This window comes from Pectinophora gossypiella, chromosome 11, assembly GCF_024362695.1.
Source record: "Pectinophora gossypiella chromosome 11, ilPecGoss1.1, whole genome shotgun sequence".
Lineage (NCBI taxonomy): Eukaryota > Metazoa > Arthropoda > Insecta > Lepidoptera > Gelechiidae > Pectinophora > Pectinophora gossypiella.
In genome coordinates, this window is record NC_065414.1 from 10030592 (window position 1) to 10318949 (window position 288358).

Below are 288358 nucleotides of genomic sequence, written 5' to 3' on the forward strand. Positions count from 1 at the left end.
TTAGTAATTTCATTATTACAGGTAAGCACGAATTTCAAAGTTTATGTCCAAGACAACATAACAATCACTATTATATAATAGAACAATGAGAGAATTTCCAGGCGGCGACGTTCCCCAAAAATAATATAGATGGCGTTGTCGAGGTTTAACGTGTTAATTACTTATTTTCACATTACTCGAGTACATAAATATTCCAAAATACAATGTAACGGCAGAAGCATTATAAAAATAATTGTTGCTTGATATTTCGATCACATTATTTCTAGAATTATGTAGCTACCTGTATTGCTTCTGTTTCTATTGATGAGAATAAAATGGGTGGAAGATTCAATGAAATTAGAAGCTTAAACGAAGGAAATCTTTACAGCGCCAATGAGTGAAAATCACTCATTCCGAAAAATAAATATCGAACTAATTAACAACAATGATAATAAATGTCTTCTTTGTTGTCAAGTTTTGATAAAAAAATTGTAATCCTCTTTAAAATAGAGCTTCCGTATTTTTATTCGTAAGTAAATTACCGTCATGCTTACGTATTGTGATCGTAGTCGCCGCGTAGCCGCATAGCTTACGTAACGGCTCGTAGCTCGTAGCAAAATGTTACGTCGTCCTGTTGTCTCTTACGGCATGCAAATTATATAGGCGCTTGTAATAAGAATGAGGCTTACGCATCAGAAAATGAGGTTCGAAAAAAAAGAACTTTTTTATTATGCAATGACCTGTGGCCACTAATCAGAAGAAAGTTTCTTAAAAATGTTTTCTTATACCATTAAACTAATAGAAATTACTTTTTTTCTCCGAAATTACGACTCAGAGGATTCAAACTAGCAGCCCTCCAACTAGAGCATACAGAATCTAGTCGATCAATAATTTCCTGTCAAATAGGATTTAAAGTAAGTAGGTACCTATTAGATACAAAGATGTATTAGCATTCAAAGTTAAAGTATTCCTGGGCAGACAACATAAGACTCCAATTTACATCGAGTTCAAAATTAATGTTACAAGACATTTCAATAAACCACGTCGTTGGAAAAAAAACCTAAATACGATGAACGGCGAAAGGTGCTTTTTTACACTTTCGCACGATTTCAATTTATCTTCTCTTGAAAAATTGGCGGTCGAGGGCAATTTTTTCTTCTTCCCGTTCTATTTTAGAATCCAAGCTCTGCGTTGAAACGTTTTAAGGTTTTATTAGTCGGTAGTACGCAAATTGATTATTTGATAGTACGAATCTAAATATACCTCTGTTAGGTTGCAATACCGTGAATCGTGTGTGAACTATCGTAGTGTAGTACCGTACATATATTTACAGTGCATACGCATTACGCATCGGCTTGGGCTGTCCTATGTGGGTCAGGAGGTACTCCCTACACCGGGGGAGGGGACTGTAAAACAACTTATTTTCAGACCACGTAACTGCAACAAACTGCAAGAGAATTTCTAACTAAACGTGACAGCAATAGAGGAGAATGTTGACCGTTGTCAGTACAGCAGATATGTCGTTTCAAAGTTGCGGTTGTAGTGACGTCACACAAGTCGCGCGTTCGCGGGCTCGTGCGATCGATTCGGTGTCGAGTTCGGGTATGTTCGGCTGACATCGGCCGACCCGAGCCCGACCACGTGCTGTTACGTAATAACGTAGCGCTGATGACTACAACTCATTGACAGAAGCCTCAAAGCACGACGGGCGTTGAGACCCTCGCATAAGACGTTACTAACGAGGATTCGGAACGTCCACCGCCAATTTTATTAAACTTATAATAATGTAATTTTTTTTTTCGATATATTATTGCCTTGTCACGTGTGTCGTGTGTCACGTCCTTTAAAAAATAATAATTTTTATTCTTTAATTGCAGTCTCTAAGTTGAAAGTAGGCTTTAATGGTTATTAGTTTACTACCATCAGATTTAGTTACCTGTTACTTCTACTCTCACCGTACTTACTCACCCTGGGTTACCACTGAGCCGCCAAAGTCTCCTGATACCGTCGAATTAACGACTAACTTACTTAAGTACATATAAGTCGCGATCGGCTGCTTAACGTGCCCTAGGAAGCACGGAATCATCTTATTTTCACAACATCAGGTGATCTTAGCCTGCATCTGATCGAACTAGGGACAGTTTCAAATGTTTTTTTTGTTAGACGTATCCCCGCCAGGACTCGAACCCAAGACCTCCGGATCGTGAGCCTGACGCCGAACCACGGACTTTTAGAAGGCGCGCGTGGATATTTTTTATGTGTGTTAGATACCTTTACATTTTTCGTATTTTCATGTTATTTAAGTATAGTCTTATTCTTCTCTGTTTATTTTGTATCTTAGCTTATAATTATATTGTGTTTTCGTCATACAGCGCGTTAGGTTACACTATAATAAATAAATAATTATTAGTGTGATGTATTAGTAAGAAAGCGAAGAAGAACACGATGAAACCGCCTCCATCTGGTATTTTTTTCTAGTTTCGGTGCTGTGAAAGCTTTCTTTCTTCTTCATTTTTCTTATCGTTCCTTCACTTCTAAGGATCGTCATTATATATTATGTAACCTTCCTCCACTGGGCTCGGTCTGTGCCTGCCATCTGCTTGACCTGGTCCATATTTCAAATAGTCATGAATACATACCTACAGTGTGCGGCTATAATTTAGTTAGTCACGTTTTTTGACAGGAAACTTTGTTCAAAATCTTATAACTTAACTTGAAACTCAATTTATACAATTTTAACGACGTAAGTTGAGCTTAATTACCTTCTGCAGCTAACAGGCCGACGGGTTTAAAATGTTAAGGACCTCTTGTACTTAATTGTGGTTATGTTGGCACAACATACGAATACGAACGTTTATGTCGCTTTTACTTTTGTTGAAGTCACATTCTTCGTTATATTTTCTACAAAACCTATCATCCTATAAAATTTACAGCATGGAAATACTCAATGTCGCAATCACGGCACTTTCTAGTCATTTTGATTAAACGGCCAAATAAAAAAAAAACTTAAATAATACGATTATTTTGACGAAGCCTGTGGTGGATGCCTAGTCTATTTTTTTATCAATGATTTTCATTAATTATTTTATAAAATATTTGTTATATGTATAGTAATTTCTTAAAGTATAAAAAGGTAACAAATACACAATGAGTAACGCGGGAGTATTTCAAAAATCAACTTACAAACCAGACACTCCATACAAAAATCTCATTCTTAACGTGTGCTGCCTAACGCGTAAGGCTCTAGACAGACGGACCGCATTTCAACTGCAATCCGACTGCCAAATTGCAGTTTGAATGCAGTCGACACGACTGCAATAGAACTGCAAACCAAACGGGCAGGCCGATTGTAGTTCAATTGCAGTCGGCGAGCAGTCGGCGAGCAGTCGTCTGTCTAGAGCCTAAGTGAGAGCGAGACACACTCCGCGCGCTCTCCCCCTTGCTTCTTAGCGGTTTACGGCCATATAAGGCTAAAGTAAGACCCAGAGGGGTCTGCGCCCGAAAATGTAAAAATAAAACCACAGAGAAACATTTAACACAGACAAGCAGTAAAACAACTGCGCAAGTTTCGTCAATCCAAATTGTTTAAATGTGTTAAGTTGCGAGACATAAAGTAACTGGCAAGAACTGGCGAATTCACGTTTACGTATATTCTTCGCATGAGTTTATACGAGTAAGAACACGAGAGGGTGAACTTTTGACTAACTAGACAAGTTTATTTGAAATGCAAGTCTCAGAGTTTGAAGTAAAACCGCAGGCGAATACTAAACTCGCAGGTCGGAGTGGTCGAGTACTTAGGCAAGTAAACTACTTACAGTTTCCTCAGAACAAAGCAACTTGTTGTAAAATGCATGCCGAGACGAAATCTAAGGTTGAACGTGCGAGTGTGACCGCGAGGAAGTCGCTAGAAGATTTATAGTAGAGTTGCCTTCTTCTCACGTGTGGGTTGTAAAATCAATGGTCGACCTCATCAACCCTGTAGGGCTACCATGCACAACGTGATAAAATTTTGTCACGGTCATTTCATTTTATCGATTCTGACATATTGTCAGAATTGAATATTGCAGAAAACAAAAAAGAACCAAAGCGGTAGTAAGGTGGTTCGAGCCCAACTGGGCACCCTCAGGCCTGTTGTCTTAAACGTTGTACCGGGTGAGAGCCTTGAGCGCTCCCCATTTGTCCGGCCAAGTAGTTAATGCCATCTACGGCAAATCTACAATAAGTCACGTCGACAAAAAAGTTAGTAAGGTGCCGTAATTGCGACATTAAAATCTTCGAACTTGACTGTGTTAATTTTAGCGCAATGGAATATAGAATGTGACATAACGAAAGTAAAAGCGGCATAACTTTCATATGTTGTCCTAACATAAGCAATTATGTCCTTTTGTTGATAGGCTCTAATATGTAAACCAAAATAAGTCACGTCGTTCTGTCAAAATACGAACAAAATCACAGGTTAGAAAAAAATAAAACAACCTTATTGATTTCGACAAAATTTATTCGATCGATAATTTTATCACGTTACCCTGCTGGTGTCCAGAGCCGCTAATGGCCCCTGACATGGCTGATAGGTACTTAGGAGCTTCCATCGGTTGCCTATTTACTTGTGATTTTATAACTATTGACTGATAATGAAGATCAATTTACAATACAAAACACTTTTTATTGCACATAAACATAAGTAACATCAAGGACAATTACAAACAACAAACAATAACTATTATCTTGACAAACTCTATTGAAAATCATCATTTCCCGTTATTCACAGGGTCCGATTACCTAACCTGAAGATTTAACAGATCCGGTTTTTTACAGAAGCGACTGCCTGTCTGACCAACCCGCGAAGGGAAAACCAGCCCAATACAGGTCAGGTTACATACCTCCGAAAATGCATTTCTCGGGAATGTGGGTCTCCTGATATTTTTCCTTCACTGCTGAGCACGTGATAATCATTTATGATCCAAACATGAATTCGAAAACAAATTCGACAATCATTGGTTGGCCTGTGCTGGAATCGAACCTACGACCTCAAAGTGGGAGGCAAGCTTTCTACCAACTGGGCAACCACGGTTTCACAAACACTATTGATAATATCTTCGGTGTTAGGCCTCAATGACACAATATTAAAAATAAATGAATAAGTAAGTGTACATAGGGAAAACATTCCAAAACTCCTATCTTCTCTTTTCTTTCAAAAAATAACTTTATGTTGCTTAAAATTAAAATAAATGCGCCTTTAAATACTAATAATTTATTTTCAAAACGAATTGGCGCAATTAATACTTTATTATTTAGGATTGAGCTTAGCACAAAATTTTCAAGAGTTGGCTAATGTAGGTGCCTTCTCTTGTATGCAGGTTAGAAGTGTTGAACGCGCAATGAATTTTTAAAATTGCGCGCCATCTTCTCGCATGGACTTTAGATTAAATTCTTTTCTCCATAATAGGTACGATTAACTTTTTAAAAATATAATTTTAAATTCTTTAGGTAAAGGTAATAAATTGTGAAAAGGAAACTCGTGTACTATTGGTAAGTTAATAGCCATTTTTTTGATGCGACTTATTGTAGATTTGCCTCATATGACATTAATTACTTGGCCGGATAAATGGGGAGCGCTGAGGGCTCTCTCATCTGGGAAATTAATAGCCTACTACGTTTCTTTCCCACATATATTTAGTATCCAGACAGTATAACTTAGACTAAAAGCTAGGGAGAGAAATACGGCATATACTTAGTTGAAATATTAACGTGACCCATTTCTCTGTCAAAGCTGATATTAGAGATGAAGATCTACCGTGTTATTTACAAGGAAATAAATTACGTTTTTGCGTGGTTCGCGTCCCGTGCGTGTCGCTTGGTCGTTTCTCCTAAAGAAAGTTGTCCAGAGTTTTGGTACCGACCGTGCTTGAGGACAATGTGTGCTTCGAGTAATGATTTCGGTCGTCACAAAGCAAAATCACTTGCGACCTCAACGACCATAAAGCAAAGACAGACGAAGTCAGTGATTTCAAATGCAACGTTCAATGTTCATTTATACTTAATGAGTTTGCTAAGAGTTCCAACGTTTAGCTGCTTAAAGAAATGATTTTTTTTTCGCAGAGACGACTTAGCGGGAAAGCATTTCACCGGTTTCGCTGCAACAATAAATAGTTACGTTACGTAATAGTTGTTACGACCTCGCTCAATGTCCCGCGCGCGACCCGGATGTTCCTCGTCGGTTCATACGCGCGGAATATTCGCGCCCGTACTCGAGATGATCGAAGACAATGGACGACCTACTAATCCGGTCGTCGCGAAGAACTCTTGTCTATAAAAACTGCATCTTCAGACTGGGGCAGTGCAATAATTGCATCAAGTTTAACCGGGCCCGATCGATGTGAGGGTATTTACCTCGCCGGGCGAAAATAATCCGGGTGCCGGTGATGTCAGAGGGTAGTGGCGGGCGCATGCGCGGGGCGAGAGTGGCGAGTGGCGGGCGTCAGTCGGTCGCCGGCCCGGAGTCGGACAGCCGGGCGCGTTGCGAGATATGGCGACTCGCGGCGGCCGGTGAGGCGCCGGCCCCGCCGACCGCCGAGGGTCGACGGGCCTGCAGCCGCCCGACGCGTCACCACCATGTCCTTGCTCAGCGTCACAGGTAGTGTCGTGTCAACACCTTCCAGTGCCCGTGTCTTTGTGTTACGCAGTCGTTTGTGGTCGTTATGGACGCGTATTGAAGCCCACTATTTTGTGTGGTTAGGAAGGTTTGTCGAACCTGCGGCGGCGGTAAGACGCTACACATGATCCCCGATTCACACAAGAATTTCGCTTTACACTACCTAACCTATTTTTACAACATGCACATGAAACAAGGTGTTATTGTTAGTCTTAACGGCTAATCTAATATTTCTGAGTAAAGTTTATATCTTTATGCGTTCAGCGATATCTGATAAGTGATGTTTGATCGTCGATTTGATAAAGGTGCTCGGGTTACGTGCGTGGGTTAGTCCTGCCTGAGCAGTATCTCTGGCATTTGGAATAAAGGTCACAGTCATAGAATTTCATTTTCGGAGCAATGAGATTTGTGAATTACACGTAACGTTTCATTGGTATGATACAGGGGTTTAGGCAAGCGAGTGGAAAATGTTCTTAAGCGATATTAGTGCGCTTCGAAAAATAACCTAACCTTTCTTTGATACTGGGTTCGATTTCACAATGTTTTGTACTATTTACCGGGTTTTATGTGTCTTTTGTGAATCTCTAATGCGTTAATAGTCACCGTTATCAAAACAAACCTTCTAATAATATTTATATACTTACGAAACAATATAAACAAACAAAGCGGTACAGGCAGGCCGGCAGGCTGTTTATGATTGATGAAGTTTAGTAAGTGACCGTCATTTTATTTGAGAACATTTTACTGATTGTTCAACGGGTTTATAATTAGAATATTCATTTTATTTTTTCTTTAATTAAGTATATTTGGTTTTTGTAATGCATTTCAAATCCTCTATTAAACCCATCGTGTTTGTTTGCTATTTTTAAGATTTACATAGTATTTTTAGACTAGAGTATAATGAACGGTTTAAATTGCTATTCTGCGTTTAAAACATTTTAGGGTATAGAAAAGGGGAATTTTTAAGGTAAAAAATTGTACACATATTTTTTACCCAGAATGAAACTTGTTAATTTGAAATGGTTTCAAAGTGTATACATATTAGTACTCGTAACCGTACCTTAATCGATATGCTGGAAATAAATTACTGTTGCCAATTAAGGCAACTATCAATTTAATTTGACAGGACTAAAACTAACCCTATCTCTTTATAACACTTATTGTAACTGAAGGACGGTACTATTTTAAGAGTTGACAGACAATGTTTCAAAAAGGCTTACGTGGTTTTTACTATGTATAACATGTATAGTCATGAACAATATTATGTACCCACTTTAGAACCCTGTCGCACTATTATAATATATTTGACATTCAATGAGACTAACTGTTTAATTTGTCAAAAAAGTTAAAGTGACATGGTTTCAAAGTGTATACATATTAGTACTCGTGACCGTACATGTTTCTAACAATAAATATACCCTCGCCTTACATTAGCATGCAGCTTAAGTCAAAGAACACCTTAGTGGAAGCGACCTACATCTGGAATAAATGGGGCAGAAGACACACCTATAGGTACAGATAGGCATGTTGAATGCGTGGAGAGATGCGCTTTTGCCCGATATTGAATTTGCCGACGACGCGACCGGTTACAATGGCTGTTTTGGCATTACTGTTCTCATTATTAAGCCTCCCAGTTGATTATACGCTGTTCGATGTTATTCTAACTAGATGATCGCTCAACGTTTAAACCAAACCTCCCCTGGTTTTCCAGGAATATTTTAAGACTAAAATTAGTTCTTTTCTTGAGCTTTAGCGAGACTTATGGAGTCCGTCTGAATCGCTTGTCACTGGTATTTTGTCGGCATATTTTAAGTTGAGATGCTCAATAATTGCTGCCCACTTAGTACCGCCTAGTGTCTATCACTAGATAAGTGCTTCCAACGTAATTTGGCAATAAAATTTAACAGTGACCAAAATGCAAAAAAAAAACATTTAACAGTGACCAAAATGCAAAAAACCATTTAACAGTGACCAAAATGAATCTTTACAATTGGGTCGTCAACTAGGTTCAAGATAAATTATGAAATTCTGATAAATACTAAATAAAAACAGATCTAAAACTGACAAAAAGCATTTTCTATTTAAGTAACTTATTCATTAATAGTTCGACATTTTATCACCTTTTTTATGACGCCACGGGGTGCTTTGTCATACAAATTCCATAGTCATTTCCTGTTTAGACGTTTAGTAACAAGTAATTGATTGACTCTTAGAGCAATAACTTCTGAGATTTGACTAGCTTAGTTAATAAAAATACTTATAATATAAAAATACTTCCCAAGATATCTAATTGATTCCCGAATTTGGGAATTACACATTTATAATCACTGGGATCCCGTTTTGGAATTTATTTAAAAAATCTGCAATAGACAAACAAAATCAGACCTATTTATAGATTTATTTTATTATGAGTACTTCGTACTGAGTAGGTATCTGCAATTTAAATTCATTGTAACATAAATCGAAGCTGTAAATTATCGGTAATTTGACTATCAATTTATTAGCGACTCTCAACTTCTATAGCATTAAGTAAACCAAATTTTTGGTTACACTTTAAGTATTTCACTTGAAATTAAATTAATTGTTACATTACTAAAAATTAAAACATAAAATTGGTTCAGACTAGCAACAAAAATCTGAAAACCTAGATCGAAGACAAAAAATAAACAATCAAAATAGTAATTACAGATTTAAATATACAGTTTCAATGATTTTTATATATTTGAAAAATAATAATAATTTTTACTACATTAGTTCTTTAAATATTAAGTTCGATATCTACAAAATAATAAATATTTAAATGTTAAATATACTCTACTCAAATGTATCAGCACACCAAAAGCAGGAACACTTCAGAAACAGCGCGAGGGCAGTTTCAACACGGGCCCGTGTTATAACAGCGTTCCGTTGTTATATTTAATTCCCGTGCAATACTCTCCTACAACGTTGTGTTTCTGTGATATTCTTCTTTGAAATCATATGAGCATACATTTTTACGCACAAATTCGAAGACTTTCGTGTAAATCCATGGCGCACGCTGAACTGCGCTGCCACGGCGCAGGCCCGCACTTAAGCTGCCGCCGCGATGCTTCTGCGCTGGTACTGCTCTTGGTATATCGAAACCTTTACAATTGAGCTAAACTATTTATTATCTTTATAATAATTTAAATAATTAGATTTATAAAAATAATTTTGTAATTTTGCATAAAAATGTGCAGACTTATTTCGATAATCCCGAAAATCCCAGATTTGAGGAAAATGTATATCCGGATTTTTAGGTGTAAATACCTAAATTTACTGATATCTGATATCATAGTGTCTAGACACTATGATTATGACACTATAATTTGTCGAAAATGTCCTTTTTTGAGATACTGTAGTACCTAGGATGTCGCATGGCTATTTATTGATGGTTTATTTATATGGGGGAATGTTCGAGATTTTCTACATAGCTGTTTATAAATATCTGAACGAGCTAGACCGTGGTTACTTTTAATTACATAATACCTTAGTTGGAAAAACAGTGGCCGTTGCTTTTACGAGCCTTAATTCTACGGCCATAGAGGCTAATTATGTATGAAAGCATTAATTCAGGCGTTAACCCGTACAATACAATAACCACAGGTCGTTGACCTACACAACATCACTTTGTTTATTTGTTATACTGGCTCTGCGAAATTCTGCAGTCAAACAGCATTCCGCTCAAAAATACACCCACCATCAGTTATGTAAAGCTGAATTTGGTTCGCGTTCCACGTTAGCCTAGTACTCGTAGTCGGTAACAGTTAGGCATTTCGAATTTTCTTTGTTTTATTTTTTAATATTCATGGAATTGGAAGGTAGTTTAATAAGCCACCCGGCTTGCTGTTTGCGAAATGAAATTGATAATTTTCATGAGTGTTTTTTTCTAGGTTATTGATGATGAGAAATATAATCCTCTTTTCAGACTGTTTTTTAAAAGTAAGATTCGTTGTTCTTCAAAGAAGATAAATTTTACAGACTAGGTAAATGTTGTTAAATAGCGTTAAACACAAAAAATGATAATATTAAAATAGTATTTGATACGAGTTAATATAACCTTAATTATATTACAAGCCTTCTAGTAAAAGGTTTAGTACGATTTACTTGCGTGTATGAAACGATTGTGGAGGAAGCAAGAGAAGTGTGGCAGGATCGAAGCAAATAGAATTCCATAGTCTGTTTACCCCTGTGGGAAATAGGCGTGACTTTATGTAAGTATAAACTTTCTCGTCATTAACAGCCGAAATCACTGTAGGTACTTTACATTAATATAAAATATTATTACATTAATAGTACAATGTAATATCCTTGCTCTGCGATAATACCAACATTGTAACAATACGCTACAATTTCGCGCCCCAGGAAAAGTTATAATTGCTACGCGCTACAATGCTACGGCGTAGCACGTAGCAGCTCAAGTGTTGAGTGTAGCGAGAATTATATTTTTATACATTTTCTTTTGACTGCACGGACTTAATTTGTTAGTTTTCTTTTCATTACCAGATGTAGTTTATGTTCGCTTAGTACCTACTGAAATCCAAGGTTATGTAATAAATTAGATCTAGACCACGTATATTTTATTATTGTATACCTACTCGGCTTTTCAGTACTACAGGTTCAAAGGCACACAAAATAATGTTAATGCTTTCTAAGTAGGAATTTCTAACAATATAGAAAACATAATGGGCTCTAGTATGTTTTTGATATTGTATCAAAGTATATAATAATTATTTACTAATTAAGCCCATAGGAGATTTTGTATTTTATTTCTTTCAAACTATGCGTGTGGTCTGTAATTAATTCAGAAAATAAAGGTTTTCATTCTATGATAGTTCTTTGATGTGATGATTTCGAAAGGAAGCATTTATTAAAAGAATTACTGAAATAGGACTACATTTTGTTTTATGGAATAGAATCCTAAGGTGTATACAATCTATAAAAACTCTAGGGTTATTCAGTTTTTCCATGGGGTCCGCTTACCTAGCCTAAAGTTTTGTCAGGTCCGAATTGTAACAGAAGCAACTATGTATATGTATATGGCCGTAAGTCTTCCTCAAAATAAATAAATAATTATCTTTTTCCTTAAACCAATCCAACCCAAAATATAGTGCTTTGTAAAATTTAAGTACTATACACGTATAAGTTTTGAAATAAAAATGTATTTATAGTATAATTCATGTCCATTAATATTTCGTTCCCGTACTTATAAATAATAAACCCAAAGCTTTTGTTTTAATGATCACGAATATGAAATGTCCTACATTATGAAAACCCGCCAACTGCGTTTCATAAACTTTACTTTTTAAACTCATTGTGTTGATAGATGACCCCGAAAAGAATATTCTAAATTCATTCTAACTAATATTTTAAACGCCCATTCTCACATTATTATATACATTTTGTCAGTGTCACAGAAAAGGCCTCTCAACACTCCAGGGGAAAATCGACAGTGACAATGTTAAAAAGGTATAGGATTGATTAGTATATTATTTATTTTCCTGTAGCCAAAGTTTGACGATCTTGTGACGTAGCGAGTAGGCGCCGCTACTTCAAAAGCGCACCCCTGATTCCGGGCAGCAGCGGTATCAGTACTGGTTGGAGGCCGAGGAAATGGATTCTGGTAGGGCTCTAGCTAGAACATCACTGATTGAGAAATTGGTCGGTGTACTGCGGAACGGAAGGCGATTGGGACAACCACCGTTCTACACGTCCTATCTATGGAGTAATGAAGGCGATTACTCCACCGACAAGAGCGCAGCTCTTAAATAAAGAGAGAGAGAGAGAGAGAGAGAGAGAGAGAGAGAGAGAGAGAGCCAAATGTTGCCAGGAAGAAATTGATGCATAGGCAACAAGGCCGCCTGTTGTGCCTTTCTGTATCTTGTGTCCATTGTGCTCAATAAAGTATTTTGTCTTTCTATCAGTCTATAAGGTGACATGGCAATCCTATATATTTTTGTCACTTTTACTGCCAATTGTCGGCCAAGTATTTAGACATGAGATAAGACACATCAAAAAAGAATTAATGATTGTCGTAATCGTTTGCAATTTGGCTAAGAGCATAACATAACATAACAAATACTTTATTGCACAGACAGAAAAAACAAAAGAGAAATAGAATGAGTACAAAAGGCGGCCTTATTGCTAAGTAGCAATCTGTTCTAGGCAACTTTTAAGTATAGGAGATATTTAATATTATGTAATGTAGTGGGATAGTGCAGCATGGGAATACTTGTACGTATAAAATAAAAGATAAATACAGCTTGTTTGGATTACATGCGTAATAAAAAAACAAATAAGTAAGTATTGTTTATTTTAAAAGAACAGTTATGGAAAGTCAAAATTCTGTTTGAAAGTTTATGTCCTCCAAAATGTTTCTTTTACCGTTTCGAAACGTATTATGTTTGAGAAGAAGAAATCGCGAGGCAAACTCCACATCAATACGGTTAGGTTTCATTCTTATCCAATTCGAAAGCAGTGTGCTAAACGGGGTGCTAGTGATATCGTAACAAATACTGAGAGGGATGATTCAGACCACGATACTGAGTTAATATTAAGTAGAATCTTCCGTCACAAAAATCATGTTTTTTGTGTTGTATTTAAATTATTTGCTTTTGTTTATATACTTTTGCGATGCACTTACACCCCATATAAGTACGTACAGGTAGCCATACAAGTACGTATTGGTGCCAGTAACACCGCGGATATTGAGGGCGATGATTCATACCACGATTCTGAGTTAATACCAAGTGGAATTTCCTGTCGGAAAATGCATGATAGTGTTTTTTTATTATTTTTAGGTCCATAGTTTTGCGCCGGAAAATTCTACTTGATATCAAGTCAGAATCATGGTATGAATCATCCCTCAAAGTTTTCGTTACGACGTCACTAACACCCAGTATGAGATATGTTTACGTTGGTAGCAATTACTTACAAGTCATGCAACGGATTCAGTACGTACTTAGTTGATACGCTTACATAGACATATAAAGACGAACGATGGTGCAATCAGAAGCAGAAGCGATTTCGTTTATGCGTATTGTAATGGCTGCCGTTTTTGAACTGCTGCTTATTTGAGAGCTAAGCTCTAAACCGCACCCGTCTCGAGATATAGCCGGTTTAAGTTGCATTTTCTTTTTTGACAGATTTTACGACATGCTAGTGAAGAGCAGCTGCTGAACATGACCTATTTTTTATTCCCTCCCAGTCCAGTATAGAAACAGTTGTGTATAGATAAACTAAAACATAGGTACTCTAACGATCTGTAAGCGCTCTAATGATTAAAAGGCACAAAAGAATTATAAATTATTTATGTTCTAAGCACAAACGCACACTAAGGTATCTATAGCGTTTTAGCCTCTTGACCAGTTGCTACTATAAACCATAACTTGAAGAAATAGTATATTTTTTTTTGGAAAGGGTTTAACGGCTCTGGCCTAGAAGAAATGGTAACTGCAAAAATATTTCTAATGGCAAAAATATTTCGGATGGATTAAAAATTAACGATCTTCGGATGTCATTAGTAATAATAATAAAAAAGTTTATTTAGGTAAAACCTACGACACACATATACATTTACAACATTAAAATATACACACATTAATATTTAGTTGGAAAACATAAAGGTAATATGGGTGTCGCAGCTCACCAAAAAAGGCCAGGGTGCAGTGAAAATTTATCCAGAGGGCAACACTGATTTTCAAGTTTGTTTGGTATTAGTCGGTCGCGTTCCTTATTTGAACATCGAATAGTTTTTTCAATGAATCGCTTGTTTCATGCACCATATCCACCGCGTGATGCACTCAGTATATGTGTCAAGACGAGCCATTTCTACACGTGTCTTCGTCGACAGCGACACACTTGCAAGGAATCACCAAGTCACTGAATCTACGTTGTTTCATGTTTATTTTATTATCTTGTTGGTTTGGACATAAATGAGTGTTATTATGCTTCCCCCGCGTTCTCCACAAGTCGCTGTCTTTTGCGTGCTTCATTCGAGTTCCATTTACGGTAAAGATTATCAGGTCACCTTTTTCTGTGATTACAGCTATTGCTCTAAGTTTAGAAATTCGGGGACAAAATTGGGTATTATTTAAGTAGTAAATATCAATAGCTTTTTTCAGACTTTGTCAAAAGTACTTTAGAAAATAGCATAGTACGTTAACCACCTAAAGAGGAGTGAGTAGTAGGTACTGTCTATGTTTTGGTGTAAGTAGTTTGTTGCTTTTCTTATTATAGATTCGCATGTGACCACAAAACACGCTTACGTATCAAATGCTCTTGCTGTCTGACGTAATAGCTACAGGCAACCTGGGTACTTTCAGTCATTTACCTATCCATTTGTTTGAACAATTATTATATGTCATTTGAGCCAAAAAATAACACCTAAAATTAATCATAACAGCGAACGAATTTGCAGTTTTTTCTTTTTTCTCTTTTGCATGCGTTCTAAGTTTATGATGCTCACTTATATTGGTTACGAAATGAGGGTGTATATTATTTTTGGGGGGAACGTAGCCTGGAAAATCCCTCATTTTACACAATTGGTTGTATATCCTATAAATAGATAGATAAAATACTTTATTGAGTACAATGGACACAAAATACAGAGATAAGGACAACGTATACGGAAGACTCGACACAAGCCCTCCTACAACTATACGTTTAATTCTGCTGGCCAGTTATTCTGTGCGCCATGTGGCCGAACCTTCAAATCGAAGTTCGGTTTTGCTAGCCACATTAGAGCCTATCATAATCGACCTGGGATAGACATTTAGGAGTCGCCGTCGCCGGACACGGCTTGGATGATATGATGATGATACAGAAAAGCACAACAGAGCGGCATGTAAATTTATATGATGATAATGGCCCCGATTCCTGCAGACACCGCCTAATTTTATTTTAAGTTATATCCGTCATTTTCATATCCGTCGAAAAGGAAAGGGACGGATGATTCACAGCTCTTAATTTTAGGAAGAATGAGTAAATGAATGAATAACCCGGGCGAATCAAAAGGTACGTCGCTGGTATGCAATCCGTTTGACGTGCTGTCTACTTAACTGTGTCGGGTTATTGACGGATGTAAAATTTTTAGACGGTTGGTTTAGATTTGTGCTTAAAATTGACGTGTGTTCCATAAATTTTATGCTTGCCGATTACCCGTCCCTTTCCTTTTCGGCGGATAAGAAAATGACAGATATAACTTAAAATAAAATTAGATGGTATTTACAGGAATTAGCACCATTGTAGTAACTTTTGGTATGGCAAATAAATAAAATAAAGTCAAAAATGTATGATGGACTTGGTATGGTCTGTTTATTGTATTGTATTGTATTTCCTGTGTACAATAATGTATTTCTTATATAACTTCTTCTCCTTGATTTTTCCACTCCTTTCGACTTTGCGCGATCTCCGGCCAATCCTTCCGGTGAGCTTTGACGTCGTCATACAATTTTTTATGCGATCTGACTTGACCTCTGCAGCGGCGTAGAGGTATCAAGTGAATACCAGTCCAATGGAGGATAAAGTTATCACACGAGTTTGTCTGTTAACATTAACATACTTTCTAGCTGGCAGATACCAAGCTAAAATATTACACGTTTCGTTGCGCCTTGGGACATTTCATTTCTAAAAACGTATTTTACGGTTAGCTTCACTTTGAAACTGTTACATTATGAATAAACGCCGCCACGAGGTTACGAAGTTTTCGTGACGGCTGACATCTCCTTCAACCTACTATCACAAAAAATAAAAGTATACATTAGTAAGTATGTACTAAGTCGGGGTGTCTTTTGTCATAATAAGTATATATGAAAGTACAAGAATACGTGTCATGTCTATGCTATTGTACTACTATACAGGGTGTTAGTGACATCGTAACGAATACTGAGGGGAATGATTCAGACCATGATTATGAGTTAATATTAAGTAAAATTTTCAGTCGTATTTTTTTGTTTCTAAATTATTTTTAATTCAATACCTTTGCTATGGAAAATTCCACTTGATATTAACTCAGAATCATGGTCTGAATGATCTCTCAATGTTTACGTTACGATGTCACTAACAGCCTGTATTATGATGTTATACTACGTTATAGTATAACAGAGGTGAAACCCCATTTTTTCCAACAAAACGAAAGCCATAGAGGCAATGAAAATTATAATATTAAAACGAGTTTTTCCAGTAAGTAATATTTGCTTATTGGTGCTAATTCCTGTAAATACCATCTAATTTTATTTTAAGTTATATCTGTCATTTTCTTATCCGCCAAAAGGAAAGGGACGGGCAATCGACAAGCATAAAATTTGTGGTACACACGTCATTTTTAAGCACAAATCTAAAACAACCGTCTAAAAATTTTACATCAGTCAATAACCCGACACAGTTAAGTAGACAGCACGTCAAACGGTTTGCATACCAATGACGTACCTTTTTAATTCGCCCGGGTTATTCATTCATTTACTCATTCTTCCTAAAATTAAGAGCTGTGTATCATCCGTCCCTTTCCTTTTCGACGGATATGAAAATGACGGATATAACTTAAAATAAAATTAGGCAGTGTCTGCAGGAATCGGGGTCATTGTCACCTTACAGTGAAAACCAGGCAAGTGCCTTAAAAAATCACATTCTGATGTTTTTTGTCGATTGATTTTTTTTTAGTTTTTATGTTCTTTTACAAAACCACCAACTTTTCAATTAATTTTAATCATTAATAGAGACCACAAATCTTTAAGTAAGTTTTTCATAAAGGTTAGCCTCCTAAGGGTAGTTTTCCAGACACAGTAGTCTTCTTCTATAGTGTGGGTTGTGAGGTGAATTACCAACCTCATCAACCCTGGTGTCAGGGTTATTATTGAGCCGCCAAAGGCCCTTAACATGGCTTATGTAACGACTACTTACTTACATCAGTAAGTGGTAACCGGAACCAACGGCTTAACGTGCCATCCGAAGTACGGATCATTTTACTTTTTGGACAATCAGGTGATTAGCCTGTAATGTCCTAACCAAACTAGGGATCACAAAGTGATTTTTGTGATATGTCCCCACCGGGATTCGAACCCGGGACCTCCGGATCGTGAGCCCAACGTTCAACCACTGGACCACGAAGGCCGGAACACAATAGTTATCAATGGGGTTTTGATTTTAAAAGGACATTCGGTCTCACCACTTACGTAACGAAAAAACATGTCCAGTCCATCCAAGTTGCAGAGATGAAGATGTTACGTTGGATGTGCGGCGTGACGAGGCTCGACAAGATTCGCAACGAGTATGTGCGCGGTAGCCTCGGTGTACGTGACGTGGCTGACAAACTGCAGGAAAACCGGCTGCGTTGGTATGGGCATGTTAAAAGAAGACCGCCTGAGTACATTGGCAACGTGGCACTCGACTTCAATATTACTGGTCAGCGACGTAGAGGAAGACCTAAGCTGAGATGGTTGAGTGTCGTGGAGAAAGACATGGAGAGTTGCGGGTTATCCGAAGACGATGTCCAGGATAGGGCAAAGTGGAGGAAGAACAGTAGGAAAGCGGACCCCGGCGCAAGACGGCGGGATTCACGCTAGGAACAAGAAGAAGAAGATTCGGTCTCACCACTATAGGGCGACGTTATACTACTTTCGTACAACATTACAACCTGTAAGTACATCGTCACGAGCAATATAATTTACTCAATTAGGACTTTGTCGCACAAACATATTTGACATTTAGTGAGACCTACAGTGCAATTAGTAAAAAAAAAATAATGTGACATGGTACCAAAGTGTATGTGATGCTCGTTACCGTACAGTTGACCATTATTACATGCACGCACAAAATATATCTTTCATTCGTGGGAAAGCATGCGGGGAGAGGCCATAAAAAACATTGTGAGAACGAATAGATTTGAATTGATTTGCCGAATGTAATAAGAGTTACATGTAGGCGTAAATTTTTGTGTAAGTACCTTCTTATATTACAAAGTTAAACAGAATTTATTTAGAAAAGCCATATAAATGTCAGAACGTGGGAAGAAAACATATTACAAATATTTATCTTAACATCGACCAGTAACAATCAAAGCCAGCCCACAATTTCAACATTAGTTTACTTACTTACAATTATTCTCGATATCATAATAACATACTTAATGTTAAATGTCATGTAAATGTCACCTACTTACTAACAGTTTGTACATTTAGTACGTTATCATAATTTAAATTCCTACTTAAGGATAGGAACAAGTTTGTTTCTACGGAGAAGCGTGGTGAAGTTCTGCGCGAATAATTAGATAACAATATAGCTTGATATGTACATAGACGTGACACCGGGGATGTACCGGACTGGAAATCGAATCTGCTGCAAACATATCATCACACCTGTATCCGCAAAGGGGTAGGCAGAGTTGTATAGTATGTACACCCGCCAATACGGAAGACTCGACACAAGCCCTCCTACAACTATACGTTTAATTCTGCTGGCCAGTTATTCTGTGCGCCATGTGGCCGACCCGTCAAATCGAAGTTCGGTTTTGCTAGCCACATTAGAGCCTATCATAACATCGACCTGGGATAGACATTTAGGAGTCGCCGTCGCCGGACACGGCTTGGATGATGATGACGATGATGATGACACCCGCCACCTATGCTTAAGTCCCATGTAATAGGGAGCCAGGTTTTTTTAATGGGGTTGGTTTATGAACACATATATTAGTGACATCGTAACGAAAACTTTGAGGGATGATTCAGACCATGATTCTGATTTGATATCAAGTGGAATTTTCCTTGGCAAAAGTATAGAATTGAAAATAATTTAAAAAAAAGTAACAAAATGTTCATGACTCTTTCGACTGTAAATTCCACTTGATATCGACACAGAATCATGGTCTGAATCAGTATTCGTTATGTTGTCATTAACATCACTTGTATGGTTACCTGTATGTACTTGTACCGGGTGTAAGTGACCTCGTAACAAATACTGAAAATATATATACTTATTAAAAAAAAAGTTTTACTTACTTACATTAACTTACAATCATAGTAAGTATGTCACTAACATCCTGTATAGTGTTGTATTGTCGGGGAGTAGTGACTAGCTCCCCGAAAACTGGCTTCATGTGTAGAAACAGATCACCCGAGCACCGGAGTGAGCCTATTGCCATTAACCTAGGACAAATTTTATTTATTTATTTATTTATTTGTACACAATAAAACAGACACAAGAAACATACAAAGAAAACAGACAATTTCCACACAAACAGAGAATTTTCTACTTCTACGAAATGTTTTTGGCAGGAATGTGGGTTTTCTCTTTATTTTTTCCTTCAGCGCTGAGCATGATCCCAGCATGAATTCGAAAATCATTGGTGCTGGCATCCGGAAGTGGGTTTCGGTATTGGAAGTAATTACAGTTCTTAAAAAATTGCAACAAAACGCACCGTTGTGTGTCAAGTTCCAGCAAATAAAACGCGACAGAGCGTCAGTAGTTTTTCGAACAATCCATCGCCGCCGACGCGTGCACACTAGCAAGGAAATTCAGTTTAAACTCTAAATTTTTGTAAATTCAGTGTTGTTGCTGCTCATGTGAGTACTTTTCCCATTTCCTGTTATCAGTTCAAGCTTTTTAGTTCGTTTGTTATCGCAAGTTGAGATAATTTCCATTTGTTAACAACAAGCCAAGTCCGAAACCCGTTCCTAATATAATCAAAACACAAGCACAATACATATACTCACGCTTGGTGATTCCGCAAACACCGGAAGTGAATAATATCATTGCGTGCTTCGGAAGGCACGTTAAGTTGTTGGTCCCGGTTACTACTTCAACTTTATGGTTGTATGGCAACCGGTCGTCATAGAGTAACGGTTACTACTTACTGATGTAAGTTAGTAGTCGTTACGTGAGCTATGTCACGGGCCTTTGGCGGCTCAATAGTAACCATGACACCAGGGTTGATGAGGTTGGTATTCCACCTAACAACCCACACGATATAATAATAATATCATTGCCTGAATTAAATAAATAAATAAAAAAATAAAATTAGCGTAAACGCAAAAATATCCTAGAATATGTTGTCTTTTTGCAAATATCCAGTTAGGACCTATGTATGTCGCCAAGTTAGACACCTAAATTTAGGAACGCAAGTTCTAACTGGATGTAAATATCCAAAAAAAGGCAAAAGATTGTAGGATATCTGCGTGTACAGTAATGATATTGACTTAATTAAAGCACATAATAACGGGTTCTTACCGCGTTTAAATGGGGATATGAGACTCCCAAAACGCGGTAAGAACCCGTTATTATGTGCTTTAATTATGATAATAACCGCGTAAACTTAAAACAATGATATTGACTGTTGACACAATCAGAGCCACAAGTAATCAGAAGACAACTTTCATCTACAAATTTATTATCGATGTTTTAATTAAGCTTTTACCAATCAAACGCGAAACCTTTATCAACGGAATCAATTACGTTTCCGTAATTAAAGCCTTGACTAGTAATTTGTAAAAATAATTAATCTTTCAGGAAGGCGAGTTTACTGGAAAATTCTGCCACTAAATGATAAATCTTAAGTAGGTACTTACTTATTAAAATATTTCTCGGAAGAACGCATATTTGTCACTTAAATTAATTCTGTAGATTTCTTTCGTATAATATAAGTAGGTAGTAAATCATTATTGTACTAATAAGTCTATATTATATTTTAATATGAAATTAATCCTGATTTCCCTTATTCACGTTATAATATAATATTGATTTTTTTAAGTTTTAATACTTAGCAGGTTCTTACGGAAATAATAATTAAGAAAATTGCGCAGATGGGTAATAGGAAAAGTTTACAAAAGTTGCTACTGGTACTTACTGGAAGTCCACGCGGACGGAAATCTACTTATTATTTTATAAAAATACATCTAATTAGTTCACATAATATTGCATGACGCCTGTATCAACAAAGGGGTAGGCAGAGGTGTATTAGCATACCCATTCCTCGCCAGCTGTATTAAAGTCCCATGTAATAGGGGGGAGCCCATTGCCTTTAACCGGGTACAAATCCTAACTAGTTCACTCTTCTTCTATCGTGTGGGTTGTGAGGTGCATTACCAACCTCATCAACCCTGGTGTCAGGGTTATTATTGCGCCGCAAAAGGTCCCTGATATAGCTCATAGTTCACTAGTGTAGTATGTTTACCTATAAAATAAACACAATTTTTTTTGTCACATTTAAAGAACATTACGATTTTATTTTACTTCTACCCTGCTATACTATCGATTTGTAATGGCGCACTTATCATCAAAACAATCAAAACACTGCCGATGTTGAACGGTCACGAGCATTAATATGTATACACTTTGGTACCATGTCACATTAACTTTTTTGACAAATTGAACAGTAAGTCTCACAATTGTCAAATATGTTACTGCGACAGAGTCCTAAAGTGGGTACATTATATTGCTCATGACTGAACAAAAATCGTGGTGAACAAAAATCGTTTAATTTTAAATTTGAATTTGGAACATTAAGAATTACAAAACCTGAGAGATATAAACCTCGCATCGTATTAGGTAGGATAAGACTTGTATTTCATATTTTTTTGATATTCCTTACGAAAAATAAGTGAGTCTTGGGAGTTTCGATTTTTTGATGAGAAGTGTACGAGTATATACGAGTAGTCCATTTATTTTTTCGTACTTATTACTCTCAAGGGTAGTTCTTAGAACAACAGAAGTCACTCTAGCCTTGAAGAGTCCCAGATTATAACGAGATGGAATACTTACTCGCTTTTCGCATCTAAAAGAAGAAGCAAAACGTTTAGTGTGGATTGGTGGTATATCCACCCACATTATAAGGATGAAATCCCCGCCAATGCATAGTTGTCTGTAGATGGAATGGAGTGGGTGGACATTTGCAAAAAGACTAAAGATTCTAGGATTTTTCTGCGTTAGTAGTAGAACGCTTGCCTCTCGCTTTGAGGTCGCAGGTTCGAATCCAGCTCAGGCACCAATGATTGTCGAATTTGTTTTCGAATTCACGTTTGGATCATAAATGATTATCACGCGCTCAACGTGGAAGGAAAAAATCGTGAGGAGACCCACATTTCCGAGAAATGCATTTTCGGAGGTATGTGACCTAAACTGTATTGGGCTGGTTTTCCCTTCGCGGGTTGGAAGGTCAGACAGGTAGTCGCTTCTGTAAAAAACCGGACCTGTCAAATCTTCAGGTTAGATAAGCGGACCCATAATGCTAGGGATATGATGATGATGGTAATGAGATTGACCGCTGGTGTTCGAATATCTACCCTCAGATTTGACAAAGCGTAGCTACATACAATCGCCCATGTAAATTCAACATCGCAAGTAAAACAATTTGTTTAAGAGCTTACAATCCACTGACCTGTTTGCCTTTGCAAATGACTCGTGGACAAAGAGTGCGGCAAAGCTATGAATACGGTCTGAATGCGAAACGCTGACTCAACACCTCTTTTATTATGAGCCTAGTGCCTTCACTACAAGTATTGTTGGCAAGGTATTTTTGGAGCTTCTATTGTGGGTATGCTCTGCTTTAGAGTTGGTTTGCAGTCGGGTTATGGTGATTATTCAAAATAAGAATATTCTGTTATTTCTCTGATATTATCTATCTGACATTGTGGAAATCACTTTGAGAGGCTGCCCTTTGTTTGATCAGGACATTACAGGCTGAATACCCAATTGTCCGAAAGTAAGATAATCTGTGATTTGGAAGGCACGTTAAGCCGTTGGTTCTGGTTAGAATCCCGCTCAGGGACGGTACTGAAAAGTATCGGCATCCGAAGGACGTAATATACGATCCCGACGACCCGATTACTCTAGCCATAGAAGCGGACAATCACTCATCCCGGCGCCGTGGTCGATGATTTCCCTTATTCAGCGCTTATCGCTATCGAACCCTAGAGTCGATTAATTCTTTCAAATATTCTTCCTTTCAGACGACGCTCTGAGCCGAGGTTCGCGCTCATCACCCTCAGGCCTGTTGTCTTAAATTTTATACCGGATGAGAGCCCTCAGCGCTCCCCATTTGTCCGGCCAAGTAGTTAATGCCATCTGCGGCAAATCTACAATAAGTGACGTCAAAAAAGGTTCTGGTTAATAACTTACTAATGTAAGTAGGTAGTCGTTACATGAGCCATGTCAGGGGCTTTTGACGGCATATAATAACCCTGACACCAGGGTGCTGAGATTGGTAATCCACCTCAAAACTGACACGATAGAAGAAGAAGCATAACTACAAGTTGACAATGAACAAGGAGCATTGAACCAAATCGTTTTTCCGCCAGATTGTTTTTCCAATTCAGTGACAGAAAACTACTTACTTACATGAAAGCACCCTTTTTTACATCTAGTCAAAGGAGTAATATTGTTTCTTTGTTGTGTTTTAATTAATTTCGGGCGCAACTTACTATAATTTAGTCTGTGTTGCTAGCTAGAGGTTTTTACTCAATACCATTCAAATTCAAATTCTAAAATATCTTTCAAATTCAAATTCGCAATATTTATATCGGAAACTAGTCCATATTTTGTTTTGTTTTGTTTTGGCGTGTGTTTTATTTTTTTCTTTATTCAGTAGGTAACATAATTACACTTTGAATCGTATTTTTTTACATAACCAATCTAGCATCCGCCTACAACTATTGTAGCTTTTCACAACCTGTATAGCCAGGAAAAAGAAGCTGCAAGAAAAACCTCGAAACTGGGCCCTAGACGTTCTTTTAAAAAGAAATATAAAATATTGTTACACAATTTAGTAATTTGGCTGCGTAATATCAGTTCCCAGACTAGATAATCACTAATCTTATATTAACCTTTTTCACAAAAAATCTTTTTAATTACTGTCTTAAACTGTTCAAAAGCAAATTCTGAATTTCAATGAGAATTATATTGTAAAAACGTGTAAGTACTTATATTTTGGGAGAAAAAGCACAGGTACTTAGTAATTAGAGTCTGATATTGTTTTTGTAAGTGTTGTAAAACAGTTTTTATAAATTGCAGCAACCTGGTAAAATTGAAAAGCATCTTGTTCGTCTGTCATAAATCTTTAAGATGTTCGTTTTAATTAATTTTGGTGGCAATTAATAATTTTTGTACAGTGATTTATGTTTGACTTGGAAAGACGGTTTATTTTACAAATATAAAATTTTTGAATTTTATTTCTTAAAATGTATTACGTATTTGATAACCTGAGGATAGGATACTCTCCTGATGATTTGAAGTGACTATAGAGTTTGGGAATTAATCCTAATAATGAGGTACTTAATTTGCATCTATCAGTATCTGATCATAAAGTACGAGTACCTTCTCGTCCACGGAGCGTCATGTATGCAACATATGTTAGTAGAAAATTTGTTTTATTATCAGTTAGTACCCGTCCACCTCCACGAACGGAACGGAATGGCCTCCGGAATGGTTGATCGTTAAGCTCACAATCCGGAGGATCTGGGTTCGAAACCCGGTGGGGAAATATCATAAAAATTACTTTGTTATTGTGTGAAAGTTAGATGATCCATGCTTCGTGTAGGCACGTTAAGCCGTTGGTCCCGGTTACTACTTACTGATGTTAGTAAGTAGTCGTTACATGAGTCATGTCAGGGGCCTTTGGCGGCTCAATAATAACCCTGACACCAGGGTTGATGAGGTTGGTACTCCATCTCACAACCCACACGAGGGAAGAAGTTAGTACCCGTAGCGTGCCTTCCAGGATATGTGCCCGGTGAATGTGATTAGTCGCATTTAGGTAATAAGCTTGCCCCTATTACCTAGATGCGACTTAAACAACCATAGCTGGCGATGAGTAGGTGTCGGAAGGTATAATACTAAACACGTCTGCCTACGCCTTTGGGGATACAGGCATGACGCTGTTATTTTATGTGCTATGTTAATACCCGTGAAGTACACCAGTATTTCTACTAAATGAAAAGCACAGATTTTCGTGGCTTGCATAATTTATAATGACTGTGTTGCCTTCAGTGATTTTGCGAGGCATTCGCGTGTGTGAAATCAATTTAAAATACATTAACTTTCACATGGGTATTCCTTTACTTTGCAATGCGAGAATAGGCGATGTATTTTAAATTGAATCGAACCACACGACATGCCTACACTACATGCTGCGATAGTGTTGGGAAAGAATGGCTTTTGAAATATACCTGGTTAGATAAATAGAAACCACTGCCCTACTTTTCCCTAAAAAGTAGCATGGCGAATGCTACACTGACAAGAGTGATCGAGAGATAAATAGAAAGATAGATAAATACCTTACACATGATATGATTTACTGATTTTTTTACACACGAGTTTTAACACTGCTACTTTAGAAATGTACATTAGGTCCGTAACGAAAGAGAACACTAAAATTCTCATGATTTTTCCGATAGGAAATTCCACTTGATATCAACTCAGAATCATGGTTTGAATCATCCACCTCAGTGTTCTTTGCAGTGTCACTAACACCTATTTATAAGCACTTGTATGGCTACCTTTGCGTACTTGCACTGGGTGTAAGTGACATCGTAACGAATACTGAAGAGGATAATAAGATTCTGAGTTAATAAGTAGAATTTTCCGTCGCGAAAGTATAGAATTGAAAGTAATTAAAATAAAACTAAAATAAATGAATTTTGCGACGGAAAATTCTACTTGATATCAACTCAGAATCATCATCTCCCTCAGTATTCGTTACGATGCCAGTAACACCCTTATTTTTACTACAAAGGTATACTTACTTATCTAAAATAACTCTCAATTAAAAAAAAAACAAAATTATGTAATATAAATGAGTGACTTAATTATTTCTAAACACAATTTTAGGTCCTAACACGCATATAAACAAGAACCTTAGAGAGCTGGCTCAATATTGATATCCCGTCATATCGCCTCTCGAACCTTAATAGGCAGGACGTGACTTACCAAAGGATGCCTCCACGCTTATCTAACAATAAGCTAACGTGTTAAAGGAGGTTGTCTACATGTATTGGTGATAGTGGTATGAGGGTCGCTAACGTTGGTGCTAGTGATAAGAACGGGTTTCTAGTGGACAAGAGAAAGATTGGAGATTAGAAAACTTCTGTCATAAAGTTTCCGATAGTTGCTGTGTTTTTTGACTTTTGACCGCTGATTTTACTCCTCTTTTACAAAAATACATAAGATTACACATATTTTCCGGTAGGGTAGATACATTGGCCTTATACGTCTGTTTCAGACGATTTATGACGTCATTGTTAGGGTAGATAGGGCGACGGAATTCCACTTACTGTGATTCTGACACATCACTTTCGCTTTTTACGCTCTCATCAAAATTATCACGCATGCTCATGAAATCGACGAGCATGCGTAATAATTTTGATGAGAGCGTACTTCTCTTTTCCTTTTATTTAAATGTTTTATATTAAATTTTTTTCGGTCGACTAAGGGGGGCCCTGTGCCCAGCAGTGAGACGTATATAGGCTTATAATATAAATGTTATGTTATAGTCTTATCAAGTGGTAAAACTCAAGGTGAAAGCATCGTAACGAAACCCATATTCACGAGAAATCCGTTTCAGAGGTAGGGCTGGTTATCCTTCGCGGGTTGAAAGGTTAGACAGGCAGACGCTTTTGTATAAAAATCGGACCTGTCAAAAATCTTTAGGTTAGGTAAGCGAGCTTATTGCTATTAACCGGGATTGTATCGTACATAAGTTAGGAATAATTTTATTTACAAAGTGGATGCAAGTTATCTTGAGATTCGCGCCATGAGGGATTACAGGTCGGGGTTTATATTATTGCCACAGAAATCGGATAATATCAATATTGAGTAGGTAATTCCAAACAGAGGCGTATAAAGCATTACTTTTCGTCTGCAGACGACGCTAATGATCCGAATGACCTTTAGGAAGTAGAACAATAGAGTCCGATTATGTCTCCCTTCTTAGTAGGCTCCTTTAACTTTTGTCTCCAAACGAAAAATAACCTTTCGGTCGCGGAAACTTTAGCTATTATTTCAGGGCTGATGAAGACGGTTTTTTGTATCGAATATATGAGGTTAGATAAGGTTACAGATAAAAGGGTCTAGATGTAGGTTAGCCTAACAAAAAGGAATTTAAAATCTCACGAAATTGAAAGAGGAAGAGAGAGATTTGAGAGGAAGGGGAAGACCAAGAAGAGACATGGAAAAGATAAAAGAATTGGCATGGCATTTGATAGACAAGTATGGAGAATGCTATACCGGCAAGATGATGACACGAAATTGACTGAAAAGAAGATTTTTTTATATAAAATTGACACATTTAGCCATATCTCTAGAGTATATCATGGTAGAGCTGACACCATGAGGTAGCGTTTAAATACAACTACATAAATATTGTTGAAGGCGCGACTGTTGTGGTTGCGCCGCCATAGTGTCCTAGTGAACATAACATAACATAAGCTTGCGACTATATCCCAATGGGGTACTCAAAGGTACATCCATCGCAAGATGAACTAAGTACCCACACGTCACCGAGATTTCTGTTAGACTCACGTGATATGTGGTAAGCCGTCGACCCAACTGTGTTTGTAAAAACTGTCCTGGTGAGACGGCCTTAAACATTTAGTTACCTTATAGAAAGAAAGAAAGAAAGAAAGAAAATATTTATTTCCATATTGGACGCCACATTTACAAACTTACATTACAGAAATAAAAAAGAAATAGAAAAAAAAAACAAAGACAAAAAGACAAATAATACAGACATTAAATACACAATGGAGGCGCCCAAAATAAAAAAAGGATCTCCCTCAGCATAATGCCGTGACACGTGCTTAGCACGGGCCGCGGCGCTGGTATTATGGGAGACCTATCGAACGTGAGCCACGGACACACCAAACTCAATTACGTACCTACTTATATATAATAAAGAAAACATACTATGATACTTACATAGATTATAATGCATTACTTATACTTGATATTATAGATATATATTCCTATCAAAAATATATATGCAAAATGAATAAATAAAACTTACTTATAATAACAAAACTACTAATGAAAAGAATACATTATAATAGGTAAATTATGGAGACGTGTAACTGTGTAGTGTGAGTGTATGTACAACGTTGCTTTGTGTGCAAATCTCTCTCTCTATTGAAGAGCTGCGCTCTTAATAATAATAATAATAAGCCCCCTAAAATCCTACCTTACGTCCGGGTCGAACACCAGATCCACGTGGGGGGCGGACACGCGTACTATTGAAACTTACGCGGCCAACAAGGCAAAGGAACCCATTTAATATGGAGCTACGATCAAAGAAAATATTACGTAAAGGGCCGCTGCCCGGGGGCGAGCGCCGGGGCGCACCTGGAGCCGATGCTGGGTGTAACAGCATGCGATCCATCGGCGGTGGGGGATTGAGCAGGCGGGTTCCCCCCGAACAATTGACTACAGCCGAAACCAATAGTATATTATTCAACGACCCAGTACTCTCAAACCCGTCATCACCAATATCATCCACACATAGCCTCTTCCAATCACCCAGCTCATCACCTCATTCATTTCAAAATTCATCCATTTCCCGTTCATCAACCGCAACCCCTGACACCGTTTATACCTTGCAGAGTAGGGACTCGTGCAGTCCTGATAACTCTGCCGGTATATCGGATCCCAAATTGGCCACAAAGAGTTCATCTAAAAATACTAGTAGAACAAAGTGGTCACAAGAAGAACTAAAAGAATTAATGTTCTGCTATTTTATAGCTAAAGGTGAGGGATATGGATACATCAAAAGGTGTTTTGAACTTTTCAAAGAAAGAAATCCTTCTAATACCAAAATACATAAACTGTCCGCAAATACACTAGCTAACCAAGCGCGTAGTACCATATCACGAAAAGTAATACCACCAGAGATTCTAGATAATATAAAGTTGCGGGCTGAACAACACCTACGCCCATCAGATACAAGTACATCTACCAGACAGGCCTTAGCATCTGCAACATTCACACAGCCAACATCAACACCGAATTCGTTCATTAATCCTGCATTAAGTCAAAGGATGAGATGGACTCCTGAACATAATGAAGCAATAATAAGGGCATACTATAGAATCACAAATTTAGAAACTAACCTCACAACATACAGACAAGCGTTGCATAAGGATTTTATAACCACATTCCCACACCTAGCTCATATAACTGAACAACGAGTTGCAGATCAAAGGAGACTTATTATAGCAAACAAATATATAAGTGAAGATAGATTAAGACTAATCAAAGAAGAAGTTGCCAACCAACTACCACCGACATTTATAAATGATACTGAACCACATATTGAAAATAATACACAAACGGATATTGACTCTTTAATGAATATAGACCTGGAACAATTAGTAACAACAGAAAATTCTCCCATTGAAACACCTGATACTACTGAAAGAAACACAGAGATAGACAGAACATTTAAACAAGCTTTAAATTATTACCAACATATTGAACCGACAAATAGAGATTATATTCCAAAACAGAGATCATCTAAAAAGCTTGCTACAATAGTTGAGTATTTAAACACATACACATTACCAAATCATACTGATATAGTCACAGATTTTATCTCTCTACAGACGATTATATACTGTGCTGCATGGACAGCTGCTAAATTAAATGGAGCTAAGCTAGAAATCCCACCCAAGACAGACAAACAATGCTACAGAGGAAAGAAAAAGAAACCTAAATGGCAAATAAGGTTAGAACGCAGAGTAGAAGATTTAAGAACTAAAATAGGCAGGTTGTCACACTATATCAATGGAAGTAGAAGCACCAACTTAAATAGGCACGTAGACAGTATAATGAAGCAGTATAAAATTCATAGCACCCACGAAGAACCAAACACACAACTCTCACATTTTCTAGATACACTTAAACAAAAACTTTCAGTTTCATGCAATAGATTAAAACGATACAAAACATGTACATCCCGTAAGACCCAAAACAAACAATTTACAAGTAATGAAAAACAATTTTATCGTACTCTTAGAGAATCCACAAGTAGTAACCAACATGCTCCACATCCACAAGACACCCTAAATGCGATAGTAGCGCCAAGAACAGAGGAGTTACATAGATTTTGGTCCAGCATCTGGGAGAGTTCTGTCGAACATAATTATGAAGCAGAGTGGATAAAAAATGAGGAGATTAACCAACGAAACACAGAACCGATGCAATTTGAACATGTACCTGTAGAAACTTTTATATCTGTAATTGATAAATTGCATAACTGGAAAGCCCCTGGCTCTGATAACATCCATAACTACTGGTATAAAAAACTAACACACGTTCATCCATACCTCCACAACCATATAAATAACTTTATCGAAAACCCACATACATTACCCGATTATATTACTGTCGGCACCACTTATATGTTACCCAAAGACCCAAATGATCGCTCCAATCCTGCAAAATATAGACCTATAACCTGTTTACAAACAATATATAAAATTATAACATCATGTCTGACACAATTAATCTATTCTCATGTAACTACAAACAACATACTAACAGAACAACAAAAAGGATGTCGTAAGTTCAGCCAGGGATGCAAAGAACAGCTCACGATAGACTCCATTATTCTAAGGCAGGTACAACAGAAAAAACACAATTTATTTAGTATGTATGTAGATTATAAAAAGGCTTATGACTCAGTTCCTCATTCTTGGCTGCTTAAAATCTTAGAGATATACAAAATTCATCCACAAATAATATTATTCTTGCAAAATACAATGACTAATTGGGCGACAAAGCTTAGACTGACAACACCCACAGACACAATTGAGACAGAGTCTATTATGATTAAGCGTGGCATTTTTCAGGGTGATGCGCTGAGCCCGTTATGGTTCTGTCTTGCTTTAAATCCGTTATCAAATATACTAAACTCATTAAGTACAGGATACTCTTTAAAATTTCAAAACGATGAACCCAGCATACAGACTGACAAATCCGAATATAAATTAAATCACCTCTTATACATGGACGATATTAAATTGTACGCCTCAACTCAAGAAGAACTCCACGAATTAGCTAATGAAACAGAAATCTTCTCCCGAGATATATGCATGGAATTTGGAATCGACAAGTGCAAAATTAATTCGGTCAAAGCTGGACTGATCCATGAGTACAACTATCAGATGCAGAGTGGTGAGCTGATCGAGTCAATAGAAGAAGGCAGAGCCTACAAATATCTTGGGTATAATCAATCTAAGCAAATCCACCACAAAGAGATAAAAAGCACACTTATACAAAGTTTCAAACATAGATTAAATTCCATTCTAAAATCCCACTTGTACGCAAAAAATACTACCAAAGCTATTAATACCTATGCGATCCCCATCCTAACCTACTCGTTCGGAATCATAAATTGGACAAAGGCGGAAATCAAGAGTTTACAACGTACAATAAGTACTACCATGACACGGAACCGTAAACACCATCCAAGATCTTGTATTCAAAGACTAACGCTACCACGAAGCGAAGGGGGTAGGGGACTCATAGATATCAGTAACTTACACAGCAAGCAAATAACCCGTCTCCGAAATTACTTCCATTACAAAGCGCAGACATCCCCTTTACATAATGCAATAGCCCAAAATGACATTAAACTCACTCCACTAAATCTACATGACAAAGTTTCACAGAAGAACGAAGCACAAACCGACAAACAGACTAAACATAGTGAATGGGCCCGGAAGACATTGCACGGAAGACACCACCACGACCTGAACCAACCTACCGTCGACAAACTTGCGTCGAACGAATGGCTCAGGCGTGGTGCGTTGTTTCCAGAGACGGAAGGCTTCATGCTTGCAATACAGGATCAGGTTATAGAAACCAGAAACTATCAAAAGCACATAATGTAAGTTCACAATTTGCCCACCGACACATGTAGACGATGCACTAGCGCTTCTGAGACCATACAACACATCACTGGTGCGTGTAAGTCAATAGTGCAGACAGATTATAAACATAGGCATGATCAGGTAGCCAATATAATCCACCAAAAGCTTGCAATAAAGTATAATTTGACAAAAAACCCACCTACGCCTTACTATAAATATAGCCCGGAAATTATTCTTGAATCAACCACTCATAAACTATATTTTGACAGAGCGATACTTACGGACAAAACCATTCATTATAACCGACCAGATATCACCCTTATTAACAAAGAAAAACGAACAGCACTACTAATAGACATTGCCATACCCAATACACATAATTTACAGTCTACAATATCCGAAAAACTGAACAAATACACGGATCTAAAATACGAAATAGCACGGATGTGGAACCTTCATACAGTTACAATAGTTCCCATAGTCATTTCTACTACTGGCGTAATACCCAAACAGTTACTTCACAATATCCAACTCCTTGACCTACCCCGACAAATCTATAGTGTTCTACAAAAAGCCACAATATTAAATACATGCCGAATAGTCCGAAAATTTTTACAGACAGACCGACCTGCAACTTAACCCAATTTATTAAATGAGTGATCACTTGGTTTAGGCCCGTGATCACTTAAAGGTACCGGCCTTAAAGAGCCGAGATGGAAACAATCCAGATATATACAAAATAATAATAATAATAATAAAAATTTATTCAGAAAAAAACATTAAGTACTTATAACTATTTACAAACAATCATCTTCAGACAAAGTATTGGTACATAATATTTTAACTGTTATTAAACATTCATACAAGATTAGCTGTAACTCCTGCACTAGGCTAAAGCCCGTATCGCAGAAGTCACGTTCAAACGTTACCATTATAGTTAGAACATACTATCTTATACTCTGCTAAAACATTATAAAGAAAAAAATTATAATAATAATACACTAAATAAGTTGTTAATCGTTACATTTGAACAACTACACTAACAAACAATAATATTTGACTTTAAAATAAATGAGATCATTGTTAAAAAGAAGAATCTTATTTGTATGTATGTCTGTGAGTGTATATTTAAATATATGTATTATGTTTATGTGTAATAAAGGGTATGAGTGACTGTGTGTGTATGTGTGTGTGTGTGTGTGTGTGTGTGTGTGTGTGTGTGTGTGTGTGAGTGAGTGCGTGTGTGCGTGTATGCGTGTCTGCGGGTGTAATGTAGGTATGTAAGACAGAGTGTTATTTAAGAGTATTTATGCTGTGATCCTTAAAAGATCTTCCGTCTCCTCATAGCTTAGAGATAATAGCCATTTCTTTAATGTTTCTTGCGCTTGATTAGTTTTCAATTTACAAACAGAGCAAATTTTATTAATCTTATTGTATAGGTACGGATGTAGAAAATTAGGAAAACGCCTGGCAAAACTAGTGCTGACTATAGGTAGAGGGATATTAAATCTCCTTTTTTCAAGTAGGACAGTGTACTCATTAGATCTGATAATACTCTTATGAGTCATTGACAACGCCCTTAAAATAAATAATTGCCGAACATTTAAAACTTTACATTCCTTGTATAATAAGTTAGTGGGGAACATGAAACGCTTTCTAAGCATAACTTTTAATATAGAGCGCTGGGCTCTTTCTAGATGGAGTAGTTCAGAATTCGCTGACCCGCCCCAAACTGGTATACAATACGTTATTATAGACTCACAAAGAGCAGTATACACAGTAAAGAGAAGTTTCTTGGGTGCAGCTGACCTCAGGCGACGCATAATATAAATAAGTCTTCGGACTCTATCGGAAGTTTTTGCTATGTGGTCGTAAAAAGTGAGCTTTTCGTCCATAACTACACCAAGGTATTTGATATTGGTCGTTCTGTTTATACTATTGCAACTGCATTTGGATGTCCTGTTTACCAGATGAGAATTACATAGATGAACTTTTATATCAGGTGTGATTTTTGGCTTTGAGGCTTTAGTTTTATGAAAACATAAAAATTTACTTTTAGATGCATTTAGTGTAAGTAAGTTATTTTGTAACCAACCAGCCACCACAGAGATACCGGCTTCCATATTTTGAAATACCTTATCCCATGAAACTTCATCAAAAATTAATACAGTGTCATCAGCATAACATAGTATATCTTGTCGGTGGAGTAATCGCCATTCCCTCCAAAACCTTCATCTCCCGATACGACACGCCCCGCACCTTCTCTTTTTTTGAACATTTATGAAAAAAGAAAAGAGTTACCTTATGTGTATGCCATTTTCATTCGTTTCGTTAGCGTTCGAGGCCAGGCCTTCTGGTATACAATATTAATTGTATTATCCATCTGTAGCTAGATTAAAATCGTTTGCATTTCAGCACTGCTTCAGTTTACTTCTGGCCGTGGTCACGTACAAAATGTGCGCGGGTACATTAGCCCTGCCGTCGTACTGCGGCTGCGGCCGTTACCGTTCCCGGAGACCGTTCTTATTAGATGCCACCAACAGCTTCCGTGGACTACAGGTTAGAGTATCGGGCTCACGATCTGGTTCGATTCCCGATGGGGACATTGTCGAAATCACCTTGAGAGACTGTTTTATAAAGAAATTTCAAGTAAGTAAACCTGATTGTCAGAAAAAGATTTATGTTAATAAACCCGTTCTTCGCAGGACAGGTTAAGCCGTTAGTTCCGGCTGTTAGCCGTAAAACGCCTCCACTAAACCGCAGTGGAGCAGCGTGATAGAGTATGCTATACAGGGTGTTCGTGGCATCGTAGCGAATACTGAGGGGGATGATTCAGTCCATGATTTTGAGTTAATCATCATCATCAATTTAAGAGCCACGCTCTTGTCGGTGTAGCATTTTCCATTCCAGTCTATCAAAGGCCAATTCCTTGACTTCCCTATAAGACACGACGTTAACCTTTACTTTAATCTGTTCCATGTAAGTTCTTCATGGCCTTCCCCTTCCTCTCTTTCCTTCTAGCGTTCCTTCTATGATGAGTTAATTTCAAGTGAAATTATCCGTTGCAAAAGTATGGAACTGAATTTTCTATTCTATACTTTTGCGATGGAAAATTCCACTTGATATTAACTCCACTCTGAACCGGCGTGCGTGCATGAAACGATTGATGATTGTGGAGGATGCAGGATAATGGTGTCATGATCGAAGCAAATGGAATTCCACAGTCTCTTCTTTTTCGGTGGGAAATAGGCGTCAGTTTATGTATGTGCCTATAGATGCAGAAGTCTGAAGAAGACATGAATTTGCGAGATCCTACGCACAATTTAATAAAGTAGGCATACAAAAGAACGATTTCATAAGAAATATTAGGTACCTATTATTATTTCCGTTTTATGCAATTTAAAAAGAGATGGAATTGGGGAATCGTAATTGGATTTTGCTATGAAAAATTTGTATAATTTTGTAAAGACCTCAAGTCGTGCGGTTAAGGAGAGGTTATGGTAACGCCTTTGACATTTTATAAATAATGCCTGTCATATGTATTCATGTAAGTAGTCTACTTACCCCTGGCTGTATTCTCCCTACCACTACCTCCTACCACTGCCTACCTCGTGAGGGTTACAGGCGTGATGTTATGTTATGTTAATTGATAATTTCGATAGAAGCTTTTTTTTTGACGTGACTTATTGTAGATTTGCCGCAGATAGCATTAACTACTTGGCCAGACAAATGGGGAGCGCTGAAGGCTCTCACCCGGTACAACGTTTAAGACAACAGGTCTGCGGGTGCCCAGTTTCGATAAAAGCAAAAGTTAATAGGTAACATTTAGGTTACGTTAGAGTTTTTGCATTGTGTTGTTTATAATTATTATAATTATTTTCCTTCCCAACAAATTAAAAAGGCTGAAAAGTACGTAAGTAAAGTCTAATACACACACCTAGAGGCGATACGGCGAGATTTACGTTGTGGTACGCAAAGCGGGATCTAGTATGAAATCGTCTCGGCGGCCCCGCGACGGATTTCTATGTGAACGCGCAAGTACTAACCCGAACATAACAAAAATCCAGGCCGGTACGGTCCCGGCAACGCCACTTCTCTCCGGCCAAGTAGTTTATGCCATCTGCAGCATATCTACGTACAATAAGTCACGTCAAAGAAAGACAACGCTTCTCTGTGCAACGAACATTAAGTCTTTGTAAACAACCCGGTGCGGGTTCTATGCTGAATTCGTATGCGTTTGAATGAATGAATAAAGACTTTACTGCACACACAAACAGAACAACTAAGTACAAGGAATAACTAAAAACTATCACTAACTATTGGATCGTAGACAAATTATATGACGTGATTTCCAGGATTTGTACCCGGTTAATGGCATAGGCTCGCCTTCTATTACATGGGGTTTGAACATAGCTGGCGAGTAGCGCTTGTAAAGTGTACCATAAGTCCAATCAGTTTCTTGCAAAGTAATAAATGAACTGGTCGCACTTAAAATACCTCCTGGTTACATGTCGTCTCTGCAATAGACCAAAAACACCTACAAAAACATAAATTTCATAATTATAACAACTAATGGTTCATAATTTCACCGCTGTTTAGAAATAATACGCTGGGCTCACTGACTGCATTTTTGATTGTACATATATGTTGACTTATGTTTTAACACGTTGACAGTCCCCATACAAAATGTTTAGACTTCCTTGTAAGTCCCGCATATTACTTCAGCCATTGCTAAGACACCCGGGATCCAACTGGAGTATCCGCCCTTAGTGCGTTGGTCGTTTCTTAGTGACCCATGTATGGGTCACGGACGTATGGAGCTAGTCCGTCATGATCCTTATATGGGTCACTGGACTGTCAACGCGTTAAACGAATTATTGTTATTTAATTGATACATGTTGTGTGTTTATATGAATTTCCATGATTTCTATTGTATTAGGATTGTATTAAGCATTATCGAATTGGGCCTGGCCTGTTCTGATAATGTGTTTGGATATGTAAAGAAATAAATAAATAATATACTATACACTGCCTACCTCTTCGGGGATACAGACATGAAGCAATGTTATATGTTAAAAGTAGCCTTCCATCCAACTTTGCAAAAAGAATATCCAATACTTTTACAATAATACTGGCATGTAGTTGTAAACGGTTTCAGCCATTGTGGGCATCCCTCAGAGCTGGTATTTGTATATCAATTTACATGTAAATGCAGAAGGAGGGTTGCCACTAACGCGTGTCAGACGACCTTGTACGGAGCACTCTCGGCCGATGTTTTACTGCGGTTCAAGTGAGATTTGCTGACGATTTTCAAAGGATATAACGATCCAACCACTCTAGCTATGGAGGCGGCCAATCAGCTCGCGACAACAAACACTTCAAGACCCCGATACCGACCCCGCCGGCGTGGTCGACGTGTTCCCTCATTTGGCGCTTACCGCTATCGACCCTTCATCATCATCAGCCGTATGACGCCCACTGCTGGGCATAGGCCTCCCCCAAGGATCTCCACGACGATCGGTCCTGCGCTGCCCGCATCCAGCGGCTTCCCGCGACCTTCACCAGATCGTCGGTCCACCTTGTAGCGGGCCTACCCACTGAGCGTCGTCCGACACGTGGTCGCCACTCCAGAACCTTTCCGCCCCATCGGCCATCGGTTCTCCTCGCTATGTGTCCTGCCCACTGCCACTTCAGCTTTGCAATTCTCCGAGCTATGTCGGTGGCTTTAGTTCTCCTGCGGATCTCCTCATTTCTGATTCGATCCAGCAGGGAAATACCGAGCATAGCTCTCTCCATTGCCCGCTGAGCGACACCGAGCCTCCTCACGAGACCCATAGTAAGCGGCCACGTCTCACTGCCGTAGGTCATCACTGGCAACACGCACTGGTCAAAGACTTTCGTCTTGAGACACTGAGGTATTCTGGACGAGAAGATATTCCGCAGCTTCCCGAACGCTGCCCATCCGAGTTGGATCCGACGAGAGATCTCTTTCTCGAAGTTGGACTTACCTAACTGGATTATTTGTCCTAGGTAAATGTACTGGTCTACAACTTCGAGTGTAACGTTCCCAACCTGAACTGGAGTGGGTGCGACATGGTCGTTGGACATAATTTTTGTCTTTGCCATGTTCATGCTAAGACCCACTCGTTGGGATGCGTTACTGAGATGCTCGAGCATGGTGTTCAGGTCTTCCAGGGTCTCAGCCATTAGGACTATATCATCGGCAAATCGAAGGTGCGTCAGGTACTCGCCGTTGATGTTGATGCCAAATCCTTTCCAGTCCAGAAGCTTAAAAATATCCTCCAATGCAGCAGTGAACAGTTTCGGAGAGATGACATCTCCCTGTCTCACTCCTCGCTGCAGTTGGATCGGATTAGAGCTCTGGTTCTGTACTCGAACTGACATAGTGGCATTTTGGTAGAGGTCCCTTAGCACTTCGATGTACCTATGGTCCACTTGGCACCTCTGAAGAGACTGCAACACAGCCCAGGTCTCGATCGAATCAAAGGCTTTCTCATAGTCCACAAACGCCAAGCAAAGTGGCAGATTATACTCTTCGGTCTTCTGTATAACCTGCCGCAGCGTATGGATGTGGTCTATGGTGCTAAAGCCTTTTCGGAAACCGGCTTGTTCGGGAGGCTGGAAGTCGTCAAACCTGCAAGCGAGACGATTCGTAATGACCCTCGAAAACAACTTGTAGACATGGCTCAGAAGCGAGATAGGTCTGTAGTTCTTCAGTAGGGCTTTATCACCTTTCTTGAAGAACAAGATCACCTCGCTTCCGCTCCATGCCCTCGGCGTTTTGCCCTGAAATATGACGGAATTGAAGAGCCTTTGGAGGACTTTAAGTATTGGCGTTCCGCCCGCTCTCAATAGTTCTGCTGTGATTCCGTCATCTCCTGCCGCTTTGTTGTTTTTGAGTTGTTTGAGGGCCATCCTAATCTCGTACAGGCTGACGTCCGGGATATCTTCAGTGTAGTGTCGGGTAAGCTTGGCTCGAGGGTCTCGAGCCATGCTTTCGCCTGATGTTTTCGTGGAATATAGCTGTCTATAGAAACTCTCAATCTCCCTCAGGATTTCGGGAGTCGACGAAATGATTCTGCCGTCCTCAGTTTTCAGTCTCGCTAGTTGACTTTGCCCAATAGACAGATCTTTTGCGAACACCTTGGAGCCCTTGTTCCGCTCTATAGCCTCTTTAATACGTTTAGTATTAAATTGGCGAAGGTCGCTCGTCAAAGACTTCGAGATCTGTCTATTAAGTTGTCTATAACGTAAGACATCCGCTGAGTCCTGCAGCCTCATTTCGTGTCTCTTATCCATGAGTTCGAGTGTGTGTGCGGAGAGTTTCTGCGTTTTGGTACGGCGGGTTCTAAAGTGTTTAGAACCTACCGTACGGACAGCATCCACCATCAGGTCGTTTATATCGTCCACGTCTGCGCAGTTCTCAAGGTACTCGAAGCGGTTTTGAAGCTCGAGCTGAAAGCGCTCGGGGTTTTGGATCTGGGCTGGCGCCGGTCGGAGCGTGGATTTTATCAGTCGCGATCTTTCTAGCTTGATATTGATATTCAATGTGCCTCTTACCATGCGGTGATCGCTTCCCGTCTTAACGGCATTGATCACAGAGACATCATTGAATATGTGCTTTTTCGTCGACATGATAAAATCGATCTCATTTTTATACCTGCCACTGGGACTCATCCAGGTCCATTTGCGGGTCCCGGGCTTCCTGAAGAAGGAGTTCATCATATAGAGGTTCTCCTTCTCCATAAAGTCCGCAAGCATCCCGCCTCTGGTGTTCCGGACCCCAAATCCAAATTGCCCCACTCTCAGCTCGTTACCGCAACGTTTCCCCAACTGTGCATTAAAGTCCCCCATCACAATCGTGTAGTGGCTTTTATGGCTATGCATGGCTTTAGAAATCTCCTCATACATAGTCTCCACTTCGTCATCATGGTGTCCCGAGGTCGGAGCGTATACCTGGATGACAGTCAGCGAATATCGCGATGATATTCTGAGTACCAGGTACGCTACCCTGCTCGAAACACTACCGATGGTCAACACGTTGTTGACTAGGGACTTGTGGACGATAAACCCGACACCACCCATGGACAGTTGCTCGCCCTCCCGGAAGTACAGCAAGTTACCGGAGCCCAGAGTTATCGTGTCCTCGCCCTTTCTTCGGACTTCAGACAACCCGATGACATCCCAGTGTAACTTGCTGATAGATTCTTCCAACTCGGTAAGCTTCTCGTCGGTCCTCAGTGTGCACGTGTTGTATGTTGCCAGGTACAGTCGTCGTTGGTGGTAGCCGAATCCAGCCCGGAGATTCTTCGCACCCCCTGCCCCGCCGTTGCCGTAGCCGCTACCGTAGCCACGGACAACGGGGCTGCCGGGGACTGGGGGCCGTTTTTTATGTGTTGAGGTCATATTGGGGGGGGTTTGGACCATAAGCCCACCGCGCTGGTCCAGTGCGTGTTGGTGGGTCGCCAGAGCCTCTTTCGTTGAATAGCAGGATGTACCGCGTGCAGGCGAGGTTGGCTTGGGCTCCGAAAGGTGTCGTTTGGAGCCCCTTACATCCCTATCGATTAATTATTTCATTATGATCCCCTCAGACGACGCCCTGATTCGCGCCCAACTGGGCACCCTCAGGCCTATTGTCTTAAATTGACTTTATTACATGAGTTATCGTAGATTCGCCGCACATCATATTAACTACTTGGCCGGACAAATGGGGAGCGTGGCGGCTCTCAGGGAATGTTTTTAAAGTAATATACACCTACTTTAAATCATGCCCAGATATACCTAGAAGACCACGGATTTTAATGAAACTAAGTGACAAGGTTATAATAATTCCATGCAGAATCTACGACAGTAGCATCGCAGCTGTGGGACTTCTTTCATGTTTTAAACCTGGGAATAATCCCAGGTAAAGATAACTTTAGTCTTTGTTTTGTATCTGAAATGTTATTATAAGTCACCATCACCAGCCCATTAACGTCCCCACTGCTGGGGCACGGGCCTTCCCTATGGATGGATAGGGAGATCGGGCCTTAAACCACCACGCGGGCCCAGTGCGGATTGGTGGTTATTAACGACTGCTAATGCAGCCGGGACCAACGGCTTAACGTGCCTTCCGAAGCACGGAGGAGCTCGAGATGAAAACTTTTTTTTGTGGTCACCCATCCTATGACCGGCCTTTGCGAAAGTTGCTTAACTTCAACAATCGCAGACCGAGCGCGTTTACCGCTGCGCCACCGAGCTCCTCAGTTATTATAAGTATTTAAATGTAATTCTTTTATTATTTTCCAACCGTGAGGGTTATGAGAAGAATTACTAAAATTATCAACCCTGGTGTCAGGGTTATTATTGAGCCGCCAATGGCCCCTGATATGGCTCATTTAACGACTCCTTATTTGTGTAAATAGTCGTTTGTAATGAGGATTTTGTATGTTGTAAATTGTTAGTCAGAAATAGTAAATATTATGTGGCAGTAGCATTCACATTTAGAAATGTTGTTAATGTAGATATTCAAAAACAATATGCGTCTCTCGCGCGTTACTTAGACCGCAGCCTGTGGCATAGTTTGCACTCGACGTCTACCCGACATAATATTAATTTGCAGCGCATCGCTCTGAGTGCGATTACCACTGAAATTATAATACTGAAATTAATTTAAATCTGCATAAATCTTGAATGCACTATGGCTTTCTTATTTACAAACGCATTATAATAACTTCCTGGGTATTTTGTATTATTTTGTAACAAAAAGCTCGGTGAGGTGTGGATACTTAGTTCATCTTGCTGTGATAAAAATGTTTGTTATGAAATGTGTTCCTCTAGTTATTAAATAATTTGTAATGAGATGAGATGTATTGCTGTTGCAGTTTCTTATCATTTCTTCTCCTCAGCCACAACACCTTGCGAAATGACGTAAATTCAAAAATGTTATGTTGACCCCCCAAAATACAGGTTTTCCTAGTTTGGGGGATAGAGAATCACTATCTGTATCAAAACTCTGTACGATCAACTGCTATTGTAACTTATCGTTTGTGTTATTTTTGGAAATAAAAAACTTATTATTATTATTATATTGACCTTTAACAAGTTTATCTATGATAATTGCGTTGAATAAATGATTCTGTAATTGGGATAAAGTCTTGAGCTTATGTTGACATTTATTTTGTTAATTTTTCTTCATTTCGTATCGACAGCGAACCTATTGCGTTGGGCCAAAATTTTGCTAAGAGCGTGATATAACAGTTTAGAAAACTTGAATACGTATAAATATTAGCTGTTACCTGTTAATAGCTGTTGTGTTAGTAGTAGCTGTTAGGGCCCTCTCACTAGGACAACATGGTTGCGCAGTCAGCGGGCATATCGGGATTCTATTGGCGGCAACAAAGTGGCGTAGCCATGTATGGTACCTTATACTTTATACATCTGCATACAAAATTTGTTAGTGGCCATGGTCTTCCAGAGAGATGGGCGAGAGAGAGGGATAGGATCTTACATAAACTGCCTATATACGTCCCACTGCTGGGCACAGGCCTCCCCTCAATCAACCAGCGGGGGTATGGAGCATACTCCACCACGCTGCTCCACTGCGGGTTGGTGGAGGTGTTTTTACGCCGGGACCAACGGCTTAACGTGCCCTCCGAAGCACGGAATAATCTTACTTTTTCGGACAATCAGGTGATTCAAGCCTGAAAAGTCCTTACCAAACAAAGGACAGTCTCACAAAGTGATTTCGACAATGTCCCCATCGGGAATCGAACCCGGACCTCCAGATCGTGAGCCTAACGCTCTAACCACGTCGCAAGCCTCCCGTTGACGAGTTAACAGCTCTTCTATAGTGCTCCCACTTCGAAAAATCGAAAAAATTAGTAAATCTTGTCCGATTCTCACGAAACAAGTGTCAAAGTGTGTGTCTCAGTGAGATCTATACAGTGAAATAGTGAGTGACAAGTACAGGATTTCAGTGCACCCAGGAAAGCTGGAAAAAGGGTACATAACCTCAAATTAATAACTTGGAGCTGCAAATCTCGGGAAGGAATGCGACGGCCCTGAAAATTCTTTTTGGGTCTTCTGGAGATCCCTAAGGAGTGCATCCTGGAATTTTTCGGGATTTTTCCCACTTCGGGAAGTCAACTTTTTTGACTGAAAAACAACTTGCACGTGCAACGTGGTCATCGAACGGGTTGAGCTAGACTCCCCGTTTAAACGCCGAAACATCCGTCCATCAGTGGGAAGACTTCCTGAAAAATTTTGAAAATTTTTGGACTAATACTTTTTAAGTTATTTTAATTGTAAATTGCAAACTTTGAATTTTTATATCTCCATAACTACTGTGTATATCCGTGTTGTGATTTGACGCCCTGTTGCGCGCTAATTAGCCCTACAGGATAACAAGACCCCAGAATTTTCGGGGCTGAAATCGGGGAATTGCGGGCTAATTCCTGAAAAACTTAGTTTTTCAGTAATATCTTTGTTAAAAAATTTCTTACGATATTTATTTTTAAAATACATTATAGCGCCGTAATTTACACGATTTTAGAGCCCCTATTTGTATTTTTAAGTTAAGTGTTTCAGGAGTTATTGAATTTTTAGTGTTTTTTCGCAATAAATTCTAAATTAATAGTAAATTTAAAATTCTTCGACCAGAAATAGGTTTAGATAGTCCCCTCGGACCTATAGAACCCAAAGATTGGGCTCCTAGCTTAATAGGAGCCGATTTCACGCGAAATCGGTCACCTTTTCGGCCATTTTGTATTTTTTTTAAATTATTAATAACTCCCGAAATACAAACCCTACGAGATTGGGGTTTTGAAGGCTGACGAGGGCATCAGCTAAGCTACGTGCGTAGCCAGTTTCAGGCGAATCGGACGCCTGAAATTTTTTTTTCTCGCCTGAAACCACTTTCAGGAGGTAGAGGAGATCGGGCCAAACCCGGCATCCAAAACCCCGTGCTTCTAGGAGCAATAGGAGCTGAGCAATTCGCCCCCAAAGTCGGACTTTGACAGCTAGGTCAGCTGTCAAACCAACTTTGACGCCCCATAGCTCGGTGAGTACGGGGCCTAGGACACTGGGATTTCTTTCCTTGGCTTCAGGGGCTTCACCCCTATCCGCCTTCTGAATTTCAGGACGATCGGCGTCCTGAAAATTTTTTTTGGCCTGAAAGTGGTTTCAGTAAAAACTTCAGGTGGTGCTGATACGGAGAAGCCCAAACTCCGATACCGTAGCTCTTGTAGTTACGGAGATACACGCGGTCAAACATAGAGTTTGACAGCTGCCAAAAAAAAAGTTTGGACTGCTCTGGCTCCGCTCCATATCGTCCGATTTGCCTGGGACTTTCTTTGCTGACCGTCCCCCGGTCTGGACTGTCCCTTGGGGTGGTTTTCAGGAAAATTGGGCACCTGAAACTTTTTCAGCCTGAAAGCCATTCCGGTGGATAGAGGAGGTCTGGCCGATATAAATAAGCCGAAGCTCTAGTGGTCTACGACAAATAACGGCGGAGCTACACTTCATCAAAGTGTAAACTTGACACTTGAGCCGCCATCTTGGAATATTTCAAGACGCTATAACTCGAGAACCACTGGAGCTATCGCAACGCGATTTCTTTTGGATAATAGGGCTTCCTAAGGCCTTTCTTTTGACATATAACTTGTGACTCTACATAGAGCGCAAATAGTTTTTCGACTCTATCTCTGGAAATCGTCCGAACACAACCAGATTTCTTCTTGGCCTAGACCCAAATAGGACCTATAGGGGCGACTCCAGGGATAGAACGCGACCGGACTCTACCTAGAGTCAAAATATTTACACTTGTATATACATTGTTACTTTTCTAAATTTTTGTGTCTCTGACGGCTCCCACTGGTTACCATTTCACCACAGGGAGTCTATACATTACTATTGGAAGTCTCTGTATTGTATATTTTGGGTTATATCTGCTCTACTGTCTCTGCCACATTTCTACAGCTTGACAGACGGCTACAGGGACAACTTGGCGACGCACATACATCAATACACACACACACATACACACACACCCACGCACACACATACACATATACATACATACACACACACACATACACACACACACATATACAAACAGCAACACTTACCTTAACACTTACCTTATTTACTCCACACACCTGCAGTTCCGGGTTGACCGGCGTAGACGCGTCCACACAGACTGACCATACCGGAACTCGTAGAGTTGACACGTTGCCGCGCAGCAAACCTGAAAAGAAGGACAAAAATTAATAAATTATTAAGTAACGCATATATTTTTACAATTTTATTTTTACATCTATCTTTACTTTTACAATTTTTATATTATATTAACTGTCTCCACTTTTAGAGAACATTATACTTTTGACATTTATTGACGCGTACCCCTGTGAGTGAAAATGAGTTTTGGCTTTAGAACACCTGCAAAACGTGACATGACCAGGCCCGAATCCCCCAAGGCCCCTGAAAAACTAAGAGCCAGCTCAAGCACGAAACCAAACGTCAGGCTCAGCATAGACGCCTGGGAGGCAGGCGAAGTAGCAAATTCGACTCAGGTCACACCCCCCTCGCACCCCAGGCCAGCAAATGTAGTTGCCCCCCCCAAATCCACCCAGCGCAAGCGAGCTCCTTCACAACGAGCACGGGCAACAGCACAAATTGACTCACCAACGCTCCCCTCTACACCTGTCACCCGAGCTGCCAAGGCTAGGACCTGGGTGACAAAGGGGAAAACTTACCTGAGCGAGTCAAGAAACATAAAGACCGAGCTCAAAAACGGCCTCACTGCCGCCCTCGACAATTTGTACAAATGCTACAAAGAAGCGGAGGCGGACAAAGCTACAGCATGGGGAACGATGCAGGGACCTGAAAAAGAAAAAGTGGTATTAAGTAGGGAAGAGATGGAAAGGGAACTAGGAACGGTAGGAAAAGAGAAAACAGACAAAGAGACCGAGGATAGGATATTGGGAAAGATGGAAGAACAGATGGCACTCTTACTGGAAAATGGAAGGAAGCTCGAGGAGCTAAAAGAGTCCATAGAGAGGAGGAACGAAACCATCGCACAACCCTCCTATGCAAGCGTGGTAGCAGGCCAACCAAAACAAGTGTCCTCAGAGCGAACCGCGTTGCATTCCGTCATCATTACCTCGACGGACAAAGAGGAAACAGGAGAGGAAGTAATGGACAGAGTAAGGAAGGCCATCAATGCAAAGGAAGGGGGAATCGAGATTGACAGAGTCCGGAAAGCTAAAGACAGGAAGGTTATCTTGGGGTGCAGGACAAAGGCTGAAAGGACAAAGGTGAAGGACAAGATAGCGAGCGCAGGGCCCAACCTCAATGTCGAGGAGGTGAAGAACAAGGACCCGTTACTGATATTCAGAGGCGTCCTCCGCATCCACTCGGACGAAGAAATGCTGAGGGCGCTGAGAAATCAGAATCGGGACGTTTTTCAAGGCCTCGACGGAGAGGATGACCGAATAATAGTAAAATACAGGCGGAACGCAAGAAACCCAAATACGAATCACGTAATTGTTACTACATCCCCCACGATCTGGAACAGGATATTGAATAAGGGAAGGGTCCGCATCGATCTGCAGACCATATACGTAGAGGACCAGTCCCCACTAGTGCAATGCACGCGCTGTCTGGGGTACGGCCACGGTCGACGGTTCTGCAAGGAGACTGAGGACTTGTGTAGTCATTGCGCCGGACCACACCTTAGAATGGATTGTCCACAACGGGTAGTGGGAGCAGAACCAGAGTGTCGAAACTGCATCAAAGCCGGAATAGACAACGCAGCGCACAACTCCTTCAGCAAAGAATGCCCAATCCGGGTCAAATGGGACAGACTGGCACGAGCCTCGGTGGCATATTGCTGAAGTGGACACAAGCCAGATCATGCCTTATAAGATGCTTCAGGCGAACCTCCAGAGGAAGAAGTTGGCGACCCAGGAGCTGATGATTGAGGCCGGAAAGCGCAAAGCAACCGCAGCGCTAATCCAGGAACCCTACGTGGGCGGAGCAACGAAGATGAGCGGGTTTAGAGGCGTTAGAGTTTTCCAGAGCACCAGGCCAGGAAGCGGGACCGTTAAGGCGGCAATAGCCATTTTCGATCCGGACCTTAACGTGATACAGTACCCAGAACTCACCACGGAAAACATCGTCGTGGTGGGGATCCAAACCAGTGCCTGGAAACTCACGTTAGTCTCGTTCTACTTCGAGCCAGACCAGCCACTAGGGCCCTACCTGGATGTCCTCAAAAAGGTTGAAAACAAGACGGGACCTAACAGGCTTATAGTGGGAGGAGACGCCAACGCCTGGAGTATCTGGTGGGGGAGTAGCACCACCAACGAGAGAGGCGAGGAGGTCCTTGGAGCTCTCGACCAGCTTGGACTACAGATACTCAACACAGGGGAAACTCCAACCTTCGACGTCATCAGAGGGGAAAGACGTTATACCAGCTGCGTCGACATAACGGCCTGCACATCGGACATGTTGGCAGTCATTGACGGCTGGAGAGTGGTCGAGGACCTGACGGGGTCGGACCACAACGGCCTGGAGTTCCGAGTGAATCTACAAAAATCTAGAGGTGTGCGTGTTTGCAGGACAACCAGAATATTCAACACAAAAAAGGCTGATTGGGGCCAGTTTCATGCGAAGCTGGCCCAAATTATGCAACAAAATAATTTAACAATAGAGACAATAGACAAAATTACAAACACAAACGAAATTGACAATATAGTGGACAAAACAACATCAACAGCCATAGAAGCAAGCACGCACGCAATACCTAAGAAAAGAAATGTAGAAAAACTTACCTTGCCGTGGTGGTCCGAAGAACTCGCGAACTTGAAGAGGGAAGTCGCCACGAAGAAGAGGAGGATCCGTTGTGCAGCGCCAATCAGGAAACCGAAGGTTGTCGAAGAGTACCTGAAACACAAAGAGAAGTATGAGTTAGAAGTGGTCAAAGCACAGGTCGAGAGCTGGAAGGGTTTCTGCGGAAAGCAGAATAGGGAAGGGATGTGGGAGGGCATCTACAGGGTAATAGGTAGAACGACGAAAAGAGAGGAAGACGTGCCGATGGTCAGGGACGGAATAGTGCTGGATGCCGAAAGCTCGGCGAAGTATCTAGCAGAGGTCTTCTACCCCCGAGACAGTACTGAGGAGGACAGTGAGGAGCACAGGGTAATAAGGGCTAGGGCAAGGACGTCAAATGAGGGAGAGCAAGTTGAGTCTTGCGATCCTCCATTTACAATGGACGAATTGATCAGAGCCACGAAATCATTCAACCCGAAAAAGGCTCCGGGTTCCGATGGGTTGACGGCAGATATATGGGACCACCTGATTGGCCATGACCCGAAAATCGTCTTGCATTTAATGAATAAATGCCTGGAGTATCGATACTTCCCAAGACAGTGGAAGGAGGCGACGGTCATCGTGCTCCGTAAGCCCGGGAAAGAAAGGTACGATTCCCCCAAATCCTACAGGCCGATTGGGCTTTTGCCTGTGTTGGGGAAAATCTATGAAAAGATGATCGTGGCCCGACTCAAGTTCCACTTATTGCCGAGGATGAGTACTCGCCAGTACGGCTTTATGCCCCAAAAAAGCACTGAGGACTCCCTCTATACGCTTATCAAGCACATAAGATCCAAGCTCGAGGAGAAGAAAATCATAACCCTCGTGTCTCTGGATATAGAGGGAGCCTTCGACAGCGCATGGTGGCCGAAAATCAAAGTACGACTGGCTGAGGAAAGGTGCCCGGTAAACTTGAGAAGGGTCCTTGAAAGTTACTTGAGCGAAAGAATGGTGAGAGTAAGGTACGGGGGTGCGGAGTACGAGACCACAACCGAGAAGGGATGCGTCCAGGGTTCAATCGGTGGTCCCATACTATGGAACCTTCTGCTGGACCCTCTATTGAAGGGATTAGAGGAACGTGGGCATACGTGCCAAGCATTTGCGGATGACGTGGTACTCGTATTTGACGCACACACTGCACAAGAGATACAAGGGCAAGCCAATGCCGCTCTCGAGTATGTTCGGGTGTGGGGGGTCATGAATAAGCTTAGATTCGCACCGCATAAGACCAGCGCAATGCTGGTGACGCGAAAGCTTAAGCATGACACCCCACACCTGACCATGGGTGGGATCGACATTGGCATGTCCAAACAGATAAAACTTTTAGGCCTGACCATTGACGAAAAATTAACATTTAACACACACGTCGCCAACGTCTGTTCTAAAGCTGTAGGAATCTACAAGCAGTTGTCTAGGGCCGCAAGGGTGAGTTGGGGTCTGCATCCGGAAGTGATACGCAGCATATACACTGCGGTGGTCGAGCCTATCGTCTTGTACGCGGCAAGCGCGTGGGTGCCGGCGTCCAACAAACTGGGAGTGCAAGCTAAGCTGAAAAGTGTTCAGCGAGGCTTCGCCCAGAAGATGTGCCGTGCATATCGCACGGTGTCCCTGAACTCGGCACTGGTGCTGGCTGGGATACTCCCCTTGGACCTGCGTATACAGGAGGCTGCATCGTTATATGAGGCCCGAAGGGGAGTAGGCCATCCAGCGCTGGCGGGTAGGGAGATCGAGCGTGCTGCATCGGCACTCCAGATGCCGCATCCGGCGGAGCAGAGAGCGATAGAGCTGCGTCACCTGGTGGACGAGGAACAATACCGCGACAACTGCGACTTTCATGTTCGCATCTTCACGGATGGCAGCAAGATTGAGGGAAAGGTCGGAGCCGCACTATCCATATGGACTGGTGCGGCGGAGACGAAAACCCGAAAGCTTGCTCTGCCATCCTATTGCACCGTCTACCAGGCCGAGCTTCTCGCTCTCTGTGAAGCCACTCGGGAGACCCTGAAGCGTAGAGAGACCAGCTATGCCATTTACTGTGACTCTATGGCAGCCCTCCTCACAGTCGTGAACCCCGGAGCCCTCCACCCACTTGCCGTGGAAACAAGAGACGCCATTCACTGCTGTAGCATCCAGAACAAGAGCGTCTCCTTGTTCTGGATAAAAGCTCACGCGGGGTTGGAGGGTAACGAGAGAGCCGACTCGCTCGCAAAGGAGGCTGCCCTAAAGTCCAAACGCAAGCCGGACTACGATGTGTGTCCGGTATCATTCGTCAAGCGTTCTATCCGAATGGATACACTCGACGAGTGGAACCGGAGATACAGCACGGGGCACACAGCGTCCACCACCAAGCTGTTCTTCCCGAGTGCGGTTGAGGCGTACAAGACGATACGCAAGCTGGGCATCACCAAGGAGCTGACCCAGGCTCTAACGGGGCACGGTGGGTTCTCCGAGTATTTGACTCGCTTCAAATGCAAGGACAACCCAGCGTGCGCCTGCGACCCGGACACTGCAGAAACGGTTCCCCACCTTCTTGTGGATTGCCCCATATATGGCAGGGAGAGGTATGACCTGGAACAGAGAACTGGTTACAAGATAGAAATTAGTAATTTAAGTCAGCTTGTAACTAATAAGAAACATCGCGAAACATTTGTTAGATATATAATTAATATAGTAAGGTTAGTAAATAAGAAAAATAGTTAATAAGTAAAATGACTAGATTGTATATTGAATATACCTATCGTAGTCATAAGAAAGAAATAGACATAAGTAAATAGATATAAGTTGCAAAATTATCAAATAATGTTAGCATGTAAGAATAAGTAATATTGTAATCAATAAAAATAAAATAAAGATAACCCCCCCTGTGTACATCCTAGTAGAAATAAGAAGTAGAGTAGGGACTAGGAATGCAAAGAATGAAAGATGACGAATGAAAGTGCGAGAGGCATAAATGCGAGAACTGGTATGGTAATAGAGGACTGGAATGGATGTGTTCGGAGAGTAGGGCCCTGTTGCGGGCATTATAGAGAATACAAGTAGAAGAAGAGATATGTTATGTAACTGTAAAAACGTCCCTGCCTATCCTGTGCGGCAGGGGTACTAGGAAAAAAAAAAAAAAAAAAAAAAAAAAAAAAAAAAAAAAAAAAAAACGCTCTAACCACTAGACTACAGAGGCTGTTAGACCACGGAGGCTGTTATAGGATCTTATTCAACCTTAAATATTACATTAACAAAATTATAGGACAACAATATTAAAAATAAAACAAAAACACCGTAAACTAGAAATTAACTTCAATGAACGTGTGCCATTTCAAGATTTCGAAAAAACAAATGAAAAATGTATTAGGAATTTTGTAAGTACTTATGTTTTTATTAATTTCATTCAACTTAAAAGTTCTATTGTGCTGGACATGATATAGTGAAAGACGGTGGGAAGTAACTGATCGATCTCATTATAATGGATAACCAAACAGGTAGTTATTTAATAAATTGTGGGAAAAATGTCGAGGGCACATACTTACCTTATTGTCTTCTTGTGCTGTACTTATAATTCTAACCTCCAAAGGTCGCATTCAGTCTATCTGTGTTATAACCATAGATTTCTTTCGCGCTTATAAATCTATGGATAAGACCTTGCGATTCCTCGAAGTTTTTATTTATTTCTTTGGTGATATAAAAGTGAGAAGTGAGAAGTTTTGTTACTTTTTATTTATTAAAACAATTCGTGATACCAGTTTAAAAAAATACCATACCTTTGACAGAACACAGCCGTATTTATAAAGTAGTGAATTATATTCTCTTTGCACAGCCGTCTCTTTTGCTTTTAAAATCTTTTTTATCTCTAAAAAGCCTTTGAAACGTCAGTCTAAGGAATTCTTCACGTTTAACATTGTATTTGCCCGTTAACCGCCGCAAGCCATTTATGTTGTTTGGTCTTTGTAGCCATATAGGACTGTTTTATGTAAATTAAGCTTAAGGTTGCTTTCATCTCTAAGGCCTGAGGCTGTGTAGGTATTTTACATCAGTTTGGTTTAGTCTGACCAGGGCTTAGATACATATGTACTTGTGCATGTACTTTATAGTACTATGTTAAAATTATACAGAGTGTTCGTCACATCGTAACTAACACTGAGGGGGATGATTTTCAAGTGAAATTATCCGTAGTTTTTTTAAATTAATTTCAATTCTATACTTTTGCGATGGAAAATTACACTTATAATTAATTCAGGATAATGAGCCGAATTATCTTCCTCCGTATCCATGTCACTATGTCACTTACACCTCGTACAAGTAGGTACGTATAGGTAGCCATACAAGTACGTATGGGTTTAAGTGATACCGTAACAAATACTGAGGGGGATGATTCAAACCATGACTCTGAGTTGATATCAAATGGAATTCTGTCGGAAAATTCATGAAAATGTGTTTTTTTATTATTTTTAGTTCCATAATTTTGCGACGGAAAATTCCAATTAATGGTCTGAATCATCTCTCAAAGTTTTCATTACGATGTCACTAACATCCTGTATTTTCGAGTTCACATTAAATATACATACACAAGTTCACGCCTATTTCGTGTTGGGGTAGGCAGAGACCATGGAATTTCACTTATTACGATTCTGACTACTTTCGCTTCATCCACTCATAGAAAGAACTTGATGCATGCGCGCCGGTTTAGAGTAAACTTGACATGGCTATTCTGTAAAACAAAACAAATATGACGTTATTTTACTCGAATCCCAGAATGATAATTTGATTGATTGATAATTTCATTTCTTTTATGTTTAGCTCTGATATAATTTATAAAAATAAGATATACTTAACCACTATATCTTATCTAGTAAATGACTGGAGACAAATGTAGCATACTTCACTTACCTTGGTACAAAGTTCCGCAAAATTCCTCCAACCAGGAAAAAATAGCAGAAATGCTACGTCATCGTAGCACTTGCGTTACGAACTGCTACGAACTAGACTAAACGATCAATCTTCGTACATCGAATAAAGCTTTAAATTTTAGAGCATCATAATATTTACTTCTTGTGGGAAATGAATGAGTCATTAGCATACATCTTCCCTTATGTGGGTTGGGTTGATAACCGACCTTACCAACCAAACCTTGGTGTCAGGTTTGCTATTGACCCGGTAAAGGCCCTGACAAAGCTGATGTAACGACTACATACTTACTTTTTTTAGTGATTAGTAGCAGGGACACAGTTCAACGTGCCTTACGTAGCATGAAATTATATTATTATTTGAACTAAGTACAAAGTGACGTTTCGTAAGACATATTCACCGGAGTCGTACCCAGTATCTCCGGGTCGAAGTTCCAATATTGTAACCACTAGACCATAGAGGATATTACCATACACGAAGACCGAAGTAGGAGTGGCATAGGTTATGATGATTTTTTAACATTTCTACAAAGAGAATCGGATCAAAATTATGATGGTAGGGTGTACTATTTCATACGAGCTTATTGACATTAGTTACATACTGAAGTATGTAAGCGTTCCCCAGATAATAGGTATTTTCAAAACGTCAAGCTAGCGGGATCAAAGAACTGCCTTTATAACTTTGGAACCGTTGAAGTACTACTTTCGGTATTTTGCAGGGGGTGAGTACTATTTCGGTACTATTTTTTGGCGTTTAAATCAAAGCGAAAGACCTTGTCGTTAACTCTCGCCAAATTTCGCTCACCGTCAAGCTAGCAAGTGCAATAAAACATGGCTATAAATCCAGAACCGTGATGGTACTAATTTTTTTACAACAGGTACTATTTTTTTCAATAAGAGTACTATTTTTTGGTATGGTCAAATTATTTTTTCGTGCCCATTTTTTTTTGAGGCCGCTAGCTTGACGCACATAAGTAGGAGATAAATTGATGGAATCGTTCCCCAATATAGCTTGTTGAATGTTTTATTTTGTTCACGTACGTTCACGGGCTGTGATTAGAACACGTATGTGCTTACTTTGCGGAAACGGAGTGGTGATAATGTATGGGATTAAATTTTATTAGTTACCTAATGGTTAGTTCGGAGATAAACATTATAAAGAAAGAAAATAAAGACACGTTTATTAAAAAGGACACAACACTAACAAATATAAAACAAAACACGGAATAACACATAACTCACAATCAAAAACACGTAATAAAAACAACTTACACAAGAGAGTACAAATCTTCTTCTATCGTGTGGGTTGTGAGGTGGATTACCAACCTCATCAACCCTGATCTCGGGGTTATTATGGCTCAATAATAAAGGCCTCTGACTTGACTCATTTAACGATTACGTAGTCGTTACATGAGTCGTAGTAATCGTCAGAGGGTTTATATTAGTAAGTAGTAACCGGGACAAACGGCTTAACGTGCCTTCCGAAGCACGGATCGTCTTACTTTCGGACAATCAGGTGATCAGCCTGTAAGGTTCTAGCCAAACTAGGGATCACAAAGTGATTTTTGTGATATGTCCTCACCGGGATTCGAACCCGAGACCTCCGGATCGGGAGCCAACGCTCAACCACTGGACGGAGGCCGTTATAGAGTACAAATTAATATACACCCCTGACATTCGCATATGGAAAAATCTCTCTATATATACCTCTAAGTATTTGACAATAATCCTTCCGCATGAACCGTCATTAAAACAAACGGAAAGGTGCTAAACCGAGAGAGGGCTTTGAATTTCAAGGTCAAGGTTAGGCTCTTTACTGAAGAGTTTATCGTAAATTGTGACTGAATTGTGACTGTCGGGAGTCGAATTTAGGACCTCTAGTTTACTGCTCTGAGAAGCTGGTTGTCAGTGTTTCTCATTTTATCGTAAATAAAGTCTTCTATCGTGGGGGTTGTGAGGTGGATGATCAACCTCAGCAACCCAACCTTGGTGTCTTCTGAATACATCTCGCTTAGCGACGGTACTGACGAGCCAATTAGTCTAGCCATTAATCCTTTCAAATATTCTTCCTTTCAGACGACGCCCTGAGCCGAGGTTCGCGCCCAACTGGGCACCCTCAGGCCTGTTGTCTTAAACGTTGTACCGGGTGAGAGCCTTCAGTGCTCCCCATTTGTCCGGCCAAGTAGTTAATGCCATCTGCGGCAAATCTACAATAAATCACGTCAAAAAAAAAGCCCTGGTGTCAATGTTATTATTGAGCCGGCGGCAAAGCATACTGACATGGCTCATGTAACGACTATCAGTAAGTAGTAGCTGGGATTAACATCAGCAAAGCGCCTTCCGAAGCGCGAATCAACTTATTTCGGGCAATGGGATGAACGCCTGTAAAGTTCTAACCGAACTCGGTAAGAAAGTGATTTTGGTTTTATGCCACCGGGACTCAAACCCGGGTTTTTTTTGAAGTAGAGTGGTACATAAAATGTTACTAAAGCTAGCAAAATAACTTGTTTCTCGCAGTTTATAAGATTTGTCCATTCAGACGGGTAATTGATTTAAGTTTCTACGTTAAAACTTGGGTTCTAGAGACGTAACAAGTTCGAGATAACTTGAAGTACCTACTTTACCAAGTTGCGACAAAATTAACACATATTGCGATTTATCTTTTTAAGTTTGTATATGTGGGATATAGGATTAAAAGGGATATTTTGTTAATCTTCACTCCATTTAGTTTCTTCTTTTTTACAAAAAAAATAATGCATTTACACTCCGACCCCAATAGAAAAGCCTTGTTAGTTTTACAACCAAAAAAGACTTACTTATACCATAAACAACCAAATCCCCATAGTATTCTCTCTTACTTTCTTATTAATCTTACGTTCCGTTCTACTCACTTACCTACATACATAACGTCCTTGCTGTGTACCAAACGGGTAGGTAGAGGTTTACACAGTATACAGTCGTAGGACTGTATGTCCTTTTAAAATCCCAACCCCACTATTTAACTATTGGGTCTGGAAATCTCGGTCTTACGAGAATATACAATAGACCCACCCAATATACATACGGTTACTTACATGCCAATAGGACATAGCTTCTCTGTATTCGTTTTGTTGGCACGCAGCCATTACGCAGATAGGGCTGTCAGCGAAAGAAAGAAAAAATGCAAATACGAAAATGAAATGTAAAAATGGAATGTAACTCTGAGATAAAATCTTGTAAAAACGAGACAGAATGTCTGAAAATATTTGACGAAAGGTATCAGGAACAATATCGGTAATCTATAAAAAAATAAAGAACTTATTAAATTTAACACAGTGTGACTACTTACAGGTTGCATTCAGACGGCTGGGGCTTTGCCTGCTGTTGTAAAGATTACAAGCATTTATTTTGACTAATTTTATTAACCTAAAATACTATAACTCTAGCAGCCCTAATGCTTTCCATGTTACGGAAGTAATCGACAGCTGCTACGTTCAACTGTAATACGATTACTTTAAGATCAAAAACGAATTGTAACACGACCCAATTTCGCATTAATATCCAAGTTTTTGTGCGGTTCCTTTTGTGCATTCGCAAATTCAAATTCAAATTCAAAAATATCTTTATTCAGTTGGTAACATAGTTACACTTTGAATCATCAATTTTTACATAACGAACTTAACTTGGATAAGTTTGGTGGGGGAGTTTATACTTTATTATGTGTGTCGTAAAAAGGTGACATAACAAATACTTTATTGCACACACAGGAAATTGCACGCGCGTCTACAACTTATAAATTCAATAACGAAACACCATCTTGTGGATGCTTATTTGCATGAGGAAACAATTTTTGTTCTAGGACTTTAGGTGTGAAAAGTCTCCATACCAATTAAGTGAACCAGTTTCTTATCTCGGGTGGCTTGTGAGATCATGACCCTGGTGTCAGGGTTAGTTATGAGCCTAAGCTTCAAGACTTACGTAACGACTACGTTACATCTGTAGTAAGTAGTAACCGGGACCAACGGCTTAACGTGCCTTCCGAAACACGGTTTATGTATATTACTTTCGGACTAATGGGTGATCAGCCTGTAATGATCTAATTGAATTAGGGATCACTAAATTATTTTTTGATATATTATATCCGCACCAGGATTTTAACTCTGGACCTTTGGTTCATGAACCCAACGGTCAACCATCGGGCCACAGACGCCGTTAGACAACCAAATGTGTTAGACAACCAAGTATAATAAAAATATATATTTATAGTCGAAATTGTACAAGTTCTATAACTTCGACAGAGAAGTAGTACCTCTTAACTACTAGATAATATTAAATAAGTTTTCATCGGATTACTTGCACTATCAAAATGACGAAACATGCATGCAAATGTGCCCTAAAAATGACGACAACATGCATAATTGAATAACTCACTGGCATATGCGTGCATATAATCCAATGTCTATAAATAAGTACTCAATTCTTTCACGTAATTTTTTAAGATAACGGTGAATGTCTCAGTTGAATAGTATTTGCTGGTCGCGGAAGAAGATTAATTAAGGCATGGATGTATTTGAATTACTTAATGAACTTCTACAGAATGTTCCCAATTCACATCTAACGCGCTTGCGGCTTCCAATACGTGCGGAGTTATGCTTTGTGTTCCAAGGAATTAAGTTTAATTTCCGGCAAGTCTTCAATATCCAGCCAAGTAGTTAATGTCATAAGAGGAAAACTTACTATAAGTCACGTCATGAAATAAAATGGGTTGAAACTAACAAAAATTAGTATATATGTAAAATCGAGCCCCTATCTTGATTGGGTTACGCAGAGCTACAAGTCTTATTAAAACAACTTGCAGCCATTCCTGGAAGTCTAAAAGGCCACATTGAAGCAATTCAATGGTGTATAGTAAAGGTAAATTTAGGGATATAGGCGTGATACTATATTATAGATAGATAGATAAATAAAATACTTTATTGCCCACAAAGGACACAAAATACAGAGATAAGGACAACATATACAGAAAAGAACAACAAGCGGCCTTATTGCTCATGCAGAAATTTCTTCCAGGCAACATTAGGGTATTAGAGGTAATTGGTAAAAGTTGTTAATTATTGTTAGTGTTTTAATGTGTATTCTTGCTAAATTGCGCATTCAATCAAAATTTTTCTTATATTTTTTCTATATCTCCACTCTCTTGTCTTGTTGTATAACTATTTTTCTTTTATTTGTGGTAGCTTGTTATTGGCCTTTACTTACTACTAAGTGTAACATTATGTGAATTAAGTTGTAAGCTCTCCAAACAAAATAAAATAAAACAGTTGGGAAATTATGAATTATTGTTATGTTACGTGAACCAATTTATTTTCAGAGCAACACTGCAATTTGACATTTGCGCTTGTAAAAGACTTTAAAACTTACCATTAAAATCGGTCGAGTCATTTTCAAGATTTTGCGAGGCAAAAACTTTATTAATATTAAATATTTTATTCTATTTGAACAAAAAACGTTCAGTACGATCTACTCTGAACCCGCGTGCGTGTAAGAAACGATTGATGAATGTGGAGGAAGCAAGAGAAGTGTGTCAGGATCGAAGTAAATGGAATTCTATAATGTCTGCTTGCCCCGGTAGGAACTAGGCGTGATTTAATGAATGTATTCATGTATTTGAACAAAAAGAAAGCCTTTTACTGCTAAAGGATCCGCCATTACTTACAATAAAGCTAGTTTACCACAGTATTCCTGCCTAACAGAATTACCGTTAAAGTGCTCTGTAATTGAAGTTGACGGAATATTATCTCTACTTCACTGACTTGAAACATCTATTTTCATACCGCTATTGATTCACTTAGGCTACGTTCACACGGAGTCATTTTTCACGTATATCGTATACGAGATTTTATCGAATATCGTAGTGACAGCCAAATTTGTATAGCAATTTTTAAAATCGTTCACACGGCGTCTATACGAGAAAATCGCGTATTCGAGACATATTTTTTACCGTATGGCTACGTTCACACGGAGTCATTTTTCACGTATATCGTATACGAGATTTTATCGAATATCGTAGTGACAGCCAAATTTGTATAGCAATTTTTAAAATCGTTCACACGGCGTCTATACGAGAAAATCGCGTATTCGAGACATATTTTTTACCGTATACCGTAGGGTCTTACCACCGGGAATGCGAGATTATCGAAACGATTTTAACGAATGCGATACTCATTGGCGCTTGCGTTTACGTTGAGAAGTTCACACGGACAAACTGGTTTCTCGTACACGAGACGCACGCGGGGGCAGGCAGCCGCCAGTCGTGTTCGGATCGTCGTTTGCTAAGGCAAGGTTGTCTGCTCCAATGTTAATAGTAAATTGTCAAAGCTGGCTATTGACATTCGAAAATAATTAAAAAACACACGCTCATCATTTCTGAGCTCTTGAAAAAACGATGCAAATCTTCTTTCTCGGTGTAATCCCGTTTTTAATAAAGGATGGACCCAGTATTTTCTAGGGCGCCGAAACCTCCTCCTCAAATACCAATATAAAAGAATTGGAACACGGGGATCCATGTCGGTGTGCACTCAACGACTGGCGGCAGGTTGCATCGAATACGCCGCGCGCCGCGGCGGCTGTCACGTGTACGGGATGACCGTATACGAGAAAAAACCGTGGGCCTCGCACCGTGTGAACAGCCGTCCCGTATACGGTACTCCCGTAAGCGAGAAAATATCGAATCGAATAGTCGCCGTGTGAACGTAGCCTATACCGTAGGGTCTTACCACCGGGAATGCGAGATTATCGAAACGATTTTAACGAATGCGATACTCATTGGCGCTTGCGTTTACGTTGAGAAGTTCACACGGACAAACTGGTTTCTCGTACACGAGACGCACGCGGGGGCAGGCAGCCGCCAGTCGTGTTCGGAACGTCGTTTGCTAAGGTCGTTTGTTATGATGGAGGACGGATTGCCGATTACGATCGAGTCATTTATCACGCATATAGAGGATCGACCCATAATATGGGATAAATCATTATTAATCATTGTCACGTGTACGGGATGACCGTATACGAGAAAAAACCGTGGGCCTCGCACCGTGTGAACAGCCGTCCCGTATACGGTACTCCCGTAAGCGAGAAAATATCGAATCGAATAGTCGCCGTGTGAACGTAGCCTTAACATAAGGTCAGACGGTAGACATTTTTTTTTGTTTTGGTTTTCTTCGAAGGGTAAGCCAAAGGGAACTATGCCCATACAGCCATGTTTATTGTAACGAATTGTCAATGTCACTTCGCATAAACAAACTCAGCAACCAAAGACTTCTGGAATGTCATTTATTTTATTTATAAAAAGGTACACCAACAGCTTATTAGTAAAACATTAATAAAATAAAAGTTACATCAGGAATTAGACTGTTACATAAGCCAATTATTATAGGTGCACACAACATTTGCAGTGTAAGACAAAATACATTATAAATAAATTATACAAATATAATTTGTATTAAAATTTAAAATACAGATAATTAAAAAAATACATAAAAAGTCAAATATATATTAAGCTGGAGGTCATAACTATTTAAATATCACAAATAATTATGTCACCGTAAATTCTTCCTTTTATTTGTTGTCGCGAGCTGATTAGACGTCGATATTTTTCAGCACCGTCTCTAAGTAATTCGATTTGGATGGTGTTGAGGAGATATTTATAAAATAATAATAATAATTAAATACTTTTTTGTTTTTTAAAAATAATGTGTATAACTATTTCATGTACATTCATAAGATTAAATCTATCAATCCGTACTCCAACCGGTGCCGGTACGGTATTACAGTTTAGCCTTATGGTTATCGAATCATAGTTTTTTTTTTTACCTGATTTATTGTAGATTAACTACTTGGCTGGAACCTCATAAATAGATAAATAAACACATTATGAACTCACCCCAATAGACAGAGTGGACGCGTGTTTATGTATTTGCTAATCGTAACATATTACCAAAAAAACTTTACTATTATTGCTGAGGTTAATATTACTTAGAGTAAAGCTAAATAAGGAAAATGGAGTGAAGTTGTTAAGAGTAAGAAATTGAAAGTTTGACATTGTCTTCACTTATTACTTTTTAACATACAAAAGCCGTATTATGACTATCTTTTGTCCAAAATAAAATAAAAGAGTATTACAAATATTAAGCCACGTAGTGAATGCTACGCGCGGAGCTCCGTAGCATTATGCTACGAACCTAAAAATCCGATCCCGACCGGCTTTTAGAATCAAAAATTAAATCAAATCTACTTTTAGAATCAAATCGAGTGGTTTACATGACCATTTTAGGTATTTGTAGCCATTTTAAAAAGACAATCCATAAATGCGCCTCCAATATCACGAACAGAGAAAGATTAAAAAAAATCACTCTTAGTTTTTTCCACGTGTGATGTTTTCGTTAACAGGAGGCAAGAACCACGAAATTACCGTGAATTTTGGAATGAATCGAGAGCAAAGATGGAAAATTAAATTAATTATTACTGGATTAAGGATCCATGCAGATCCCTTGTTGCTCTACGGAATCTCGGAATCGTGTGAGAATTACCTTAATCTATTTTTTTGTTGACACTAGCCTTATTTTCTATATTTTCAAATTCCAAAGACAACTCCAAATCCAAAAGACTTAATAATATTTCCCGGAAATTGATAGACTCTCCTTCAATTCCTTTCTAAAATACACCTCACATACTTTATTAGCTATTGATATGCAGATTTTGTCAAAGGCTTCTGTCGTATTTATTCCGTACACGGCATTATTCACGAGATACCCTTTGATCTTGTAAAAAAGCATTGAATATCAAACGTACATTTCTAATGCACGCTATTATTCCAAGAAAAGATCTATTGTGATATTGAAAATTGAACCTTAAGTCTTCTTCTATCGTGTGGGTTGTGAGGTGGAGTACCAATCTCATCAACCCTGATGTTAGGGTTACTATTGAGCCGCCAAAGGCCCCTGACATGACTCATATAACGACTACGTACTTACATCAGTAAGTAGTAACCGGGACCAACGGCTTAACGTGCCTTCCGAAGCACGGATCGTCTTACTTTCGGAAAATCAAGTGATCAGCCTGAAATGTCCTAACCAAACTAGGGACCACAAAGTAATTTTTGTGATATGTCCCCACCGGGAATCGAACCCAGGACCTCCGGATCGTGAGCCGAACGCTCAATCACTGGACCACGGAGGCCCATAAAAACCTTAAGAACTTTAAAAACCTTAAGTGCCTGTATATATAAACCATATGTCATTGTATCGATGTATTCAATGCAATATGTTATATATTGAATACAGTCTGATACCCGCACTGAAGCATGTATATTATGTAGGTGGTACGTAGCATCCACCACTCTCCGGTTGATTAAAAAGCACCTGTTATTTATAATTATTATGAATATCACATATTATGTTTGACGAGCCTGCATATCGACTGTCGAGGATTTAGCTAAGTAGCTTATTGTTGAACGAGAAGTGGTTCCTAAACGTAACACCGGGACTTGTTTGTATTGCGCAGTTACTTTTATATTCGCAAATGTCAAATTACAATATTGCTTTCTTAGATGAATTGCTTCGATGTTGCCCTTTTAACACCCCTGAAGACAGACGATATGTGAGAATCAGGAAGCAGATTTCTTCAAGCGCGGTTCACAATTTTGAATAGGGAAACGAACATTCTGCATCCAACATTTATCTATAGCTACCTCGACTACATAAAAGTCATCTGACAATTACACAGTACACACTGGAGATGGCCGTGTGCTATTATGTATACAGGGTGTTAGAGACATCGTAACAAAAACTTTGAGGGATGATTGAGATATCAAGTGGAAATTTCCGTCGTGAAAGTATAGAACTAAAAATAATTTAAAAATAAAAACATTAAAATTTTCCGACAGTAAATTCCATTAAATATCAACTCAGAATCGTGGTCTGAATCAACCCCCTCAGTATTCGTTACGGTGTCACTAACACCCATACCTACTTGTATGGCTACCTGTATGTACTTGTAAGGGGTGTAAGCGACATCGTAACGAATACTGAGAGGGATGATTCAGCACATTATCCTGAGTTAATATCAAGCGGAATTTTCCAACGCAAAAGTATAGAATTAAATATACATATATTTTTTTATTTTAAAAAATTATGAATTTTGCGACGGAAAATTCCACTTGATATTAACTCAGAATCATGGTCTGAATCATCCCCCTCAGTATTAGTTTCGGTGTCACTAACACCCTGTATACTATCTATTTATACTCTGTATACTACCCAGGCTACAGAGCCTTACAAGACAACAATGAAGTTTAACCACTTCTTCTTTTGTTAAACTGTAAATTAATCAATGTTTATAATTAATTATCTATGTAAAATTTGTAATTTTTTTATTTTTCAATTTTCTTACCTCGGTGGGAAATAGGCGTGAGTTTACGTATACTTTTTATTTTTTGCCCGCTACACTGCAATTCTACAAGTGTATTCTGTGTATCTGCCGAAGTTGGTCAAGAGGAGATCGCTCTTAGCCTTAGAATACATTGTAAATGTCTCGTGTAAAGTGTGCGATAAAGTGTTTTTATTTATTATTATTATTAAATGATATGGACATGACACACCATACCCTGCGATGTTTTGTCTTTTAATATGTTGGGATCATTGCGTTGCGATGCCACAGTTACTTTTCCGGCGTTACCACAATGCTATAATTCCGTCTAAAACCTAGACTTAGTATTTCTAGGTTTACGACCCGTCCTATAAACAATTCATGTGACATTACGACAGACATAAGACCGCGCCAAAGCTGTCATAATAGTGAATGTAACAGCCAGTTTGGAACGAATTATGTAGCAAACAAGACCCATAAAAATATATGGAAGGGAGGTCTATTACATACCATTCCTTACACTTTATTGTACACATTCATTACAAGTGTTTCTTGAGATAGAAAACATCGCATATAAAGGCGAACTCATCTTATTAATTATTTCTTTGAATTGCTCTTACAGATAGCCTCATTAATTCTTTAGCTTTATTTATTTTATTAATCCAATAAATTATAAAACAGAACACAAAGACAGAAAACAGATTAACAAAGTGTTTAAGAATTCAACTTAAGATACCTCAAGGTTATCCTAGATAAGTTATACAGATAGTAGGGTAAGGTAAGGTATGGTAAGGTAAGGTAAGGTATGGTAAGGTAAGGTAAAGTAGGTAGGTATTTACTTTTTATGTTCACCAGATGTTAACAATACTATATAATACAATTCTAAAATAGCGTTACATAAACTTAGCATTGCGCGCATCGCCTAGGGTACACACACTCATCAACAGCTATGCTTAAGTCCTATGTAATAGGGGAGCGAGCCTATTGCCATTAACTACTGGGAATAAAGGGAACCAATGGTGAATACACATTGAACTTTGCAAATGCAAATCATAAATAAACAGCTAACCCACTCCCGACGTTGCAATTCCTAGAAAAAATATTTCATACCGAAACAACCTTGTGATATCGCGTGTGTGATAGTTATTATGTACGGTAAGGTTAGATACAGGGCGCAATTCAATTTATAATACTGAGTTACGGAGCATACTGACTTGCTGAACATACTAAGTTACGAAATAGAGCTTGCAGTCGAACTATTGTTCCATACGTCATTCTAGCAACACGCGTCAGGTCTTTCATAACATAAACAGCCTATATACGTCCCACTGCTGGGTACAGGCCTCCTCTCAATCAACTGGAGGGGATATGGAGCATACTCCACCACGCTGCTCCAATGCAGCCCGGGTTCATTCCAGATGGGGACATTGTCGCAATCAATTTGTGAGACTGTCCTTTGTTTGGTAAGGGCTTTTCAGGCTTGAATCACCTGATTGTCCGAAAAAGTAAGATGATTCCGTGTTTCGGAGGGCACGTTAAGTCGTTGGTCCCGGCTATTAGCCGTAAAAACACCTCCACCAACCCGCATTGGAGCAGGCTTTTCATAACTTTTATTTATATCTTCTTCTTCTGCTTATTTTATCCTCTGTTGGGATGTAGGGCTGGAATAACAGATTTCCACTCCTCGTAATCTTATCCAGTCTCTGTAGCTTGCTCCCAAGATATAACGAGAGTTTTTGATTCCCGGCCAACAGAAAGTCGCCAGGTCTCTTTGGCTAGCCCTCTTTTGCGTTTTACACGCGCATAATAGTTCGTCAAATATTCGTTTTGGTGAAGGTGCCCGTTCACTCTAGCCTTGAAAGCACCCGCACACACACGCAGGACTTCCACAGTACTTCTAAGGACATGGCCAATCCACCGCCATTTCCGGCGGATATCAGCCGCCACAGTTTTTTTTTATTTATATGCCTGTAATCAAATTTGTATTTTACTGATCCCCTTTATACTGGAAAAATCCAGTTTATACTACAGTTACACAGACTTTCTGTGTCCTACCTTTTTTTTTTGAAAGGGGTGAGGAAGTACGGCATTACTCTCATATAAATATGCGGAAGGGAAAAGCGAATGAAAACCCATTATTAACGTAATGCGGGAAGGAAAGGTCCCGGAAAAATGACTATTGTTTAAAATTTATTACTGTAGATTTTTTACGACGTTATGTTTTTTAATTCAAAATTGAAAATAAAAAAGTCTTTATTCAGTAGGGAACATAATTACACTTTGAATCGCCATTTTTTTTACGTAAAAAACGTCTCACCCGCCTAGAACTATTGCAGCTTCTCATAATATGTATAGCCGGGGAAAAGAAGCTGCAAGAAAATCCTCGGCACAGGGCCATAGACGTTCTTTTAAAAATAAACGTAAAATATTACAACCCAGTAATTTCACTCCCTAATATCAGCTCCCAGATAGTTAAACCCATGCAATAATCATCAATGCCTCACATTTAGTTTTCAGATTATTTATACATACATACATACATACATAAACTCACGCCCGTAATCCCTAATGGGGTGGGCAGAGCCACAAGTAATCAAAGACAACTTGCAGCCACTGTTGATACGAATTCCAAAGATGGATATGATGAACCTTATGGTGATAAGGGATCAGCCTATCGCCCATAACATTAGTCCATCATGTTAGAGGACACAATCCCTCTGTCGGTTTTTACGACATGCCCGGGAAGAGAAGCAGCTGAACGTGTTCTATGTTTTTTATATGCTCCCAGAACAGCATAGAAGCAGATTATTTATACAGCGTTTAAAACTGAAAATGTTTAATACGAAAATTACTTTGAAGCTTTGAAGCTCACTTCGGCTATGTATGCAACAAAAAAGCTGTCGAAAATTGTGTAAATATTTTTTCACCCGGGGATAATAAATTCTTTTCATAGCAATGAAATATGTGACAGTTTTATAAGCAGTAATTATGGTGGTTACCATAGTTATAAAATATTCTTGCACATTAATTTATGCATGTATGTACTAAATTAATATTTTCTAAAAGCGTTGCATTTTACTGCAATTAAACACGTAATCCTTAGCCAAACATATTCATATTAAATTAGTGAAGTTCCATATAAGCCCGACTTTTACAAAATCAGCAAACTGTGGTTATGTTGAAAGATAATAAAAACCAAAGTAGATTGAGACAAATTAATATACGACATGGTACTTAGATATAAACCATGATTCTTTTCTCTAGTGTAGGTTGCTAGATAACCAATCTCATCAACCTAGATGTGATGGTTACTATTGAGTCGCCGTTGATCCCTGATATGACTCATATAACGACTACATACTTACTTATTTAAGTAAATAATAGAAAGGACCAACTGCTTAATGTGCTCTCCAAAACACAGATCATCTTGATTAAAATTGAGTGATCAACCTGCAATGTCATAACCAAAATAGGGATCGCAAAGGCATTCAAACCCGGGACCTAAGGATCGTGAGCCAAGCGCTCAATTAGTGGATCACAGAGACCGTATTAACCATGTATATGTATCATCATCATCGTCATCAGCCCATTAACGTCCCCACTGCTGGGGCACGGGCCTTCCCTATGGATGGATAGGGAGATCGGGCCTTAAACCATCACGCGGGCCCAGTGCGGATTGATGGTTATTAACGACTGCTAATGCAGCCGGGACCAACGGCTTAACGTGCCTTCCGAAGCACGGAGGAGCTCGAGATGAAAACTTTTTTTTTTGTGGTCACCCATCCTATGACCGGCCTTTGCGAAAGTTGCTTTACTTCAACAATCGCAGACCGAGCGCGTTAATCGCTGCGCCACCGAGCTCCTCGTGTATATGTATATGTATATGTATATGTATATGTATATGTATATGTATATGTATATGTATATGTATATGTATATGTATATGTATATGTATATGTATATGTATATGTATATGTATATGTATATGTATATGTATATGTATATGTATATGTATATGTATATGTATATGTATATGTATATGTATATGTATATGTATATGTATATGTATATGTATATGTATATGTATATGTATATGTATATGTCTATGTATATGTATGTGTGTGCAAGAGAAGTGCGTCAGGATCGAAAAAAATGGAATTCCATAGTGTCTGCTTACCCCGGTGGGAAATAGGCGTGAGTTTATGTAAGTATGTATATGTATAAACATAAAATCCAAACCGCATCTAATAACCGCTGAATATAGAGCGATTTCAATTGACTGTAAAATGAAATGTAACGTTCAGTATGTCAAAAATCGTCGATAGTAATCTAGTAAAATAATCTCTATAAACCTTGTTTTTATAAGCTAACCAGTCTATAAAATTACTAGAAAACTTTATCAATAAAAAAAGATTCCTCATCGTTTTGTTTTGACCTCAATCATATTATTTCTATCCGGATTTATCCCGGAGGAGCAATAATCTATCCTCAGTAGAGAGGGGACAAGCGAATGACCCGGTTGACAATAAATGGAAACACTTGGACACACTCCAAAATCTTTCACTAGACTTAATGTATTAGTAGTAAGTACTGTGTCAAATGTTATAAAAAACTAGCGACTTGATTTCGTCTGGGCACAATTTTGTTCTGGTATATCGCTGCCATACAGCGAAGACCATGTAAGCGCCTTTTAAAAATCACATTTGGGTGTGATTTTTGTAAAAAAATTTTAGCTATAGTAACTAGACACGCTAGTTTTAATTCCGGGTAAAAAAAATGTGGTATCAATATTTACTCGGAATCTTCTTCTATCGTGTGGGTTGTGAGATGAATTACCAACCTCATCAACCCTGGTGTCAGGGTTATTATTGAGCCGCCAAAGGCCCCTGACATGGCTCATGTAACGACTACTCACTTACATCAGTAAACCACCACGCGGGCCCAGTGCGGATTGGTGGTTATTAACGACTGCTAATGCAGCCGGGACCAACGGCTTAACGTGCCTTCCGAAGCACGGATCATCTTACTTTTTGGACAATCAGCCTGTATTGTCCTAACCAAACTAGGGATCACAAAGTGATTTTTGTGATATGTCCCCACCGGGATTCCAACCCGGGACCTCCGGATCGTGAGCCCGACGCTCAACCACTGCACCACGGGAGGCCGTATACTTACTCGGAATGAAATTAATTGAATGAAATTGAGAATTTGTAATCATGCCATCTGAACTAAAATTACGACAAGTTATGTAATTATATTTCAATTGCGTGTTTCGATTTCAAATCACCGAATGGTGAGCATTAAATTTTAACAACGAAATGGACGATTAATTCCTTTGGGTCGTTACCTATTCGTGGCTTGACTGCTAAGTGAATTGTGTTGGTACTGTGTGAGTATTAAAATAGAATAGAAACACATTTAGAACAATTTTATTAACTGTCAAATACTGGCCCTATGTCACTAGGACATTTCAATGGAGCAAGTAGTGTATTGTTGGTTGCTCAACCAAACTCAGCATATATTATGGTGGCACAGCCGTTGTGACGTCACCATGGATACGACCCTAAGTCTAAACCTAAATTTCGCAAAGCACTCGGGACTTCGAGATTTGAGACTGGTGTGAATCGATTCAATTCGGGCTAATCTGGAGCATACGATGATTTTGAAAGCGTTTTTCACTGTTTTGATATGCATTCCTTTAAGTCGCTTCTTCTTTAGGTCGCTAGTACAGTCTGTATTCTTAGGGCGCTTACAGACCAACGACGATGGTGTTAGGACGTCGTCGACACCACTGTCGCTGGTCTGTAAGCGCACTTACATAAGCAATTACTTGCCCTAACTGTGCACTAATAATCTGAATACTTATGTTGGTACGGTCACGAGCATTAATATGTATACACTTTGGTACCTTGTCACATTAACTTTTTTGACAAATTGAACTGTAAGTCTCACTAAATGTCAAATATGCTAGTGCGACAAAGTCCTAAAGTGGGTACATTATATTGCTTATGACTGTACCACACAGACGATTACGTGTAAGTACAAAAGCGGGACTTATAAAGCATTGTCGACGGCAAGCGCTAATAGCCTTTAATATGAAGCGTGTTCGCGACAAATTAGTGCGACACTCATATTAATAGTTAGCCATCGGTTGACTCTCGGCTCTGCATGTGGTATTAATTACAGCACCGTTATAAAGCCGCTTATCAGTCTGTCGACAAGTTGCGATTCGCGAGGAAAAAAAACAATTGAGTTTTGTTTTTCTATTTACAAATAGCAAAAGTAAAAAGCGGTCAAGTGCGAGTCGGACTCGCCCATGAAGGGTTCCGTAACAGCAAGTAACATAATATAAAAGTAAATTACTGTTTACGATTTATGATGTATTAAGAAGAAACTACTTACTAGATCTGGTTCAAACTAATTTTCGTTGGTAGTTTGCATGCTAATCTACATCATATATTTTTTAGTTTTATCCTCCTCTTATTTTAGAAGTTACGGGGGGGAGGGGGGGGACACACATTTTACCACTTTGGAAGTGTCTCTCGCGCAAACTATTCAGTTTAGAAAAAAAATATATTACAAACCTCAATACCATTTTGGAAGACCTATCCAGAGATACCCCACACGTATGGGTTTCATGAAAAAAAATTTTTTGAGTTTCAGTTCTATGTATGGGGACCCCCAAAATTTATTGTTTTTTTCTATCATTGTGTAAAAATCTTAATGCGGTTCACAGAATACACATATTTATCAAGTTTCAACAGTATAGCTATTATAGTTTCGGAGAAAAGTGGCTGTGACATACGGATGGACGTAAGGGTTCCGTTTTTTGCCATTAGGCTACGGAACTCTAAAAAGTAGTAGTAAGTAGTAGTTTTTCAAAAGTAGCATGGAAAATGCTGCACCGACAAGAGCGTGGCTCTGATGATTTACAAATAGGCTACAATCTCACCTGATAGCAAGTGGCGATGTGGTCTAAGGAAGTACAAGATTTTGTGCAGGAGTTGCACTTAGACAGTATTAAAATATAATCCGCGTTACGAAATAAGCCCCTCGGCCGCGGCGCTACTGTCGCTTATTCTGCGTAAAATTGTTATGACTTTTCAATTAGTTTTATTAAAATCCGTTAACAATTTTCGTGGAGTGGAATTATTTTAAAAATAACCTCCTTTTTTGGAGTTGGTTAAAAGGTAACGATTTATGAGCTGCTTACACAAGCAGATTAGATGAGAATATTCTTAGGCATGTCAAAGAGATATTATGTCTATTTATTCTAACGTCGTCGTTGTCTAAGGCCGCCTATTGTACTCATTCTATTCCTCTTTTGTTTTGTATTTTGTTTTTTCCTGTTTGTGCAATAAAGTATTTGTTATGTTATGTCCATTAATGGCCGTTAGGCTGGTATCGATCTAGGATTTCGTATCAAACGTCGATGCAAATTTTCTTCTGATTGCTTGAACCTCTACTCTCCCCATTAGGAATTGCAGGTGTGAGTTGAGTTAATGTATGTTTCTCTTAAGATCAAAAGCAAAGTAAAAAGCATTATAAATTAAATGGATCACCTATTTAATTGAGAGACGATAAGGCTTTAGAATTGCTTATCAAATTGAACAACTTTGTTTAACGACTTTCGCGAGTTCGTTAAAAAATCACCTTTGTAGGCAACTTCTACAGTCAACCCATCTATTATTAAGGCAGATTCTTTCAACAAACTTCTCCTAATGCGAATGTTTAAACATTCACTTAGTTTTCTTTAATGGAGGAGTTTTTCTGTTGGTAACATTTTGCCTGTTACATACATAAGTACGTACATAAAATTACAATAGTAACGTAATCCCTCAAGTGTTAATATAACTACAAGTTACAAATAAAGCTCTTCGCAGACAATATATACTTATTCAAGTACTAAGAAATGCGAACTAGAAGAAGCGAAGCCAACAAACTCAGCAAAAAATCAAATCAAGTTATGTTACCGGCTTTGGAAATATCTTATATTATATTCTGTTTTACGTAAATGATAACTTGTTTCTCATATTGTTTCTTTTATTTTCTGATTATGGATACCTTTCTTTTTAAATTGTTACTAACATGTATCTTCATTAAAAACCCGGCCAGTGGTACCTACCTATCTATACATATATTTATTATACTTTTTATTAAAAATCCGGCGACAGAACTGAGTCGATTCTATTGTCCACCTGTGTATATTATTTCCATTTGCACTGTAATAATAACGCGCGAAAGATTATTTTCTTCTACTATTTTATTTATTTTCTTCTGCTACTAAAATTAAGAAGTATTTTTCAGTCACACAGTCAACTTAAGTTCTTTACAATAAGTTCCTTTCAAAGACTTAGTGGTGTTAAACCAAAAAGGTATTCTTTCTAAGTATAACAATCGAAAGGCCTTTCTTTGGATACAAACACCTTTCAAAAGTTTTGTTAGGAAAAAAATATTTTAAGAGGTTTAACTGCTTCGAAAGCTCATCGCCCGCGGCACGGGTTTGACTGGAAAAAATAAACGATTTTGTTTTCATTACACTTAACTTGAAGCCGATTGGCCAGTAGGCTTGGAAAATTAAGTTTCTACCTTGTTTGGAGTTTACGGTTCCCACTTGTATTATTACTTTTCATTTTTAAAGGACCGTCATTTATCCACGTAGATAGCATTTAGCTGCGCCAATTGCGAAGCTCTCGATATGAGTCGCGCCGCATACTCGTGCCGCGGGCGCTAGAAACAGATTTGGCGTCTAATAGATTATACTTTTTATGTGAAAAGAGAAACTTAAAAGTCTAGCGGTCGATCGGCTTCAAGCGTGGGTGATTGCTATGAAAAGAAAATCCTTTAAAATTTTCCATTGTTCCTCTATGACGTCTCTGTTTATTTTGATACGGACTTTACGTCTTCTAAATTTTAATTCTTTATTACAAATAAGTCTAATAGGTGCCTACTAATTTGTTTCCGAATTTATGTTTGGCTCATAATATGATTATCACGTTCTCAGCGGTGAAGGAAAACATCGTGAGGGAACCCACATTCCCGAGAAATGCATTTTCATCAACATACTGCGGTCCAGGGAAAGCAACAGACAATGATTTTAACTACACATAAGTTGACTATTTCAATTAAAATTCTGCCAGCAACAAAGGGCAGAAGGTTGATGATGATTAATGTGGTGGTGAATGACGACCTCAACGCTTAAGGAGATCATTAAAGACTTATGTAGTAATTTGTTTCCATTTTTAAACAGTTTTTAAGCCTCTTTATACCCAAGGGCAAGTACAGTAAGGAACCTTTAATAATAAATGGAATTATAAGGCAATTATACATCTACTTTTGTCAACTAAATACGTTGTCAATACCATCGAATTAAATTGTACGGTTAGTAGTAATTATGGGTATATCACGATCACAGACTGTTGGAAATAGAAGAAGGACACCTAATATTATATTTAACTAGTTATCTGCTTTTAGGGTATGTTGTGGTGTAAACTAAAATGTCCTCTACAATAATTGAAGTCAGAATCGTATATCATATCCCAAAAATGCATTTTCGGAGGTATGTGGCCTAACCTGTATTGGGCTGGTTTTCCCTTCGCGGGTTGGAAGGTCGGACAGGCACTCGCGTCTGTCAAAAACCGGACCTGTCAAATTTTTAGGTTAGGTAAGCGGAAATTGTGAAAAACGGGATAATGCTAGGGAGATGATGATGAATTATCTTAGATAAACTAATTGAAGGACTACTTAACATTTTGGAATCTACATCTTTTCGCAAGTATTAGCAAACTCTACAATAAAACATAAATATTAGTAACATACCCAGTTTTGATCAGTAAAATGTTAAGTACCACTAATATCACTCTTATTACGGAAACCAAATATTATTGCTACAAATAATAATAAGAAATATTATACAAAAGAATACAGCAACTAGTCTTTCAGTTTTTCGCTTCTCTCGACAATAATCGTCTTCATTTGTTTTTCTTTCCTCGTAGTCGCAGACGGAACACCCGCCAAAACGTTTTTCTCTTAAAAAGTGACGTAACGTTCCTTTTTTGAAATTGCCAACACAAGGTGTTACATATGGCTGAAGAGAAGAAATGACATGAAACTGCAACAGCAACACATGTTTTAAATCAGTGTAGGTACCTATACATTACTCTCTCTCTCTCTCTCTATTTAAGAGCTGCGCTCTTGTCGGTGGAGTAATCGCCATTCCTCTCTTATTTCCGCCAAAACCTATACATTACAAGTTATATAAAAACTAGAGAAACCAGCATTTTTATAATTTAGGTATTTAATTATTAATATTTTAACAAGCTTTTTTACATAAAGTAAGCTTCCCACGTGTTTTGAGAAAGGGATGACGTTTAGGTGGTTCGGACTTGTTGAGAGAATTAATGAAAGTAGACTTGTATAGAAGATTTGTGATGCGTGTTTAAGAGATTGAGTTAAAAGAGGCGAAAGACCTAGGCGTAAAGACCTAGAAAAACGGCGATCAGTTCCAGAATGTTTTAAAGACACGCCAGGTCAAGAGTAATCGAAATGGACGGGTAATCGACAGGCATAAAATTTATGGCACACTTCAATTTTAGGCAGAAATTTAAAAAAACCCTTCCAAAATGTTATATTGGCCAATAATCCGACAGAATTAAGTTGACACCACAAATCAAACGGATTGCATATGAGTGAGATGCCTATTTTAATCAGCCGGATTATTTTTTCATTTTAAAATTGACAATCATCCGTCCCTTTCCGTTTCGGCGAATAAGAAAATGAAGGGTGTTCAAATAAAATTTGTCTGCAAAAATAGACGCCATTATGAGGTGTTGCATAAAATTAACACGAGCAGTACGTATAGAACAAACCACCAATCGGAGGTCGTAGTCTGGCTAATATTAAACCTTTGAATTATTAAACTGGCTGTTGTCTAGCCCGACTACCCGAATGTTTCTACCCTGTGGATGGCGCAGTTAGGACAGAAATATATCCTACTTTTGTATTACTTAACACGGGTTTTTACGACTTATTCTTTATTTATGAATGGTAACGGACTATTTCGTTACATTAGTAATGCGAAGTGGAAGTGATGGAAGGTTTATTTTTTACTATTTAATAAGTAAGTAGTGGTGTTAATTTATACCTACTACTATGCTGCTATCGAGAATTTTTGTTATTGCATTTAACCTATAACTTTGACCACCGATTGGCTTATTTCTGTTAAAAGATACTGAACCGCTGAGGTTGTGTGCCTAATTTATTACAAATCACGCGATATCAATTGTCTATGTATCAAACATGAATTCTAACTCATAAAGTAAGTAGGAATTCAAAATCAAATTGTGTAATATGCCTTCATTAGTGGCCTTCCTATAAAATTTTCGGCCGTGATGTTGTCGGTAAGTCCTGAAATCTTTATTTCTTGATTCGGAGGCTTCCTCTGACAACTATTCAATTGGAATTGAACCAAAATTCATGGAAACATCATGGGGATTTAAAAAAAGTAATCTACAATTTGAGCAATCTCCTCATTATTTGTCATACTAGTGTGACAACCTGGTGTGACCACGAGTTCGGAGGGTCAATGTTAGACCCCGAGCTAGGATTCGAACCCGTGATAACTAAGATGTAAGTGACGCAACAGTGACAGGACAGAATCAGAATGATTTAGTCAAGGTAGTGATTCGGGTTGAAGTAATTGTATCAAAACATGACAATCTTTATCAAAAAAGTGTGCCATAACTAATGTTTAGTGATTTTAAAACAAGTAAAAAAATACGCTGTGGTTTAAGCTTCTACTATCGTGTGGATTGTGAGGTAAACTGAGCCGCCAAAGGCCCCTGACATGACTCATGTAACGACTACGTACTTAATACATCAATAAGTAATAGCCGGAACAAACGGCTTAACGTGCCTTCCGAAGCACAGATCATCTTACTGTTAGACAATCAGGTGATTAGCCTGTAATGTCCTAACCAAACTAGGGATCACAAAGTGATTTTTGTGATTTATCCCCACCGGGATTCGAACCCGGGACCTCCGGATCGTGAGCCTAATGCTCAACCACTGGACCACGGAGGCCGTTGTGATTTAAGCGAAAACATAAGAAACCGTGTAGGCTGTTTGTTTACAAGAAAGTTCAATCATCATCTCCCTAGCGTTATTCCGTTTTTATAGACTCCGCTTACCTAAACTGAAGATTTGATAGCTCCGGTTTTTACAGAAGCGACACGCGAAGAGAAAACCAGCCAAATGCAGGTTAGGTCACATACCTACCTCCAAAACGCATTTCGTGGGAATGTGGGATCCTCACGTTGTTTTCAATCAATAATACTTTATTGCACAACGACATATATAAAGGACATAAACATACGAATAAAAACATAAGTACAATAGGCGGCCTTATTGCTAAATAGCAATTTCGTTCACCGCTGAGCACGTGAAAAAAACATTCATTGCTTTAGGCTCGTGATTCGAACCGGCGACCTCAGTGAGGGTCAAACGTCCGTCTGACTGAGCTAACACGGCTCCTTAAAAAGTTACATTTTATATTTCGCTGTTGAAAGGGATATTCGGTTAGTATTTTTATACAGATAAAGTATAAGGTTGTCGCCGGAAACTCGAATAACAGAAATCTAAGCGACAGCGGAGCGGAAGTTATATTTCAATTGCATTTACATTCACTGCAATAAATATACAGGCCAAATGGAGTTAAACTAGGTACCTACTTTGATAAACGGGGTTACTATATTCGCCTGTTTTTATTCAAACATGAAATAAGTCATTTGCTTACGCTTTTCGATTCTTAATTTTTGACATACGATATTTTTTAAAATTATTATTCATTACGTTATATAGTCCAATTGGGATTGCCTGCAACATCTACATACAAAGTATAAAACAGAACAACCAGTTCAGTACAATTAGTGACTATATTTCAATAAAGATAACATTTTACAATAGCCTCAATGCGCGGTAAGAGACCCCCCACACTAGGGTTTTTCGACGCTGGCACGATGACGACGCTCGAAAGTCTGCACGACGTCTACGCGACGTCGACTCTGCGGCGACGCGGCTCCTGTGACGTCAGCCCAGCGCACGCTCGGGGTTCAGCAGCTGGCCAGCGCTGACCTCACGTCGCCGCGGCGTCGACTTCGCGTAGACGTCGCGCAGACGCTGGCACGATGACGACGCTCGAAAGACGCTAGTGTGAAGGGTGGTATTAATAAACTAATCTCAGCTGAGACTGCCCTCAAGACCATGCTCAAGTCCCTGTTTTTATATAAAAACTGTCACATTGACATGATCTTGAGGGCAGTCTCAAAGCTGAGATTAGTTTATTAATGGTGCTAATTCCTGTAAATACCATCTAATTTTATTTTAAGTTATATCTGTCATTTTCTTATCCGCCGAAAAGGAAAAGGACACCCGTCCATCGACAAGCATAAAATTTATGGAACACACGTCAATTTTAAGCACAAATCTAAACCAACCGTCTAAAAATTTTTCATCCGTCAATAACCCGACACAGTTAAGTAGACAGCACGTCAAACGGATTGCATACCAGCGACGTACCTTTTGATTCGCCCGGGTTATTCATTCATTTACTCATTATTCCTAAAATTAAGAGCTGTGAATCATCCGTCCCTTTCCTTTTCGACGGATATGAAAATGACGGATATAACTTAAAATAAAATTAGGCGGTGTCTGCAGGAATCGGGGCCATTACCACCTTACGACTTAGATCTGTCAAAGTACATAATCTAGTGTTGTGACGTTCATTAGCATAGTGATATGTCAGTCGATATTAAGTCGATCGATTATTTTCTATGGAACAATAAATACAGAAACTCACGCCTATTTCCCACCGCGTAACTAGAGCTATGGAAGTCGATTTGCTTCGATCTTGACGCACTTCTCTTGCTTCCTCCACATTCATCATCATCATGTTCATTCTGTAACATCTAATCACTATTATTTGTTTGGTTTGTTATCCTATGATAGGAATCGCCAATATCAAAAGTGGAAGTGTTGTTTCTTGATGATTCTACATCGTCATTCATCATTCTATGTCCTTCATGCGAATTTTTGTGACATTGCACCGTCGCAACGGACTGTCAAATTGTAATTGGTTATAAGCCGTTCACCCGCCGCCTTTAAAAAAGAAAACACAAATATATACAACATCAATTTTCTATCTGGTTTCTCGTCCACATTAAGTTAATAAAATCCACTTTTGGCATAATAACATTACATAACCCTGCCAAGAAATGTAGGCTCGGAACGTTTTCATCAAAGAAACACCTGCTAACACATACGGCTAATAAAAAAATGCATTACCCCACCCCTTCCTGTAATTTATCAAATCGCCACTTTGCAGGGACGAAGCAGTGAAAGGCGCTAAAACGTCACCTTACCCGTTTTTACCTCATAATCCGTCATACTGAACTTTCATCGTCGCGTTGCAATGAAAACCACATAAACGCCTTTTAAAATATTTTTTCTGATGTGATTTTCTTCGACAGTCCTCAATTTCTTTCAAATACTCTCGACTTTTTTCTTCCAACTAGACTTCGGCTGAGGAGCTCGGTGGCGCAGCGGTAAACGCGCTCGGTCTACGATTGTTGAAGTAAAGCAACTTTCGCAAAGGCCGGTCATAGGATGGGTGACCACAAAAAAAAAAAAGTTTTCATCTCGAGCTCCTCCGTGCTTCGGAAGGCACGTAAAGCCGTTGGTCCCGGCTGCATTAGCAGTCGTTAATAACCACCAATCCGCAGTGGGCCCGCGTGGTGGTTTAAGGCCCGATCTCCCTATCCATCCATAGGGAAGGCCCGTGCCCCAGCAGTGGGGACGTTAATGGGCTGGTGATGTGATGTGAGACTTCGGCAGGGATTTCATCCTTATGTTGTGGATATACCACCAATCCACACTAAAAGTTTTGCCTCTTCCTTTTTAATGTGAACGGCAAAGGACTGGAATACTCTGTCGTCACCTGTTTTTCCATATCGTTATAATCTGGGAGTCTTCAAGACTAGAGTGAATAGGCATTTGGTAGGTAAGCGTGATTCACCTTTGACCACATCGTCACTTACCATCAGGTAAGATTGTGGTCAAACGCGAGCATATTTTAATTAAAAAAGAAATTCATTTCGGAGTAAAAATTGAGTTCAGAAATTTTGACTTGGAAATAGGAATACAGAAACGAATAATAACCGTAGAGTTTCTTGCAAAATGTATATGTATCTAAATATATAAAAGGAGAAACTGACTGACTAACATATCAACGCACAGCCTAAACGGCTAAACGTAGGCACTTGAAATTTGGAAGTAACGTAGCTTAGGTACCATAGAGGTGCACTAAGAAAGGAATTCCCACGGGAACGGGAATTAGCGGGAAAATCATTTGTATGAAAAAATCTAAACCGCGTAAGATACGAGTAGATGTTTCTAATCTAGCATGCATGCATACCTTAGTAAAAATAAAGTTTAGTTATGGCTGTATTTTGAAAAATGGGAGTTAGCGGGAAAAAAATCTAAACTGCATAAGTTATATGCTTGAAATTTGACATGCACTCCCACACACAGAAAGATCTCTCTTTTATAACTCGCCACGCGAACGAAGTCGCGGGTAAAAGCTAGTGTGTTATAATACTTGTTAAACATGACTTAAAGAGAACTGTGAAAGAGAAGTGGGCCTATGGTAAATTATTATTGTTGTATTATTATTGTATTGTAATGTAACATTACAGCATTACTGTTTTAATAAGGTGATTTATGTACCTAAAAACAGTGCAATAAGAGCTAATTTACGAGCAAGTGTTAAAAATATACATACACGCGCTTGGAAATTAAAAAAAAGCCAAGATTTTCCGTTCATTATAATCCCACCTGGAACCAACACTGTACTTAGGGATGGACTTACGAAAAGACGTATTTATAAACGAGGTCCGTCGTTATACGGGCTCTGTAATTTTGGGATAAAACCTTATTCGGCGACACTCTGGCAATATGAGAACTGGTATAATTTAAACAGACGCGTAGCAAGGCTTAGCGGGGCCCCGTAGAAATATTGGCCCTTAGGAAGTCTAAAGATTTCTTACAAAAGACGAAAAATGAATCAAATTAATAAATATATTTATCCCAACAAAAACATTTTCATGTAAAAAAAACGAGATCATATCGATCACACTGTCAAAAAGTTATCAGATCTCATGTAGAGTCAAGCTTCTAACTATACACGGGCTAAATATATACAAATCGAATGTTTACAAATTCTACATGTTAGGTAAAATATTATGTGGCTTGGCCGTTTCGCTACTATCACATGAGTGCCCCTGCTCTTACGCTTCGCAACGTCTTGGCGGGGGCACTCCGATGTCCCTAGATTCAACCTATCTACCTGTCACATTTTGAAAACGATGGTTCCGTTTAGAAGGCACGTTAAGCCAATAATCGGGGCCGCTATTTACTAAAAGTAAGTGGTGGGTTTATGTGGGAAGCATACAACCTCGAATTTTATTTTCGATCCAGTCTATAAATAAACATACATTCCACTCGATAGTATATTTACTAAAATGACAAGAATCGAAAAAAATAGGAGCACATTGACCTCATTCTTTCTTTTTTTTTATTTAGCAATAAGTTTGCGTGACCCAAGTCACTTAAACCGATTCTAATGCGAAAATGCGAAGTGTACGCTGCGGGGGCGTGAGTTTCATCGAACCTTTGTTTACGGCCTTAACAATCGTTGACGAGGTTATGAAAAAAAAAATCTTTCTAACATGACGGACCATTACTTATATGGGCAACAAACAAAAAAAAAGACAACAGGTTTGTTTTTTTTGTTTTTTTTTTTTGGGTTCCGGCCAAGTATATATGCCGTCTGCGGCAAATCTATAATAAGTCACGTCAAAAGAAAGGTGTCACTATTTCTATTTGACATTTATTTGATATTGATATTGCGCACAGTTTCTATTAGTTTTCAGTTTGAGTCCAATTGCAATATTTCTTTTTTAGATGAATTGCTTCTATATATATGGCTTGTTAGAACCCCTGATTGATTATAATTCTGCTCACACCATTACGAGTGTTATATTGAATTACTAAAATTATACACCTATGAGATTTTGTTAGAATTAAAATAAATAAAACTTATCTTTTGACGACATGATGATGGTTATGTCCCGCGTAGGCCCATAAGAATCATGGCGTGAAGTCAGTTAACTGCATTTATTTAACTAACCTATAGATTTTCAGGCGCTGGTATTAGATAAAATATAAATAAATGTCATTACAACTTTACGCAACAGAGAGTTTCGCCCAAAATAACCATAATTTTAGAATCAACATTCGTATAAGTATTCAGACTTTAATCTCAAACATGTCACTACAAAAATCCATTTCAAAGGACCCTACATAATGACTGCATTGTTTCGTACCGCTAACATCCACAATATTTGTTTCTCTGTGTAATGTATACGCTATGCTATGAATGAAATCTGCGTAGGCCGTACAAAGCCGGCCTCTCGGGGATTTCGTGCATTTTGAAACACATTTTTGCAATTGTTTAAATTGAGAACGCAGTTGAGAATGATTATGCTTCTACTTGACATTTAAACGTAGAATTTCAAATATAATAGAACACATGTTGTGTCCAAATGAAAGTACAATTACAACGTTGAATTGAAGTACCTGTGTATAAAATCTTGACGACCCGATTACACTAGCCATAGAGGCGTCCAATCAGCTCCTGACAAGAAACAGTTCAGAACCTCGAAACCGACCCCGCCAGCGTGGTTGACGATTTCCCTCATTCAGCGCTTATCGCTATCGATCCACTAGGGTCGATTATTTTTTTCAAATATGTTCCTCTCAGTCGACGCCCTGAGCCGAGGTTCGCGCCCAACTGGGCACCCTCAGGCTTGTTGTCTTCAATTTTGTACCGGGCGGGCAAATCTACAATAACTCACGTCAGAAAAAAAAGATAAAATCTTGACAAGATGCAGAACACTCCTGGAATCGGAGTACTACTAGATAATTAATAAAGAACAACAAAAAATCCTGTAAGTAAATTAAATTTACAGTCCAACATTTCAAGCCAGATGTTGCTCTAAAAATCTTTTATTTTTAGCCAAGCCATTACTGGAAATAAATGTTTTAAAGTGTACCGCGTTTTAATTAATGAAATGGCTCCTATTTCAATTTGTGGCCACATTTCCATCGAGGGTCATTTAAAGATTCCATTCGGAGTCGTAATCTGTAGCTAACATTGGCGTCTCGTCGTAATGGTTAGATCATTTCTATCATTTTCCGTTTAAAATGATTAATTTTATCAAAATTGTATCTACCTACGTATATAATATTTTGTATAGACTTATGTAATATATCTTTTTTCTTCCTTCACTAAGTGCTTGGCTCACATGCGCAACGTGATAAAATTGTCGATGGATTCAATGATTTTTGATAAGTTTGTTTTTTTCCCTAACATGCGTGGCACGTGATTTTGTTGGTATTTTGACAGAACGACATGACTTATTTGGGTTCGTATATTAGCTCCAGTCGACAAAACGACATAATTATATCGTCAGAATCGATAAAATGATCGTGATAAAATTTTATCACGTTGCGCAAGTTAGCCCGACTGGGCTCGTTTACCTAATCTTAAGAAATAATAGAACAAAAGTTCTTTATTTAAAAAATCTTAGTTTCAACGGCCAACGGCCGGGACTTCCCGCTTAAGAACAGATAATAGTTTCTCGAAGAAGCTAATACGGTTTTTCACAAAAGCGACTACCATCCTGATACTCTTTCCTTAATATTTTTCCTCTCAGGCGCCCTGAGCCGAGGTTCGCGTCCCACTGGTCACCCTCAGGCCTGTTGTCTTAAACTTTGTAACGAGTGAGAGCCTTCAGCGCTCCCCATTAGTCCGGCCAAGTAGTTAATACCAACTGCTGCAAATCTACAATAAGTCACGTCAAAAAAAAGATACTCTTATCCGAAGAAAAAACCAAGTTATTTCCAGACAAGGTTCTTATTAATTTATGTCCATAAGTGGTTACAAAAATCCAAATGTATAGTAGGAAACTTACCAAGCTTCCAATTTGTTTTTTGGGAATTAGCACCAATGTATTATAATATTTACATCTTAAAAAACAAAATAATATACAATCTATCAAATAATACTAAAATATAATGATAATAAAAAACAGAAAATATTCTTTTAAACATACTTTCAATTGCATTATTTTCAACGTAAAAACAATTTCAAAATAAAGGAAGACCAAAAATAAACTAAAAAACAAAGAAAATAAATGTACAAATTTTTATTTTTCAGATGAAAGGTCTATAACAGAGTAGAAAGTAAAACGTTTATCTGACAGGGATGAAGGAAATTATAGTATTGTTTACAGCGATACCGAAACAAAGGATTTTTTATTAAAATCTGGTGAATTGTAATTTCCTCCTATAGAGATAGCGAACCGCGAAATACATTTTTTGTTGTTGATCACAATTTTGAGGTAAGATAAGTTGGATGTTATTTGAAAGGTAAACCGTCTTTCAATTCAGTACATTCCCTATGTTTACAAGGAAAAGTATCTAAATGCACTAGTTATATTTTGAACTTCTTCTTATCGTGTGGGTTGTGAGGTGGATTACCAACCTCATCAACCCTGGTGTCAGGGTTATTATTCAGCCGCCAAATGCCCTTGACATGACTCATGTAACGACTACATACTTACATCAGTAAGTATTAACCGGGACCAACGGCTTAACGTGCCTTCCGAAGCACGGTACATCTTAGTTTTTGGATAACCAGGTGATCAGCATGTAATGTTCTGACCAAACTAGGGATCACAAAGTGATTTTTGTGATTTGTCCCCGCCGTGATTCGAACCCGGGACCTCTGGATCGTGAGCACAACGCTCAACCACTGGACCATGGAGGCCGGCCATATTTTGAACTATTTCTTTCTTTCTTATAGGTGCCCACAGGATAGGTACTCGCAGCGAGTCGTGCGCGGCGCGAATCGTATCGAGGACTTTGACCAATAGCCGTACAAAGTCTGTCTACGTAGATAGCATTTGCTGCGTTTATTGGTCGAAGCCGTATAACACGCGTCGCGCGCGGCGTGGTTGTCGTGTAACCCCTACCTGTCCTTTTAAATCTTATATTAAATGAATTGGGGGTCTTTTCGAACTGCCGACCATGACTACTTACCTACCAACTTATTTTCAACTGGAACAAGGTTAAAGTGGCTATTTATAGGAATTTATTCTGAAACACGTCCACAACGACCACAAATTATTTTTACCCATTTCTAACAGGTTTAATCGTTCATTTTATGTTGAGCTTAAAGTTCTACTTCTATAGTTAATCTAGACTTTGCCGTGTGGCACGCTACTTAAATTGTGACTTTTTTAGTTTTCCACACGTCTTATATGTCTGGAATAGTTGATAAATATTAAAAGTTGTAAAGTGCATTAAAATTTCAAGAGTAATATAATGTAAAGAATCATTGCGTGAAGATTATGTTGGGAAAACTAAGAAAAATGGTCTCTAAAGTTTTATAATAGGTAGAATATTCTTCTAAGAGCTGAATCTGTCGTCGTAATAACAAATAAAAATTATAATTTTTCCCAGTAGACCTTTATCTAAATTGAAACAGTAAAGTTATTATGAATCATGTAGCTCCACGCGCCGCCGCTATTGTAAAGTCGTTAATAAGTTTATTTTTAATTTATACATAACTTAATTATAATAATGATTACTGACTTATGCTTTTTGTTTCAGTAAAAAAGGCGCGCTATGTTGGTATACAAGGTAAGGAATTTGCATATTTACCATACTACAACATTCTATGAATATATTTATAACCAAGCCGACCAGTTTACTAATATTACTGTAAAATAAAACAGAGAGGTGTTAGAAAAATGTTGAATATTCACTAGAAAGAATGATAGTTAATAATATAACAAAGCTTCACGCCTGTATCCCCGAAGGGGCAGGCAGATGTCAACCTTATTAAAAAAGAAAATAATTTGAAAAAACACATAGATAAACACGAATTTTGCTACGGAAAATTGCGCTTGATATTAACTCCGAATTATGGTCTGAATAGTCCGCCTCAGTATTCGAAACAATGTCACTCCTCGCCAGCTATATTTAAGTTCATAATAGGGGGCAAACTTTTTGCCATTAACCGGTCACAAATCCTGGAAACCGTGTGATATCAATTATCTATGATCCCAAAGTGGATACCTATTATATATTTAGTTGGATAAATCACTACTACGTGATAAGACCAATTTATTCATTTTGTCGTTATTTAAATAAAATAAAGCAATTTAAATGTCAATATTTATAAATTAATACAAATATACCTCTTGGTACCCGACATAGTAATCAAAAAGCCATTTATATAATCCACATTTTATACTCATCTTATTTTGAATAATGTAATAAAAAAATGAAGTGAAGCTTTTTAAGTTATTTTAATTTCATAAAATAAATAAAAGACAAGTATAAAAACTGGATGTCATTCAAATAAAGAAATATAATAACAGCAGGGCTAACATGTGATAAAATTATCGATCGATTCAATAAATTTTATCGAACTCGCTAAGTTTTTTCCTTAACATGTGTGGCACGTGATTTTGTTCGTATTTTGACAGAAAAAAATGACTTATTTGGATTTATATCATCAGAATCTATAAAATGACTGTGACAAAATTTTATTACGTTGCACATGTTAGCCCTATTGGACGTCACAGAATTGGAAACATAAATTACCCCGTTCTTATTTTAAATCCGTACAAATTTAAAAAGTATTTTTTTTTCCAACAGCAACACAATTCAACACGTACGTGACCCTCAAGCTGCAGAATGTCAAGTCGACTACGGTGACAGTGAAGGGTCCGACGCCGTCGTGGGAGCAAGACTTCCTATTGTAAGTACCCTCCAGACTTTTTGTATTCTCGGGGAAACTTCTCACTATGCGCTGCACGGGTTACGCTATCGCACGGGTGATCAGCCTGCAATACATACTTTCGCTGTTAGGGATATTCCTTATTAAAGTTAAGAATAGACCTTCTATGGTTGTAAAAAAAGTTATATTATTTATTAAATATTTTGATTGTTTTTTGTTTTATATACATAAGATCATGCCTATTTCCTGTTGGATTAGGCAGAGACCACGGAATTCCACCTCCTACGACACTGACACATCACCCTCGTTTCCTCCACTTTCAGCCTTCAATGTCCCAATCAAACTAAGGAACACAAAGTGATTTTTGTGGCATGTCCCCACCCACTCATGAATTAAAACAGTAAAATATCGGACTGTTCATATATTCAAATCAACATTAATACGATGAAACCTTATGAGGCTATAATGACATGCAGTTAGAATAGTCTATAAGCTGTGATGTCGGTGGATTGAGAAATAAAATAAATAATAAAAATTTTATTTTTCTCCAGTATTTTACAATATTGAAATTGTGGACCTCCCAGTAAGCAATTTAATATGCGCGTGTCGGGAGTAACCACGTTGCTTCCTAAGGTTACAATATATAAATATTTAAGTAAACTTAAAAATAAAATAAAGTGAAATGAAAACAATTGAGAGGTTATGAATATTTTTTTCCTGAGATCCTTACAGTCTAACTTATTATTAGGATGTAATTGTAGTTCGGTACTGTGGATCGTAGAGCGAATGTCATTTACTTGGATATGTCGTCACCAGATCTTAGAATTGATCATTTCATGACACACACGATATTATATGTTCAACTTAAGTTGGCTAGCCACGACATACGCCTAGTACTCGTACGCCTATTGGTCAAAACCCACAATCTATGTCGCGTCCGACGCGATACGTAACCTATGCCGCAGTGGCTAGGCGAGGTAGAAAGGTTCATAATTCTTGCAGTGTTTTCACATGGCTTTCACGAAACTCTTTCTGGTTTTATATGTATCTATATGTATGTATAAGTAATCGAATTGCATTGTCTTACTGTCAGGTACATATTTTTCTTACATACATACATTCACGCCTATTTCTCACCGGGGTAAGTACTTTTGTTTACCCATTTTGTTTCATGTTTTTTTAAATTATTTTCAAATCACTACTTTTGCGATGGAAAAAATTCCACTTGATATTAACTCAGAATAATGGGCTGTATCATCTCCCTCAGTATTCGTTACGATGTCACTTACACCCTTTACAAGTACATGTTGTTAGTGACACCGTAACGAATACTGAGGGGGATGATTCAGACCATGATTCTGAGTTAATATCAAGTGCAATTTTCCGTCGGAAAATTCATGGAAATTTTAGTGTTTTTTTTAAATTATTTTCATTCCTTAGTTTTTGCGAAGGAAAATTCTACTTGATGTCAACTCAAAATCATGGTCAGAATCATCCCTCAAAGTTTTCGTTACGATGTCACTAACAGCCATGTTTAGTATTTATGTTATTGGTGTGATAATTGTTTTGTTGTTAAGTGCCCGCAATATAAACTCTTAAACTCACGGTTAATTACCATTTATTATTGCAATACTTAAATTAAAAATAATTATCACATGTATTACCGAATATCACTTAAGAATGGCGATTTGGCAACTTTTTTGCCGTCAGGTTTTCAAATTAGTGTTCTTACTTCTTCTGAGTTGAAGAACAACAAACACTTCTCTCTGCGATCTCGTTACTGAAGGAATAGAAGTCTGGCAATAAAAACTACTTAAACTAAGAACTAAATTCTATGCAAACCGTTTTCCTTCGTCTGTAGATGGGGGAAATAAAAATAGACATCAAGTTAACTTCAATCCTTTGTTCTACGCAAAAGAACCTGCAATCCCTCGGCCAACATAATAGGCTTTCTACAGTTTGCAGGGTGTCACTTGACGTGACGGAGGTCGACACAGGGCCGAATGTACGTTTTTTCGTAATTCAAACTTGTATCGGCGCGGGGCGGAGGATGTTTTTAGGGTTCCGTAGCCAAATGGCAATGAAACTCAAAAAAAGTTTTTCATCAAATCCGTACGTGTGGTGTATCTATGGATAGGTCTTCAAAAATGATATTGAGGTTTCTAATATATTTTTTTTCTAAACTGAATAGTTTGCGCGAGAGATTCTTCCAAAGTGGTAAAATGTCCCCCCCCCCCCCTCCTTTAACTTCTAAAATAAGAGAATTATTATAAAAATAAAATAATATATATGATATACATTACCATGCAAACTTCCACCGAAAATTGGTTTGACGAGATTTATTTTCTAAATTTATTTATAAACAAAATTACATAGGTACTTACATGTACACTTTAATACTATCGCCAAATTACAACAGTAGTTTGTTGGCGTCGCGGTCATTCCCTAATTTTGTTTACCAGCATTTACAACAACTACACTACCCTTTACCCATTTGTCCGGCCAAGTAGTTAATGCTATCTACGGCAAATCTATCTGATGCTCCTAAGTCCGTCTCTGCGCCCGTCGTATTGCCTGTCATTCCTAGTCACTGCGGATACGAGTAGACAATACAAACGTCACACAACCAAAAGGGATCTTCTTTTGCGGAATTTGTAACATGCATCAGGGTGACTCGACATTTTCCTTCTTCATAGGCATACCGTCTATTCTACATACTTATTCTTACGAAAGCGGTATAAAGCAAAGGGTGGTGGTAGGGCTGGCAGAGAAAGACATAGAAGGAGTAAGTCCTACTAATTTTCCAAATTGGAGATGTCGTTAGAAAAGGTTCAGTACGATCTACTCTGAACCGGCGTGCGTGAATGAAACGATTAATGAATGTGAAGGAAGCGAGAGAAATGTGTTTGGATCGAAGCGAATTGGAATTCCATAGTCTCTGCTTACCCCGGTGGGTAATAGGCGTGAGTGTATGTATATAATAGGGCAGTTTGACATAACATAAGTTCACGACTTCATTTCAATTGGGGTAGTCATTGCAAGATGAACTTAGCACTTCGCACCGAGCTTTTTGTTAGACCAATGTGGACAACTTTTTGTTAGCCGTCTATAATGGTCGACCTTCGAATGGAAATCATTAGTGCAACCCCACAAGTAACAGTACCGGTCTGCCGATGGGCAGATTGCTTGATCGAAAAATATCACAGCACCAATCACAGATTTAGATCCTTTATTCATATTGCGCCTGATTTTAAATCAGCTCTACATATTCACTTCCCCATTTTGTCCTGAATTTTTATCTAGTCTTAATGGAATTGTCATGCGTGTGAAAATATTTTCAATAAAAAATGTGTATTTATGTATATTACATACATATGTTTTCCTTTCTTTCTTACTGATGACGTCACCGTTTTGTATTCTCAGGTAAAATACTTTAATGGTGCCTCATTTCTCAGATTTATTTGCAAAACCATTACGGGATATATTTAGGTTCACAAAGCAGAAGAATTAGATCGTACAAAGCGTGTTTAAATCTCGGAAATTCTTCGCGTTTGTTCGCTGAGTGCGTCGGATAATGAAGCTTTTGTGCTTCTGTGTAGGGTTACATTTCAATTTATGTCAGTTTCTAGAATTTTGTACCGGTTTAGAAACCGATTACTACGACATCCACAACGTCTATCTATCCGTCTGTCCCTTCAAGATATAAAGGGTTCTTTCATACCAGTCAGGTGGATATTTCATTATAGCGGATATACAAAAAACAGTGGCGAAAAAACATCGATTTTTAATGTCGATTATTATCAGTGATCGGGATAGGTAGTGCAATTTGGGGTATATAATAACATTGAACGTTGTGGTTAATATGGGTATGACCATAAGATTTTTGAGATTGCGAGATTACGTTACATTACAATATTGTCTAACTTCTTTTTTAAATTAAATTAAACTGTTTGAGATATCATAAGTACAGTCTAAATAACAATAAACAAAATTAGAACAATACAATACGTGACATGCAAATTATTAAAATAATTCACAAAATAAAGGTGTAATAAAAAATCGAATATTGGCCCCGATTCCTGCGGATACCTCCTAATTTTACTTTAAGTTATACCTGTCGTTTTCTTATCCGCCGAAAAGGAAAGGGACGGATGATTGACAGCTCTAAATTTTAGGAACATTGAGTAAATTAATGAATAACCCGGGCGAATCAAAAAGGTATCTCGCTGGTATGCAAACCGTTTGACGTGTGCTGTCAACTTAATTCTGTCGGGTTATTGGCCAATGTAAAATTTTTAGACGGTTGTTTTAGATTTGTGCTTAAAATTTACGTGTGTTCCATAAATTTTATGCTTGTCGATTACTCGTCCCTTTCCTTTTCGGCGGATAAGAAAATGACAGATATAACTTAAAATAAAATTGGATGGTATTTACAGGAATTAGCACAATGGTGTTTCGAAATTCAAGATTTAGGCATGTCCATGTTAAGATTAATCCCGCAAATGGCACTACTTATCCCGATCACTGATTATTAGTTATGTTTATTCCTTGTATGGCTTAAAATTGCCGCGCTGTTGTGGTGCGACTGATAAAACAATATGACATGCGCGATTTAGGGATAGCAGCTTTTGCAGCGGTCTAACAACTATCAGAATATATGTCATTGAGCTCCATTGTAAAGGGATGACAGATTTGAATCCGTATGTTTGTTGGGTAATGTGAGTACGTTGAGATACTGGTTTTGTTGACACACTGTTTATCTGCATGTGCTTGTCTTCCTTGGAACCTTGGGAACACGTGAATGTTGAATGTCAGTTATTTTCTTGATTATCAGGCTTGGAATGCTAGTTTAAAACAAAGTTTATGCTAAGAACTAAGCTAAATGAGCATTTAGCTACTAGTCAGTAGACTTAAAGCATTTTATTTAGTTAGTAGTCTTAAGAGCTTGTTTAGATGAGCATAATTCATCTTAATCCTTTATGGGTAGAGCTTCAAGTTATTGGGAAGGTACGTTTTAGCCTCAATTAATTGGTAGGTTGCCTAGCAGAAATAGCTATCTAGCATTAAGACCACGTATTGTGTTTATTTTATTCGTCTGTATATTTTAAATTTTTGATTGATTGGTGTAACTCACTACTTCTATTTTGTGCTATTGGTCTAACCGAAAGCTCGGTGAGATGTGCGTGTTTAGTTGATCTTGCGGTGGATGTACCTCTGACTACCCCAATTGGGATATATATATGTATATAGGTGGGATGGATATATCTCTCTCCATACCCCCTCCGGTTGATTCAGGGGAGGCCTGTGCCCAGCAGTGGGACGTATATAGTCTGTTTATATCTTTTTATGTGTTGTGTACCTATATAATGGCCCCGATTCCTAGAGACACCGCCTAATTTTATTTTAAGTTATATCCGTCATTTTCATATCCGTCGAAAAGGAAAGGGACGGATGATTCACAGCTCTTAATTTTAGGAAGAATGAGTAAATGAATGTGTCGGGTTATTGACTGATGTAAAATTTTTAGACGGTTGGTTTAGATTTGTGCTTAAAATTGACGTGTGTTCCATAAATTTTATGCTTGTCGATTACCCGTCCCTTTCCTTTTCGGCGGATAAGAAAATAATTAAAGGATAAGAAAAGTGTCGAGTCTTCCGTATTTGACGTTTTACGTCAAGATCTTCTAAACGCTTCTTTTCATACAGTTCCACGTTTTTGTGGACAGTGTAACGCCATTCCGGTCTAAGACGAGCTCGCTCCTCCCAACTATCAGGTGGAATATCACAAGCCACAAGGTTGCGCTTGAGCACGTCTTTGTAACGCAGGTATTGCCCGCCCTGCTTTCGTTTCCCGCTAGAAAGCTCGGAATAGAAAACTGCTTTCGGCAATCTGCTGTCATCCATTCGCAAGACGTGCCCACACCATCTCAGCTGGTGCTTCATAATGAGCGCTTCTATCCCGGACAGGCCAGCACGACGCAGCACTTTTCTATTTGCACCAATATTTATTATAACTATCGAAATAGTAAAGAAAAATGGATGATTTCCAAGTTTATGTGAGAAGAAAAAGGCAAAAAGGGCGCCATTCGTCCCAAAGGGATATAAACAAATCACACGTCTTATATCAAGGAACATTTGCACTGATATTTATAGTTGGGTGAAAGCAATTACTTGTGGCCTTAAGCCATTTCTAATCTCGTTTCTTTTACGTCACTGACTTCTCCGTTGTTGGTTGAAAATATACCTACATAACTATTTTTTACCACAGAGGTAAAATTACAATTTTTATTTATTTCTCAGTGATCGGATATGCAAATCCCACGAAATGGTATGAAAGTATGGAAGCATCTTCCTAAAACAAATTATTTTGATGATAAAAATCTCGGGAGCGAACCAATAAACTTTGTAGGTTATAAATTATTACTTTACTTGCGGCCTACTTACTGATGTAAGTACATACCATGTCAGGGGCCTATCATATGGCGGCTCAATAATAACCCTGACACCAGGGTTGATGGGGTTGGTAGTCCACCTCACAACCCACACGATAGAAGAAGAACCTGCAGTCGAGATTTCCAGACAAAATTTGAGGCGATATTCTTGTCAATCCCGCTCTTGCGGGATTGTTTCAATGCATAAGTGCTATCTATATTAATCAACCAGCCAATTTTAAGTTTTGAATATCCAATAGCTGTTTATTACACGACAGACAAACGAAACATAAAAACAAAACAAATTGTACTTACAAGGCCTTAACAAAAGAGATAAGAAAGAAGTTTTTGTCTCATTTTGCTTAAAACGAGCCGGACCGATTTTGTTTCAATTACGTTCAAAACCTAATCCGACATAATAATGTATTGGGTACTTTTATCCCCGATTTGATTTTAACGGCAGCGACCGCGGTTTAAGCAGGTTCGTGCAGTTTTACATAAGAAGGCATATAGGCTGTAGGGTAGGTACGCGTACATAACAAAGAAGTAAACAGCCTAACCCTAAGTGGGGGTATGCAGCATATTCAACCACGCTGCTACACTGCGGGTTGGTGGAGCTGTTTTACTGCTAAGGCCGGGTTTCCACTGACGCGAAGATGCGCGGTGATGTGCGGATTTGACCAATCACAGCGTTCGAGACAGCGAAAAACAAAGACGCTCTGTCACTCTCTCCCTCACAGTGATTGGTCGATTCCTGCACATCTCCGCTCATCTCCGCGTCAATGGAAACGCAGCCTAATAGCGAGAACCAACAGCTTGACATGCCCTCACGTAATCATCTTACTTTTTCGGATAATCAGGTTATTCAAGCCTGCAATGATCATTTCGACAATATCCCCATCGGGAATCTAACCCGGACCTCCAGATCGTGACCCAACGCTTTAACCAGTAGACCACGGTGGTACGCGCCGGAACGCTGTTGCTATAATAACTTACGTCTTAACACTTTCAAGGACAGAACGTCTACGGACGTTCCGATTCCAAGGTGTCGGACCTATTATGAACCATCTGTACGGGCCGCAGTTTACAGCTCGTACACCTTAAAGTTAGTTGAAGTTATAAGTAGTTAAAGTCGAGTGCACGAAAGTTAAGTTTAAAGGAAACACACGTATTGTCACCTTAAAGGTTTATTGCACACTAATTATATTACATTATGAACCGCATGGAGCGGTCGAAAGTAGGTTGCCGCGTCCGCATAAAATATGTTCGGTATTAGACCGTACACCATCAATGACCCATAGTCTCTGTCCGTGAAAGGGTTAAGGTAGGCAGACAAAAAGTCGTCAATAGGCAGCTTGTTGTAATATTATGATAAGATGATAGTGAATAGTGCGCGGTAACGCGGGCATTATAATGGGCACCTTTGAACCAGATACGAGAGGGGGCGGTATTTTAGACTGACCTTCAGTGTTTGTGCAATAATTTAAAATGTATGAATTAATCGTAATTTTAATTTATAAGTGACAAATTGTATTTAAATTCTATAAATAAACATTCTAGATGATATTATGATGGAATGTAGATTGTTACAAACAAAATTAATCACCTTTTTCATCATACGCATTAAACAATGTCGCGGTAATGTGGCGGTATATAAAGCGAAGGTCGATAGTAGGGCTGGCAGAGGAAGACCTAGAAGGAAGTACATTGACCAAATTGGAGATGTCCTTAGGAAAGGTTTAGTACGATCCACTTTGAACCGGCGTGCGCGTATGAAATGATTGATGAATGTGGAGGAAACAAGAGAAGTGTGTCAGGATCGAAGCAAATGGAATTCCATAGTTTCTGCTTACCCCGGTGGGAAATACCTGACCGTCTGTCTGTCTGTCCGACCGTATGTCTGGGTCTTTACCGCGTCTCTTCTTTTTTCACTTCAAACCATGAATAAAACCATGCATAATCAATGTTGCCGTTAACAGATTTAGTTTAGATAAAGTTAGGTCTTTTGTTTCATTTACATTAACAGCCAATTACTAGTTAACAAGTTGAGACTAACAATTGTTCGTTATCTAAATTACCCGCGTGTTTACATAGTCTTAGCTGTGAATTGTAGACTAAATAAATTCGTGACCGCATTTTGTAGACTATCTGTGAGCTACGGTGATAGCTGAAATACGAACTCTATTACGATAAATCTTCTTCTATCGTGTAGGTTGTGAGGTAGAATCTCATCAACCCTGGTGTCAGGGTTTCTATAGAGTCGCCAAAGGCCCCTGACATGACTCATGTAACGACTATTTACTTACATCAGTAAGTAGTAACCGGGACCAACGGTTTACCGTGCCTTCCGAAGCACGGATCATTTTTATTTCGGTCAATCAGGTGGTCACCCTGTAATGTCCTATAACCAGACTAGGGCTCACAAAGTGATTTTCGTGATGTGTCCCCACCGGGATTTGACCCCGGGGCCTCCGGATTGTGAGCCCAACGCTCAAACCACTGGATCACGGAGGCCGTCTTGAGTTCATCTTGCGGTGGATGTAGGTACTTCTGTCTGCCCCGATTGGGATATAGTAGTGAGGTAATGTTATTTATTTGCAACTCTTACATTGTAATTACAGGCTTATTCAGGCTTGCGGTACGAAACGACTAACTAAAGACGCCCTGAATAGGGATATGGGGTCTTTGTAATAATTATTAGTGACCCTTAAAAATACGGTACACTTATTGTTCAAAATTTGCTCGAACAAAGGAAGAGCTGTAACAAATAGCTGTTAGACAGGAGCTATTAAATATCGTCAAAAAATTACGTCAGAGCCTGACCTCAATTCCCCTTTGAAAGGTTCAAATGAAATATAATAATATTTGACCCCTCTTGTATACTTAATTGTTTCTTTACGAAAGCTATTTCACGGACCTTTTGCCGCATTTTAATTTCATAACATTTGAAAATGATAGGGGAACTTAATACACATACATAGACCTACGCCAGAAACCTTTAATGGGTAGACCAGAGCCACATCCCGGACAATCCATACGACTATCTCATTCTTACGTTGTCTTACCGCATAATTGCGAGCGAGACAGGTAGTCGCGTGCTCCCCTTACATCTTAGCGGCTTACGGCCATGTAGAGTTTTCTTCTTCTACCGTGTGGGTTGTGAGGTGGATTACCAAACTCATCAACCCTGGTATCAGGGTTACTATTGAATCGCCAAAGGCCCCTGAATGATTCATGTAACGACTACGTTCTTTCGCCCAAACTTTACGACAACAGGCCTGAGGGTACCCAGTTGGGTGCAAACCTCGGCTCACGGCGTCGTCTAAAAGGGATATAGGTATTTGAAAGAACTTCTTCTTCTTTTTATCGTGTGGGTTATGAGGTGGATTACCAACCTCATCAACCCTGATGTCAGGGTTATTATTGAGCCGCTAAAGGGCCCTGACATGGCTCATGTAACGACTACGTACATACACCAGTGAGTAGTAACCGGTACCAACGGCTTAACGTAATTTTTGAGATCCTGGGTTCGAATCCCGACGGGAACATATCACAAAAATCGTGATGTGTTCTCCGAACCCAGGAGTTTCGGATCGTGAGCCCAATGCTCAGCCACTGGACTACGGAGGCTGATATGTAGAGTAAAGTAAACACTTAGAGGAGGTAAGGTAAATCTAGCTAGCTGTCCAAATTGGTGCGAGGCGGAGAGTGGCCGTTCTATACGCAGTATTATTCTTTATTCAATGCCAGACAAGTAGTATTGTACAAGATAACCAGAAGACAATAATAAATTTGCAGCCACTTTTGACCTACATCGGATAAGGTGCAACGTATCACAAAAAGGCAAAATCAATCAAGGCGATTCTAGTGGCATCTCATTTATAACATTCTATTAAATGGTTTAGATTTTAGGAGGGAGCAGTCGTAGTACATACACACTTACATAGCGGTCAAACACATAACCTTCTTGTTGCTTCTCCGCAGGCGGGTAATAATAAAAGTGTTTATTTATTTATTAAATTTATTTATTATTTATTAACATTTATTTTTTAATTATTTATTTATTTCAGATAGACATAGTCATTACAGACAATCCAAATCCACAATGTATGCAATCTATTTACTAAAATACTTTAGACTAATATTAGTGAAATCCGCCAATGTATGTCCGCATTTTCATGAGCTATTTCGTTAGTCGCGCGAGTAGCCCGGGCAATCGGCGAGTGTTTCCCAAGGCTGATTTTTAGTAAAAAATCTACCTAAATGAAAAGAGTATTAAATCATTTGTTATTAACAGCTGAAGGAACACTAAAGTTTGTTTTTTTTTTTAAGTAATCATTACATATTTCTTCACAAAGGTCCTTGAACGGTGCTTAGTGTTCTGATCTGACTGACTGAATGCACACAGACTGTGAATGAACTACAAAAATGCAATTCCCAAGCAAATTGCTTGCAATTATCACGACTAGAGAATTGTACATATGAACAATAAACCTGTAAAATAAATTGTAAGTAATAATAAATTCTTCAATATTTTAAAAGTAAAATCCTTACCATTTGGTCTTCTTCTTCATCTTCTCTTCAAAATCAAATCAAATCATTTATTCGCATAGAATTCAGAGTTTTGTCATACAGTTGGTAGGTTTTATGTTCTAAGTATCACATGATCCGCAAGATATAGACATGGAAATGGTGCTAATTCCTTTAGACACCATCTAATTGTATTTTAAGTTATATCTGTCACTTTCTTATCCGCGGAAAAGAAAAGGGACGGGTAATCGACAAGCATAAAATTTATGGAAAACACGTTAATTTTAAACACAAATCTAAAACAACCTTATAAAAAACTACATTGGCTAATAATCAGACAGAATTAAAATGACAGCATGCGTCAAACGGGCTGCATACCAGGGAGGTACCTATTTGATTCGCCCGGGTTATTCATTCATTTACTCATTCTTCCTAAAATTAAGAGCTGTCAATCATCCGTCCCTTTCCTTTACGGCGGATAAAAAAATTACAGGTGTAACTTAAAGTAAAATTGGGAGGTGTCTGTAGGAATTGGGTCAATGTAAATCTACTTACTAAATTAACTATAAATCTAATAAAAAATAACAAACTTACTTATAACTTCAGTGGGTTGTGAGATCAATGCCCGATCTCATCAACCTTGGTGTCAGGGTTTCTATCGACCTGAGACTCCTGACAGGATGCTCATGTAACGACTAGATACTTACTTAAAAAAAAATAGCCGGGACCGATTGCTTAACTTCCCCTTCGATACACGGATCATCTTAGCGCTTCTACCTTAACGATTATTTGTGACTGTTTACCCCATTAGGGATTAACAGTAGTTTATTATGTGTGTATGCATATTCCAAATATATTATGGAGATACTAAATAAGAAAAATCAATGATCAATAAAGGTTAATAATATTTGTACTATGAACACACATCCGATAATAAATACGGAATTATGGAATCCAATTAACAGTTTATCAATTATATTATTAATATTTTAAATGACTGGTAGGATGTTCAACGACTTTATCAATTTATTGCCGATAATGAATACTTCTGAAAAGTTCTCTATACACAGAGACGGTACCGCGACATTACGAGGCATGTGCCCCACTCGAATCGCGCCGCAGACTTTCCAATGTGTGTTCCCTTCACATTCATGGCGAGGCATGTGTCCCACACGCCATGCGCCGCACGCCTCGTAATGTGTGTAGTGTACCTCCATATTCATGGCGAGGCATTTGTCCCGCACGCCACGTGCCGCATGCTTTCCAATATGTATTCCCTTCATATTCGTGTCGAGGTATGTGTCCCACACGCCATGCGCCGCACGCCTCGTAATGTGTGTAGTCCATATTCATGGCGAGGCATTTGTCCCGCACGCCACGTGCCGCAAGCTTTCCAATGTGTATTCCCGTCATATTCTTGTCAAGGTATGTGTCCCACACGCCATGCGCCTCACGCCTCCTAATGTGTGTAGTATTTCTCCATATTCGTGTCGAGGCCTGTATCCCGCACGCCACGTGCCGCATGCTTTCCAATGTGTGTTCCCTTCATACGTGTCCCATGCTTCGTAAAATGTGTAGTACTCGTATTTCTCCAATTATTCATGTCAAAGCATGCGTACCGCACGATCGTGTCGAGTTACATGTCCCACACGCCATGCACCACACGCCTCGTAATGTGTGCAGTGTACGGAGTGTATCTCCATATTCGTGGCGAGGTATGTTGTAAGCACGTAACTATACGCACATAGTAAAGCGACACATAGCGCAATTATTTAAGTAAATAAAAAAGATTACCATTACACATTCTTCTATTTTCCTACGTCATCCTGTTTTCCTTTTTATTTAAGCTTTTTTACTTTTTTTACATATGTTTATAAAAATTCAGTACTTATCTTCGAAATAATTTCAAGAACGGTTATAACTACAAAACATTTCATAGGTATTATTTGTCGGTGTTTAATATACCGTAAATTATAGAGAACAATGTAAGCACAATTAAGATATTTTAAGCCATTTGATGGCGAATAAAGCAGTTTTTGTTTGACTGAATGGCTGCAATTAGTAGGTGGCTTGAGCCAAATTGTCGAGTGACGTAATCCGGCCAAGTGGATTAGTCTATGATTTATAACCTCGGCTTAACGTGTTTGTGCGTCGTCATCGTTAATTAAGTTTAAAATACTTGTTTATGCTCGCTTGTTTATCGGGCTTTACACGCGTAGGATAGAAGGAAGTTAAATTATTTTTTTGACAAAAAGAAAACCGACTTCAAACGCGAAACTAAAAGCAATAAATAAATTTACTTCGCACAAAGTAATAAGTACGTATTTTCAATTAGTTAATTAATTTTATAATTTTGAAGTCGGTGCCAAGTAAATGCTAATTGAGAACCTCCTCCTTTTTTGAAGTTGGTAAAAAGAAAAGATATATTTTTATATATACATACACCATGAATATTCATTCGTCATGAATATTTTTTTATACATACAATAAAATCACGCATATTTCCATTAAAAACCTTTCGGATTCTGGAATTTTATACAAGTGACCAAACATTTTGTAATTTTCTATGGTCTAAATTATCATTAGAGTTAGGTAAACGAAAACAAAGAGTCCCGTTATTTACATAACAAACATAACATAACAAATAGTTTATTGCACAAACAGGAAAAAACAAAATACAAAACAAAAGAGAATACCTACCAAAACCTACCATACATAAACCTACCTTGTATAAACCGTAACTTTATGTACAAAATCTTTTTAATATTTTATTCCAAACTGACATTAATAATCTACCATATTGCACATGAAAACTTTTCTTTGTCTAAAGCATTACTGCTGCATGCTCAACTTTTTGCGTCCTGCAGAGTATGAAACAGGGCGCGTGTTTTAAACTTTTTGCAGGCATTCCTTTATACTGTGTACCTACTTAAAAAGATTTACGACGAGTGCACAGCGCAACAAGGCAATATATCCATCACAGTCAACTATAGTGAACAAAAAGTGGTATTAATTTGGACTTTTGCACCGCCAATGGTCGTTACGGTTAAACGCTCTTTTAAATATTAACGGTTTCTTCGAACCGCGCCGCAAGACCGATGGAGGGAAAACACGGGGGTTATTAACATTAGTACCAAGTACAAGTACTATTAATATCCGGAAAGATAAGCAGCTGAATCATCATCATTGGCCACAGCATCTATCGTAGATGATTCTTGCAGCACTTGTGAGTCTACGGGTTCCCGCGGCATATTTCTACAAAGAGAATCGGATCAAAATTATGATGGTAGGGAGTACTATTTCATACGAGTTTATTGACATTAGTTACATACTGAAGTATGCAAGCGTTCCCCAGATAATAGGTATTTTCAAAACGTCAAGCCAGCGGGATCAAAGAACTGCCTTTATAACTTTGGAACCGTTGAGGTACTAATTTCGGTATTTTGCAGGGGGTGAGTACTATTTCGGTACTATTTTTGGCGTTTAAATCAAAGCGAAAGACCTTGTCGTTAACTCTCGCCAAATTTCACTCACCGTCAAGCTAGCAAGTGCAATAAAACATGGCTATAAATCCAGAACCGTGATGGTACTAATTTTTTTACAACAGGTACTATTTTTTTCAATAAGAGTACTATTTTTTTGGTATGGTCAAATTATTTTATCGTGCCCATTTTTTTTTTTGAGGCCGCTAGCTTGACGCACACATTTCTTGCCACATCGTTCGCACACAAAACGCGACTCCTCTGGAGATGGTAAAGCCTGACGCAGACTTTTTTACTTCAGGTTTTCCAGCCAGTCATCGTCATGTCTTGAAGTCCCGACTTTAATATTATGGCGCCATTCGCGTCTCATTTCGGCGCTCTTTTCCCAACCGTCTGAATACCGAAATACGTATACTATTACTATTGGTACTGCTACTGAGTAGTGCTATTACTATTTACATTTGGTACTACTACTGAGTAGTAATAGTAAATTTACTTTTTTAGCATAGAACACGTACATCTGCTTGTCTTTCCGGGCATATCGTAAAATGTGACAGAAGGATTGTGTCTTTTCTAACATGATATTATAGAAAATTGTTATGGGCAATAAATAGGCTGTAGGTTAATATCCATTTTAGGCTATGAATAGAGGCAGTACACTCTTAAAATTATAATATTTTTTTAAGTAAATACCAAAGTAGTTAATGCCATCTGCGACAAATTTACAATAAGTAACGTCAAAAAAATAAAATCTTGGATTATCGCCTATGAACGGGTTTGATCGTGCTCGCCCGAAAGCGTCTGTAATCATCGCTGACAGTGTAGTGCATAACATTTGATCTGTTTGTTCGCAGTGAAATCAACGATATCAACTTAGGTCTCCTGGTGGAGGTTTGGAACAAGGGCGTGATTTGGGACCGAGCACTCGGGTATCACTACCTGCCTCTCACCTCCGTCGCCTATAACGAGGTAAGTCTCTCTATAATGTATCGGTCAGTACATGTTGCGTCATTTATGTTAGACATATAGTAAATCAATACAAATAATAGTAGTCTACGAGTCGATTAGTTCTTTCAGAACAGCCTCTGTGGTCCAGTGGTTGAGCGTTAGTCTCACGATCCGGAGGCCCCGGGTACGAATCCTGGTGGGAACATATCACAAAAATCACTTTGTGATCCCTAGTTTGGTTAGGACATTACAGGCTGATCACCTGATTGTCCGACAGTAAGATCATCCGTGCTTCGTAAGGCAGGTTAAGCTGTTGGTCCCGGTTACTACTTACTTATGTAAGTATGTAGTCGTTACATAAGCCATGTCAGGGGTCTTTTGACGGCTCAATAATAACCTTGGCTCAGGTTGGTAATCCGCCTCATAAGCCACACGATGAGAAGAAGAAGTACCTTCAAATACCTATAACCCTTTCAGACACTGCCCTGAGTCGAGGTTTGCACCCAACTGGGCACCCTCAGGCCTGTTGTCTTAAATTTTGGGCGAGAGCCCTCAGCGCTCATTTATCCGATCAAGTAGTTAATGCCAGATGCAGCAAAATCAACAGGAGGCCGTATGGAGCATACCACGCTAGTCGACTGCTAGTTGGTTTAGGCACTTATTTCTATTTTGTGTCTTGGTTTAATGTTTATTAACATGGTGGCAATATGATGATTTTACATTGTTTGAGGTTTACGCGATTATTATCATAATTAAAAACACAATACCGGGTTCTTACCGTGTTATAATATGGGATATTAGACTCCCGATATTTCAACACTTGCAATAGTGTTGAAATATCGGGAGTCTCATATCCCTTATAATAACGCGGTAAGAACTCGGTATTATGTGTTTGAATTATGATGATTTTATATACCACAAACTTAATATTTATACATAAAACATAAACAACTTATATAAGCTTCCCTACCAGTAGTGGAAAAGAAAATGCCTCCCCTTATTCAATCGAAAGGAGTATGGACTCAATTCCCTAACAGATTGCACTGTAAGATAATACTGATGATAAATACGACCCACAAACCCAGCTAGGCCACTATCTCATCTTGATCAGATTGGAAATTTATATAAACAACAATTTCTCATGCAATAAAAAGAAATGCATTTTGTTAAAGCGATTCAACCTTAGACTCGTACAGCTGAGAAATATAGTGACGCATTCTGGATGTTATGACTAAGAGCATTTGTGGCTTTTTTGGGGAAATAGATATCCCGATATTATATTATGAATGACGATACAGCTCGCCATCTATCACTTTGGCATAGAATAAGGAATAATACTACGTCTAGAACGGCAACTCTTCGCTCCCCACCAGCGTCTGAGCTAGGTTTACCTCACCCCCCCTCGAATTCAGTTTAGACTAAGGGCGTCAGATGCCACTTCTGTGTAAAACGAGGTTTGTTGTATGAAGTGTCCGGGGTGCGACGTTGGTATAACAGAAAGCTCGGTGAGGAGTTGGTTGTTCATCTAGCGATGGATGTACCTCTGACTACCCCAATTTGGATAGTCGTGAGCTTATGTTATGTTAGATATTTGGACAGATGTTAGGGCGTTATACTTAGTTTTCCAAATGGATCTATATTACAATATCGGAAGTTTATTTTCCCAAGATCCTTTTTTTGTATTACGTAAAGATTTATTTTGTTTAGGTTATTATTTAAAGTGCCAATCACTGTTTCCACCTGAGGTCTCAGCCAAGTTGCAAACCATTATGACCATCAACAGTAACAATGATAAAAAAATATGTAAGTATGTCACTGTCACCTTGTGTAAATCCTATATATCTTTTGCAGTGTCACTGTTTTCTTCTATTCGTGTCGATGGCAAAAAGACGTTTACTTAGGTACTTTCTTCCCAGTATTTGGCCATAGCAATGGCGTTGTCAGTAGCCTGCATCAAGTCCTCTCGCGTGCAGGTGGGAGGGCAAGAAGGACATGTTATTAGATGTTCCATCTTCTGGGGAACCGTTCCGTACTCACACTCTAAGTTGGAATCACCTGTGAGTGCCTACCTGAACAGGTTTTCCTTAGGCGATTCTCACACTGCCGCGCATGATGCAGCGGAGGGCGTGGATGCGTGTTTTTCCGTTGCTTGTAAGTATCTCCGTTTGTATAGAAAACACGCACAGTCTAACACACAGAAAGTGCATCCGCATGAACGGGCGTGGATGCATTGAAGAGAAGATGCGTACATGCAAGGAAGAACACGCATCCACGCGCTACGATGCATCGTGCGGGGCAGTGTGAGGATCGCTTTACTCCAGCCAACCTGTGTCCGAAGCCTATATATTCAAGGAATTCCAGGTGGCCATGGTAACTTATGCCCAGGCGGGAGATTCTCGGTGATGGGGACAAAATGTGTCACTAGCCATCACATCAGCCATGCTCTTGTCGCTGTAGCATTCTTCGTGCTACTTTTTAGGGAAAAATAGGGCAGTGGTTTCTCTCTTGCCTTCCGCCCCGCAGTAGCATGTTTCAAAGCCGTGCTAGGACTCCTGTCCTCTGCCTCTGAATAGTACTGACAGTTACTGCTGCCCTCTGTCAGGTTCCAGGTTACAGTCCCTGTGACGCGCCCCTTCAGTTCTGCATTGCCGTACCGATGGCTTCCATCTCCGCCTCTGCAACCGTTGAGGCCTTCACCCGTATCTTGATACGGATCTCAGAATAATGAGTTGAATCATCTCTCTCAGTATTCGTTACGATGTCACTAACATGTATATTTTATCACTGTCACTGTCGATTGTCTCATTTTCTACTTCACCAGACTTACTTATTTATGATAAATAAAAAATACAAGCTTTGAAAACGTATACGCATCATTCATATCTTCATTTTATTTATTTAAATAAATAAATAATAAATAAATTTTACAGGCCTATAATCTGCTTAAGGAAGAAACTAGGCGGCTCGTAATTATCTTTAAACGAACTCTTCAATTATGAGACTCGTAGAAAACCGTAATTGGTTGCTTATGTCGCTTATTACAGCCGATAATTGATTTCATTGGCTTGAAATATTGATGAGGCGTCACGAATGACTTAATGATCTCGGCAGTGATTGATTAAAGCCAGTGTAGGGGTTGCCCTCCGTTACGAGAGTTGGAAGTGATATATTGATTTACATGTCTCCGAGATTACTTACTAAATGTGTTTTACGTTAGTTAGAGTGTTTGCTTGTTTATTTTTTTTACTTTGCGCATCGTGTCTGAGAAGAGCAAAGGCTTCCCCAAGATTCCAACCAACACTGTTTACCCACTTAGTGGTTGTATTTCGCAAAATCCCGTCTTAGTGAGTGCCTACGTCCTAAACGGAGACCCACAGAATATTTGAGACTCAAAAAAAAGGTAATAGTTGGAGTTGTTTGCTTGCCTATTTCTTTTTCTTAGCCCATCGTGCCGAGCAAACGATAGACACGTTCCTTCAGCTTGTGTGAATCAGTACAAAGACGGAGGAAAGAAAACAAAATAATGTTGTTAGACAGGGGGTTAATTCGATTTGTAACGTTTACTATACCGCACCTAGATACATGGCGAAACATACTTATCCGAGTAATACTCGCAAAGTCTATAGATACTGGAAAGGTTCACATGTCAGGTGAAGTCAGGACAGGTCTAGACCAGAACTTAGATTACTTAATCATGTATGTCAATAAAAAGGTAAACCCAAAATTTGTGATTCTGTCTCCTGACTGACAAATGATCAAAACATGACATATGTAATAGGGGGCGAGCTCATTGCCATTAACCGGACACAAATTCTAGAAACATCGTGACATCATTGTCTATGTTCCAAACATGAATTCAAACTTGTAAAGTCGAATTTAGAAACCAAGCCGGGATAATACGATGTAAGACAGGCGTGCCTCGAACAGGGTTATGACGTAATTACGTCACTGTAATCAGTATTCTGCGTATTTTTATATGTTTTTAATCTGTGATTTGTCGTTACAGCAGGAGTGCGGCGGCCGCTGGATAGAACTAGAGGCTCAGTTGATGATGCGCGGCGGTGCCGTGGTCGGTACCACGGGGCCCACGGGGCACGCTTTGCTTCTCGACTGCAGGTTCGAACCGCCCTTTGGTAAGTACATAACTATCTTTATACAGTACCTAAGTACTAAATACCAGCAGCCTTCGAAACGCAAGCGCGAACCGTGAAATACTTGACAAAAATATTGTCGTACATTTAATTCACGTGGAGAAAATTCAAATCGAAAATATTCGGACTCGGATGGGACTTAAACCTGCAGCTCTTGTCAAGAATTCTTTTGTTTAGCACGAAGATAAATTATTAAAATGAATTTCACAGATTTTATAAATTAATTTTGGGGAGCAAAAATAAAACCACGATTTTTGTAGTTAAACAGGAAGTTACTTTTTTATTACTCTTATTATTATTATCTTTGTGAGTTTCCCTAAGCACGTGTAAGTGCTATAAAAATCATTTAATTCTCGTGAGTAATTCATTAAGGTGAATTAAGTTTGTATAAGTTTAAAAAAAAAGTATGGATCGCGTTATCTCTTGCGACTCACACAGTCATATGCTACGTCTGGCGACATTATTTATTTGTCTTCTTCATGGTCCTATGAACATTTAAAAGCTTCAAATAGATGTATTTTGCCGTTGGTCCCGGTTAAGGTCGGCTTAAGGTCGACGGTCCCGGTAAGTACGTAGTCGTTACATGAGACATGTCAGGGGCCTTTGGCGGCTCAATAGTAACCCTGACACTAGGGTTGATGAGGTTGGTAATCCATCTCACAACCCACATGATAGAAGAATCTCATGTAACGACTACTTACTTACATCATTAAGTAGTAACCGGGACCAAGGGCTTAACGTGCCTTCCGAAGTACGGATCACCTTACTTTTTGGACATACAGGTGATCAGCCTGTAATGTCCTAATCAAACTAGGGATCACAAAGTGATTTTTCTGATATGTCCCCACCAGCTGCGGATCGTGAGCCCAACGCTCAACCACTGGGTTACGGACGCCGTTTAAACCGTCATAAAACTTTTATAAGAAAGCGTTGGATTATATCAACATAAATTACAACGGCTGAAGCAATTTTAATTAAGTACTTAAATTAAACTTTGGCCAACAGTTTGTGAGCAATGCCAGTTTTATTGACAGCTGTTTATTTTCGGCGTCATAACCCTTAAGACTAACTCCTAAGAAGATTATCTGCCTGAAGGTACACTTAAAACTCTCATAAACAGTACAACGGGTTTTAAAAATAACGTCTCAATTTATGTTTAATTCTGTTAGTTTGTTATTCAAATAGAATATCTACATATTTGACATCGCACTTAAATTCTAATCAAATCAATTCTACTTTCCCGTATATAATACAGGGTGTTAGTGACATCGTAACGAATATTGAGTAGGATGATCCAGACCATGATTCTGTGTTGATATTAAGTGGAATTTTCCGTCGTAAAATTAATGTTTTTTTTTTAGTTTTTTTAAATTATTTTCAATTCAATACTTTTGAGATGGAAAATTCTACTTGATATTAACTCAGAATAATGAAGTGAATCATCCCTCAAAATTTTTGTTACGATGTCACTAACACCCTGTATACATAATAGCACACTGCCATCTCCAGTGTGTACTGTGTAATTGTCAGATGACTTTTATGTAGTCGAGGTAGCTATAGATAAATGTTGGATGCAGAATGTTCGTTTCCCTATTCAAAATTACCCCGTACAAGTACGTACAGGTAGCCAAACAAGTAGGTATGGGTGTTAGTGACACCGCAACGAATACTGAGGGGGATACAGACTATGATTCTGAGTTGATATCAAGTGGAATTTTCAGTCGGAAAATTCGTGAAAATATATGTGTTATTTTTAATTATTTTCAGTTTCATATTTTTGCAACGGAAAACTCCACTTGATATCAACTCAGAATCATGAACTGAATCATCCCTCAAAGTTTTCGTTACGATGTCACTAACACCCTGTATATTGTAAAAGTTGTGAAACAAGACAACATCAAACATGTTAATCTCAGCTTAAGGTCAAAATGACACTAGGGACATCAACCTTCTGACATTTGACAACCTCAGTAAAGCTTTATGTTTTGCTATTTTAGGCAGTTTGCAATAAAATTCGCACGGATTTAATCGGTGTCGTTTTAAACAAGCATTTGATGAACAAGTATGTCTATATGGAACTTGTATCGTCCTGTCGTTTATTAAGTAGCTTTCTGCTTAATTGGATCCCTCAATCAGCGCTTATAGCTATCGATCCACTAGGGTCGATTAATTCTTTCAAATATTTTTCCTCTCAGATGTCGCTCTGAGCGGAGGCTCGTGCCTAACTGGGCACCCTGAGGCCTGTTGTCTTAAACGTTGTACCGGGTGAGAGCCTTCAGCGCTCCTCATTTGTACCATTTGCGGCAAATCTACAATAAGTCACATAAAAAAAATGCTTAATTGGTTACTTACATTAAAGATATAACAGCATGACATACGCTAACGACTATAGATAAAGGACATTCTAGGCCACGTTTCTCAAAATAATAATATAGATGGCGCTGTACAGAGTTGCTTCGTTTAACCTAATTTCATGGATAACAGACATATGCAACTTTTATCTTTGTTTTTGGACATAAAATTATTTATTTATTTATTTATTTATAAAGGTACATACAACATTACAGTGTACACCAATGCGCTGTATGACGGGAAAAAAAATGATGTTATTACACCCAGGCACAACACCACTTTCACTCATTATTATTCTTATCAAAATAAAAAGAATCTATACAGGTATAACATAACTCTATGCCATATCTGATCCAAATATCAAGCAAAATTATTTATATATGAGGTATATATGTCTTTGCCATGATATTATATTTAAATATGAATAATTATATACCCGAGCAATGAGAAAAATAGGTAATTATCACGTTAAATCTGTACAACACCATCTATATTGTTTTTGGGGATCGCACCCTAGAAAGTCATCATCATCATCATCAGCCGTACGACGCCCACTGCTGGGCATAGGCCTCCCCCAAGGATCTCCACGACGATCGGTCCTCCGCTGCCCGCATCCATTGTCATTCATTGTAAATTAAGATGAAAGTCCCGTAACTGCGGCTTTAATAATTACAAAATAACAATTGAAATACAATCGGCGGCGTTATTGCTAAAAAGCAATTTCTTCCAGGCAACCTTAGGGTGAAAAAAAATCTAGGTACGGTCACGAGTACTAATTTGTAATACACTTTGCAACCATGTCACATTAACTTTTTTTTTGACAATTTAAACCGTAAACTTCATTAAATGTCAAATATGATAGTGCGACAGGGTTCTAAAGTGGGTACATGATATTGCTCATGACTGTACACTTACTTGGCTTCAATTCTTCATTCTAGAAGAATCCAGTGACTTATTTGTAATAACAAGTTTAGCGAAGCCACAAACACCATCGATAAAAGGGAAACAGGAGATATATTGTGAGCCCTAGTTTAGTTGGCAATGGTCTCAAATAGGACGCCGCGGCGCCGTCTGGAGGCAGGCCTTGCCAACTACCATGTCCTGAATAGTATACCTAACTGGGTATATGGAGCAATGGTCTACTTCTGCACAAAATTCTTCGCGTCAAATTTTTATAATGCGTACGACCAAGGAAAGAAGGCACTTCCGTCATCATTGCTCCCTTCAACTTATAACTTGAGTTCCTTTAAGGCACCTGGGTGATCGTTTTACACTGTCGACACTTTCTTAACATCTTTAAGAGGCAGAATGGTGTCAAGAGCAAACCCATTTGATTAAAAAATATAGGACAGGGTGTTAGCGACATCGTAACGAAAACTTTGAAGGATGATTCAGACCATGAGTCGGTGTTGTTATCAAGCGGAATTTTCCGCCGCAAAAGTATGGAACTGATAATAATAATAAAAAAAATCACTAAAATGTTCATGAATTTTCCAACAGGAAATTCCACTTCATATCAACTCAGAATCATGGTCTGAATCATCCCCGTCAGTATTTGTAACGGTGTCACTAACACCCATACGCACTTGTATGGCTACCTGTAAGGAAGTTACGGAGCGATTCAGCTCATTATTCTGAGTTAATATCAAGTGAATTTTTTTATCGCAAAAGTATATAGAATTGAAAATAATTAAAAAAAAAACATATGCATAAATTTTGCGACGGAAAATTCCACTTAATATTAACTCAGAATCATGATCTGAATCATCCCCCTCAGTGTTCGTTACGATGTCACTAACAGCCTGTATACCTTCAGCTCTGTTACATTACATGTGTCCGCGTTTCGTCTGTTAACTTATGTCGGCATGTGAAGAGGTCGCACCAAAACATTTCTGGCTGGATCGCTTCATTGATTTACCCGCCGTTCGTTGCGTAGTAACACAAGCTCTTATTGTGTTTGTGCCAAACTGACGTGCAAAGTTTAATTGTGCGATCGTTACCTCATATAATAAATATGATCGTTTTGTGCATATTTCCGTGCCACCGGCTGTGCTCCCGTGGCGTCTCTCTATAATAAGAACTCTCTAAGTTCTCCATACTTGAACTCACGCCCTTAATCCCTAATGGGGTGCACAGAGCCACAAGTAAGATCTTCTTTTTCTATCGTGTGGGTTGTGGTTACTATTGAGCCGCCAAAGGCCCCTCACATGGCTCATGTAACGACTACGTGTTACATTAATAAGTAGTAATGTAACCTAACTTAACTGTCTCTACCGGGATTCGAACCCGGGACCTTCGGAACGTGAGCCCGATGTTGAACCACTATAAATCGCTCACTAGCGACTATAAGCTCCCGTTTCAGCAGTTAGCACTCCCTTACGACGTTTTTGACACCTCATATATCTTGCAAATCAGTCATTCTCAGGTTTACCATGGGCTTATCCCAATCTTATGGTAGCTCGGTTGAGCTATGGCTTACTATGTTACTGTGTCAACTCATGGTTTACCTTGGCATATAAAATTTCAGTTTATGGTGGAATTTTATCCACTATAGCTAGTAAATATGTATTGAACAGGTCGCAAACGCTGGGAAAGCGGTCAGACCAAATTGAGAGCACTGAGTGCTTTGGTCGAGAAGTAATTCATTATGCATACAGTAATGTATGAAAATATTTACTCTGTGCATATTTTAGTGTCAGAAATGCAACGGAAATCTCTATTATTAAAAGTGTTATTACAATATGAGGAAAATTCTAATACAATTACCGCATTTTATTATTTCAGTATCACGGATATTTTTGTTCCATACTCACTTATAAAGTAATTCTATCTGTCTGTTTGTCACCTGTTCTCACATAACCTATTTGGACAAAAATTGGCACGTTTTATGCAGATCAAAACTAAGTAATACTTCAAAAACAAAACTAAGTATTATTATAATAAAATTGTGACCTGATTTAAGGAAATAAATATAAAAGTTTATTTTAGTAATACTTTCCCTTAGCAAAGTTTTGTAAGTCGTCCGAGTGCTTAGCTCTAAAAACTAAAGCTAACTCAGACGAAGCCGCGAATGAAAAGCTAGGTTACTGTAGCTAGTTACTATAGATAAAACACAAAAGTCACTTTGATCCTTCAGATCAAATGTAATAAGAAGGGATCACAAAAATATACCAACAGGATTTTATGGCCTTTTTATCGTTTAATGGTTTAGATTTATCTTCTTAATATCTGTTAGTACGGCGTTGGATCAACCTTTCAACTTTCTTTTTAGAGTTCGCTTGAGTTGTAAGTATCTTTATTATGGGTTTTTTGTAGTTAGGTAGTTATGGTGGTTGAGTCGTGGTAACTCAGTAGAACGCTTGTTTCTCACTTTGAGCTCGCAGGTTCGAATCCAGCACATGCCTAAATCAATTGTCGAATTTGTTTTCGAATACATGTTTGGATCATAAATGATTATCACATGCTCGGTGGTGAAAGACAACATCGTGAGGAAACCCACATTCCCGAGAAATGAATTTTTGGAGGTATGTAACCTAACCTGTATTGGGCTGCTTTTCTTTTCAAGATTTTTCTCCTTATACTTGTAAAAATATTCCCAGGACTATGCGGGGATTTGAAACTGCTTATATTAAAGATAATTTCAGAGAACATTTCAAGTATACGAGTCTTGTTAGATAGCTTCCAGTTGCTTTTACAGTTTTGCATTTTAATAAAGTACATACAATTGGAAGGTTTTCCGGGAAGTAATGTGGATTTTATCTGTGTTAAAAAAGGCGTAGGTTAAAGGAATAATGGTTTTAACAAAAATAATAAGATATTTTTAGTAGTCTTTCTTATATTTTAAATATATTACTCACTCTAATAGTTTGATAGTTAGGTGCATTCGGCAGCGTTTTTTATGTAACTTATTTATCTTTCCATTTTATTTTAAATTATTAATTATTCTTTTGCGGGGAGACCTGTGCCCAGCAGTGGGATCTATATAATATAGTCTAGAAACTGTAAGATGTCCTCTGATTACTTGTGGCTCTGTCTATCCCATTCGGAATTAGCGTGAGTTTATGTCATCATCATATCCCTAGCGATATCCCATTTTTCACAGCGTCCGCTAACCTAACCTGAAAATTTGACAGATCCGGTTTTTACAGAAGCGACTGCCTGTCTGACCTTCCATCCCTCGAAGGGAAAACCAGCCCAATATAGGTTAGGTCACGTACCTCCGAAAAGCATTTCTCGGGTATGTGGGTTACCCCACGATGTTTTCCTTCACTGTTGAGCATGTGATAATCATTTATGATGCAAACGTGAATTCGAAAACAAATTCAAAAATCGTTTAGGCCTATGCTGGGATTCGAACCTGGGACCTCAAAGTGAGAGTTAAGCGTTCTATTATGTGAATTTATGTATGTATGTGTTATTAACCCTTACCGAGTTATTCGGTATTTTATTTAGCGTCATATTTCACGATGCGCTCTTCGGTGCAAATACTTAGGACGCTGTAGTCCCCAGAGAGATGCATTTAATAATATCAGACGCAGGGAAAATTTATTGAAATAGTTCATAACACGAAGTGAGATACGATTGTATGTAGGTGTATCATTTACTGATATCTATGCATGGTATAATGACAGATAAGAATATTCCACGAATGTTGCATGCGATGAATGTGTTAGACGTGATAAAGCTTCCGAGAATGTAGCTACCTATTAATTAATACAATACAAAAACAGCCAGCAGCCTTATTAAGAAATAAAAATGTCTTCAACCTTAGGGCGAAGTTCTTGCTAAATATTGGAGCCGGTGACGGTACAATATATTTAATACATATATATATATATATATATATATATATATATATATATATATATATATATATATATATATATATATATATATATATATATATATATATATATATAGAAAGATATAAATAATATTATAAAAAGAATTTTATTGCATTTATTAATTAATTTTATTATATTTTTTATTAAAATTCATAAATAACTATAAAATAAAATAATAATAATAATATTATAAAATATCATAATATATATATATTTTATAATATTATTATTTTATATTATAAAACATAAAATATATAACTCAAAAGCTTCCACAGTTATGTATCACAGAAAAATGTCCTTACACTACTCTTGAAAGTGTTTAGAGAAACCGCTCTCCGGACAGCCGGCGACGTGAAAGAATAAGAATAAAAATTGGTGCAGTGGATAGGAACATTTAGGGAAAGAGTATGTGAAGATCGCTATTAATTATTTCGGTCCAATGTATTTAAAATAATACTGTAGCGTAGCTCATATTACTTGTTAAGGTAAACATAGAGATAAGTTAGCTTTAAGAACTTTTGTATGTCAGTCACCTAGTAAACGCCTTACAGTGAACACGCACTTATTATTTGCCGCCCTTCTGAACCACATAATATACATAGTCTCACACCCAGTCAGTATCACCACAATTAGCATAAACCACACTATTTCGGCAAAGTGGTGACCATTTCGGCAAAATACCATAAATTCCTGTAAGTAAGTTGTTGTTTTTTTGGATTCATGATCTGCTTTCAGCGTTCATTCCAATTGTTTGGGATCCTTGATAGTAAAATAAAACTAGCGGACATAATATAATTATATCGCTGTCTATTAATTCCAAAATATTACAGTTTTTAAATATAAGATTATAAATCGAACGCGAGCGCGAGCGAGGCGCAGAGAGAAGTAGTCTTTTTTTATTAAGTATCAGTGTTGCCAACAAGACGAGAGCGGCGAGCGACGAATGAACGGCGATCAACACCCCCCCCCCCTCCCCCACCCCCGCGGCTCCTCCTCTAGCGTAGACACCAATTATAATCTTTCTTCTAATCTATCCTGCCTCTATTAACCCATTTCTGAGCAGCCGCCTCTATTTCACGCCACTCACCGGTCCTGTACAAATGTCATCCATTGTTTTCACCTCACAATGTCATCCGATGATCTGGCTAATGAAAAGTCCCTATAAAAATAATCGAGCGTATCTAACTACCCTATAATTACATCTACCCTTATGCCTTGTTCACATATGTTGAGTAAACTGGCCAGACAGCAAGCGTTTAACCAAGGAAAGGTCAACCTTATCTGTTCTGTGCGTAATCCCATACTTTATTACGCGTGTCAAGTATTTAGTATTTACTCTGCCGAGTGCACTCGCCGGTTTATACTTGACACGTGTGAACAAGGCATTATTGGTACGTTTTTCTATGTCTCGTTCACCCTAGTTACAGCATCAGCATCATTATGTTTTCGTGTTGTTGGTGTTTGTGTCTGCTTCCACCCGACGTGGCGCCGTCTGGGCGATTGGGCCAGACTAGTGGGCGGCCAAGGTCGTTGTGACGTCACGCGATGGTAATGAATGAGTCCGTACGTTTGTAGACAAATTGGCGGGAGATTGACTCAGTGGAAACTTTGGGTTAAACTGTGGTTTGGACACACGTGTACGTCCGAATAGTTTTTAAAGCCGCTTACCTTGATCGATTGTCTTTTTTTATGTTTGAGGTGAACAGAGTGGTCTACAGATGGATAATATTCAGTGAGTAGACCGGCAGTTCGGTGGTTCAACGAAGGTAGAGAGGTAGAGATGTTCAGCAGATCCGTTCAGCATAACGCAGTTTAGTAGTCGCTCCGTTGGTATAAGTTTAAATCACAACGAAATGCGTCACTAAGTGCTGCGAACGTCGTGAAATTAAAAAAGGCTAATCAAATCATACCCCTACCCCTACCCCTTTCTACGACATAACGGAAGCACGATTCCCGTGTGACCTTTCCCTAACATCTCCATAGCGTTATCCCGTTTTCACAGGGTCCGTTTACCTTATCTGAAGATTTGACAGGTTAATCTTTTACAGAAGCGACTGCCTGTCTGACCTTTTAACTAGCGAAGGGAAAACCAGTCCAATACAGGTTAGGTCACATACCTCCTAAATGCAAACTTGTCTCTAATAAGCAATATAATATACTCGTGGAAATAGTAACCCTTCCAAAGCGTTGTCACTTGGCTAGCCCCTCTGGCAACGTCAAACATAAGTGTGTGTCTTTGTCTTGAAGGTACCGTGCCCTCTATTTACCTAAATGTGGCATAAGGAGGGTTCAAAGAGGACATTATATTATAATAATTTAGGGAAAGTTTGTTGTAGGTATGCTTGGTGAATATGCTTATTTAGTGGAATGGAATGTGTACGAAATTGGGCTTTGAATTTAAATTATGATATTCCTTCACTTGTTAGATAAGTACATCGTTATTTTTTCTCGAAACGTCCGTAGTTTTGAAAGTACCTAATAACTCTATCATCTCCCTAGCGTTATCCCGTTTTTACAGCGTTCGGTTATTTGTAGAGGCGTCTTCCTATCTAACTTTTTAACCTAAAGTGGAAACCGGCCCAATTACAGGTAAGGTCATATATCTCTGAAAGTACCTTTCTCGTAAAATGTATATGGGTTTATTTATTTAATGGATTCCTATTTTCATATTTATTTGTTTATCATTGTGTGCTTTTTCGGGCTAAAAAGCAATAATTATTAATTTAATGAAAGCTACCGCCATGAAAAATATTATGATTATTAAATGTACTTACTATAAAACTTAACGTTTTATTCGAGACGTAATTAAAAAGTAATGATTTCTTCATATTTTATAATAAACATTACTACAAAGTATCACGTGATTGTCATCCAATCGAGTCACGTGTAAGTCTGTCAATAAAATGACACATCATAATTGGCCAATCAGTAATGTGAAACGTTCTTTAGGTTGTTTCTTATTGGCTCACGATCACGTGATTCGCTCCCTCGACTGGAGTTGTTGACCTATCAATATGGCGGGACACGTACGGAGCATGGCCGTCAGAAATGATGGATTGCTGTAAGAAATACACACATGAATGTTTGTAATAAATTGACTCCTGAAGTAAGCTTGGAAAAGATAAGGATTATGTCGTGACTTGAGCTCTCTCTATGATTTCTGATGAAATATCATGTAGCTCTAGAAGTAAAAATCATAATGGTGTTAATCCCTGTAAACACCATCTAAATTTATTTTAAGTTATATCTGTCATTTTCTTATTCGCCGAAAAGGAAAGGGACGGGTAATCGACAAGCATACAATTTATGGAACACACGTCAATTTTAAGCACAAATCTAAAACAACGTCTAAAAATTGTAAATTGGCCAATAACATACATAACATAACATAAACAGCCTATATACGTCCCACTGCTGGGCACAGGCCTCCCCTCAATCAACCGGATGGGGTATGGAGCATACTCCACCACGCTGCTCCAATGCGGGTTGGTGGAGGTGTTTTTACGGCTAATAGCCGGGACCAACGGCTTAACGTGCCCTCCGAAGCACGGAATCATCTTACTTTTTCGGACAATCAGGTGATTCAAGCCTGAAAAGTCCTTACCAAACAAAGGACAATCTCACAAAGTGATTCCGACAATGTCCCCATCAATGTGCTGCCAATGTTGGCAGCACACGTCAAACGGTTTGCATATCAGTGTGATACCTTTTTGATTCGCCCGGGTTATTCATTCATTTACTCATTCTTTCTAAAATTAAGAGTTGTCAATCATCCGTCCCTTTCCTTTTCGGTGGATAAGAAAATGACAGGTATAACTTAAAGTAATATTAGGAGGTGTCTGCAGGAATCGGGGCCAATGTCTGTAGCAATTTGTCTAAGTCATAGCGACTACCTAATTTATTTTTATCGAGAGATCTTTCCACGGTAGGCAATCGAAAAAACCCCAAGTTCATTCAGCCATCCATTATCCCAATATGATATTACGCGTAGGAGGTACGAATTACTTTTGAAATATTGGACCTTCAATATTGTTACAGGAAAATGATTGACAAGTTGTATTTTTACCCGACTGCGGCGAACAAAGGAGGGTTATACGTACATGTTTGACCGCTATGTATGTGTGTATACACGTATGTTCTAAGCTAACTTCTAAACTACCTGTTAGAATTTAACAAGTGAGGTGACACTAGAAGTGTCTTGATCGTCCGGTGGTTATTAAAATTTATAGGCTATGTTACGCTAAATTCAATGTGGTGCCCTCTATAGGACGAAACATTTTTTTTTCGAATGATATTGTGTTGGGTATCAAATGAAAGGGCTTAGTTTGGCCATTTAAAATATGATAGATAGATAGATAGATAAAATACTTTATTGAGCACAATGGACACAAAAAAGCAAGTAAAAGTTAATAATATGTACATATTATTAACTTTTACTTGCGGTTTTTCTAACATAACATAAATGCTCTGACCTGTTCCGCATAGGTTTTATCTTCAAATCTTGCATAAAGCACGTATCAAAATAAATATAATATTTTAATAAATAAGATCCCAAAATAATATAGAAATATGAGTTTAAAAATTAAAACCCAACTACGGAAAAATACAGTCTAAAAAGAATGAAACAAGAAAATCGGTATATTTCTTTGAAATTCTTTCGAATAGTGTGATGTCGACCACGTCCCTATTTTATGCCTGTGATAATATTATGATATCAACACTGGATACCTGAAACCCCCGCCGGCATGGTCGGCGCTTATCGCTATCGGCCCATTGATTCTTTCAAATATAATCCAGGTTCAAGTTGGGTAAGCGGAACCTATGAAAAAGAGCCCACGGCCTCCGTGGTCCAGTGGTTGAGCGTTGAGCTTACGATCCGGAGATCCTGGGTTCGATTCCTGGTGGGGATATATCACAAAAATTACTTTGTGGTCCCTACTTTGGTTAGGACATTACAGGCTGATCACCTGATTGTCTGAAAGTAAGACGATCCGTGTTTCGGAACTTTCGGAAGGCACGCTAAGCCGTTGGTCCTGTTTACTACTTACTAATGTAAGTACGTAGTCGTTATATGAGTCATGTCAGGGGCCTTTGGCGGCTCAATAGTAACCCTGACACCAGGGTTGATGAAGTTGGTAATTCACCTCACAACCCATACGATAGAAGAAGATAATGTTAGGGAGTGTCATTTGCAGTGCATGTGCTTCAATCTTTGGGTGTGCTTATTATTATATCACATCGCATAATAAAGTCAATAATTTTGATTTACGTACACTAAGTATGCGTATTGTTGACACCCTTATGTCTGAAACAAAAAGCAGTTTATCGCAAAGTTGTAGCGCAATGCTTCAAGATAAAAGAGTTGTTGCCCAATTTTCGCTTCATGACTTTGGGTTTCCGCCAAAAATTTAACTTTTCCGACGCCCGTTGTTGTAAAAGTTTTTGACTCAGTAATGTGATATAATATTTTGTTTTCGCTGCTCGTTCATTGATGTCGTCATCTACTTTTGTTGTGTTTTGAATGAGAACAGGTGGTACAATTATTTATTTTTAAAATTCTTGGGGTGAGTACCTAAAAGATATATTGTTCAACTGCTGTTTTTCACGGGCAAGTTGTGAAACCCGACAGAGATATTGTGTGCGTTCTAACACTGTAGACCATTATTATGGAGGATGTGGTGATCACTTGTCACCACAAGGCTCATAATAATCAACTAGAACTACTACGTACTAGAACTACTAGAACTACGTGTCTAAAGAGGTTGTAAGTTATTGTTTATTTAAGTATGGCGGCTCTGTCCATCTCATTAGAAATTACAAGCATGAGTGTATACAATAAAAAAATATAAGTTTCAAAATTATAACCCGACTACGGAAAAATCACTCTATAAAAAGTTTTCTTTCTTTGAAATTCTTCCGAATAGCGATGTTTAGAAGATAGCTGTGGTCGTATACCGTTGTGAGCAAACTCTTAGGACAGATTGATAGATAATTTATTGGTAGTGTAAGTACTTACTAAACAGTAAGTACTACATAGATAGTCCTATCACTCAAAGGTTGTCTGGAAGAAATTGCTACCTTAGCAATAAGGACGTCTTTGTACCTTTATTTAGTTTGTGTCCCTGTGTTATATGTTTTTTCTATGCAATAAAGAATTGTGTTGTTTGATAGTAACGTACGCTTGCGGCAATTCTAACATTTGAAGAAGTTTTTTTGTTTGGAATTGTATTGAATATTTAGTTGAATAGTCAAAACTCTTTTTCCAACGACGTATAAACATTAAAAAATGCTTCAACAAAACGAACTTGTTACCTTTATCTTCGTCAATATTCCAGAGATTGCGTTTACGTCCACAGTACACCTGTGGCACGATGTAATCATTATAGGTCCTTATATATAATAGCGGGGCCTGCACGGGTTACGTCATCGACAACGCGCGCGACAGGACATTATCAGAGCTCACATACGGATGATTGATCGTTTCGGATTATCGCTTCAACTCGTTTTACTTTCCAAACCCTTTTACTGTTGCTTCGATTCGTAACACCGAATGCTGTCTGCTTGGAAAAATATCATTATTTGAACACGCACACTCTCTCCGCCTTTATCGCGTATGTATTCTTATAATAGTAATATCTCCTATACTTAAAGTTTGCCTGGAAGATATTGCTACTTAGCAATACGGCCGCCTATTGTACTCTTTCTATTTCTCTTTTGTTTTGTATTTCCTGTTTGTGCAATAAAGTATTTGTTAAGCTTACCTAATCTGCTTTTTATAACTGATAGGTTTTTTACAAATGCGACAACCAGTCTGACCTTACGATCCAAAAGTCTATTGAAGCCTGCAATCTTAGTCGCTTCGTGCGCGATATGTATTCTACGCTGCAAGGGCTGAAGATACATGTGCTAACGTGGCAACATCCGTCGCTTGTCTCCGGTTCCTCTGATAGGTAGGAAACTCAGGTAGGGAAGTTTGCTCATTTCTCTTGAGTCGGTGAGTACTTTACGTATAATAGCCTGGTTCAATATTGTGTTTGGTCTGAACAATAACATTCCATTGACATTCAGAATTTACCTTTGAACAGTTTTAAGACAGTAATTAAACAGAAACTTTATAAAAAGGTTATAATAAGGTTAATGATTATTTAGAAGATATGAATGCATGGGATTAACTGCGTGGAAACTGATCATAGGCTGCCAAATTACTAAATTGTATGACAACATTTTATGTTTTTTAACGCTACTGATTAAAGACGATGAATTTGAATTTGACCAGACCGTTTATATGGGTCGTTTTATGAGTTACGTAAGTGCGAATGCTCGTAATACCTAATGGGATGGGTAGAGCCACAATTCTAAAATCTAAAATCATCTCTTTCTATACTTATATTGCCGACCAATAATAAAAACAGTTCTTGTGCGATACAGAAAAGAAATTATTTATATTTGCAAGAAGAGCAAAAGAACAAAAGTCATTATCAAAATCAAAGACAATAAAAGAATAAACTATAAAAAAGAGGTAAAACTCTATAGAAAGATGTGCTATCTTGCGCACTGTATCTAGATTATAATCATTTTAAAGTGGCTAGCTATTTAAATCACTAAGTAGTTCTTATCATAAGTAAGTACCTATACACAGCCTACACAGGAGGTAAATTTTTGATTCAACAGAAGATTAAGACAGACAGAAGTAGGTCTCCCTCGTGGTCCTACTAATAGGACAAATAACATCACATGATTAATAGGCCGGCCATTAATCATGTGATGTTTTTTTGGCATTTTTGATCCCCTCTTCCCCCTTGGTGATACATGGTGAGGTTAAAGACTACCCCCCATTCTACATCACGTGTATTTTTTAGTACCTACCAAAATAATTGCACGCCGCTTTTCGGTTCAGTACCGCGCGTTTGCCGAAAAACTAAATACTCGTGATATATTACTACACCCCCCCCCTACCCCTTATGATATTTCGTGATTTTTTCATGGACCCCTCCCCCCCTCGAGCCTCGCATGATTAATGGACGGTCCCTAAGTAGGACCATGAAAAAATGGCGGATTCGAATCGGTGCTCCCTGCAAACAAATAACTAAACATCAAATAAAAAAATTAATCCCCAAATATTCTGCTTGTTTGTGTTGATTTCACACTCAACCTGCCCGATAACAGGAGTGGGCCTGAATTCGCTTTTTATTTCACACCCGAAGTTTATTTCTGTTCGGGTCCAGTACATTTGAATGGGAATGGTCTGTTGTGGATACTGCACAGGTTGGAATGACCTGTTTAAGTGGTCACTGAGCCGTGAGATATGGGCATATACGAACCCTTTGATGTTTATCAATACTGAGTGTGTATTTTTGTTACGTTTGTTTTATTATGCTGCCTACACGAGCCACGCTCTGATTTTTTACACATACGATGGTGTGTAGTTTTCAAAAATCGCATTTGGATTTTTTTTTACAAGCTGCGCAACAGATAAGCTTTCAATAAAAAAAATGTGGTCTCAATTTTAACCCGGATGAAAATTAATTGAAAAATAAATGAGGTTCGGTTGAAGCAAACCATGTCAGAAGGTGATTTTTCAAAAAGACTTTTTCGCGGTTTTGACGATAAGGTGCAAAAGTCCAATCAGTTTCTTGCAAAGAAATAAATTCACTGATTGCACTTAAAACCTCCTGGTTACATGTCGTTTCTGTAATAGACCAAAAACACCTACAAAACACAAATTTTATAATTATAATAACTAATGGTTCATAATTTCACCACTATTTACAAATCGCTGGGCTTAGTGACTGCACTTTTGCTCTTTGATTGTACCTAAAAAATATTTAATTGCACATACAGGGTAATGATGAGTACAATATGCGGCCTTATTGCTAAGCAGCAATATCTACCAGACAACTTTTGGGTACAAATACAATCTCACGGTCGTGATCCATAAAGACGTGGAACCGGAGATTACAAGACTTTTTCTGAAGTAAAATTGATGAATTTTGCAGCCAGTTTTGATACGAAGGGCTTGACAGCCATGCTGAACTGAATTGAACTGAATACAAATGTATTCAGTTTTTTCGTTATCCTCAGTCCAGCAGTAGATCCTAGCTGCCTCGTGACAAAGTGGAGACAAAGGATAATGCCTGGTTTAAAATATAGCTCGTGCAAAGAAAGAAGTCCGCGGCCGCGTAGTAGATTCTGCATAATTGTTAAAATCCGTAGGCTTTATGGTGCGAACTCGGAACCTCTTCGTCGTGAGTCTAATGCTTAACCACTGGACCACAAAGGCCGTCGTTTCGTAATAAGGCGGTAGAAGTTTAATTGTATGAATACTTGAAACAAGTTATCGACCCTACCACTAAATTAGTATTCAAGTCTTGATTGGAGAGGAAATAGCTTTCGAGACATCTAATCTCGTTTTACTACCAAAATAATGTCAATTTAAGTTTTTCTCGGGTGAGGTTTTGCCAGACCATAATGAAATTGTCAAACGAATTCTGCAATTCGCTGTCTTACTAAGTCGAGAGAGATGAATGATTATATTCCGAAGAATAAGTAATTCTCAGAAGACTTGTTACTTCTTATTTAACAAGACATATTTTATTGTCAGATAATGTGGTTAGAGCGTTCGGCTCACAACCTGGAGGTCCGAGTTCGACTCCCGATGGGAACATTGTCGAAATCACTTTGTGTGACTGTCCTTTGTTTGGTAAGTATATTACAGGCTTGAATAATCTAATTGTCCGAAATGATAATTCCGTGCTTCGGAGGTCACGTTAAGCCGTTAGTCCCGGCTATTAGCAAAAAAAAAAAATCCTCCATACTCCATTCGGTTCATTGGGGGGTCGTAGGCCTCTGCCCAGTTGTGGGATGCATATTGGCTGTTTATGTTTTACGAGTATATTGGTACCAAGGTATATTTTTGTCGCGTATTTTCGTCGGCAGCTTTTTCTTTCCTTGTAATTCTCACGCGTTTTTGACACATTCGACTTGATCAATCATTCCTACATTCTCTCTCTCTCTCTCTCTCTCTCTCTCTCTCTCTCTCACACACATTGATTAAGAGATGCGTTCTTGTCGGTGGAGTAATCGCCATTCCTCTCTCCTTTCCGCCAAATCCTTCACCTGCTGATACAACACGACCTGTACCTTCTCAATAAGATTAAAGGTCTTTACACACACAGGCAATGTCACGGGTGTTCCGAAGATGGGATTTTCTGTAATGTTTGAGTTTGTATGCACACGTGCCTTAGGAAATCGTGGCTACGCGACACGGTTTCACACTTTCCTGCTAGCCTTTCCTCTTTATTTTTAAAAGGAGTTTCTAATTTTGTACCTTAAAATTTTGTTCATTGAACAGAATTTCTAAGAACACCTGGCAGAACGATTAGGCTACAGAAAAGTTTTTAAATCCAAAATTTGTCTATCATTGTAGGCTATATTTTCTGGTCGGTATATCAAACCCTAATATTATTAAACATTAGTTGTAATCACAACTCAAAGCATTTTAATTTTACTGAACCTGACTGTACTTAATTCCTTCAAACTTGTTTTGGTATTGGTTTTAAAATGTGGTACTCGTTTGGAATGCAAAATAAATTAATACCAAGTGGTATTAGTATTTGGTATTAGAACGGAACAAATCGTAATAAAAACGGTCAATCATTGTGCTCATAGTTACATAATTAATAATTAAAATTCGAAAATAAGCCAAAAAGAAAATTCGGTTTTATTTTTGATCGTCTAAGCTTGCATCTAGTTAATTTTCTACATTAATACTCGTATTTTATAGTTTGTCTTTTACCCAGTGAAATACCCTATTTGTTGTTAATCTTGGAAAATTATCCTGAGGGTCTCAGGGCAAATTGATTTCGTATAAATACCTGTTTTATTTGCTTCTTATGATTTACCGCACTCGATCGTCCGTATCACACATCGGCTAAACTTAGCCCTTTTGTTATCAGGGGGGTTAAAACGGCCACATCGAAGCAATTCATCTAAGAAAGCAGTATTGCAATTTGACATTTGCCGCATATAAAAGTAAGTGCGCAATGCAAACATGAATTGCTTCGATGTGGCCATTTTAACTACCAGGTGAGAGCTCTCAACCCTGAACCCTGAAAACTCTCACTATTTTGTTGAGTCACGCTACAAACTTCTTCTTCAAAAATAATAAGGAAAACATAAAAAAAATATTAGAACGTTTTGGCAGTAATCTTAAGATTTGTGTCGATTCCATCACTAGCGTTATTTTCATTATATTTAAAGACTTTCAAAGACCTGACGCGGCAGAAAGAGATTCCGGATATTTTCCTATATAATGTTTTCCTTCCTCCTAAGCAAACGTACGTTCAATGTTGTTTCAGTTACAAAAGTCGGTTTTAGGTTGAACTTTGTTGAATAATTTATTTTGTACGTGGAAAGTATATTGTAATATGATTTTGCTACTGTACTACTCGTAGGATCAAACGAGTGTATTTTTCTAACTTTGAGGTTTTGGATTGAAATCACTCACGTTTCTTTTGTGCTAAATTAGAGCTTTAAAAGTAAGCAATTCGTCCCTAAAATTATATATATAATGCCCCCGATTCCTGCAGACACCTCCTAATTTTAAGTTATAGCCGTCATTTTCTTATCCGCTGAAAAGGAAAGGGACGGATGATTGTCAACAAGTTAATTTTAAAACGAATGAATAACCCGGGCGAATAAAATAGGCATCTCGTTGGTATGTAATCCGTTTAACGTGCTGTCTACTTAACTCTGTCGGGTTATTGACCAATGTAAAATTTTGAGACGGTCGTTTTAGATTTCTGCTTAAAATTGACGTGTATTCCATAAATTTCATGCCTGTCGATTACCCGTCTCTTTCTTTTTCAATGGATAAGAAAATGGCAGGTATAACTTAAAATAAAATTAGTTGGCGTATTCGGGAATTAGCACCAATATGGCATAACATTTACGAGTATATCAGTTTCTATACTGTGATCTAGCACCTGTACTAAAAACACAGGTACTTTAGGAGACAGTGGTGGCTGTCTGCCGTGGTAAGCGAAATCTTAGGACGGATTTGTGGAACGTCACATAGCCTATAACCACCTAGCCTGTGCAAAAAGCTTCTAGTAACACCTTAATTGGTAAATTATGATTGGTGATTAAGAAGTTATGGGAACAGATGCTATATATGTGCTAGCTAGTTTCTGTGTCTGATCTCATCATAATGAAAGTCAGCTGTGGTACCTACTCAATTATACTTCTGTCACAACTGTATGCTTATTTTAAGGAAAACATTATACCAAAATTTCTTTTTTGTCAATAAAAATATATTATTATCATCATACGTATTTACATACATAACAGTTCAAACACATAACCCTAGTTTTGCTCCACTGCAGTCGGGTAAAAAGCGCATTGCATGCGCCGTAATGGGTGTCCGGTCAAAACTTCCGCTAATCTTTAATGCTATTCTAAGAAAGTGACGAATGTTTACATTGTTATTTTAAGTTAACCAAAACACATACACGAATACACACGAATAGAGTCGAGCTTGTAATGGTTTATCGTGTCAACGCATCTATTATAGTAGACACGCCACTCCCAACAGCTTTTCATAATAAATAACATCTATATTTTTGTTACAACGGGTGGCAATATCGTGTTGTGTTTGTTACACTTTTCATTTTAATTCTATACATACTTATACTTATTACTAGCTTTTGCCAGCGACTTCGTCCGCGTGGCGTGTTATAAAAGAGAGATCTTTGTGTGTGTGGGAGTGCATATCAAATTTCAAGCATCTAACTTATGTAGTTTAGATTTTTTCATACATTTTCTTTTCCAGCTAACTCCCATTTTTCAAAATACAGCCATAACTAAACTTTATATTTACTAAGGTATGCATGCATGCTAGATTGAAAAGATATATCTAACGCGGTTTCGATTTTTTCATGCAAATGTTTTTTTCCCGCTAACTCCCGTTTCCGTGGGAATTTTGCAATATTCTGCTGCAACTAAGCTTTAAGTTTGCTAAGGTACCTGCATCCCAAATTTCAAGCGTCTAACTTAAGTGATTTAGATTTTTCATACAAAAGGATATTCCCGCTAATTCCCGTTCCCGTGGGAATTCCGGGAATTCCTTTCTTAGTGCACTTCTACGGTACCTAAGCTATGTCCCTTCCAAATTTCAAGTGCCTACGTTTAGCCATTTAGGCAGTGCGTTGATATGTCAGTCAGTCAGTTTCTCCTTTTATTTATTTAGATTTCAAGCATGGCAAGTCAAACCATCACCTACATAAATGGGGTTAAGCCCCACATAGGAGTCGCTATACTGTGAATGTGGTCACCCGGATCAAACCCTATCTCACATAGTGAACGAGTGCCCTCTACACCGGTTCCCAGATGGCATAGCCGAGCTGCATTGTGTGACGGATGCGGTAGAGACTTGGTTGGGGAGCTCGGGGTGGATATATGATCCACGCAGGATATTTAATTTTTCTCTGCCATACGCAATAATCATTTCGAGCATTTTTCTGACAGGAGGGGTAAGCTAAGACCACTTAGTTCCATTTGCATATCACTTGCACTTCTGATCACACACATATGATAACATAGCTTCACTATATCCCCGAAGCAGTAGGCAAAGGTGTATTAGTACACCCTCTCCTTGTCAGCTATGTTTAAGTCCCATGTAATAGGGGACGAGCTTATTGATATTCACAGGAAACCACGTGATATGAATTATATGTGTTCCAAATATGAACTCAAACTCATAAACTTGAATTCAGTGGTTTAGAGCGCGAGCGGGGTTTTTTTTTAATGTGACTTATTGTAGATTTGCCGCAGATGGCAGTAACTACCTGGCCGGACAAATGGGGAGCGCTGAAGGTTCTCACCCGGTACAACATTTAAGACAACAGGCTTGAGGGGGTCCAGTTGGGCGCGAACCTCGGCTCAGGGTGTCGTGTGAGAGGAAAATTATTTGAAAGAATTAATCGACCCTAGTGGGTCGATAGCGATAAGCGCTGATTGAGGGAAACCATCGACCACTCTGGCGGGGTCGATATCGGGGTTCTATGAGCCGGGATTCGAACCCGTGACACTGCGACGTATGTCACTTTTTCTCCCAACAGGGTTATCGCGGGTTCACATACATTTATCATATTTGCAAAGTTGTCTGTTAACTTGGGACTCCACCTTTCCTGATGAGTGTACAAGGTGTTAGTGACATCGTAACGAAAACTTTGATGGATGATTCAGACCAAATGACTCAGAAAAAAAAATACTAAAAAAATTATGAATGTTTCGAAAGTAAATTCCACTTTATATTAACTGAGAATCATGGTCTGAATCATCCCCCTCAGTATTTGTTACGGTGTCACTAACACTCATACCTACTTGTATGGTTACTGTATGTACTTGTACGGGGTGTAAGTGACATCGTAACGAATACTGAGGAGGATGATTCAGGTGCTTATTTTGAGTTAATGTCAAGTGGAATTTTCCATCGCAAAAGTATAGATTGAAAATAATTTTTAAAACTAAAAAGATACATGAATTTTGCTATCTAAAAACTCAGAATCAGGTCTGAATCATCCCCCTGAGTATGCGTTACGATGTCACTGACACCCTGTATGATGTAACCTTTGACCTTTAACCCCTTACCGCATGCGAAGCCATTTATGGCCTTTAAACTTTATGATTTTTTTTCTATATAAAGTGAACATCGAAATAAAATAAAATAAACTTTATAATAATTAGTGTTCTATTGTGAAGCAAAACGTATTTTTTTTTCTACGGTAAGTCATAAATGTCAAAAGTATTTGAAGTTATAATGCAAGGCGCCCGGCAAGTGAAATGCAACAAGTGCAGTGAAGTTTTGATCAATGAAAAATAATAGTTTATCGACGTTTCAGATCTTCAGTAAAAATTGTTATATGCTCATTGTATCTTCGACCATACCAACAGTAAGTTTTTTTGTATGTGCATTTATATTTATTTGACTTATGACCTTTTTTTGTAAAATCCATATATGGCTTGGTATGCGTTCCACTAAATTGCTGTCTTGTCATATCTGGCTTTATATGCACTCAAAGGTATACAAATGCAAAAAAGCTTTTTATCATTTCTTCAGATATGGACTGTGCACGGTTTTATGGTTCTTCAAAGCATGTAAATCCTATCCCTGGTGATGGTTTTTTGAGTGACGATGAGCTTGTTTCCGATTCTGACCGGAGTACGAACTTACTACGTCACATTCCTCAATAAAAATCAATTATGTAAACAGCGTCAGTTACATGGCACTGTTTGATTTCAAGCTTGCAGTTTCAGAACAAGACAAGGACACCCAGCCAGCCTTCTTAGTACACCGATAACGTCAAGAGCCGGAACTCCATCTAGTCGAGCTGAAACTCCAAATAGCATGCCAATAAACCTCGAAAAGCACCAACCAGGCATCAAGATCTGCCGTTGACTTCTGTACGCACTGACGGTGTCGATAATTTTCCTATTAGGGTAAAAAATCAACGTCAATTATATCAATTCTGCTCAAAGCTACGTAGATATACAAAATGTGAAAAGTGCGAAGTTTTTTTAGCTCCAATGACAAGCGCAATTGTTTTAGAGATTTCCACAAAATGTAAACGCTACGCATACGAAGCCATATATGGCCCATACAAATTTTGCTTAAACACATACGAAGCCAAATATGGCTCTTCAATTTATTTTTATAAATAATAACTATAAAAAATATTGTCTTGTATTTTTTTGCAAATAATAAATAAATAAACACATTTTCGCAAAAAAATATTTTTTTATTTACAATCTTCATAATTCATGCAATAAGGGGTTAAGTATTCTTAGTTTGAATAAAAAATTTAAATACAGAAAAAATTAAGCAAAAGCAAATAATTAAAAAATTTAGAAGTACTTGCGTCAAAAAAGTTTTTCAACTTATTTCAAACAAAATAAAGTTTTCTTTCAACTGCGCAACTTTAATTTTTAACTTTTTTGCTGATATCACTTCTATCAACTTAAAAACACTTTTATGAAGTATAACTTTTTACGTCTAAATGTAACTGTAATTTGACTGATCGTAAGATTTCCTTTACAAGAAACATTTTCTTTGAAATTTTCTTCGAAGTATTGCATATTTTATAACTTTTGTTTGCAGTTATTTCTTTACTAAACCTGGAGCAAAAAAAAAGCCTAGAAGATTCGGTTGTGTTCATGTAATGACAACACTTGAAATAATTTCTACATTACGTTACGGCATATTTAACTAAACTTAGGGTAGTCCATAATATAGAGCTGATATTACCGATCACCGTCTAAACAAATATTTTAACGTCAATTTTATCCGATTTTTGGTAATATACTTTAATACAGCACTGTAATATGTTTTATGTGCATCCTTAACAAGGCTCACTATTTTGAAATAACGCAGCAATAGCATATTTGAATAAGACTGTATATAATTCAAAACATTGAGATCAGCTTTAGAATATTAAGTTAGTATTTTTTTGCTTCTAGTTAGTATTTTTTTGCTTCTATGCTGTTCTGGGAGCATATAAAAAACATAGAACACGTTCAGCTGCTTCTCTTCCCGGGCATGTCGTAAAAACCGACAGAGGGATTGTGTCCTCTAACATGATGGACTAATGTTATGGGCGATAGGCTGATCCCTTATCACCATAAGGTTCATCATATCCATCTTTGGACTTCGTATCAACAGTGGCTGCAAGTTGTCTTTGATTACTTGTGGCTCTGCCCACCCCATTAGGGATTACGGGCGTGAGTTTATGTATGTATGTATGTATTTTTTTGTTCTGATAACGAATAAACATATTGCTATTTTAGAAAGTCAAGTAGGTAAGACGGTGAATGGTAATATCAACTCTATATTATGAACTACCAATAAGTTTAAATAAATATGTCACTGAATTAAAATTTCCGACCTTTATAATTTATGGTAACTATTTGTTTTTATTATATATGTAATTATATCAACAATCGCCTGATTGTTTGGCATAGAATCATCTGTATATAACGAAACGTGTCACATGTCATATGAATAAAAAAAAACCAATCAACCAAACAAAAAACATCATTCATTCTTTTTTTTTCATTTCGTCATTTTAATGGAATGGAATCATCTATCCATCTACAACAATTGCCTTTTTATCCGATGTGCGTAAGTGAGGTTGTGTCTGGTCAATTTTTACCCGTCTGCGGCAAAGAAAAACGGAAGGTTATGTGTTTCACAGCTATATATTTACTCAACTGAGTAATTTACTCAACCAAAGGTCGGGTTACAGGTAGTGGTACCATGAGTACATAATGGTACATGATATAAGTCTAACCTAGTTCCAGTCAAATTAGGTTTGTAGCCTTAATTAGTGCAGCGAGATAGCCCTGTTTATAGTCTAGATTCTAGATAGTTGTGCTTCACTTCGTTACTGCTGTTTGTGGTCTTGATATTATGTACTTTGCCACCTGGATGAAATATTTATCAAGTATTAAGCCCAGCTGTCAACAGCCTCCGTGGTCTAGAGGTTAGAGCGTTAGGCCCACGATCTGGAGGTCCAGGTTCGATTCCCGATGGGGGATAAGGGTTGGCGGAAAACCACGGATTCTTGGTTTTAAAGGTATTTAAATATTCAAAGTATTTACGTATACATCTTTGCGATAAATATTTGTTTATGTACACTCTAATTCTATTAAAGTAATTTGGTATTATATTATAATGTATGTACACTATTAACACATGTTTATGGAACGCGATGTTCGTGCGTCACCCAACAGGGTCCACATAATATCAGCAACGTGGTTCACGCCGCGACTTGTGCCGAGTGAGACCCTTTTATCTCAGGACGTCCACCACCACCTTATGATCATTTCGACAAACATCCGTCTTGCTTTTTTGTAATTGTTTTAGAGGAAATTTGATATGATGTTGTTGTCTTTTTTTGTGGCTGGCGTCCTTTTATAATAAACTATTTTTATTCTATTCTATTCAAAGGTGAACATTATTTTGCAAAAGGGTTTATAAATACATAATATTATTAATCATCGTCTTCAACCGGAAATCATACATACATAGGTCTTAGGTATAGACATAGGTCTTCCTCAAGCCTCGCCACAATGACCGATCCTCTGCTGTCCAACCAGCGTTTTCTTCCTGCAACAATTATTATTATTATTAGCCTGTGTGATCCCACTGCTGGGCAAAGGTCTCCCCCTTGACTTTCCAAGTATCCCGGTTCTGAGCGAGCTGTATCCAGTCTTTTCGATAACCGTCGAGATCATCGCGCTATCGTTTCCAGGGTCTACCACGTCTACGGTGTCCATCCTGTGGTACCCAGTGCGTGATGATCTATGCCCATCGTTCCGGATGCATGCGGCACACGTGTCCAGCCCAGTCCCACTTTAGCAACAAACAAAACAAAAAAAAATATTAGCGTACATATAATATAAAAATATAAAAATAACCAAATGGATTGTATTCGAGAAAATGAAACCCTCTGAAAGGTTAAACGTGTTTCATACTGCCTCTAATCGTGCTGAGATTTTAATACGATATTCAAAGTAATGCATTTCACATTGGAACATAAAAGTGCGATATAACGGTATTCAAAAGTAATATTACAGCCTCCGATGTCTAGCGGTTACACTGTTGGGCTCATGATCAGTCCAGGTTCGAATCCCGATAGGCACATAGTCGAAATCACTTGGCTTTTGGATTTTGGATTTTTGTTTGGCTAGGATATTGCATTCTTTGGAAGACACGTTAAGTCGATGGCACAAAGCGCTTCGCATCGTCCTTCATTATGCGCACTGCTAGGGCGTGGAATTCTTTGCCGTCTTCTGTATTTCCGAATGTATATAAGGCCAGAGTGAACAAGCATCTTTTGGGCGAGCTCACTCCATCTTAGGCCTCGTCAATGCCTTCGGTCAAGTCTGGGGCCAAGAGCAAACCCATCATAGGTTAAAAAAATGGTGCCGGGCTACTAGACCAAACGCCTTCCCGTACCCGCACTGGAGCAGCATGGTTGAGTACGCTCCATACTCTCTCAGGTTGATTGGAAGGCCTTTGCCCATCAGTGGGACGTATAAAAGCTACTCTTGTTATGTTAATGGTACAAGTTAAATAATAATTGTATGAAGGTACTCATCTAAAATGATAATAATAATATAAAGTTATCAATTTTCTTTATACCTATATTTTATAAACAAGTAATTTTTAGAACGTGCGCAATAAGTAATAATATTATTTACTACATATCAAAGTTAACCTTTACGATTTAATATGTAAAATAAATGAGATTTTCTAAAAATATCTTCTTTGATGCGACGCTATTCTTAGGAAAAACGAGCAATAAGAAAATACGTTATACCCTTAGGAAGAAAGATTTATACATAAATGTAAATAAGTATAGGTATTCTGCTATTTTCATTTTGAGTTCTTGTTTATATAAATTCACGACCATAATATCTAATGGGACACACAAGTAATCAGATTTTTTTTGACGTGACTTATTGTAGATTTGCCGCAAATGGCATTAACTACTTGGCCGGACAAATGGGGAGCGCTGAAGGCTCTCACCCGGTACAACGTTTAAGACAACAGGCCTAAGGGTGCCCAGTCTGGCGCGAACCTCGGCTCTGAGAGGAAAAATATTTGAAAGAATTAATCGACCCTAGTGGGACCCTAGCGATAAGCGCTGAATGAGGGAAATCGTCGACCACGCCGGCGGGGTCGGTATCGGGGTCCTGAAGTGTTTGGTGTCGCGAGCTGATTGGCTGCCTCTATGGCTAGAGTAATCGGGTCATCGGGATCGTATATTACGTCCTTCGCACAAGTAATCAGAACACAACTAGTAGTCAGGGGCCTTTGGCGGCTCAAAAATAACCTTGACACCAGGGTTTATGAGGTTGGTAATTCACCTCGCAACCCACACGATAGAAGAAGAACTAGTAGTCAGTTTCGGTATGACGTCCCAAGATTGACATGATGTCATCATCATCTCCCTACATTATCCCGTTCTCACAGGGTCCGCTTACCTAACCTGAAGATTTGACAGGTCCGGTTTTCATAGAAGTGACTGCCTGTCTGACCTTCCAACCCGCGAAGGGAAAACCAACCCAATTATCGGTTTGCTCTGAAAACATATTTCTCATGTATGTGGGTATGAGGGATCACGATATTTTCCTTCACCGCCAAGCACGTGATTGTCATTTATGATCCAAACATGAATTCGAAAACAAATTCTAAAATCATTGGTTTAGACCTGAGCTGGATTCGAACTTGCGACCTCATAGTGAGAGTCAAGCACAGGCTCCAGATATAATGAATTGTTTTTCTTGCAGCTTCTTTTCCCCGGTACAAGTTGTGAGAAGCTGCAGTAGTCTTAGGCGGATGACTTTCGTTATGTAAAAATTGTTGGCAACCCAACAAATTTACTTTTTTATAATATTTTAATATGGTAATTCTGTCTCTCTCTCTCTCTCTGCTACGAACTCTTAGAACGAAGACATTGTGCTCCTCAATTAATTAACAATAAATTAATTATTAACAGTAACAATTAGTGCGTGTTATTAAAGTAGTGCATTAGTGGATCTACAACAGTGCTACAATCCAATAAATATTCAAGTTCGGTGCACTAGTACCGTACAAAAATGACTTTTCAAAGTATAAATATGTTACCCACTGAATAAAGATATTTTTGAATTTGCATTTGATTAGGTAATATAAAAATAATTTCATTACAGACACAAATGCTGTAGACAGGCTGATGGTCTATTGGTTTACGAACAAAACGGACGCCATTCTTCTATCAGTTTTAAGCATAAGCAGCTGAATGCGTTTTATGTTTTTTATTCATCCTGTACACCTCTTGTATACTGCCATGATTCGGCTCGCCAACCCACCATCATTCTATAAAGGCAGACCGTCCCACATTGACTGGCTGTTTGTCTTTCTCTATTCCCGGTGACATATGCACCCGAGACAAGGATAGCAATATCACACTACACTCCCCTAGTCCCACATGGAACTAAATCCAATCCATTACCTTCGAACTAATTACATGAGACATTCCAAAGTAAGACTTAAATGGACCAATCTTAAATTCCGATCTTTACGCAGGGTCGTTAAGGCCCCTCGTTAAACTGTATGCCTTAAAAGTTACGTTGTTTCACGCATCGTGTACCACAACACAACTTTAAAGACGTGTATCTCACAATAGATAATATACGTAATAATTATATTGGCTAGCGTTCAATATGTGGCTGAGAACTACTTTATGTTCTTTAAAAAAAATCGGATAAAGCCACTCTTACGGTTAACTATTACCTAAATCTAAAAAGCCTATATATGTCCCACTGCTGGGTACAAGTCTCCCCTCCAATCAACCGGAGGGGGTACGAAGCATACTCCACCACGCTGCTCCACTGCATATTGGTAGAGGTGTTTTTACGGTTGATAACCGGGACTAAAATTAAATTAGGAGGTCACTGCAGGAATCAGAGCAATTAAGACACGATATTAGAATTTGTTAGCACAAGTGCAAGTATCTTGTTCGCTGTGATTGTACAATGGTTTTCAATAAAGAAAGTGTTTATTGATTTCAAGCTTCGAATACCATTGGGCTATTTGAAAATAGCCGTTCGGAGGCCCAATAGCGTTCAGTCGTGGCGTCGAGCTATTTTGTCGTTTCCTGGCTGGGTCGCATTCTAATATTATTCGCTTGAATATTTTTATATTCTTACAAAATAGGAAATAGAGTTGTATTTCAATAGTTTCGATACTTTTGGTTGTGTTATTTAAGTAATTATTATAGAAATAATTCATTATATAAACATGAATTATTTATACTTCGGCCTGTTGAAGATTCCCATGTTTCTACCGCTTTGACATTATAAAAATACTTGGATTACCTCAAGACAAACAGCAATTAAATTGTATAGAAACAAAAAAGTTAAGAAAACAAATAATAACTTGTACTGTATCTATCATCCATTGGTGTAAATTTGTTTTGTATGTTGTGTGCAATAAAGTATATTTGATTTGATTTTGATAATAACCTGCCAAGTAGTAATGCTGAGGCGAACCTACAAGTTACGTCGTACAATTTAATCCTTACATTTTTATTTATATCATCAGCTTGCATATCCTATATTGGATACTGTCGCTATAATTCCAACGGTACTAATATATAAATTCAATTCTATTAAGTACAATTTTGTTCTTTGTGCATACATAATATAAGAATGGAATATGTTAGAAAGTCTACTTTAGTTTGAACCCTCTAGAGAAAGTTAAAAATAGCCCGCCGGGGGTCAAGTGTTACTGGGCTTAAAACCGGGGCATCTTCCTACTGTCGCGATGACCCGAGCTCTAATAATACTCCCTAAGCTGTTGTTACACACCGACGTCTAATGTGCTACGCTGCTACGGAAGCGCTACGAAGTTGCTACGTCGGTGAGTTTCGTAGGCATTCTAGTTATGAATTAAGTTTTTGTAGCGTTACGTGTAAGTAGATTAGGATTAGGTGTGTTTAGTTTATAATGTAGGTTATTGTAGGAATTCTAAACAATTGTGAATAACATAACATAAATAGCCTATATACGTCCCACTGTTGGGCACAAGCCTCTCGTCAATCAACTGGAGGAGGTATGAAACATAATAATGTGAATATCATATTAAAAAGTAGTTTTAATGTCATTTATGTTTGATTTTTGGACACATTTTGTTTTTGCTAACTTGTCCTGTTCCTGTTTATGTTCCTGTTTTCTTCTGTATTTTGAACTTTTATATTTTGGCTTTTTGCATTTTTAGTATTATTACTACTATCACTCTACTATTCTCAGTGTATATATACTAAATTTATATATACTATATTCTTATAGTCCGGTGCAATTGTAATACTTGCAAAGTATTAAAAATGTACTAGATGTATAACAGTAAGCTCGGTGAGGGGTGGGTTTGGGTAGGTACTTCATCTTGCGATGGATGTACCTCTGACTACCCCGATTTGGTTATAGTCGTGAGCTTACTATATATTATATGTATAGTCCGAAAGGTTTTCTCTCATAATAAACCGTGTCCGGTTTATAAATTGTTTTACGTCTGTCCTTGAGTTTTATTTTATGTGACTTGTTGTAGATTTACCGCAAATGGTATTAAATACTTGGCCGGACAAATGGGGAGCGCTGAGGGCTCTCACCTGGTACAAAATTTAAGACAACAGGCCTGAGGGTGCCCAGTTGTGCACGAACCTCGGTTCAGGGCGTCGTCTGAGAGGTTAATATTGGATTATTTAATCGACTCTAGTGGGTCAATAGCCATGAGTGCTGAATGATGCAAATCGTTGATCACGCCGGCGGGGTCGGCCTCGGGATTTTAAAGTGTTTGTTGTCACGAGGTGATTGGCCGTGTCTATGGCTAGAGTAATCGTGTCGTTGGGACCTGACTTGAGTGTGTGTGCTGAGTACCAGGTCCCAGGTTCAGGCAGTAACGCTTAGAGGAGATCCGACTGGCACAAGCTGCCATAAGGATGCACTATTTATTGGTTAAAACACACACGTACCGTCTCAAGCACTTTTGTACTATTTCACATTAACTTTTTCGATAAATTCAACTGTGAGTTGTCATTAAATGTCAAATATGTTAATATGACAGGGTTCTAAAATTGATATATGATATTATTCATGACTGTACGAAACGGTGTTAGATCATGTTTACATAATTAACGCCGTAGTAGTTTAGTTGGAATACCGCTTGACTCTCACTGTGATGTCCCAGGATCAAATCTAGCACGGGCCTAAAACTAATAATTTTAGAATTTCTCTCATACGTCTGAAACTACTGCAGCTTTTCTACCTGTATAGCCTGACTTGTGACTTGACTGCAAGAAAAACGTCGGTACAGGGCCCTAAACGTTCTTCAAAAATGTTCAGTAATATGATTGCCTAATATTGGATCTCAGATAGTCATTCCTAATAAATAATGTACTTACTTGTAATACAACATTACACTGATTAGTCCTATCATGTTTAATCCTCATGTAGTCCATGTAATCTGGGTCTGAATTTAGGGTACACATATATCTAATAAATATACTATAGATGAAAGTTTAGTGGGTAAACAACTTGATGGATATGAATTTAAGCCGTTAGACCAACCCAGAACATAAGAGAGGGGTTGTTGTGAGGGTAGTTAGATATAGAATAATAAATCAGTCTTTGTTTGCATGACACACGCGTATCATTTAGCTCCCCTTAACAATAATCATTACATGGTGTCAGGTGTAAAAACAAAGTGAAAATATATAGTAAAAGGATTGTGATAAAAGTGTGTGATTGTGCTGATGTCGCAAAATAAAGGTGGTGAAATACATGAAGGAAATATGTCGGTTTACTCGGCGATACAACAACCGGCCGCACTCCAAGGTCATGGCAATATGGCTGTCAACTGGAGGGAATGGAAGAATTCCTTTGATTATTTTATGATCGCATCAGGAAGGGAAAATTCATCTTCTAAAGAAAAAAGTGCTTTATTCCTTCATGTCATCGGAAAATACGGAAGAGAAATTTATGAAGAATTTGATTTCGATGAGAAAGATATTAAGTACGACCAGTTAGTTCAAAAATTTCAACAACGTTTTGATCCAGCGAAAAACGTAAATTTTGAACGACACATATTTTTTGACACGTACCAAAAAGATAATAGTTTTGATATTTTTCTTAGCGATCTCAAAATAAAAAGTAAAAGTTGTGAATTTGGCACATTAAAGAATAGTTTAATATTGACTCAACTGATAAGAGGGTTAAATGATAAACAAATGAGGGAGCGTCTACTGGCAAGGTCAAAGCTTGATTTGGAGGAAGCGGTGTCATTGTGTCGTGCGGCGGAGCGGGCGAGCTCGCAGGCGGCGGCGTGCAGCGGCCGTGCGGAGCCCGCGCCGGCGCCCGCGCTCGAGGAGGCGCGCGTGAGCGGCGCGCGCGGCGCCCGGGGCTGGCGCGCGCGCGGCCGCCGCGGCGGCGGTGCCGGCGGGGCGCGGGCAGGGTTCGTGCCGCGCACGGGCGCCGAGCAGCGCGCCAACGCTTGCGGCAGGTGTGGCGGCGGGCACGGAGCTAGTGATCGGTGCCCCGCGTATAGTGCCAAGTGTTATAGGTGCGAGCGTAATGGGCATTTCGCTAAATGCTGCAGAGCTAAAATTGTGCGCGAGGTTGTGGAATGCAGTGAGGAAGGACCAGGTAACGAGGAATATGAGGACGAGGACGGTGAGTTTTACGTTTACAATATTGCAATAGACTCAGTGGGAGAAAGTGAAAATAATTCCTGGTGCGAAACAATTTATGTAAATAATGTGTCGATGCGATTTAAATTAGACAGTGGCGCAGATACTTCTATTATGTCGTTAAAAAGTTTTTTACAGGCAGGGTTTACTCTTGATATGTTGACTAAAACTAATGTAGTACTTAAAGAAATCAGCAAGAATAAATTACCGGTATTGGGCTTTTTTATTGCAACTCTAAAATATGAAACTTTTACAGCGAGACAGAAAATTTTTATTCTTGATGTTGAATGCAATAACTTATTGGGATTGAAGGCATGCACTGATTTACAGCTGATTGCCCGCATTAACGAAATATCGGGGTATAATTTCAGTTCAAACATTTTTGAAGGCATTGGTTGCCTGCCGACAGAAGTCAACATCTCAACAGACGAAACCGTGCCACCTATTGTAAATGCGAGTAGGAAAATACCTATCAGGCTGCGCCCACGTTTGAAACAGGAGTTGGATAATATGGTGTCTTTAAATATTATCAAACGCGAGGACAGACCGACGGACTGGGTATCGGGTTTAGTAGTGGTAGAAAAGCCCGATAAAAAATTAAGAGTATGTCTAGATCCTTTTCACTTAAATAAGGCGGTAAGGCGCAGTCACTTTCAGCTACCTACACTAGACGAAATCGCGAGTGAATTAAATGGTGCTAAATATTTCTCGAAACTTGATGCTAACAAGGGATTTTGGATGCTGAAATTAAATACAAAAAGTTCAAAGTTATGTACATTTTCGACACCTTTTGGCAGATATCGTTTCTTACGAATGCCCTTTGGCATTAATTGCGCGCCAGAAATCTTTCACGGCGAAATGTTTAAAATATTTAAAGCAGAAGGAGTGACTGTTTACATAGACGACATACTCGTGACAGGACGGACGAAAAGCGAACACGATGCTCGACTCGGAGAAGTAATGAAGAAAGCAGAGGAGTTTGGGGTAAAATTTAATAAGGAAAAATGCATTTTTGGGGTCAGTGACGTGGCTTATTTAGGCCATATATTTAACAGTCAGGGAATGCGACCCGACGAGAAGCGTGTAAATGCAATCGCGAAGATGCCTACTCCAGGTGATCGTAAAGAGCTGGAAAGATTTCTAGGCATCACCAATTATTTATCACGGTTCATACCAAATTACTCTGAAGTGTCGGCACCCTTGCGAGATCTTTTAAAAGAGAAAAATGATTTTATATGGAATGAGATGCATAAGAAAAGCTTTATGGAACTCAAGCGACGAATAAGTGAGGCGCCTGTGCTGCGGTACTACTCGGCGAGCGAGGAAGTGACGCTGTCGGTAGACGCGAGCGCGCGCGGGCTGGGCGCGTGCCTGATGCAGGGTGGCCGCCCGGTCGCTTACGCGGCGCGCACGCTCACGCCCGCCGAGGGGCGCTGGGCTCAGATTGAGAAGGAGCTCCTCGCCATCGTTTTCGGATGCACGCGATTCCACCAGTACGTGTATGGTCACAATAGAGTTACGGTAGAAACGGATCACAAACCGTTGGAATCCATATTTAAAAAACCATTAAACTCAACACCACCACGGTTACAGCGTATGTTAATGAAAATTCAGGGGTATGCATTAAAAATTTCGTACAAACCAGGAAAGCTTATGTTTATAGCGGATGCGCTTTCACGCGCCCCGACAGACGATGGATCAGATAAAGAATGCTATGACGATGTAACAATTCATGTCAACTCGCTGATAGAGAATATAAATATTTCTGTGGAAAAAATGAAAAAAATTAAAGAAGAAACAGAGAAGGATGAATCACTGGTACAAGTGAAGAAAATTTACTTTAAGGGATGGCCGGGAGATAAAAAACATTTAGGTACACGAGTCAGTTAAACAATATTGGACTATAAAAGATGAGCTGCACGTAATAGACGATATCGTATTTCGTAATCATCAGATAGTTGTGCCGAAGACACTGAGAAAAGAACTGTTAGACAGAATACATGAAGGTCACCTAGGAATAGAGAAATGCAAGCGCCGAGCACGCGAGGTAGTGTGGTGGCCGGCGATGGGCGCCGACATAGAGCAGCGCGTGCATAGCTGCGACACCTGCCAGCGGCACCGCGCCGCGCAGCTCCGCCAGCCGCTGTGTGCGCACCCGGCGCCCGCGCTGCCCTGGATACATCTCGCCGCTGACATATTCGATATCGACCAAAAGCATTACCTGTTACTTGTCGACTACTACTCCAAATATGTCGAGGTTGCCCCCTTGGGTACAAATATGACGTCAGCCGCTATCATACTAAATATGAAAAATATATTCAGTAGGTTCGGTATACCTAAAAAGTTAGTAACTGACAACGGTCGCCAGTTTGTATCGTCAGAGTTTAAACATTTTACAGATACTTGGGAAATAGTGCATGAAACGAGTTCCCCACTCTACCCAAGATCGAATGGATTGGCAGAAAGGAATATACAAACAGTTAAAAGGATAATCAAAAAGGCGAGAGAAGATAAAAGTGATTGGCAATTAGGAATGTTAAACTTTAGAAATACTCCTATATCAGGAGAAAAATTTTCCCCTGCTCAGCTGCTTATGGGCAGACGACTCAATACCCGCCTTCCAACGCCAGACAGTGTCCTCACTCCAAAAACTATACATCCTTCTATAGTTAAAGCAACCAGGACACAAGCGACGGAACGCATGGCACGTTACTATGACCGAGGCACAAAACACCTAGACAAGTTGAAACCGGGTGATCAGGTCCGAATGAAAGATGGGAAGGTGTGGGTCAAAGCCAAAATAAAGGAAATTGCACGTGGGGATAGGTCGTATTGGGTGGAAGCTGAGGGTGGCGGCATCTACCGTCGCAATCGCGAACATATCTTAAAAATAAAACAACCAGCTCAAAACCAAACCCTATACCCATCCAAGGTTTTCTATGACGATGGTGACGAATCAGCGTCAAGCGGCGCTAATATGTTAGCCCCGATAGCCCCGGTAGCACCGGCGGCCCCGACACCACCGGCGCCGGCGCCGACCGGCGCCGCTAACTATTATACCACTAGAAGCGGCCGCCAAATACGTCCACCAGTAAAGTTAGATTAAAGAAAAATATATATATATTTTATTTACGTTCTTAAATAATGTTTCATGATATGTATACCACGTACTGTCATACTATGTGTATTTTTGTTTTCTTTTTTTTTATTTTATTTCATTTTTTCATATCATATTATGTGTTCCAACTAGTGTAAACTTACATTTCACTTACTGATATTTATCATAATATTATACTATGGTAATACTAACGGCTGCCCGCGAGTAATCGTAGCTATGTACGAGTATCTTTATACGTAGATTGCAGCCCATTTGTTGTTTTAATAAATAAGCAATAGTACTGTAGGTTAAGTTCCATCTAAACATGATGTCAGTAGTTATGTATATCACATCCTCACAAACTTTCGAGTTTATATAACACAAATAAGATTAGTAGGATGGGTAGGTATATTTTGAGAATATTTATAAAACTTTTAATTTGTTTTGTTCTATAAAACTTGTTGTATTGTAAGGAGGGAGATGTTGTGAGGGTAGTTAGATATAGAATAATAAATCAGTCTTTGTTTGCATGACACACGCGTATCATTTAGCTCCCCTTAACAATAATCATTACAGGGGTCATACGGAAGTTGCTGTTCCGTTGCGATGTCGCAACGCTACAATTTCAACGTATTCAGTGCTACGCTTTGTACGGTATTTCATTGCGATTCCTATATTAGAACGACAGCGTTAGTCAGGCGTCGCAACGGGCCCAAAAAGCATCGTGTGGTGTCACCTTTACTTGGCTAGATATAGAGTACTTACGTCTTGCAGTGGAAATAAACTTGGAGATAGGATAAAATATTGCTCCGACCGTATTATTACATTTTCAAGTGTAAATTTCAATGTGTGCCTGTGTGTGTATCTGTGTGCCATGTGTGCATGTGTGTGCACCTCTGCATTCCTCTTCGGAGATAAAGGTGTGTTTTTATGTTACCTAAATGTGTATTTTCCATGAATAAATATATAGGGTGTTAGTGACACCCCGTACCGAATACTAAGGGGGATGATTCATTTCATGATTCTTAGTTAATATCAAGTGAAATTTTCCACAGCAAGTGTTACGATTTTATTGTTTTTTTAATTATTTTCGGTTTCATACTTTTACGATGGAATATTCCACTTGATATTTACTCAGAAGTATGAGCTGAATCATCTCCCTCAGTATTTGGCGGTGTCACTTACATTCTGTATGGAACGATTACCTGACTTGATCTAACGATGACCAAAAGCTGACAACAAGCTATTTATGAAATAGAGAGAGCTAAGATAATAAGTTTGCTTAAGTGGGAAAATAATGTACTTAATGTTTATTATTTCTTTATAGGCGAGTGGACCTGTCAGTAACTTCAGGCTTAGCTAAGCGGACCTCAAAATAAACACTAGGGCAAAATAAAAGACGATTACTGTAATTCTGTTTATAAGAAGCTGGTAATCTCTTCAAAGCAAACAGTCTCAAGAAACGGTGCATATACATAATAGCATGTGAATAAACTGCAAAATGAACGGTTTATGTCATCTCAATTTGATGTCTACAAAGTCTATTGAAAGAGAAGTGTCCTCTACAAATAAAACGCTCGCTTTGAAATCGTTTTCCCTAAACAGACTCCTTACCAAGAACCTACTTGTAGCCCCGGACAAACCATTTTAAGTACACACATAACCTTGGACGTTTAGTAGGATATAAACCGACCACTCCGGGATGAAATGATTGCCCATAGTAAAATCCTTTCATTAAACCACGCGGAGGTTAACGGCCTATTATCCTGTCCACAGTTTTGATTTATGTGTCTTCAGCATGTTTAAGACGTATTATGTTTGTTTTTGGATTTAAAATTATACGGGTTATTTCAGTAATCTTTTTTGTATGAATAAACAAAATAAAAATAAAATAATATTCATTTATTTCAGGTAGGTACCCATATTGTAAGATATATAATATTAAGAAGTCAATTACAAATCAATTCAATTAAAAGTCAATTTTAAATTAAAAGTTACAATCAAAAATTTTAAAATAATAATGAAATCAAAGTTAAAATAAAAACTAAATGTACTTAAAATTAAAATCATAATTATTAATATAAAACTTATTAAAATAAAAAAAAATCAATAAAATAATTAAAATAATAAAAAAAAAGTAAAATAATAAAATCCATTTGTATAAACTGTCTAATTTTAACGTATAAATTGGTTAGTTGGATGTTTTGTTGTTTTGGTGTTAGTGTGATTACTTTAATTATTTTAATTCTTGGCATAGTGGGGGACTGAATAACTACGTACCTACGTTCTAATCACTGACAGTTATCGTGATGGTGTCGTTACAGTAGTACACTGTCCAGTTGACAAATAAAGAGAACACTTATCAACGCGTATTTAAACATGCCTATTTTTATTACTGTTCTAGTTTTCTTCTACCATATTAAGCTACCATATTAAATTAAGTTATCATTGATGCTACTTCCTGCAGATCATCTAATTATATTTTAAGTTATACCTGTCATTTTCTTATCCGCCGAAATGGAAAGGGTCGGATGATTGACAGCCGTTATTTTTAAAACGAATGAGTGAATCAATGAATAACTAGGGCGAATCAAATATCTCGCTGGCATGTAAGTTGTTTCACGTGTGTTGTCAACTTAATTCGGTCGGGTTATTGGCCAATATAAAATTTTGGGAGGGTTCTTTAAATTGTAAAAAAACCGGACCTGTCAAATCTTCAGGTTAGGTAAGCGGACCCTGTGAAAATGGGATAACGCTATGCAGATTTTAATCAGTCTATTCAATAGACTCTATTGGTTTATTTTCCTTGCTTATAGAAACATTGATAATGATTGATAGGTTCAGTTCAGTCATTATTTCACAACAATCTGACACAAAATCTCGAAATTAAACTTTTATCGGTTCACACTATCGCTTTTAAAGTATGCCAGTGATTCATAAATAAAAATTCGTAACGACGTGATATTGTATCGGTCGGTTCAATCAGTTGTACAGGTCATGTGCTATGTTTGAATTTTAAACTGTATTTAGACTATTTGAATATTTAATTGTAGAATACGTACGTAATAGCCGAGGTGGAGGAACGCTTGACTTTCACTGTGAGGTCGCAAGGTCGAATTCCGGCAAGGGCAAATGATTTTCGCATTGGTTTTCGAATTCAGTTTGGACCATAAATGAAGTCAACCCCTGAGCAACAACCCTGGCATCGATCATGTTTGGACGTCACGTTAGACAGGATATATTTCATGTCGGTTTTTGCGACATGCCTCGAATGATTACCAGCTGAATGAATTCTAAGTTTTTTCTTCAGTTCCAGATTAAAAAATCTCTACTAACTAACCTGTTAGTTTCTGTATACTCAGAGTTAAGTCACTTAGTACCTCACTCACTTTTTAAAAATTCCAAACCACTTTGAGGTAAACGGTCTAGTACCTGGCTAAATACCTTAGCTATAAATAAGTAACCTGCAGTGATTAGCGAGTTAAAAAACCGATCTCGAAGGCCGACCATGATTTATTTACCTCAACACAATGACGAGGCATTTTTCAGTCACGCAAGCAGTTTTTCCTATAATATGTACCTTGTAAGACTGCGATTGTACTGGCGTTTGATCGACGTGCGCTTTCCTCTGGGGGAAATAGCCACATCGAAGCAATTCATCTAAGAAAGCAATATTGCTATTTGACATTGTTTGCATTGCGCACTCAGAAATCAGAATCATTTATTCAACGTAATTATCATGGATAAATTTGTTGAAGGTCAATGTAACATTTTTTGAATTTACGTCATTTCGCAAGGTGTTATGGCTGAGGAGAAGAAATGACAAGAAACTGCAACAGCAACACATCTTTTAAAAACCAATGAGGATATACATTACTTTTATATGCGCAAATGTGATGAATTGCTTCGATGTGGCCATTTTAACCCTTCTGATTTGGCTAAGATAAATCCAAAAGGCTACAAAAGATAAATAAAATTACTAAAATTTACGCGCAGTAACCTCAAGTCGTCAATAAGGACATATAAATAATCTGCTACGCAGATATAGGTCATGTATAACGTTAATGATTCCATTATTGCTATTTAGCAATCTTTGTTTAAAATTGTCTATTATCTAAAAAAAATATAGAAAAAAAATTGAGGAGCTCGGTGGCGCAGCGGTAAACGCGCTCAGTCTGCGATTGTTGAAGTAAAGCAACTTTCGCAGAGGCCGGTCATAGGATGGGTGACCACAAAAAAAAAGTTTTCATCTCGAGCTCCTCCGTGCTTCGGAAGGCACGTTAAGCCGTTGGTCCCGGCTGCATTAGCAGTCGTTAATAACCACCAATCCGCACTGGGCCCGCGTGGTGGTTTAACCTGGATGGATAGGGATCCATCCATAGGGAAGGCCCGTGCCCCAGCAGTGGGGACGTTAATGAGCTGATGATGATGATCTAAAAAAAAATATTCAGATATATTTGTCGGCTTACCTTATTTTACAATTATATGGTCTTCTTCTCTTATATGGGTTTTGAGGTCAATGATCGACCTCATCAACGGTGGTGTCAGGGTTACTATTGAACCGCATAAAGCCGCTGACATGGCTCATGTAACGACTACATACTTACAGTACACTTTGTAAACGAATACCGTATGTATACAACATACGGTATTCGTTTACGGTGTTCATGCTGCCGGTAGACATACGTCAGGAGTGCAATATAAATAAATTTAGTAAGTAAATCTTTATTTAAACATCTCATGCAAAAGATCTCTTAGCTGTAAGTTAACTGTGGCCCCGATTCCTGCAGACATCTCTTAATTTTACTTTAAGTTATACCTGTCATTTTCTTATCCGCCGAAAAGGAAAGGGACGGATGATTGACAGCTCTTAATTTTAGGAAGAATGAGTAAATAAATGAATAACCCGGGCGAATTTTTAGACGGTTGTTTTAGATTTGTGCTTAAAATTGACGTGTGTTCCATAAATTTTATGCTTGTCGATTACCCGTCCCTTTCCTTTTCGGCGGATAAGAAAATGACAGATATAACCTAAAATAAAATTAGATGGTGTTTACAGGAATTAGCACCTGTAAGTATCTTAAAACATAATAACATTAAGTGAACTCCACTCCCACAGGCAAACCGAGGAATTGGTTTTGTGGGGTTTTTATTGTACCAATATTTTCTGTATTTACACACATACATAAACTCACGCCTATTTCCCACCGGGGTAAGCAGAGACTACAGAATTCCATTTGCTTCGATCCTGACACACTTCTCTTGCTTCCTCCACATTCATCAATCGCTTCATACACGCACGCCTGTTCAGAGTAGATCGTATTAAACCTTTTCTAAGGACATCTCCAATTTGGTCATCGTAAGTCCTTCTCGGTCTTCGTCTGCCAGCCCTACCATCAACTTTCGCATTTCTTACTACTTACTACTACTTCACTTCTACCTTCTTCTTCTTCTTTCTTCTACTTTATTACTTTTGTATTTCTTATGAAAAATAAACATTTTACATACTTACTTACATTAGTCGGTCTGATTATTGTGCCCTCCGAAGCACGAATATCCTAAACTAGGGATCACGAAATGAATTTTGTGTCCTTACCGGGGTTCGAATCCGGTACCTCCAGATGGAGAGACCAACGCTCTAACCGCTAGACTATGGAGGCCGTTACAATCAAATATAATTAATTACATAAACGAAACCGAGTATCAGGTAGCAGAATAAATACGATTTAACGAGGCGAATAACCATTAGCCGCGTTATTGAGTTTACAGACATTTTTTTAATAGCTGAGATGCCATAAAACGATTACTGGTAATTTATTTCCATTGGCAACATTGCAACTGTGATAAAATGCTTATGGTAAACGCTGCTGTTTTGTATGCAAGCATGTTTTAATAGTCTTATATTACATTTCTACAACAAATTACACAGTATTCTATGTTATTTTAGTGTTGCATTCATACAAAGATAATCGTTTTTCGTAATTGGATGACATCGGGGAATATTAATACGCATAATATAGCTCACGATTCCGAATTTGGGGAGTAAAAGGTACAAACAAAGAGCAAAAGTGCAGTCACTGAGCTCAGCGAATTATTTGTAAACAGTGGTGAAATTAAGAACAATTACTTGTTATAATGGGTGTGAATGTGTGGGTGACCACAAAAAAAAAGTTTTCATCTCGAGCTCCTCCGTGCTTCGGAAGGCACGTTAAGCCGTTGGTCCCGGCTGCATTAGCAGTCGTTAATAACCATCAACCCGCACTGGGCCCGCGTGATGGTTTAAGGTCCGATCTCCTTATCCATCTATAGGGAAGGCCCGTGCCCCAGCAGTGGGGACGTTAATGGGCTGATATGATGATGATGATGACTTGTCATAATTATAAAATTTATGTTTTTGTAAGTGTTTTCGGTCTATTACAGAAACGACATGTAACCAGGAGGTCTTAATTACATCCAGTTAATTTATTAATTTGCAAGAAACTGATTGGACTTTTGCAGCTTATCGTACCTGGGTATCAACAGTAGGTAAAACTAAGTACCAACGCGTGACTGAGCTTTCTTTTAGACTATCGTGACAAGTGGGGAGCCGTGTCACATAACGTAACGTCACCGTAATAACAACAGCATCACTCCTATATCCCCAAAGGGGTTGGCAGAGGTGTATAGTTTTTGTGGTTTTTTTTTGTCTGTGTACTTATTGATTTCCGTGTGGTTTCTGTCCTGTGTTAAATGTAATGTACCTGTCTGTCTGTGTCTGTGGTGTCCGGAAGTAATAAATGTTTCTTTCTTTCTTTCTATAGTTTAACCTCTTCACGCCCAGGTTTCGAGACAAAATAGTTAAACAATAACATAACATAAGCCTATGACTAAATCCCGATTGGGGTAGTGAGAGATATGTCTTTTATGTGACAATGTATACGTATACATTAAGATTTTCACAATAAGATTCCCATTGACATTCAGAATTTACCTTTGAACAGTTTTAAGACAGTAATTAAACAGAAAGTTTTAAAAAAAGTTATTATAAGATTAGTAATTACTTAAAAGACACGAATGCAGCCAATTTACTAAATTGTATAACAATATTTTATTTTTTTAAACATCTAATTCACCCCACATATGGGGGTGTTTTCTCGATGAAATTACTCGTACAATCCACCCTTAAAGACTGTATAGCTGTTATTATTATTTATTCAAGTAACAATAAACATTTTACAATCAAAACGGTGTCTCATAAACCTATCGACAGGTTTTTCTGTACACCGCAATTCATCGTCTGTTTTTACATTTTGTAGGTAGGTTATGGTAGGAAAGCGAGCAGAAAGTAGTAGAGAAAACTATACTACTGAAACTAACTAACTATACTATTGAAAGATAATGAATGGGTATTTGGTTGTTTATGGCATGGGCTTTTTGGCGGGAAACGGGAACGGGACAGTTGCTTTCTTCATTGAATAATCTAAATAATTAATACGAAGTGGTGTTTTGTGGTTGATGATCGCATTAAGTTAGTCGGAAGACATTCGCGAGTGTTATTATATTGGAGTATTCAATGAACAAAGTGTATCTGCCTATTTTCGCTTCGTGCCAGGAAGCCGCTTCATAACTCGAAAGTTTATGCGGACTTTCGAGTTAATTCGTTTGGGGTTCGGAGTAAAAATCTACTCCGAGAGTGGGGGCTTAGGTTTCATCATCATGGTTTTCTATGATTAGGTTGGGGTAAGAATGTAAGGGGCAAATGTCATGTACTTATTTCTACGCGTCCGCGCCGCTTGAGTGTGGACAGGCCGTAATTTTCACCCACAAGAATTGCTTCTTTTAAGCGAATGGGCCTCTATAAAGTCACAAACTTTGATGAGTACTCGTGAAGAGTTTGACCTCTCGTAGTTATTTGTGTTTACTTAGACAAGAATTAAAACAACAGCTTTTATAGGAAAACACTTGCCCCGAACTTTCGTAAGCTTCGGTGTTGCTAACTTATAACATAAAAATGTTTAGTAGTAAGTAAATTCACATATTTTTTTCTATTTCTATTTCGTATTTGACAATTAAGGGTAAATAAAAACAAAGTAGATGATATGTATACTGTAATTGTCATATATATATGTCTTAATTTTAATAATTGCTTTAGTCGTTAATGTTTTAAATATATGATGTCATCATCATCATCACCAGCCCATTAACGTCCGCACTGCTGGGTCACGGCTTTCCCTATGGATGGATAGTTAGTTAGTTAGTGTTAGTTAGTTAGTATAGGATAGAGAGATCGGGCCTTAAACCACCACGCGGGCCCAGTGCGGATTGGTGATTATTAACGACTGCTAATGCAGCCGGGACCAACGGTTTAACGTGCCTTCCGAAGCACGGAGGAGCTCGAGATGAAAACTTTTTTTTTGGTCACCCATCTTATGACCGGCCTTAACTTCAACAATCGCAGACCGAGCGCGTTTACTGCTGCGCCACCGAGCTTCTCAAATATATGGTGTAGTTGTAATTAATACATGATAATAAAAAAATAAAAATATTTATCTTTAAATAGCCTATTATAGAAAGAGGAAAGGGAGGCCTTTGCTCAGCAGTGGGATCTTGTAGGCTAGATCAGATTAGATTAGAAATAGCCTATTATATACGTCCCACTGCTACATTGAATGTAAGATGATCCGTGCTTGGGAGGATTCGTTAGTTAATTAGTTATATAACCGTTATATGAACCCTGGTATTTGGCAGCTGAATAGTAACCCTTACATGGGTTGATATGGGCGGCCATTTGTGTCACAACCAGTGATGCCTCGTTCCTGGTTTCGGCGGCACATGACTGCTCACAACCTACGCGGAAAAGGAAGAAGGGAAATTCTCAGAGTGGTTTCATACTATTTTAGACCTTTACACTTACACGTGTACCTCAAATTTCCTCAGCGTTCCTGTTATCTCTAGATATTTTAACACAATAAACGCCCGGTTATTACCCCTGAACTACTTAAGTTAACAATGTTCGGGCTAAAGGGAATACGCTTAATCTAAGAAATTAGGTCGCAGGTTTATTAACCAAGTAGATAGCGCAATCATTGGCGTTAAATGCTTCTTAGCTATCTAACTGGTTTAGTGTGAGACCTCAAGGGAACCGGGCAAAGATGAGACTCATATCCTTCTATAATTAAGTTTCTCTAACTTTGAAGGTACTTAATTTAATTTTACCATGGTTTTAAAACTATACGCAATTTCTTGTTGCAAATGGAACATATACTTACTTAACACAGGATTACAAATTACATAGTAACAACATACCTAGTAAGGGAAAGGTTTCCGGCCAATAGTTAATGCCATCTGCGGCAAATGTACAATAAGTCACGTCAAAAAAAAATAGACAAATATTGAGAGTTGTTGGGGACAGAAGAGGCAAGATGATTAGACACAACGAATTTATTAGAAACATCATAGAAGGAAAAAGAGGAAGGGGAAGACGACAAGAGCTTACATGGAACAAATTAAAGAGAAGACGAACCTCGTGTGTTATAAGGAAGTTAAAGATTTGGCCCTTGATAGACAAAAATGGAGAACGCTAGACAAGAGATAGACGTTCTTTAAAAAAAAAAACTCTTCGATTCTGGTCTGGTGGTATGGTTGGTCCCGGCCATTAGCCGTAAAATCACCTCCACCAACCCGCAGTGTTGACTGAGGGGAGACCTGTGCCCAGCAGTGGGACGTATATAGGCTGTTTGTGTTTTATGATTCCTGGTAGTGGCTGCCTGAAAGAAATTGCTCCAGAGCAATAAGGCCGCCCATTTGTACTGTTGCTAAATGTTTTATAAATGTTTGTATGTTTGTTTTGTGTGCAATAAAGTATATTTGAATGATTGAAAGATAAATAACAAAGTATTGTTAAAAAAACCACGACAATATAAACTGCTTTCCGTCACTAATGGTGTAAAACAAACAGAGCAATTCCAATTTTCTTGACCAACAAAAGATTCGCTTAAACATATTTATATTGCTTTAGATTTGAGCGTTTTGTCCCGACAGTTTGGCTGAGACCCAAGAAGTCTAGAAGTCATAATCCATATTAGATTGTTCTTTCTAAATATAGCTAGACATTTCTCTAAAATTGCTACAAGGTCTGATATATTATTATCTACATAACTTACTGATATACCATTTTTTTCTTATTAAAGTCTAAGTAGTAGTAGAGTTGGAAGATGAGGGCCTAGGCGTACAATATTCCTCTTATCGTGTGGGTTATGAGGTGAAAAACCAACCTCATCAACCCTGGTGTCAGGGTTATTACTCAGTCGCCAAAGCCCCTGACATGGCTCATGTAACGACTACATACGTACATCAGTAAGTAGTCACCAGGACCAACGGCTTAACGTGCCTTACGAATCACGGAATTATCTTATATTTCCGACAATCATTCAAATCAGCCTGTAGTAGCCTAATCAAACAGGACAGTCTCATAAAGTGATTCAAATTCAAAAATATCTTTATTCAGTAGGTAACATAGTTACACTTTGAATCGTCAATTTTTACATTACGAACGTCTCATCCGCCTAAAACTACTGCAGCTTCTCACAACCTGTATAGCCGGGATTAGCGGATTTTCGACAGTGTTTCCATCCGGATCCAGATCGTGGGCTGAATGCTTTAACCGGTAGACCACAGAGGCTATCAAATCAAATCAAATCATTTATTGTATGAATTTGGGTACATAATTTGGTCTTAAAATTACTCTTATGGCTAAGTCCCACCAAACTCTATCTTCGCAGACATAGACAAACATTATTTATAATACAGGAAAAATCACATTCCCAAATGTAGAAAAAATATATTAAAATTATTTTATTCTTTATTTACAGACGCAGAAGGTACGGGCGGCGCGGACCTGCAACGCAAGTTAGATTTATTGAACGGAGCTCTGGATGCCGAACGAGCTGAGCAAGCTCGACGACAGATGCAGTACATTGCTCATTGTGAGTACAATAACATAAACAAGCTGCTTGTATTCATCCCACTGCTAGTCAGGACTCTTCTCCTGTCTCTGAATCCGTGATAGCCTTGTTCGGAGAACGCTTGACTTACATCTTGGTGTCCCTTGATCGAATCCTGGCTCGGGCTCTAAACCAGTTTCGTACTTATACACATCACTATATAAGTATAACATAATAACATAAACTGCCTATATACGTCCCACTGCTGGGCACAGGCCTCCCCTCAATCAACCGGAGGGGGTATGGAGCATACTCCACCACGCTGCTCCACTGCGGGTTGGTGGAGGTGTTTTTACGGCTAATAGCCGGGACCAACGGCTTAACGTGCCCCTCCGAAGCACGGAATCATCTTACTTTTTCGGACAATCAGGTGATTCAAGCCTGAAAAGTCCTTACCAAACAAAGGACAGTCTCACAAAGTGATTTCGACAATGTCCCCATCGGGAATTGAACCCGGACCTCCAGATCGTGAGCCTAACGCTCTAACCACTAGACCACGGAGGCTGTCTACTATATATATATAAGTATTTGTTATTAAAACTAAAATAAAGAACAATATAAATTAGCCTAGTTACATCCCACTGCTAAGCCCTGGCTTCCCGTAAAACTTAACTAACAAACAAAGAAAATACTATAATGTTAATGCTGGAAGAAATTGCCATTTAGCAGTTAAACCACCGATCTGGTGGTTTTACTGCCACCGATCTAATGGCCTCCTTAGTCCAGAGGTTGAGCGTTGTGCAAACGATCCGGAGGTCCCGGGAGAATCCCGGTGGGGACAAATTACAAAAATCACTTTGTGATCCCTAGTTTGATTAGGACATTATAGGCTGATCACCTGATTGTCCAAAAGTAAGATGATCCGTGCTTCGGAAAGCATGTTTAGCCGTTGGTCCCGGTAACTATTTACTGATGTAAGTGAGTTATTGTTACATGAGCCATGTCAGGAGCCTTTGGCGGCTGGATCGTAACCCTGACACCAGGGTTGATGAGTCTGGTATTCCACCGCACAACCCACACGATAAGAAGAGAAGAGAATGTGAATGTGGATGAGTGTAGGGGTAGGGGACGACAGTGTGGATAGATTGTGTGAAGAAGGAAATGTGTGGGAAAGTTGTGAGTACTGAGAAACAATGGAAGAAGAATACATGTTGTGCCGACAATACTTATAGTGGGTGACGACAAGCGAAAATTCGAATAGAATTTATTGAATTGATTGATTGAATAGAATTGATAGAAGACGTGACTTATTGTAGACTTACCGCAAATGACATTAATTACTTGGCCGGACAAATCAAAAAATCAAATCAAAAAAATATTTATTCACTAAAAATCAATGCAATTCTCGTGTTTCGGACTACTTTCAAGCAAATATTTACTTGTGTTAGTAGTCTCGCTCTTCTGTGTGATATATTGGTATTGGTAATCGAAATGAGTGATAAACAAATATAAAAAAGAGAAATAGGATCTATATTAGTTGTGTTAATGTGTGTATTGCGCCAAGTAAATAGCACACGGTAAGAGAGATGTCGGAAGACCGGTGCTTCGATTTAAAGATTGCGTCAAAAGAGACATGAGCTCATTTGGGATTTACCACGAGGCATGGGAGGAGCTCGCCGATGATCGAGACCTGTGGAAGAAGCGTGTGCTCGATGGACGCGACACTCATGACCATACCTGGTTTGACACACTGTCGAGCAGGAGAATGAAACGCCATCAAACCAACAATCCACCAGTTGGAGACTTCTCCTGCAGAGTGTGCGGTAGAGTTTGCCGCTCTAGGATTGGCTTGCACAGCCATGAAAGAAAGTGCATTTCTTCGAGGCAATGACGTCATAAATCGTCTGAAACAGACGTATAAGGCCAATGATGATGATGATGATGAATGTGTGTATGTGTATAATATGTCTGGTGTATTGTATACGAGGAAGAGAGTGTGTGTGTGTGTGGAGAGTGTAAATGTTAATTTACATTTATTCCAGTAAGGTAATAATTGTGCGTGTGATATTACCTACCTAAACAAAATAAACATGAGGTTCCTCGCCTATCTTTAGAATTGCATAAATCTCAATCTAATGTTTAGTATCTTATGGCTTATTCAATTTGCGAGGCTAGAGTAAAAGTGTACCACCAATCTTCATCATCATTTAAGAGATTGATTACATTATTACTGCAACATTGGATCGTTTAAACATTTCAGAAAAAAGCTTTCGTAAAACAACTCGCGGATTTGTCATTTTGTCTGTCTTGAGTTTATGCATGAATATAAAGCACGATATAAGTATGCTTCATATTTAGATTTTATATCAAAATTGACTAGGGAAAGTCATCTGGTGTTGAGATAGGATGGGACTCAACAAAAACCAATTTACCATAAAACCGTTTTTTCACCCTTTCTCCCACTAGTCGTAAATGGTGAAGCTTTTTATTTCGACAAAGAGCAATTTTAGCGGAACGACGCGATTTTGCCATTATGTTTTCAACAGTTTTGTTTTTGATGAAAAAAATAAATGGAAAATGTACCTAAGATATATATTTTCGTAGAAAATAATCTCAGTACATTGTTCCTTTTTATTTCTGAGAATATTATGGTTGTAGCGAAGTGGTACAGTCAGTGAGAGCACTTACATAAGTAAATAGGTATCAACCCCCGCGGCACAGCAATGCGGCGCGATTTATATCAAGAGCTTCGACCAATAGACGTAGCGAATGGTATCTATGCAGATAAACGTCGCAGCTATTGGTCGAAGCCCTCGATATAATTTTCGCCACGCGCGACGCGGTTGTTATGCTGCGGGGGAAGGGTTTTTTTCGATCCCAGTCTAGCAATGTTGTAATGTATATCCATCAGAAACAGATGCCATTAACACTATAAGCTGTTTATGTTATGTTATGTATGTGTGCCTATAGCACGGAGGAGTTTTTGACATCTATAATTAGTATATTGACATAATTGTATTGTAAATTTGACTATGTATTTAATATTATATCTTTCATTCTAAACTAACAATGTAATTTAATAACATTTGACACGGTCTTACGACTCTCAATAACATTTGACACGGTCTTGCATACCAACTAATTTGGTTAAATATGTAATAATGTACCTATACATTCGCACCACTCTCTCTCTCTTTATTTAAGAGCTGCGCTCTTGTCGGTAGTGTAATCGCCATTACTCCAGATAGGACGTGTAGGACGGTGGTTGCCCCAATCGCCTTCCGTTCCGCAGTACATCGACCAATTTCTCAATCGGTGATGTTCTAACTAGAGCCCTACCAGAATCCATTTCCTCGGCCTCAAACCAGTACTGATACTGCTGCTGCCCGGCATCAGAGGTGCGCTTTTGAAGTAGCGGCGCCTACTCGCTACGTCACAAGATCGTCATAGAACCTAAGTAGCATTTTATTGGTTAGCCCGTCCCAGTGAGCTACCTACTACGTTCTGCTAATCCTGTCGATGTTTGGTTGGGGACTGCTTATTTTTATATTCGCAGCTAACCATCATATCTGATGGCCACTATCCGCCACCTGTGGACCCCGTGATGGCCTACAGCTCAGCCTACTACAATTCGCACCACATTTAAAGCAAATAAAGATTTCATTTCATTTTGTGAACTATAATTATGTACTTTCCAGCGGGGTATTCGGAGGACTCCGACTACACGTCGGACCTTAACTTCCCGGTGGGCCAGCACGCCAACTGCAGCGCCTCGCAGTTCAGAACTGCGGCACACCAAATGCACACACCGCAGGTAAACATACAGTGGCATAATAGTTAATAATATTATACACACAATGTATAAATGTATTGTTATTGCTAGACGATACACAAACTAGTATAGATACAGCTAACGGCATATAGTTAAAGCGAACTCGATGTTTTTTTTACATACAGTGATATAAATAAGACTAGAATAATAAGTAATACAAGGTCCTTAAAAATAACTAGACTAAGAAAGGCTGTGTTTAGAGAGCCGTGTAGGAGATGTAAGCCGCGGTAGTCTAATTAGTAGAACGCTTACCTCTCACTTTGAAGTCGCAGGTTCGAATCCAGCACATCGATTTTGAACGAATTTGAATTTGGAAAACATAATTAACACTTATATGTTTCTGAATTCTGAACTTACAACATAGGTTCGACATCGCGACAACGCTATATCCTCGTAAGGCCCGGATTTCCAGACACAATAGTTAAACAATGGGATTTGGATTTTAAAAGGACTTTGGGCCTTACGACCATATAGCTAAAATCAATTTTAGATAATGAAACATATATACAGCGTAAAGATGCAATTAGAGAGCATTGGCAAGGAGTTTCCAATTCGATTTTATTTTATTTATGTCAATGGTTAGCTATATACTGTTACCACTCGATGTCTGCATTACTATAATAAAAAGTCTTCAGGGTCTTCAAACTAAATGTATACCTTTTACATGTTCCAGAGGTCATTAGAGGTATCGAGGGAGAATTCGTACGAGAGGGATGAGTACCACATACACGGGGACACTGACCCCTTGTATTATAATAGTCAGCCTCGAACAAATAGGTATGTACTCGTACTTACATCCATTAATGCTATTTCTAAACGAACATTATCTTGGTTGTTCGAACGTTGTTGAAGTTTGATTGGAATCATTGTTATTTGAAGTGCTTTTGGGTTTTTCTGTTGTATATTATAAATACGTTCACTTGTTTTTTGTGTTAAATAAGAGAGAGACACAAGATGTGTTGTGGGTAGTATTGGATTCTTATCCGGAAAATTTCTGCGTGTTGGGAATTTCGTGGGAAAATATTTTTAAGTTATGACGAACGTGATTTTAAAACAATCGATAGTAGGTAGGTAATATTACTACAGATATCTAACATAAGGCCGTTCAAAGATATCTAAATATGTTAATTAATTTTATTTATTTAGTTACCTTCTTGTGTTTCAGAATAGATACATGGTCGCAACTTCACGCGCAAGCTAGTGTGGAGTCTGCGATATCATGGCGAACTGCGACTGACTGGCAATCCGGAGGTAAATACTTGTAGTTTAGTATAGACGGTGAGCAAGGTAAAGCAATGTTGGCGTTTTGTGTGTTGTGAGCTCACAGCTTCAAAGACGCAATGTTATGGATTTTACCTATTGATTCAAGGGTCTAAATTTAAGAAGACGTTGCAAAGTAACAACTAGGTTAAGCGCCTGAACTCACTGAAAAGCAGTCACGTCGCTGGCGCCAGTCGCCAAACAAAAGTATGGCAGGTAACTCATCTGGTGACGCTTTGGCAACGAAACCATTTCTATATGTATAAATTATTTGGCGACATCTCGGCGAGTTATGCCCCTACAGTAGACCGCAACCTTTGATTTTTTTGCAGTTGACGATTAAGTAGGTTAGTTGGTTGGTAGGGCTGACAGAGGAAGTCGTAGAAGGACTTACACTGACCGCATTGGAAATATCCTTAAAAAAGGTTTAGTACGATCTACTCTGAACCGGCGTGCGTGTATGATGCGATTGATGGATGTGGAGGAAGCAAGAGAAGTGTATTAAGATCGAAACAAATGGAATTCTATAGTCACTGTTTACCCCGGTGGGAAATACTCGTGAGTTTATGTGTGTATGTATGTGTTGACGGTTAAGCTTGTAATTGGTTTAAACATAACACTCACGTCTATTTCCCGATTGGGGTAGACAGAGGTACATTAATCGCAAGGTGAATTAAGTACCCACATCTCACTGAGCTTTCTGTTAGACCAACGTGATAGGTGGTGAGCCATATCGCTGTAGTTGGCTTAAAAAACATTATTATAAAAGATTTTCATTATAATTTTCAGAGGAGCAGCGGCGACCGAGTCTAGAGCGTCAGAACACCCTGTATGATGAGAGCGTCAGCTTCGGGTATGACGCCTACACCACTAGTACGCACATTAGGTAAGTTTTTTTTTGTAGATTTTGTAGATTTGCCGCAAATGGCATTAACTACCTAATGGTGGCCGGAACATTAGGTAAGATAATGTAACAAAATATGCGTAAGATCACGCCTATTTCCCGTTGGGGTAGGATATCATTCAGAATATTACATACATACATACATAAACTCACGCATATTTCCCGCCGGGGTAAGCAGAGACTATAGAATTCCATTTGTTTCGATCCTGACACACTTCTCTTGCTTCCTCAATTGCTTCATACACGCACAATAATAATTCAGAATATTACATTCAGTCCCTTTAAAAAACAGTAACTTTCACCATGCTCACATTCAATTTCATTCCCTTCTCTTCCAAAGATATGACGCATAATGTTTTACGAGTATATCTCCTGAAACTCCAGTTCCGAAGATGCAAGTTTTACAAAATACGTAGAGAAGATATTTGACAATTATTTGAAAACATGCATAATTAATAATAGGTACGATATTTAATCGCGAATAAAATATGGAAGTGTCAAATATGAAATATGTACTGAAGGAGACAGCTTATAGTATAAAGTATATTTTTACCAAAGTTATATTATGTAAAAGAGAGGCTGAAATTAAAGACAAAATAGTTTCTGTGGTTTATAATTTCGCTATTATTAATATAACTAGTCTTTTTTCAATTGCCGCCAGAAAAAGATCACACCCGAGAATCCCACTTTTTTTTAAAAACAAACTTCCCACAGACTAAAAAAATATACCGACGTAACAAGCTTATATTAAGCCTGTATGGATTTGTTAACACGCCTCCTTGGTAGATTATAATTGATCGTAAACCAGTTATAATCCACCAAGGAGTATTTATTCTAAATGTTAATAATTGCGTAATTATTTAGAAGCAAATTAATGACAGCTCAGCTCAGCTTAATCTTTAGCAGCACAGCTCAGCAACGGCACTGCACACCACAGCTTCGTATACAGCCATCGGCGGTCTCTGCGCGGCAATTGTTACAATCGGCCATCCTAGAACAATTGCTCCCGCAATTGGGAGCGCATTACATTAGTCAATTGGTTAACTTTCTAATAAATCAATCAAATCTTCTCTATCTAACTGCTCGTCACTAGAGCTACCGGAATCAGATCCCGGTATGACACTATGATAAGGACGCAATGCGTCGGCGGCGACTAGTCCAGTGAACTTTTTATAACCTCGCATACCCGTTACGCTACGGATTTTGTAGCGATCATTACCAATAACTTTAAAAACTACGTATGGTCCAGAGTACACATTGTCCAGCTTAGTATTGACCTTGGTTATGGAGGAAGGGGACTGTTTCCACAATACAAAATCACCCTTTTTGTATACACGGCACGGTTTACGTTTCTTATCGTAGTGTCGTTTCATCGCAGCAGCTGACTTTTTGATCCGGATGTGTGCCTTTTCTCGGCGGCCTTGCACATCATCTGTTTCTTTCGGGTTATTCCCACTGGGCACATCGCAAACTGACCTGCCGGATTGGCTAAACATTAAATCATAGGGTTTGTAACCCGTGGTTCCATTACGAGTATTGTTAATACCCCATACTACATCTGGTACTTGAGTATCCCATGTATTTATATTATCCACAGTTGGACGGAGAGCATCTAATAGCGTACGATTCGTGCGCTCCACCTGTCCATTAGCTCTGGGACATGCTATGGCAACTAATGTGTGTTTGAACTGTTTTTCTGTAGTAAATTTCCGAAAATATCGGCTCGTAAATGCTTTCCCATGATCCGTCACGATTCTCTCAGGGTAGCCAAAAAGTGAGAATATCCTTTTAAGATGTCCTATCGTTTCTATGGACTTAACGGTGCGCGTGGGTTGTGCGATGACAAACTTAGAAAATGAATCAGTCAAAACCAACAAGTACTGGAAACCCTTCCTAGACTTATTAAATGGACCTAAATGATCCACATGCACCATTTTCATTGGAGACGCGGGCTTGGGTATTGGATGCAGTAGTCCTTCATTTTTGCCGTAGTTGTGTTTACCATACGCACAATGAATGCATGCTGTGACGTATTTTCTGATGAACTTTGTCATCTTGGGAAACCAATATTCGCTCTTCATCAATTCCATGCAACGATTAAGGCCCACATGCCCTATCTCATCGTGATGTTTTTGCACCAACCTCCAGCGAGCTAGCTGCGGAACAACTAAACGGTTGCCATAAGTCGTTTTACGGTATAATCGATCGTCAAGTAACTCGTAACTATTTGTAATACTGGTATCAGCTTGACCGGACTTTATTAACTCCGTAATGTGCTTAATTTTGTCATCCTGCTGCTGTAGTGTACCGAACCAGTCAATCACTTGTAATTGCGCAATATTGGCATAGTCAATAGAGTTTCTAGAGAGAGCGTCGACATGCTGCATTCGCATTCCCGGTCGATAAACAACTTCGATGTCGTAATCCTGAACTGATAGCCACCACCTTGCGATGCGCGGTATTAGGTCTCGCTTTGTTAGGGTGGCTCGCACCGCCGTACAGTCCGTGACCACCTTAACGTGAATACCCGTAATATAAATACGAAATTTTCGCAAGGATTCTACCACAGCTAAGGTTTCAAGCTCATAGCTATGATAGACACTTTCTTCGCGGCTCGTTACTCTACTAAAATACATGACCGGCTTCAACGTACCATCGGTTTGTGCCTGCAATAGTATACCTGCAACTCCTCGGCTGCTTGCATCCGTGTGTATTTCCGTATCAAGGTTTCGATCATATATAGCTAAAACCGGTCTTTCGCATAGTTTGTCTTTTAAGGTTTCAAAACTGAGTTGCTGATCGTTGCCCCAAACCCATGCGACATTTTTTTTTGTTAAGTCCGTCAACGGCCTTGCAATCACGGCGAAGTTGCGAATGAACTTTCTAAAATAGCTACAAAGACCTATAAATTGTCTTACTTCATGGACGTTCGCTGGAGTTTTAAAATGTTTCACTGAAGCTATTTTGGAATCTCCCGGTTTGATTCCGTCCGCAGAGATTTCATGACCAAGGTAATGGACATTAGTTTGTAGAAAAGAACATTTTTTTATATTAAGTTTTAAGTTCAATTCCTGAAATTTTGATAGTACCTTACTTAATAGTTCTATGCCGGACACCACATCGACTGATGGCAGAAGCAAGTCATCCAGGAAAGCTAGTATTTCTTCGCCAATCAATTGAACAACTTGATTAATAAGTCGCATGAATACGGCAGGGCTGTTAGCTAATCCAAACGGAACACGTAAGTATTCCCAATGGCCGTGTTGAGTGATGAATGCTGTCTTCTGTATGTCATCAGGTGCAATGGGAACCTGATGATAACCTTGTGCCATGTCCAAACTTGTGAAAAACCTTTTGCCAGCTAATCTATTTACTTGATCATCTATGTGTGGAAGCGGGTATCTTTCCTTCACAGTAATTTCGTTTAGCTTACGATAGTCTACGCAAAGTCGACGGTCACCATTCTTCTTCCTAACTAACACAACCGGTGAAGCATACGGTGAAGTTGACTCTCGAATGATGCCAGCATTCAGTAAGTCTTGTATTTTTTCCTTAATAAACTGAGAATCGTCATAAGTTTCACGATAAGGCTTTCTGTATACAGGATTATTCGTTGTCAACTTGATAGTCATTTCTAACAATCTAGTACAACCTAGTTCTTCAGAATTCGCCGCAAAACACCCTGAGAACCTGATTAACAACTTGTTTAACGAATTGCGTTCTTTTTCAGTAAGAGGTCCAACAGATAGTTGGTCAATATGTACTCCGCCAATATCAGAAAGTTTATCTACGTAACCACTCAAAATCCGTTTTACATCATCTAAATATTGTGACTCAACAAACTTAATATATACTGGACTAACCTCCGCCGACTCATCGCACGAGTCAGCACGCGCCATGACGCAGTCCTTCTTCAAATGCAGATCCGCAGTACTCGTATTTATTATTTTCATATACCCCGTCGGTCCCGTGAAGACTGTTGCTGGTATTGAATATGCTTCATCTTGTAACTCGAAATGGCGCACGGATGTGCACACTGTGTTCCCTTCCGGATTATTCGGCAATCGCACCTTCACTATAGTTATGCCTGGGGGTAGTGTTTCATCCTCATCCAGTAGAACATCAAAGTGGTCCAATTGTTCAACCGCCTCTATATTCATAGTAGCTGTTTCATCTGATCTCATCAAATTGGCTTTGTTTTTAGATACAATAAGCGATATTCCATTAGCGTTAATGATCGGCTGGCCAATTAATAAATTAACCCCGTTCAAGTTGACTTCGGTCAAGTAAGCCGTGCATGGCATTTCAATCTTGTCGATCTCTACCAGGAATTCAACTTCACCCCGAGCTTTCATTACGTCTCCCGCAAATCCTTTAAGGATTGTATTTGTAGGCTTTACAGTAATATTTAGTACTTGAGCCACTTCTTCAGTTAATATATTGACCTGACTGCCCGTATCAAGATAAGCTTTTATGTGCACTCCATTGATTTTAGCAAGTTTACGATAAACATCATTATAATTTTGTATTAGTTTTACTTCCTTTACAATGGTATCTCCAGTGGATGTATTAACAGAGGAGCTCGTCTTCCCTGGGCAGTTCGTTGCAATATGTCCTTGCTTTCCACATAAATAGCAAGATCTTGTGTCCGGTAACGTGCAAGTCCTTACAGTATGTCCACTTTTTTTACAGCGTAAACATATAACCTCATTCGTAATGGTCGCTGACCGTGAAGATGAAATAAATCGGTTAACAACTTTGGGCGCTTCAGACGCCATGTTAGTAAAGTTCTGATCGTCCAAAGCAGATAGGTAACCCTCATATAATTGTTCTGGGCGCTCACATTGGTATGCATAGGCGTTCATCTGCATATGTCGAGGAAGACCTCTAATAATGCATGAAACACTTGCTTTGTCGGATAGGCTGCAGCGATGACAGAGAGCAATTTTATCCTGATAGTAGCGAGTCATAGTTTCCATTGGTAATTTACGCCTACTCATCAATTCTTCCAGCATTCTTGCATAATCCCTATGCTTGGGAAACGCTCTAAGCAACATGTTTTTCCACTCTGTCCATGTATAATCATATTGGTCTAAACGATGATACCATTTTAAAGCTTGTCCAGTAAGTTTTGCTTGCATATGAAACGATTTTGTCTCATCATCCCAATTATGAATCACACCCAATTGGTCTATCTTCCTAAGCCAGGTTACGACGGTGTAATCCTCATTATTAGGATCAAACTCTGGTATTAAAACCGATGCATGATGAGATTTGAATCGATCGATAACCGGCTGACTATTTTTATATTCTGATAACAATTTCTCCAACTCATTAGAAATCATAAGTTTAAGCATACCCTCTGACCTGGTTTTAACCGGCGAAACTTGTAACGACTCGGTTGGTATGAGCGTTGGGCGGGGTGGTGTGTTGGTCGGAGTCCCTGGGTCCACATATTCCGGTTCATCATCACATTGTACATCTCGACATATTCGCCGTCGCTTTTCACCGCTATCTCCCACAAATCGTTTCATTGCTCTGTTTTGCAGCAAATCCCGCTTCTGAGTGTAAAAGAGAGGCTGAAATTAAAGACAAAATAGTTTCTGTGGTTTATAATTTCGCTATTATTAATATAACTAGTCTTTTTTCAATTGCCGCCAGAAAAAGATCACACCCGAGAATCCCACTTTTTTTTAAAAACAAACTTCCCACAGACTAAAAAAATATACCGACGTAACAAGCTTATATTAAGCCTGTATGGATTTGTTAACACGCCTCCTTGGTAGATTATAATTGATCGTAAACCAGTTATAATCCACCAAGGAGTATTTATTCTAAATGTTAATAATTGCGTAATTATTTAGAAGCAAATTAATGACAGCTCAGCTCAGCTTAATCTTTAGCAGCACAGCTCAGCAACGGCACTGCACACCACAGCTTCGTATACAGCCATCGGCGGTCTCTGCGCGGCAATTGTTACAATTAAAAGTTATATTTTTACAAGCGCCAAAGCAAAAGTAGAATTGAAAGTGACGTTTGATGGTAGACCACGTGACCTCCAGTCGGTGCCGTCAGTATTGCCAGCGCTCGAAATTCGTGTTCTTTACAGTACTTTAAGCGCTATGCAGTAAGAACACATTCCAACGACTATTGATTTGTGGCAAAATAGTGTTTTGTGTTAGTCTGCCGCTACTTTTACTATACTCATTGCGCTACCATAATGTATATTAAAATGGAACCTTCTCAGTTCGTGTTAAAGAACATATTTTAATAGCTAATAACTTGCGGCAGAATAGCCGACACTAGACACTTCCATAAAATATTACCGGTACTTCATCCTTTTAGTGTACTTTATACTTACCACCAATCAGCAAGAAACGCGTCGTCTCTTTTTTTTTAACGCGAACAGCGGAAGACTGGAATAGCTTGGTGGAGTCTTTGTTTCCAGGATAATAATTTAGAATGGATAGGGTCATCAGGAATAGGCATCGCTTACCATCACGAGATATTGTGGTCAAACGCGAACCTATTACACTATTACCTACCTCAACTTTTATCTGTTTCTCGCAACGATGTTCTGTTGCAAAACAGTCGAAGCAAAACATAGAAGTGTTCCATATACAAAGTCTTGTTTTCTCTATTTATTTTCCCTGATACCGACCCCGCCGGCGTGATCGACGATTTTCTTCAGTGCTTTTTGCTGTCGACCCACTAGGTTCGATTAATTCTTTAAAATATTTTTTCCTCTCAGACGACGCCCTGAGCCGAGGTACGCGCCCAACTGGGCACCCTCAGGCCTGTTGTCTTAAACGTTGTACCGGGTGAGAGCCTTCAGCGCTCCCCATTTGTCCGGCCAAGTGGTTTATTCCATCTGCGGCAAATCTACAATAAATCACGTAAAAAAATATTAATTAATTTAAAAAAAAATCTTTTACGTAAAAGTAGAGCTAACAAAAGACTAGGATTTTATCGATTTTATTCAGATCTTTCGCTCGCCAAGCAAAAAAGGGATCTAAAGTATTGAACGTTGCGTTAAAGGACATATCTTCTGATCTCCAAGCTTAGAGTATCTCATAAAACAGAATTATTTGAAAAGACTAAATCTAGAGGTATAACGAAACTAGAAATATCACGTTCTTATCTAGAAAAAAATGACTATTTTGAGTGTGCGAATTTGAAAAATATGCACGATTTTATTTATAGATTTAGGTACTTAATAGCTTTTTTTAGTAAGGTACAGCTATCATCTTCTGTAACAAATATAATATTCATAATTACACAATCTTTATCGGGTTAGGCAAAAACGCGAGTGCTCAGAGTACTACCTGTTAGGACTTTTTATATAAGTAACTTATTTTAGAAACAAGCTACTTATGTCATAGATTACGTTATAGATTACTAGCTTTCCTCACGCGATTTTGTACGCATGGATTTTGGTTGTCGCGCATGCCACGGTTTTATATCTCCTTTTCACTCAAGGGGGTATTTTCGAGATAAAACTATCCTATAGTCTTCCCTATGGCCCAAATTTCATCTAAATCGGTTTTGTGGCTTAAGTGTAAAAGGTAACAAAAAGACAGAGTTACTTTCGCGTTTATAATATTACAATACAATATAAAAACGCTTTATTGCATATATAAACACAATATTAGAAACAATTACAAAAGTGATCTTATCTTCTCTTATTTAGCCTAAAGTGTCCCACAGCTGGGCAATGGCCTCCCTCCATTCCTTCCAGGATTCTCTCCAGTGCTTCCTTCGGCTAGCCTGCCAGGAAAGCATTCAAGTCGCCGCGCCATCTCCGCCTCGGTCTGCCACACCTGCGTCTGCCTCTATTCGGAGACCGTTCTGTGTTTTAGCCCACAGGTCGTTAGGTATCCGAGAGACGTAAACCTTAATTTAGTGTGGATTTATTTCATGTTTCAGGGACCATTCACAAATATCGCAGCAGGCGAGCTACGAGGAGTATTTTGACTCGACCAGCTTTCCTTATCAGACGTCGTACGTCAGCGACGACTCCAGGCAATGGGACAGCGGTGGCCGGTACTTCTACGACGACAACTACGGCCTCACGCCTACCGAGTATGAGAATATCGTCAACAAGCGACGCTCGTCCGTCGTGCAGTTGCCACAAGTGCCACCTAAACAGGTAATTATTTATCTTTGAAGTGACGTCCTGTAGATGGCATTCACTATTTGGTCGGGTAACACAGTATAATCACTGTGGGCTGGTAAAATCACCAGGAACAAATAATAAATTAAACATTCATCGGCTTATAGTGAAAATCAAGTACCTAAGTGCTTTTTTATGAAATATCACATTCAGATGTGTTTTTGGTAACAAAATAATCCAAGTAAAATATCATGGTATCAATTTATACGTGGAATTGAAATCGAGGTTTTGATGAAGTCATTTACGTGGTTTTGATTATAAGGCGACGATATGGAGCGCCTAAACTACTAGTGATGACATGTGTCTTTGCCATCGTATTAGTAAGTTACGTATCCGTACAAGGCATAAATATCCCGACTTACCTCTTTTGCTTATTATTTCAGTTATTTATCACATATTTTCCTTTGTGACATCATGACGTTGTTGTCTGTGATCATTTGAAACTCGCTCACTTGCTAAATATTTCCCGAATGCTTGCCAAGAAGTTATTATTATTTATAGAGCCAAACATAAAGAATTAATGTCTACCATATGTATGATTTCAGAATAGGTTCATATTTATCAAATAAAGTACACATGTTCAGTACTTTTGAAACTGTTATCGACTCAGTCACCGGTTTTACGCCAAGACTGTAATATAGCGCCATCTCTGATTTAGTAGCTGAACTAATTGTTGCTTCACTTAGGTGCCGTTCTCTTCTCGTTACTCGGACTACAACGAGATGGCGCCATACAGGCCGAGGCCGAGACGTACCACCGCTAGTCTTCCAGGTTAGTGAAGTCGTTTTTCCGTTAGTTCATATATTTTGACACTAGAGGGAATTAGTTAAAATACTTGTCAAGGATGTTGGGACCCTAGTGCTACACGTACGCCACCTAGGTAACGGATTAAAACTGGCTAGAGTCCCAACACCTAATTTTTTAGTTTTTTTTTTAATAAGTTTTTAAAATTATATCGAGTAATTATCGTCTACCTATTTTTACTTCTCCAATCTATATTAGAACATTAATTATTATGACTACCCACGAATTACAATTAATCTCGGCGCAACAGATCAGTGTGTAGGGGTGTGAGTTCGTATATATCTGTAAATAAATATTACTTATCTAAAAATTATAATCTCCAAGCCTTAATATATCCGTTAAGTACATAATTAAACAAATTAAATGCACTTTAGTATTCGCACTTCTCCAGTTGCAACTACATAAACAGCCTATATAACGTCCCACTGCTGGGCACAGGTCTCCCCTCAATCAACCGGAGGGGGTACCCCACCCCTTCCAGTGGCAACTACTTTTATTTAAAATAATAAAAGTTGCCACATTAAGAAACGAACATTTATAATATTTTCCAACAGCAACACCATCATCAACGCCGAAGCGCGGGCGGGCGCTGCCGGTGCCGCCAGGCAGCGAATCGGGCTCGGTGCGCGGCTCACGCGGCCGACGCTTGCCGCGCCTGCCATATCCGCCGCCTGCGCCGCTCACGCACACACACGTGCCTTACGTACCCGGTAAATATTGTTGATTTTTTCCAGGGGTTGCCACACAACACGACATGACGTCACGATGCGACGTCCTGTCGTAGTTTAAGTATGATGCAATGCCATATTTGTTATTTCATAAAGTCTATGATGTTTTGAGTTTATTTGCCTCAATAACTGACTTAGATGAGAGTGGAAGTGAAATTAATCTGTTATGTCAGGACTTAGCAATATTTCGTGCTTGTCTTATATATGTGGTGAATTAGGCATGATCGTATATATGTGGTGTAATTACCTCAATTCACACGGCATTTACACTGTACCGTGCATCATGTCACGGTATTGTCGCAAACATTTGACGAAAAACGTCCTTTTAGACAATGAAAATATGCTTTTGAATTTTTTCAAAAACCTGTCAAAAATGCAACCTCAAGTTAAAGAAAATACTGTCCTTTATTAGGATGGTAATTACCTAGTTACCTATATCCTATTAAAGCAGCGTTGAACGCATGTCACCTGTGCATCAGCAGTTAATTCTACCTTCCGTAAAACCCTTTAAATACCAATCCATTTTTATTTTTAAAATGCACTCATTATTCTACAATGCTCACTAAAATGCGATGGGAAGCAACATCTTATTCTAACGAGGGTAGGTAGTTATAACACCATCATTTTTGTTATTAATTTTATGATTTTGCCCACAGAACCCGAGAAGACGGTACCTGACACCAGTTACAGTTTCGAAGGTTTTGGATATCGATCGGAATTTCAGGACACTGAAACTAATCAATATCAAAGTGCTAATTATAATACAAGGTACGTACCGAAATAAACTATAGCATTATTATTTTAGTTTAAGGTTTTAGTTTATTGTAAACGTCTTTTCCTAAATTATAGATTTGCTGCAAATGGCATTAACTACTTGGCCGGACAAATGGGGATCACTGAAGGTTCTCACCCGGTACAAAATTTGAGATAACAAGCCTGAGGGTGCCCAGTTGGGTGCAAACCTCGGCCTAAGGCCTCGTCTGGGAGGATTATTTTTGAAAGATTTAATTAACCCTAGTGGATCGATAGACGACCGCGCCGGCGGGGTCGGTATCGAGGTTCTGAAGTGATTGTTGTCGCAAGCTGATTGGCCGCCTCTATGACTAGAGTAATCGGATTCTTGTTTCAACGTTTTCTTAAAAGGATTATAAGAAAAGTATATTCACATTTTATGAAATTCAAGTGCACAAATTGGTATATAAAATATACCCACCAATGAACGTATATACTAATGTATAATGTTGTTTATGTTGTGTTAAGTGACATTTATTATTTGCAGTTACGATGAGGACGGAATGCAACCTTTCTTTGACGAAACGCCTCACGCAACCCCGCCTGCAGCTGGTAACCATACTTATTATACACAAAAAATAACATCAACACAACAACATCACAACAACAACAACACAACTACATCACAACAACATCACAACAACGACACAACAACATCACAACTACAAAAACCACTTACGTCACAACTATCTATTATGCATAGAACCACAAGTAACCGGAAGACAATTTGAATCCAAAACCAGGCACCCTTTATTACATGTTTTAATTTGAATCCACGCTTAAAATATGATCCCTCAGATGGAAGACATGACTTTATTTTTGAATGTCGATCAAAATATACATAGATTATTGCTATAATGTTGAAAGCAGACTGATAATCCTTCAGCTCACTTTTACGTTATGCTCGGAATAACCAGCAGTTAAACTATTCATATGGTACAATGTTATCTACGACCATCCAATGATAAATGAAAACAATATACCAATGATGCTAAATGATCACTTAAGAGATAAAAATTGTCTGCCGGTTTGTGGTCCTGCTTAACAGAAATTACAGGCGTGAGATTGTTTATGTATTTTAAAGTACATACTTTGTATGTAATAATTATAATATTATGAGTGTCAAGGACGATAATGTTTTATCTGGTAGCATTGAAAACAAAATTATGTAAATGATAACGCTTTCCGTTTGAACAGATTCGCACTATATTCAATTAGTTGTTTATTAACTCTCCACAAATGTTGTGTCACAGTTTCTGTCAAGCTGTAGTGTTCAATATATTTACTGGGTTTTTCAAAATTACAGCTCAAAAATCTTCATGGAATGAACCGGACACACAGTTTTTGTACGGTGTTCAAAACGAAGAGGATAATTTAATATCTAAGACTGTGCCATCAACAATTGCATCATATTTGCCACAACCGCCAGTGACGACACAACAAGATACAACGTACCATCAAGACTCGAGTTATTTACAAGATACAAATTATCAACATGATACTGGTTATCAACAAGACAGCAGTTACCAACAAGATACAAATTACCAAGAATACCAGGACACCACTTACCAACAATATGATACGCAATTTGAGGACCAACAGTATCAACAATTTGATAAACAAGACTTGCAGTATCAATATCAAGATCAAACAGATTTTCAGCAACAGTCATATGATTATCAGTACCAGGAAGAACAAAAGCAATTGCATTTCCAGCAGCAAGACCAACAATTTCAGCAGCAACAGTTTCAATTGCAGCAGCGTCAACAAGAACAAAAGCATCTACAGCAGCAACAACAGCAACAGAAACAGCCTGCACAGCAGTTGCAGACAACTGTATTAACCGGAGCAGCAACATTAGGTTCATTGATGGCCGGCGGTGCGAAGAAACTAGGTAGCTTCTTCGGGGCTGCCGCCGCAGCCGTCTCTGCTCCCGCTATGAGTCAGCCCCAAGCACAAGTACCAGCAACCACTGCCCCAGTTAGTCATTTCGCACCAGCCGTAGCACCAGTAACGCCTTTCTCTAGTACAACTACTGTTCCAACTGCATCCGTCCCAGAAGTTTTACCATCAGTGCCAGTGTCCGCCATGACCACTTCAGCTCCGGTTTCTTTACCGCGCACTCCGTCATTAAAGAGACAAGAGTCGATACAGAGGCCGTCTGTGCATCGAACGCGGACATTACCTGAAGCACCAGATGACTTACCCCCGTCGAGTTACGAAAGTGCCTACGAGGATGATTACCATAAGACTGAAATCGATCAATTGATGGACCGTGATAGGACGTCTCTAGACAGGTATCGTGATGATGATTACCTTCATGATACTATTCCTGAGGAGTCCGGAGAAGAAACGCATTTGACAGAACACAGCAGTCCTAACGCGTTGCAGAAAACTTCGCCAACAAGGACTGTGACTCAAGTGAGAAAACCTTCAGTGGATAGTTATCATAGTCAAGCGCCGTCAATAATTGATCGAAAACCTTCACAATCATCTTTTCACCAAGAAGAGACTCATATCGTACCTACTACACAGGAGCAAGGTAGGCATGATTTGTTTATAGCCATATTTAGTGCTATAATATCGTGTTATACTTTTTATCTCATTATTAATCTCATACCAAACTGCTTTAAAATTTCGATTTTATTATCAAATTCAATTTAAGCGTAAGATTATTTAATGTAAATTATTTTAAATTCGAACATATTATTATGTTCATCAGTAAATTAATGTTTTGTTGAAAATTTTATTGTTAGTTTTAAAAAGTCAATTTCTAACACTGCTTTACCTTTTCAGAATTATCAACGGAGAAATCTAAAGTGTCGTTCCAAGTAGATCGAACGACTTACCACGAGGTACCTGAAGAAGGATCAAATGAGAACGATCAACTTTACGAAGATAGTGGTACAGACTACCAAGACGACCAACAGTACGACCAGAATGAAAGTTTCCAAGATCATAAGTTTGATACCGATGAGCAGTTCCAAGAAACTGATGAGCAATATCAAGATAGTGTGTTTCAAGAATCTGATAGGCAAGAAGAGCCGTTGGACTTCCAGCCTCAGCAGCCGAAGTTGACTCCGAAGCAGAGATGGCACCGGGCCTACAACAAGATCGTGATGCAGCTAAACGTGAGTACTTTTGTCATTTCGATGATGAAAGCAGAATCTTTATTTTTTCGACAAGCCACCTTTGTGCATTTTTATTTTTCTTTTCATTTCTGACATGATTTGTTTTTCGATCAAATATTTAAATATACAAATGTTTATTTTTATTATTCTTATTATGATTATAAATGAATATTTTTGTATCCTTTTCTGTTAAATTATTCTGCTTTTACCATCATATTTTTTATAAATGTTTCTTGTTTTACAACAACGTGGAGAATTAATGTGTTTCCAAACGGATTAAGGTAAGTTCTTACAATTGAAATGATTTAGGAAAATATTTCAGGCATACGATGTTTTTGTGTAATCCTTACAGGTACCGTAACAATACTAACAATACTTTTATACGAAATACTTTTGCACTGTCTCTTAAATATGCTTTGACTTCGTACAAAATTATTATTAATATTTAGGTGTTAAGTGCGATGTTGTAGGATCTTTACTTCAAAAATGTGATGTAAGTATGTACATTACAATCATTCTCCGTGCAATATTTTCATCATCTCATATTAAAACGTTTTAAATTGATAACGTGTTTCATATAGGTATAATATTGGAACCAAGCGATAAAAAGGAAACCGGTCTTTTAAAGACTGTATTTATCTTAATTGAACGATGTAACTTTATTATTAAAAGTTCTACTTATATGAACTCATTTATAAACGGTCAGTGAACTTTAACAAGGACACAATGTTAGGGGTGTTACACACACGTCCCACGTTTCAGTCGGCATTAATCGACACACGTCTGATAATCATTTGAGACGTAAGTTGAAGAATATGTTGGTGAATAGTATTTTCATTTCTGTGATGGTTTATTAACTGATGTGGACTCCGTTTTTCAGCTCGGCTATAATTCCTTGTTGAATATGAAGGACCGAATGTGCATTTGTCTTTAACATATAAAATGAACTGGTTTCTATATCGCAAGTTGTTATAGAAACTGAAGCACTATCCAATCTTGTCTTTAATTAAGTTTCAGTCACGATACTTACTGTGTCACTTGTACTGGTATTAAGATATCTGCATTTTAGAATGGATGTTACGATGACATTAAAATTTAGATCAATATATGAGGTGAACGATTACAGTCGTCGATATTTTAGTAGTTGGACCATTAATATCACATAATTGGACAAAATACTTCGAACACATAACGAAACTTACAATATTTCAATAACACAATATAGTTGAAAAAACACAGAATAGTTCGAAATATGAATTTGAGCACCGTAAAGATTACGACGTTCTAGAAAATATGTTTTAGGTGTGAAGTCAGTAATTTATCACTATACATATTCCTCTACAAATTTTCGTCAAATATAATCTAGCGTTTAATCATATAGTTGGAAAAACACAGAATAGTTCGAAATATGAATTTGAGCACCGTAAAGATTACGACGTTCTAAAAAATATGTATTAGGGATGAAGTCAGTAATTTGTCACTATATATATTCCTCTAGAATTTTCCGTCAAATATAACTTCTAGCGTTTAATCTGTCCAACCCAGTGACGTATTGTAATAGATAACGATCAGCAGTAACTCAGCAGGCGGAACATAAACCCATCTATCAGATACTCCCTTTTAATTGATCCTTGTTAAGACGTCTACACCGACAAGAGTGTGTCTCTTGTATTAATGATGATGATGTAGACGTCTAGTCATCCGACAGGGACCACTGATATTTGAATACACTTATCACTACATAGTATAAATAAAGTCGCTTTTTCTGTCCCTATATCCCTATGTACGCTTAAATCTTTAAAACTACGCAACGGATTTTGATGCGGTTTTTTTAATAGATAGAGTGATTCAAGAGGAAGGTTTATATTATGTATAATAACATCCAATAAATAGTGGAGAAATACTGTTATTTTTGAGTTTTTTAATGTGATGTCGTAAATCATTTCATTTTTTCCTCAGCATTGCACCCCAGCGAAGCCGGGGCGGGTCGCTAGTAAAATAATATAACAGTCACCACATTAACTTACTTTAGAAATTATGTGGGAATCTTTCGTGGCTTGCCGATATTATTTAGAAAACTTTTTGTTCAAGTTATTACCAAATGTAAGTCTTGTTAGATAGAAAAGAAACGATTGACCTAATATCGATTGATACATCACTATGCCAATGGACGCTACGCACTACCTTACGTACTTTGACAGATCTAATTTTTACCGCGTATTGAAGCTATTGTAAAATGTTATCTTTATTTAAATATAATCACTAATGTACTGCACTGGTCGTAGTATAAGTGGTGTAAGCTAGTGACAATTATATTTCATACAACGGAAACAACAAAATAACAGTAACTTTAAAATATTATAGGATCTTGATTTACTTAATAAAAGTTTGAGATTTTCCCAAGAGAGTAGGTACAATGGAAAAAATATAATTAACATCTCATCACAAAATACACGAAAATAAATTACAACTTTATTTCATTAAATAAAACACATAAGAAACAGAAACATTATATTTACTATGATTTCCGACAATGAACAAAATACATTTTTCTGACAACATAAGCGCATCTAGTAACAAGTGGCAGGCCACATACTGCGACCGAACGTACTTGATACACGGTACGCCGCTGAGTGAATGTGAAAAAGCTGTTACCAGTACTGACCTCTTAATAGGCTGACCTTGGAACCATAGGTTATATACTACGTAAATGTAATAAGTACTTAGATGGTACATCTCAAGGGCTAAGTACTTAATAGGCAGATTTATCTACATACAAGCACTTTTTTTCTTTAAAAGCCTAAAACGTTTTTTACGGTATGCTCCTTAGACACTATAGCTCTATGCTATTTTAATAAAAGGATTTTAGTATTTTTAGTTACTTATGCTAAGAATTATCTTCTTTAATTCTGGTAACATTATTTATTTTGTTTTTCTACTCCTCTACTTTAATCTGGCATTTAAATAACCAAAAAGTCTAATATAAGTACATACATAATTAAACTCTTTGAAAAAGTGTACGCTCTATGGCCTATAAAAGCATTGTTTACAAAGTGTAACTGTACTATAATGTCGCCAAAAAAGCATTGTTGTTGTTTTTTTTTTTTTGACCTGGAAACTGGCACCTTTACTTTGTTTGGTGCCATAGATATACTATAAAAAAAAGTATACATTTGCCGCCATTTTCCCGCGCGTTGGAAAATAAATTGGAAAATTTTTGTGTTTCGTTTAAAATTACGTCGTCGTAGAAAAAGTATTGTATGCAACGTTGTATAACTAGGTCAAAAAATGCTCGTGGCGTCTCTTATTGCGATGTTCGCCAAGGCTCACATCGCAACTCACGCCACTCGCATTTTTTGACCCTTCTTATACAACTGTTGCATAAAATACTATAATATACGTATGTAAGAATGCTTTACGTTGCTTTAATGTATTGTTTTAAGTTTACGCGGTTATTATCATAATTAAAACACATAATAATGGGTTCTTACCGCGTTCAAAGCAGGTATATGAGACTCCCGATATTTCGACATTGTTGCAAGTGCCATCATCCCGTGATCATGGCACTTGCAACAGTGTCGAAATATCGGGAGTCTCATATCCCTTATTTAAACGCGGTAAGAACCCGTTAATGGTGCTAATTCCTGCAGACGCCATCTAATTTTATTTTAAGTTATACCTGTCATTTTCATATCCGTTGAAATGAAAGGGACGGGTAATCGATACGCATAAAATTTATACAACACACGTCAATTTTAAGCAGAAATCTAGAATATAGAATAGAACCCGTTAATGTACTTATTGTAAGTAAGTAGTGGTGCTAATTCCTGTAAATACCATCTAATTTTATTTTAAGTTATATCTGTCATTTTCTTATCCGCCGAAAAGGAAAGGGATGGGTAATCGACAAGCATAAAATTTATGGAACACACGTCAATTTTAAGCACAAATCTAAACCAACCGTCTAAAAATTTTACATCCGTCAATAACCCGACACAGTTAAGTAGACAGCACGTCAAATGGATTGCATACCAGCGACGTACCTTTTGATTCGCCCGGGTTATTCATTCATTTACTCATTCTTTATAAAATTAAGAGCTGTGAATCATCCGTCCCTTTCCTTTTCGACGGATATGAAAATGACGGATATAACTTAAAATAAAATTAGGCGGTGTCTGCAGGAATCGGGGCCAATATCGGAATATAGCTTTAAAGTGGGCGTCATATAGGCTATTATTATAGAAACATTTTAATATGAAACGTTGTATTAACTTAGTGTCAAAGTTTAATTAAACGCTTCGAGAAATTGGCTACATGTTGTATTTTAGGAGACAAGTCATCATAATATTTTACGGTGAAATTGTTTCAAACATCACTGAAGAATTTCTCGCCAAAGAATATTTTCCATGAATTAATATTTAAGAACTCCTGCGACTAGTAAGCATCAAGATTTTGGATAATAAAAATTAACAAAGAGCATCTTGATAAGATATTAAAAATAAAAAGCTTAATATAAGATGAATGATAACCTAAATTATAAAAATGCCTGGTATTAAATGTGTTCCTCTAGTTATTAAATAACTTATAATGTATACCTATATTAATTTAAAAATAGTTTTTTGTCATTCATTCTCCTCAGCCATAACACGTTGCGAATTGATGTAGATTCAAAAACTACATTGACCTTCAATAAGTTTATTCATGACAATTACGTTGAATATAATAAATACATATGATTCTGATTTCTGAAAAGATAACGACTATAGGCACATGTTATTAATATATATTTTCTTCTATTAAACATTTACCTGCATAAAAAAATGTGAGTAACGTAGGTAATATATTTAGCGTCGGTCGACTAAAATGTAGCACGCGACTATTTATATTTTATTATTGAACAACAATAAGAAAGCCACAAAATAGCAGATAAACATAATACAAGGTGTTAGTGATATCCTAACTCTGATTCTGAGTTAATATTAAGTGAAATTTTCCGTCGCAAAATAAATATTATTTTTATTTTTCTTTTTAATTATTTTCAGTTCTATACTTTTGCGATGGAAAATTCCATTTGCACTCGGAATCATGAACTGAATCATTGCCCTTAGTTCGCTACGATGTCACTTACACCCCGTACACTTGTACGAACTTAGTTATACAAGTACAACATATGGGGGTGTTAGTGACACCGTAACGAATACTAAAGGGATTCAAATTTCAGACCACGTTTCAGAGTTGATATCAAGTGGAATTTCTTCTCGGAAAGTCCATGAAATACTTAGTTTGTGTTTTTTTATAATTATTTTACGTTTCTCTGCTTTTGCGACGGAAAATTCCACTTGATATTAACTCGGAATCATGGGCTCAATCATACCTCTAAGTTATTTTTACGCTGTCACTAACAGTTTATCGAGCTTAATGTAGTTCTGCAAATATTTTTTTTGTATTCCTACCGCCTGCTATCTCCCAAACGAATAGGTATCAGTATCCGTGAAGTAACCTACTTCATGCTCATTTTGTACGTACCTAGTACATATTATTATTCCCTGAGTGAAATATTAGGTTCATAATATACTTAATTTAGGCTACGCAACTCTGGGATCTTAGTTTAATATTTTCAAGGTATCAGGTAAAATGTAACAAATTACTTTGGTGTTAAACTTTATTTTCGGTTGTAAAACCAACAAGAATGGATGAAAATAAACACTTTCTCCGCAATCACGATTGAATTTTAAATTGAAGAAAAATATATAAGCTTTTGATTGAGTAAACACAATCTCTCTTAAGGGTTTTATGGGTGTATTTTTCGTTTCACGTAGGCATGTCTCATAGCTCTCAACTTATTTAAGATGCGCACGCATTATGTAAAAAAATATATATATCTCGTATAAACAATGTTTGAATGTCATTTGAAACCATACTAGGCTCTATTTCTTACGCGTCAACGCGTCGTTCTGAAGCTCTACTGGAATTACTATTTTCTCGAGACACAAATCTTCGTGAGTACACATGTGGTTCTTGAGACTGAGTTATACGAGCTATGTTATATGAGAAGGCTCAAGCGTGGCAAGGATTTTTTTTATAAAATAGACAGGGTGCTCGCTAAGTGGCCGCCGCCCGCGGAGACCGCCTTTGAACCCGATCACCTCATTAGTTCAGCTGAGTTGCTCCATACGCACCACACTACGCACCTCAGTCAGCGAGCAGCCTCAGCACCGAACGCACCCCCCTAAACAAATCTACTGAAGAAATATTCAAATTACTTCAACTCAAAAGTAATTACAATTCAAAATGTTTAAACACAAATTCAGGGTTCGTGAACATTGCGCAAGCGATGGCGGCGGAAGCACGCGAGGACGCGATAGCTATATCCTGCGGGCGACCGTGGCCCTATTGATTGTGCACGCGCACCTATCTATGCAAATGTGTAACAGGTGTGTTCAGTGGTAGTGCAGACGTGGTTGTGTTGCGTTGTTTCGACGATGTTGCGAAGAAGGAAGGTTCAAGCGATAAGCGAGGCCGACGTTCGCGTTGAGCCGAAAACTCCGAGTCGGACGACCGTCTCTGGCCTCGGTAGTAGACTGAGAGTGCGCCGCGGTTCTAGTTTGACGGATTTGGATAAGCTTCGCTGCAGTGCAGGGTCGAGCGGAGGCGGATCTATTGGCGACTTGATGAATATGTTCAGTGGTAGTGCTAACTCTGTCAGTAGTGATACTCTAGTGGCCCGTACCGTTCCTTTGGAGACTGTCCGTCGAAATGTGGTACCGCCGTCGACGCCGCCGTCGCACCCGCCGCCCTCTCCGCTCATACACGTGTCGCGACCCGTTGGTCCCTTGACGATGGCTCAACGAACTTTGAGATTTAGTAGATTGCTCAAGTACCAACCTTGTTCTGCCGATGTCCTCATTGTACTGGTGAGTCAAACATTTTATAAATAAAGACAAAAAAAGAAAAAGATAAAGATAGAAGCATTTCCAATGCGAGAATTTGCAGGTCTTTAGGGGTTAAAGACTCAATCAAACGATAATTACCGTGCTAAGCGAAGCGATCATTAGATACCTACATCGTTGATAATAACGCGGATAGATATAATATGTTGATTGTAGATAAAACTTAGCCTAAGCTAAATTATTAATATGATATTGACGCTTTTATCTTTGTACTTTACAGAGGAAATGGCGTGATAATTTTATAAAATATTAAAAGGTTTAGGTATATTGTAAAAGATAGGCGAGGATGATGTTGAAAGATGAAACGAAATATGTGATAAAGGCTCGTCGAAATTGAATTACAGAATAAGGTTGGCGGATGTTCATGAAACGAACTTCTTTTATCCTATATTAAGGTGATTTTACCTTTATGTAACATAAATTTGCACTTAAGGGCCTGTAAGAATTGCAAATAAATCTGGTATGGTGTCCTACTTTTACGTTTAGAAATTTTTGTATTTTAGGGATTATGATAGAAATAAGCACCGTATTACTATGTTAGGTTGTCTGTCCTGTTTCCCTGTGGATATAATTGGTATACAGGTATAACATGTGCTTCAGTTTTTCTTAACTTCTTGAAACACAAGTCCTTTATTGTCTTAGAAATCATTATAATAAGCTTAGATAAGCTTGTTTTGGTTATCAAAACTTTGCTGATTTTGCAAGCTCATTAAAAATAGCTAAGTAATTAATATAAGTAATTCGTTTTTTTTTATAGGAAAAATCTGTAAATGTTATTTATTTAATTGGCTGTTATTCCCATCGATATTGTTTGAAATTAGTCAAAATTTGAAATAAGGACTTATTTTCTTTGCTCAAGTTGCCCTCGGCTCTGTATAAAAAAGTCTAATATGAAACAAGTCATTCACACAGAAAAACGCCCTTTCATATAAACTTCAGCTTCTGTGTGTTTAGAGCTTAATAATAATCCTAGAGTTACCAGTCCATCGTCAGATAATTAAGCAATAAAAGAGAACATTACATGTACGCGTTTATAAGGGTAGTAAGTATATACTTATCTGATTTACCCTATTCGCCTTCCCTTGATTTTTCCACTTCTCTCTCCGATAAGCATTGAGGTCGTCACCATATTTTACGCGGTCTCGAATCAACTGTGTGCGAAACACTACACTGCGCTCCAAAATAGGGAAAAAGTCCGCCAAACTGAAGTGGGACTGGGCCGGACACGTTTGTCGGATGCATCCTCAGCGATGGGCATGTGTTGTTACCCACTGGATACCTCAAGGCGGGTATAGAAGTCGAGGTAGGTATATACATTCACAGAATAAAAAAAAAATATGATATAGAAAATAGCAAAACGAAACAAAATAAAGCAGCAAAAAAGGCAGTAAAATTTTTACAGCTGAAAAAGACTTTAACAACCCATTGACGAAGTTTTTTTTCTTTAAATTTAATAAGAGGAAGCTTTTGTACGATTTGTGAAACCTTTATGAAATTGTGTGTATATTTATCGATCTATACAGGCTGTTAGTGACATCGTAACGAAAACTTTGAGGGATGATTCAGACCATGATTCTGAGTTGATATGAAGTGGAATTTTCCGTCGCAAAAGTATGGAATGGAAAATAATTTAAAAAAAAAACCACAAATTCCACTTAATTTTAACTCAGAATCATGGTCTTAATCATCCCCCTCAGTATTCGTTATAATGTCACTAACACCCAGTATATAAATTAATTGCAGTTCGTTAGTCTCACTAAAACTCTAGAACGGCTGAACCGAATTGGTTAATTTTAGTCTTGAAATATTCGTGAAAGTTCAGGGAAGGTTTAAACGGTGAGAAAATACGAAACAGGGTGAAACGAGATTCACCAGGTCTTTTACGTATAAGTAGTATTTAATAAAATCTTAGTACAAGTAAAATTGGAAGTTCAAAGCAATACATATGGAAACAGGTGCATTGTTGGCTGAGTTTCATGAATTTTATAAAAAATAATAAAATAAAATAAAATATCTTTATTTCAGATCCTAAGGCCCATATAGAGTTAGTACAAAAAACACACAATTTAAAAAGTAATTTCATATACCGCTTGTTCCCTCCGGGGGCAGTAAACACCAGCACATTTATACTTCCACAATTTTATTTGAGTAGTTGCATTTGCATTTGAAATGAGTGAATAAACCATTGTGAAAAGAAGTGTGGGAAATATAGTATATACTTGGTTAATCAATTTACCGTGTGTCATCTGTTTATACAAATAAGTTTGTAGTAGTATATGTACTTTTTTTTGACGTGACTTGTTGAATGTGAAGCACATAATATGTACTTACTTTTCACTGGTTTTTTGACGATAAAATAGATTCATGATCAAAGAAAACATTGAAAATGTTTTATTGCCATAGTCAAAGATTATATTATAACTATAGGAAATTTCATCAGGAATTCTTGCTTTGATATGGCAATCACTCTTTACTTGATTTTGCATGTGCCACAATCTAATATGTTTAAGTAAAAAAAATGCATGGAGTATTACTTTTTCGAAGTAGAAGAAAGTGATTTAATATTAGAAAGTGTTAAGAATTCTATTTTTACGTGATACAAAACTTTTAACGTTTAATTTTACAAATTACTTTTCCTGATTGTCAAACCTTGTCTTTTATTAACTTTAAAACCCGAGAAAAATGTACCGGTAAAACGGAGCTGATGATTGGTTTATTTTTGAGTAATACCATAGAATAAGGAATAATGGTAATACCACAGATTGGGTAATGGTTACTACATTAGTAATACGTCTCACAGAATGCTCGGTGACTAGTTATATTACGGGTACTTAGTTTATATTACGGTGGATGTTCCTCTGACTACCCAATGGGATATTAATTGATGTGATCAGCCGATTTCGGCTACGGCGGCGACTGCTTCAACTCCCGACGTTCATGTGCTCGCATGTACCTTATATAGCCAATGTTATTGGAAAAGATCCTCGCACATAGCGGGCTCGTGAGCACACCATTTAAAATTTAGTGGTCGTGATCTGAAGTATGTATGTAAGTAATACGTCCACGTATCTTATATAATGTGTATAATATTCATAAGTTCACAAGCTCCGACAAATGCGTATCGGAGGTATGTGACCTAACCTGTATTGGACTGGTTTTCCCTTCGTGGGTTTGAAGGTCAGATACGCAGTTGCTTCTGTAATGGACCTGTAAAATCTACAGGTTAGGTTAGTTAGCGGACCCTGTGAGAAATTGGATAACGTTACGGAGATAATAATTCATAAGTTCACAATCTTTACCGGGTCAGGCAGAAACGCGAGTGTAATTCCTTTTCAAATAGGTATCTTATTATAGAAACAAGCTATAAATATTATAATGTTTTATTAAAAAACTCATTTCACACTTTCACAATGTCCGTATTAATTGATAGTCTAACTAAATTACAATTATTATAACCTAATGCATATAAATAAATGAAAAATTATATTTAAGTTATTCAAAGCCGATACCGTTTTAATTATTTACATCGTCTAATATAAAACATTATCATTCATACAATATTTTTTCTAACTCTTACTCATGCAATTTTAATTTACTTATTGTTTTTAAGAAGATTATTATATTGTATGGGTTGAATTTAAAACCGCAGATTTTTGCGTATGAAGCTAGTTCTTATTGCTCGACTCATAAATATACATTTCTCTTAGATAAGATTTCTAATACGCAAAATTGTCATTTCTCAAAATCATTATACAAAACAATTTACAACTTTAACCATGGTGTCAACTTTAGCCATTTCTTATTATTTTTCACTATGACAGAGCGCAGATATACGATTTTTACTTTGTTCTTATATATTAATCATCTTCCGTTTGTTCAGGGTACAGAATTGTTGTTTTTGTTCCATTATGTATGTTTCTCACAAAAAAATAATCAAAACCGTACCATGAATAAGCAGAATTTTTAAATTTTCAAATAATCTAAGTGTAAACATTCATACTATTACATTTAACACATTTTACTTTAAAACAAGTGTAATTTTGGCTTTAATGTTACAAGCTAATATCTCAAATATAAGAATTCAAGTGTTTGAGAAATATTAGCTAATGTTATAGTTCTACTTTTACTCGGAAAATTAAATAAAATACTTTTTTGGTATTTTGTTAGTCTTATTTATGAGTCAGAAGTTTTCATTCATTTCATAATTATTGTGTTGTTTATCAACTCGTATGTTTTTTTGATGCCAATCTAAGGCCTCTGTATTTTGAGACAGAGACTTAAACGCGACATCATAAATAGTATAACTAGATTGTTTCTGAGTCATTGGTTTTTAAAATCAATAGCTTAGCTGTGATAAAAAACGTAGTTCACACATGTGCCGTTCCAATCTTAACATTACTAGATTTTCTATCAAGCATACTTTTTCATAAATTTGAGGAGATATTTGAGTTTGGGCATTTCGATGTTGTGGATGCATCTGTTGAAGTCGCCGATGACCTTGACGGAGTGCGTCATCATTCTAGAGATGATGTCCTTGAGACAGACGCTCAAGTCGGAGACTTCTTTAAACCCATGAATGGCTATCTCAGCCATGACCACAGGGAACGGTGACGTTTCGTAAAGGAACTGAAAAAGAATCAATTGGTATGTAAATGACGTCTTCAATATAACTGAACATAAGATTGTGGACACTAGAGATAATTTACGGAGGGAAAACGACAGAGAGATAAACAGAGGGTAAGAAAGAGTGAGACTGCTTTCTGGATTCTGAGAAACTATAATTATCTTATCATATATCTAGTTTTACTTTCCATAATATATTTCCTAGCGCCGCTATGAACATGTAATTAACAACTTACCAAAGTACTTTGAAACATTTTCAAATGCACTTTAAATTTAAAATAAGGGTCCCGGTAGAAGTTTATGAAAGATGCTTCATTTTAAACTTTAGCAAAATTTTGTATTCATTGCCACTTTTATTATCTTATAACTCTTGGCAGCTGGGGTAGATAAACGTAGTCTTGCGGAATAAACGAAAATGTTTACTTTAAGTTGCATGCAGCAGACATAATATATTCAAAACTTAAAATCGCAGTCAAAAGTAAGTGACATTTCGTTAATATAGAGTAGTTACATTTATTGTACTTACAGGCAATCATACAGTAAGAATATTAAGATCATATAATAAGGAATACCTATATGGTCGTAAGGCCCAGATTAAAATCCAAATCCCATTGTTTAACTATTGTGTCTGGAAATCCGGGCGTTACTAGGATATAGTGATCAATATGGCTAACTTGTAAACGAAATCCACTCTTTTGGTTTTTGGAATATTGGTAAAATGAGCAACGAAAAATATGGGTAGGTTGATGACCACCAACCAAGTGATGAGACCTTAGCACTTGGCCTGGATAATGGAGAGCGCTGCAGGCTCTTATCCGTTAATAAAGTTAGCTAGAGACTGCTCAGCGGGGCGTTTATTTCGGAGTTGTTTAAGGATATTGGATTTAATAGTACTTAGTTATTGTAAGTGCGATTACTGCAGTAGTAAAATTACGAAGAGATGTTAACTTCATCGATGACGTGGAAGCATGACAAACTATACTGGAGACCTCCTCTCATAGAATAATCCACCAAAAAATGCGCTTTGGTCAAGCACGCTCAAACTTGAGTTAATTTTGAGAAAGTTTTTGCGTACTTAGTTGGAACCGACTGAAAATTGAATTCAAAACCTGTAATCTGACACTGAATGTATGTATCATATCATAAAGAGTTCAGTTCAGGAGTTTTACCCAAAATGATGCTAGATAATTAGTAAACAATGGTGATACTTACGACAGTCCTTTCCAGGTCTTGACTCTCGTGAGAGCAGTTGCCACCGACTTGTTGTTGTTTCTGGCACTCAAACAGTTTTGAAGCAGAATATTTCTTCAAATTTTCCAAAGTTTCGAAGTGCACTTGTAATTTTTCTGGAAAAGGAAAATAAAATGAACTTAAATTTAAAAATAGAACAATAATAGAGATGAGGTTGGTAATCTATTTCACAACCCACACGATAGAAGAAGATGGTGGATATTTGATGATATGAAGCATTTATTTATTGGAGTCCCGGCCTTACTTGTTTTCAGAAGCAGAAGTATGTTAATTAAGCAAAACAATTATCTTCTTCGTAATTAAACAAATTTTGAGATCTTTGATGTTCTGTTTGTAACAATGCCACTTTGATCACTTCGACTACAAATTAACGAAACTAAATGGTTAGTATAATCGACGTAACCAACTCAATTATTGTTATGACTTGCGTACAACCAGTCTGTTTTGGATACATCCTGAGAATGTACGACCACATGGCCGTACATACATAAACAAGGAAGACTGACCCAAAATAATCCACTCAATGTAGGTTGACAATACTTTTGTTCCGCAAACAAGACGCAAGTTTCAACGAAAACAGGACGTTGGCGTACGGATTCAGCTCCGTTAATAGACGGCAATCGTCAATGATATTTCATTTTAATGGGATCTTTTCAAAGGGATTTTAGTCTATTTATAAGGGATCAAGGTTAACTCCTTTTGAAGTATAATCTTTGAAACGCTTTTCAATATTACGGAGATCGATTTTTTTGATCTGTATTCGTTTCGTTATAATTTTTCGTCAACATTTACTATTTTATATTTACAATTATTTTGACATGTACTTAAGAAATGTCTTTTGTTGCACTTAACACTTCTTCCAGTCTGTCATTTAAATAACAGTAGATATGAAAAATATGTAGTGATCAGTTAATCTCACCTGGTAACCGCTGAACTCTTTGGTAGCCTAAAGCGAGGCATAAAGTGACATTTTCATCTGCCAACTGAAGATTCTCTCCTAATAACTTCACAATACTCTCTTTGCAGTAGGTTCCATTTCGTGGTTTCCGATCGTGTATGATTACCTGCAACACAAATAAAAAAATATTGTTTCTTTTCTAGCAACTTTGTTATGTATTGTTCTGGTAACTAGCATGGCAATTGTTAGTGGGAGTGTGACGTAGGGTCTATACAATGTTCAGGTGATTTTATCGTAGCTTTGGTGAAATTTTATAAACTTGACTGTAATGTGTGCGAAGTGACAAAAAGGAATTTAGAAAATCTGAGTCCGATGTCGAAAGTTTTGACTGAGAGCTGATGTAAATTACATTGACTTTATTTTCTCTCTCTAATTAGTCTCTAAAAACCCTTACCTGAAAATATAAAGAGATTTGTTCAAGGTAGACAGTCATGTAGTTGATGGCCTTATCGGCTTCGTTCTTCATGAGGAGTTTGATCTGAGAGACAAGAGTGTCCATATCCTCTCGGGATTTCTGTGTTCGGACTTGGATGTCCGCTATGAGAGCTCTGTACCCATTTATGAGGTTGTCTTGGAAGTCGGTCGTCTGGAACAAATACAGTTTTGATTATTATACAGTTGTTTCGATAAAATAATTTAAGGATCTTGTATTTCAACTGACTAATTCAGATTAGCTGTTTTCAACGTATGTGAATATTTAAGAAATGAAGATTACTTTTCAATGTTATCATTGAAAAGTAATCTTTCTCTTTGTGTATTTCTTTAAAAACATATGATAGATATGAAAACAAAATCCTTTATTTATGTACTTATATGAAAACATTAATTATTTATAGTTAAACTAAAATGAGCAAATTCAATCTGTGTTATTGTTTGGCCGCTATACCTTTGTATGTTTAGAGAGTGTATCATGTTTATGTTTTGCCTTCCTGCCTATTGGCCTATTAGCTGCGATGGAATTTCAAACTCTAGATGTGTTGTTATTTCAACTTCCGGTTACCTACATTTGGAATACAACGCAATGTTAGAACATGTGTATTCAACGTGTATATCAATTTTAATATTTACATGTACGTTCTTCATATTTAGTCTATTGATAACAATGATTCGTTTAACGGGGAGCGCCAGCCTCGGGAAGCCGGGACCTGACTTGCTTCAATGAGTTATTTATGTATCTTAAGTTTAGTTTTCACTAACACAATTGGCTCAAACATTATTGACGGCGATACGGCTCACCAGCTATCACGTTGTTCTAACATAAAGTTCCGTGTGGTGTGGGTTCTTAGTTCATCTTGCAATGGACGTACCTCTAACTTATTGGGATCGAGTCGGGAGTTTATGTTATGTTATATTAATTTCTTTCATCCCTTGATCTGTATCATCGAATACACATATATCTCTTTTACGTCGCAACTCTCTAATTACACGATTTTTATCTTTTTGTACCTTATCACAACTGCAATTCTTAATGCTCTCATCTGATGACCTCACAAGGCAATAACGCAAATCGGTCACTGTTTGCGTTATAGCCGAGTGACGCACAGATTCAATTGCATACCTAAATATTTAGATTCAACAGTGCACCTATTGTTTAGACTTGCAAATAAGTTGTCTGTTAGTCTTTTTACCAGATAAACGTCTGATAGCAGTACTACTAATTCTCGGATAAGTTCTGATTCAACATGCATTTGAAAATCCAAAATACATTCTTTGAGTATTGTGTCTGGAAATTCGGGCCTTATGAAACCTCATGAGGCCCTGTTATCCGTTGTAGACCGTTATAATCGACAACGGCTTCTGTGGTCCAGTGGTTGAGCGTTGGGATCCCTAGTTTGGTTAGGACATTACAGGCTGTTCTGTTATACTCAATCTTATTGGGAGTCTGGGTTTGCAGAAGTATAAGAATGACGAATAAGGGCTCACTCATTTATTAAATGTAAAAAACAATTGCAATCGAAAAGGATTCGTTTATAGAGAGGTAAGTGCACAGAATTATAACAGAATCACCAAAAAAAAATAATGTGAAATGAAACGGAGAACAAATAAAGCATATTGTTTCGAGACATTAAACAAAGCGGAGAGGAAACGTAAATAAAAAACGTCGGTTTCATGTATCCATTGAAGTGAGTTAAATGAGTTTTCCCTTACATTACGGATATTAATGTTTGTGTTCAAACAACAATAATGTCTGAAGTGTTTTCTTATTGGATGAGATGAACAATGCGTCGCACTGAAGATGCCGGATTGGCTATTATGTTATGCATTTGGCAACGAAAACAAACTTACTGAATGTAAATATTTAAACCTGACTGTCTGACAGTAAGATGATCCGTGCTTCGAAAGGCGCGTTAAGCTGTTGGTCCCGGTTACTACTTACTGATGGAAGTATGTTGTCAGGGGCCTTTGGCGGCTCAATAGTAACCCTGACACCAGGGCTGGTGGGGTTGGTAATCCACCTCACAACCCACGCGATAGAAGAAGAATTGTTAAGTCACTATTTTTTTGTAAAGAATAACCCAAAATAGTCTTCAATATTACCAATCGGAGTCATTATTAAGTTGAAAAGTATTGTTTGCCCGAATAATATAAAACTTCACTAGTAAAAATAATAATTATTCAAATATATTTACATAAAAGAATTTCCCAGTGGTAAAACTCTTAACGCACAAACAGAATACTAGAAATATTTTCATTATCACAACCTGTAGTAATGTAACACACAAGTTTACTTCTACACAATTACAGTAGGTTTCGCAAACATCATCGATTCAGTTTTCGAATGTCGAAAAAAATCTTTTACCGATGACCAGTCGACAAATAAAAAACCTGTAGGCGCAGGACAATGGTGTTTCGGTTTCGAATTATATTGTTCTTTTTTTAAATTGTTCTAAAGACAAATAAGACAAAGAATAAAAACTGATTGGCGATTGTTGGACTTCGAAGCTCTCAGTTTATGACCAAAATTGGGCCATGAAGTAACTCGTTCTTTCGAAATTACCGTAGATATTCTATAATATTCTTTATAATAATATAACTGTTAAAATACACAGACATTATTAACTTTATAACTGTATTCTAGACATGAAAAAATATATCAAAAAGTAAGTAGACAAGTTGCGTTTTTCATGAGATTTATTAATAAACTATATATACTTGCGCTCGTAACACCTATATATACTTTGCACAATTATCAATTACAGAGTCGATGCCAGTACAAGATAGATTCAAATAAGAAAAGAATACCATTGAACTGTTTCCTAATAATTATGTCTCATTATGTTAAACGTGGAATTAGCTTTTTGAACGAATCAATTTTTCAATAAAGATAAAATGTGTAAATGACCACCGCCATCAAAAGTTTAAGTGCTATATCAGAGGGGCCTAAAAAGGTTACATAGAAGCAATTCATTTAACAAGCAATATTGAATTTTGTCGTTTGCGCATGGAAAATTAAGTACGGAACAAGAAATAACAAATAGCAAATTGTCTTTTTTAGATGAATTGCTTCTATGTGGCCCTATTGACACCCAGGTATGTAGTAAATGAAATTCCGTAGTTTTAGCGTGCCACAATGGAAAATAGGCGTGATTTTATGTATCCTAATAAACTCAGCAGATTTTATGAATAAGTATACTTCGTTTGGAACGTGTTGAAGACATTAAAATTGTAAATTGGTTTTCAAACAGTTCTTTTATCTTTCTATCAGTACCGCACTATTGAGTTTTAATTATTCACTGTAACAATGACGTTCAGTCCTAGGGCTAACAACTGTTCTTAATGATTTACGAATCTTTCTTTTAATTTTTACATATTTTCTCGCCTTATAAGTTGTCTGGAAGAAATCGCTTTGAGCGTTAAGGCCACCATTTGCCATGTACTTAGTTAAGAGTCTTTTGTAAATATTTCCTTTTATTTTGGTGCAATAAAGTATATTTGTATTTGTACGAAATTTTTAAATGACTTTCGTCACTTATAACGTAAAATAGCATCATGCTTGTATCCCCGAAGGGGTAGGCAGAGTTGTATAGTGAACCCATTCCTCGCCAGCCACTTTCAAGCTCCATGTATTAGGGGCGAGACTATTGGCATTAATCAGGCACAAATCCTGGAAACAACGTGATATCATTTATGATCTAAATCTGAATTCAAACTCATATAGTCGAATTTCAGTGCTTATCACTGATGCGTTACTTATACCCTAGGATTTATTTTCGATTGATTTTGGATAAGACTTACGGGACTAGAAAGAAAGCGTTGGTAGAAAGCCCCTGCGTCAGACTGCTGGAAAAAGTCTGTATACGATTCATGACCATTTCTTAGTGGATCGGCAGTTGAATTTCCAATATTTAAATTTAAGAACAATATCGATATTGAAATCGAAATTGGAACACTTTTATACATTTGTAACATCACTATATTTATAATTTGAACGTTTATACACGTAAGGTCACGCTGGTATTTGTTTTTATTTAAATTAAAGTTTAGAAAAAAAAAAAAACACAATTTGTCACAACTTTAGCTAACACATTACTGCAATTCAATTCTAACTATTACCTTTTTCAGGCTTTGACGTTGAAAAATCATTTCATAAGAATGGAGAAATACGGGCATGTTACGAAAAGTTACGTATAGCTCTATATAATGGAAAAAAACCTACTGATTATGTAATCTACTTGGTTACTGCAGTGTTTTTCTTCGAAATTGTGAGTGCCACTTCTAATTAAGTCAAGCACAAGTCAATCTGTAAAAAACATGGTTTTATCCAATTTTGATTGATAATCATTGAATAGTAAAATTTGACGTGAACAATTGGCGTCATGTTTCGTAAGTAAGTGTAATCATCGCATCGGTGACAAAATAAAATGAGTTTTTTTAAGAAATGTTAAATAGAAAATTTTCGTTTGAATTTGTATGGAAATCAGTCCGTGTGACGTCATCAATAAAAGCGGTCGACCATCATGCTCGTTGTTACTTATTTAGTAAACTTTATTGCACAAAATAAAATAAATACAAATGTGTTTACTTAAAACTAGAAATGCGCTTATATATTCTAAAAATATTACAGGAATTGTACAGGGGTCCCCAAATTAGGCAATTCTTGAATGTAAAATTTAAATTCAAAAAGAGAAAAAAATATACTGATATTTGATTTCCTTTGCCTGGGTACTGTTTGCTGTTGTACTGGATAGTACTTTATACTGATGAGCATGCATGAAGTCTTTGATGAGAGTGGAACAAGCGAAAGTAGTGTGTCAAGGTCGTATTAAGTGGAATTCTGTGGTGTCTGCCTACCCTAACGAGAAATACGCATTATTTTGTGTATGTCCAGACTGGTTTGACGATAGAAGAAGACCCAGTGAAGTACTCTATTGGAGTGAATTAGGTAAAAATACTAAGCATTGCGCACGCACACACTCACACACACACACAGACGGTCGTACACATGCCCGCACACAACATAAATATATAAATATAATAAAAGTTTGATTATGATGGACGAATAATTAAAAAAAAAAACTGTTTTCTTTATACCAGCATTAGACTAAATCGGCAATGAATTGGGAGACAATATTTTATTTGATGTTAATAATTCATTATTATTAGGGTTATTATTTGTTCTACATATATACTACAAGTGGTAGAATAATAACACCATTAAATTATATCTCACACGGTAGCAATTTTCTAATGTACTCACCTGAAAAGTAACACCGACGAGAATGGAGAAAAGTACCAAAACTGTGTACCGATTCATCTCGGATGTTGTAATGCGATTCCCATCTCTAACTATTCTCACTGAACATCTTACAACGCCTCTTAATCAAACGAAATACCAGTTTACAAACACAGCTTTGTAGTTATTCTATTTTTAAACTGAATTAATAAATTAAATTATTAAAATTATGATAAATTATTAATTTAAAAGCGGCTCGATGTTGCTTCAACGAAAATCGTGTTGTGACTGACTACGTTATTTTGAACGCTCTCTGATGTTTCCTATTCCCGAGGCACAGTTGATTGTTATGCTAACAAAACCTGCAGTTGATGACTTACGCCATATTATGATTTTGAATTGTTTTACTATATACTCACGCGTTGTTTGCATTGTTACCTCACCGTAAATAAAAATATTACAACGGATGACAGAATAGTTTTGGAAAAGCAACATGTTTGTTTATTCAATTGGAGGATGTTGATCGATAGAATAGTTTGGCTGCTTGATTTCAGAAGCGATGAGATATATCAATTTATGGGACAGCATGCTCACATTAATTTATCGTACAAAACAATTAACATAACACGTCTGTATCTTCGAAGGGGTGGGCAGAGAGGGATATAGTATAAACCTACACCAACTCCTCGCCAATTATGTTTAAATCTCATGTAATAGGGTGCGTCTGTATTGCCATTACAGAGCAATAAAACGTCATTGTATATAGAACCTACTAGCCGGGGTTAGAATCCCTGTCACTACTATTTAAGCCATACGCTCTCCGAACATGGTTAGATTTTATTGATAGAATAGATGGAAGAAATATTTTTTTATTAAACCATGATTCATTTCAAATTGCGTTGTACATCAATTGACTTTTATTAATATAGCTAAATATTCAGTTCCATTTCTCTATTACAATTTTCATCACATCACTAATGTAAGAGCCATGCTCTTGTCTAGCATTCTCCATTCTTGTCTATCAAGAGCCAATTCTTTCACTTCCTTATAAGACACGACGTTCATCTTCTGTTATGTAATTTGATCCATGTGAGCTCTTTTTGGTCTATTAAAATCCTTAAGTTATAATATAAGTTACTAACAGGCTGCTTTTCCCCCGCCCAAGTTGCAAATGATTCCAAAAAGCGACAGTGAAAGTGATAAAAATGTACGGAATTAACATTATTTTGACATAATGTGACATGTTGAATTTGAATTTGTCAGAAAATAAATTTAAAGCTTGCTTACCTAATTAAACTTAACTTATTAAATTTACCTAATTGATAAAAATTCCTGATATTAAATGTGTTCCTCTAGTAATGAAATAATTAGAAATGTATACCTACATTGATTTAAAAGATGTGTCGCTGTTGCAGTTTCTTGTCATTTCTTCTCCTCAGCCATAACACTTTGCGAAATGACGTAAATTCGAAAATGTTATATTGACTTTCAACAAGTTTATCCATGATAATTACAGTTTTGATTTATTATTTCTGTTGATCCCATATATTTTTATCACTGTCACGGATTATTTTACTAATCATTTTCAACTTGGCTAAATCCCTTGGAAGTCGGTCTTTCTTCTATCGTGTGGGTTGTGAGGTGAATTACCAACCTCATCAGCCCTGGTGACTACTTACATCAGTATGTAGTAACCCGGACCAACGGCTTAACGTACCTTCCGAAGCACGGAACATCTTACTTTTTGGACAATCAGGTGATCAGCCTGTAATGTCCCTACCAAACTAGGCACCACAAAGTGATTTTGGTGATATGTTCCCACCGGGATTCGAACCCGGGACCTCCGGATCGGAGCCTAACGCTCAACCACTGGACCACGGAGGTTTGTTACAAGCATTGAAAGAACGATCATTTTCTTTGTTTGTCACCGGTTCCTCCCTCACATTCTTAACAATAACACAGAAATATAACTGTCCTGAACAATTTTTCATCTCCCTTATCATAAATTAAACATTTCCCATTTTAAGAAAATACGAAATGTAAAGTAAATATTTCGTATTCATTAACGTTCATCCAGTTTATTTTGGATTAAAACTTGGTAATTACTATTTGAATAAAGTGACAGTTTCTGTTATAATAATATGTTTATCTGTGAACTTCATAATTATATTAAAGAACGGGGACAACTTAAAAAATGTTCTGTATATTTTAGATCTACTTGTTACACGTGCATACATAAGATCAAGTTTTTTTCCCGTTGGGGTGGGATGTAAGGGGCTCCAAACGACACCTTTCGGAGCCCAAGCCAACCTCGCCTGCACGCGGTACATCCTGCTATTCAACGAAAGAGGCTCTGGCGACCCACCAACACGCACTGGACCAGCGCGGTGGGCTTATGGTCCAAACCCCCCCCAATATGACCTCAACACATAATAAACGGCCCCCAGTCCCCGGCAGCCCCGTTGTCCGTGGCTACGGTAGCGGCTACGGTAACGGCGGGGCAGGGGGTGCGAAGAATCTCCGGGCTGGATTCGGCTACCACCAACGACGACTGTACCTGGCAACATACAACACGTGCACACTGAGGACCGACGAGAAGCTTACCGAGTTGGAAGAATCTATCAGCAGGTTACACTGGGATGTCATCGGGTTGTCTGAAGTCCGAAGAAAGGGCGAGGACACGATAACTCTGGGCTCCGGTAACTTGCTGTACTTCCGGGAGGGCGAACAACTGTCCATGGGTGGTGTCGGGTTTATCGTCCACAAGTCCCTAGTCAACAACGTGTTGACCATCGGTAGTGTTTCGAGCAGGGTAGCGTACCTGGTACTCAGAATATCATCGCGATATTCGCTGACTGTCATCCAGGTATACGCTCCGACCTCGGGACACCATGATGACGAAGTGGAGACTATGTATGAGGAGATTTCTAAAACCATGCATAGCCATAAAAGCCACTACACGATTGTGATGGGGGACTTTAATGCACAGTTGGGGAAACGTTGCGGTAACGAGCTGAGAGTGGGGCAATTTGGATTTGGGGTCCGGAACACCAGAGGCGGGATGCTTGCGGACTTTATGGAGAAGGAGAACCTCTATATGATGAACTCCTTCTTCAGGAAGCCCGCGACCCGCAAATGGACCTGGATAAGTCCCAATGGCAGGTATAAAAATGAGATCGATTTTATCATGTCGACGAAAAAGCACATATTCAATGATGTCTCTGTGATCAATGCCGTTAAGACGGGAAGCGATCACCGCATGGTAAGAGGCACATTGAATATCAATATCAAGCTAGAAAGATCGCGACTGATAAAATCCACGCTCCGACCGGCGCCAGCCCAGATCCAAAACCCCGAGCGCTTTCAGCTCGAGCTTCAAAACCGCTTCGAGTACCTTGAGAACTGCGCAGACGTGGACGATATAAACGACCTGATGGTGGATGCTGTCCGTACGGTAGGTTCTAAACACTTTAGAACCCGCCGTACCAAAACGCAGAAACTCTCCGCACACACACTCGAACTCATGGATAAGAGACACGAAATGAGGCTGCAGGACTCAGCGGATGTCGTACGTTATAGACAACTTAATAGACAGATCTCGAAGTCTTTGACGAGCGACCTTCGCCAATTTAATACTAAACGTATTAAAGAGGCTATAGAGCGAAACAAGGGCTCCAAGGTGTTCGCAAAAGATCTGTCTATTGGGCAAAGTCAACTAGCGAGACTGAAAACTGAGGACGGCAGAATCATTTCGTCGACTCCCGAAATCCTGAGAGAGATTGAGAGTTTCTATAGACAGCTATATTCCACGAAAACATCAGGCGAAAGCATGGCTCGAGACCCTCGAGCCAAGCTTACCCGACACTACACTGAAGATATCCCGGACGTCAGCCTGTACGAGATTAGGATGGCCCTCAAACAACTCAAAAACAACAAAGCGGCAGGAGATGACGGAATCACAGCAGAACTTCTGAGAGCGGGCGGAACGCCAATACTTAAAGTCCTCCAGAGGCTCTTCAATTCCGTCATATTTCAGGGCAAAACGCCGAGGGCATGGAGCGGAAGCGAGGTGATCTTGTTCTTCAAGAAAGGGGATAAAGCCCTACTGAAGAACTACAGACCTATCTCGCTTCTGAGCCATGTCTACAAGTTGTTTTCGAGGGTCATTACGAATCGTCTCGCTTGCAGGTTTGACGACTTCCAGCCTCCCGAACAAGCCGGTTTCCGAAAAGGCTTTAGCACCATAGACCACATCCATACGCTGCGGCAGGTTATACAGAAGACCGAAGAGTATAATTTGCCACTTTGCTTGGCGTTTGTGGACTATGAGAAAGCCTTTGATTCGATCGAGACCTGGGCTGTGTTGCAGTCTCTTCAGAGGTGCCAAGTGGACCATAGGTACATCGAAGTGCTAAGGGACCTCTACCAAAATGCCACTATGTCAGTTCGAGTACAGAACCAGAGCTCTAATCCGATCCAACTGCAGCGAGGAGTGAGACAGGGAGATGTCATCTCTCCGAAACTGTTCACTGCTGCATTGGAGGATATTTTTAAGCTTCTGGACTGGAAAGGATTTGGCATCAACATCAACGGCGAGTACCTGACGCACCTTCGATTTGCCGATGATATAGTCCTAATGGCTGAGACCCTGGAAGACCTGAACACCATGCTCGAGCATCTCAGTAACGCATCCCAACGAGTGGGTCTTAGCATGAACATGGCAAAGACAAAAATTATGTCCAACGACCATGTCGCACCCACTCCAGTTCAGGTTGGGAACGTTACACTCGAAGTTGTAGACCAGTACATTTACCTAGGACAAATAATCCAGTTAGGTAAGTCCAACTTCGAGAAAGAGATCTCTCGTCGGATCCAACTCGGATGGGCAGCGTTCGGGAAGCTGCGGAATATCTTCTCGTCCAGAATACCTCAGTGTCTCAAGACGAAAGTCTTTGACCAGTGCGTGTTGCCAGTGATGACCTACGGCAGTGAGACGTGGCCGCTTACTATGGGTCTCGTGAGGAGGCTCGGTGTCGCTCAGCGGGCAATGGAGAGAGCTATGCTCGGTATTTCCCTGCTGGATCGAATCAGAAATGAGGAGATCCGCAGGAGAACTAAAGTCACCGACATAGCTCGGAGAATTGCAAAGCTGAAGTGGCAGTGGGCAGGACACATAGCGAGGAGAACCGATGGCCGATGGGGCGGAAAGGTTCTGGAGTGGCGACCACGTGTCGGACGACGCTCAGTGGGTAGGCCCGCTACAAGGTGGACCGACGATCTGGTGAAGGTCGCGGGAAGCCGCTGGATGCGGGCAGCGCAGGACCGATCGTCGTGGAGATCCTTGGGGGAGGCCTATGCCCAGCAGTGGGCGTCATACGGCTGGTGATGATGGGGTAGGCAGAGACTATGGAGTTCCACTTACTACGACCCTGACACACCACTTTCGCTTCTTTCACTCTCATCGAAGACTTCATGCATATTCGCCGATTTTGAGTATTCCTGACCTGTGGTGTTAAAAAGCCAAATCAAAGCAATTCATACAAAGGCAATATTGCAATTTGACATTTGCGCATATAAAAGTAAGAGCGCAGTGCAATAGCAATATTGCTTTTAGAGATGATGATTTTTTTTTATGCCTTTCCTTAAAACACTCTGGATCTGATCGCGGTATGTCCGCCTAGGCCTTCCCTTTCTAGCACAACCACTTACACCCGTATCATAAATCTTTTTCGTAAGTCTATACCTTTTTTGGTTTGTTTTTTTTTTAAGTTTGTTATAACGCAGTAGTATTTATTAGGTTGAGTTTGTAAAGGTACTTAACTGAAATTAAAAAGATTATGTAATACAGGATGTTAGTAACATCCTAACGAATACTGAGGGGAATGATTCTGAGTTAATATCAAGTAGAATTTTCCGTCGCTGTCTGAATCATCCCTCAAAGTTTCCAATGCGATGTCACCAATACCTTGTTTTTAAAAGTACTCGTTGTGGTCTCTTTAAGTCGTTGCTCTGGTAAGGCCTTTACGGTTGTAAGTTAAATATGTCTTTTGTAATTCTTATGACTGGTTAGCAGCAAGTATTACAAGCATTATACTCGCTCCTTGTTCGAGAGGTTTTTTAACAGTGTAGTCTACGTCTTATGCTCCAGCATCGTCACAATTTTCAAAGCTCATATCCAAAGCTAAAAAAAAAGTTAGTTTCCCGCTTCCGAGCGCACCTGTCAACTAATGTCATTACGGTTTTTGTGCACCGGCGCGTCACTTCGCCTCCGTAAATAAACAGTATTTTAAACTAATTGAAAACTAATATTTAACGCAAAAACATGATTGATGTAGTGCGACAAATCTGTTACTTACATAATCAAGTGCTTTTTTCTTTAAATAAGCTAGAAAGAGTACCAAAGAAAAAATGTGGAAGACGACGAGCGTAAGTTCTTTTTGATAAAACAAAATGTGGATTAAACTGGTAAGTCTTAACATTATCCATCTACTAAAACAAGAGAAGATTATAATTATGATCAATTCAATTTGATTCCTTTTATTGTCGAAAACAAATTACTTTTTTTGAGGTTATAATTTTATAATCCTAACATTCGAAGAAGTAACTTAAGTCGGCACTTATTACTAATAAAAGTAACTAGTTTTATTAACAGAAATAATAATAATATTAAAATTGTATCGTGTTCGTGTTATAACAGTGATTTAAATGTTATACTTTGTTCCGATGTTGTTGTTGTTTAAATTCGCCTTATATAAGGCAGGCAAAGATCTGAGGACTATACAGTCTTGACTTTAGTAATTTAATATTCGAAAATCACGATCAAAATAGGCCTAAGCCTTGTCTTCAGTCCCTGATTGCCGCGTTTTTATTTTCATCTGTCACAAAAAAAAAAGATTTTTATTTTTGTTTCTTTTCGTAATTCGTGTTCTTGACTTATGTGGTGGTTGATAACTTACTATCAGCGAATGAAAAGAGCAGTTTTGTAATAAAACGAAGAGACCCAGTGAAATATAACCACAGAATGGCATAGAAAAGTAAATAATAAACATAGAAATAATTTGACAAGTTCAGATAATTAGATGACAGAAGCACTTCATGTTTACCCTGTTCATCAAGAAGTACCTATGAGACAGTAGTACTCGATATTACAGAGGTCATCTACACCATTGGTAGACAAGATACATAACTTATTCAAGATAACACTTAAAACATTTAGAGGATTATAATTGGTTCAATACAAGATAACCATACTTAAAAATGATATTATACTATATTATAACAGTACATAATCCCATCCCACAGTCTCTGTTAAGTGGTAATAATAATGTTATCTTCTCCGAATGATACTTACAATATAAGATGATGATAACATACCCTAACAATAAAAACAGAAAGAGTGTTAAGAGGGTACAGGCAAGAGATAGCCTTATTATAGTAAGCAATTTCTTCCAAATTACTCTAATCTTATTATATTTCAAGCTTCCAACGTATGGGTGATGATTATTGGTACCAACCTAACCAACAAGATAACACCACTTGGAGAGTCACCTAGTTAAGCACTAGTAGTGAACTGTCTGACTAGAGGATAGACAGACTATTTGTTTCCTTTTAGAGCTATCACAATAGAGGATAGACAATGGACTTGATGTATCAACCCTATTAACATAAAAATCAACCACTAAGACTGTTGCAAAGCGCAAATATACCTATGTCTTATTTTAATACCTAGAGCCATCGTTTAGCGGATGGACAGTGGACTTGATGGTACCAACTCAATGTACATAAGAGCTATCACTAAAAAGTTCGCCATTGCTAAGCGCTAATATACCTTTTTTACATTTCCATACCTAGAGCTATCACTTAGAGGATAGACAATGGACTTGAAGGCACAATGCACATAAGAGCTACCATTAGGAAGGTCGCCATTGATAAGCGCTAATATACCTATTTGTCATTTCCATACCTAGAGCTATCACTTAGAGGATAGACAATGGACTTGAAGGCACAATGCACATAAGAGCTACCATTAGGAAGGTCGCCATTGATAAGCGCTAATATACCTATTTGTCATTTCCATACCTAGAGCTATCACTTAGAGGATAGACAATGGACTTGAAGGTATCAATGCAATGAACATAAGAGCTACCACTAGGAAGGTCGCCATTGACAAGCGCTAACATACCTATTTCTCATTTCCATACTTAGAGCTATCACTTAGAGGATAGACAATGGACTTGATGGTATCAACCTAATTAACAAAAGATTTACCACCAGGAAGGTCGCCATTGCCAAGCGCTTATATACCTATTTATCATTTCCATACCTAGAGCTATCACTTAGAGGATAGACAATGGACTTGAAGACACAATGAATGTAAAAGATACCACTAAGAAAGTCGCCATTGACAAGCGCTAACATACCTATTTCTCATTTCCATACTTAGAGCTATCACTTAGAGGATAGACAATGGACTTGATGGTATGAACCCTATTAACATAAGAGCTACCGCGATTAGGGTCGGCATTGGCAAGCGCTATATACCTATTTCTCATTTCCATACCTAGAGCTATCACTTAGAGGATAGACAATGGACTTTATGGTATCAACTCAAATGACATAAAGCTACAAGTATCGCCTTTTGCTAAACGCTAGTAGATAGCTAGAACATAGACCAACTATTTTTTATACTTTTATTTTCATGTTTGATTTGTCACTTGTGGAATTGAAGATAAACGATTTAATTGTCGGGGCTTACCTACCCATGTTGAAACTCAAGATTAGACTAATGCTGAGAAACAATAGACTATTATGTCAAATTGTTCATTATAAAATAATGAGAGTACAAATTCTGAAGAAATAACCGACAGTTCAAAAACTAAAAGCCTCTGTTCTATTAATCAACCTCAACTGTGCTAGAAATCAAAGTATTAATAGCCGAGATTACTTCCAAAAGAGATAACTGTACACAGGACATGGTTAGAGAACCATTAACTGCTATTCAATTCTTTCAACCAACATCATAAAATTCAAATAGCACATAAATAATAATGAATAACATTGCCCGAAGAGTGAGTAAACGAGATAGCAGCAGGATCTGTGGAACAGAGACAACAGTATCAGCAGGCAGCCCCACAGCCAACAGTATGAACAGAAAGCCCACAAGGAACAGTATCAGCAGGCCGCCCACAGCCAGCAATAAAAGCAGTAATGCAACCAGACATGATCAGAAGTGCCATAACCAGCAGCCCTACAGCCAGCAGTAGTAGCAGAGCTACAACCAGATGTATTAGCAGTCTCACAGCCATTAGTATCAACAGTGCCCCAGGCAGCAAGGCCGTTTAAGAATAGTACCTCATGAGGAGGAAGAATTCCCTACAAAGTTACAATGGGAAAATTTGCACAAGCAAATATATTTTTCATGATATTTACTTTTCAAAATTCTGGTAAAATTAATCCCAAATGTCTATCACTAAAAGTTTTAGCATTATCATTAAGACATGGGATTCAAATCCTGTCTTTGTTAATCAGGAATAACAATACTAATCTCAGTATAAATTGAGGTACCTACCTGATAATATTATAACTTCAATGAAAATTTCCTTCAAGTATTACATTCGAAATTGTAAAATATTGATACCTAGTTCGGTTAGATAGAATAGTTGCCCTTTTTATTATTAACTCATAGGTGAAAAAGAAGGAAAAATAGTTCATTAGTAACAATAACTTACATCATAACCGTTAGCGGTTTCTCTAAATTACGTTGTTGTAGATTTATTATGTTGTTACTGATCAGCCCAAACACAGTTTACAATTTATATAAAAATTACAACATTAATGTTACATAACATAAACAGCAATATACGGGATGTGTCCCTCCACTCAATCAATCGGAACCAAACTGCAGTGGAGAAGTAACAATAATATTTTTATGATAAATATATGTTTATCCTATTTTTCGGTTAGTGTTGTAAGGTCAATCAGGCAGGTCCCTTCACTAAGTAACCTGACATATTAAATCTTCAGGTTGGGTATGAGAAGTGAATCCCAGTGCAAACAACGGGATCATGTTAGGTTAGATTAAAGAAAAAGGATGATTTTTACAAACAATGATAATATACCTACACGACCGATAATTAATAAATTAATGTTATCCTTATATGTAACTGCATACCTAAGGGTAAAATATGTTTTATCCATTTATTTATTTTTTCCAGTAAATAATAGGACGTTACTATTACTGTCCTAAAAACAAATTTAATAATTATTACACTAAAGGGATAGCTGCGTAAACAATGTTACGTGTGTTGATGTGTCGTGTGTACGTTGTTCTAACATCTGATTGGTGGGTGAAAGGTTGCATAGAGGAATAGTAAAAGATTCCACAACAAGTTATATTTATTATTACCACATAAAAAAAAAATATACTAAATATTATTACCAAGCCCATATGGTCGATATTAGGTAATACAAAATAACGTGGGCTCAGGTAATCTATTTTAATAAAAACAAAATCTTAATTATCACGAAGATAATTATCACACAAGTACATAATGTAAATGTACTTCCCCTCTTTATACTTTCAGCCTCATTTAACAATATCTTATAATAAAAGAGGAAAGTTTAGATCAGTGGTTCTGAATATCTTAATGAAAAAGGTCACTTGAATAAATGTATCGAAATTCTTACTTACACTTATATTTGTATTTTCTCTAATCAATTTGACATGTTGTCTTAGGATTCATTTAACTACTCAATGTCGACAACAATTGCCAACTTAGCACAGGATGTTACAATCAATCTTGTGTCTGGGTGCCCGCGTCATTACCCGTTCTTTATGTATTTCTTCTTTTATGTATGTAAACAAATAATGTGTAACTTTGATATTATTGTAGACCTTGGTGTGCCAATGAAAAATGAGTGTTACACTATATGATAAACTCTCACAGTCCTTTCGACTACAACTATCGTGGTTGTTCAAGAGCTTCGGAAATCTGCTCTATGGTGAGGTCCCTGTGAGGCTCGTATAGCCAATTGTGATGTTGAGCTTCCATCAGAAATTTGTTCTTGTGTAGTTCTTTTGTTGTGAAATTGATAGTCATGTGAAATAGGTATTTAATGTACTTGCTTAACTTCAACTTTATTATTTAGAACTATGTATCTATTCTAGTACAGTATAGTATAACCATATATAACATACATAATATCGATTCCATTCTTGAGAACTGGTGAAACTTGTTTAGCGAACAGTAATTATTCTTATTGTTTTTTACATGATAATCAAATCGTTTGGTGGAACGCCGCGCTGAGTTTATCAGGCAACGGCTGTGCCTCTGACTGCCTTTATTGGGATTAAAGTCATGGGCAGCTGAATTAGCCTTTGTGATAACAATGTACTTTATTCATTAATGAATAATCATATTATTGGTACTCGTTTCAATTTAAATGTTTCATTCCCAACTAAGCTTTAAACATCTACACTGTTAAAAAACCTCTCGAACAAGGAGCGAGTATAATTATGAGATTAAACGAACTTACCTGTAAGTGAAGTTCTATCTCAATTATACGAAGCTCCTTGTTCGAGAGGACTCCCTCCCTTCAATTTTAATATCCCGCCCTAAAGCTTCCACAGGTGATGGAGTTGTCCATGAAACATGCTTTAAACATAATGACATTAGTTGACAGGTGCGCTCGGAAGCGGGAAACTAACTTTTTTTTTAGCTTTGGATATGAGCTTTGAAAATTGTGACGATGCTGGAGCATAAGACGTAGACTACACTGTTAAAAAACCTCTCGAACAAGGAGCTTCGTATAATTGAGATAGAACTTCACTTACAGGTAAGTTCGTTTAATCTCATAATTATTAGTCTTTAAAACAAAAGTAATAAGCAATTCGCCAACAACAAGCATTCTAATTATATTCTCCTTTTACATAATTAATGATTTACACTAATGAAACATTTCATATTCCGTTTGCTTTGTAATTACCTCGTGCGGAACATCCTCTGTAGAATATTCCATTTCAAAGTACAAACAGATAAGTTTCTGAATTCTATAGATGCTCCAATTGTTAGTAGAGGACAAAGAAACAATGCTAGGTTACCTAAATTTGTATAAACTAACAAGTTGTTATTTATTCAGACAGATTCATTGCTAATGGAATTACCTAAGCTGTGAATTGTGTTTCATTCGACTGAAAATTTCCATGGGTAAACTCCGAAAGTGCCATCTGTTGAAAGAGTCCTGAATTAACGGAAAAGCAGTGGAAAACTCTGAAAGGTTTTCCCGCGTCACCGCTATCGTTAGTTTGGCGTAAAGTAGATGGAGCTGTCAGTTGCTCGATTGGCTCAACAGATGGCGCCAGTGTATAATAGGTAACAAATTGTTTTGACACAACAAGTTTTACAAGGTTTCCGCTATGTTCCATACTCATTTAATTTATTTGCGCGTTGTCTGAATAAGGATTTAATTTGTACCGTACCTAAATTAAATTGAATTACTCAAAACTTGAAGGTCTTGATTCTTCATTAAATAATGTAAAATACAAAACAAGGTAAATCAGATTTCAACGGATATTTCGTTCAAAAGATCAAAAATACTTTTGTTACTATATAAAATACTGTTGTGTATATTATACTTATTCGATATTCAAAACCCCATAGCATAAAAAAGACGAAGAAATGATAACCTTAAATTACAGGAATAATCTAGGTAAGTCACAGACGTGATAAACAAAAGGTTAGTATATTAAAATGCGCAAAGAAAAAAAACAACACTTCAGTTTGTAAAGCTCCAGATTGTTGAATATGGAGTTTTGTAGGATAATACTTGCTTTATTATTCTTCAATATTCTTCGGGAAGTTTTTGTTCAATGTTCTCGGATAAAATATTGCTTTTTTATGTGCTTTGTGTGTTTATTTCTTTACAACAAAAAGTTGCAAAATCTTTGTTACCTATCAGTGGTAGTACTTAATTCTCAACATCATAACATAATGTGAACATTCCTTTTACGTACCACTGCTGGGCATAGGTCATCCCGTATAAAATGGATAGGGTAAAGATCAACTCAAAGATCAGTGCTGTAACATCTAACCCCATATTCTTATTTTTTCGTTTCCTAGAAAAACTTAAACTAGAATAGAATCTGGGTCCTCTGGGTTGAGCATACAGATGTGTCAATATCATAAAACTTAGTACCTAAAATTATGTAACATAAAACTACCATCACCTATTTCGTTGGTCTAACAGAAAGCTCGATAACATGTGAGTACTTAGTTCATATTGCCATAGATGTACTTTACTACCCCAATTGGGATATAGTCGTGATCTTATGTTATGTAGCATAAAATAACTTAAAAAGCTTATATATATCGTGGCCATATCATAGAATTGATCATTTCATGAAATGATCGACCATTTCATGAAATGGTCGTATTTCATGAAATAGAACAACATTCGTTGGCCACATCATGATGTGGTTTGGCCAGATCAATGAACACAAAACGTTTAACGATATGACCAACTAAATGCATGATTACTTCATGATATGGCCAAACGTTAGCGATCATATCGTAAAATAGTAACATTATCCACCGGTAGTGGCGCTGGTGTCGCTTTGTTTATGTTTTGCATAATGGCGGCGGACAATAATTATTCTTGTGTGAACGCGAATAATACGAATAATAATGAGCAAATACAAGATAAAAGTGCATTGAAGCAATGTTTTGACACTAAGGTGAAAAGAAAAACTCGTATTAACAGTAGACAGCAACTTTATTTTTATTTTTAGGTTATATGGCAAATAATGAAGGTCGAGTGACCACGCTACGTAAATCAATGGACTATTATTGGATTTCAAAATATGATATAATTAAAACTGCGAATGAAGAGATATTAATTTTAAAAAAGAAAAATATAGACGATCCTACTGTCCGTAAAGTTTCTTTTTTTGACGTGACTTATTGTAGATATGCCGCAGATGGCATTAACTACTTGAAACAGGATTCTATTAAAACGCATAAATGTTTCTGTCATAATTTAAATTATCATAATCCTTTTTTTTATAATTTTTACAAGGCATAATAGTAGGTTAGGGTGCGGCGGGGGTGGCCCTTGGGCCACCCCTACGCCGCCAGTATGTTTATCTTACACACGAAAAGTATACTGAATGATGACCAATGGCATGAAATAGTGTCAAAAAATATGACGACGACTTCAAAGCGAGATGCAGTTACGGCGTATATGTCAACTACATCAACACTCCGTTAATCGAAAATGACTTTTTAATTTTTAATTGACTTTTAAACATTTTTGTACTTTGTACTAGAGTAATACATTATTTCCTACCTTATTTCGCGTTTTTATTACACCACTTATCATGGACACCCTACATTAATGATATGGCCAAACGTGGATGGAAATATCATTAAACGCTGACGTTTAAACGATATGGTCAGTTGAAGTTGGCCATTTCATGAAATACGACCATTTCATGAAATGGTCGATCATTTCATGAAATGGTCAATTCTATGATCTGGCCACGACATATACATACCCCTGTGTAAGGTACAGGCCATAATCAAAGACTGTTTTTTTGAAAGAAAATACAAGTGCTTTATTGCACATAAACAGAGCATAAAAGAAAACCAACCAGAAACCGGCCGACGAAATCATATCAAAATAAGGCAAATACAGCTTCAAACAAATAGAACCTAATTTTTCGCAGCGACGGAAGAAATTAAATTAAAAGAAAACCCGAGAAACGGAGCAACTCGGTACTTCGCTATCTACAAGTGCTTTGCCTTAATAAATGCGAAGTCACAGGTAACGTAATAAAAAAAAAACTGGCCAAGAGTGAGATCGCGATTCTTTTTGTACTCGAAAATAAAACAAAATCGAAAGTAAAATACTTGTTGTAATCCCCAGATTATTCACTCCTATTCCTATTCACTCCATATTCACTCCAGCCTTGAAGACTCCCAGTCTGCAAGCATTTGCTAGGTAATCGTGATCCACCCTAGACCACATCGTCACTACCTCTACATCAGGTGATATTGTGGTCAAAGGTGAGGTTATTTTATTTTAAAAAAAAATTTCAACTATTATATTCAAGTGTTTAACAACATACATAATATAAACAGCCTACACATACCACTGCTTATCACAGGTCTCCCCTCAACAACCTTAGGCGGTCTTTTTCTTATCGTGTGGGTTGTGAGGTGAAATACCAGCCTCAGCAACACTGGTGGCAGGGTTATGATTGAGCTGCCAAAGGCCCCTGAAATGGTTCATGTAACGATTACTCACTTACACCAGTAAATAGTAACCGGGACCAACGGCATAGCCTTCCGAAGCACGGATCATCTTACTTTCGGACAATCAGGTGAACCTTAGGCGGTTTGGAGCATATTCTACCACGGGGCTCCACTGTGGGTTGGTAGAAGTGTTTTTACGGCATACGGCATCTGTCGATGGTGTCAGCGTTCTTCATATTTTTCTTCCACATCATTCTGTCGAACGTCTCGGTTTCGGCGACATTTCTTTTTGACGGGACTAACGGCTAACAGAAAAAAAATGATGTCTTTTTTCTAGTGACACCCCCATTTTCCATGATTTTTTACATTAAGCGTTTGTTTATAATTATCTATTTCTTAACATATTTTTCAGTTTATTCATTGCTCTACATTAAAGTATTTTAAAACTCAAGTCTCTTTATTTAAATGGTTTCTGAAATAAATAGTTGTGATCGTGACATGCCTCCAGACGCGGGGAACACTAAAAATATAATTTTCGGTAGATTCCATTGGTCCCAGTTTAATTATATTACCTCGCAAAGTTAAGATCGGAGGGACCTAAGTAGAGGGGTACAGCAGCTAATGGAGTTCGGACTTGGGGTATAGGGAATTTCAGTGGATTCTCATTTAGGTCAACCGGATTCTATATTTGAAGAGCGATCTCCTAATTTGTTAATTTGAACTTTACGTACCTAAGGCATAATACGCTTTATAGATAAATAAAATAATACTTAGTTATATATATAATAATTATATGTTAATCAAGGGAGTTTCCCTAACGACCTCCATGGTCCAGTGGTTGAGCGTTGGGCTCACGATTCAGACGTCCCGGGTTCGAATCCCATTGCGGACATATCACAAAAACTACTTTATGGTCCTTAGTTTGGTTACGACATTACAGGCTGATCACCTGATTGTCTGAAAGTAAGATGATCCGTGCTTCGGAAGGCTAAGCCGTTGGTCCCGTGTACTACTTACTGATGTTAGTACGTAGTCGTTACATGAGCCATGTCAGGGGCCTTTGGCGGCTCAATAATAACCCTGACACCGGTTGATGAGGTTGGTAATCCACGTCACAACCCACAAGATAGAAAGAGAAGGGACTCTCTGACCCGCACCGATACGAATTTTGAGCGAGCTTGATTTTTCATTGTTTTATGTTAAGTTGTGTTGTGAAAGTAAGGATATTATTACAAAACATAACATCATCATAGCATCAAGCCTGTATCCTCCAAGGAGTAGGCAGGGTAGGCAGATTTGTATAGTATATATACCCACTCAAACTCCTCGCCAGCTATATTGTAACATTTTATAATTGCCGTTATAATTGTGGTTCTCTCCACTCCATTACGAATTAAATAAATACAAATAATATTTGTCTAACCCGAAATCAAACCTGGGTTCTTTTGCTCAACAAGACGATTTATTCACCTTTTTTTTGCTAACCACAAATCATAAACCATAAACACTCGTCATAACTATTTCTGAATATCAGCTTTTAAAACGATGGTAATCTCACGATAGTTAAAATAATCGCATGTTTAAAAAAAAAGTAAAATGTTTATATGGCATTTAAAAAAATAGGTATTAGGTTGTTTTTTTTTTTTTTTCTTTTTTTTTTTTTATCTCATGCCCCTGCCGCCGCACAGGATAGGCAGGGTCCTTACATATACTACATACTTATCTTACTATCGTTCTTTATTTCTAGTCTGCCCGCAATAGGGCCCTACGCTCTGCACACATTCATTCCGATCCTCTATTACCATTCCAGTTCTATCAATTATCCCTCTCGTACTTTTATTCATCATCTGTCATTCTTTGCATACCTACGGCCCTATTCTACTACTTACTTACTAGGAGTCGTACACAGTGGGGTTATCTTTATTTGAAAATATTACACAGTGTAGTTTTTATTTTACAAATACAATTTAGAAGCAAAAACCTTAATTCTAACAATTTGCACCTTATGCTACTCTTAAGTCTAATTTCTTATATCTACTGTATTGTTATGACTACTATTTATATACATCCAAATATACAATGTAATCATTTTACTTAACCCTTCCTATTATTGACATGTCTAACAATTTTGATAACATAATTTGCAAATATGTCCCGGTAGGTATTAGGTTGTTGAATGTAACCGTTGTAGCTCAGAAAATGCCACAGCTGTCCATATATTTAAATAACTATGGCATTTAGTTGAGCTAGACAGGGAGGTTCAGTTGGAGCCAGGTTGAAAAGCAAATGATTGTACCGTAATTTCAGCGTGCTACGGCATATTATTCATTGGCGTGGAATCCATTGTAAAACCCCATTACGATCCAACTATAACCTTGATACCGACCCCGCCGGCGTGGTCGAAGATTTCCCTCAATCAGCGCTTATCACTCCGACCCACTAGGGTCGATTAATTCTTTCAAATAATTTTCCTTTCAGACGACGCCCTGAGCCGAGGATCGCGCCCAACTGGGCACCCTTAGGCCTGTTGTCTTAAACGTTTTACCGGGTGAGAGCCTTCAGCGCTCCCCATTTGTCCGGCCAAATAGTTAATGCCATCTGCGGCAAATCTACAATAAGTCACGTCAAAAAAAAAGATCCAACCATAAGTTCGAAACAAATTCAAAAATCTTTAACTCCACTGTTCCTTTTAAAACAATCTATAATTCTGACTTCAACACCTATCTCTGTTTTAATCAAAATACCTCCGCACAAAAGCACGTTTCGAACGCATACGGTGCATTTTTCAAACGCCCCATCCCTTCCTTGTTTATTGCATTTCCAATGCACATGTTTGGTACGTGACGTAGTATGCAGTGAACTAGTGCTGCCAAAAGTGACAAGCCACTATCGATATCTATAGATAAGTCAAACACATCCAAATATCATACTATCACTAAGGCTGTAACTGAATGGTGGCCAAGGGATGGTATGTGATATCGAGGCAGACCACTAGCCTGGTGGTCGGATGACATTGTGAGGTACGCCGGAAAGCAATGGATGAAACTTGCACAGGACCGGAACGGATGGCGTGAAAGAGAAGAGGCCTATACCCAGCAGTAGGTGGACACAGGTTGAGTAGATAGATAGACTACCTTTAGGCATTACGATAGTACTGCTTGTAACTGTTACAAGCAGTTGTGACTTTTGTCTGTCTTCTTGTCGTCATATTGTGTTTTTGTGTTATCCTGTGTATAATAAATAAATAACCAATTACAGGTTACCCTAACACATTTAAATATACAATCGCTAGTTTTTGATAAAGGTATCTACATAAAATATAAACAGCCTGTTACGCTGGGAAGTATATTACTAATTCCTACTACACAATTAACTGAACCCCTTCAGTATGGAGCATACTCTCCAAGCTTTTGCATTCAGGATGGATAGTTTCGATATAACAAAGGATATTCAAGGATGACTATTGCGAAAGTCGATAGCATTCCGTCGACAGTTGCGCAACGGGTAACGATCGAATTGCAATGGTTCAGCACACGTATGTGTATGATTGCATTCGTATTTTGTAGAAGGCTGATTGATCCAGTCATGCCACTGGTTTGAAGGATTTGATTGCTGGAGAATACCTCTATTTTTGTATCGGGTTGATTGAAATTTGGCTGGGTTATAGACAAGGGGGGCAAAAATGGCCACATCGAAGCAATTCATCTAAGAAAGCAATATTGCTGTTTGACATTTGTTTGCATTACTTATATATGTGCAAATTGCAATATTGCTTTCTTCGATGATGAGCTTATTATAAGAGCAATGATTATCTTAATGTTAAACATGCCTGGTATTAAATGTGTTCCTCTAGTTATTAAATAATTTGGAATGAATACCACATTGATTTAATATCCGTTGCTTCTTCTTCTTTGCGAGTCGATGGCGATCCGTTGCTGTTGCAGTTTCTTGTCATTACTTCTTCTCAGCTATAAGATCTTGTGAAATGACGTAAATTCAAAAAAATTCAACTGACCTTTAACAAGTCTATCCATGACAATAACGTTGAATAAATGATTCTGATTTCTCTTCGTAATTAAAGAATTGATAGTGCAATTGTACCGTTCGTGTATTTTATGTTTTATGGAGCCGTTATAGGCCAGTCGGAAGAACGCTTGACTAGCTTTGTGAGGTCACAGGTTCAAGTCGAGCGTGACTATAACTAATAAATATAAGATTTTTGTCGGATATTAAAATGGTTATCATAAGCATTAAGGGTGTAGCAAAACATTGCGAGGAAACTTAAAAACTTGAGAAATTCGTTTTGGAGGTATATAACCTAACTTGCCGGTTTTCTCTTTGGATTGGAAGATCAGACAAGCAGTAATAAACTAATCCTATCAAACGGGTTGATGTGTGCCCATGTTTTAGTCCGATTGGGCTATCCAAAAAGAGTGAATCAATCTTACCTTGTTCTCAGTAAATAACGTCCCGTGAGTCATCTGTGCGGTCTGTCCAGAGGCCCTAAGGCTTTTTACAGATGACTGTAAGTAACCAAAACCGCGCATTTCTTACAACGGCATTCTATTGCAGTCAGTTTTGAGTTTCGATGAAGATAAGTTTAATTAAATAGTATTTATTAGTCATAATTAATAATAATAAAAAGATATAATTAATAACATTCATAATTATTAATAATTTATTTATTTTGACCTTTAAAATTATATTGTATGAATTGCTTTACCCAGTATCCAAGATATGAACTAAAAAAAATTCTTTAAGAACTTGATGGATGGACTCAAAATTTACGTAACTACCTAAACTAATTACTTTCGCGATTAATATAAGTTAGCAGTAAGGCATCAATTAGGCTTATCTTGGCATGTCGAGCGGGGACACGTAGAGGTCATAAAACCTTGCTTAGTTTGTACACAGACTAAGACAACTTTAAAGCTTAGTGCATACAGAGGCGACATTGGGGGCGTTTCTAACATAGAATAAACAATGTACTTATAGAAGAGACATTCTCCTCCCCGCACTGATAAGAGCTTGGAGCGAGATAGATAGATAAAATACTTTATTGAGCGCAATGGATACAACATATACAGAAAAGCACAACAGACGGCCTTATTGCTCATGCAGCAATTTCTTCCACGCAACCTTTGGGTACAGAAAGCGATTTTTTTTGACCGAGCCTGATTTATCTCACCTACTTATACCCAAAGTGGCCCACTCTACTCTTTGTAAGCGGTAAGTCGTTAAGGGAGCATGCGCGAACTGTCCGTATCGTACGCACGTGTTAAGGCACACTCTAATAGAGAGATTTTTGTATGAAGTGTGCGCGAATATTTGAGTTTGTATGGAAAGCGCGGTTTCGTCGCCGGCTCGTACCGCCTCTATTTGCACGTGGCTTTAAGGTTCAACCTTCATGCTCTAACGTGTTAATTAGCTTATCATTTATAAAGCTAGCTGTACTCGAATGTAAAGTTTTAATCGCTCCGTGTATGTAACCTAATTAGGGACGTGGGTTTATGTTTGTCAAAACATATACAAGATGTTAGTGACATAGTAACGATAACTTTGAAGGGTGATTCAGACCGTGATTCTGAGTGGATATCAAGTGAAGTTTTCTATCGCAAAAGTATAGGATGGCACATAATTAAAAAAAAAATGCGATGGAAAATTCTACTTGGTATGAATCATGGTCTGAATCATGCCTCAGCATTGGTTACGATGTCACTAATTCGGATGATTTGGATATTCTTGATGCAATAATTATGCTTCATTCGATTTCATATTCAATATTAGTATTATTTACTCAAATGTTCAATGAAATGCTTCTGAGAGCTTGCTTGAGGAAATGCTCTACTTACTTCCATAAAAATTGCATTTTAGTAACTGTCAGTACTATTCAGAGGCGGAGGGCATGAGTCCTAGTACGATCTTGAAATAGACTATTCTGGGCACTATCCAACTTGCGTCAGACAGAATACTGCGGGGCGGAAGGCAAGAGGGAAACCACTGCCCGTTTTTTCTCTAAAAAGTAGCATGGAAAATGCTACACCGAAAAGAGACTCGCTTTTAAATTAATGATGGTGAGCTTATATGCATTTTATAGATTTAACAAAAATATCTTTTTAAAAACAGAACACATAAATCTTACATTGCATTGTTGGTGGAATCTTTCATATCTGTATATTTTTGTCTCGAATGGTCCTTAGCTCCGGATTGGATTGAAAATTAAAAGCGCTTAAATTCTGCATGTCGAGTGCAGCCCGCTACGGTTATAAATTCACTACGTCGCGATTGGAAAATAGCAACATAAAACTGTTCTTGCTTCTATCGTGTGGGTTGTGAGGGTGGGTTACTATTGAGCCGCCAAAGGCCCCTGACATGGATTATATAACGACTACTTACTTATATCAGTAAGTAGTAACCGGGACGAACAGCTTAACGTGTACTTACGGACAATCAGGTGATCAGCCTGTAATGTCCTAATCAAACAAGTTCTTATCAAAGTGATTTTGTGATATGTCCCCACCGGGAATCGAATCCGGGACCTTCGGATCGTGATCCCAACGCTCAACCACTGGACCACGGAGGTCGTTAGTTAAACTGTTCTAAACATAACATAGCATCACGCCTGCATCTCCAAAGGGGTAGGCAGTGGAGTATAGTACATACACCCACTACTCGCCAGCTATGTTTCAGTCCCATGTAATAGGGAGAGAGTCTAAACATAATAGGCTGTTTTAAATAACAATATTCAGGGTGTTAGTCACATCGTAACGAATACTGAGAGGGATGATTCAGATCATAATTCTGAATTAATATCAAGTGGAATTTTCCGTTGCAAAATGCATGATACTTTTTGATTTTTCTTTTTAATTATTTTTAATTCTTAAAATTTGCAATGGAAAATTCTACTTGATATCAACTCTGAATCATGGTCTGAAATCATTCCTCTCTTTCAAAGTTTTCGATACGATGTCACTAACTCCCTGTTTACATGTTTATGTACATAATCACTTTACTATTAGGGTAGGCATCATCATTATCATGTATTCTGGTAGGGCTCTAGCTAGAACATCACCGATTGAGAATCGGTCGGTGTACTGCGGAACGGAAGGCGATCGGGGCAACCACCGTTCTACACGCCCTATCTGTGGAGTAATGAAGGCGATTACTCCACCGACAAGAGCGCAGCTTTTAAATAAAGAGAGAGATCATCATTATCAGCCGTACGACGCTCACTGCTGGGCATAGGCCTCCCCCAAGGATCTCCACGACGATCGGTCCTGCGCTGCCCGCATCCAGGGTAGGCATAGATCACGGAATTCTGCGATCGTGACGCACCACTTCCACAAATTCCCCTCTCATAAAAATAATAAAAAAAGAATTACTTAAGTAATTAAAGAATTTGCCTTCCTTTCTTTTAGTCGAGAGTCAGGGAGAATAGTTTTCTTATTGGCTCTTGGAACCAATTAGCAGTCTGGTTATTTCTGTATATGTTTTCATCTGTATTTTATTTACCAGTTAGCTTCATAATAACTGCGCTTCATAAATAAACTATTGCAATGCAAAGCAATATTGGCAGTTCAATATTGGTTTTTGAGTATATTCTCCTGTTTTATTTAAATATAGTTTTAAGCTCTCTAAGCTTTATTTAGCTAAAAATATTGTCTAGCATGAAACCGTTTTATACATATAGAAATTTGCTATATACTTGCTTAATGTGCCCTCCAAAAAACCATGTTTCTTTCGCTCAATCGGGTGAAAATCCTGCAATATAGATTTTAATATGTAGTAAAGATTTGACATTAGTTATCAAACCAGTTATTTCATATTTCTTAATTGTTGATAGGCAAAAACGACACATACAGGTAAGTTCCTAACAAATAAATTCCGCATAATTCCTTTTTCTAAAATAAACGTGTACTAAACACAATTGCTTTTGGAAAGGCAATGAAGAAATAAGGTTAATCGGACCTTCGGCCTCGATCTCTCTGCTAATAAAAATCCATTTACGAGTAAACAAAACGGACTTAAAGTTCCACCATAAATGTTTCAACTAAATGTGCTTTTAGCTAAATCAGAGAACCATTTCAATTGGTATACGAACATTGTAACCGTTTGCTGAAACAAAAAACAGTCCCAAGTATTTCGGGAAAATTGTTACCTGTTTATACAATTAATTAGTTACTTACTGAAAATTCTTAGTTCAAATACCTTCTCGCGCTTAACATTATTATATTTAAAATTTTACAACTAGTTCTAATTTCCATAAAGATAGTTTTATGAAACTTTATTTTCCAATATATGCGGTTAAGGGCGTTAAATTAAAAACTTCATCGGATATTTAAAAAGAGAACGGTAAAGATTAAAATTTTCTCCAATATTATGTAAAATTATTCGAAGCCGTCGGTTGGTGTTGAAAACCAGTTTTTTTCTGAAACTCTGAATCGTATCAAATTGAATGAATATATGCAGTGCTACTCTAGTGTTTGTGGAGTGTAAAATTGGCTTCGTGCTGAATAAATTACGGCAATTCCGCAATATTGATTACTTGTTGGACTTTTAAAGCGTGCTTTTAAAAGGTTAAGTGGTTCTTTTGAATCGCTTAAGTGAATTATGCAACTATAGTAACACACTGGTATGGTCAAAGGGTGGATAAATACACTAGTAGGCAACTCTTTTTAAAAAAAGTTGTAAAATCTATGAGTAACACCAAAAATATTTACTCTAAACTGAACGTAAACAGACTCGCAACTGCAAAATATTTCGAATCCCTAAATATTTTTTTTATCCTATTAAATATTTTAGGTCACCAAGGAATTAATTAAATAAAACATCGAGAAAGCAATTTGTTTTATAGCAGAGTTTGAGGGCTTCTCTAATAATTTGTCGTTGAAAATTGCTTCGTTCCATCCTCGGCACATAGACGTCCATAATTCATAATTGACTTTACACTGGGTTTAAAATTGGATACTTTGTCAGTTCATCAGTCTCTTGCACACTGTTTGCACGATTTTCGATTGAAGAGTTTATAATTTATTGGGTGGTATGAGACTCCTCGGGCTTAGATGGAATTGCAAAGCGTTCAATGACATGCTGTCTGGATTATAAGATTTGTGTACAATTAATTACTCATTTTTGTTTGTGAGCATGCGTATCAAACCTCCTGAAAAGGGACTATTCAGCCTCTTAAGTTAGCTTTCGATTAGTTTTCTGTAATATACTACATAACGGCGTGAGGAAAATCACAATCCATTTTCTCTTTGCGGGATCAAAGGTCAGACAGGCAGTCGTTTCAGTACGAAACCGGACCTGGCAAAATCTTCAGGTTAGGTAAGCGGACTCCGCGAAAATGGGATAACGCGATGGATGGGATACTGTCATGCTTAAATTGCTTAATTTACTATATGCAAGGTACACTTTAGTATTGATTCTTTGAATCCGTTCTCCGCAGTAAATTTTCTGATACTATTTCTAAGAAGTGGGTACATAGTGGGTTCAATTTGTACTCTATTTACCGTGATAAGTTCGTTCGGAAATGTCACAATTGTGTTTATGTATAGACCTCATTCCAAGAAGACAGATTATAATTTTTACTGCTGATATCTTTACCTTTTTTATAAGATGCCTGTAGGAGTATTTTCAAAGGAAAATGTTGTCTTTTCCTCCCTTCAGATATAGCACGTTTAATTAAATATCATAAATACTTGCATATATATTCAGTGGCTTTGATAAGAATTATAGTCAGGCGTGAGTACTACGTTGATTTTAATCTGCTTAGTGAATATTAAAGCTATACAGGGTGTTAGTGACATCATAACGAATACTGAGGGGGACGATTCAGACGATGATTCTGAGTAAATATCAAGTGGAATTTTCCGTCGCAAAATTGTCATTTTTGTTTAGTTTTTTTAAATTATATTTATTTTCAATTCTATACTTTTGCGATAGAAAATGCCACTTGATATTAACTCAGAGTAATAAGCTGAATCATCTCTTTCCATATTCGTTACGATGTCACTTACACCCCGTACAAGTACGTACAGTAGCCATACAAGTGCGTGTGGATGTTAGTGACACTGTAACGAATACTGAAGGGGATGATTCAGACCAAGATTCTAAGTTGACAGGTATCAAGAGGAATTTCCTGTCGGAAAATTCATGACATCTTTAGTATTTTTGAAAAATATTTTCAGTTCCATACTACTGCGACAGAAAATTCTACTTGATATTAACTCGGAATCATCCCTCAAAGTTTTCGTTACGATGTCACTAACATCCTGTATAGTGTATAATTAAAAAGCTGAAACATAGAGTTGCACAAAAACTCCCCATTGTAACTTAAAGATGAAGGGGAAAGAAAAAGCCAACAAAAGTTGAAAAGAAAAGGAGCCTGTTTTGTCAGGAAGCGAAGAAAAGCGAAAAACGAACAAGTGAAGGAAATTAAATTAATAGTAGAAGCATTTCCCTGTCAGTAGCTCCTTTGTACAACCGACACGAGTCCAATATTGTTTCATTAGACTCAACGGTTTGCGGTCAGCAGCAATAGTTTGCTGTTACAGTGTTTGTTTTTTCTATTAAGTGGAATTCACAACTTTGGGGTGAGGTGTACGCTTTGTTTTGGAGTATTGTCGACTTAGAGTGACGAAATTTGGTGACGTTCGTAATCTTCTTGGCGCGGTTACGAATTCATCAAGTGTCTCTTTGTCTCGAGGTCACTTAAGTTGTTCACTCAATTTGTTTTGTCTGGCGATGGAAGTATCGAAAAGCGTTATTTCGCTTCCGTTTGCTTACTTTACTAAGCTTAAACGTGTCGTCCTTAACCAACTGCGCAAGGCAATGGAGAGTAATGTGTTTCTGAGCCTATGTTAAAGTCAATGTCTGTGTTTTAAGTGTTCACACACATTTTTGTGTTTTTTCTATGTTATTTAGTCTAGAATTGTTTTGATGGATGTTGTATATTTTTCTCACACTAAAACTGAATTACATTTAAAACAAATATACAACAAATATTTATTCTGTTCAAACTAAAAGTAGTCAAATAACACGTATAAGACGAAGTAAAAAAAAAAAGACAAAAAACTGGCCTGCACTTTCCACTTAATGCTATCCAATAAAAAGTCGAGATTCGTCGAGTTACGTAACATAAGCTAACGAGTATATTCCAGTTGGACAAATTCCGAATTGTGAAATTGGTATTGAGCCGTATCGCCGTCTATAATGGTCGAGCTAGCTTTATTAGTGAAAACTATACTTAAGATAAATGTATAACTCACTGGTGCAAGTTTGGTACGGGAGCTCGAACCGGCGCTCCCCGTTTGAGAAGCAAATTCAAATTCAAATTCAAAAATATCTTTATTCAGTAGGTAACATAGTTACACTTTGAATCGTCAATTTTTACATAACGAACGTCTCATCCGCCTAAAACTACTGCAGCTTCTCACAACCTGTATAGCCGGGGAAAAGAAGCTGCAAGAAAAACCTCGGCACAGGGCCCTAGACGTTCTTTAAAAAAAATAAAAATAAACATAAAATATTGGTATACAATTGAGTAATTTAGCTGCCTATATCAGTTCTCAGACAGTTAATCCCAAGTCGGTAAACCACAAGACCACAGTGACCTCGTCGAATTCTACCGTAAAACAATTTCCACTTTAAACCAGAACAAAAATCAAACCAGTCAACCTGACAGGTCTATTCTGGAATTCAAATTGGTGCAGAAAAATATGGGTTACCCTGTCTATGTAGACGTAAAAATATCGCGGGCTTCGACCTTTTCGACCAATAGCGCAGCGAATTTTATCTACATATCTTCGCGTTGTAGTAAAAAGCGCCTTTTTGATAAATCACTTTCTGCTGTGACATTCTCCAACAAAACCTCGGATTAAAATTGTGATAATATTTTTTACCTGAACTATTTTAACTAGCATGTCTATTGCGGGGTTTTGCTAAACAAAATGACATCCGAATGGGAACAGGCATGATGTTTCCAACAGTATCCCATTATCAACATTGATTGCTAGTCAGTTTTTTTCTAGCAGAGTACAAAAATAAGTTTATACTTTTTTACATATCCGACTGTTCAAGACATAAATATACACTTCTCATCAAAAAAATCGAAACACTTCCGTTTTCATTGTTTCTGTCCGAATTTAACACAAAAAAGAATTCATACGATGAAAAAAAATACATAAATGTATAGCTGGCAGTTTGGCCATTACAGTAATAAGCGAAAATTCTAAATTCAAAATTAGAATTTCATTTGTTTATCTTATAAACGAAATGAATCACTGTTTTGAGACAAATGTGTGTTTAGGGTTGGAGTACATTTAGCGTTTAAAAACTAAAAATTGGCGCCTATCCTTAAACTTTTTGTTTTTTATTTCAATACTGTGACTTTAGGACGTCTGAAAAAAGGTTTTTTTTCTAAAACGTATGGATACTTCGCCCACAGAAGCCGCCCAAGTTGTGGCATTGCTGGATTCTGGCCTTAGTCAGCGTGTTGTGGCTGCAAGACTGCATCTAAGCCTGTCATCTGTTCATAGAGTCTATAAACGTTATCGGGAGACTGGTTTGTTCACGCGCCGTTCAGGATCTGGCAGGAATCGGGTCACTTCTGAGCGAGATGATCGATTTATTGTAACAACTTCTTTAAGAAATCGACGCCTTAACGCTTTTCAACTGCAGCAGCGGCTTCGTGTTGTACGAAGGGTGGCTGTAAGTGACTCTACAATTAGAAGAAGGTTGAAGGATCGTGGACTGGTACCGCATAAGCCAGCAAATGGGCCGAAATTAACTGCAGACCATCGAAGAGCGCGCCTTAACTTTGCACGTGAGCACCTAAATTGGTCATACCTACAGTGGAGCAAAGTTCTCTTTTCTGATGAGTGTAAAATTATGCTGTATGGTAACGACGGAAGGAACAAGGTCTACAGAAGAGACGGAGAACGCTATGCACAATGCTGCATTGAAGAAAAGGTCAGCTATGGTGGCGGTTCGTGGACGGTTTGGGGAGGAATCAGCGCCGACGGTAAGACAGAGCTTGCTTTCGTGTCTGGGCCACGTCTGCCTGCACTAAACTGTCATCGGTACGTCGAAGAGTGTCTCGAGCCTCATGTGATGCCCTATGCACATTTTATTGGCAACGGCTTCATATTCATGCACGACAATGCTAGGGCTCACACCGCGGGCGTCGTACGAGATTATCTTAACGAAGTCGATATCTCTATTATGGAATGGCCAGCAAGAAGCCCGGACATGAATCCCATTGAACATCTGTGGGATGAATTAAAGAGACGAATTTGAGCAAGAAATCCTGCCCCAGAAACACTTAGCCAGCTGCAAGATGCAATCCAAGAGGAATGGGACAATATACCACAGCATGTGATCGTGACTCTCATCCGATCGATGAAGAACCGTATGGAAGCAGTAATTAGAGCTCGGGGAGGGAATACAAGTTATTAAATAAACGTTTTTTAGCTTTTTTTTTTTCATTTACGTGTGTTGTTTTATCCATTTCCTTTATACTCCATACGGAATAAAAATGACTCATTTAACAAAATACGAAACCTATGAAAAATTCATTTAAATTTAGAACATTAACATTAAGATTTGATAAGCTCATATTACTTACTATTAAACGACATTTAACATTTATTCCTAAATGTACACATTTTTCTGATAATCCTGACAAAACGTAAACTTGCAAGGTGTTTCGATTTTTTTGATGAGAAGTGTACATATATTTTTATCTATGGCAACACTTCCTCTTCCTTCAAACCTTAATTGTAACCGTGTGCTTCTCTAAACAAAAATTCAATTAAAAATACAAATCCGTTTAAAAATTAGTGTCATAAACACCGACACGACATAGTAATATGTATAGCTTGGCCAATTTATTTACACGTTTGACATTCCTTTTTTTCATTGTTATAAGGTATAATTTTCCAAGCTGGCTCCCGTTTATTATGAGTCTGACAGTGTCAACATGATTTATTAAATCCCGCGGTAGCGCAAAAAAAAATCGGCCCTCTTGCATAGACCTCGGTTAATAGCTAACACGAGGTTAAATTGACAATTTGTCCTGTACTGTTAGTCTATGATTAATTCGCTCCTACTATGGTGAGCAGTTGAAAGAAAAAAATATATTTCTTAATAGAGGACACCACAGTAACAATACATAAACATCAGCCGGGTCTTCATGACAACCGCGCCGCGTGCGTCGCGTATTATATCGAGCGCTTCGGCCAATAAACGATACGAATGCTGTCTACGTAGATGGACGTCAAACGGCTATTGGTCGAAGGCCTCGATATAATTCACGTCGCGCGCGGCGCGGTTACCCTGCAGAGCCTACAAGAAAAAAAACTTACACAAAGTTGACAGTTGTGAATGGGCTCGTGTAACCCACCATAGTTTTTGTTTGTGTTCAGTCAAAACAAAAGAAACACATCCCGGCTTACGTAGCCACGGTCTTATGGTCGCAATAAGCTTATGGGGCTTGGGTTATCATAGTGGGGCTTATAACTCTGACAAACCCACTTTTTAGGTATGTTTAATCTTACAACCTACAACCCCATGTTATACCATGGGACTTAAACATAGCTGGTGAGGAGTGGGTGTATACAGGGTGGCCCAAAGTTTCTTGTTCAAAAATTAATAATTAGGTAAATTAGGTAAATGACCCTATTGTATGTTAAGCGATATATGGTTTAGGAGATATGACCCACTTTGTACTGTACTTCAAAAATCATTATTTTGTCTCTATACCTTCTGGGCGAGCTCGCTCCATCTTAGGCTTCGTCAATGCCTTTGGGAAAGTCTCGGGTCAAAGGTAAAATAAAAATAATCTTATAATTCTTTTAATTTACTTCGTACCTACCTATTCCTAAGGAGTGAAGACGAAGAAGTGACCACGAGCTGAACCAACGCCTACTCATTCTGTGATATTTTAAACGCGATATTATGTTTTGTGTTATGTACCATATTGACTTCTTCTTTACTTATACTTCTTCTTCTATCGTGGGGGTTGTGAGGTGGAGTACCAACCTCATCAACCCTGGTGTCAGAGTCACTGTTTAGCCGCCAGAGGCCTCTGACATAGCTCATGTTACGACTACTTACTTACATCAGTAAATAGTAACCGACAAGTAAACCGACCAACAAGACAAGTGTACTGATTAGTAAGTAATGAGTAGTGACCGAGTAGCAGTAGTAGTGACCGGGTCTTACATTTAAATTTCAAAATTTAGTGTTGAAAGCACAAAAGTCGTATTGTTTAAAGGACTAACTATTATAAATTACGGTGGAGTACTAAAAGTACAATAAATTGTTGAGGTCCCGAGTTGAAAGCTTTTGAATTTCACAGTTTCTTCCTTTGAATGTGAGATGCAGGCGGTACAGTTTATGAGCATAAGCATGAACCATGTTTTGGTAGGTATTATTATAAAATCTCTACAAAACATGTTTTAATAATAATATGTATTAAAACTGGCCTAGCAATGCTAGCATAGGACGCTACGTAGATAAAAAAATCTTAAACTTAAAAACTATGACTCATATTTAATATTATTTTTTATGTTCAGAAAATATAATCAGTCGATCAACATAAACAAACGTTCTATAGCGTTTTGAAGTACAAAATCTAAAACTAATTCTAAATAAAACTTTGTATTAACTGAAATTATACATTGAGATACAAACACCGTTAGAGGACGACCTATAGAAAACAAAATTACGCAAACATTCCCAGACGGTTACACGTCATAACTTACACCGGGTCACATAAGTTATTCCGTTCATACCGCTCGTAACGCGCTGCCGTATTCATGGTGGAGCAACTATTGTCCCTGATATTATCGTCACTCCTGTAATGGGATTTGCGAGCCCTTTTTTTGATGTACGGCATCAAATCCTCAACCATGAACATTTAACGATCCACGTGGTGGCTTAGGAAAGTCAGTACATTGTTTAAGGCAAATATATTATTTGAATATTTTGACTAAATTGTAGACATGTAAGACGCTAAACTTTGGGAGGTAACGTACAGACAGCCACAAAATCACGCCTGTATCTTTGAGGGGGTATTCATGGATGTATAGTGCCTATACACCTACTCCTTGCCAGCTAAGCCAGTCATGCCCGAGCCTATGTTGCCATTCATCATGGTATAATTATCATGAGATGCATAAAAGTTATATTTTAAATATTACATGATGTGAGATATGATAGGATATCGCAGTCGACTTTAGCGAGAGGCCCCGTTTAGATAAACCGTATTAATATGTACAATTTAGGCTTGGCTCAAACGGGGCACCTCCTACAGCCACCGGTAGCTGTCGCGCGCTACTGTCACATTGGGACAGTGACAGAAGCGCGCGACAACCGCCAGCGCCCGCTCTCTACAGCGGAGTCTTACGATATGCAAAGAGATGCTAATAAGTAAAAATAAAAGTAAAGAACTCTGATACTTGGGACGTGTAACCACGCGGGTGGAGCAATGCGTCAGTGACAGATGTCTGTGTCTTATGTGGCCCGTAATGTCCACAAGTGGCGAGTCGCGGACGCTGCTGTAGCGTGTGTATAAAAAAAGCGTGTGAACTGCTTGTCGCAACTCACCGGTGGGTCAAATTACAAAAGCGTCTTAACTAGTATATTATGGCAAATGGCAGATTTATCGCGATTTCTTCCAGGCATAAAGAGGGTGGGGAAATTATGGAAAAGTGCAAAAGATGGCGGGTGCAAATGAAGTAAAATAGAAATAAATACGTATTACTATTATATACGTATTACATTATATTACTAGCTCACATTATCCCGCTGTATGGCACTCTCCCTTTCCTCCAGTTAATATCAATTTGATACTACCACGCGTTTGCGAGAAAAAGACTTCAGCTCTCTCTTTCCAAGATGCCAAGTATACCTTCAACTTGTCACGCCATCTCTTTCTCGGTCGGCTGTGTAAAAATACGTAAAAAATAATAAATATCGGGTTCGGTGAGGTGTAGGTAGTTAGTTCATCTTGCATTGGATGAATCTCTTATTACCCCAATTGGGATATAGTCGTGAGTAGATGTTATGTTAACAATAAATACATATAGGTATAAGTACATACATACAAAAGTATGGTCGTGCCAAGTGGTCCGTTTGCGTTTACCCTAGTTACCTACTTGTTTTCTTCCCACACAATACCGTTCGAATGCACAAATATATTCGACCTCGCTTTGTCTCCTATATTTTAATATAGCTAGGTTATCCTAATCTACCAGCTCCGAAACTTGCACTAGCATATTGCATATTCTCGTCCAAAATAATTTGCATAGCACGATGCGGTGCTCTTAAGTGCTATTTAGTGAATGCAGGTAGCGAACGCATAATTTTCGAGTTTCAGTTTGCTGCCTACATACATAAACTCACGGGCGTAAACCTTTAATGGAGTGGGTGGTGCCATAACTAACCAGAAGACAACTAGCAGCTACTTTGGATATAATGTTTTAAGATATGATGAACCTTATCGTGACAGATGATCAGCCCATATCATCCAAACCCATATCCCGTCCCCATATCGTATCGTATTAGTTGATAAGTTCTGTGTAATAAAGTATATTTGATTTGGTTTGACTATAATATACTAGACTTACGTCTATTGGACATAACCCACTACGTCATAATTTCTGTATTGTCCGTGGATATTCAGCGTGGCAACGCTGCTAGCGTTTTGGGCACCTTTGCACCAGAACCGGTCAAGGGTGGTACCCAAAAAAAAAAAAAAACTATATACGGCCCTGTACAGTTTTATCTTCGTTTCACCTTCTAATTTCATGGATAACAAACATATGCATCTTTTATCTTTGTTTTTGGGTAATCAAAATAATGAGAAGAAATATAGGTAGCAACATAATTCTATAAGTATCTGATCCAAATATCAAGCAACAATTTATTTTTATAAATGCCACTGCCATTACATTATATTTTTGTATAATTATGTAGCCTCGAAAATCCCTCATTACGTTTGTTATCGACTTCAAAAAAGGAGGAGGTTCTCAATTCGACCGTATATTTTTTTCCTTAAGACTGAATAAAGATATTTTATCCAACATGTTAAAAAGACCACAATCCATCTGTCGGGTTTTATGACACATCCGAGAAGATAAGTTGTTGCGTGTGTTCTAGAGGTACTTACAGATAATGGGCGTCATGTCGCGGTAACCTGTATATAAAATATCATATCATTGTGGGTACTGGAGTGTCCAAATAATTTAATTGTGAATAAACTAATCGAGAAAAGTATGCTAAATGGCACTGCCTGTAGTTTTAGCGATACATTTTGCAACGTTCTACTTCGTGGACACTGGACACTGTAGTGCTCAAGGTCTAGCAACGGATTACTGGTCTTGGGTACTGTAGTAACAAAAATATTTGTACAAAGTTATTTAGTATTGTTGTTCACAACCCATAATCTATAAGGTCATCATTTTATATAGGTAACCAGCAACTTATTTGCAGTCTTAATTATCGACTGTTCTCGCATGTGTTAATTAAGCTGCTTGATTAGATTAAATGATTAATCATGGCAATTTAGTGGTGGGATATGATTAGGAGTAATTGGTTCTTGATGTCATTACTGATTAAGTAGAGCCATGTTGGTGTATTTAACAGTTATAGATGAGGTTATTTCGAATACTTCTATTGATGTATTTGTATTATTGATTGTTCTTTACACATAAGTTCACGGCTTTATCTTCTTCTATCGTGTGGGTTGTGAGGTGCCCAGCCTCATCAACCCACACGATAGACGAGACGGCACGGTAGGAGGAGACGGCTATATCCCAATTGGGGTAGTCAGAGGTACAACTATCGCAAGATGAACTAACCCACTGGGTACTTAACCCACACCTCACCAAGCTTTCTATTAAACGAACGTTATAGATGGTGATTCACGCAGGATTCACGCGGATAGTAGTGAACAGGTTAAAAAACAAACTAGATGGCTATCAACCGAGAGAACAGGCTGGTTTTCGAAGTGGCTACAGTACATGTGATCATCTCCAAGCTCTTAAAACAATGATTGAAAAGTGTAATGAGTACCAGATCCCGATCATCATTGCATTCATCGACTACGAAAAGGCATTCGACTCTGTCGAACCTTGGGCGGTCGAAAAAGCCCTTGCGGATTGTAGAATCGATGAACAATACATTTCCCTAATGAAACATCTACAGAGCAACGCTACAGCATGTGTGAGTCTGCACAAGAAGACCCAACAGTTCAGGCTGGGTAGAGGAGTACGCCAAGGGGACACTATCTCCCCAAAACTGTTTAATGCCGCACTTGAAAACGTCTTCAAAAATCTAGCCTGGGACAATATGGGCATAAACGTGGATGGAGAAAACCTTACCAATTTGCGCTTCGCAGATGATTTGGTGATATTCTCAAGTAATATACCAGATATGTTGGTCATGCTCAATTCCTTGCAAAAGGAATCAGCTAAAGTTGGGCTAAAAATCAATGAGAGCAAAACTAAAATCATGACCAATATCCTTACCCACCAGTATTGTCTACCGGTTGAGGTCACGTCGGAGTATATCTACCTGGGGCATAAGATCACGCTAGGCAGCGAAAACCAAACCGCAGAAGTGGAGAAACGAATCGCTCGGGCGTGGGCATCCTTCGGCGCCAACGCAAGTATATTACGTAGCAAGATGTCAATGCACTTAAAACGAAGAGTCTTTGAGCAATGTGTTCTGCCAGTATTCGTATACGGAGCCGAGACCATGACCCTAACTGAGAAATCCGCAGAGAATCTCCGTGTTGCTCATAGAGCAATGGAAAGAGCTATGCTCGGCATTTCCTTACGGGACCGGAAGAGAAATACTTGGGTTCGATCTAAAACCAAGGTTAGGGATGTGGTAAAAGTAATTGCCGAACGCAAGTGGAGATGGGCGGGACACATTGCTCGAATGAGCAAGGAAAGATGGACCCGGAGATTGTTAGAGTGGCGCCCACGAGCATTCACAAGACCGAGAGGAAGACCACCAATGAGATGGAAGGACGACATTGTCCGGCACGCAGGATATGGCTGGATGTCGATAGCCCAGGATCGTCGGAAATGGAAAAACATGGAAGAGGCCTACGTCCAAAATTGGATATAAATCTAGGCTGATATAGATAGATAGATAGATAGATGGTGAGCCGTTTTATGAATATAAAAAATATTTTATTTTTAAAATAAAAATGAATAGGCTGTATTTCTATTTTAGTTATTGACTTTCTCTCTTTATTTAAGAGCTGCGCTCTTGTCGGTAGAGTAATCGCCATTCCTCTCTTCTTCCCGCCAAAACCTTCACCTCCCGATACAACACGACCTGCACCTTCTCTTTTATTTGTTTCATAAATGTTATCCTAGGTCTACCCCTTCCTCTCTTCCCTGATTGACTTTATATCTTTCATATTAGGCATGTTGAAAACAGAGATAAAGTGCTTCCTTTGAATGTTATTGGTAGTATATTTAAATGAAACTATCAATATGTACAAGCTTTATATAGTACAACAGCCTTGTCTTATGATTACAAATAATTAATATTGTAAACACTAGATGCTAACAAAGAAACCCACTTTAAGTAGTCTGAATACTTATAAAACAATATTACAACAACTTCATATTACCGGTTAATCTTTCTAGTAAGAGTTATATTTACAAGTTCCTAAACGAAGTCATAACGTTCTTTTGAAATTTAATAAGACTCACGAATAGAAGTACAAGACTAAAGTCTGCATTGGGATTGAAAAGTACGACCCACTACCGTTTGCCGAGAATACCGCGCTAGCTAGAGCTATTTTACAAACTTATGGAAAACGGATATTCAAACTATAACATATGGATTTTCCTTACGTTTTTATCCGCTCATAAAATTTGATGCTTTTTGAAATCGAATCGAAGATCTAGGGGGTCACAGTCGGTTATACTTTATACGATCGTTGGTTTTGAAATAATTATCTAAAGATATATGATTCTGAGTTGATATCAAGTGGATTTTTCTGTCGGAAAATTTAGTGATTTTTTAAACTATTTTCAGTTCCATACTTTTGCGATGGATAATTCCACTTATTACTCAGAATCATGGTCTGAATCATCCCTGAAAGTTATCGTTGCTATGTCACTAACACCCTATATGTACTTAAAAACGCTGTCTATGTGCACAGAATAAAAGGACATTGATCTCACAATGACACGAAAGTATTGGAAGCTAAAAATAGAAAATCACGTTGTGTTAGAATGCTTGTTTTGTTAGAATAGGGACACGGACTTTTTCATTTCGAGTAGTGCGGCACTTAAAGTTTACAGATCAATGAAACGGCTTAGTTACGAGTGCTATTTTAGTTTTCGTCACTTCTGACTGGAGTTTTTAGTTCTAGTCGTAAAAATAGTTCAATCTTGTGATACTAGGTTTTTCCGGAAATTTGAGAAAATATAACACAAAATAACTCTACTTCTATCGTGCCGGTTATGACGTGGATTATCGTCAAACCTGGTGTCTGAGTTATTATTGAGCCGCTAAACACCCCTCATATGACTATTATACATAATTACATATTACAAGGACGTGAAATTAGTCCTTTTCTCTATGGGATGGGCAGACCCATAATCAACAAGCTCTCCCTGAGAACTATAAAACACAACATAACATACATACAACTTGCAGGCATTATTGATATGACGTCCTAAGATGGATAATGATAAACCTTAACAACAACAAGTAATTTATTATTAAAACCCGACTACGTTAAGAAAGTCTACGTCACTGGATAAAAGGAACTTGGTAAAAAGGCCACTTAAATTCATCAAAATACCCAAAATATAAATCTTTGTAAAAACTTTTAACACAATATCGTAATCACTGTTTGTACTTAATTTTTGAAATAAATAATAAAATAATCCAGTTCAGTCTACTGGTACCATGTCACGCTTTTCAAATTATGCGGTTATCCTTGACAAAGGATATCTTCATAAGTTATGGATTGTTTACTTTACCTAGCTCTCCCTGATTAGGGTTGGGAAGATAAATTCGGGACGGTACCTATATTTCTGCTAACTAGGTGACACGGGTGGAGTGGTTTTATATCTACTTACCTACTTAAATATATTTCCTATTAATCATTATTAGGATCAAAGAAATTTATTTATGAAATAAGATATCGAAATAAAGAGAAAACAATTCTGATTCGGACGAGACCTGAGCCCGCAGCTCTTGTCAAGCTGAGGCATGCGTGTTAACACTACATTACACCACCGGGTCAAACGGCCTCCGTGGTCCAGTGGTTGAGGGTTGGGCTCACGATCCGGAGGTCCTGGGTTCGATTCCCGGTGGGGACATATCACAAAAATTACTTTGTGGTCCCTAGTTTGGTTAGGACATTACAGGCTGATCACCTGATTGTCCGAAAGTAAGACGATCCGTGCTTCGGAAGGCACGTTAAGCCGTTGGTCCCGGTTACTACTTACTGTGTAAGTACGTAGTCGTTATAAATGAGTCATGTCAGGGGCCTTTGGCGGCTCAATAGTAACCCTCACACCAGGGTTGATGAGGTTGGTAATTCGCCTCATAACCCACACGATAGAAGAAGACCACCGGGTCATCCTCCTGCCCATGCTAAATTCTTTAGATCTTCATATCGCCATAAAACAAAAAAAAAATAACGAAAAAGTGATAACTCACAAACTATAAGTTCCAGACATATAATTTATAATCTGCTGATTGTATAATATCAAACACACTGCAATTGCCATCAAATATTCAGTCTAAAACTAGATAAAATTAAATTACACTTATTCTAAATTCAAATATCTCCATTAGACAAAGAAAGAAACAAATACGTACAGAGGTACTCGCGAAGAAAACTTATCATTTAGTGGCGTAATCTCAGATTCAGATTAAGATAAGTTACTTTTGCAAATTCTTTTCTTCTCTGAACACAAATACATTTAGAGACTCTAGTATGTGTTCGACACACATTAATGTCCAGAACATTACTGTAAAAGTTTCATTGTATGACCCATTTCCTGACAAATACCAGCATTTGTAACTCTACAGGTAACCGCAACTGTTTGTTCGGGTAGCGGGCGAAACTGTAGGTAAATAAAAAATAAGGTACCGGATACCGTATTTACAATTTAACGGTACACATAAGTTATAAGTTTTTGTACGTAAATGTAAATTTTAGTAGCATTCTCCATGCTACTTTTTAGGGATAAAGAGCAGTAGTTTTCCTTTTGCCTTCCGCCCCACAGTACTCTGTCTGACGCGAGTGTGATGGCGCCCAGAGTAGTCTATTTCAAAGCCGTATTAGGACTTCTGTCCTTCGCCTCTGAATAGTACTGACAGTTACTGCTGTTCTTTGTCAGGTTCCAAGTTACAGTCCCTGTGACCACGTAATACCACGCTGCTCCACTGCAGGGAGCTGGAGGTGTTTTTACGACTAATAGCCGATACCAACGGCTTAATGTGCCCTCCGAAGCACGGACTCACTGCAATATCCCAAGCAAAGGACAGTCTCACAAAATGATTTCGATAATATAAGCATCGGGAATAGAATCCGGACCTCCAGATCGTAAGCCTAACGCTTTAACCAACTAGACCATGGAGGTTGTTAAATTTCATTATCTACACAAAGGTATTTAAAAACTGTTCCTGCTGGTGCGGTTTTTAAAAACCTTGTATTTAAAGAAAAAATAAAATGGTCGACAAGTAAAGAAAGAAAGAAAAAAAAATATTCGACATACTTATTGTAAAAATCTTTACGTAAAATCTACGCTTCGTAGTTTAATACTTCGTTATAACATCATTCTATCTTTCTCTAAGGATGTATACGTTATTAAAAGCTCAAACACACTCAAAAAAAGTTGAAATTTCCGCCAGTGGAGGCTACATAAAAAACCGGCTTGAAGCAACTTTAAGCTGGAGCTTGATGAGATTTTAATTCAAGCCGGCTTTGAGTGATAACGTGAGGAGTTCACGATGTATTGCGGATTTTAAAACGTTGCCTCGTAAAGATTATGGTTGGATAAAGATCTTAAAACCTCGTGTTTATATATGTTACCACATCGATACCACATTGGACCGTCCCTTCAGGGCGACCAGAGGCACCCCTGCCCTGGCGTTTCCGCCAGTAGTCATTACCGCCGCGCCGCCTTTATTATGTAATTATTTCATGTCAGTGTGTATAAACTCTTAGATAACATTTGATCTATTTTATGGTTTGTTTTCACAAGAACCTTAGCAAGGATTTTTTGTTTATGCGCGTGTGCGCGGCCATAATAATTTTGTCTGTGCTATATCTCTCTCTGTGGTGTTTTGTTTTATGTCGGATGCGTGTGCGCGAATTTTATAGTTAAATAAATAGTGTCTCACAGTGGACTTTTAACTTATGAACCCAAATAGACTAAAGTAAAAAAAGCAAATAAGCTCTTAGGAGTGGAATTTGAAATCCAAATGGATAGTTTGGGATTGCATTGTGCTATTGAGAGTTGTTAAAGCAACAGAAGGAGACCAGTGATTGACAGCTGTTAATTTTAAAACCATTGAGTGTAGAAGCAATAACCCGGTCGAATCAAGTAGGCATTTTGCTGGTATATAACTTGTTTGACGACACAGCACACTGTGAACTGAAATTTATCGGGTTATATAGAATTGATGAACCTTGGATTTCTGGTTTATTAATCTGATTAGGGTGGATACCATTGATGTATAAACAGTGACACGTGTACACTTTCAATTACATCACAGAAGTCATTATAGAATATTATCTATTTAATAAATAAAGTAATCTCTATCATATTTAACCTATTTTCTATTGAGGTAGGCGGAGACAACGGAATTCCACGCGTGACCCCGATACCGACCCCGCCGGCGTGGTCGACGATTTCCCTCATTCAGCGCTTATCGCTATCGACCCACTAAGGTCGATTAATTCTTTCAAATATTAGCGAGCCTACCAGCATCATCATCAATTTAAGAGCCACGCTCTTGTCGGTGTAGCATTTTCCATTCCAGTCTATCAAAGGCCAATTCCTTGACTTCCCTATAAGACACGACGTTAACCTTTTCTTTAATCTGTTCCATGTAAGCTCTTCTTGGTCTTCCCCTTCCTCTCTTTCCTTCTAGCTTTCCTTCTATGATGTTTTTAATGAATTCGTCGTGTCTTATTAGGTGTCCAATCATCTTGCCTCTTCTGTCCTCAATAATTCTCAGTATTTGTCTCTTTTCCCTTACTCTTACTAGCACTTCCTCATTTGTAACCCTTTCTGTCCAACTTATTCTTTCCATCCTCCTCCAACACCACATTTCAAAGGCCTCGAGTCTCTCTCTGTCCTTCTGTGTCAGTGTCCAAGTTTCACATCCATAGAGGGCTATACTCCATACGAAGGTTTTGACACATCTTTTTCTGATAGATTTGGCAATCCTAGCCTTGAATATGCACCCTTTGTTATGGAAAGCTTGTTTTGCCATTGCTATTCTGGTTTTAACGTCTAAAGTACATCTTGAGTCATTCGTTATTATGCTGCCTAGATACTTAAAGTTCTTTACATTTTCAATCGGGATATTATTTAACTTAATTATTTGGCTGTCTATTTTTGGAGTTTTGGAAATTGTTAGAATTTTGGTTTTACTTATATTAATTTTAAGGTCGTATTTTTCAAAAACTGAGTTCATTGTGTTAAGTAGGGTTTCTAGGTCTTCTTTATTACTGGCCAGTGCCGCAATATCGTCTGCAAATCTGATACTAATTATATTCTGTCCATTTATTGTTATTCCGTTACTGATTTTAGCTATTTCCTTCATGGCACCCTCTATGAAAATGTTAAATATTAGTGGAGATAAGGAACAGCCCTGTCTTACACCTTGCCGTACTCTAGCTTTTCTCTTCACTTCTCCTATTTCTACGACAGTTTCCTGGTGTTTATATAGTTCGTATATTATCCTTCGGTCTCTATAATCCATTCCTACTTCCTTCAACCCCCTCATCATTTTCCTCCAGTTTACCTTGTCAAAAGCCTTTTCAAGGTCTATAAAAGCCACGCTGGTATCCATGCTTAAATCCAATCTCCTGTCAATTATCAGTCTTAAAGCTAATATTGCTTCTCTTGTACCTTTCTTTTCCCTGAACCCATACTGGTCATCTCCCAGACATCCCTTAGCTTTAGGTCTCAGTCGGTTTTGAATGATTTTAAGTAAAATTTTTGAAGCCTGTGATATTATGCTCAGTGTCCGGTGTTCTTCGCATTTCAAAGTATTTGGTTTTTTTGGTAATGCCAAAGTTTTACTAACTTGAAAGTCTGTTGGTATTTTGCCAGTTGTATACATTAGATTGATTAATTCGTAAATTTCGTTCAAAACTAAGGGGTTTGCAGATTTTAGCAATTCTATAAACAACTTGTCGTCTCCGGCCGCTTTTTTATTTTTTAAACTGTTTAAAGCTTTATCAAATTCCTCTCTCAAGATGTCCGGGCCACGATCATCCTCTTCCACCTCTTGTTCATCCTCTATATCGTCCTCGGTTAGTCCATCTCCCTGATATAATCCTTCTATGTATCTCTTCCATAGCCTACCAGCGCAGCGAGAATATTCTTGTTATCCTCTCAGACGACGCCCTGAGCAGAGGTTCGCGCCCACCTGGGCACTCTTGGGCCTGTTGTCTTCTACAATAGATCATGTCAAAAAAAGAAACAAAAAAAAAAGTATTCTTGAGCTTATCCCCTATTTCAAAACATCCTGTATTTGTACGCACAAAATGTCAGTTGACATAGCTTTTTTTGACGTGAATTATTATAGTTTTGCATTGGCATTCTCTACTTGGCCGGACAAATTTGGAGCGCAGAGGACGCTCACCCGAGATGACAAACCCGCTGATGATGAACATCACAAAATTATTTCTAACAAAAACATTTCAATTTAAACAACAAAAAACTGAGCGGTAGTAATGTCCTAATCACAATATCCTTTGATACAAAGAAAATAACAAAACCCGACCTGGGTTTAGTATTTACTTCAAGCTCTTTAGGGATTAAAAGTTCTCTTAGGATTGTTTGTATTACCTAGAGACTTAAACAAAGGCAGACAAATACGTTTAGATCTAATACAAACTAAATCTACTGTTCATTACTGTGGAACGCAAATGTCAGGAATTCCACGTCGCAGTTTAGTCGCACTAGCTTTCAGTATAATAGTGTTATGTGCAAGTAAGGCGATTCTCACACGACGCGGATTTTGTAATAGAATAAGGGATAATATTACGTATAGAACGGCAACTCTCCGCTCCACAACGGCGTCTGAGCTAGGTTTACCCATCAAGAGGAGGACTGAAGGCTGCGCGCGGAACTGTTGTTTTTATATCAGTTTACTTTATTTGAATAAATATATATTTGTCATAAAAGTGGTGAGGTGTCAGAAGGGTGGGCGTTAGAAGACAATAATGGCCATCATTAGTATCACAATCATTTAATTTACTTCCACATAGTTTATGTATCACGATTAGATAAAGTCACAGCAACGTCACGGTATTCGTAACGGTTACACAGTTTCTCGTAATTTAGCGCGCCTAAGGACGTTAGCGCGAAGGGGCCCTCCACCACCCATGGTTCCTATATTCGGACCGAATCATCGGGACATGTGAACGTACTTGCTAGGCGCTCTTTTCCGATTACACTTTCTTGAAGTCCCTACAAGTTATAGGTGAGCGACTATAGCACTCCACGTTCCGATCGTAATTATTCGACACGTCCGCTCATGACGATGGTTCGCGATAGACTGCCCGACTAGAACGGCAGTGCACGTCCGCTCGACACGACGACTCTGTAGTGACTCCCCGACTTCACTCAGCTCTGGCCGTACGCCACCTGCCGTCGGAGCGTTGCAACTTCATGACGGAAGTGATGTAACTTCATTTTATTTTACGATTTGATCAATTTCTCTTCTTAATTCATAACTAACACCGACATATATTTCATGATGATCGTTCATCAAAACATGCTAATAATTTGCAATAAAATTGAACCTAGGCTAAGTGCTGAATGTATAAATAATATGAGTGCAATTAATCAAAGCCTATTTGTAGTTCCTGTATGTGCAATAAAGTATTTGTTATGTTAAGAAACCGGAACACTCGCTTCAAATTTTAATTATTTCTAAAACATGTTTATGCATTTTCTGTTCCGTTATAACAGCTGCTATATTCTTTACATCTTCAAGCAGCTCATAAACTTTTACCACTTCCAAACAAACTTAACACAAACGTTAAAGTTTTTGATCCAACCCAGTGTGAAATTTATCCTGTTACCGCTTAACTTCAAGCTATGCATTTTGTTGTTCTTAACTTTAAATTTAGTTTTACAGTTGTATCTTGAAAATGCAAGTTTTAATTTTGTATCTTTATCGCCGTGAAAGGTTTTAAATGTAATGGCTTTTTATCTTAAACAAATATACAATCTCAATACCTTAACTTTTTTGATGGAAATAGTTTACATAAATCATATTTCATTTTTATGAACTCGATAAAGTATATCCCAACAAAAACATTTTAATGTAAAATGTTGCCAAGACGAGATCATATCGATCACAATGTCAAAAAGTCATCAGATCTCATGTAGCGCCAAGTTTCTAACACTACACGTCCTAATTATACAAAGTATAAGTTCACAAACTCTACACTTTAGGCAAAATGTGGGCTTTGCCCGTTTTCTTGATACATTTCACCCAACTACCGTGCCCCTAGATCAATTAAATGACTATATACCTGTAAAAACAAATAGGCGGAGTAGAGTCAAGAGGCTAGTTTCAAAGAATTATAGAGACCCACTTGTGGCACGGCGCGGATACAAAAAAAAACAGCCCTTGCTGCGCGAATTATATCGCACGACCAATAGCCAATATTCGCACGTCGTTTATCCACGTAGTGAGAATTTTCTGCGTCTATTCGTCAAAATCCTCGATATAATTTGCGCCGGTTGCTGTGCAGCGCGTGCTGGTGCCTACCTCGTAACACTCAATACCGTCTCTTAGTGTAACCCGAAACCCCATGGGTACATAATCACAAAATCAGTTTGGTGTGGACATTGCAGGCTGATCACCCGATTGTCCGAAAGTAAGATGATCCGTGCTTCGGAGGGCACATTATGGAGTCGGTCCCGGCTATTATTTACTTAAGTATTTAATTGTGTAGTCCATTTGAGCCACGGCATTGATTGCACAACCCACACGAAAGAATCACCTCTAATGCTACTTTGTACTCCTTATATAGGTAGATAAAAGTTCGATAGGCTCTGTCAGACAGGAACGGAAACAGCTCGTAAACGATCAATGAGAGGCAGGTCAATTACATAAATGGACTGCGTGCCACTCAACCACAACTACATTTTACGTAAAGCAATTGTCGATCAGGCTGTAAGGGTGGTTACACAATGTTATAGAATAAGGAATAATACTACATAATATATAGAACGGCAACTCCCCGCTCCCCACCAGCGTCTGAGCTAGGTTTACCTCATCCCCCTCGAACATAGTTTAGACTTGAATCGTATGCTGTCAGACCTTACACACACAAATGCGCTTGTATGACAATGTCAATGTGTAGTGTAGTGTCTACGTAAAACGAGGTTGTTTGTATGAAGTGTCCGGGGTGTGACAATGTTCTCTAGTTATGTTTGCCTGGATGAAATTTATATTTAGTTATTAAGTCTATAACTGTACTTCCATTGCCTTTTTTGTTAATGAAAGAAAGAAACAAACGTTTAGTATGTAGGTTTTAAATTAACAAATTTAAAACGAAACGCGGAATAACACATAACCTTGCTTTACAAGTCAGTCGATTACATAAGATTACTAAATCTTTTAAGGGGCAATGTATACGTTTTTACAATAAGATTCCCATTGACATTCAGAATTTGCCTTTCAACTGCTTTAAGACAGTAGTTAAACAAAAACTTTACAAAAAAGGTTATTATAAAGTTAGTGATTATTTAGAAGATATGAATGCATGGGATTAACTGTCTGAGATCTGATATTAGGCAGCTAAATTACTCAATTGTATATCAATATTTTATGTTTATTTTTATCTTTTTAAAGAACGTCTAGGACCCTGTGCCGAGGTTTTTCTTGCAGCTTCTTTTCCCCGGCTATACAGGTTGTGAGAAGCTGCAGTAGTTTTAGGCGGGTGAGACGCAAACGTCTCATCTGAACCTAACATACTGAACGTTTACATAACGAATTATGTAAAAATTGACGATTCAAAGTGTAACTATGTTACCTACTGAATAAAGATATTTTTGAATTTGAATTTGAATAACTTACAATCAAAACACGTAATAAAACAACTTACACAAGAAAGAACAAATATATAGACAGTTCAGTTATGCATAGTTCTTTTGTTTTATGAGTAAAAAATATTAAATTAGGCCATACCTTTTCACTCACAAAATTAACGCCTCACGCAATATACATAGTCATGACGAGTATATCATACGCACTTTAAAACGCTCTCACTTTGACATGTATATCTTATATGGTCGCACAATATGCTTAAAACGATTGAATAATGTTAACTTTTCTTGTATAATAACGATGCAGCTTGTTCTGAAAACAACAAATATCTCAGCCCCGGATTTTCTGACTTAGCCGATTACCGCTAATCGAAATGAGTACAGTCCTAACCGAACAATAATCAAGAATCGTACTCTAATCCTTAATTATTCAAAGTTACGTAACGATAGCAGTCGTTAAGGCAAACCACATAAATTACAGTAAACTTATTCAATCTTACTACTTCGAGTTAGAGACTAGTTTCAATTGGGCCGGAGATTGCAGTTGCACTGTGCCTTAATGTAAAGGCAATAAGTTTAGATTTGAATATGCTGACGGCTTATAAGTTGGTAAAGGCGTGTTTGCGTAGTATAGGGCTGCTATTCGTTTTCAATAATCGATAAGAAAATATAATTCTTTCTCGTATTAAAAATGGATTAGGATTTATTTTTTTATAAATTCACCACACATGCGTAATAACTCACGTGTTTTTCCCACAGGGATAAGCTGACAGTTGCCCCGATTCCTGCAGACACGTCGTAATTTTATTTAAGTTATACCTGTCATTTTCTTATCCGCCAAAAAGGGACAGATGATTGACAAATTTTTCATTTTAAAATGAATGCATACCCCGGGCGAGTAAAATAAGTACGTCGCTGGTATGCAAACCGTTTGACGTGTGCTGTCAACTTAATTCTGTCAGGTTATTGCTCAATGTAAAATAATTAGAAGGTTGTTTTAGATTTGTGCCTTATATTGACGTGTGTTCTATTAATTTTATGCCTGTCGATTACCCGTCCCTTTCCTTTTCGGCGGATAAGAAAATGATAGGTATAACGTAAAATAAAATAAGATGGTGTGTGTTGGAATCAGCACTCGAAAATTTAATTTATAACATTTTTAGCAGGTGCGCTACGAGGAACGAACTTTATTTTAATATTTTATTCCTCGTTGAGCACCTATGACGTTGTAGCCTAGAGCAGTGTATTTTATTGAAAGATATAAGCAAAACAAAACAACAAACACCATAAACATAAACATTTACAGTGTTACTACAAAACAAAGACTAAAAGATAAACTATTTTTAAAATATAATCCGTATACGAAAGAAGGCCACGGCACTACTGTCGTAGATACTGCATAGAATTATTATGACTTGTCAAGTTAATTTCATTAAAATCCGCCGACTTCTTTCGAAGCGCGAAATACTATTTCAAACCTAGTTTATTTTTAGTTTGTGTTTTGTAGTAACACTGATAAATTTTATCTGGTATTTTATTATAAAAACGTATACAAAACCCCAAAAAAGATGAATTTAATTTACTTTATCTACAATTTTTAATTGCAATTTTATTTTTATATCTTGTATTGTAAGTCTGCCTTTCACAGTTTCTCGGAAGGATAGATGAATTTTTACGTACATACATAATGTTTTCATAAGGATATTGACTTGCGACAGTCAGTATATTTATTTCTTTAAACAGCTCCCTTAAAGAGTCCCGACGACGCAGATTATAAATAGCGCGAACGGAGTATGGCTATGCCAACCCTATTAGGGATTACAGGCGTTTGTATGTATATGTGCAGCAACCCTAGCATAGTTGCAAAGTTGTATGCGCTCGTTTGCAGTAATGGCAGTACATACAAAGGCTTGAAGCTTGAAGTATGTAAGTGCGTCGTTTTAAGTGTTGCTTGCGACAGCCTTTGAGATAACGACGTTTACTAAAAGCTTATTAAGGTCTTTGGTGTATTATTTATTTATAACACTTACATACATACATACATAAACTCACGCCCGTAATCCCTAATGGGGTGGGCAGAGCCACAAGTAATCAAAGACAACTTGCAGCCACTGTTGATACGATGTCGTAAGCTGGATATGATGAACCTTATGGTGATAAGGGATCAGCCTATAACACCCTATAGCCTATTTATTTATAACATAACATAATATAACAAATACTCTATTGCACAAACAGGAAAAAACAAAAGAGAAATAGAATGAGTACAATAGGCGGCCATATTGCTAAGTAGCAATCTCTTCCAGGCAACTTTTAAGTATAGGAGATTTTAAATATTATGTAATATAGCGAGGGTTTTATAGACTTTTTTTTACTTATTGTAGATTTTCCGCAGGTGGCATTAACTACTTGGCCGGACAAATGGGGAGCGCTGAACGCTCTCACCAGGTACAGTCGCTCATGACTGTAATGTACCCACTTTAGGACTCTGTCGCACTAACATATTTGACATTTAGTGAGACTTAAAGTTCGATTTGTCAAAAAAGTTAATGTGACATGGTACCAAAGTGTATTAATGCTCGTGACCGTACAACGTTTAAGACAACAGGCCTAATGGTGCCCAGTTGGGCGCGAACCTCGGCCTCGGCTCAGGGCGTCGTCTGAGAGGAAAAATATATTTGAAAGAATTAATCGACCCCAGTAGTAGGTCGATAGCAATAAGCGCTGATTGAGGGAGGTTTTACAGACAAGTAACCACGACTTTGTACGTAAAAATGTTATTAAAAAGAAAAATAACCGATTTCAAAAGGAGAATACGCATTGATGTTGCGGAGTTGGTTTACCTACTCAATACTTACGCCTTCTGTGCTAATGAAAACTTATATAATTATGTTAATAAAGTATGGAGAAGAATAACAAATGAAGTACGAAATATTATTTACCAATAATGTTCAAGCACAATTTGCGCCCTGAACAGACTGGAGGAGGGGTGGGGGGCGAAGGGGGAGGAATAGTAAGACAATATTACAGTACATTCGGATCAAGCTGATAACTTCTTTTTTGAAATCGGTTAATAAGTTTGAAACCCTTTTGTTGTATTTCTTTTATCACAAGAACGTTCTTTTTCAAATGCGATTAAAACACATTTTTGAGACAAAAGCTTCCCTCGACTAAGACTGACTACGAATTCATTTTTGTATAAACCAAATATTTCAAAATTAGGTCAAGGATTTGGCGAAAGGGTTGGGATTTCAAAATATAAAGGAGATAGAAACACATTTTATTACACATTTAATTAAATCGTCTAGCTTGTATTAAAGGAAGATCTTATTGGAACAAGTTTTGCAAGAGTTTTTTTATGAAGGAATTTAATATTACACAACATAAGTTCACGGCTATATCCCAATTGGCGTAGTCAGAGTTACATTACGCACATCACCGAGCTTACTATTAGATCAACATGATAGGTGGTGAGCCGCATTGTCGTCTATAATGGTCGACTCAGCTGTGTTAGCCAAAACTGCACTTACGATAAATTATATTTACCTAGAATCTATCTATACGTAGTTTTTTTTTTATTTTATTCAAAGTAAACCTATCGACAGGTTTTTCTGTACACCGCAACTCATCGTCTGTTTTTACATTTTACACATAGATAACCGCTTCTAGAAAATAAAATTGTTTTTTACATTTGATCAGAGAAGAAGGATTATGAGTAACATAGAGAACGTAATGAGTCCATAAATCTCATTTACATCTCCCCCCCCTGTCAACAATCAAGAAAAATCACGACTATACTTCTTAATGGCACCGCATGCTGAATTAAGTGTTCAAATAAGTACATACTACTGATGTATGTAAGTAGTCGTTACATGTGCCATGTCAGGGGCCTTTGGCAGCTCAATAGTAACTCTGACACCTGGGTTGATGAGGTTGGTACTCCACCTAACAACCCACATGATAGAAAAAGACAACTATCCCACGAACTTAAATTCATAAATTCGAATTCAGTGGTTTAGAGCCTGAACCGGAATATATTTTTTTGACTTATTGTACATTTGCCGCAGATGGCATTAACTACTTAGCCGGACAAATGGGGATCGCTGAATGCTCTCACCCGGTACAAAGTTTAAGACAACAGGCCTGAGGGTGCCCAGTTGGGCGCGAACCTCGGCTCAGGGCATCGTTTGAGAGGAAAAATATTTGAAAGAATTAATCGACCCTAGCGGCTCGATAGCGATAAGCGCTGATCGAGGGAAACCGTCGACCACGCCGTGGGGTCGGTATCGAGGTCCTGGAGTGTTTGATGTAGCGAGTTGATTGGCTGCCTCTATGGCTAGAGTAATCGGGTCGTTGGGATCGTATATTACGTCCGTCAGACGCCGATTCTTTTCAGTACCGTCCCTAAGCGGGATGTATTCGGAAGCCGCAACTACTAGGGGATTTGACATTACAAACATAATACGAGTATAAACGTATGTGATTTTCTCTATATGTATTCTATCCGGGTGAGTCTGCCGTGCTACAATGTTTGTTTAATCTCGATATATGTCAGGAACTGAGATATAACAAGTGTCAACATGCACGTAGTTGCAGGCGGTCCTTAGTTGGTAATGAATTCCAAATATCCATTCCATATCAATAGGCTTTCCAACTAGTATATCAGTTACTTTTTACTAAACGTCAAAACACGAAATTACTGTGGAACAAAGCACACTGTGACGTCTTAGAAAAAACGTGATGAAATATCGGACTTATTATTACGTTTTTCTTGATTAAAATTCATAATTAGCACATTTAAAATATGTAAAGTCATGAGCAATATAACGTACCCACTTTAGGACTCTGTCGCACTAACATATTTGACATTTAGTGAGACTTACAATTCAATTTGTCAAAAAAGTTAATGTGACATGGTACCAAAGTGTATACATATTATAATGCTCGTGACCGTACGTATTAGTAGCTTTTACCGGAGGGTTTGCTTGTAGATGTATATAAAACATTAGTATCGAAGACTTGTGTAGCGATGTGTACGAAGAAACTTATTGACTAATAATGCATTGTTGGTAAGAGCTTTGGATCTCAATAGAGTAGATCAGGGGCCTTAGGAAAGTATGATAATCAAGTGACAGTTATAAAATATATATATGGGCTTGACTTATCACTTTTTATGCGAAAGCGAAGCCATTTAAGTAAAAAAAGACTTATTACTTTGTGAAAATCCTATACATTTGTATCACTCTCGATTGTCATTTTTTGCAACTTAGCTAACTCAGAAAATGGTGTTAATACGGCTTACTTAAACGACTACATTTGTATAAAGATCACGAAAATAATAAAATCAGCAGGCAGTGCTGCTAATTCCTGTAAACTCCGTCTCATTTTAAGTTATACCTGAAATTTTTTATTCACTGAGAAAGAAAGGGACTGGCATAAAATTTATGGAATACATGTCAAACGGGTTGCATAGAAGCGAAATACCTATTTGATTCGCCCGGGTTATTCATTCATTGACTTATTTATTTTAAAATTACGAGCTGTAATCATCCGTCCCTTTCCGTTTCGGCAGATAAGAAGATGATAGGTACAACTTAAAATAAAATTGGATGGTGTGTACAGGAATTAGCACCAGTGTCTAGACAGATTTTTACACCAAAATCTATTCGATCGATATTATTGTGAATAAACTATGACAACTGTAACAGTTGATGCTCTGCCTTATACTAATGGCCTTGTACCAGGCATATCTCCCTATCCATCCATAGGGAAGGCCCGTGCCCCAGCAGTGGGGACGTTAATGGGCTGATGATGATGATACTAATGGCCTTGTACACAATCCGGGACGATATTTACTTAAGTGCTTTTCGTAGCAGGGAGGGATAAAAACTATAGCCACTTAATGCTTCAATTTACTGTCTGACCAACTGATCGTTTTCAGTCGACAAACTTAACTTCACTACCGGGGTTCTTCGTATTAAATCTCTTACAAGAATGTCTGCTCCGGATACTTCCGACACTAGAGTAGTTTAATTGCTCTAGTTAGAGTATTAAATGCTAGTAAAATCTTAGGTATTTTCTTTGAAGTAGGCTATCGCTGGGCTTAAGCTCAGTTCGGATTTAAGTGCTGAAATTTATCTTTGTTGCTCATTTGGGGGAAAGCAATGCACTTTTGGATTGTAAGAGAATTTGTAAATGAAAATACGTGGTTCTTTCAAATGTTTAGAAAAGACGTTAATGACATAAATGTGTGTTGTTATATTATTAGTAAAACCAAGCGTGAACGGAAATATTTTTATAAAATGTTTATTTTACTATTTATTTTTTTACAGGGGCTTGTTAAAGGTCAGATTACAAAGGGAATCTCAGACCTTTGTGATCGGAAAAACCTGAATATTTTATCTAAGTCACCATTTGAATGCTATTTTAAATTCGAAAGGTTTCACTTATTATATTGTGTTTGTCCAGGTATTGTTTGACAGCTCAAATAAGCTTACTATTATTATAATAAATAAATTTCTAAGCTTATATACGTCCCACTGTTGGGTACAGACTTCCCCTCAATCAACCGGAGAATCTTTGTGTTATGTATAATTTATGTAACCAATATTGAAACTAAGCTACTTCGAAGATTTTACAACTTCAATCTAAAACCTTAGGCTTAAAATCCATATTGAAGTTTGTAGTTTTACTTTAAATATGCTGCGAACAACGGGCGGGGGAAGTTTTCAAATAAAGATGGCCGTGCACGTATTCGATGCTGAGAGTTGCAGTGAAATATTGAAAATGCCGTGTGTTCACAGCTGCAACACTGAGCTGAGAGGCATACCGATATTGGATTAGATCTAGGTTAATAGGTTCAAGGAAACCGTAGTGATGATGGTAAAATGTTAGAGAATTCTCAGCGTCCCATGATGGAAACCTTGGCGCGACCGGTAGGTACCGCTGTTTGTTATCGCGAGTTGACAGCACCAAAACTAGCTGTATCTCTTTCTTGGACTTATTGTAAGTGGAGGACGGCACTAGTTTAAGGGCTGTCAAACTAGAATCGGGTTTGAGTGTGTCCGAATATGCACTAATACTCGTAGCAGCCTCCGTGGTCTAGTGGTTAGAGCGTTAGGCTCACGATCCGAGTTCGATTCCTGATGGGGACATTGCCGAAATCACTTTGTGAGACTGTCCTTTGTTTGGTAAGGACTTTTCAGGCTTGAATCACCCGATTGTCCGAAAAAGTAAGATGATTCCGTGCTTCGGAGGGCACGTTAAGCCGTTGGTCCCGGCTATTAGCCGTAAAAACACCTCCACCAACCCGCATTGGAGCAGCATGGTGGAGTATGCTCCATACCCCTCCGGTTGATTGAGGGGCGGCCTGTGCCCAGCAATGGGACGTATATAGGCTGTTTATGTTATGTACTCGAAGCGAGCATACGCATAATTAATAAGTATGCTAAGTAATACCCAAAAACCGTGGTTGTCTCCAAACACAAGGGAGTTATAAAAGTTATTTATCCTTTTTAGTGCTTCGCTCGTAAATCTACGGAAATGAAAACAGTGTCCGTGCAGAATGCTAATGCTTAAAAAGGATGAGAGTAATAATAATTCACCAAAGAATGAAATCCTCATGTTCACCTGCGCCTAAACCAATGTTGGGGATGAACTTGATAAATAAAGTGGGGATTACAGAATGAGCTTGGTACATGAACCATTTACTTATACTAATAGGTGAAAATATGTGCCTGAACCCAGACTCTGTTGATTCTAATAATACGAAGTAAATTTTCTAATTACTAATAATTCCGTGGTCTAAGTGGTTAGAGCGTTAGGCTCACGATCTGGAGGTCCGAGGTCGATACCCCGTGGAAGCAATGTCTAAATCACTTTGTGAGACTGTCCTTTGTTTGGTAAGGACCCGCAGTGGTGCAGTGTGGTGGAGTATGCTCTATACCCTCTCCTTTGAGGGGAGGTCTGTGCCCAGCAGTGGGACGTATATAGGTTGTTTATGAAGGTTTAATTAACGTAGAGAAATTGGAAATAAGTAGATGACAAGTTTAATCGAGGAAATATGTGACTTTGCATTAAATCGTAAGGCCGAATGCCCTTTTAAATTCCAAACTTCAATGTTTATTTATCGTGTCTGGGAATCTCGGCTTTAGTAGGATATAGCCATTCAGAATCCGTGATTTTGTCTTTTCCGTAGCTCGCGTAGTTTACAAACATTTGAAGCAAAGAATAATAACCATTAAGTATCACAAGTAGAATAGATTTTTTTAAAGCGTCATTTGAATCCAATAATGATACCTATTCGACCCCAAAAACTTTCGTTTGACCGACTCGATATCGAATTACCGCCTTTTTGCCGGTTTAACGAATATCCGACACCCTACCCTTTAGGAGACATTTAACAATTTTCTAGCTTTTGTTCGAAAGTTTCGACCATTACCGTGGTTTAGGTGCTTAGCGATGTGAATCTCCGCATTTTGACTATAAATCTACTAACATGGACACGTGCTCAGTTACCGTAACTTATCTCAGTGTCGTATTTCTTTCATATCCCGAAAAAGTAAGTCAGATTTAATGCAAGCTTAACGCACCTTAAGTTTACGTAGGTATAAATGTTTGCATTTCTGCAGATTATACTTTGTGTGTTCACATAACATAAGCTCACGACTATATCCCAAATGGGGTAGTCAGAGGTACATCCATAGCAAGAACTGAGTACCCACACCTCACCGAGATTTTGTGATAGGTTGTGAGCCGTATGCCGTCTATAATTGTCGAGCCACGTGTGTTAGTGTGTGTGTGTGAGTAATGTTACATATATGTTTATAGGAAAATAATCCACAAAGGTTCTTTGAACTCTTATGACGTTTGTTGTTAAAAGTTGCTGCAGATATTTTGTTATTTTGTGCGAACCAAAAGGTAGTACTCGCCTGAGTTTATGTTATGTTTAATATTGGTGTATTCTTAAAATTATTCCCATAATGTACGAGAAAATATCTACTTAGTCTCTGTAACATTTCACTCTATGTTCACTGCTCTTCCATTCTAAATATTACTTACGTCTTTTTTATCCTTGCAATTCTTTTTACAGTACATGTAATCGTAAAAACCTGGAGTGTAGGTAATTTCATAAGTAGTATTGCCACTTTACGTAACACCTACGTAGAGTGTCGTAAAAAATGATAAACCTGATTTTCCGACCTTTTTCAACAGCTACACTTCTGAGAAACATTACTACATAATATAGTAATACTCTTATCATATAATGTGTTGTATTATGATAGAGTTTTCAATGGTAAGTATTAAAATAACTTGTAGACTTTTGAGATTTTCTTTATTGACATGCTTGAAATCCAAAGACTAGATATGACTACGGTGTATTTACATAGTAACAAAAGGTACATTCTTAAATGAGTTCTTTAGCCTAATAAGAATTGAAACTCTTTTCTTGCCAGTTTTCTTTAATATTAACTTATTTAAAACAAACCAAACATTACGGAGCCGAAAAACGAAAGAGTAAGCTAATTTCCCAGCGCAAAAATGAATAATTCACCAACCATGATTATTTTACATTTCAAATTTGGGAATGGTTTACGGAAATACCCAAATTCGGACATTATTCACTTAGATGATAATATTACGTTTGTCTTTTTGCGATGGCGTCAACTACAAAATTATACGAGATTGTATATTAATTATACCTTTCAATGACAGACAGAACCTAAAGGAGGTAACGAAAGAGCTATTTGAATTTTGAATGCCGCTCGGAACAACTGATGGTACGGTAATTTTGAAGCTAAAGATATATAGAGTCTTAGTGACATCGTAACGAATACTGAGGGAGAGAATATGTTTTAGAGTTGTTCAAATGTAAAACATACCTATTATATTTGTTTATATAGCGAAAGATATTGAGTATTTCGGAAAATCCTATTAAAATCTAGAGGGTTTCGGTAAATCCCATTAGGGTCCAGTATAATTTCCATGGTAATTTAGCTCATCTGAATGAGGGTAGCATATTACTGGACCGTTTACCTCAACAGCGAATGTTTACTTTCCTGGAAGTTAATTGAAATCATTATGGTAATGTTCGTTCATTTGGGTACTCGTGGTTTTAACACACACAAACAAACTGTTCGCTTCGGTCACGTAGTGAAATCTGTCTAAGGCAAATGCACAATAACGGTATGTCCAGAAATGTTTATCTCTACGTCACGGCATACGTAAAGTAAACAACTATTTTCGATACCTACACATCAAGTCATGGCCTTTTGTTTTAGTTTCATACAAGACCATTAACTCGGCAATTCCTGTTCGGCGAGTCCTTGCCGCGGGTAGGCGCCTCTTAATTCAGTAGGCCGGAGTGAGGAGGTGGCTGAGTTCGGATATGAACCCTGTTCGGATATGAGGGGTGAAGGGTGAAGACGAGTTGCAGAGCTGAACATGGAAGCCACCGGCAATACAGGACAGAAAGGGCGAGTCATAGGGAGTGTAACCTGGAATTTGACAGAGGGCAGTAGCAATTGTCAGTACTATTCAGAGGCGAAGAACAGGAGTTTTAGCATGGAGAATGCTATACCGACAAGAGCGTGGCTCTTAAATTAGTGATGATGACACACCAAACCGACAACATTCCAACGATCGTGTGCGGTAGAATTTGTCGCTCCAGAATTGGTTTGGGCAACCACGGCAAAATGCATGATTTTGCGACAGTGATAGTCATGAATCGTCGGTTACAGACTCATAAGGCCTATGATGATCTCGTTTTACGATGACGGCCAACTAGGTAATACATTTGCGGCAAATGTACAATAAGCCACGTTAAAAAAAAAGAGTTAAAGTTTATCATTTCCAGCTTACGACATCGTATCAACAGTGGCTGCAAGTTGTCTTTGATTACTTGTGGCTCTGCTCACCCCATTAGGGATTACGGGCGTGAGTTTTATTTTTATTTTAAAATCGATACTTTTGCGATGGAAAATTCCATTTCACTAGCACCCTGTATATAATGTACGTATGTTTGTGGAGGTGTCCTTGTCAATATGAAGCCGGTGTCCGGCATAGTTTCAAAATAAATAAACGAACATTACTTAACTTTAGCAGATATTTCAAATAAAAAATAAATTATTATCCCTGCGTCATCGTTAATTTTTAAACGGTTTTAAGCGTGCTCGTGGCGTCGTTCATTTCATTTATAGAATTTAATTCCGACCCAGGGATAAATCTGTCTAATGAACGAATTTTAATTCTAGGTTTCCGAGGTTGTTGAAACGCTGAAGTGGTTTTAATCTGAGCTGTGATTTTAGTTTACCTTGCAGTGTATTGAATAAGCTTGAGCGGAAAAAATAAATGCGCTTATTTTACTTAATAAATGAGCTTAAGCGGAAAAAATAAGCGATACGCTTAGTTCACTAAATAATTGAGCATAATTGATTTTTTGATATAAAATGTTAACATTAATATTATGAACAAGATCTGATTGGCCCATCGCTTCTTTTTCTTTTGAAGAAACAAGCTAGTCATAGTGGTTCATTTATGACAGTAGAGTCTTTACGGGTTCCATAATGATTTCCCATGACGCCATACATCTACACAACCTCCTTAACTTTGCCAAAATATATCGTTTCTTATACCAAACCACTAGAGGCAGTTCTCGAGGTTTATTTCGTAAAATATTTCGACGTTTTCTATTAACGGATCTTGCCGAGCGTCAAATGGATCACTTTTAGGAAAAGTAAGGGAAGGAATCGTGATAGTAATCTCTATAGCTGGTTATATTCGTCTGGTGGTATAAGGATTCGGTCTGGAAAAATTAATTTGTGATGGAAAACGTCAGTACATTGCGGTGTTCTTTAGCATTAGGTGTGGGTGGTTTTATTCTGTAGAGAACTTGAACATTGGTCTAATAGAAAGTTCGGCGAGGCGTGGGTGCTTAGTTCATCTTGTACCTCTGACTACCCCAATTGGAATATATAGATATGTTATGTGTTGTATTTGTTAACACTTGGACAACAAAATATTACAGATGCCTACTAATTTTATTGCTTTATATGGTAGCTCTGGTCTCTCTAAAAATTTTAAGGCCAATCCCGTGCCTGTAGGACGCCATGAGAGCCAGATGATGAGTCAAATATGTCAGAACATGAGTACTGTATTCTGATCCCAATGTAACAGGAACCTTTGTGGAGGACGCATAGCGCCAGTTAAACGATGGCTCACTGCCACAGATTACTTTTATTGGATGTTCTCTGTACGGAGTTCGACACAAGAATGGTACAACTCGTGCGGCTCGCCGTCTTATAAGGGTTGTCCCCACTACCGTACCTTGCACGTGGGTCGTAAACAATTGCAGGTGTTGTATGTTTGCTAGCCGCACGTGTTGTTTACAGTTAATATGATATTTATATTTTCAATATTTCGCTGTCGCGCTGTCAAATATAATCCCCAACTTACACATCCCAGTTTCCACTGCTTGGGTTCCCGAAAAAAACATGATACAAAATGTATGCCACGTCCGTAGAATTTCCGTTTGTATTTAACGAGGCCACTTCAGAAGTTAGAGATAAAGCCCACAAAATGCTGCCCGTCCCGCTTTTTGGAAGATAAAAATCTGCAACGTGAATAAAACAAATGTACAAAAGTAAAGCAAAACCGCTTTTCAGAGTAAAGGTGAGCTTTATGGAGCGCAACACGCCTGTATTTCTGAAGGGGTAGGCAGAGATGTACGCGCTACCATCACATGAGTGTAATGTGAAAAATCTATTTCGTCGTCTTCTGTCGTGTTGGTGGTGAGATGAATTACCAATCTCATCAACCCTGGTGTCAGGGTTATTATTGAGCCGCCAAAGGCCCCTGACATGGCTCGTGTAACAAATTCTTACATCAGTAAGTAGTAACCGGGACCAACGGCTTAACGTGCCTTCCGAAGTACAGATCGTCTTACTTTCGGACAATTAGGTGATTAGCCTGTAATGTCCTAACCAAACTAGGGATAACAAAGTGAGTTTTGTGATATGTCCCCACCGGGATTCGAACGCGGGACCTCCGGATCGTGAGCCCAACGCTCAACCACTGGACCACAGAGGCCGTTAACTATTTCGTTACCGTAACCATGAGCGCAAGGAACCCAAAGTAAATGTTCATTGCCATTGTGTTATACAGTTCTGGTAATAACGAAACGGGCAAGCCTAATATTATGCCCAACGTGTAGAGTTTGTGAAGTAAGGGTTTGTATAGTTAGGGGGTGTAGAGTTAGAGCTTGGCTCTACATGCTATCTCGTGACATTTTGACATTGCAATCGTGAATGCAAACAAACCGAATTGGATCAATAAACAGCCTCGGTGGTCTAGTGGTTAGAGCGTTGGGCTCACGTTCTGGAGGTCTGTGTTCGATTCCCGATGGTGACATTGTCGAAATCACTTTATGAGATTGTCCTTTGTTTGGTAAGGACATTGCAGTCTTGAATCATCTGATTGCTTTGGAAAGCACGCTAAGCCGCTGGTCCTCCAACCAGCACTGGAGCGGCGTGGTGGAGTATGCTCCATTCGCGCTCCAGTTGATTGTGGGGAGGCCTGTGCCCAGCAGTGGAACATATAAAGGCTGTTTATATTATGTGTGTTCGATAATGATCTCGTTTTGGCAACATTTTATGTGAAAATGTTTTCGGTGCGAATATTATTATTTGTAAGTAACCTGTAATCTGGAACCTGACAGAGGGCAGCAGTAACAGTCAGTACTATTCAGTGATGGAGGACAGGAGTCCTAGTACGGCTTTGAAATAAACTTCTCTGGGCGCCATCCCAATCGCGTCAAATAGAGTACTGCGGGGGGAAGGCAAGAGGGAAACCACTGCCCTATTTTTCCCTAAAAAGTAGCATGGAGAATACTACACTGACAAGAGCGTGGCTCTTAAATTAGTGATGTATTTGTAATTTTCTTTCCAAATATTTTGTTCTATTTTGCTGTGTGTACAATCATGAGCACTATAATGTACCCACTTTAGGACTCTGTCGCGCTAACATATTTGACATTTAGTGAGACTTACAGTTCAATTTGTCAAAAAAGTTAATGTGAGATGGTAGCAAAGTATATGTATATATTAATGCTCGTGACCGTACAATGAAGTATTTCTTACGTTTCGTTACGATATGTTAAAGTTTATCGCTCTCACGCGGTCAATGCAGATACAATTTATTCATAACACATTTTCACCTCACTTTTCACAATAAATCTAAAGAGAAAAATTAATAGCGGCATACAATAACCACAATAAATTGTTCAATGGTTACTGATTATCTACTGACATGGATTTAAAACGTTGTTTTTGAACGTTTGCTTTCGTTCTGATAATGAAAAGCTTTAAACATAAATGGATCATAATTATTTTGGTTAACCATGCGTTAAATACGTTTTTGAATAAACATGATCTTTGTGTCTGGGTGGGTGAGCCTCCCATTATCTAGTGGTTAGAGGCTAGGAGCCCAACGGCTCCCGATGACATTGTCGAAATCAGTTTGTGAGACTGTCCTTTGTTTGGTAAGGACATTGCCGTAGCAGCAATATTTTTCCGTGCTTTGGAGGGAAGCTTAAGCTATTGGTTCCGGCTTTTAGCAGTAAAACAGCTCCACCCGCAGTGGAGCAGCGTATTAGAGTATGCTCTATACGCGGTTGATTGAGTGGAGGTCTGTGGCTTGCAGTCAGACGTATATAGGCTGTTTATGTGTATGAGTAGGTGATGAGGCGATAGAAATGAGTTTTTTTTTAATATTGTTTGTGCGGTGAACTATAATGGTACCTTAACCAAGGTGCAAACGATTATGACAATCGTCGAATTCGACAATGTAGGTGACAGACATGTCAATCCCACACATTTTTATTACTGTCACTGTTCATTGTCATAATCGTTTGCAACTTGGCTAAGGCCCCAGGGCCTCATGTTTTTCCTTATTAGACAAACTGAACACTTTGAAATAAGAACAGTTTGAATACTTTGAAGAAATTTTCTTATTAGAAAGCAAGTAAGGCGTAAGCGATTTTTGTAAACTTTTCAAATTTGAAACTTTTGTAATTTGTTGCATTGGCGGTGCTCGCCGATGAATTGGTAGTGCCGTGTTTTAATTTAAAAATGCTGACACTTTAATGGCTTTTATGTTAACTGTTTTAGTTGAAAAGTCAGGCTTAAGGCAAACATAAAACTTGTAATGAAAATAAATACATAAAAAGTTTAGTTGATTCATTTTATTAAAGTTTATGGGTTAGTTTAGATTAAGCCTAAAACTAACATTAACATTACTAACATTAAAGTACCTATAATAAAAACTTTGTGAGGAGCTCGGTGGTGCAGAGGTAAACGCGCTCGGTCTGCGATTGTTGAAGTTAAGCAACCTTCGCAAAGGCCGGTCATAGGATGGGTAACCACAAAAAAAGTTTTCATCTCGAGCTCCTCCGTGCTTCGGAAGGCACATTAAGCCGTTGGTCCCGGCTGCATTAGCAGTCGTTAATAACCATCAATCCGCACTGGGCCCGCGTGATGGTTTAAGGCCCGATCTCCCTATCCATCCATAGGGAAGGCCCGTGCCCCAGCAGTGGGGACGTTAATGGGCTGATGATGAATAAAAACTTTGTAGCCATGTGCACGGTAAATCTCGCGAAAATATCTCGGTATTAACGCGCGAAGCATTTCAGTGTTTGCCGTAATATTTCATGTTTTTAAAAAGGCGTCTCATTTTAATGGCGCGTGTCTCGCCGACGTGAAATATGGATAATTTTTCACAGCCGCTTTGACTTCGCAGTTTCAAGGCCGTCTGCTTAAATGCTACGCGTCTTAATAGACTTTCAATTTCGTAAGTACATAATATTAGGTAAACATCTAGCAAACGACAAACAATCCATACAAAGTATACCTAAAAGCGCGAGTAAATTCGTGCGACTGTCCATCTGCTTTCACGCTGAACCGATTATGATGAAATTGAATAAGTATGCCAGAAATCACAGTTCTCTACTGGATATGTAGTTGCTGCTTGTAATGTAATAACAACACAACATAACATATACTTCATTTCACACACAGGAAAGAAATGATAATAAATAAGAGTATATTTTTTTTTGAAAATAGAATTTCCAACTTTTTTTATTTAAGATCCCGTTTTTACTTACTAAACATATATTTGAAGGCAGATACAAACATTGCGAGGCATGTGCTCTGCAAGCCATGCGCTGCACGCCTCGCAATGCGTATAATCTTTTCTAAGAAAAATTTCATTATTTTTTCAATTTTAATTTGTGTTTGAGGAAAAATATTGTTACGTTTCAAATTTTTTATTTTGCTACTATTTTTTTTACCATGTGATGTCAGAATTGTTGATTACCTACTAAATAAAAAATAAATACTTATTTGATGTCACAATTCTTGAAGTGCATTTATTTTATTTGACTGACACCTGTGTTTATTCCTAACTCTATGGACACACAACGCTCTATTATAATTCCGACCAATCAGGGACAGCCTTCGGACAGTTAACAATTTGAAATTTTGTAAGATTGTGATTTAACAGTTTCACTTCGATAGATTATAGTTTGACGAATAATAATACGTTAAATTGAAAGCAATATGTTACGGTTCACAATATTTCGACAGTTGACAATCTCGCGGGATAGATTATAACCTAACGATATTTTTACAATTTTACGGTGAAAAATACATTCATATTCGTGGCGAGGCTTGTGCTACGCATTTATAGCACATAGCACGAACGCGGCGTACGGCGTGCGGGGCACATGCTTCGCAATGTGTGTATCTGGCTTAACATGATTTCTCTTTGACCAAAAACGGGTAAACACTAGCCGAATTTAATTTCGCAAACTTTATTGCGGTTCGCGAACTCGCAAGCAAACAACTATGAAACTGAATAAGTACTAAAATCTTGTTTCATAGCTTAACATAGGTATTAAATGATCTGTGACATAGTTTTGACTATTAAATGTGTTCCTCTGGTTATTTAATACAGTGTAATGTATACCTGTGTTGATTTAAGAGATGTGTTGCTGTTGCAGTTTCTTGTCATTTCTACTCCTCAGCTATAACACCTTGAGAAATGACGTAGATTCAAAAATGTTAAATTGACCTTCAACAAGTTTATCTATGATATTTATGTTCAATAAATGATTCTGATTTCTCGTTTGCGTTGAACTCTACTTTAACAGATGCTTTGTTACTTTTGACTCTAGATCAGGTATCACCAATAAGTTTTATTGCGTGTCCGTTTAAACATTTAAATCTGCTGAATTGAATTTTGAAAATCAAGATCAACACAAGTTATTCCTTACATAAGTATTGAAACTGAGTACTTTTGAAAGGTTGCGACTCTGGTTAAAGTATTCGTTAATTTGCGAGTTAATATACATCGATGAAAACATACGCGTGGAAAGATTACTGTTACTAAAAAACAAGATACAGGGTGTTGAGTTTCAAAACTGGAGCTTTAAGTACCTTATTTAAAAAATATAGGAGACAGCAACGATGATCGGTTAGGAAACAAAATGCGTTAGAAAAACTCATTTTCCCATAGTAATCAAAATATTTCCCTGGCACCACTTTGTTCGGTTTAAATAAATTCAATTTATACTAACATGTGTTCAGATTGAACACGCCTCGTTCGCGCTCGCTTCCGTGCTACGAAATTGCTACGAAACGAGTGCTACGATTATGTAGCTCGTAGCCATTCGTACCCATTAGCTACGCTTATAGTATTTTTGTGTTTTCATAACACAAATATTATGTTCGTTCTTTACTAAATGATGACTAGTAGATGAGTAGTTTATGCTAAAAGTATAGTAAATGTAAAACATATTTTTAAAATCACTTTTTTATCATTTTGTGAGGCTGTATAGTTAGTAAATTGAAGACTGAAATCACTAGTATATTCGAAAAATAGGATAACTTTGCGTTTCTGAAAGTACGTTAGGTACTCAGTCCTAGCTAATATTAGCTATGTCAGTCCGCTGGCGGATCAATAATAACTCTGACACCAGGGTTAAATGTAGTCGATCGTTTACCTCACAACCCACACAAGAGAAGTAGCGGCAAATTAATATAAGAGAGGACATAATTCCTACTCTCCCTTTAGTCGTAACGTAAAGTACAAAGCCGGAACAAGGCGTAAGCTTGTAAATTAGAAATACATTGACCTTTATAATGTATTCACAGCGAGGTCTAAGATCATAAGTCACAGTACATAACAACAGAACAAGGGATACGATCCCTTCGTTAACGAAGCCTAAAGATGTGGGTAGCGGTCTAATAATTATTTAGGTTCTATTAAGTGCTAGTCTTATTGGCACACACGTATACACTTATGCTAATTTAAGTTATAGGTAGTTACCTAATACATAAACAGTCTATATACGTCCCACTGTTGGGTAGTCTCCCCGCTTTCAAACGTTAGGGGTTTGGAGCATACTCCGCCACGCTGCTCCACTGCGGGTGGGTGGACGTGTTTTTACGGCTAATAGCCGGTACGGCTTAACATGCCCTCCGAAGCACGGAATCATCTTTTTTAGACAATTAGGGGACTTAAGTCTGCATAGTCCTTACCAAACAAAGGACAGTCTCACAAAGTGATTTCGACAATGATTGATTTTGATTGAATGAGTGATTTCAAATCATCATGTAACAATTTGGACGTCGATAGTATAAATTATCTATGAGTCTGAGAATCCCTACTATGCTGGTCTGGGATAATCCGTGATGGTTCTGGGGCCTGTTTAATAAAACTTACAATTGTAAATTACAATGACAATTTGATGTACATTGCGGAGTGTGTGATCACGAATATTTTGCAGTTTCATATTAGCTACGTAATGAACATTAAATTGTCGTTGTAATTTACAATTGTAAGTTTTATTAAACAGGCCCCTGTTTGGAGAACGCGTGACCTACATCGTAGTGCCATAGATTCGAATCCCGGCTCGGACTCTAAACATCTGAATTCGACTTTATGAGTTTGATTTCATGGTTTGACCATAGATAATAGATATCATCACGATCACGTGGTTTTTAGGATTTGGGCTCGGTCAATGGCAATAGGCTGGCCCCCTATTACAGCTTAAACAGCTGATGTAAGTAGATGTTACGTGAGCCATGTCAGGGGCCTTTGGCGGCTCAATAGTTACCCCGAGACCAGGGTTGATGAGGTTGGTATTCCACCTGACAACCCACACGATAGAAGAAGCTGTTGAGGAGTAAATGCAAGTTGTCATAATTTCTTGCTCTGCCTAACTCCGATATACTATAACAAATATATAAATGCTCCATACACGTGCAGTTGCGTGTAACATTTTGAGAAATACTACATAAATAATAAATTTCTCGTTCTGTAACAAAGACAAAGGAAGAATATTTACCACAACACAATAGTGATAGAAAATATTGTTCCGTCGAACAATATTGGCTATTTTCAAAGACAATAAATGTCTGCGTGGTTATTTACCTCGGGAATTTTATCTGTACAGGCTTCATTGCCTCTGAGGATATAGGTATAAGGATCAAGTTTCATAGGTCCACGTGCAGACACTAAAATACGTACTTTAGTAAGTATGTATCTTCCATTTGTTACGATGACAGGAAATGGTATGTTGGTCTTTACGTTATTGCTTATTGACGTTAAGTGGACGTATAAAAGGTTTATTTTGCTTAAACAGTTTTTTTAAGAGTAGGTTAAGATTACCGGTTACCGGAGAGGAAATATGATTGGCCACCTGATACGACACGATTCATTTATAACAAACATTATAGAAGGAAAAATTGAAGGGAAGAGAGGAAGGGGTAGACCTAGGATAACATTTATGAAACAAATAAAAGAGAAGGTGCAGGTCGTGTCGTATCGGGAGGTGAAGGTTTTGGCGGGAAGAAGAGAGGAATGGCGGTTACTCCACCGACAAGAGCGCAGCTCTTAAATAGAGAGAGAGAGAGAGAGGTTAAGATTGACCACAATCTCACTTGATCGACCGGTAGCAATTGTTCTTAATGAGGTGTATGCAATCAGTGTAGAATGGCGTAACACTGATCGGAATACCATCACTGGAGGCTTCCTTTGCCAAAAGATCAGCCCTTTCATTTCCTGTTAGATCAATATGAGATGGAACCCACTGCAGAACAACTTCTTTCGACCTGTATGTCAGTTCTAGTAAGAGTTTGAAATAGACTACTTTGGTCGTCAGACGGAGTACTGCTGGGCGGAAGGCAAAAGGAAAACCACTGCCCTATTTTTTTCTAAAAAATACCATGTAGAATGCTACACCGACAAGAGCGTGGCTCTTAAAGTAGTGATGACCAAGGATGGGTATATTCTATAGAGCCTTTACAAAAGTAGAAAGCGCATCAAGATCAAAATAAACAAAACCTAAAATCGATCTTATCTGTTCTGTAGTTAGTTTTAATAATTCCATACAAAACTGAAAATTCTGACAACGCGTACGATGTGGAGGAATGCGAAAGATTTTTTGATATCATTGTAACTAATTTAAGTGATTTATTTATTTATTTATTTATTGTACTAAATGTAATATAACAGTCACAATGCCAGCACCTTTGTCACGCTTATCTTCCTTCATAAGTTTAAAGCTTTTCTCAAAAGTAGACAAAGCCACAAAATAATGCATCTTCGTTACAAACAACAAGCTGTAGGAAATAAGGAATTGTAGAATGTACCTTTAAGTTTAGTTTCTCCTGTTGGTAAAAAGCATCTTAACTTGTCCTTATAAAGTTTTAACTTTGACTTTGTGAGTAGCGAACGCAATGCTGTACTTACTTTTAGTGTTGAAGATAATTTAGACTAGACTAAAACTTCAGCCCGGACACTTCATACAAAAATCTTGTTCTTATCGTGTAGTGTGCTGCTTTATTCCGAGCGTGCAAGCGAGACAGACAGTCATCCGTTACTTTTCAACGACTATCATTATCTCCCTAGCGTCATCCCGTTTAAACACAAAATCAGCTTGCCTATTATGAAGATTTGACAGGTCCGGATTTTAACAAAACACATGTTAAAATGCAGGTTGTTCAAAAAAAGAAAATGGACGACAGAAATTAATATTTCTTGCGTTCTATACTTCCGTTCTCTTTTTTTGTTCCTCAAGAGTTTTATAAATGATAACTTGTGTGCCTTTCATATTTACCGGAGATATTTTTCCAAAATGAAATCATTATAAACGTTAATTTCAGTTCTTTCATAAGGTTTGAGTAGTTATTTGAAATTATTTCAAGGTCATTGAATTTCATTGTAATTAAAAACAATTTATCTAAACAATAACGCGAAACCATAGAGTTAAAAAGTTAACATCATGAAAGACGAAACAAACTTTCAAATTAAAGTTTAAATTTATAATGCTGTTAGCCCGGGCAAAAACAAAAACAAATAATTGTCTTTTTTTAAATAATTTATATTTTGTTATCATTTTTAAGATTATTATTTACTAGCTTTTGCCCGCGACTTCGTCCGCGTGACGTGTTATAAAAGAGAGATCTTTGTGTGTGTGGGAGTGCATATCAAATTTCAAGCATCTAACTTATGCAGTTTAGATTTTTTAATAAAAAAATTTTCCCAATAACTCCCATTTTTCAAAATACAGCCATAAATAAACTTTATATTTACTAAGGTATGCATGCATTAGGGTGGTCCTTATTTGTTCAGAAAAAAAAAATTTTTGAAATGTCGTTGGGGCACCCTCGCAAAGTGATATATAGGCTTAGAAAGAAACACGACATTTTTTTTAGAATTTATTTTTTATTTTTAGGGGTTGCGACAGGACTTTGAAAATGAAAAAAAAAATTTTTTTTGAAATTAACACACATTCATTTAAAAAATTAAAAAAATACTTAACTACGAACTAGGATTACTTAACTATTAACTACTAACTAGGACAGGATTAGCAGAACGTAGTGGGTAGCTCACTGGGACGGGCTAATCTATAAAATGCTACTTAGGTTCTATGCCGATCTTGTGACGTAGCGAGTAGGCGCCGCTACTTCAAAAGCGCACTCCTGATGCCGGGCAGCAGCGGTATCAGTACTGGTTGGAGGCCGAGGAAATGGATTCTGGTAGGGCACTAGCTAGAACATCACCGATTGAGAAATTGGTCGGTGTACTGCGGAACGGAAGGCTAATTGGGGCAACCACCGTTCTACACGCCCTATCTATGGAGTAATGAAGGCGATTACTCCACCGCGACAAGAGCGCAGCTCTTAAATAAAGAGAGGGAGACTAACTAGGGTTGATTTTTTACTATCGGATATGTTTTCTAAATTATTTGACAATCAAAAGAAGATAGTTACTGCTTTTGTTGCTCATTAATGGTAATCAACTTATTAAATGCTTCCATTAAAGCAAGACCACGTTCTGCAATATCATTGACTAACTTCATTGACCGCACTATGTCTCTTCCAACTTTGTACTCTTCATCAAAAAGCCAGTTAGCAACTCCTTTTTCTAAAAAATGGATGATATTCCGAGTATCTTACAGGATGATATTCCGAGTATCTTACAGAAACGAAGTGAATTACTAGAGACAGTCTTCGATATTTTTTCTTACAATATCTATGGCATCCAGACTTATTCGCTTCGGAGAGAAGTGAGAACTTCGTTATTTAACGCTTCAACCATTTTTTGTTTGGTATCTGTGGTAATTTCATCATCAAAAATGCTAATCATATGAGCTCCTCTGATAAGTACCACAAATGGCCCATTATTTTTTTTTAATGAAACTTTGGCTAGTGCAGGATTTATATTCTCGAACATAATAAGGTCTTTTAATAGCTGCAAGTCATTTTTGGGCGCTGACGAAGCAATAGAAGCTTGATACTAGTATTTAACATAAATCATTACTGAAAATATGCAGATATATTTAATTCCTTTTTCTTCTATTTGGCAATTTTGAATTGGTGCCTAAATAAAAATATTTTTAAGCAATAAATTGCTTTTCCCATCCAACGAGCCCTATGCAGTCCTGCTGGCATTCTAAACAATGCATAGTTTCGTCTGTCAGGTTCAGGTACTCCTCCTAGGTAAATAATAGTGAGGTTGAGAAGCTCTTTAATAATCATCTCGAGGTTGATATTGGCTAAGTTGATTTTGGGAAAACAAATGTCATGGAATGGGGATCAGATGTTAATGTTTTGTAGTTGGTTTGGTTGATTTTGCTCCAGTAGTTTTTAAATCGTTTGAAAATTAAAATATCAGGCCCACTTGAAGGACCTAGTGCTTCTCTCACACGGAACGGAACTAACTTGAGCGATTTGTGTGGCGTGCCTATGAGCATGTGAGGCACGAGGGGGGCGAGGAAGGTCAAATTAAGAACAAGACAGCTTATTAACGTGTTATATACATAAATAAAACTCATATTCTGTTATAAATTCATTCATGATTTTTTTCTTAAACATTAGTCTGATTTAGTAATTTTTACAATTTTAAAATGTCGGTCGCGACCCCTATATATTATTTAAAAAATCAAATATAATTACTGTGTTCATATTTAATCATAGAGAACATAATTAGAGGGTGCCCCATTGATATATTTTACTTTGAAAAATAAGGACCACTCTAGCATGCATGCTAGATTGAATCAATTGATTGAATTGATTTTTTTTTTTAATTGATTGTTCATTGAGTTTTAATTTTAATACACACTTCCTCTCTTCCCTTCAACGTTGCTGTGCCCTACAGGGTCCATGTTTTAGTTCCTATGCCTATTGTAACACCCCATTGTACTACATGGAATGCAATAAATAATTTAATTGAATTGAATTGAAAACATCTATCTTACGCGGTTTTGATTTTTTCATACAAATGTTTTTGTCCCGCTACGTAAGTACCTAAGCTACGTCCCTTCCAAATTTCAAATGCCTACGTTTAGCCGTTCAGGCTATGCGTTGATATGTCAGTCACTGAGTCAGTCAGTTTCTCCTTTTATTTAGATTTGTTTTTTTCCTACAAATGTTTTTTTCCCGCTAACTACCGTTCCCGTGGGAATTTTGTAATATCCTGTTGCACCTAAGCTTTAAGTTTACTAAAGTACCTGCATGCCAAATTTCAAACGTCTAACTTGAGTGGTTTAGATTTTTCATACAAAAGGATTTTCCCACTAATTCCCGTTCCCGTGGGAATTTCGGGAATTTCTTTCTTAGTGCACCTCTACGGTATCTAAGGTACCTGCGTGCCAAATTTCAAACATCTAACTTGAATGGTTTAGATTTTTCATACAAAAGGATTTTCCCGCTAATTCCCGTTCCCGTAAGAATTTCGGGAATTGCTTTCTTAATGCACCTCTACGGTACCTAAGGTACCTGCATGTCAAATTTCAAACGTCTAACTTGAGTGGTTTAGATTTTTCATACAAAAGGATTTTCCCGCTAATTCCCGTTCCCGTGGGAATTTCGGGAATTCCTTTCTTAGTGCACCTCCACGGTACCTAAGGTACCTGCATGACAAATTTCAAACGTCTAACTTGAGTGGTTTAGATTTTTCATACAAAAGGATTTTCCCGCTAATTCCCGTTCCTGTGGGAATTCCGGGAATTCCTTTCTTAGTGCACCTCTACGGTATCTAAGGTACCTGCATGCCAAATTTCAAACGTCTAACTTGAGTGGTTTAAATTTTTCATACAAAAGGTTTTTCCGCTAATTCCCGTTCCCGTGGGAATTTCGGGAATTCCTTTCTTAGTGCACCTTTATGGTAACTAACCTACGTTCCTCCCAAATTTCAAGTGCCTACGTTTAGCCGTTTAGGCTGTGCGTTGATATGTCAGTCAGTCAGTTTCTCCTTTTATATATTTAGAAGATATTTCCGTTAAGGCTAAGGCCGTTAACTTTAACCATTAAGGCTGCTCACGTGACGGAAGCTTAAAAAATGGAGTAACTTCTCCCGTTTTCCCAAAATTTCCCTTCACTACTCTGCTCCTATTGATTGTAGCGTGATGAAAAGTATACTATAACCTGCCCAGGAGTGTGAAGAATAATTGTACCAAGTTTCATTAAAATCCGTCCAGTAGTTTTTGTTTCTATAAGGAACATACAGACAGACAGACAGACAGACAGACAGACAGACAGACAAAAATTTTACTGATTGCATTTTTGGCATCAGTATCGATCACTTATCACCCCCTGATAGTTATTTTGAAAAAATATTTAATGTACAGAATTGACCTCTCTACAGATTTATTATAAGTATAGATAACTTCAAAAACGTTATTAAGCGTTTCTAAATGAAATAAAATGCAAATTATATTTTGATACATGAAATAGTCACTAATTCACAGGAATATATTTCTTATGATTATGAAATACATGTCTACATACATGCCTACATTATATCGAAGATTTGGAACTGTTTACCACTGCATTTAAAGAATCTGAAAAAAAATAGCTCCGTTAAAACTAAAATAAAAGAGTTTTATATGAAAAACATAAAACGTGAGGTATAAGTTTTGCTCATCAGTCGAGTTGTGTACTCAAACTGACTTGAACTGTTTTCTTTTAGAGGTATATTAGGTATGCGATGTTGCAGATACCCGTTTGCAAGTTTGAATTGTATAACGCATAATAGGTTATTGTAAGTTATATCGGTGTGTGTGTGTGTGACGAGATGTGCTCACGCTGCGTACCTACACTCAACTAATTGTCGATCTTGGATAATAATACTTCTTTGTACGTCACGCCAGTGATGATGGCTAGTCCACGTTCAAATGGCCCTCCATTTTGGTGGACAGTAAATTGTATTAGATTAAGGTTGTTATTTTTATTTAATAAAATAAAAAAAAAAAAAAAAAAACATAAACCTTAGGCTTGTCTTATTAAAAGCGCTTGTTAAAGATTAAACACGACTTCATCTATGTAGGTAAAACCTTTAATGTCATATTTGGTACGTAAGGTCAAAGCTATTAACTCGTTTGGCGTAAAACGTGTAGGTGAAATACACGAAACATGTGGGTAGCTGAATATAATCCTCGTGTTACACATGTTTCTGTGAAACATGTTTCCTGTCTAATATTTCTTTGAAATTTTCAACTGTTTGCTATTTCTTTGAAATGTTAGAATGAACTTTTACAGTAAACATAATTTCTACGTAAATGTTATTGAATATGGAAATTACATGTATTAGAAAACTAATATTAGTTTGTCAAAAAGTATTGTTAACTGTACCCTTGTTAACTGTCCTGATAATATTACTTTTGAATGAATGAATGAATGAAATATTTCTTTTATTACGTTCAGTATTTCAGTAAGTATTTCATTATATGACCAGCTTTAAGCGTTTTATAAGGTATTATTCTTTAGTTAATGGGAATACTTAAAATGTGTCTATTTTATTTTATTTTCCTTTGTTTTTGCGTGTTACACTACAGCTGTACAAGATCGCTCTTAGCGATAAGGCCGGGTTTACCCACCTTAGAAGAAGTTTATCCTGTAAATGTCTTGTAAATTTGTGTGTAATAAAGCGTTTTATTATTATTGTATCGTGGCAGTGACAAAATCGTCGAATCTTTCGCTACACAGAAAATTATCCTAACTAATAAAATAAATAATCCGGAGCGATAATAAAGCCAGCTGCTTATTTTGTCGTCGCTTTTAATTAGTTCCGACTGACCGAATAGGACACTGGTCGCAGCATACAGTCCCGTCACGTCCGCGACCTCATTGTACCACTCGCGTACCATTCGCGTACCATTGGCGTACCACATCTTGTATGCATAATAATCCACTTGCCATATGCCAGAGAAATATGGGGTTGCAAATATTTCCGTTTAAGCGACGACTGTAGTTTTATATGAATTTAACTCTATATACATACATACATACATAACTCACGCCCGTAATCCCTAATGGGGTGGGCAGAGCCACAAGTAATCAAAGACAACTTGCAGCCACTGTTGATACGAAGTCCAAAGATGGATATGATGAACCTTATGGTGATAAGGGATCAGCCTATCGCCCATAACATTAGTCCATCATGTTAGATGACACAATCCCTCTGTCGGTTTTTACGACATGCCCGGGAAGAGAAGCAGCTGAACGTGTTCTATGTTTTTTATATGCTCCCAGAACAGCATAGAAGTAACTCTATATGTATTACCTATATAATAACAAATTAACAGCCCAGCGGTAACCCAGTAGGTAAAACGCTTGCCTCTCACTTTGAGGTCGCAGATTCCAATCCAGCACAGGCCTAAACCAATGATTGTCGAATTTGTTTTCGAATTCATGTTTGGATCATAAATGATTATGACGTGCTCAACGGCGAAGGAAACCATCGTGAGGAAACTCACATTCCAGAGAAGTGCATTTTTGGAGGTATATGACCTAACCTGTATTGAGCTGATTTTCCCTTCGCGGGTTGGAAGGTCAGACAGGCAGTCGCTTTTGTTAAAAAAACGGACTTGTCAAATTTTCAGGTTAGTTAAGCGGATCCTGTGAAAAAACGGGATAATGCTAGGGAGCTGATGTACTAATTCAGAATTATATTCAGAAAGTTACTTGTTATGTAGGCTTGGTGTAGATAAGATTTAAGTCATAAAGATAAAAAATGGTTTGAATATCTGCGCTTTCTTCGAGACGAATAGTTAATAAGAACCTAGGCACGAATTGGAAATTGATGGACTCATTATCTTGTTCATCTGTCAAAGCTTGAACTTATATCGGATAAGAACGTATCTGAAATCAGCTGAGTTAAATTGCACTTAACGCGTACATTACACGAATTTATCCCAATTCTGAGTCAGAGGTACATTCATCGCAAGATGAACTAAGTACCCACACCTCACTGACCACCATAATCACCATCATCTGACAGTGGTAAGAAAGAAAGAAAAAATAGCAAAGCGCGCGAAAAGCAAAGTGAGCGGGAATCAAATTACACTGTAAAAAAAAACAATGTCTCGCTCTTTTCAAGGTCATAGTTTAATTCGCAATTAGTTTTAAATTTATAACACGCTGTACCATCGCTCGAAAACATTCGAAGATATAATTTATTCGTTGAAAACCCTTCTGAAGCATTGGAATCACCTACTTAGTCCGCCACCTGTTGTTAATGTTAATTATTCTTAGAAACAAGTTTGTTCATTACTTTCAATGAAATATTGCTTATTCTAAAGATTTATGTTAAACGCGGGACAAAGTTTCATGCGTACAGGGTTCATTATTATTATAATTTCAACCAATTATCTATATTGTTGAAACTAAATCATCTTTCCGTCTTTGAATTAGCATTCACTTCGCTGTACTTTTAATAAAATACAACGTAACATACCATAGCAGTAATAGCATAAACTCCTCACTAGCTATGTTTAAGTCCCATGTAATAGGAGGCGAGCCTGCCATAGTTGCTGGACCAATTCTGGAAACCACGTGATACCTATTGATGATCTAGACATTAATTTAAAATTCGAACTCGTAACCATGCGATATCAGTCACGCGTAGGCCGAAGAAGTTTCCAAGAAAAAACTGTAAGTAAAACACAGTAAACACTAAATACACCGTCTAAGGCAACAAAACCTTAATTGAATCTAACAAAGAAAACAATATTTAAGCGAACTTTTCTTTGTTACGAGTACACAGAGACCAAGGAAAGCCATTGAATATGGTCCTGACACACTATACGTATTTTCATTAAAATCTTCATGCATGCTAGCCGGTTTACAGCAAGCGTGATCATAAGTGTGTACTTACATGTATTTTTAATTGTTACTGTGTTAATGACGTCCAGAATTCATATGGAAACAAAAGTCTAGACTCCTTGCAAACCTAGGCATTCTCGGCTAAATGAGACCGAGCACAATACCGCTTTCAGTTTACAATTTTGCTTTATTGTTTATTCCGTACGAGTTGTAATGAAGCGAATGCATAATTTAAGATAAAATAACTAGTATGACTAGATTGTAATGTAATGTTCGTAATTTCTTATCACAAGACAGATGGAATGCTAGATTGAGTCCTTGCTAGGTGGTATTTGCAAAGATTGTGAAGGATGCAAGTTTCTTTTGACATAATTATTCTTATCTACATCCTTATTCTGTCCAAGTAAGGTCTTTGACAACGCCTTTGGGAAATACTAGTAAGCTTTAGTTTATATTATTTAAGTTTGCTGAATAAGCACAACACTACTCTTTAAAATGTCCTCCACATTTTACAATTTGAGTTGCAAAAAGCCGTAACTAGAGTTACGACGCTTATCGCTAGTGTGACTTTATTACACCTCTAAGTTTTCATTTGCTCCCATTGTACTGAGAACGGAATGGTCGTGGCTCTTAATGTTTTATGTATTTTCTGAATTCATAAAGAGAAATAATTTTAACGGTTTTATGCATTAAACTTGGATATTTCACTCTAGTTTATTTACAAACAAAAGGCGAGAGTTTCTAACTCGTTTGAACAAGACGAATAATAAAAGAAATTTGCAAGTTTATTCGCAATGCGTCAATTCGGTTCGGTTATCAGGAAATGAAGTCGAATAGGACTGGTGTAGTTTTCTGAAACATGTATAAAGCAAGACTATTTCATCAAGTACCCACTTAGGTGTTTTACGAACTTCCGAATATTGGAAGTTTTATTTTTCCAAAATTTGTGAGTTGTTTTAGAAAACAGCTGCTGATCTAACGAATGTTTCTCTAGCGTCGGGTAAAAGCAAAATGAGCTGGACCATTGCCAACATAGATACGTGGTTAATATTTTATGGGCCACAAGTACATCATTTGGAGTTCCGCAAAATGTCAAAACATAATGGCACAAGCGAGGAACAACTTTCGGAATGTGCACGCTGTGCCTAGCTGTGCTTCGTTTAGAAATTTGCATACAACGCGCTTCCAGGCTTATCGCGAACACACAGCCGAGTATAACGCCCGGCAACGCGTTCATTGATGCTGACGGAAAACTAATATTGACGTAAGGTATAACGGACATAAGCTTGACTGGCACTTTCAGTTGAAAGTATTATGTTAGAACAACATACCCGGGAAGATAGCAAAGCGATTGGTTATGAAGTTTGAACATCTAGTGAGTTCGACTAAATGTAAAGTTAACTTGGATTCTTCGACGAAAGTGTATAAAGGTTAAAGAAAATATGAAGGGCAATAGGCTCATCATCATCAGCCCATTAACGTCCCCACTGCTGGGGCACGGGCCTTCCCTATGGATGGATAGGGAGAACGGGCCTTAAACCATCACGCGGGCCCAGTGCGGATTAATGGTTATTAACGACTGCTAATGCAGCCGGGACCAACGGCATAACGTGCCTTCCGAAGCACGGAGGAGCTCGAGATGATTTTTTTTTGTGGTCACCCATCATATGACCGGCCTTTGCGAAAGATGCTTAACTTCAACAATCGCAGACCGAGCGCGTTTACCGCTGCGCCACCGAGCTCCTCAATAGTCAATAGGCTCCGGCAATAGGCTCGCCCCCTACTAAATGGGATATAAACATAGCTAGCGATGCGTGATTGTATATACCTACTATACACCTCTGCATACCCCTTCATGGATACAGGCGTGATGCTGTTGTATTAAGTATATAAAATTCGTAGTGCTATTTGCTTTGGCAAATTACACAAGCTTATTTTATGATTTAAAACATTTTACTTCATTTTCCGCTTGCACTTTTACTTACGTTAACAAGATAATATCTGGAAAACTCATTGTTTCAAAGAAAATAAAACTCATTGAATCTTTACAATCTGAGAACGACAGAGGTATCAAAGGAAACATTTTCTTCCTCGAACAATACTTGTAAATGTCTTAAACGAAGCTTGTGACATTTTTCACAATAATAGCTTCAATATATGGAAAGATTTAACATATAGAAAACTTAACTATCTGACTACAAAGTTGGTGTATAAAGTTCCTTTTTAAATGCTGTCCAAGCAAAAAACCAAAATGTTTTTTGTCTTGAAAAGTTAAAGAATCTTATTTCTTTCAACAATGTTTATTTATGTTATCCTAGTTGTTGCACTATCCCATAAATACTTGAAAAAAATCTGTAGAGCAGTAAGGCCCCTTGGTGCTGTAATCTTTTTTGTTTTATGTTTTAAATGTTTCTTGTAAGTGTGTGTTGTAAAGTCGGAAAATTCCACTTGATGGTAACTCGGAATCATGAGCTGAATTCGGTACGGTGACAATTACGCCCTGTATGATATTAGAAGACATTTATTTCTCTAGCAATTAAACCACAAGTTGATGTAAAAGGAGGGACTTTACACAGCCGTATGTCACGCCTTGAGCCCCGGGATTAGCGAAACGGAGCATGCGTGAAACTAGGCTGTGTAATGTTTAAGCGAACGTTTTCGTCACTTCAGCGTGCTCATATACTAGTACCTTACAAAGAAATGGTATTTTATTCACATATGAGGTGCCATCCCACTCGCCTCACACAGAGTACTGCGGGGCGGAAAGCAAGAGGAAAACCACTGCCCTATTTTTCCCTAAAAAGCTAGTAGCAAATAGAATGCTACACAAGAAAAAAATATATATTTTTTTATTTTCTTTTACGTTTTTCTTAAACTAGTTACTGGAGCCTCCTTTTAAGCAAAATATGCCTGTACCAGGAGTCCCCGCTCCTATAACAGTAGTAAATAGGTAAGAAAATTTTGTTACCTTTAAGTTTTACAAATAAGCAATTAAATAATGTTTGTATAACGCGTGTGTGTGTGTAAGTGTGGGCGTGCTCGGGCAATAAGAGTAGATTCCTCCTGTCTAGCCTTACGACGAAAGCCTTGGGCAGCCACTAGGCAGGAGGAGTGTGCACGTATTGTGCATGCGTGTGATAATTAAACATAGCTGGTAAGGAGTATGTGATACACCTCCCGTTCAAGGATATATGCGTAATACAGTATGTTGTCAAATGGCTAGGCCCTCTGAAGTAGTACACACTTCATGTTTAGGTAAGTATATAATGCTGTGTGATGCTGCGTCACGATACACGTCACGGAATTAGTCGCCATTATACTGCAGAACTGTGACGACAGTTGATAGACTTATACTGAAAATTTGTTAGTTTAACTCCTGTTGGGAGTGTATGATGGAAGATTACGAACTTGAATAAGGATGAACTTTACTTTTAAATACGCTTCTCTCAAACATAAGCTACTCTGATAACTTCTTGAACCGAGGTTTATACGCTCACACAGGGTTAAAATGCCACATCGAAGCAATTCACCTACAAAAGCAATATTGCGATTCGACATTTGCACATATAAATTTAAATGCGCACTGCAAACAAATGTCAAATATCAATATTGCTATATGGCCTTTTTAACCTCTCTGGTCACTCTCAAGTGAGTGGGGGTTAAAAAGGCCATACCTGTTGTAGTAAAATTTTGTACTAGATGGGAGGCCTTAGTACTTTTACTTGTCCAGATAAGTAGTGAAGGCCATCTAAGGCAATTCACCGATAAGTAACACCGATATAATCTTCATCTTAATTGATACCATCCATTTTTATTTTGGGACATCGAATTCTTCTCGCCGATGCTTCGGCATCCGACGTTTTCCCTGTAGTCACTCCACAATTCCCCAAAAGCCTAGCTCTATTTCAATTTAATTTAAATAAACTATCCCTCCGGTTGATTGAGGGGAGGTCTGTGCCCAGCAGTGGGACGTATATAGGCTGTTTATGTTTTTATGTTTTTAAATAAACTACACCGAAGTTATATCTTTTGAACACCTCGCCAGCCACCAGTTCATCAGTTGCTTCTTTCAAAGCAAAATTAAAAGAGCAGTGTCTTCTGAAGCACCACTGAAAAGGCCACATTGAAACAATTCATCTAAAAAACAAAATTGCATATAAAAGCAAATGCGCAATGCAAACAAATGTCAAATTGAAATTATTGCTTTATTAGATGGATTGCATCGATGTGGCATTTTTAACTCCTCAGATCGTCTTACTTTCTAACAATCGGGTGATCAGCTTGCAATACCTATCTTAAACAAACTAGGGATCAAAAAGTAAATTTTGTAATAATATCCCCACCGGGACTCGAACCCGCGGCCAGCGAGATAATTAAAAGAGTGGTATCTTATTTAGGTTGTCACGGCGTTCGAGTCGGCGAATCAGACTGCTTTCAAAATGAAAATTAATTAAATTACTTACGTGCGAAATTGAAAACTTCACTGTCGGATATCGAAAATTTTGCCATCGCCTTTTCAAGTCTTATATGATTGAAACGTTATTTTGAAATTATTTTGAAGGTATTCACCGTATTAATTTCCGGTGTTTACGACTGCATATTAATCGGACATGTCTTCGTTTAGGTAACTGCTAGATAGGCAACCATAGAGCGAGTGTTTTCTCATTTAAGGGGTTGAATTCTCATTACAGTGAACACAAAATATCCTATTATTTTCGTATTGTATAGTGAACTGTAACTTATGGAACTTGGTGACTATTTTTTAGCCCACGGTAATGGCATTCGAAGATTAATTCGGCTCGTGGTTCACTCATTTGATGAAGATATCTGATTCACCTAATTGTGTGGAATGTGACCGAATTGAGGATGTATACCATATTATAATGGAATGTGTGCGTAATGAATCCCTTAGATCTACAATGCAGATTATGAGTCCTGAATTTTATCAGATCGGTGCATGTAACAGCATTTTGGCTTTTCCGTTATCTAAGGAGGCCAAGATGCTATACAATTTGGTAAAGCGGGGTTTGGAATTGAGATGTGAGTGAATACTTGCGTCTGGGTTTCAAGCCTTGTTTTATTTTATTTTTTCTATGAGGCTGTATTGAGCGGCATTGTCACTTTTGAGACAAAGCTCATTAAATAAAGATTAAAAAAAAAAAAAAACCACGGAATAGAAGACAAAGGTAGGAAGGGCCAAATAAGCACGACACGCCCGCCATATATAAATTAACATAAATAGCTTATGTACGTCCCACTGCTGGGCACAGGCCTCCCCTCAAATATAAGCAAATAGTTCACACTTCAACTTTGTACTCCAGTCGTCCTCAAACTTTACGAAGAGCTCCGTCTTGTGCATTATAACCTGCTGGGCAAAAACTCAAATATCGACTATGATGCGAGGAGATCCCTCCTTATCACAGGAAAGCTATAAATCTTAGTATGATAAGCAATTTATAAAAAAAGTGTATGATAAATTGCAGTTTATGTCATAAAATATACATTGCCAGTAAAGTGTCTATAGAATTTGAGAAGCAGTAGAGCTAACGTAGTTATATGTTTGCAGTAAAAGTAGCGGTTGAACCGGCGACAGTGTTTCTCATACAAAAAGCGCGTACTTTTCCAACTTCATTCTTCTATTCCGTAGTTTAAACCAATAGTGACTTAATGACTTTCGTATCTACGATGAAACAGCTATCGTATATTTGTGCGCAATTAACTCTTTATGTAAAACAAAGACGATGCGATCATTTGTGCACGTGGCTGCGATTAGTCGAGGTTAATTGATTCGATGCATATCGGGTAGGTTGTAAATCAGGCTGATGGCTTGATGGCCCGATAGCTTAGCCCGCTAGACGGCACAACGAGCTATACCGCCTTAGTGTAGATATAGTGATGTTTAGAAGATACCCGTGGTCGTATGTCAATCTGTCCTAAGAGTTAGCTTACTACGGTATACCTATAATACCTAAATTGTTTACTTATTCTTCTTATCATGTGGGTTGTGAGGTGGAATACCAGCCTCATCTACCCTGGTGTCAGGGTTATTACTGAGCCGCCAAAGGCCCCTGACATGGCTCATGTAGCGATTACTCACTTACATCAGTAAAAAGTAACCGGAACCAACGTCTTAACGTGCCTTCCAAAGCACGGATCATCTTACTTTCGGACAATCAGGTGATCAGCCTGTAATGTCCTAACCATACTAGGGATCACAAAGTGATTTTTGTGATATGTCCCCACTGGGATTCGAACCCGGGACCTCCGGATCGTGAGCTCAACGCTCAACCACTGTACCACGGAGGCCGTGTTGTTTACTTGTAAAATGACATGTATATTCATTTTTGTTTGTATTTTGTAATATGTTCATTATTTTGATGTTAAAAATGTTTAGATGCAATGGGGCGTTGGAAACAAAAAGTCACTTTCATAAGCACTGGTTATTTACTTAAATTGTCACAAGTAATGATAACAAACACATCATACGACAGCGTCAGCTGAGGCGTGTGAACGAACAGAGAGAAAAAATGATCAGAAAATAATGAATTTAGTATGAATCATCATCATCAATTTCTGAGTCACGCTCTTGTCGGTGTAGCATTTTCCATTCCAGTCTATCTGAAATATTGTCCATACTACTTTTTTAGGGAAAAATAGGGCAGTATTAATAAGTGATAGGGGTATAGGGGTTAGCTTGAATAAGTGATACAAACATTTCTCGCTTTTTTTTTAATTTTGTACTTTATAGAGCGCGATTTTTCCATAGTCAGGTTTTAGTTATTGAACTTTTTTTGTACACAAAAAAATAATGCAAGGAAAAGGATTTGCCTGTAATGGCAATTGCCATTTGGTTAGATAATTGCGGGAGAACTGAGGCATTTCATCAACCTTCTTCTCTTCTTCCACTCAAAGTGGGGTCGGTACAACATGTATTCCTCTTCTGTGCATGTCTTTCAATCGTCATCTCTCAAACCTTTCAGACACACAATATCCTTGTTCACTCACTCCATCCACACTTTCATGGGCCGTCCCCCACATAATATCCCTACATTCAAATACATCACTTTTCTCGTAATATGCTTTTCATCCCCCTCATTACATTCCCATACCACTGACACCTTTCACCATTGGTATATATAAAATGTTACTATAGTTTTAACTAGGTAAAGAAGCTATGCAGATATGTATTAGGTACTCGAGTTACCTCCTAAGAAATAACAGCAAAAGAATGTCAGACAAAGAAAAGCAAATTTAATTACGTAAACTATGGAGAACTAATTGCTCTGTTGACCGCTGACACTGGAATTTCATTACTTCCTAAGCCGTGACCGACTAATGACTGTACAGAAGACACTATGAGAAAAAATATCTTACATAAGTTGACGCCCGTAATCTCTAACAAGGTGGGCAGAACTAAAATTAATCAGGATATTCTTTATTGCACCAAAAAGAAATAGTGCATCACGGTAAAAAAGATTAACCCAGTATTTACGTACTAGATACGCCTCTTTCGATTTCTTCCAGCCGGGTCTGCATGACAACCGAGCCGCGCGTGGCGCGAATTATATTGAGCGCTTGGACCAATAAACGATTCGAGTGTTACATACGTAGGTGGACGTCAAACGGCTATTGGTCGAATCGCACTAATATAACGGCGCGGTTGTCATGCAGACCCGGCTGGACACCATAAGGTGTGGAAGAAATTAACAATACTTATAAAAGATTACCCAATTCGCAGGTCCTTTTGATATGAAGTTCTAAGATGGATATTGCCTATCATCGCCTTGACACAATCCTTGTGTCGGTTTTTAAGACATGTCTGGGATGATGAGCAATACAACTTATCTGTAATATTGTATAGATCTCACAGATATATGCACTAGGGTGCAAAATTTCAGAAAAAATAGAATTTGGCTAACTAACTAGGAATGAATTTAATAAACGTTCGTTTGAATATAACTAACCAACATTAGTTTCTATTCGCTGCAAATATTCAAACTGTTTCAATATTTCAAAATTGTGATAATTAAACTGATAATTATCATTAATTTTACTATGATAGGTTTAATAATGAAGCTGTTAATTGGCCAGGTACTTACATAATTGTATTATGAGGTTTACGCCTATTATTGTTTTGTGCAAACTCACTCATTCAGCGCTTATTGCTATCGACCCACTAGCGTCGATTAATTCTTTCAAATATTCTTCCTTTCACGACGCCCGCACCCTAGGTTCGCACCCAACTGACATCGTCAGCCTGTTGTCTTAAATTTTGTACCGGGTGAGAGCTCTCAGCGCTCCCTATTTGTCCGGACAAGTAGTTAATGGCAACGGTAACGGCGAATCTACAATAAGTGACGTCAAAAAATAAAAGTTACGTGCAGAATGATAATATTGTATTTTTTCTTTTTCTCTAAATATACATAATATTATGTTAAGGGTAATAAATAAACAGGCAAAACTCACAACTGTAATCCTTAGGAACTCTAATGTTATAGGAACTATGGGAGAATATTCATTTCACAGATAAATCTAAGAGCGCAGAGATTTTTAGTTCAGAGAATTTGTTCCACAGACTTTTCTGGAATGGAATATTTAAATCTTTTAGCTAATGCTGAGGTGACTTAGAAGGGTTTTAAGAATATCACTTGAAATTTTAAACCGGTTTAAAGCTGCCTTTTAAAAGGTTTCAATTGTATAAGCCGTTTTATTCTTATCATTTTCAGATCTTTTTCTTTTTAAGTACTTTTATTAGTTGGGTAATAAAGTGAAAAAGCTAAACTAATGATTGCTTTTTTATTATTTGTTCATTAAATCTTAATACTTAATATACAATTTAGCATTAACAGTATTCTAGTATCTATTTAACAATTTGTCCGCAGAAATGTGTCTTAATTAGTAATATATAACAACAACAATAACAACACATAACAACAACAATACAAACAACAACAACAACAATATTAAAGACAATATAAGTCAACAATAGTGTATCAAAATGGTGCTGATTCCAGTATATGGGTCGTTCTTCTTTTTTATCGACAATGATCTGTCCTTCGTTCTGCTTCTGATAAGTTATGTTTTAGAATTTTATTTCATGTTTTGATTGTCCAAAAATATAGTTATCTTATTATAAAATACAAGCAAAATACTAATCGGTTCCTCAATTAGCTATTAACGTAGCTTGATCGTTTTTCACAAAATTATGTGACAGAGTGGTAAATTGAAATGCTGTCTCCGATGAAAAGGGCCACTCTGTCACAATATTTTTTGGAATGCGCCTGCAGAGAAAAGTATGTTACCAAGATAAAGAGAACCACTAAATAGTCCTCTACAGACACATCTTTATATGATGTTTTAAAATATTTATTGCCGTTATAATTTTAAAGATGTTAAATCCGATAAATCGAGAAAATGTCTTTTTATTGTCGATAAAAAAGAAGAACGACCCATATACCTTTCCTTTCCGGCAGATAAGAAAACGAAAGGTACAACTTAAAATAGGGTGTTTGCAATATCGATTCAATCGATAGTGTCGATATTTTAATTGTAGAATTTTCCGTATCGATAGTATTGCTTTAATCGATAGTATCGCTACTATGGATAGGTATATCGATGTTAAGATTATTTAGGGGCTTAGAAAATAATGGATTATTAATCGTCATTCAATCGACTATCGAGCAACACTAATTCTGAGGTAGTTAATAACAGTTTTACGCACCGCACCGTTTCGTTCTGAACTATAAATAAAGGAGGTATAAACACTACATACCGCTACAAAATGAATGACGTGATATTTAGAAGGTCATGCCTATAAAAAAATGTCATCAATTTTCCAGTTTAATATAGAAAGACAAAGGAGAATTCAGGCTATTATGTCATGTCTATAGCCCCGTATAAAGCCATTATTGGCTTATATTGAAAATTCAATTATCCATTGAATAGACAAATATTTTCTGTACTTACACTATATTTTCGCATACCAGAAACTATGCCGTTCTCATATTTACATCATCTCTGTTTCGCCAGGATAAAAATAAAGTAAATATGAAGCATAGTAAAGTAAATATTGGAAAAATGAATTATATCTTTCGTTTTAAATGATAATCTTATATAGGTATTTACTTATCTTTTCCTTTTTCATTTGAATAGGTATTTGCCCCTTTTTTTGCATTTGATTGCTTCTACGCCACAATGCGCAAAAGATGCGCGTCCTTGGTGCGCAGGATACGGGCTAGTTCCAGCAGCGTCCTGGCGATGTTGGCTAGCAGGTTGGACTGTGTGTACATGTCTCGCTGCTGTGCTATTGCTGGGGGTGTGGCGAGGCGGTGAGTCGCGGCTCAGCTCTCCCGTAATTAATTTAATTTAATTTCCTTGATCTACTAACCTAGTATATAAGTTTTGTTATTAACAAATTATGAGTCCTAGTAACTTGAATAAAGAATTTAATTTAATTTTAATTTAATTTTATAGATAGGTGTATGTCTCTTTTTTACCTTTGATGGGTTTGCTCTTAACCCCAGACTTGCTCGAAGGCATTGGCGAGGTCTAAGATGGAGCGAGCTCGCGTAGAAGGTGCCTGTTCACTCTGGCCTTGAAAGCACCAGGGTTTTATGCATTCGGAAATACAGAAGACGGCAGACTCGGTACCTAGGTACCTACTACATCATTATCATTAAAAAAACATATTGAAATTGTGGTGTTATTAATATAAGTTTCAATAAGCAGAACTATTATCATTGGTTCAAGTGTATAAAAGACGCATTTGGCGATGTCCATGTATGGTGTCACTATGTAATTATTTGTTTGAAATTCATTAGGAACAAAGGACTGAAGTGGAAACCTAGTTGGAATAATAAATATCTGAATAGGTAATTGCCTCGTATGAAAGTAACTGTTCGGGAATATTTAATGGCATAAATATAGTTATAATGGCTTTTATTATTTGTTTATTATTATAATATTGATTTTTACATAATAAGTTTGTACTTGTAATGCGACTTTTTTCTGTAAAAATGTGACATAGGTAAGCATCTAGACTTCTTATAAGCCTACTATTTCTCAGCAAAAACGCAGTTCTTAAAATAAATAGCATGACGCATAACCCTAAGGAGTACCTACTCCTTTATGAGTATAGAATGCCTCGCGAGTTACGTTTAAGTCCCATGTAGTAGGGGACCAGCTTATTGCAATTAACCCAGGCACGAATCAATTATCAATTAATCAATCAATTATTTATTTATCTAATACAACTATAAGTTGAGTAGAACATGCTCAAGGCGGACTTAAGTACATAAATATAAACTTTAATTATAATAAATATTTTTTTCCTTGGCAACCTTGGCATATTTAGAGCTCTGGTAACGGGGTCTTGATGTCCGTATACACAACAGGACCCTTCGTCTGATTCGATCGACAACCAGAGTTTCACTTTCGTAATATTTAGTACCTTCCGAGTAGTGTAAGAAAAATAATAGTACCTTTACAGTTAAACAAAAAACTTGAATTAATTTCCAGCAGGACCCTCCGTGGTTTGAAGGTCTTCAGACCATTGGTGTATATCCCTGTATAGCGGTGCATTAGTACCTTCAGATTATCTTCGTTTTCTTTTAAAACAAATATTAGTTTATAAGAAATAAATCTACAAAATTTTTATACTGCCAGCAGGACCCTTTTTTGTTTTGGTGCTTTCAGTCCAGACATTCATATTTCCTAGCAGCAGTATATTAGTACTTTTCAAAAAAATATCGCTTAATTAAAAAAAAATGTATTAAAAAGTAATAAGACTGATTCTTTATCAGAGAAAATATTCTAACACTTTTATTTATGTGATGCAACCAATGAAATAAAAAACAGTTTTCATGTTATATTAGGTAGGTACGTAGTTTGATATCGTCAAAAAGGAAAACACAATGAAAATTATAACAAAAAATAAATTATATTTACAAAAATTTACATTAGGAATTATCAATCAAAATTACAATTACCAATCAAAATTACAATTACCAATAGAAATTATCAATCAAACGTTGTTCAGCGTGGGTTAATAAAGATCATAGTAGATCATTGGTTGCATCACATAAATAAAAGTGTTAGAATATTTTCTCTGATAAAGAATCAGTCTTATTACTTTTTAATACATTTTTTTTTTAATTAAGCGATATTTTTTTGAAAAGTACTAATATACTGCTGCTAGGAAATATGAATGTCTGGACTGAAAGCACCAAAACAAAAAAGGGTCCTGCTGGCAGTATAAAAATTTTGTAGATTTATTTCTTATAAACTAATATTTGTTTTAAAAGAAAACGAAGATAATCTGAAGGTACTAATGCACCGCTATACAGGGATATACACCAATGGTCCGAAGACCTTCAAACCACGGAGGGTCCTGCTGGAAATTAATTCAAGTTTTTTGTTTAACTGTAAAGGTACTATTATTTTTCTTACACTACTCGGAAGGTACTAAATATTACGAAAGTGAAACTCTGGTTGTCGATCGAATCAGACGAAGGGTCCTGTTGTGTATACGGACATGGGGTCTTGTCTCATTATGTTAGTGCAACTCTTGGATATAGAAAAAAAAAATATTCCGTAGACCATGCCTCAGCCGTAAATTTGGGACCTGCAGCCCGATATATTATGTATGATCCATACATTCAAAAGTTACATAATAATGTTTCTTAAAGCTATAAAATATTTGGAGGAGGATGGAAAGAGTTACTAATGAGGAAGTATTAGTAAGAGTAAGCGAAAAGAGGCAAATATTGAGAGTTATTGAGGACAGAAGAGGCAAGATGATTGGACACTTATAAGATTCAACGAATTTATTAAAAACGTCATATAAGGGAAGATACAAGGAAAGAGAGGAAGGGGAAGACCAAGAAGAGCTTACATGGAACATATTAAAGAGAAGGCGAACGTCGTGTCTTATAAGGAGGTGAAGGAATTGGTCTTTGATAGACAAGCATGGAGAATGCTACACAGACAAGAGCGTGGCTCTTAAATTAGTGATGATGTGAAAGCTATAAAAATTAAAACCTACCTACTATTTCGTTTCTTTAAGATAGTTTCGACAAATAAACAATCTAAACGCAGCATACAAAGATATTCCAACTAAGCGTATCTTGGGAATATTCAACGAGGTCGATAATTAACAAGTTGCCGCAACGGATGCAATCGTCTTGCACACTGGAGGCGTTTGTTTGAGTTGGCTGCCGAGGGATTAGCCTCTTGTTGGAAGAGAGATTTACAGATAGAAAGCGAGAAGGGGAAGATAAATAAAATGTTGTTTACTGTACTTTGTTGGAAGAGCGCGATTGTCGGAAGACAGTGTGTTATTGGTATTGTATGTTATGTTTTAAAATTCTAATTGATTGTAGCATATATGTTAAATTAGCGTTGACATGTAAGTGGACGTGGGACAGGAAAAAAAATTAAGAATAGCCTAGTTTCCAACTAGTCAAATCAATTACTTTTTACTAAACGTCAAAACACGAAATTACTATGGAATTTGTATGAAAACGTGATAAAATGACGGACTTATTATTGCGTTTTTCTTGATTAAAATTCATAAATAAGTTTTCGCAGTTTTATATCTGTCTTTATTTAGTAATAAGAATTTCATAATTTATCTTGAACCTTGTACACGACACAATAGATACAGCAAAAAATAAACTATAACTATCTTCTTATCTCGTATCAGTTGTGATATAAATAACTGACTTCAATAACCCTGTCTTCAAGGTTCAGCCGCCAAAGGCCCAGGGGCCTTTGCCATGAGCCATGTCAGGACATAGCTCATGTAACGACTACATATTTAGACATACATGGATCATCGTACATTCGGATTTAAACCATAAGGTGACACTTTACCGGCGCCTTGCCCATTTATACAGTCCACGTTGTTGGAAAGAAATTATTGAAGATATTCTAAGCCACTTCCAACAATTTCTGTCGAGGTAACAAAGACCTTGTCGGAACTACGCGACAGGAATACCTCATGAAGCAATTTAGAATCGTGAAGTGTCAAGCGCACAAGATCAACTAAATCCAATTGAAATTTCCAGCGGTCGGATTTCAATTACGTGTCGCACATCCCGACACTGCTAACAAGTTCAGATGCAGTCGTAACTTAGAAAGTTCAGTAACGAACCTACTCTGTAATGTATGCGATCGTTCGTTATGAAAGTGACAATATTAGGAGCCAGATGGTGCCATTTTGTTGGTGTTAGACCTCGCTTTTAGAGATTCGCGTTGCAGCGAAGTTCGAGGCGAATTTATACACAACACAACATACTCGTAGCATCACCCGAAGTATCCCCGAAGAGGCAGGCAAAGGTATTCTCTCTTCTCCTCCTCCTCGCCAGCTGTTTAAGTCTCATGTAATAAGGGGCGAGCCTATTGCTATTACCCGGCCCAAATCCAGGACACAAAAAAAAACCTCACAAAGTCATAAATATGGCTTGTTAGCGCGTTTAACCCAATGCACATTACGCCGTGTCTGAAACTAATATTCATTATATATGTAATATTCGATGATATCTTTAATAAATTTGTCGTGTCTTATTAAATGTCCAATCATCTTGCGACTTCTGTCCTCGGTAAATTTTAATATTTGCCTCTTTTCCCTTACTCTTACTAGAACTTCCTTACCGTGCACTAAATTGCTGGTATAAATACGTTCGATCGTTCATTTTTCGCATCATTTCTAGAGGGTCATCATTATCATCATTCATTATCTACGGTGACAGCAAAACTGCGTCTGGTTTTAGCGAGAATGGATTTATTATTCATATTTACTTATACGCTTTTAGCAAAGCGCTAGTCCCGCGTAGAAGCCATAATTTTATATGGACTTACTGTTAGAAACTAGTAAACCCTGGTTTCGTGAGTATAATATTTTAGACCAGTGTTTTAATCGTAAATGAGTGTGATAATTTTTGCCACTTAGTGTACTTAGTGTTAATTTAGTTTCAACTTTTAGTTTTAACTATTATTTTTATTTTATTTCATTTTAACGATTTAAAATTATGTATTTATTTTTCCAAGGTGTGGGTACACTTTTCTCAATTAAATAAATTATTATTTATAATGTTTTTTTCATATCTTCAGACTATAGATAAGAGTCTCGGGCTAATGGAAGGCGTGGGAGGCGTCGAAGCCAGTAAGTAGAGGCCCTTTAAAACGTTTTAATCTAAAGGTGATGGTACACCTTATTATTATTCCTACTTAGCCCTACTTCATGTTATGACTTTAGAGGAGTGGATCTTTTATAATGACGAGTTGATTTATGCTGTTCCGGGAGTGAATATAAAACAAAGAACACAATTGACAACATTTCAAATTTTTAAGCCGTGGTTTTTTTGTGCTATTTCGAAAGTAAGTACTTGTTTAAATAGAAGACACGTATTTTTTCTTTTCAAGATTTTTCCACTAGAAGTTACAAAAAATATTTTTTGAAAATTGGATTCTGCCATTGATAGAATGAAGGCAGTATACTGTAATGTACCTTTGCATGCGGTATTTAAAACAAGTCGCAAACAAAGTGTCATGTTATGTATGACATTTCCTTTTTTTATAATTTTTATGTAAAGGGCTGAACTTATTATGCCTTCCTCTTCTGACCTCGTGGATTTTTCAATTTATTTCTATTATTACTGAATTAAAAAATCTGAAAAAATGTGTTTTGTGTAAATCATAGAAATATCTCGAAATGGTTTTCGATTTAAGGCACCTTAGTAAAAATTTAATGTTGTCAATTAGCCGCTTGCTGTTTGCTGCCGGGCATGTCGTAAAATCCGATAGAGGGATTGTGTACTTTTTAATATGATGGATTATAATGGACAATAAGACGGCCATTGTTACTGTAATATTTCTTGCGTATGTTCTAAAATGTTTCTTGTATGTGTGTGACATAAATAATATTTGATTTGTTCTCTACATCATAAAAGGTACAAGATATCCATCTCAGGACTTCGTATCAATAAAGGCTGCAAGTTAATTACTTGTGGCTCTGCCCACTCTATTATGGATTACAGGCGTGAGTTTATATATGTATACTTAATATACTTACTTAAAATAGGCAGTATCGATGTCCTTGTTGACTGTATCGATCGATCGTATTCTCATTACGTGAAAAACAAAGTAAATGTCGCATAAACATGTTTTCATATTTAAAACACTTTCAGTTTGCATGTTGGTAGTATGTAATTATTTTGCAATGAGTATGCAATTAACAGCTATACACAGTATGAGTATACTACACAGCTGTGTACCCGTATTTTTGCTGAAAATATGGTTACAATACATAATTACCCCTTTTGGTTTAATGAGGGCACAGTTATACCTTTATGATTATGTACATGTACGACACATAATTTAATATGAGAATGGGTGTAGGGTTGGATGAGAGTGGAAAAAGCGACAATGTCAGGATTCCGTGGTCTCAACGGGAAATATGCATGACCTTATGTTAGTATTATATTACGTCATAAAACTAACCGGCACCTTTGGCATTAGTGCATAACATTAATATGATTAGATATAGGTGTGTTTTACAAATTCTTTGTACTTTTGTCGGGTAAAAATCTGTGTTTAAGGAATGGGAGTTTTTAGGGAGGTATTATAACTTCTCTTCTTCTATCGTCTTCTTCTATCGTGTGGTGTCAGGGCTACAATTGAGCCCCCAAAGGCCCCTGATATGGCTCATGTAACGAATACTTACTTACATAAGTAGTTACCGGGACCAACGGCTTAACGTGTATTTTTGGACAATCTAGTGATCAGCCAGTAATGTCCTAACCAAACTAGAGACCACAAAGTAATTTTTATGATATGTCCCCACCGGGAATCGAACCCGGGACCTCCGGATCGTTAGTCCAACGCTCAATCACTGGACCACGGAGGTCGTTAGGTATTATAACTTATAAGTGTATTAAGGATGTATCTTAATACATTTATTTAACTAAAGATATTTGGCATCCAAAAAATCGAAACACTTCTGAATGTTTGTGCAGCAAAACTCGAATGTGACTAAATTTCAATTTTAAAACGTGTTTTGTTTCTTAATAATTTAAATCATTATAATATCCACTGTAAAATGTTTTGTTTTTTATTTCTATTATTTATTTTCTGATAATTATGAAACCTAAGTTTGCGAAGCTCATTTTAAATAAGTAACAAAAAAATAATACTTTCGTGATGGAATTCATAAGCGTACAAAAATCCCCACGAATTTCATCCGTGAAAGTGCGAAAAAAATGTTGTAACATCAAAATACACTATGCAAAAATGCCCAACGTACGAGAACAAACAGCTCGTAAGTGATAGGCGTATGTTTGCTGGCGTAATCCACAACACGCCGGCTAATCTCTTTAACAACACGCATCCATTTCGCTGCAATTTTTTTTTGACGTAACCAAATGTTGCCAAATTCCGTGTTCATTTATACACGCGATTTGTGACTGTATGTCCAACCCAGAGTTGTATATGTATATGTTATTACCTGCCTATTTCCCTTTTTTTATCTAGCCTATCGTGTTACACACCCACAGCTCTTTATCTAGGCAAATGTTTTGCCAGTCCCCTTCAAAAGCATCCAAATCGTCTTTACATTTACGTTAAAATATCGCAACTACATTACAACGACACTGTCGACGCTTTCATTTTCAAAATAACTTTAGTGTTGAGCGTGAGCTTAAAATTTAATATGTTTCTACCCGCGGAGGTAACGAATGTTCGTAACTACCTAAAACTTGATGTAACTGAAAACCTAACAGAATAATTGCATTTTACTTCGAGACTCAAAGTATTTCATTTACGGTTCGTTTCGCGGTGTTCGCTCTTTATTTTTCCAATTATACTCGCTCCTTGTTCGAGAGGTTTTAAACAGTGTAGTCTACGTCTTATGCTCCAGCATCGTCACAATTTTCAAAGCTCATATCCAAAGCTAAAAAAAAAAAGTTAGTTTCCCGCTTCCTGAACGCAGCTGTCAACTAATGTCATTACGGTTTTTGTGCACCGGCGCGTCACTTCGCCTCCGTAAATAAACTAATTGAAAACTAATATTTAATACAAAAACATGATTGATATAGTGCGAAAAATCTGTTACTTACATAATCAAGTGCTTTTTTCTCTAAAAAAGCTAGAAACAGTACCAAAGAAAAAATGTGGATGACGACGAGCGTAAGTTCTTTTTGATAAAACAAAACGTGGATTATACTGGTAAGTCTTAACATTATCCATCTACTAAAACAAGAGAAGATATAATTATGATCAATTCAATTTAATTCCTTTTATTGTCGAAAACAAATTACTTTTTTTGAGGTTATAATTTTATAATCCTAACATTCGAAGAAGTAACTTAAGTTGGTACTTATTACTAATAAAAGTAACTAGTTTTATTAACAGAAATAATAATAATATTAAAATTGTATCGTGTTCGTGTTATAACAGTGATTTAAAAGTTATACTTTATTCCGATGTTGATGTTGTTTAAATTCGCCTTATATAAGGCAGGCAAAGATCTGAGGACTATACAGTCTTGACTTTAGTAATTTAATATTCGAAAATCACGATCAAAATAGGCCTAAGCCTTGTCTTCAGTCCCTGATTGCCGCGTTTTTATTTTTTCATCTGTCAAAAAAAAAAAAAAAAAATTTTTTTGTTTCTTTTTGTAATTGTGTTCTTGGCTTATGTTGCGGTTGATAACTTACTATCAGCGAATGAAATGAGCAGTTTTATTATAAAACAAAGAGAACCAGTGAAATATAACCGCAGAATGGCATAGAAAAGTAAATAATTAACTCGGAAATAATTTGACAAGTTCAGATAATTAGATGACAGAAGCACTTCATGTTTACCCTGTTCATCAAGAAGTACCTATGACACAGTAGTACTCAATATCACAGAGGTCATCTACACCATTGGTAGACAAGATACATAACTTATTCAAGATAACACTTAAAACATTTAGAGGATTATAATTGGTTTACTACAAGATAACCATACTTAAAAATGATATTATATATATTATAACAGTACATAATCCCTTCTCACAGTCTCTGTTAAGTGGTGTTAATAATGTTATCTTCTCCGAATGATACTTACAATATAAGATGATGATAATATACCCTAACAATAAAAACAGAAAGAGTGTTAAGAGAGTACAGGCAAAAGATAGCCTTATTATAGTAAGCAATTTCTTCCAAATTACTCTAATCTTATTATAATTCAAGCTTCCAACGTATGGGTGATGATTATTGGTACCTACCTAACCAACAAGAGAACACCACTTGGAGAGTCACCTAGTTAAGCACTAGTAGTGAACTGTCTGACTAGAGAATAGACAGACTATTTGTTTCCCTTTAGAGCTATCACAATAGAGGATAGACAATGGACTTGATGTATCAACCCTATTAACATAAAAATCAACCACTAAGACTGTTGCAAAGCGCAAATATACCTATGCCTTATTTTAATACCTAGAGCTATCATTTAGCGGATGGACAGGGGACTTGATGGTACCAACTTAATGTACATAAAAGCTATCACTAGGAAGTTTGCCATTGCTAAGCGCTAATATACCTATTTTACATTTCCATACCTAGAGCTATCACTTAGAGGATAGACAATGGACTTAAAGGCACAATGCACATAAGAGCTACCATTAGGAAGGTCGCCATTGATAAGCGATAATATACCTATTTATCATTTCCATACCTAGAGCTATCACTTAGAGGATAGACAATAGACTTGAAGGTATCAATGCAATGAACATAAGAGCTACCACTAGGAAGGTCGCCACTGACAAGCGCTAACATACCTATTTCTCATTTCCATACTTAGAGCTATCACTTAGAGGATAGACAATGGACTTGATGGTATCAACCTAATTAACAAAAGATCTACCACCAGGAAGGTCGCCATTGCCAAGCGCTAATATACCTATTTATCATTTCCATGCCTAGAGCTATCACTTAGAGGATAGACAATGGACTTGAAGGTATCAACACAATGAATGTAAGAGCTACCACTAAGAAAGTCGCCATTGACAAGCGCTAACATACCTATTTCTCATTTCCATACTTAGAGCTATCACTTAGAGGATAGACAATGGACTTGATGGTATGAACCATATTAACATAAGAGCTACCACGATTATGGTCGGCATTGGCAAGCGCTATATACCTATTTCTCATTTCCATACTTAGAGCTATCACTTAGAGGATAGACAATGGACTTTATGGTATGAACCCTATTAATATAAGAGCTACCACGATTATGGTCGGCATTAGCAAGCGCTATATACCTATTTCTCATTTCCATACCTAGAGCTATCACTTAGAGGATAGACAATGGACTTGATGGTATCAACTCAAATAACATAAAGCTACCACTACAAGTATCGCCTTTTGCTAAACGCTAGTAGATAGCTAGAACATAGACCAACTATTTTTTATACTTTTATTTCCATGTTTGGTTTGTCACTTGAGGAATCGAAGATAAACCATTGAATTGTCGGGGCTTACCTACCCATGTTGAAACTCAAGATTAGACTAATGCTGAGAAACAATAGACTATTATGTCAAATTGATTATTATAAAATAATGAGAGTACAAATTCTGAAGAAATAACCGACAATTCAAAACCTAAAAGCCTCTGTTCTATTAATCAACCTCAACTGTGCTAGAAATCAAAGTATGTAATGTCAGAGATTACTTTCAAAAGAGATAACTGTACACAAGACATGGTTAGAGAATACTGCTATTAAATTCTTTCAACCAACATCATAAAATTCAAATAGCACATAAATAATAATGAATAACATTGCCCGAAGAGTGAGTAAACGAGATAGCAACAGGATCTGTGGAACAGAGACAACAGTATCAGCAGGCAGCCCCACAGCCAACAGCATGAACAGAAAGCCCACAAGGAACAGTATCAGCAGGCCGTCCCACAGCCAGCAATAAAAGCAGTGATGCAACCAGTCATGATCAGCAGTGCTATAACCAGCAGTACCAGCAGCCCTACAGCCAGCAGTAGTAGCAGAGCTACAACCAGATGTATTAGCAGTCTCACAGCCATTAGTATCAACAGTGGCCCAGGCAGCAAGGCCGTTTAAGAATAGTACCTCATGAGGAGGAAGAATTCCCTATAAAGTTATAATGGGAAAATTTGCACAAGCAAATATATTTTTCAAAATTCTGGTAAAATTAATTCCGAATGTCTATCACTAAAAGTTTTAGCATAATCATTAAGACATGGAATTCAAATCCTGTCTTTGTTAATCAGGAATAACAATACTAATCTCAGTATAAATTGGGGTACCTACCTGATAATATTATAACTTCAATGAAAATTTCCTTCAAGTATTACATTCGAAATTGTAAAATATTGATACCTAGTTCGGTTAGATAGAATAGTTGCCCTTTTTATTATTAACTCATAGGTGAAAAGGAAGGAAAAATAGTTCATTAGTAACATATAACTTACATCACCATTAGCGTTTTCTCTAAATTATGTTGTTGTAGATTTATTATGTTGTTGCTGATCAGCCCAAAACACAGTTTACAATTAATATAAAAATTACAACAATAATGTCCCTCCACTTAATCAATCGGAACCAAACTGCAGTGGAGAAGTAACAATAATATTTTCATGATAAATATATGTTTATCTTATTTTTCGGTTAGTGTTGTAACGTAAATCAGGCAGGTCCCTTCACTAAATAACCTGACATATTAAATCTTCAGGATGGGTACGAGAAGTGAATCCCTGTGCAAACAACAGGATCATGTTAAGTTAGGTTAAAGGAAAGGATGATTTTTACGAACGATGATAATATACCTACACGACCGATAATTAATAAATTAATGTTATCCTTATATGTAACTGCACACCTAAGGGTAAAATATGTTTTATTCATTTATTTATTTTTTCCAGTAAATAATAGGACGTCACTATTACTGTCCTAAAAACAAATTCAATAATTATTACACTAAAGAGATAGCTGCGTAAACAATGTTACGTGTGTTAATGTGTTGTGTGTACGTTGTTCTATCATCTGATTGGTGGGTGAAAGGTTGCATAGAGGAATAGGAAAAAAATCCACAACAAGTTATATTTATTATTACCACATAAAAAATATACTAAATATTATTACCAAGCCCATATGGTCGATATTAGGTAATACACAATAACTTGGGCTCAGGTAATCTATTTTAAGAAAAACAAAATCTTAATTATTACGAAGATAATTATCACACAAGTACATAATGTAAATGCACTTCCCCTCTTTATACTTTCAGCCTCATTTAACAATATCTTATAATAAAGAGGAAAGTTTAGTTCAGTGGTTCTGAATATTTTAATGAAAAAGGTCATTTGAATAAATGTATCGAAATTCTTACTTGCACTTATATTTGTATTTTCTCTAATCAATTTGACATGTTGTCTTAGGATTCATTTAACTACTCAATGTCGACAACAATTGCCAACTTAGCACAGGATGTTACAATCAATCTTGTGTCTGGGTGCCCTCGTCATTACCCGTTCTTCTTTATGTATTTCTTCTTCTTTTATGTATGTAAACAAATAATGTGTAACTTTGATAATTATTGTAGCCCTTGGTATGCCAATGAAAAATGAGTGTTATACTATATGATGAAGTCTCACAGTCCTTTCGACTATAACTATCGTTGTTGTTCAAGAGCTTCGGAAATGTGCTCTATGGTGAGGTCCCTGTGAGGCTCTTATAGCAAATCTTGATGTTGAGCTCATTCAGAAATTTGTTCTTGTGTAGTTCTTTTGTTGTGAAATTGATAGTAATGTGGAATAGGTATTTAATGTACTTGCTCAACTTCAACTTAATTATTTAGAACTATGTATCTATTCTAGTACAGTATAGTATAACCATATATTATATAACATACATAATATCGATTCCATTCTTGAGAACTGGTGAAACTTGTTTAGCGAACAGTTATTATTCTTATTGTTTTTTACATGATAATATCAAAACGTTTGGTGGAACGCCGCGCTGAGTTTATCAGGCGACGGCTGTGCCTCTCACTGCCTTTATTGGGATTAAAGTCATGGGCAGCTTAATTAGCCTTCGTGATAACAATGTACTTTATTCATTAATGAATAATCATATTATTGGTACTCGCTTCAATTTAAATGTTTCATTCCCAACTAAACTTTGAACATCTACACTGTTTAAAACCTCTCGAACAAGGAGCGAGTATAATTATGAGATTAAACGAACTTACCTGTAAGTGAAGTTCTATCTCAATTATACGAAGCTCCTTGTTCGAGAGGACTCCCTCCCTTCAATTTTAATATCCCGCCCTAAAGCTTCCACAGGTGATGGAGTTGTCCATGAAACATGCTTTAAACATAATGACATTAGTTGACAGCTGCGTTCAGGAAGCGGG

The 288358-nt window shown here is 37.8% G+C and overlaps 1 protein-coding gene across 1 annotated transcript; it reads right to left on the reverse strand.

The window, feature by feature from the left end:
- Window positions 1–181564: 181564 nt before the first annotated feature.
- On the reverse strand, window positions 181565–191001 carry LOC126370611 (uncharacterized). The gene is made up of 5 exons (XM_050015573.1): window positions 190731–191001; window positions 185427–185618; window positions 184994–185138; window positions 184036–184169; window positions 181565–182826 (listed from the first exon to the last, which is right to left on the reverse strand). Exons 1-5 carry the CDS (start codon window positions 190785–190787, stop codon window positions 182611–182613), a joined length of 744 nt encoding a protein of 247 aa, XP_049871530.1. The 5' UTR covers window positions 190788–191001; the 3' UTR covers window positions 181565–182610.
- Between the last annotated feature and the right edge of the window lie 97357 nt (window positions 191002–288358).

Excerpts from the sequence above, each read along its gene's own strand:
- LOC126370611 (XM_050015573.1), bottom strand. The coding sequence starts at position 190,787 with ATGAATCGGTACACAGTTTTGGTACTTTTCTCCATTCTCGTCGGTGTT. Across the intron at positions 185,619-190,730 it reads TCGTCGGTGTTACTTTTCAG|ACGACCGACTTCCAAGACAA; the intron begins GTGAGTACATTA and ends TATTTGTTCCAG. Across the intron at positions 182,827-184,035 it reads AAGACCTGGAAAGGACTGTC|TTCCTTTACGAAACGTCACC; the intron begins GTAAGTATCACC and ends ATTCTTTTTCAG.